At 37.8% G+C, this 288,358-nt stretch overlaps 1 protein-coding gene and 3 pseudogenes across 6 annotated transcripts; 3 read left to right on the top strand and 1 right to left on the bottom strand.

Moving 5' to 3' along the window:
* The first annotated feature begins 59,549 nt into the window (after window positions 1-59,549).
* ABCB7 (ATP binding cassette subfamily B member 7) lies at window positions 59,550-199,281 on the top strand. 6 transcript variants are annotated; one of them, XM_019932160.3, is made up of 16 exons: window positions 59,550-59,745; window positions 107,494-107,571; window positions 109,588-109,674; window positions 118,614-118,733; window positions 149,832-149,964; window positions 150,830-151,098; window positions 151,649-151,737; window positions 151,830-151,917; window positions 152,793-152,967; window positions 153,873-154,030; window positions 154,592-154,755; window positions 154,915-155,044; window positions 173,007-173,178; window positions 175,892-175,995; window positions 192,036-192,143; window positions 198,862-199,281. In XM_019932160.3, the coding sequence occupies exons 1-16, from the start codon at window positions 59,578-59,580 to the stop codon at window positions 199,075-199,077; spliced, it is 2,259 nt and encodes a 752-aa protein (XP_019787719.1). In that variant the 5' UTR covers window positions 59,550-59,577; the 3' UTR covers window positions 199,078-199,281. The 6 variants fall into 6 exon arrangements, with proteins under 6 accessions (XP_019787719.1, XP_019787721.1, XP_019787720.1 ...); XM_019932162.3 differs by lacking the exon at window positions 118,614-118,733; XM_019932161.3 differs by lacking the exon at window positions 107,494-107,571.
* A 146-nt stretch (window positions 199,282-199,427) lies between these two features.
* On the top strand, window positions 199,428-204,361 carry LOC101316832 (tropomyosin alpha-4 chain-like; annotated as a pseudogene).
* LOC101316535 (regulator of microtubule dynamics protein 1 pseudogene) lies at window positions 201,542-202,820 on the top strand (annotated as a pseudogene).
* A 50,841-nt stretch (window positions 204,362-255,202) lies between the features above and the next one.
* LOC101317589 (ferritin light chain pseudogene) lies at window positions 255,203-255,873 on the bottom strand (annotated as a pseudogene).
* Window positions 255,874-288,358: the final 32,485 nt, after the last annotated feature.

Here is a 288,358-nt window from a genome sequence, read left to right on the forward strand (position 1 = left end):
GATAGACCTAGAGTCTGTCATACAGAGTGAAGTAAGTCAGAAAGAGAGAGACAAATACCGTATGCTAACACATATATATGGAATTAAAAAAAAATGTCATGAAAAACCTAAGGGTGAAACAGGAATAAAGACACAGACTTACTAGAGAATGGACTTGAGACTATGGGGAGGGGGAAGGGTAAACGGTGACAAAGCGATAAAGAGGCATGGACATATATACACTACCAAACGTAAGGTAGATAGCTAGTGGGAAGCAGCCGCATAGCACAGGGAGATCAGCTCGGTGCTTTGTGACTGCCTGGAGGGGTGGGATAGGGAGGGTGGGAGGGAGGGAGACGCAAGTGGGAAGAGATATGGGAATATATGTATATATATAACTGATTCATTTTGTTGTGAAGCTGAAACTAACATACCATTGTAAAGCAATTATACTCCAATAAAGATGTTTAAAAAAAAAAGAATACATGTGTACAATAAATTGTTATTCAGCCATAAAAAAGAATGAAATCTTGCCATTTATGGCAACATGGATGGATCTTGAAAGCATTATGCTAAGTGTAATAAGTCAGACAGGGAAAGACAAATACTGTTATGATCTTACTTAAATGTGGAATCTTAAAAAAATCAAACAAGTTCATAGATACAGAGAACACGTTTGTGGTTGCCAGAAGCAGGGGGTGGGGGATGGGCAAAATGGGTGAAAGGAGTCAAAAGGTATAAACTTCCAGTTGTAAAATAAATAACTCATGGGATGTAATGTACATCATGGTAACTGTGGTTAATAATAGTGTTGCATATTTGAAAGTTGCTAAGAGAGTAAATCTTAAAAGTTCTCATGTCAAGCAAAGAATTCTGTAACTATGTATGGTGAAAGATGTTAACTAGACTTACTGGGGTGATTATTTTACAATACATACAAATATCAAATCATTATGTTGTACATATGAAGCCAATATAATGTTGTATGTCAACCATATTTCAATTAAAAATTAAATGGTCTTTGATAATGGATCTATCTTGTATTGCTTTATTAAGACCAAATACTTCTTGTCATCCCATTCTTTATCCTCTCCTTTTGTGGAATTGCTATCTTTAATTAAAACTGTTTTAAACACAGAAAAAAAGATTGCAGATCAGATTACAGATTAAAAAGAAAAAAGGTTTTTTTTACAAATTTATTTATTTATGCTGCGTTGGCTCTTTGTTACTGTATACTGGCTTTCTATAGTTGTGGCGAGGGTGGGCTACTCTTCGTTGCGGTGCACAGGCTTCTCATCGTGGTGGCTTCCTTGTTGCAGAGCACAGGCTCTAGGCATGTGGGCTTCAGTAGTTGTGGCACATGGGCTCAGTAGTTGTGGCTCGTGGGCTCTACAGCACAGTCTCAGTAGTTGTGGCACACAGGCTAGTTGCTCTACAGCATGTGGGATCTTTCCAGACAAGGGCTCAAACCCATGTCCCCTGCATTGGCAGGTGGATTCTTAACCACTGTGCCACCAGGGAAGCCCCAGAAAAAGATTTCTTTCTTTTTTTTTTTTTTTTGGATTGGAAGAAGTAATATTGTTATTCTTTGTTTGTTTGTTTTGCTTTTTTTAAATATTTTAATTTTTTTAACATCTCTATTGGAGTATAATTGCTTTACATTGTTGTGTTATTTGCTGCTGTATGAGAAAGTGAATCAGCTATATGTATACATATATCCCCATATCCCCTACCTCTTGCATCTCCCTCCAACCCTCACTATCCCATCCCTCTAGGTGGTCACAAAGCACCAAGCTGATCTCCCTGTGCTATGCAGCTGCTTCCCACTAGCTATCTATTTGACATTTGGTAGTGTATATATATCAACGACACTCTCTCACTTCATCTCAGCTTACCCTACCCCATCCCCGTGTCCTCAAGTCCATTCTCTACATCTACGTCTTTATTCCTGTCCTGCCCCTACGTTCTTCAGATCATTTTTTTTTACATTCCATATATACGTGTTAGCATGAAATATTTGTTTTTCTCTTTCTGACTTACTTCACTCTGTATGATAGATTCTAGGTCCATCCACCTCACTACAAATAACTCAGTTTTGTTTCTTTTTGTGGCTGACTAATATTCAACTGTATATATGTGCCACATCTTCTTTCTCCATTCATCTGTTGATGGACACTTAAGTTGCTTCCATGTCCTGGCTATTGTAAATAGTGCTGCAATGAATATTGTGGTACATGACTCTTTTTGAATTATGTTTTTCTCACGGTATATGCCCAGTGGTGGGATTGCTAGATCATATGGTAGTTGTATTTTTAGGTTTTAAGGAACGTCCATACTGTTCTCCATAGTGGCTGCATCAATTTACATTCCCAGCAACAGTGCAAAAGTGTTCCCTTTTCTCCACACCCTCTCCAGCATTTATTGTTTGTAGATTTTTTGATGATGGCCATTCTGACCAGTGTGCGAGGATACCTTTCTGTAGTTTTGATTTGCATTTCTCTAATGATTAGTGATGTTGAGCATTCTTTAATGTGTTTGTTGACAATCTGTATATCTTCATCAGTGAAATGTCTATTTAGGTCTTCTGCCCATTTGTGGATTGAGTTTGTTTGTTTTTTTGATATTGAGCTGCATGGGTTGCTTTTATGTTTTGGAGATTAATCCTTTGTCAGTTGCTTCATTTGCAAATATTTTCTCCCATTCTGAGTGTTGTCTTTTCATCTTATTTATGGTTTTCTTTGCTGTGCAAAAGCATTTAAGTTTCATTAGGTCCCATTTGTTTATTTTTCTTTTTATTTCCTTTTCTCTGGGAGGTAGGACAAAAAGGATCTTGCTGTGATTTATGTCATAGAGTCTTCTCTCTATGTTCTCCCCTAAGATTTTTTGGCCTTACAGTTAGATCATTAATCCATTCTGAGTTTATTTTTGTGTATGGTTTTAGGGAGTGTTCTAATTTCATTCCTTTACATGTAGCTGTGCAGTTTTCCCAGCAACACTTATTGAAGAGGCTGACTTTTCTCCATTGTATATTCTTGCTTGCTTTATCAAAAATAAGGGGACCACATGTGCGTGGGTTTGGCTCTGGGGTTTCTATTCTGTTCCATTGATCTATCTTTCTGTTTTTGTGCCAGTACCATACTGCCTTGATTACTGTAGCTTTGTAGTATAGTCTGAAGTCAGGGAGCCTGATTCCTCCAGCTCTGTTTTTCTTTCTCAAGATTGCTTTGGCTATTTGTGGTCTTTTGTGTTTCCATACAAATTGTGAAATTTTTGTTGTAGTTCTGTGAAAAATGCCAGTGGTAGTTTGATAGGGATTGCATTGAATCTGTAGATTGCTTTGGGTAGTATAGTCCTTTTCACAATGTTGATTTTTCCAATCAAGAACATGGTATAGCTGTCCATCTGTTTGTATCATTTTAATTTCTTTCATCAGTGTCTTATATTTTCTGCATATAGGTCTTTTGTTCCTTAGGTAGGTTTATTCCTAGGTATTTTATTCTTTTTGTTGCAATGAAAAATGGTAGTGTTTCCTTAATTTCTCTTTCAGATTTTTCATCATTAGTGTATAGGAATGTCAGAGAGTTCTGTGCATTAATTTTGTGTCCTGCTACTTTACCAAATTCATTGATTAGCTCCAGTAGTTTTCTGGTACCATCTTTAGGATTCTCTATGTACAGTATCATGTCATCTGCAAACAGTGACAGCTTTACTTCTTTCCTGATTTGGATTCCTTTTTCATCTCTGATTGCTGTGGCTAAAACTTCCAAAACTATGTTGAATTATAGTGGTGAGAGTGGGCAACCTTGTCTTGTTCCTGATCTTAGTGGAAATGGTTTCTCTTTTGCACCATTGAGAACGATGTTGGCTGTCGGTTTGTCACATATGGCCTTTATTATGTTGAGCTAAGTTCCTTCTATGTTTACATTCTGGAGAGTTTTTATAATAAATGGGATTTGAATTTTTTGAAAGCATTTTCTGCATCTATTGCGATGATCATATGGTTTTTATCCTTCAGTGTGTTAATATGATGTATCACATTGATTGGTTTTTGTATATTGAGGAATCCTTGCATTCGTGGGATAAACCCCACTTGATCACGGTGTATGATCCTTTTAATGTGCTGCTAGATTCTGTTTGCTAGTATTTATTTGAGGATTTTTATCTATGTTCATCCGTGATTTTGGCCTGTAGTTTCCTTTTTTTGTGACCTCTCTGTCTGGTTTTGGTATCAGGGTGATGGTGGCCTCATAGAATAAGTTTGGGAGTGTTCCTCCCTCTGCCATATTTTGGAAGAGTTTGAGAAAGATAGGTGTTAGCTCTTCTCTAAATGTTTAATAGAATTTGCTGTGAAGCCATCTGGTTCTGGGCTTTTGTTTGTTGGAAGATTTTTAATCACAGTCTCAATATCAGTGTTTGTGATTGGTCTGTTTATATTTTCTATTTCTTCCTGGTTCAGTCTCGGAAGGTTGTGCATTTCTAAGAATTTGTCCATTTCTTCCAGGTTGTCCATTTTATTTGCATACAGTTGCTTGTAGTAATCTCTCATTATCCTTTGTATTTCTGCAGTGTCCGTTGTTGCCTCTCCTTTTTCATGTCTAATTCTCTTGATTTGAGTCTTCTCCCTTTTTTTCTTGATGATTCTGGCTAATGGTTTATCAATTTTATTTAACTTCTCAAAAAACCAGCTTTTAGTTTTATTGATCTTTGCTGTCATTTCCTTCATTTCTTTTTCATTTATTTCTGTTATGACCTTTATGATTTCTTTCATTCTGCTACCTTTGGGTTTCTTTTAATTCTTCTTTCCCTAATTGCTTTAGGTGTAAGGTTAGATTGTTTATTTGAGATGTTTCTTGTCTCTTGAGGTAGGATTGTGTTGCTATAAACTTTCCTCTTAGAACTGCTTTTGCTGCATCCCATAGGTTTTGGGTCATCGTGTTTTCATTGTCATGTTTTCCTAGGTATTTTTTTGATTTCTTGCTTGATTTCTTCAGTGAACTCTTGGCTATTTCATGATGTATTGTTTAGCCTCCATGTGTTTTATGTTTTTTACTTTTTTTTCCCTGTAATTTATTTTGAATCTCATAGTGTTGCGTTCAGAAAAGATGCTTGGTATGATTTCAATTTTCTTAAATTTACCAAGGCTTGATTTGAGACCCATGATGTGATCTATACTGGAGAATGTTCCATGTGCACTTGAGAAGAATGTAACCTACTGTTTTCGGATGGAATGTCCTATAAATATCAATGAACTCTCTCTGGTCTATTGTGTCATTCAAAGGTTGTGTTTCTTTATCAATTTTCTATCTGAATGATCTGTCCATTCGTGTTACTGTCACCCATTATTTTTGTGTTACTGTCGACTTCCTCTTTTATAGCTATTAGCATTTTCCTTATGTATTGATGTGCTCCTATGTTGGGTGCATATATATTTATAATTGTTATATCTTCTTCTTGGATTGATCCCGTGATCATTATGTAGTGTCCTCCTTGTCTCTTGTAACATTCTTTGTTTTAAAGTCTATTTTATCTGGTAGGAGTATTGCTACTCCAGCTTTCTTTTGATTTCCAGTTGCATGGTATAATTTGTTCCATCCCCTCACTTTCAGTCTGTATGTGTCCCTAGGTCTGAAGTGGGTCTCTTGTAGACAGCATGTATATGAGTCTTGTTTCTGTGTCCATTCAGCGATCCTGTGTCTTTTTGTTGGAGCATTTAATCCATTCACATTTAAGGTAATTATCGATATGTATGCTCCTATTACCATTTTCTTAATTTTTATGGGTTTGTTTTTGTAGGTCCTTTTCTTCTCTTGTGTTTCCCACTTAGAGACGTTCCTTTGGCATTTGTTGTAAAGCTGGTCTGGTGGTGCTGAATTGTGTTATCTTTTGCTTGTCTGTAAAGCTTTTGATTTCTCCATCGAATCTGAATGAGATCCTTGCACGGTAGAGTAATCTTGGTTGTAGGTTCTTCCTTTTCATCACTTTAAATATATTGTGCCACTCCCTTCTGGCTTGTAGAGTTTCTGCTGAGAAATCAGCTCTTTACCTTATGGGAGTTCCCCTGTATGTTATTGGTCATTTTTCCCTTGTTGCTTTTAGTAATTTTTCTTTGTCTTTAATTTTTGTCAGTTTGATTACTATGTGTCTTGCCATGTTTCTCCTTGGGTTTATCCTGTTGGGATTCTCTGCACTTCCTGGACTTGGGTGACTATTTTCTTTCCCATGTTAGGGAAGTTTTCAACTATAATCTCTTCAAATATTTTCTCAGGTCCTTTTTCTCTCTCTTCTCCTTCTGTGACCCCTATAATACGAATGTTAGTGCATTTAATGTTGTCCCAGAGGTGTCTTAGGCTGTCTTCATTTATTTTCATTCTTTTTCTTTACTCTGTCCCATAGCAGTGAATTCCACCATTCTGTCTTCCAGGTCACTTATCCATTCTTCTGCCTCAGTTATTGTGCTATTGATTCCTTCTCGTGTATTTTTCATTTCAGTTATTGTATTGTTCATCTCTGTTTGTTTGTTCTTGAGTTCTTCTAGGTGTTTGTTCTTTAATTCTTCTAGGTCTTTGTTAAACATTTCTTGCATCTTCTCAATCTTTCCTCCATTCTTTTTCTGGGGTCCTGGATCATCCCACTATCATTATTCTCAATTTTTTTTGGAAGGTTGCCTATCTCCACCTCATTTAATTGTTTTTTGGGGGTTTTATCTTGTTCATTTATCTGGGACAGAGTTCTCTGCCTTTTTATTTTGTCTGTCTTTCTGTGAATGTGGTTTTCTTTCCACAGGCTGCAGGATTGTACTTCTTGCTTCTGCTGTCTGCCTTCTGGTGGATGAAGTTATCTAAGAGGCTTGTGCAAGCTTCCTGATCAGAGGGACTGGTGGTGGGTAGAGCTGGGTGTCACTTTGGTGGGCAGAGCTCAGTAAAACTCTAATCTGCTTGTCTGATGATGGGTGGGGCTGAGTTCCCTCCCTGTTGGTTGTTCTGCCTGATGAGACCCAGTACTGGAGGCTACAGGCTCTTTGGCAGGGCTAATTGTGGACTCTGGGAGGACTCATGCCAAAGAGTACTTCCCAGAACTTCTGCTACCAGTGCCCTTGTCTCCACAGCAAGCCTCAGCCCCCCCTGCCGCTGCAGGAGACCCTCCAAGACTAGCAGGTAAGTCTGGTTCAGTCTCCTATGGGGTCACATCTCCTTTCCCCTGGGTCCTGATGTGCACACTACTTTGTGTGTGCCCTCCAACTGTGGAGTCTCTGTTTCCCCAAGTCTTGTCAAAGTCCATCTCACTGCAGTTTCTCGTTTGTCTTTTGATGTGGGATATCTTTCTTTGGTGAGTTCCAGTGTTTTCCTGTCAATGGTTGTTCAGCAGTTAGCTGTGATTCTGATGCTCTCTCAAGAGGGAGTGAACACACGTCCTACTCCACCAACTTGAACCAATCTCTCCTCTTTCTTCTTATAAGATATCAAATTTATATTATAAATATTATTTGACAGATTGTAAGACTACATTTAAGTTTACCTAGGTATACTTGGACACATAACTCATAAATCCATATGATTTTCTGAGCTATGGTACCGGACTGAATCTTCCAAGGTGGCTTCAAACTGAGGAGAACCCTCTTCCTCAATTCTTCCAGTTCCAGACAGGCAGCCACAGAGCAATACTAGAACATTTTAATACTGTATTCATGGACTGGGGTTCCAGATGACCTGTTGGGCACGATTGCATTGACAAATATAAATATTTGTTGCAAACTATTTATATTGTGACACTGCCTTTTGCAATCCCTTGACCCATGAGCTGATAATCAGGTTTTTAGGGAACAGTGTAGAAGAAAGCCCTTATTTTAAGTTACTACAAAGCCAAAATTTTAAGAAGAACAAACAAAGCAGCAGTAGTTCCTATTTTCATGCTACTGTTGTTTTTAAAGATATTGATATTACTTATATATGTAATATACTCCAAGGTATTTTTTACACCTGATGTTTTGAAACTTAACAAGTAAATAAATGCCATTGAAATTCATAATTTTCTAGTATCCAAAACAGAGGGATAAAGTGCTATTTCTTCAGTGGCTCATTGTGATAATGGGGAACCACATTATTGTATGGAAATAATCCAGAAATCATTGAGAACGCATTGAATGGGAGTATTGCTACACCTTCTTTAGTCACTGTTGAGTATTATAACATTTCTGACAGTCAAATATAAAAGCAAATTGTTGAGCTTCATGATTGACTTACATATTTTTTAATTTTACATTGAATGACATTTTGTAAAAACCACAGCCCCAAGCAACTATAAACTTCAGCAAGGTTTTTTTTTTTGTCTGAACCTGAAAAGATAGCCATATCTTCTGCTCAATAAAGCAACATAGACTAAGGAAATAAATTTGCAACCCATCTTTTTTTTTTTTTTTTTACAGTACGCGGGCCTCTCACTGTGGCCTCTCCTGTTGTGGAGCACAGGCTCCAGACGCGCAGGCTCAGCAGCCATGGCTCATGGGCCTAGCCACTCCGCGGCATGTGGGATCTTCCCAGACTGGGGCACGAACTCGTGTCCCCTGCAACGGCAGGCAGACTCTCAACCACTGCGCCACCAGGGAAGCCCCTGCAACCCATCTTATATGGAGAAAAATAAAATGCTGTATGTCTCTTGACTGTCTGCCAGAGTCATAAACATTGGAAGCATTTGAAGCCTTCAGAAGTGGCAACCAGCATCAAATTGTTTTTTACTGCATGCTTCCTCACTCTAAGGCAGAATGAAACAATCAGCTACCATTTGCCATTAAGTATAAGACTGCAATCATGCACATTTTTCTATATAATGTCTCTGTAATAATCATTGCCCTGTAATTCTGAGTGCATTAAGACAGACACAAAGTTGGGAAGATGTGACAGGCAAAATTCACTCTGCAGGTGTGAGAGTTGTTGTGGGTTTCTGCATGTAAGGCTGCAAGCAGAAATTGGACCTCTGAGGTATTTACCTTCATTGATGCCTAGTTATGGACATAATGAAAAGCATATGATCTCACAATCAGAATTTATGAACCGACCACAAAAATCAATCAGTTAAGTAATTATTAAACACCTTATATGTGTTTAGTCTTGTGCTAGGCTCTGTCTTTGGGAGATGCAGAAAAACAGTATAATTCCTGCCATAAAATATTTACATTATTGGACATAATGGTCACAGGAATGAAATAAGAGCAACTAGCATAAGATAAAGGATTAAAACTGTGTAATATGGATTATATTGAGCAATACTAGTCCAAAGAACAGAGAGATCAATGGAGTCTTGAACTGGACTGGATAATCTCTTAAGACCAGGATGAGAGTGGAGGAGAGAACATTCCAGGCAAGGAAAATAGAATGGATGGACATAAGAAGAAAAGAATAAATTAATGGGACTGACAAAATGCAAAAAGACTGAAAACTAAGTAGAGAGATCATGTAAGGCAGTGGTTCTCAAACAGTGGTCCCCAAACCAGCAGCATCAGCATGGCCTGGGAACTTGTTAGAAATGCATATATTGAGCCCTACTCAGACTTACTTAATCAGAAACTCTAGGGGTGGGGCCCCCCAAAATCTGCATATTAACAAGCCATCCCATTGATTTTGACGCATGCTCAAGTTTGAGAACCATTGATGTAGAGGAATACAGAATCACTGATGTTGAAAAATGGAGAGAAATAAAATTGTAAGGTAGAATAGGTGCCTTGAAAGCCAGGCAGATGGTGGTTTCACTTGATGTAGTAGGAAATGAGTTACTGGGTGTTCTGAAAAAAGGAAGTGAGAATGATTATTGTGGCAGTGATGGACAAAAGAGGTGAAAGTCAGAAGGAGGCTGTTGCAGTAATCCAAACATAAGATGATGAGGGTCTAGCCTTAGTTAGAGGCGTCAGAAATAGAGAGAAGTAACAGTAATAATGATAATAATAACCATTTACTAAGAACTTATAGGCCAGTGCTTATATGCTGAGCACTTTACACGTGTTAATTTATTTAAGCACCTTAAAAATCTTATAAGATTAGTACCATTCTTATTCCTACTTCAGAGATAAGGAGGCTAGAAAACCGAGAGATTCTGGGTCTGAGGGTAAAAATGTAGTGATTAGGCTTTAAGATAAGTCTTGGTGTTTGAGCCTGGGAACTTTTCTGATCTATCTTTTTGTCCTAAACTCTTTACCACATCTTCCTCCTGTTTTCGTGTACCTAAGTCTTTTCACCACCACCACCCCAGTTTCTGAGCTCTGGGGAAATATAAATAGCTAATAAACATAAGATTGTCAGCCTCTTTAGTAACCAGGGAAATGGGAATTTAAAACAAAATATTTTGTAAAGCTTTTAAAAAGGGAGAAATATGGCTGAACACTTCCTAATTCAGTTCACTTTTGTTTGATTCAAAATATTAATATAGCATATAATTATCTCTCTGGGTACATCTCAATATGTAAATGATTCAAAACTCATAGTTTTGTTGTTGTTGTTTTGTTGTTTTTTTGCGGTATGCGGGCCTCTCACTGCTGTGGCCTCTCCCGTTGCGGAGCACAGGCTCCGGACGCGCAGGCTCAGTGGCCATGGCTCACGGGCCCAGCCGCTCCGTGGCATGTGGGATCCTTCCGGACCAGGGCACAAACCTGTGTCCCCCGCATCAACAGGCGGACCCCCAACCACTGCACCACCAGGGAAGCCCCAAAACTCATATATTTTTAACATGCTAACAAAAACACCAGGGTTTCAGAATATAAAAATAGCATAATGGGTAGGGGGTCTGGAAAACCACCCTCAGGTTTAAGTTATTAGCTAGAAGGACTCAAGACTCAAAATATAATCGTATTCATGGCTGAGATTTATCACAGCAAAATCATAAAAAACAAAATCAGCAAAGGGGGGAAGTGCATGGGGCAAAATCCAGAGGAAACCAGGCACAAACTTCCAAGAGTTCTAAGTGGAGTCACACAGGAGGTGCTTGATTCCCCTAGCATTGAATGTGACAATACATGTGAGGTATCTACCATGGAAACTCATTAAAGATTCAGTGCCACAGTTTTCTACTGGGGCTGGTCATGTAGTCACCCACTGTCTAGCATGTACGAAGATTTCCCACCTCCAGAAGGAAAGCAGGATTCAGCCCATTGTACAGTTTAGGCACAATAAGCCACCCTTATCAGTTAGGGAGTAGTGGTCCCAGATTCAAGTTCCCAGACACAAGCCAAGGTCCAATCTTGCAACTAGGCTTTTCTAAAGATAGCAGTCTCAGGCCTGCTATGTCAACTCTTTCCTCCACAGACGATATACTGGAATCTCAAAAATAGCTTTTGGACAAAGTTATTTGTTTGCTTTTTCATTCGATAAAAGATTCCATGATTCAATTCTCTTTCCAAGGACCATTCTATATTTTTACAATACTATAGCTAACACTAATAAACAGGATTATTTCATTAGATTATTTCAGTATCTGAAGCATAGAATGAAATGATTAAAAATCAATTTCAAGACTACTCAACAGGAAAATGCTTTCTCCATTTTCATGATCTGATTGACCACAGTTTTGAGTACCCAGCTGATAATACACCTAATATTTGTGATACTTTTGCTTTCATTGTAAAGCATAATGTTAACCTTCCAGATTGGTGCATTTTCATGATCTTGTTATTTTATATGTAAATCTCTGGATTTCAATTCACATATATTTCAAGTACTTCTCTGCCATTGCACAAATCTCCTATGAACACAGCGCTGATGAATTTTTACATATATGATTATTCTACTTATGCTGCTAAGCCATTTCATGTAACTGTTAGCAAAACTGTCTAAAACATGAGCAGCTCAATAAGGGCCTTGTTGGTAACCTCAGGAAATACAGAGAATGTAGAGATTTAAGAAAAGAACAGGAGAGATTTTCTTTATACTCCAGAAATGCAGTTTTAATTTCTCTTTATTCTAGGATTGAAATACTTAAACGTCAACCTTAGATAGTGACAAAAAGGTGTGTTTCTTTGGCCTTTCTTAGATGGAGTTGTAGAAAATGCACAAAAAGAAATAATAAAAAACATTCTGTGAAAAATTTTAATCCTCTTACATTCAAAGCAAAAAAGAAACTTTACCAGAAAAATTGTAAGCTGTGTTAACAAATTGGAACTTGGGTTCTAAAAATTGTTTTCATTAAATATTGAATAGTTACATAAGTTTTAAAATAAAATATATGTAAGAAAGAAAGAATCACATACCCCTCAAATACCCTCATTTTCTCTACCCACTTTAAAACTCAGGAGTCTCTGACAGATTTCATTCCCTTCTTCCCTCCTCAGAGGTAACCAATAGCCTGAATTTTGTGCTTATCATTTCCTTGCTTTCCTTTATGTTTTCCCCCACATGTATAATATATTTAAAGCATACAATTTTTGTTTTCGCATGTTTACAAACTTTATGTAAATGGAATCATGGTATAGATATTTGGGGAGAGCTGCTTTTCTTGCTCAATATCATGCCCCAAAGATTTATTTATATTGTTTCTTGTAACTGTAGTTCATTCATTTTCACTGCTGAAAAATATTCCAATCTATGAATACATTTTTATATTCAGTCCTTCAGTGAGCAGTTGAGTTTTTTAAAAGTTTTAGCTTTTACAAATAGTGATGTTCCATTTCTCTTAGTACATATGTCCAAGAGTTTCTCTGGGGAATCGTTTCAAACTTTTCTGACTATGTGGTGGACAAACTCTAGGATAGCCCACCCATGGTCTCCACCTGCTGATTTTCAGACATTTGTGTAGTCCCCTTCACTTGAGTGTGGACGGGATCTGTGATTTTAAACCATAGAGTACAGCAAAGGTCATGGGATTAATGTCATTACCTATGTAAAATTGTAGCACTTATCTTGCTGGAGTCTCTACTGCTTTGAGGAAGCAAGTGGCCATGTTGGTGACTCCCACACAGCAAGGAACTGAGGGTGGCCTTTATGGGGTAAGAGTGATCTCTGGACTACAGTTAACAAGAAACAGAAGGCATCAGTCCTTCAGCTGTAAGAAAGTAATTCTGACAACAACGTGAGTGAACTTGAGAATGGATACTACCCCAGTTCAGCCTCAGCTGAAACTGCAGCCCTAGCCAATGCTTTGAGTGCAGCCTTTTGAGACCCTAAGAATAGGACCTAACTGAGCTATACCTGGACTTCTGATCCACAGATACTATAAAATAATAAATGTGTGTTTTGTTTTAAGCCACTAAGTTTGTGGTACTTTTTAGATAGCAATAGAAAACTAATACAGACTGCAACCCACAACAGGAAATACATTTTACATTTTAACCAAGTACAAACACACACACACACACACACACACACACACACACACACATGCACGTGCCCAAGTATCCAATGTATCCAATCGTCTTAGGTTATCTTATCTCTACCCCAAGCTTTTTAAAAATTCTAATTGTCACACTTGTATACATTTTTCTGGTTCCTTTTCGTTCGAGATCTGATTTCTGTAGGGTGACCTTTGTCCCTTGGTGTCAAGGGTTTGAAAAACTACAGCCCAAATGGCAGTGCCTTTCCCTCTCAAACATCAGACCTACCCTGAGAGTCTTTTTCTCCAAAGTCCTTTTCTAAACACGACCTGAGCTACTGGCATGAAAGAAGCATTCCAAATTGGCTTCAGGACAAATGATGAATGAGGGGTCCTTTTAGTTTCTTCTCACCTCCTCTTTCTACCCACCCTCCCCCACAGTGCTAAATAACCAGGTGATTTTCTAGGTCCAAATGCAGGAGGGGAGGGTCTTGCTGAATGCCCTTCTCTGGAGAAGAGACCCCATCAACCCCCACCCCCGATCCAGGGACTCTGGACAGACGTACTGGATGCTAAGTAACCAAGTATAGGGTTGCTTTGTCTCCTTTTTCTCCTTGCAAACTCTAAGTTCATTCCCAGGAATCTCCAAAATCTCTGGGGTCTCCAGTCACTGTCTAGTCTGTCTGTTTTTTGGAAATCCTTTACACCAGCCTCCTCCACCTCTTAAGCCCAGGGTTCCAGCAAACATCCCAGAGATGGCTGGCTCATCCGCCATGTCTGGAGTTGCCATAAACTTGGTTGACAACCTTGCCCAGGAGACACCCATCTGTGAGAAAAATGCTTGGGAATTTCACAAGGCAGCCTGTGATTGCTGAGAAGTGCTGGGGCTGAGTTTCCTAATGGATCTATGCCCAGCAGTGGACTTCCCAAGAGGTGAAAGTCTCTCTCTCTTTTTTTTTTTTTTCAGTACGCGGGCCTCTCACCGTTGTGGCCTCTCCCGTTGTGGAGCACAGGGTCTGGAAGCGCAGGCCCAGCGGCCATGGCTCACGGTCCCAGCCACTCCGCGGCATGTGCCCGGACTGGGGCATGAACCCGTGTCCCCTGCATCGGCAGGCGGACTCTCAACCATTGGGTGACCAGGGAAGCCCTAATGTCTCTCTTGATATATCCGTTCTTTGTAAATGGTGTCAAAACATGCCTCCCTTCTCCCTCACCAACCCTCCTGCAGTCTCTGTTTGTCTCCCCAGCTCTTCTTCCTCCCTTATCTCCCTTCACCACCTCTTTCCTCTCTTGGCGGTGTCAGGAGGGAGACCAGTCCTGTATCTCCAGGTTAAGACAAATGCCTGGGCCCTGGAGAGGGCTTGTGGTTCAGCACCATGGACAGTAACCACGGGCCCTCTCCCTCCCTGAGTCCTGTTGGCTGAGCTTCGGCTACTGGATGGGCAGTTGTTGGAGCCTGTCGCTCGCGCATCCTTGTGCATCTGGAAACCTCATACATCTGTGTCTGGAGGTTTGGTCCTGCTTGATCATAGTTTGCATTCTCTTCACTCCCTGAGTTTGGGGGTCAATCCATTCTCTCTGGCCATTTGGGGATTTAATCCTTCCAGGAACTGCTTAAGTTGATTTTTCTTATTTTTTAAAGATCCAGTGCAGGGGCTTCCTTGGTGGCGCAGTGGTTAAGAATCTGCCTGCCAATGCAGGAGACAAGTGTTCGAGCCCTGATCTGGGAAGATCCCACATGCCACAGAGCAACTAACCCCGTGCACCACAACTAATGAGCCTCCGCTCTAGAGCCCATAAGCCACAAGTACTGAGCCCGCATGCCACAACTACTGAAGCCTGTGTGCCTAGAGCCCGTGCTCCGCACCAAGAGAAACCACCGCAATGAGAAGCCCATGCACTGCAACGAAGTGTAGCCCCTGCTCGCCACAGTTAGAGAAAGCCCATGCACAGCAAAGAAGACACAATGTAGCCAAAAAATAAAACAAATAAATTTATAAAATAAACAAAGATCCAGTTCACTTTTTATTTCAGTTTTGATGTAGTGGTTTTCCAGGTCAATAGGTCCCCATTTAAATGAAGACCCTGGGGCTTCCCTGGTGGCGCAGTGGTTGAGAGTCCGCCTGCCAATGCAGGGGACACAGGTTGGGCCCCGGACCGGGAATATCCCACATGCCACGGAGCGGCTGGGCCCGTGAGCCATGGCCGCTGAGCCTGCGCATCCAGAGCCTGTGCTCCGCGACGGGAGAGGCCACAACAGTGAGAGAGGTCCGTGTACCGCAAAAAAAAAAAGTAAAAGAAGACCCTGACTTCTTTTCATGGCGACTGTATTTCTTTGTCTTTCTCAAGGTGGGAAGGCCCCCTTGGTACCATCTTAGGCAGTAGGAAGTGACCTGCTCTATTGAGTCAGTACATTGATACTCAGCATGCAAAACTCTCAGTTTTGAATTACTCATGTTTCACCCAGGTATATCCAACAGGAAAGAAAACAACATGAAAACACACAAACACACATACACACACATTACATAACTGAATCAAGTTTCACAAAACCATACTAATAGTTTCTACCTATAATGCACTCATTTTTCTATACTACTCACATTCATTTTTCTTAACATCTTTATTGGAGTAAAATTGCTTTCCAATGGTTTGTTAGTTTCTGCTTTATAACAAAGTAAATCAGTTATACATATGTTCCCATATCTCTTCCCTCTTCCATCTCCCTCCCTCCCACCCTCCCTATCCCACCCCTCTAGGTGGTCTCAAAGCACCAAGATCTCTCTGTGCTATGCGGATGCTTCCTCCTAGCTATCTATTTTACGTGTGGTAGTGTAGGTATGTCTATGCCACTCTCTCACTTTGTCCCAGCTTACCATTCCTCCTCCCTATTATCCTCAAGTCCATTCTCTAGTAGGTCTGTGTCTTTCTTCCTGTCTTGCCCCTAGGTTCTTCATGACCTTATTCTTTTTTTTCTTAGATTCCATACATATGTGTTAGCATACGGTATTTGTTTTTCTCTTTCTGACTTATTTCACTCTGTATGACAGGTTCTAGGTCCATCCACCTCACTACAAATAACTCAATTTTGTTTCTTTTTATGGCTGAGGAATATTCCATTGTTTATATGTGCCACATCTTCTTTACCATTTATCTGTTGATGGACACTTAGGTTGCTTCCATGTCCTGGCTATTGTAAATAGAGCTGCATTGAACATTTTGGTACATGACTCTTTTTGAATTATGGTTTTCTCAGGGAATATACTCAGTACTGGGATTGCTGGTTCATAGGGTAGTTCTATTTTTAATTTTTTTTTTTTAAGGAGTTTGCATTTTTTTTTAACATCTTTATTGGGGTATTTTTAATTTTTTAAGGAACCTCCATACTGTTCTCCATAGTGGCTGTATCAACATACATTCCCACAAACAGTGCAATAGGGTTCCCTTTTCTCCACACCCTCTCCAGCATTTATTGTTTGTAGATTTTTTGATGATGCGCATTCTGACCGGTGTGAGATGATATCTCATCGTAGTTTTGATTTGCATTTCTCTAATGATTAATGATGTTGAGCATCCTTTCATGAGTTTGTTGGCAATCTTATGTCTTTTTTGGAAAAATGTCTATTTAGGTCTTCTGCCCATTTTTGGATTGGGTTGTTTGTTTTCTTGATATTGAGCTGCATGAACTGCTTGTAAACTTTGGAGATTAATCCTTTGTCAGTTGCCTCATTTGCAAATATTTTCTCCCATTCTGAGGGTTGTCTTTTCATCTTGTTTATGGCTTCCTTTGTGGTGACAAAGCTTTTAAGTTTCATTAGGTCCCATTTGTTTATTTCTGTTTTTATTTCCATTTCTCTAGGAGGTGAGTCAAGAAGGACCTTCCTGTGATTTATGTAATAGAGTGTTCTGCTTATGTTTTCCTCTAACAGTTTGATAGTGTCTGGCCTTACATTTAGGGCTTAAATCAATTTTCAGTTTATTTTTGTGTATGGTGCTAGGGACTGTTCAAATCTCATACTTTTACATGTACCTGTCCAGTTTTCCCAGCACCAATTATTGAAGAGTCTGTCTTTTCTCCACTGTATATTCTTGCCTCCTTCATCAATGTTAAGGTGAACATATATGTGTGGGTTTATTTCTGGGCTTTTTATCCTTTTCCATTGATCCATATTTCTGGTTTTTTGCCAGGACCATACTGTCTTGATTACTGTAGCTTTGTAGTATAGTCTGAAGTCAGGAATCCTGATTCTTCCAGCTCCCTTTTTCTTTTTCAAGATTGCTTTGGCTATTCGGGGTCTTTTGTGTTTCCATACAAATTGTGAAATTTTTTGTTCTAGTTCTGTGAAAAATGCCAGTGGTAGTTTGATAGAGATTGCATTCAATCTGTAGATTGTTTTGGGTAGTAGAGACATTTTCACAATGTTCATTCTTCCAATCCAAGAACATGGTATATCTCTCCATTTGTACCATCTTTAATTTCTTTCATCAGTGTCTTATAATTTTCTGCATACAGGTCTTTTGTCTCCTTAGGTAGGTTTATTCCTAGATATTTTATTCTTTTTGTTGCAGTGGTAAATGGGAGTGTTTCCTTAATTTCACTTTCAGATTTTTTATCATTAGTATATAGGGATGCTAGAGATTTCTGTGCATTAATTTTGTATCCCGCTACTTTACCAAATTCATTGATTAGCTCTGGTAGTTTTCTGGTAGCATCTTTAGGATTCTCTATGTATAGTATCATGTCATCTGCAAACAGTGACAGCTTTATTTCTTCTTTTCCGATTTGGATTCCTTTTATTTCTTTTTCTTCTCTGCTGTGGCTAAAACTTCCAAAACTATGTTGAACAATAGTGGTGAGAGTGGGCAACCTTGTCTTGTTCCTGATCTTAGTGGAAATGGTTTCCGTTTTTCACCGTTAAGGACAATGTTGGCTGTGGGTTTGTCATATCTGGCCTTTATTATGTTGAGGAAAGTTCCCTCTATGCCTACTTTCTGGAGGGTTTTTATCATCAATGGGTGTTGAATTTTGTTGAAAGCTTTTTCTACATCTACTGAGATGATCATCTAGTTTTTATTCTTCAACTTGTTAATATGGTGTATCACATTGATTGATTTGCATATATTGAAGAATCCTTGCATTCCTGGGATAAACCCCACTTGATCATGGTGTATGATCCTTTTAATATGCTGTTGGATTCTGCTTGCTAGTATTTTGTTGAGGTTTTTTGCATCTATGTTCATTAGTGATATTGGCCTGTACTTTTCTTTCTTTGTGACATCTTTGTCTGGTTTTGGTATCAGGGTGATGGTGGCAGTGTAGAATGAGTTTGGGAGTGTTCCTCCCTCTGTTATATTTTGGAAGAGTTTGAGAAGGATAGATGTTAGCTCTTCTCTAAATGTGTGATAGAATTCGCCTGTGAAGCCATCTGGTCCCGGGCTTTTGTTTGTTCAAAGATTTTTAATCACAGCTTCAATTTCAGTGCTTGTGATTGGACTGTTCATATTTTCTATTTCTTCCTGGTTCAGTCTCAGAAGTTTATGCATTTCTAAGAATTTGTCCTTTTCTTCCAGGTTGTCCATTTTATTGGCATAGAGTTGCCTGTAGTAATCTCTCATGATCCTTTATATTTCTGCAGTGTCAGTTGTTACTTCTCCTTTTTCATTTCTAGTTCTATTGATTTGAGTCTTCTCCCTTTTTTCTTGATGTGTCTGGCTAATGGCTTATCAATTTAGTGTATCTTCTCAAAGAACCAGCTTTTAGTTTTATTGATCTTTGCTATCGTTTTCTTCATTTATTTTTCATTTATTTCTTATCTGATGTTTATGATTTCTTTCCTTCTGCTAACTCTGGGGTATTTTTGTTCTTTTTTCTCTAATTACTTTAGGTGTAAGGTTAGGTTGTTTATTTGAGATTTTTCTTGTTTCTTAAGGTAGGATTGTATTGCTATAAACTTCCCTCTTAGAACTGCTCTTGCTGCATCCCAAAGGTTTTGGGTCATAGTGTTTTCATTGTTATTTGTTTCTCGGTAGTTTTTGATTTCATCTTTGATTGCTTCAGTGATCTCTTGGATATTAAGTAATGTATTGTTTAACCTCCATGTGTTTGTATTTTTTACAAAGTTTTTCCTTTTATTGATATCTGGTCTCATAGCATTGTGGTCAGAAAAGATATTTGTACAATTTCAATTTTCTTAAATATACCAAGCCTTGATTTGTTACCCAAGATATGATCTATCCTGGAGACTGTTCCATGAGCACTTGTGAAGAAAGTGTATTCTGTTGTTTTTGGATGGAATGTCCTTTAAATATCAATTAAGTACATCTTGTTTAATGTATCATTTAAAGCTTATGTTTCCTTATTTATTTTTATTTTGGATAATCTGTCCATTGGTGAAAGTGAGGTGTTAAAGACCCCTACTATGATTGTGCTACTGTCTATTTCCCCTTTTATGGCCCTTAATATTTGCCTTATGTATTGAGGTCCTCCTATGTTGTGTGTATGAATATTTACAATTGTTATATCTTCTTCCTGTATTGATCCCTTGATCATTATGTAGTGTCCTTCTATGTCTCTTGTAATAGTCTTTATTTTGAAGTATATTTTGCTGATATGAGAATTGCTACTCCAGCTTTCTGCTGATTTTCATTTGCATTTAATATCTTTTTCCATCCCTTCCCTTTCAGTCTGTATGTGTCACTAGTTCTGAAGTGGGTCTCTTGTAGATAGCATATACACGGGACTTGTTTTTGTATCCATTCAGCCAGTGTATGTCTTTTGGTTGGAGCACTTAATCCATTTACATTTAAGGTAATTATTGATATGTATGTTCCTATTATCATTTTCTTCATTGTTCTGGGTTTGTTATTGTAGGCCTTTTCCTTGTCTTGTGTTTCCTGCCTAGAGAAGTTCCTTTAGCATTCTTGTAAAGCTGGTTTGGTGGTGCTGAATTCTCTTAGCTTTTGCTTGCTTGTAAACGTTTTAATTTCTCCATCAAATCTGAATGTAATTCTTGCTGGGTAGAGTAATCTTGGTTGTAGGTTTTTCTCCTTCATCACTTTGAATATGGCCTGCCATTCCCTTCTGGCTTGCAGAGTTTCTGCTGAACTTTCCGCTGTTAACCATATGGGGATTCCCTTGTGTGTTATTTGTTGTTTTTCCCTTGCTGTTTTTAATATGTTTTCTTTTTATTTAATTTTGACAGTTTGATTAATATTTGTCTTGGCATGTTTCTTCTTGGATTTATCTTGTATGGGACTCTCTGTTTTTCCTGGACTTGATTAACAATTTCTTTTCCCATATTAGGGAAGTTTCAACTCTAATCTCTTCAAATATTTTCTCAGTCCCTTTCTTTTTCTCTTCTTCTCTGGAACCCCTGTAATTCAAATGTTGGTGTGTTTAATGTTGTCCCAGAGGTCTCTGAGACTGTCCTCAATTCTTTTCATTCTTTTTTCTTTATTCTGCTTTGCAGTATTTATTTCCACTATTTTATCTTCTAGGTCACTTATCCGTTCTTCTGCCTCAGTTTTTCTGCTATTGATCCCTTCTAGAGAAGTTTTAATTTCGTTTATTGTGTTGTTCACCACCATTTGTTTGCTCTTTAGTTCTTCTAGGTCTTTGTTATACCTTTCTTGTATTTTCTCTATTCTATTTCCAAGATTTTGGATCATCTTTACTATCATTATTCTGAATTCTTTTTCAGGTAGCCTGCCTATTTCCTCTTCATTTGTTAGGTTTGGTGGGTTTTTGCCTTGCTCCTTCATCTGCCATGTGTTTTACTGTCCTCTCATTTTGCTTAACTTACTGTGTTTGGGGTCTCCTTTTTGCAGGCTGCAGGTTCATAGTTCCTGCTGTTTTTGGTGTCTGTCTCCAGTGGCTAAGGTTGGTTCAGTGTGTTGTGTAGGCTTCCTGGTGGAGGGGACTAGTGCCTGTGTTCTGGTGGATGAGGCTGGATCTTGTCTTTCTGGTGGGCAGATCCACGTCTGGTGGTGTGTTTTGGGGTGTCTGTGCCCTTATTATGATTTTAGGCAGCCTCTCTGCTAATGGATGGAATTGTGTTCCTGTCCTGCTAGTTGTTTGGCATAGGATGTCCAGCACTGTCACTTGCTGGTCGTTGAGTGAAGCTGGGTCTTGGCATTGAGATGGAGATCTCTGGGAGATTTTTGCCATTTTATATTATGTAGAGCTGGGAGGTCTCTGGTGGACCAGTGTTCTGAACTTGGCTATCCCACCTCAGAGGCACATCCGTGATGCCTGGATGGAGCACCAAGAGCCTTTCATCCACAGAGCTCAGAGTTAAAGGGAGAAAAAATAGAAAGAAAGAAAGCAAGAAGATAAAATAGAATAAAGTAAAATAAAATGAAATAACGTTATTAAAATTAAAAAATAATTGTTAAGAAAACATTTTAAAAAATAACAAGCAACCAAAAATAAATGGACAGACAGAACCCTAGGACAAATGGTAAAAGTAAAGCTAAAGACATATCACACACAGAAGCATACACATACACACTCACAAAAAGAGAAAAAGGGGGAAAAATATGTGTATCTTTGCTCCCAACGTCCACATCCTCAATTTGGGATGATTCATTGTCTATTCAGGTATTCCACTGATGCAGGGTACATCAAGTTGATTTTGGAGGTTTAATCCTCTGCTCCTGAGGCTGCTGGGAGAAATTTCCCTTTCTCTTCTTTGTTCACACAGCTCCCGGGGTTCTCCTTTGGATTTGGACCCGCAGCTGCATGTAGGTCGCCTGAGGGCGTCTGTTCTTCACTCAGACAGGGCGAGGTTAAAGGTGCAGCTGATTCGGGGGCTCTGGCTCACTCAGGCCGGGGGGAAGGAGGGGTACGGATGCGGGGCAAGCCTGCGGTGGTAGAAACCAGCATGACGTTGCAACAGCCTGAAGCATGCAGTGTGTTCTCTCGGGGAAGTTGTCCCTGGATCACGGGACCCTGGCAGTGGCGGACTGCACAGGCTCCTGGAAGGAAGGGGAGGTGTGGATAGTGACCTGTGCTTGCACACTGGCTTCTTGATGGCTGCAGCAGCAGCCTTAGCATCCCATGCCCATCTGTGGGGTTCACGCTGATAGCCGCGGCTCACGCCCATCTCTGGAGCTCCTTTAAGCAGTGCTCTTGATCCCCTCTCCTCGTGCACCAGGAAACAAAAAGGCAAGAAAACATCTCGTGTGTCTTCGGCAGCTCCAGACTTTTTCCCAGACTCCCTCCCGGCTAGCTGTAGCACACTAGCCCCCTTCAGGCTGTGTTCACGCCGCCAACTCAAGTCCTCTCCCTGGGATCCAACCAAAGCCCGAGCCTCATCTCTCAGCCTCTGCCCACCCCGGCGGGTGAGCAGACAAGCCTCTTGGGCTGGTGAGTGCTGGTCGGCACAGATCCTCTGTGCGGGAATCTCTTCGTTTCGTCCTCCGCACCCCTGTTGCTGTGCTCTCCTCCGTGGCTCCAAAGCTCCCCTCCTCCACCACCCCAGTCTCCGCCTGCGAAGGGACTTCCTAGTGTGTGGAAACCTTTCCTCCTTCACAGCTGCCTCCCACTGGTGCAGGTTCCATCCCTATTATTTTGTCTCTGTTTTTTCTTTTGCCTTACCCAGGTACGTGGGGAGTTTCTTGCCTTTTGGGAGGTCTGAGGTCTTCTGCCAGCGTTCAGGTGTTCTGTAGGTGCTGTTCCACATGTAGATGTATTTCTGATGTATTTGTGGAGAGGAGGATGATCTCTGTGTCTTACTCTTCCGCCATCTTGAAGCTCCTCTCCACATTCATTCTTAAATGCTGCTTGTGACCCATAAAATTAATTTTGTGAGGCACTAATGGTTTGTGATCCATGAGTTGAAAACATTCCTGTAGAATTTTACCAAAAGATAAAATTTCTAGGTCATAGTGTTTGTACATTTTCAACTGTATTGGGTAATGCCCAATTGTTTTCTGAAATGACTGTGCCAATTTACAACTCCTTCAACAGTGTAAAAGTGTTCCTCTTAGTATACATCTTTATTCCCAACACTTGATATAAGATTTCCTCATCTTTGCCAATCTAGCAACTGTAACGTGGTATCTTATTGTATTTTAACTTGAATTTATGTGATTATTAATGAAGTTGAGCATCTTTTCATATGCTTGTTAGTAATTCTTATTTCCTCTACTGTAAGAGACTATTCAGATTTTTTAAACCAATTTCTCTCATTGAGTTTTTAAAGTTCATTTATTTTGGACACCTTCCTTGTCAGTTATATGTGTTGCATATATGTTTCCACAGTTCATGGCTTCTGTTTTATTTTTCTCGTTATGTTTTTCCCCTTTTAAATGAAGATCACATCTTCATTTTAATGTTACCACATTTTTCATTCTTTTCAATTATGTCTTGTACTTTTGATATTTGTTTGATGGATCCTTTTCTACCACAAGGTCACAAAAATTTTCTCCTATATCATATTTTAAAACATTTATAATTCTGCCTTTCCCTAGTAGATTTCTAAATCATTTAAATTTAGTTTTGGTTTTGGTTTGTGGTATGAGACCGGTGGTCTAATTTTATTTTATTCCATCTTGGATAACCAGTTTTCCCAGAATTATATATTGAAAAGTCTATCTTTCACTGATCTACAATGGCAGTTCTCTCATAAATTAAGTTTTCATATGTGTATAGGTGTGTTTATTTATCCACTGTTTTGTTCCATGGGTAAGTTTATGCCTATCCTGGGCCAATGCTACAACATATGGATTAGTATAGCTTTATAATTCTTAATATCTGGTAAAGAAAGACTCTCCACCTTGTTCTTTAAACGTGTCTTAGCTACTCTTGGTCTTTTGCATCCATGTTCATCAGAGATATTGGCCTATAATTATTTTATTCTCATGGTGTCCTTTTTTGGCTTTGCTTTCAGAGTAATGTTGGCCTCATAAAATGCGTTTGGAAGCATTTCCTCCTGTTCAGTTTTATGGAAGAGTTTGAGAAGTATTGTCATTGATCCTTCTTTAAATGTTTGGTAATATTCACCAGTGGAGCCATCTGGCCCTTGACTTTTGGTTGTTAGAAGGTTTTCTATTACTGATTTAATCTCATCCTAGTAACCATTCTGTTCAGATTCTCTATTTCTTCATTATTCAGTCTTTGTAGGGTGGGTTTACAAGAATTTATCCATTCCTTCTAGATTTTCCAATTTGTTGGTGTCCAATTGTTGATAGTGGTTTCTTATGATCCTTTGTAATCTGTAGTAACAGTTGTTATGTCTCCCCTGAGAGGGTGGCTCTGGTGTCTGAGACACAGACACATGCAGAACAGCAGTGAAGCTGCTGTCTGGTGCATGGTCACACATGGAGAATCCTTGGCTCTGGATTTAGGTGGGACAGTACGTCTACAGTGGGCTGGAATTATGTATTTCCCTTGCCCCATGTGGAAGCATTTGGGTTAGGCTCTGATAAATCCCAACAGGTTGGGATCTCGTTAAACAGTACAGACCTTAATAAGAAGAACAGAATGCTCTTGTATGTTTCAAAATGTTTCCTTTTCCTCTTCCCCTGCTGGAAGCAAAAAGGGATTTTTTCCTATATTCACTATGAGAACTTAATAGAATTCCAGGAAGTAAAACTGACAGATATGTGAAGGGCCCCCAGTGACTGAGTCCCTCTGGAGTTTTTATCTCTCAAACTTGCCACACCATTCCTCCAGCAATTCTTCAAGTTAAGTTCAATTTTCCCTACTCTGGCACAGATTCTCACAGAGATTTCTGCCCACGCAGTTTTGCTCTGGTAAGTTGTGATTTGCTATATTTATCTGTTAGTCTCTCCAATTTTGGAGGCTGTAGTATGCCCTCTGACCTCACTTCTCTCATGGATCTAAGAATAGTTGTTGATTTACAAATGGTATATCCAGTAATAGGTTCATATCCAAAACATACAAAGAACTCATACAACTCAACATCAAAACAACAAATAACCTGATTAAAAAATGGGCAGAGTACCTGAATAGGCATTTTTCTCAAGAAGGCATAAAGATGACCAACAGGCACATAAAAGATGCTCAACATCACTAATCATCAGGGAAATGCAAATCAAAACCACAATGAGATATCACCTCACACCTATCAGATTTGCTATTACCAAAAAGGCAACAAATAACAGGTATTGGCAAGGATATGGAAAAAAGGAAACCTCGTGCACTATTGGTGGGAAGGTAAACTGGTGCACCAGCTAAGAAAACATTATGGGGATTCCTCAAAAAATTAAAAATAGAACTGTCATATGACCCAGAAATTCCACTCCTGGGTATTTATCCAAAGAAAATGAAAACACTAAGTAAAACATACATAGGCATCCCTATGTTTATTGCAGCATTATTTACAATAGCCAAGTTATGGAAGTAACCTAAGTGCCCATCAATAGATGAATGGATAAAGAAGATGCATGTACACACACACACACACACACACACACACACACACACACAAAATGTTATATTATTCAGCCATAAAAAAAGAATGAAATCTTCCCATTTGTGACAACATGGATGGACCTAGAGGGTATTATGCTAAGTGAAATAAGTCAGACACAGAAGTCAGACACAGAGGGAGAAATGCTGTATGATTTCACTTAGATGTGGATCTAAAGAACAAAACAAATGAACAAACATAACAGGACAGAAACAGAGTTATAGATACAGAAAATAGACTGACGATTGCCTGTGGAGAGGGGAGTGAAGGAAGAGAGAAATACATGAAGGGGATTAAGAGGTACAAACTTTCAGTTTCAAAATAAATGTCTCTGGTATGAAATGTACAGTATGGGGAAAATAGTCAAAAACTATGTAATATCTTTGTATAGTGACATAACTAGAATTATTGTGGTGATCATTTTGAAATGTATAGAGATGCCAAATCACTATGTTGTGCAACAGGAACTAACACAGTGTTGTAGGTCAATTGTACTTCAAAAACAATCTAACTCATAGAAAAAGAGATCAACTTTGTGGTTACCAAAGGAGGGGGGTGGAGGGAGGGGGAATTGGCAGTCAAAAGGTACAAACTTCCAGTTATAAGATAAATAAGTACTACAGATGTGATATACAACATGATAAATACAATTAACATTGCTGTGTGTTATATATGAAAGTTGTTAAGAAAGTAAATCCTGAGTACTCATCATAAGGAAAAAGTTTTTAATTTCTTTAACTTTTCATCTATATCAGATGATGGATATTTACTAAGTTATTGTGATAATCATTTCATGATATATATAAGTCAAATCATTATTCTGTACACCTTATACACTGCTTTATGTCAATTATAGCTCAATAAAACTGGAAGGAAAAAATGTCCTTCACTTGTATATCTCCCTCAGCAACAGCAATTTGGCATCCATCTATGGACAAAAGTACCTTTGTGGGAGCTGTGGGATCCAGCACCTGGTGCCTAAGGGCCCAGGAGGAATATTGCCCACCCATATGTCAGATAATAGCCATACAGTCCTTTGTCTCAGCTGTGGACCCTGAAGTGCACCATGAACTAACTCCAGCCCCTCTAGGCCATTGTTTGGGAGCCCCTGGAGCACAAGCAATCAAAGAAAAAATAGATGAATTGAACTTTATCAAAATTAAAAAGTTTTGTGCTTTAAATGACACTATAAAGCATGTGAAAAGACAGCACACAGAATGGGACAAAAATCTGTGCAAATCATATATTTGAGAAGGGTCTACTATACAGAATATAAAAAGAACTACAACTCAACAACAAAAAGGCAAACAACCAATAAAAATGGCCAAAGAATTTCAACAAATGTTTCTTCAAAGAAGACATACAAATGGACAATTAAGCACATGAATAGATGATCAACGTTAGTATGAGGAAAATACAAATCAAAACCACAGTGAGATGTCAATTCACACACACTAGGATGGCTATAAAGAAAAATAATAGACAATAACATATATTGTTTAGGATGTGGAGAAACTGGGACCCTCCTCCATTATGGATGAGAATATAAAGTTGTTCAGCCACTGTGGAAAACAGTGTCTCAAAACGTTAGCCATATTCTCACAGAACTAGAACAAATAATTTTAAAATTTGTATGGAAACACAAAATACCCCAAATAGCCAAAACAATCTTACAAAGAACAGAGTTGGAGGAATCATGCTCCCTGACTTCAGACTATACTACAAAGCTACAGTAATCAAAACAGTATGGTACTGGAACAAAAATAGAAATACAGACCAATGGAACAGGATAGAAAACCCAGAAATAAACCCACGCACTTACAGTCAATTAATCTATGACAAAGGAGGCAAGAATATACAATGGAGAAAAGACGGTCTCTTCAATAAGTGGTACTGTGGAAACCGGAGAGCTACATTTGAAAGAATGAAATTAGAAATTCTCTAATACAATATACAAAAATAAACTCAAAATGAATTAAAGACCTAAACATAAGACTGGATACTATAAAACTCCTAGAGGAAAACATAGGCAGGACACTCTTTGACATAAATTGAAGCAATATATTTTTGTATCCATCTCCTAAAGTAAAGGAAATAAAAGCAAAAATAAAAAAATGGGGCTGGAGATTCAAGATGGTGGAGGAGTAGGTGGACATGAAGTTCATCTCTCTCCATGGATGCATCAGGAATACATCTATAAATGCAACAATTCTCACAGAACACTGGCTGAAAGCTAGCGGAAGACCTTGGACACTGGAAAGGACTATAAAGATCCCTGCATAACTGGGTAGGACGTAAAAAAATAAAAAGGGAGAAGGAGGAGGAGAGAAAGCGGGACGGGACCTGCACCCTGGAGTGGGGGAGCTGAAGTAGAGGAATGATTCCTGAATTCAGGGGAACCCCCTCTCTGATAGGGAAACTCTCTCTCCGATGGGGAAATAGATTGGGACAGAAGGGAAACATTTGAGGCTGTTGGAAGAGGGTGAAGTGGCCGATCTGTGGCACATGGGACAGACTAAGAAATACACAGATGGTCCATACCACAGCCCTACATGCCCTAGACTGAGATGTGTGTTCATAGGTGTGCAAGGGGGCTGGGAGCTGGGGCGTGGGGATTGGAGAACAGGCTCAGAGTGAGAACTGCTGTTGGCTGTGGGGAGACAGACTGAGGGGATGAGAGGGAGGAATCTCCAGCAGGGAATACCTATAGAGGAAGACTGGACTGCCATGGAAGCAGAGCACTATTACTAGGTAACACGCAGGAGGAAGAGCTGCTATTGTAACCTCTGTCTCCCCACATGCCAGCGCTTGCCGACAACAATAAAAGAAGCCCCTCAGGGCTGGCTCTTCCACGCCGGCTGCAGGGCAATAAAAAAAGAGCCCTCTCAGGGCTGGCCCACACACACCGGCTGCTGAGTGCCAGAAAAACCCCGGCCAGGGCTGGCCATCACATGCCTTACACCAGGCTCCAGAAAAGTCCCTCACTAGGGCCGTATCTCTTGCACCTGTGGCCACCAGCTTCCCTGTGCATTTGGCTCTGCCAGGGCTCCTGCAATCCAAGCAGTCATACCACCTCTGTGCCCGGTTCTCACAGGGGCAGACCCAAGAGCTCCAAGGCAGCCTCAGGACCAGACTTCTGTGGGTGGACCACATGCAGAGGTGGGGATAAAACCAAAGCTGAACCCCAGGGACGAGGTGACTAAGGAAGAAGATCGAAAATCTTTCCATCATCTATACAAGCTGCAGATTAAATCCCTGTGATCAGCTAGGTAGACCCTGCATCTATGGAATATCTGAGTAGACAATGAGTGTTCCCACAAATGAAAACAGTCTAGCTCTGGCAGCTGCAGACTTTGGGGGCAAGCACATGCAGGAATTAGGCCAGATCAGAGTCTGAGTGGTCCCTGTCCAAAGACCAGCCCAGAGGCAGAGGAGAGCCTCTTGGGGAGGCAAAGGTGGGCTGTGGCTCATGGCATGTGCAAGCACACTTACAGCAGAGACCCCAGGGAAACATAATTATTACTATTAATTTTATTAAGGTTTGATTCATACTGTTGTTGGTTCTAGCTTTTTTTTTTTTGGTTTCTTTTTCTTTCTTTTGTTTGTTTGCTTGTTGTTTTAGTTTTTTTTTAATTTAGTCTTTTGGGATCTCCATGTTTTATAACATATTTTTAGCTTTTTTTTATACATTTCTATTTTTACTTTGTTTTTCTGTTGTTCTGTGTCCTTTTCCCTTATTTTTTCCTTCTCCTTTATCTTTAATATTTTTCTATTTTTAAATATATTTCCATTTCTACTTTGCTTTTCTATTATCCTGTGTTTTTTCCCTTTTTATTTTATTATTATTATTATTGCAATCATTTTTATAGCTTGTTCTGTTTCCTTGCTTTATTCTTCAGTTGGCACACTGTTTTGATTGTGTTTTTAGGTTATGTGTTTTTGTTAGTTTTAATGTTAATTGTTTGATTTCGTTTTTGAGTTTTTCTATTGTCTAGTTGTTCTCTTGCTTTTTTTATTTGGCTCTGTTTTTGTTTCTTTTATGTGTGTGTGTGTGTTTCCTTGTTTCTGTTTTTGTTTGATTTTGTTCTTACCATTTCTCTGGGGCTTTGTCTTTTTTCCCCCTTTTTCTTTAAAATATTTTCTATTTTTTAACATATTTCTGTTTCTTCATTGCCTTTCTGTTGCTCTGTCTTCTTTCCCCTCTTATTTTTTGGTTTCCTTTCTTTCCTTGCTTCATTCTTCAGTTGGCACTCTGCTTTGGTTTTGTTTTTTGGTTTTGGGTTTTTGCCAGCTTTTTTGTTTAATTTCGTTCTGGGGTTCTTTTGTTTGTCTGGTTGTTCTCTTGCTTTTTTTTTTTTTTTTTCTGTATGCAGGCTTCTCACTGTTGTAGCCTCTCCCGTTGCAGAGCACAGGCTCCGGACATGCAGGCTCTGGACGCACAGGCTCAGCAGCCATGGCTCACGGGACCAGCCGCTCCGCGGCATGTGGGATCATCCCGGACCAAGGCACGAACCCATGCCCCCTGCATCGGCAGGCAGACTCCCAAACACTGCACCACCAGGGAAGCACTGTTCTCTTGCTTTTTGATTTATTTGCTTCTGTTTTTGTTTCTTTTGTGTATGTGCATGTTTCCTTATTTCTGTTTCTGTTTGTTTGATTTTACATTTTACCATTTGTCTTGGGTTTTGTTAATCTTTTTTTCTTTCTTTGTTTTAAATCCCCAGTATTGCTGGGACAAGCGACATGCGGGATCTTGGTCCCTCAACCAGAAGTCAGGCCTGAGGCTCTGGGGTGGGATCACTGAGTCCAGTACGCTGGACCACTAGAGAATTCCTGACCCCAGGGAAGATTAATCACTGAGAGCTCACACAAAGACCTCCATCTGAATCCAAGACCCAGCTCCACCCAACTGTCAACAGCTCCCAGAGCTGGATGCCTCACACCAAACAACAAACAAGACAGGAACACAAACCCACCCATCATCACACAGACTACCTAAAGTCATACTAACCTCACAGACACCCCAAAATACACCATCTGACATGGCCCTGCTCATCAGAGGGAAAAGACTCAGCTACACCCACCAGAACTCAGGCACCAGTCCCTCCCATCAGGAAACCTACACAAGACACTGGAACAACACCACCACTGGGAGCAGAGAACAGAAGCAAGAAACTATGACCCTGTAGCCTAGGGAAAGGAGACCTCAAATACTGTAAATTGGACAAAATGAGAAGACAGAGAAATATCTTACAGGCAAAGGAGCAGGATAAAATCCCACAAGACAAAATATATAAAGAGGAAATAGGCAAACTACCTGAAAAACAATTCAGATAAATGATAGTAAAAATGATCCAAAATCTTGGAAAAAACATAGAGAAAAGACAAGAAATGTTTAACATGGACCTAGAAGAACTAAAGAGCAAACAAACAGTAATGAACAACACAATAACTGAAATTAAAAATACTCTAGAAGGAATCAATAACAGAATAACTGAGGCAGAATAATGGATAAGTGAGCTGTTAGAATGTTAGAAATAACTGCCATAGAGCAGAATAAAGAAGAGAATGAAAAGAATGGAGGACAGTCTCAGAGACCTTTGCAACATTAAGAACACCAACATTTGAAATATAGACATCCCAGAAAAAGAATATAAAAAGAAAGGGTCTGAGAAAATATTTGAAGAGATTATAGTAGAAAACTTCCCCAACATGGGAAAGGAAATAGTCAACCAAGTCCAGGAAGCACAGAGAGCCCATACAGAATAAACCCAAGGAGAAACACTCCAAGACACATATTAATCAAATTAACAAAAATTACACAAAGAAAAAATATTAAAAGGAGCAAGGGAAAAGGAACAAATAACATATAAGGGAATGCCCATAAGGTTAACAGCTGATCTTTCAGCAGAAACTCTACAGGCCAGAAGGGAGTGGCAAGATATATTTAAAGTGATGAAAGGGAAAAATGTACAACGAAGATTACTCTACCCATCAAGGATCTCATTCAGATTTGATGGAGAAATTAGAACATTTACAGACAAGCAAAAGCTAAGAGAATTCAGCACCACCAAACCAGTTTTACAACAAATGCTAAAGGAACTTCTCTAGGTGGGAAAAACAAGAGAAGGAAAAGACCTACAAAAACAACCCCAAAACAATTAAGAAAAGTGTAAAAGGAACATACATATCAATAATTACCTTAACTGTAAATGGATTATATGCTCCAACCAAAAGACACAGATGGCTGAATGGATAAAAAAACAAGACCTGTATACATGCTGTCTACAAGTGACCCACTTCAGACCTAGGGGCACACACAGACTGAAAGTGAGGGGATGGCAAAAGATATTCCAGGCAAATGGAAATCAAAAGAAAGCAGGAGTAGCAATATTCATATAGACAAAATAGACTTTAAATTAAGACTATTACAAGAGACAAGGAAGGACACTACATAATGCTCAAGGCATAAATCCAAAAAAAAAATATAACAATTGTAAATATCCATGCACCCAGTATAGGAGCACCTCAATACATAAAGGAAATAATAAGAGCCATAAAAAGGAAAATCAATAGTAACAAAATAATAGTAGGCGACTTCAACACCCCACTTACACCAATGGACAGATCATCCGAACAGAAAATAAATAAGGAAACACAAGTTTTAAATGACACTTTAGACCAGATGACTTTAATTGATATTTATAGGACATTCCATCCACAAACAACAGAATACACTTTCTTCTCAAGTTCACATGGAACATTCTCCAGGATAGATCACATCTTGGGTCACAAATCAAACCTTGGTAAATTTAAGAAAATTGAAATCATATCAAGAATCATTTCCAACCACAATGCTATGAGACTAGATATAAGTTACAGGAAAAAAAAACTGTAAAAAATGGAGATATATGGAGGCTAAACAATATGCTACTAAACAGCTAAGAGATCACTGAAGAAATTAAAGAGGAAATAAAAAAATATCTAGAAACAAATGACAATGAAAAAATGACCCAAAACCTATGGGATGCAGCAAAAGCAGTTCTAAGAGGGAACTTTATAGCAATACAATCCTACCTCAAGAAACAAGAAAAGTCTCAAATAAACAACCTGATCTCACACCTAAAGCAACTAAAGAAAGAAGAAAAACAACCAAAAAAAACCACCCAAAATTAGCAGAAGGAAAGAAATCATAAAGATCAGATCAGAAATAAATGAAAAAGAAATGAAGGAAATGATAGCACAGATCAACCAAACTAAAAGCTGGTTCTTTGAGAAGATAAACAAAATTGATAAACCATTAGCCAGACTCATCAACAAAAAAAGGGAGAAGACTCAAATCACTTGAATTAGAAATGAAAAAGGAGAAGTAACAACTGACACTGCAGAAGTAACAACTGACACTGCAGAAATACAAATAATGAGAGACTACTACAAGCAACTATATGCCAATAAAATGGACAACCTTGAAGAAATGGACAAATTCTTAGAAAAGTACAACATTCCAAGAGGGAACCAGGAAGAATTGGGAAACATGAACAGACCAATCACAAGGAGTGAAATTGAAACTGTGATTAAAAATATTCCAGCAAACAAAAGTCCAGGATCAGATGGCGTCACAGGCGAATTCTATCAAACATTTAGAGAAGAGCTAACACCCATCCTTCTCAAACTCTTCCAGAAAATTGCAGAGGAAGGAACACTCCCAAACTCATTCTACAAGGCCACCATCACCCTGATACCAAACCAGAAAAAGATACTACAAGATAGAAGATACTACAAAGAAAGATACTACAAGAAAGAAAGATACCAAACCAGAAAAAGATACTACAAGATAGAAAATTACAGACAAATATCACTGATGAATATATGCAAAAATCGTCAACAAAATACTAGCAAACAGAATACAATATATTAAAAGGATCTTACACCATGATCAAGTGGGATTCATCCCAGGGATGCAAGCGTTCTTCAATAAACGCAAATCAATCAATGTGATACACCATATTAAAAAACTGAAGTATAAAAACCATATGATCATCTCAATAGATGCAGAAAAAGCTTTTGACAAAATTCAACACCGATTTATGATAAAAACTCTCCAGAAAGTGGGCATAGACGTAACATACCTAGATATAATAAAGGCCATATATGACACACCCACAGCAAACATCATTCTCAATGGTGAAAAACTGAAAGCATTTCCTCTAAGATCAGGAACAAGACAAGGATGTCCACTCTCGCCACCATCATTTAACATAGTTCTGGAAATCCTAGCCATGGCAATTAGAGAAGAAAAAGAAATAAAAGGAATACAAATTGGAAAAGAAGAAGTAAAACTGTTACTGTTTGCGGATGACATGATACTATACATAGAGAATCCTAAAGATGCTACCAGAAAACTACTAGAGCTAATCAATGAATTTGGTAAAGGAGCAGGATACAAAATTAATGCACAGAAGTCTCTAGCATTCCTATACACTAACAGTGAAAGATCAGAAAAAGAAATTAAGGAAACAATGCCATTTACCATTGCAACAAAAAGAATAACATATCTAGGAATAAACCTACCTAAGGAGGCAAAAGCCCTGTACTCAGAAAACTATAAGATGCTGATGAGAGAAATCAAAGACGATACAAACAAATGCAAAAAAAATACTATGTTCTTGGATTGGAAGAGTCAATATTTGGAAAATGTCTATACTACCCAAAGCATTCTACAGATACAATGCAATCCCTTTCAAATTACCAATGGCATTTTTCACAGAACTAGAACAAAAAATTTTACAATTTGTATGGAAACACAAAAGACTCTGAATAGCCAAAGCAATCTTGAGAAAGAAAAATGGAGCTGGAGGAATCAGGCTCCCTGACTTCAGACTATACTACAAAGCTACAGTAATCAAGACAGTATGGTACTGGCACAAAAACAGAAAGATGGATCAATAGTACAGGATAGAAAGCCCAGAGGTAAATCCATGCACTTACAGCCAATTAATCTACAACAAAGGAGGCAAGAATTTTCAATAGAGAAAAGACAGTCTCTTCAATAAGTGGAGCTGTGAAAACTGGATAGCTACATGTAAAAGAATGAAATGAGAACACTTCCTAACACCATACACAAAAATAAACTCAAAATGGATTAAAGACCTAATTGTAAGCCAGACAGTATAAAACTCTTAGAGGAAAACATAGGCAGAACAGTCTATGACATAAATCACAGCAAGATCCTTTTTGACCCACCTGTTAGAGTAATGGAAATGAAATAAAAAATAAACAAATGGGCCCTAATGAAACTTAAAAGCCTTTGCACAGCAAAGGAAACCATAAACAAGATGAAAAGACAACCCTTAGAATGGGAGAAAATATTTGCAAATGAAAGAACTGACAAGGGATTAATCCACAAAATATACAAGCAGCTCATGTAGCTTAATATCAATAAAACAAAGAACCCAATCCAAAAGTGGGTGGAAGACCTAATCAGACATTTCCCCAAAGAAGATATATAGATTGCCAACAAACACATGAAAGGATGCTCAACAACACTAATCATTATAGAAATGCAAACCAAAACCACAGTGAGGTATTATCTCATAGTAGTCATAATGGTCATCATCAAAAAATCTATAAACAATAAATGCTGGAGGGGGTGTGGAGAAAAGGGAACCCTCTTGCACTGTTGATGGGAATGTAAATTGATACAGCCACTATGGAGAACAGTATGGATGTTCCTTAAAAAACTAAAAATAGTACTACCATATGATCCAGCAATTCCATTCCTGGGCATATATCCAGAGAGAACCATACTTTAAAAAGATATATGTTTCCCAATGTTCATAGCACTTTTTACAATAGCCTAAACATGGAGACAACCTAAATGTCCATTGACAGATGAATGGGTAAAGAAGTACATATATACAACGGAATATTATTCAGCCATAAAAAAGAATGAAATAATGCCATTTGCAGCAACGTGTATGGATTGGAGAGTGTTATGTTAAGTGAAACGAGTCAGACAGCGAAAGGTAAATACTGTATAAAGTTGCTTGTATGTGGAATCTGAAAAATACAACAAACTAGTGAATGTAACAAACATCAACACAGATATAGAAAACGACCTAGTGGTTACCAGTGGGGAGTGAGGAGGGAAAATATAGCGGTGGTGGATTGAGAGATACAAACTGTTGGGTGTAAGATAGGCTCAAGGATGTATTGTACAATATGGGGAATTTGGTCAATATTTTGTAAGAACTGTAAAGTAACCTTTAAAATTTCATAAAAATAAAATAAATTTTAAATAAAATAAAAATAAATAAATAAATGTGAGAAGGAAAAAAGTTAACAATAGAATTACCATATTATCCAGCAATTCCACTCCTTGGTATAAATCCAAGATAAATGAAAACATATGGCCATACAAATACCCATACAGAAATTTTATATCACCATTATTCATAATATCCAAAAAGTGAAAACAACCCAAATGTCTATCAGCTGATGAAGGTATAAAGAAAATGTGGTCTCTAAACAATGGAATATATTTCAGCAATAAAATGGAATTAAGTACATGTTGCAACATATATGAACCTTGAAAACATTATGCTAATGGAAATAAGCCAGACACATAAGGCTAAATATTGTATGATTCCATTCATATGAAATGTCTTGTTCAGGCAAGTTCACAGAGAGAGAAAGTAGACTAGCGGTTGCTAGAGGATGGGGAGAGGGAGGGTGCTTGACTAACTGCTAATAGGTATGGGGTTTCTTTGAAGGGGGTGATGGAAAAGTTCTGGAATTAGGTAGACATGATGGTTACAGTGAATATACTAAAAACCACTGAAGTGTATCCTTTAAAATGATGAATTGTGTCCTATGTGAAGTAGATCTCAATAAGAATAAACTGCTATAAGAAAAGAAAAACCTAGTATGTGTGAAACTCAGATTTCTTGCCTAGTATGAGGATTAATTTGTGGTGTGTAAAGACTCATTATTAGTTTACCTAGAAAATCTGTTTTACTATATCATGCCTACATTATTTCATTTCTTTCTTTTTAAATTAATTTTTTATTGGAATATAGTTGATTTAAAATGTTGTGTTAGTTTCTGCTGTACAGCAAAGTGAGTCAGTTATACATATATGTATATCCACCCTTTTTTATATTCTATTCCCATGTAAGTCATTACAGAGTATTGAATAAAGTATTTTATTTATATATAAAATAATATATAGCAGTGTGTATATGTCAATCCCAATCTCCCAATTTACCCCTGCCCCCCTTCCCCCTTGGTAACCATAAATTTGTTTTCTACATCTGTGTCTCTATTTCTGTTTTGTAAATAGGTTCATTTGTACCATTTTTTTAAGATTCCACATATAAGCGATATCATGTGATATTTGTCTTTGACATACTTCACTCAGCATGACAATCTCTAGGTCCATTCATATTCCTGAAAATGGCCTTATTTTCTTCTTTTTTATGGCCCAGTAATATTCCATTGCATATATGTACCACATCTTTTTTTTTATTGGAGTATAGTTGCTTTACAACATTGTGTTCGTTTACACTGTACAACAAAGTGAGTCAGCTATACGTATACATGTATCCCCTCCTTTTTGGATTTCCTTCTCATTTTGGTCACCACGGAGCACTGAGTAGAGTTCCCTGTGCTATACAGTAGGTTCTAATTACTTATCTATTTTATGCATAGTATCAACAGTGTATATACATCAACTCCAATCTCCAAATGCCTCCCACCTCCCCTTCCCCCTTGGTATCCATACGTTTGTTCTCTACATCTGTGTCTCTATTTCTGCTTTGTAAATAAGATCGTCTATACCAATTTTTTTCAGATTCCACATATATGCATTAATATACGATATTTGTTTTTCTCTTTCTGACTTACTTCACTCTGTATGGCAGTCTCTAGGTCCATACATATCTCTACAAATGACCCAATTTCGTTCCTTTTTATGGCTGAGTAATATTCCATTGTATGTATGTACCACATCTTCTTTATCCATCTCTTGATGGACACTTAGGTTGCTTCCATGTCCTGGCTATTGTAAATAGTGCTGCAATTAACATTGTAACATAACATTTTGTAAATAGGTTCATTTGTACCATTTTTTTAAGATTCCACATATAAGCGATATCATGTGATATTTGTCTTTGACATATATTTGATATTTGTCTTTGACATGTCTTTACATGACTCTTTTTGAATTATGGTTTTCTCAGAGTGTATGCCCAGTAGTGGGATTGCTGGGTCATATGGTAGTTCTATTTGTAGTTTTTTAAGGAACCTCCATACTGTTCTCCATAGTGACTGTATTAATATACATTCCCACCAACAGTGTAAGATGGTTCCCTTTACTCCATACCCTCTCCAGCACTTACTGTTTGTAGATTATTTTTAATAAATTTATTTATTTTTGGCTGTGTTGGGTCTTCGTTGCTGCATGTGGGCTTCCTCTAGTTGTGGTGAGTGGGGGCTACACTTTGTTGTGGTGCATGGGCTTCTCATTGCAGTGGCTTGTCTTTGTTGCAGAGCATGGGCTCTAGGTGCGCGGGCTCAGTAGTTGTGGTATGCAGGCTCTAGAGCACAGTCTCATTAGTTGTGACACACAGGCTTAGTTGTTTTGCGGCATGTGGGATCTTCCTGGACCAGGGCTCAAACCCGTGTCCCCTGCATTGGCAGGCAGATTCTTTACCACTGCACCACCAGGGAAGTCCATATTTGTAGGTTTTTTGATGATGGTCATTCCAACCAGTGTGAGGTGATACCTTATTGTAGTTTTGATTTGCATTTTTCTAATAATTAGTGATGTTGAACACCTTTTCATGTGCCTCTTGGCCAGTTGTATATCTTTTTTTGGAGAAATGTCTATTTAGATCTTCTGCCCATTTTTTTTATTGGGTTGTTTGTTTTTTTGATATTGAGCTGTATGAGCTGTTTGTGTCATTTCTTTCTTGATCATTAGAATTCTCCACAGACTTAATCCACATGTCATGTCTTATCTCAGTAATGGTCACTTCATTTTCTCAAATATGTTGTATGTTATTTGATTTAGGTGGTCTGCCTTTATGTTGTATTGAATAAAATCAGACATCTTCAATAGCTATGTATAGGTTCCCTAGACAAGGCATTGTAGTAAGGATTGTGGGGGAACATTTCTCAAGTGATATTTTGCTTTCATAATTACCAAATATTTTAAGAAGAAAAGCTTTTAAAGAATCCATGGAAATATTAAAATCCAAGCTCAACATTATCAATACCATTGCCAACATTTGAGGGGCTGTATCAGGCACTAAGAATTTTACTGTAGACTATATAACACTGAATTCAACTGCTTGGACACAACTTGCAACTAATGAACGTTGGGCCCTTTATATAGTGGCAGTTATGACATAGTAGCTCTTCATGATTTAAAATGCCAAGTAAAATGAATGACTTGTTACCCTGACTTAAATGGAAAAGGTTATGATTGAAACTTTGCAATCTCATTTGTTTATGATTAAAGAGCTTTGAAATAGCCACTTTACTTCGGATGACAATTTCTACCTGTAATCTCTTCTAAGATCTCAAATTCAACATATCCTAGACCACACTCACTACCTTCTTCAATCCCACTCTTCATAATGCACCCCGAGATCTATAACTCTGTGTTCCCCCTCTTGTTTAAATGGACCATCATCTTCCCAATCATCGTGATTAGAAATCCTCTTGCTTTTTTAACAGTTCCTCTCTGAGCAGTCACCAAGGCTGTCCAATCTACTTACACAATATTAAATCTGTCCCTTCTCACTTCCTCTACCACTACCTATTTCAGTCCCTCATCATCTTTCAACTAAACTATTGCCATAGCCTACTAACTTGTTTCCTTGTCTAGTCTCTCTCCCTTCCAATCCATCCTTCTCACTGTTGCCAGTTGGCTTCCTAACACAAGTGAATTATATTTAGTCCCCTCCTCAAATGGCCTCCAACTGCTCACAAAATAAATTCCAAAATCTTTAAGTTGTAGAGCCTAGTGGTTAAGAGCACAGGCCTGTGAATAAAGTAGATTTGGTTTTGAATCTTTGTGGACCATTTCCTTGTTGTTAAACCTGAAGATGTTTACTTAATGTCTCTGAACTTAAATTTCCTCACCAATGAAATGGGACTACGAGTTAGTAGCTATCCCATTAGAGTTGATGTGATGGCTGATGAAATCATACTATATGCTTAGTATAACATAAGAGCTCAGTAAATGTTAGCTTTTATTAATATTGTTGCTAGACCTCTATAATCTTACCTGTCCTACTTCTATAACTTCATCTGCTACTACATTCCTCTAACTATATTGTAATACATAGTGTATACTCTCACTTGTGTTGGTTCATTAACCCGAAATACTCTCACCTCCACCTTTGCTTCTACTGAAATTCTATCCTTCAAAACTCAGTTCAAATGCTTTTTATTGTGAGACATTTTCTCCGGTCCATGCCCCTTCTCAGTCAAAAATATTTTTTCCCTTTTTCACCAACATAATTTTCCTTGTGCTTCTATTTGGTGATTCTACTTTGCATTTGTTACTTGTTTACATTTCAATGTCCTTTGCTAGATTATGAGCTCCTTCAATTAAAGGACAAAGACCCATTTTTGTGGCATTTAACTTTTCACCTATTCCAATGCTTTTATGATGCCACCGTGCTTTGTTATAGAAATGTTGAGTGAATTAAAGAACACATAATGTGCATTAAGGAAAAAAATGAGTATTTAGATTTCCCTGTTCTTTTCCTGTTGGAGCTGTATGCTGTCTCATAATATCAGATGTTTAGAAAACCACTATATGACACCGTCAGCCAATCTCCAAGAAGAGTGTATTGCATAATTGCTAGGTATCAAGGTCACACACACAAAAAAAAGAGTCTGGTATGGAAGGTCAAGGGGAAAAAATAAAGAATAACAAGGCTAACTTTGTTGCTGTATTAGTAAACAGAAGGAGGTAGGGAGGAAATGTGTGAAATATAGAGAAGGGAGTTGAAAGAGTTTTAAAAAGTCATATTAATTTTAATTATAGCACATCATGAGTACAAAAGAGAAAAAAAAAGATAAGAGCCTCATTCTGGGCAAAATGATTTTAAGGCTAAACTAGAGTGACTAACTATCCCACTTTGCCCAGGGCTGGCCTGGCTTTAGTATTGAAAGTTCCACAGCTTAGGCAACTGTTAGTTTTGTTCAAACCAGGAGGTTGATCACCTTAGCACATCTATCGTTTCAATATCATAGTTAATATCAACTTGAGCCCTTTATTGATTTGTTAGACTTATGTAGTTCTTGATGGAAATGACATTTTATTTCAGCTGTGGTTTACGTATTGTTTCTTCTTGTCCTTTCAGTTAAGGACCTAATCTTTACAGACCCAAAGCCATTGTGCACCTGAAGATTTAGACAATTCCTCTTTCAATGATAGTGGAAACAATCTGTTGCATAGTAATATTTGAAAACTATCTTTGAAATTATAATATTAAATGTATATGCAAAGTTGAGCATAGGGCTTCCCTGGTGGCGCAGTGGTTGAGAGTCCACCTGCCGATGCAGGGGACACGGGTTCGTACCCCGGTCCGGGAAGATCCCACATGCCGCAGAGCGGCTAGGCCTATAAGCCATGGCCGCTAAGCCAGCACGTCTGGAGCCTGTGCTCCGCAACGAGAGAGGCCACGACAGTGAGAGGCCCACATAACACACACACACACACACAAAAAAAGTTGAGCATAGCATTTAAAAACTATGCAGAAGTCAATTTACCATATTTTTTAAACTATTTAACTAAAATATTACTTGAACCCCTATGATAGGTGAAATAGAGAGACATATATGGTCTAGGCCATGAATCTATTAAAGAGCAATTATAAAGTTGAATGCTAAAAGCTCTTCATATAATTTTAGGAGATTCAGTGTGGGAGAAGTTTTTGTAAAACCTATAACCAATAAAGAACTTACAGCAGAATACCTAAACATGCTTACAAATAAAAAAATACATTAAAATGAGCAGGGGTCTTGAACAAACATTTCACAAAGGAGGGCATCCCAATTGCTGATAAAAATGAAAAAACACTCAACTTCATTGTCACAGGGAAAATGAAAATTACATAAAGAAAATATAAATCAAATTTATAATGATATCACTACACATCAACAGAATGTCTAAAATGAAGATGTACAATATTAAGTATTAGTGAAGATACATGACTCAGCAATTCTGCTTCTCAGTATATTCACAGCAGAAATACAAGCAAATATACACCAAAGGACATACATAAGAATGTTTATAGCAGCATTACTCATAATGACCCCAAACTGGAAACAATCCAAATACCCATCAACAAGAGAGTAGATGAACACATTGTGGCATATTCATAGAAGGGAATACTATGCACTAATAAAAATAAATTATACAGCTACATGCAACATAAATGTATCTTGCAAACAAAATGTTAAGTAAAAATAGCAATTGCAGAAAATTACTATGTGATTCCATTAAATAAAATTGAAAACTACCTAAAGTAGGGATTTATTAGTTTTCTTTTGAGGGGAAGGGAAGGTTTGTGATTGGGGGCTTCTAGGAATTTGGCAGTGTTCTATTTCTTCACCTGAGTGGTAGCTACTTCCACTTTTAAAGGTATTGACCTTTAAAAGAATTCACAGAACTAGTCATTTACCTTTCGTACATTTTTATTTAAATTATTATTTTTTATAAAAAAGAAAAAAATAGGACTGGAAAGAGGGCTATTTGGTGAGTAGAGAATCTGAGCAGAGGAATTTGAATGACCTTAAGGAATACAAACATCAGGATATCATAATCTCCCCAAATAAGGCTTCCGTGTTGGTGTAGTGGTTAAGAATCCGCCTGCCAATGCAAGAGACATGGGTATGGGCCCTGGTCCTGGAAGCTCCCACATCCGTGGAGCAACTAAGCCTGTGTGCCACAACTACTGAGCCTGTGCTCTGGAGCCCACGAGCCACAACTGCTGAGGCTAAGTGCCACAACTACTGAAGCCCGCGTGCCTAGAGCCCATGCTCCACAACAAGAGAAGCCACCACAATGAGAAGCCCGTGCACCACAGTGAAGAGTAGTCCCCACTCACCGCAACTAGAGAAAGCCCACATGCAGCAATGAAGATCCAACACAGCCAAAAATAAAATAAATAAATAATTTTAAAACATTAAAAAAAGATATCATAATCTCCCCAAGTAAACAACCTAACTCTATACCTTAAGGAATTAGAAAAAGAAGAACAAATGGAGCCCAAAGTTAGCAGAAGGAAGGAAATAATAAAGAAGAGAGCAGAAATAATGAAATAGAGAACAGAAAAGCAGTAGAAAAGCTTAACTTAAACTAAGAGTTTTTCTTCGAAGAGATGAAAAAATTTATAAACCCTTAGCTATACTAACCAAGGAAAAAAGAGAGAGGACCCAAATCAACGAAATTATAAATGAAAAAGAAGACATTAGAACTGATACCACAGAAATCCAAGGGCTCATAAAAGGCTACTATGAACAATTATATGCCAACAAACTGTACAATTTAGAAGAAATGGAAAAATTCTTTACAACATACAATCTACCAAGACTGAAAAAGGAAGAAATAGAAAGTCAGAATAAACCAATTACTAGTAAGTAGATTGAACCAGTAATCAAAACTCTCTCAATGAAGTAAAGCCCATGACCAGATGGCTTCACTGGTGAATTTTACCAAATATTTAAACAATTAATACCAATACTTCTCAAACTATTCCAGAAAAGTCAAAGAGCAAGGAACAATCCGGAACTCACTTTACAAGGCCAGCATTATCCTGATCCCAAAGCCAGAGAAGGACACTACTAGAAAAGAAAACTACAGACCAATATCCCTGATGAATATAGATGAAAAAGTTCTCAACAAAATTCAGCAGCACATTAAAAGGATCATTCATTATTATCAAGTGGGATTTATCTCTGGGATGCAAGGACACAAAGATGCAAGGATGGTTCAACATACACAAATCAATCAATGTGATATATCACATTAATAATATGAAAGTAAAGAATCATATGATCACCTCAATAGGTTCATCAAAACTATGTGACAAAATTCAACATCTGTTCATGATAAAAACACTTAACAAATTACACATAAAAGGAATGGATCGCAACATAATAAAGACCATATATGACAAGCCCACAGCTAACATCATACTCACTGGCAAAAGGTTGAAAGCTTTCCTGCTAAGATCAGGAACAATTCAAGGATGCCCACTCTCACCACTCCTATTCAACATAACACTGGAAGTCCTAGCTAGAGCAATCAGACAAGAAAAAGAAATAAAAAGCATAAGAATTGGAATGGAAGAAGAAAAATTGTTTCTATTTGCAGATGACATGATTTTATATATGGAAAATCCTAAAGACCCAAACAAAAAACTGTTAGAATTAATCAACAAATTCAATAAAGTTGCAGGATACAAAACTAACATACAAAAATCATCAGTGTTGAGCAGAAGCAAGAAGAACAACAATCCTGCAGCCTGTGGAACAACAATGACATTCAGAGAAAGATAGACAAGATGAAAATGTAGAGGGCTATGTACCAGATGAAGGAACAACATAAAACCCCAGAAAAAAAAACTACATGAAGTGGAGACAGGCAACCTTCCAGAAAAAAAATTCAGAATAATGATAGTGAAGATGATCCAGGACCTCGGAAAAAGAATGGAGACAAAGATTGAGAAGATGCAAAAAGTGTTTAACAAAGACCTAGAAGAATTAAAGAACAAACAAACAGAGATGAACAATACAATAACTAAAATAAAAAATAAACCAGAAGGAATCAATAGCAGAATAACTGAGGCAGAAGAACGGATAAGTGACCTGGAAGACAGAATGGCGGAATTCACTGCTGCAGAACAGAATAAAGAAAAAAGAATTAAAAGAAATGAAGACAACCTAAGAGACCTCTGGGACGACATTAAATGCAACAACATTCTCATCAGAGGGGTCCAGGAAGGAGAAGAGAGAGAGAAAGGACCCGAGAAAATATTTGAAGAGATTATAGTTGAAAACTTCCCTAACATGGGAAAGGAAATAGCCACCCAAGTCCAGGAAGTGCAGAGAGTCCCATACAGTATAAACCCAAGGAGAAACACGCTGAGACACATAGTAATCAATTGACAAAAATTAAAGATAAAGAAAAATTATTGAAAGCAGCAAGGGAAAAACAACAAATAACATACAAGGGAACTCCCATAAGGTTAACAGCTGATTTCTCAGCAGAAACTCTACAAGGCAGAAGGGAGTGGCATGATATATTTAAAGTGATGAAAGGGAAGAACCTACAATGAAGATTACTCTACCTAGCAAGGATTTCATTCAGATTTGATGGAGAAATCAAAAGCTTTACAGACAAGCAAAAGATAACACAATTCAGCACCACCAAACCAGCTCTACAACAAATGCTAAAGCGACTTCTCTAAGTGGGAAACACAAGAGAAGGGAAGGACCTACAAAAACAAACCCAAAACAATGAAGAAAATGGTAATAGGAACATATATATCAATAATTACCTTAAACGTGAATGGATTAAATGCTCCAACAAAAAGACACAGGCTTGCTGAATGGATACAAAAACAAGACCCATGTATATGCTGTCTACAAGAGACCCACTTCAGACCTAGGGACACATACAGACTGAAAGTGAGGGGATGGAAAAAGATATTCCATGCAAATGGAAATCAAAAGAAACCTGGAGTAGCTATACTCATATCAGGTAAAATCGACTTTAAAATAAAGAATGTTACAAGAGCCAAGGAAGGATACTACATAATGATCAAGGGATCAATCCAAGAAGAAAATATAACAATTATAAATATATATGCACCCAACATAGGAGCACCTCAATACATAAGGCAACTGCTAACAGCTATAAAAGAGGAAATCAACAGTAATACAGTATTAGTGGGGAACTTTAACACCTCATTACACCAATGGACAGATTATCCAAACAGAAAATTAATAAGGAAACACAAGCTTTAAAGGACACAATAGACCAGATAGATTTAATTGATATTTGTAGAACATTCCATCCAAAAACGGCAGATTACACTTTCTTCTCAAGTGTGTATGGAACATTCTCCAGGATAGATCACATCTTGGGTCACAAATCAAGCCTCAGTAAATTTAAGAAAATTGAAATCAGATCAAGCATCGTTCCCGACCACAATGCTATGAGATTAGAAATCAATTACAGGGAAAAAATGTAAAAAACACAAACACATGGAGGCTAAACAATACGTTACTAAATAACCAAGAGATCAGTGAAGAAATCAAAGAGGAAATCAAAAAATATCTAGAGACAAATGGCAAAGAAAACACAACAATCCAATACCTATGGGATGCAGCAAAAGCAGTTCTAAGAGGGAAGTTTATAGCAATACAAGCCTACCTCAAGAAACAAGAAAAATCTCAAATAAATCATCTAACCTTACACCTAAAGGAACTGGAGAAAGAAGAACAAACAAAACCCAAAGTTAGCAGAAGGACAGAAATCATAAAAATCAGAGCAGAAATAAATGAAATAGAAACAAAGAAAACAATATCAAAGATCAATAAAACTAAAAGCTGGTTCTATGAGAAGATAAACAAAATTGATAAACCATTAGCCAGACTCATCAAGAAAAAGAGGGAGAGGACTCAAATCAATAAAATTGGAAATGAAAAAGGAGAAGTTACAACAGACACCACAGAAATACAAAGCACCCTAAGAGACTACTACAAGCAACTCTCTGCCAATAAAATGGACAACCTGGAAAAATTGGACAAATTCTTAGAAAGGTATAACCTTCCAAGACTGAACCAGGAAGAATTAGAAGACATGAACAGACCAATCACAAGCACTGAAATTGAAACTGTGATTAAAAATCTTCCAGCAGGGCTTCCCTGGTGGTGCAGTGGTTGAGAGTCCGCCTGCTGATGCAGGAGACACGGGTTCGTGCCCCAGTCCGGGAAGATCCCACATGCCGTGGAGCAGCTAGGCCCGTGAGCCATGGCCGCTGAGCCTGCGCGTCCGGGGCCTGTGCTCCGCAACGGGAGAGGCCACAACAGTGAGAGGCCAGCGTACCGCAAAGAAAAAAAAGAATTGGGCTGGGCTTCCCTGGTGGCGCAGCGGTTGAGGGTTTGCCTGCTGATGGAGGGGTCGTGGGTTTGTATCCCGGTCCAGGAGGATCCCGCGTGCCATGGAGTGGCTGGGCCCATGAGCCATGGCTGCTGGGCCTGCGCATCTGGAGCCTGTGCTCCACAGCGGGAGAGGCCACAGCGGTGAGAGGCCTGCGTACCACAAAAAAAAAAAAAACTTCCAGCAAACAAAAGTCCAGGACCAGATGGCTTCACAGGTGAATTCTATCAAACCTTTAGAGAAGAGCTAACACCCATCATTCTCAAACTCTTCCAAAAATTTGCAGAGGAAGGAACACTCCCAAACTCATTCTATGAGGCCAGCATCACCCTGATACCAAAACCAGACAAAGATACTACAAAAAAAGAATTACAGACTAATAAAGAAAAAAAATCATTAGTGTTTCTATACACTAGCAATGAATTTTCTGAAAAAGAAATGAAAGAGATTCAATTTACAATAGCATGAAAAACAATAAAATACTTAGGAATAAATTTAACCAAAGAGGTGAAAGATGTCTACTCTCAAAACTACAAGACATTAATGAAAGAAATCCAAGAAGACATAAATAAATGGAAAAGTATACCAAGTTCAAGGATTAGAAGAATTAATATTGTTAAAATGTCAATACTACCAGAAGCCATCTGTAGATTCAATGCAATCCCTATCAAGTGTCCAGTGGCATTTTTTACAGAAATAGAAAAACTTTCCAAGAATTTATATGGAACCATAAAGGACCCCAGGTAGCCAAAGAAATGCTGAGGAAGAAGACCAAAGCAGGAAGCATCACACTTCTGATTTCAGGCTATCCTATGAAGCTATAGTAAATAAAACAGTATGGTAATGGCATAAAACCTAGACATATAGACCAATGGAACAGAACCGAGGACCCAAAACCTGAAGCCATGAAACTCCTAGAAGAAATCATAGGAAAAATTTCTCCTTGACATGAGTCCATCCATGTTGCTACAAATGGCATTATTTCATTCATTTTTATGTTTGAGTAATATTCCATTGTACATATGTACCATATCTTCTTTATCCATTCCTCTGTCGATGGACATTTAGGTTGCTTCCATGTCTTGGCTATTGTAAATAGTGCTGCAATGAACGCTGGGGTGCATGTATCTTTTCAAATTATGATTTTCTCCAGATATATGCCTGGAGTGGGATTGCTGGATCATATGGCAGTTCAATTATTTAGGTTTTTAAGGAACCTCCATAGTATTCTGCATAGTGGTTGTACCAATTTACATTCCTACCAACAGTGTAAGAGGGAAGGAAACAACTTTAAAACTTTAGTTTTCCCCTTTAAATATGCAGGCTTCTTAGAATTTGCTTCTATAAATCACTACATTTTGTGATGGCTTCACATGCACAAGATTTGACTGTGTATTGACTTAGAATTTGTCAGTTGACAGCATTGACTTAGAATTTGAAAAAGGAAGAGCTATCTTTCATTTCTTAGCCAGTTGAGTCTATTTCTCTATGTATTGCTCAGAAACATTACATGATATATACTTGACAATGGAAGTATTGATAATTAGAACAATTTTTTCTTTCTAAGTCATTATAGCAAATGGAATCTGTGTTGAAAGTTCAACTGATTGGAACTGAGACCTTGGAAGGGGAGTAGGGAAACAGAAATAAGATTAAAGTAGGGCCAGTTAAAGAAATACTATGAGTGTCATTTTGAATAATTTGAATTTAGTAGTGAGCAATACTGTGAGCTACTGATCAGGAAAATAAGGTTTAAAAAGTAAGATTAATCCATCAGTAATGTACAGGAACCATTAAATGGAGGGAAGTAATCATGGAAGGAATTTTTGAGACTAAGAAACTGTTTCTGAACCAAACTTGGATTTGCTTATCAGACATCAGCAAAGCCAATGTACTAACACCAGGCTGTGGTGAAGGAAAGTACAGCATTTATTGCAAGGTGCCCAATGTTGGGCCAAGCAAGGAAAATGGGCAGCTCATGCTCAGAAGACCCAAACTCCCCAATGGATTTCAGGGAAGGGTTTTTAAAGACAGTGTGAGGGAGAGGGTTATGGGGTGCATGATCAGCTCATGTACATCCTTCTGATTGTTTGGTGGTGAGTTAACAGGGTGGTGTTTTGGGAGTTAACATCATCAACCTTCCAATTCTATCCAGTCTGGGGTCTATGTACTTGTGGTCAGCATGCAGTTAACTTCTTCCACCTGGTGGGTTTTTTTTTTTTTTTTTGGTGGGGGTTTTAGTGTCTGCAAAACAATTCAAGATTATGGCTCAGGATATTATCTACAGCCCTTGAGGAGGAACTAAAGGTCCTTGACTGTGTTTCATGGCTAAACTATTATTATTTTGTCTTGCTTGACTCTTCTCCTTTGTTTCTGCATTTTCTCACTTCTCTGATTAAATTTGCTCCTTGGAACTTGAGGAAAGCCTAGGAGGCTAAAGCTTTTCTTCAAACAAGAGGCAGGGGACACAGGGTGGGGGCTGGTGTTGGGAGCAGGCTCTGTCCCTGGGAATGCCCTGCAGAGTCCTGCTCAGTTTCAAAACCACTGATATTACCCTAACCTGAAATTAGAGGCATCATGCAGGAAGAACTGGCATAATTTCATGATTTACTACACTGAGATGAGTAAGGTTGGGAATTGGGGAATGGGGGATAGTTTTTTCTCTTATTAAAATTTCCCCAGCCTCTAAATAGGACACCATGTTATCTTAAAACTTCTCATTAATATATACTTAATTATCTAGAGTTGCCATGCATATTAATAGGCATAAAAATTATTGGTATTAGTTCTAATGGAAAGCAAGAATGAAGCTACTGGGTATAATTAATGTACCAGACTACAAATGACCTGAGACTAGTGAAATGCATTCAGTACCTTAGTTTGAATTCCACAAACTGCTGAAATTCTGATTCCTCTTCCCAGTTCCCTTTGGTTTCATTGACCTTTACTATTATTTCCTTAATGAATTTCCTGAATTTGACTCACCATTTACTCAAAATAGATTTGTAAATTAGAGCACTTGGGTGCAAGTTCTGCAGCAGCTGTGTTTGGGTAAGTCAGCTCATCTATGAGCTCAAATTCTTCTTAGTTGTTGTGAAGGTAAAATAAACTCAGGTGGACATATTCTGTAAATATGTCCATTTAGTATTTTTCATTTTTAATCATAGCAGCAGAAGCTCATAATTTTATTATTTTTGAATAATCATAGATATATAAGTTGTTTAATTTTGTTATGGTAGCAGAAGATAATAATATTATTATTTTTAAATAATCATGGACAAGGCAAAAATTCAGATTCCTCAGGTAAGTTAAGACTTGGTAAGTTCTCTGTAATGATTTATGATACTTTCTTAAACCTTGTATTTGGTGTCACAAGTGATGGGACATTAGGATAATGATTTGAAAGTTCTCTTTTGATATGATCTTTCAAAATTTCTAAGAAAATCTCATTATGCTTGCCCTCCCTGCACCATTTTTATGAATTTGCCTCATGTCCACTGGGAATGCAGTTGAAGTTTAGATGACTTTACAGTGTGCTTTGTATCCTGTTTAAATGCTAAATTTAACATGTCTTTTATTGGTTATGGGCTCAGTTGATAATTTTTCACTTTGATCTTACTAATAATCTGTCTCCAGAATCACACTATAGAATGACTTATATTTTAGGAGCTCTCCATGATATGAGGATACTTCCTTATTTTACATTATATTTATTATTTGAAAGCAGAAAACAATATTAGAAAACTTAAAAAAATTTGACTAATCAAAAAATTGACCAACTAGCCGTTTCCACTTTTCAACTCTTCTCTACATGAATATACTACATCTACTATTTTTTAAAATTTAGCCTTTCCCTTTAGCATTATACTGCAAGCATTTTAACATGTCATTGACATGCCTGTCAACTTTTCCCTCTGTGATTTCATCTGCTACTTCAAGCCAGAGAATTGTAATCTCTGGATTCATCTTAGTTTCAACCAAATAAAGTGTTGCCTCCAGTCCCTGTTCTCTTATCCTTTCCATGACGTTTGCTTTAAACATCATTTGTTGTAGATAGACCTCAAGGCAGATCTTACCTTTAAGCCTGCAGCCCTTATTTATCTCCTACATATAAAAGGATCAGAAGAGGGGCAATGTTATTTTAATTTGTGAGGATTCATGAGTAAATGTTAAAGAAATTGTGCCTATTTAGCTTTGAAACTGAATTAGCTTACTGGTACGGGTGAGAAGATTGAGGAATTTTAAATAAAAGACTTCAAGCAGATGAAAGGAGAGATAGTATTGAGCAACTGTTCTCCATTACTGTTAAGAGTAAAAGGAAATGTACATACGACGGCAAGAAGGATTTAGCTCTGGAAATATAGAATTGAGACCCAGCTATAAGAATTATTATATTGAGTGCTATTATGAAGACAGACAGAAAAAAGAATTAACTTGATTTGCCTTGATTGCAGAGTTACAGACTACATAATAATGATTTTTAAAAATTGTATAGCATTTTGCAAATTACAAAACAATTCCCCATAATTACATCATTTGATCCTCACAGCAACCTTGTAAAGTAAGTGTTACATCCACTGAAGGATGAGAAAACTGGGTTTAAATTCCTGAATTTCAAAGAAGTTATCAAGTAGTACAACTTGATCTTTTATTAACAGATTTATTGAGATATAATTCAAATACCATCTAATTCACCTTTATCAGTAATATAATTCAATAGCTTTTAGTTTATTCATAGAGTTGTGCAACCATCACCACAATCAATTTTAGAACATTTTATCATCCCAGAACAAAAAACCCATACCCATTAGAAGCCACTCCAGCACTTACCCCTAAACCCCAAAGACTTAGGCAACCACTAGTCTACATTCTGTCTCTGTAGATGTGCTTATTCTGGGAATGTCATATAAATAGAGCCATACAATATGTGGTGTTTTGAATATTTTCAATTGGCATAATATTTTCAAGGTCTATCCATGTTCTAACATATCAATACTTCATTCCTTTGTATTGTCAAATAATATTCCATTGTGTGGATATATCACACTTTGTTTATCCAGCCACTAGTTGATGAGCAGTTGAGTTGTTTTCAGTTTTTGGCTATTATGATTAATGTTGCTATGAATATTCATCTATATGTTTTTGTGCGGACATATGTATTCATTTACAACTTGATATTGAACCTCAGTTTTTCATCATAGGCAAAGTTTAAAGATGGCCCCCAAGATTCTTGCCCCTAGTGTACATGTCCTGTATAACCCCTTCCCATTGAGTATGGGAAGAATTGGTGAATATGATGGGCTGCCACTCTCTTGATTTGGTTATGTTATATGGCAAAGGTGAAGGAATTTGCAGATGTAGTTAAGGTCCCTAATCAGTTGACTTTAAGTTAATTAAAAGGGAGATTATTCAGACTGGGCCTCACATAATCAGGCAAGTCCTTTAAAAGGGGATTCAGGTCTTTCCTGAAAGAAAGAGTCAAAGTAAAATGGTGGCCAAATGGTACAAATTTCCAGTTATAAGATAAATTAGTCCTGGGGATGTAATATACAGCATGGTGACTATAGTTAACTATACAGTGTTGGATATTTATTTGAAAGTTACTAAGAGAGTAGATCTTTTTTTTTTTTTTACATCCTTATTGGAGTATAATTGCTTTACAATGGTGTGTTAGTTTCTGCTTTATAACAAAGTGAATCAGTTATACATATACATATATCCCCATATCTCTTCCCTCTTGCATCTCCCTCCCTCCCACTCTCACTATCCCACCCCTCTAGGTGGTCACAGAACACCGAGCTGATCTCCCTGTGCTATGCGGCTGCTTCTCACTAGCTATCTATTTCACGTTTGGTAGTGTATATATGTCCATGCCACTCTCTCGCTTTGTCCCAGCTTACCCTTCCACCTCCCCATTTCCTCAAGTCCATTCTCTAGTAGGTCTGTGTCTTTATTCCGGTCCTGCCCCTAGGTTCTTCATGACCATTTTTTTTCTTAGATTCCATACATATGGGTTAGCATATGGTATTTGTTTTCCTCTTTCTGACTTAATTCAGTCTGTATGACAGACTCTAGGTCCATCCACCTCACTACAGATAACTCAATTTCATTTCTTTTTATAGCTGAGTAATATTCCATTGTATGTATGTGCCACATCTTCTGTATCCATTCACCTGTTGATGGACACTTATGTTGCTTCCATGTCCTGACTATTGTATATAGAGCTGCAATGAACATTGTGGTACATGACTCTTTTTGAATTATGGTTTTCTCAGGGTATATGCCCAGTAGTGGGATTGCTGGGTAGTATGGTAGTTCTATTTTTAGTTTTAAAGGAACCTCCATACTGTTTGCCATAGTGGCTGTATCAATTTACATTCCCACCAACAGTGCAGGAGGATTCCATTTTCTCCACACCCTCTCCAGCATTTATTATTTGTAGTTTTTTTCATAATGACCATTCTGACCAGTGTGAGATGATATCTCATTGTAGTTTTGATTTGCAATTCTCTAATGATTAATGATGTTGAGCATTCTTTCATGTGTTTGTTGGCAATCACTGATAAACATAGATGCAAAAATCCTCAACAAAATACTGGCAAACAGAATCCAACAGCACATTAAAAGGATCATACTCAGCAATCCCACTACTGGGCATATACCCTGAGAAAACCAGAATTCAAAAAGAGTCATGTACCAAAATGTTCATTGCAGCTCTATTTACAATAGTCCAGAGATGGAAACAACCTAAGTGTCCATCATTGGATGAATGGATAAAGAAGATGTGGCACATATATACAATGGAATATTACTCAGCCATAAAAAGAAACGAAATTGAGCTATTTGTAATGAGGTGGTTGGACCTAGAGTCTGTCATACAGAGTGAAGTAAGTCAGAAAAAGAGAGACAAATACCGTATGCTAACACATATATATGGAATTTAAGAAAAAAAATGTCATGAAAAACCTAGGGGTGAAACAGGAATAAAGACACAGACTTACTAGAGAATGGACTTGAGGCTATGGGGAGGGGGAAGGGTAAACGGTGACAAAGCGAGAGAGAGGCATGGACATATATACACTACCAAACGTAAGGTAGATAGCTAGTGGGAAGCAGCCGCATAGCACAGGGAGATCAGCTTGGTGCTTTGTGACCACCTAAAGGTGTGGGATAGGGAGGGTGGGAGGGAGGGAGATGCAAGCGGGAAGAGATATGGGAACATATGCATATATATAACTGATTCATTTTGTTGTGAAGCTGAAACTAACATACCATTGTAAAGCAATTATACTCCAATAAAGATGTTAAAAAAAAAAAGGATCATACACCATGATCAAGTGGGGTTTATTCCAGGAATGCAAGGATTCTTCAGTATATGCAAATCAATCAACGTGATACACCATATTAACAAACTGAAGGAGAAAAACCATGTGATCATCTCAATAGATGCAGAGAAAGCTTTCGACAAAATTCAACACCCATTGATGATAAAAACCCTCCAGAAAGTAGGCATAGAGGGAACTTATATCAACATAATAAAGGCCATATACGACAAACCCACAGCCAACATCGTTCTCAATGGTGAAAAACTAAAACCATTTCCACTAAGATCAGGAACAAGACAAGCTTCCCCACTTTCACCAGTATTATTCAACATAGTTTTGGAAGTTTTAGTCACAGCAATAAGAGAAGAAAAAGAAATAAAAGGAATCCAAATCAGAAAAGAAGTAAAGCTGTCACTGTTTGCAGATGACATGAGACTATACATAGAGAATCCTAAAGATGCTACCAGAAAACTACTAGAGCTAATCAATGAATTTGGTAAAGTAGCAGGATACAAAATTAATGCACAGAAATCTCTGGCATTCCTATACACTAATGATGAAAAATCTGAAAGTGAAATTAAGAGAACACTCCCATTTACCACTGCAACAAAAAGAATAAAATACCTAGGAATAAACCTACCTACGGAGACAAAAGACCTGTATGCAGAAAATTATAAGACACTGATGAAAGAAATTAAAGATGATACAAATAGATGGAGAGATATACCATGTTCTTGGATTGGCAGAATCAACATTGTGAAAATGACTCTACTATCCAAAGCGATCTACAGATTCAATGCAATCCCTAACAAACTACCACTGGCATTTTTCACAGAACTAGAACAAAAAATCACAATTTGTATGGAAACACGAAAGACCCCCAATAGCCAAAGCAATGTTGAGAAAGGAAACGGAGCTGGAGGAATCAGGCTCCCTGACTTCAGACTATACTACAAAGCTACAGTAATCAAGACAGTATGGTACTGGCACAAAAACATAAATATAGATCAATGGAACAGGATAGAAAGCCCAGAGATAAACCCTCACACATATGGTCACCTTATCTTTGATAAAGGAGGCAAGAATATACAGTGGAGAAAAGGGAGTAGATCTTAAAAGTTCTCATCACAAGAAAAGAATTAGTAACTATGTTGGGTGATGGATGCTAAGTAAACTTAGTGTGGTAATCATTTTCAGTATTTATGTATATAAGATAATTTTGTAGTACACCTAAAACTAATACAATGTTATACACCAATTTTATCTCAATTAAACATAAGCTAAAGAGATTCTCTTGCTGGCCCTGAAGAAGAAACCAAGTTCATTGCCTATCAAGGGGTCACCTGGAAAGAACCTGAGGATGCTTCTAGAAGCTGAGAGCAGTTCCCAGCCAACATCCAGCAATAAAACAATGAATTCTGTCTGACAACTGCAAGGAAGTGAGTTTTGCCAACAACCAGGGAGCTGGGAAGAGGTATCCCACACCTCAGGTGAGTTTGCCGACCTGACTGACTCCTTGATTTTATCTTGGTAATGCTCTGAGCAGAAGATGCAGCTGATTTGTAGCAAGATTCCTGACCCACAGAAATTGTGAAATAATAAATGTATGTTGTTTTAAGCTGCCAAGTTTGTGCTAATTTGTTATGTAACAACAGGAAGTGAATACAATGTCATATAGACCCTTTTTTTATCATACCATCCAGTACTGCCTCCATGTACCTGTGTTCCCTTCCTTCTCCATGATTATTAATACTCTGTAATAATTATTGCAGTTGCCTAGATAATAATAGATCTTTCTAAAAATCCGATTTTGCTAGAAAGCCTCACTCAAAATAAGGAAAGTAATGATTTTCTGCTTAGTAAGAAATCACATAGTCATGGGTTTTTATAGCCAGAGGAATCTTAAAGATGTTACGTCAGTAGTCTGAAAAGAATCTTCATCAGGCTCAACCTAAAGATTGATGTCATACTCAAGCCTATTAACCCCTTTGTAACCTGCCTCATTAAAATAATTTCCCAGATAACCCTCTCTGATCTTTCTGTTCTCATTTTCTCACTCCACTCTGCTGGCCTTTGGATCATCTTGTTGAAATCACCACTCTCTTTTAAGGGACAGTTTAAGGTGAAAACTGAAGTGAGCTCTGAAAGATTAAAAACATCATGCTGCATACAGCTTCATCATGGACCTACATGGCACACAGATGAGAAGACATATTTTCACAGTTCACTGGCTCCTTCACATCAGAGTAAAACCATGGATCTATGAAACAGCAAGCTAATTAGATTTTCAAGGAGCTTGAAATCATGGTATATCTAGCAACATTTCTAAGGGATCCACTTGATTACTTTCTGAGCAATGGTATGCATAGTTCTCAGAAAGAGAATGATTCTTATTGTGCCATCTGCATGGAGTCCCACAGTCACAGGAAAATTTCCACAAGATCATTCTTTGCCAAGAAAAGCTTGGTTGCTGCTTTACAACACACAGGATTGCCCACAGTATTAGGGAATGAAAACAGCTTTGCTATGCTCCTTAAACTCTATGGGCCTTGTTGAGAAATACATGAGGAGGCATTACAGTTTAGGTTGACAGCACAGACTTTAGGGTCAGGGCTTAGGTTTGAGTTCTGGCTCTGCTGCTTAATAGGTAAGTACCCTTGGGCAAGTATAGATACAATTATTGCATAAACAAAGTATTGTCATGTGATCTGTGTCTGCAACAGCTATTTATAGCGGCTTTTATGTGTGCTCCTCTGTCTCTCTAACTTATTTCCAACACTTATGTGTCAAGTTGCTGCAGCCCAATTTGGCCTGTTGCTTCAGTTCTCCCCCAGTACACAACTCTCATTATGCTTCATGTTGTATTTCTGGGTGCACTGGAAATTTTCTTTGGCTTATTTGGCTCATGTTCGACTCATTTTAGCTCATCATAGAGTAACTACTTTGTTATTCCAACGTTATTCACATTTCTTAATCAGAGGAGTTGACTTACAACGAGACTACTTTGGTAAAAATGCTTTGAATCCCGTCAAAGACCTCACAACTGTTGTTCCATGCCAATAATGCCTGTAGGTGATTCTAATGAAACTTTTCAAAACTCCTGAGAAATCATCTGTAGGGTCAGATGTTTCAGAATTCTGAGATCTTGCCTGATTTAAAATCTTATAATTCTATATGGCCGGTACAGACTTTCAATTAAATCTTGTATTTGAGTGCAGGTAACATCTTTAGTGTAAAGAACAGTGGAATAGCAGCCAGAATACCATGGTCCTAGTTCTGACTCTGTCACCACATGGCCCTGATCTTCTTTATCTACTAGGAACAAGGAATACACCCAAAACGCTGTGATTAAGATCCAGCAAGATAATGTGTGTGAGTGTTTCCGAAAGTATAAAAATTTAAGATATTATTTTGTCGCATTATATCTGACAGTCTCTCACAAAATATATATTGTATAGGTTCCTACATTAAAAAAAAATTTTTTTGTCTGCCCTGCGCAGCATTTGGGATCTTAATTCCCCAACCAGGGATTGAACCTGTGCCCCCTGAAGTGGAAGCACGGAGCCCTAACCACTAGACTGCCAGGGAACTCCCAGGTGCCTACATTAAAAACAAATTAGAGCATTACTGGACAATACTTTACCTGGGTAGAAAGATTCAGTGGCAATACTCAGCCCTAATAGAAATCATTGGTAGAGTCTAGGGTTTCTCTAGTGTAAAGTGTTGATAACACAGAATAGATGCTGAGTAAATATTTACTGATGATGATATAGGTAGGCATTAATGAAAGAGGCCATTATTGATTTGTCAACTAGACAATAATAAGCCAGAAACATCCAATCAATCACTAAGTTCTGTCAGTCCTATCTCCATAATATCTCTGGAATTGATCTACTGCCATTGCTACTGCCAGGTTCAGGCCTTTATTTTATGACTATGGCATTAAATTCATGACTCCAATCTGAACTCCCTCCAGTCCAACCTTACTACTTAAGCCAGAGTGGTTTAATGAACATACAGATCTGATCATGTTACTTTCCTGATTAAAACCATTCACTTGGTACAGAATCAAGCATTAACTTCTTAAAATGAAATACAAGCCCCTTCACCATCAGGCCTCTGCTCACCCAGGCTCATCTCTTCTCTGCCATACACTCCCTAGACTCCTGAACCTGGAAATGTTTTCTTTCGACTTCTTGCTGTTAAAAATGCCATTTCCTTCACATGGAATTCCCTTCAACTGGAAACTTTATTCTTCTGTAAATAATTCCTTTCAAGCATCCTCTTACCCTGGAAACCTGGGGTGTAATATGAATCCTGAAACAAAGTAAAGCTACCTGCATGGGCCATGCATATCCTTTGTCTTTATCAGATTTATCATTAGTCCATGGTGCCTCTACATAAGGAGTTAATAATTATTTGCCTGTCTTGTGTGAAAGTTTGAGAACGCAGCAATGAATAGAAAAGTGCAAACGCATTACTGTCGCCAGGGCTTCAGGTTACATTTACACTTGGAAATGTAGTTTCCTAGATAACTGTAAACATATTTCAACATTATTTTGTTGGATGATAGTGGTGACAAAAGAATATAAACCTGTCTTTAAACATGGACTCCTCTGCATACATTTTCATTTTACCGTCCTTCAGCGAATCCAGCTGTTTTGCAATAATTAGATGTTGCAGAAACCAAAGGGAAGAGGTAGAGAGGCAAATTAGCAGAGTAAAGGTGTGTGTGTGTGTGTGTTTAAAACTCTACCAAGAGCAGAAGACCAAGGAAAACTGCTCCAAAGTTTGTGCGAAAAAGAACAATCAGCCAAATGAAAGCACTTACAACACAGCAAGTGACTCTCACAGGCAGTGAATCTCACAGATGAAGCCTTCTTCCCGGGGAAATCAATATCTGTAGTTTAATCTGCCCTAAGCGTTAGTACACAGGAGAGTGATAAGAATATTCAAAGGGAAAATGGAGAGAGTGGATTTTGGCACTGAGTTGGAGGCGGCAGAAGAGAGAAATGATTGACAAGATAGGGTTGCCAGATTTAGCAAATGCAATATTTGGGACATAATTATACTAAGAAATGATTCATTGTTTATCTGAAATTCAAATTTAACTGTGCATCCTGTGTTTTACCTGACAAATCTAGGAAAAGAGAGAAAGAATGTTACTTCGTTACTCCCTGCTGTGTAAAAAAAACACTCAAAGACCGGCCCTAGAAGAAAAAAAGCGGTTGCGCTGAAGGACCCGAATCTTCAGAGAGAAGCTGTTTCCGCTCTCCTCCAGGGAGGGGGGCGGGGTGAGTAGTTTGGACCGCCAGCGTCCCACAATCCTCTGCTCTCGGGTCCTCTTTCCTCGCTCAAGATGGCGCTGCTCGCGATACCTTCTTGGGGCTGGGCAGCTGCGGCGGCTGCTTTCGAAAAGCGTCGCCACGCCGTGATACAGATCCGGCCCCTAGTCTCTGTCTGGGGCCCAGGTCCGCAATGGAGGTCACGTCAGCTCGGCGGCTCGGGAACTGCTGGACTCTCCCAGGTGAGATGCCGTTCACTTGGAAGTGTAGGGTGAAGGACAAGGGGACCTATAGGGAAAAGGTTGCCCTTATGTCCTCAGGTCAGAGCCAGTACAAAGAAGAAAGGTGGTCAGGGCTAAGTTGGAGCAGCAGTAAGTGAAGGAAGTTAGGGTTGGAAATTTGAGGAAGGGGTGAAGAAAATCTTTGGGGTACAGTAAATGGGAACAGGACGGAAGGTTCCAGGCAGAGGGCACCTGCAGCGCTGGTGACTCTCGCAGGATTTACAGTTTTTTCTCGTAGTTTATAAGAGGCAGGGTAGACACCATTCCCATACTGCTTACTTTTCTAAATGCAAGGAGAACTGGGCTACTTTCCAAAGTTAGTAATGGAATTTGGAACCAATTTGCCAATGGTTAAGATTTTACTCAGTCGGAAGTAGCAGTTTGGAGGGCATTGGAAGATAACAAGCTGCCTGTTAACAAGCGGCAAATTGAGTTAGCACCAGTTAGCTTTCTTGCTGGCAGGGCTCCTTGATAGGCCCAAACCGTAATTATCTGTGTCTCCAAAACATAGACCGCCCTAAATTCATATGTAAACACGATTATCCTTTGATCTGAAAAACAGTGTTCTTTTGTGTACACAGGTCACTTTGGAAGCCATAAGGCTACTTGTCTTTAATGAATGTAGCTATGGCTACAGTGCATCTTAATACTTGTGTTCATTATTATCTCTCACTTAAGAATAGTGTTTTATTGTTATTTGTATTCGTACTTCACTATATCTTTTTATTGCCTATAATTGACAAAAAGCTTAATTGGCACCCCTTGTTCATCTGTATCGCTAAAGTGTTGTCAGCTTCATATGAGAAACAACCTCTCAAATTTTGATTCTTTGTCAACAAATATTTAATGTCTGCTATGTACATAGTGCTATGCTAGGTAATGGAGTAGCTAGAGAAACACAGTAATATCTTCAAGCTGGACAATTTAGTTAATGAGATTGGACCTATGCATTACAAGAATAACTAAAAAACAACATAGTAGATTAAATATCAGATGAATAGTATGAATAATAAGGGCTGTAGGCATCCAGAGGAAATAGTGATAATTAAGAACTAGATTATAGAGAGGATCTCATGCTGGCAGTAGAACTGGGGAGAACATTCCAAGCAGGGAGTATGACACTAGACATGTGGAATGCTGAAGGAATTATATCCATATGTTCATTCAGTAATTATTGAACATCTTTACATCAGTGAACAGTACAAAATATACACCCTGTCCTTAAAGGGTTTAAAATCCAGTAGGGGAAATAGATAAGTAAACAGGCAATTAATACAGTAGTGCAATGATGGGGAAGGTACAAAGTACTGGAAGAATATACATGAGAGGCATCAAGACTAATCTTGAGGTGGAGAAAATTGACTTGAGTAACTGATATCTAAACCAAGACCTGAAAAATTAGAAGTTAGCTAAAGAGGGAATAGCATATACAAAGGCCCACAGGTAAGAGAGAGCATGAAACTTCTGTAGAACTGCTTATAGTTTAGAGTAGTGAGGATTTCATGATAGGAGATGGCAGATTAGGGTAGAGAAGCAAATCCAGATCCTTTTATTAAGGTTTTTTAAAAGCACTTTGTAGTTGAAATTGTAACATGTGATCTCTTGGGAACCAGTCTTATTCTCTAGTCCTCTAATAAGCCAGATGAAGTTAAAATAAAATTTGAAGGAAATCCAAAAAAGAGGGGATATATGTATAGCTGATTCACTTTGCTGTACAGTAGAAACTAAAACAACATTGTAAAGCAACTATACTCCAGTAAAAATTAATTTAAAAAAAGATAAAATTTGTAGGACTTTCAGGCTCGAAGAATGAGGGGGAAGGAGACGTCATTAGGAGATTCAGAGGAGGTGATGACAATAAAAAGTTAGCTTTCTCTCTTTACATGAACACTGTCCCCACAATTTCCTTCACTCTCTCCTATATATCCTGCCATTTCTTTGGTTACCATTTATGAAGTATGAAAAACAAGGAGAAGATGTTACCTTTGTTTTCTACTTCTTAAAGACATGCAACTCTTGCCTCTTTTTAAAAAATGTTGATTAACAGGGAGATTAAGGAATGATTATAAGGCTTTTAAAGTAAAACCTGGTACAACCTGAGGCAGATTTTCAGATTAATTAGTCACTTGTGGTTAAGATTACAAAATAAATATTGAATGCATACTTTCAGGACAATCATTAGTATTTATAACATATTTTAGAGCTGAAAGGAACTTTAGTGCAGTGTTATGAAATCACGTTAGTGGGTTGGATCAGCACTTTGTTTTAGATGAAATTTAGTAGAATAGGAAAGAAAATATCAATGCTTTATATGTATTAAGGGAAGTATTGTTTTACAAATACATATATATACATTACCATGCGTATGTGGTTACTGGAATGCATTGTGAAATGTGTTTTTCACACAGGATTTTGCCCTAGAGCTATGCTGTGCAATGTGGTAGTCACTAGCTTCCTGTGACTGTTTAAATTTACATTAAATTAAAAATTTAATTCCTCAGTTGCATTAGTCACATTTTAAGAGCTGAATAGCCATATAGATGTGGAACATTTCCATCATTGCAGAAATTTCTATTGAACACTACTACTTTAGAAAAGATCAGGGACTTTCCTGGTGGCACAGTGGTTGAGAATCTACCTGCCAATGCTGGGGACATGGATTCCATCCCTGGTCCAGGAAGACCCCACATGCCACGGAGCAACTAAGCCCGTGTGCCACAACTACTGAGCCTGCACTCTAGAGCCCGCGAGCCACAACTACTGAAGCCTGCATGCCACAACTACTGAAGCCCGCCCGCCTAGAGCCCATGCTCCGCAACAAGAGAAGCCACCGCAGTGAGAAGCTCGCACACTGCAACGAAGAGTAGGCCCCACTCGCCGCAACTAGAGAAAGCCCATGTGCAGAAAGAAAGATCCAAAGCAGCCAAAAATAAAAAATAATAATAATAAATTAAAAAAAAGTAAAGTACTCCACAAAGTATTTTTTTTTAAAAAAAGAAAAGATCATATCCAGCCCTTCTAATTTTGCAGATGAGGAGACTAGGTTCTAGTATAGATAAATGACAGCCATTAAGGCCATTCATTTGTATTTGTTTATTGCCTTCTGTGTGTTAGATATTTATATAAGGGTAATTAAGACTGTGACAGACCCTAATCACACAGTGAATGTTTGTTGAATTCTAAAGATACTTATCTAATAATTACTAGACCACTATTCATAGAGGGAAACACCTAAAACAGTTTTTTCTTAAAATGGGAAGATTTCATATGATAAGACATAAATTGTAATGATTATTATATAGTTGCCTCTCTACTGCACTAATTAATATTGAAAGGACTTATGAATTTTGAATGATAGAATTTTGGATTTATTTCATTAATATTGATACAGTAGAAACTGAGGCATCATATACTTAATCCATAGTGCCTTTTTTATCTATGTTTAACAAGTCCTTGCCTCTTGATCCTGACACTGATCATATATTTTCATTTACTTAAATTAATTTTTATTGGAGTATAGTTGATTTACAATGTTATGTTAGTTTCTGCTATGTTAGTTTCTGCTGTACAGCGAAGTGAGTCAGTTATACATATACATATATCCACTCTTTTTTAGATTCTGTTCCCATATAGGTCATTACAGAGTATAGAGTAGAGTTCCCTGTGCTATACAGTAGGTTCTTATTAGTTATCTATTTTATATATAGTAGTGTGTATTGCTAATTCCAACCTCCTAATTGATCCCTTCCCCCCCTTTCCCCTTTGGTAACCATAAGTTTGTTTTCTATGTCTGTGGGTCTATTTCTATTTTGTAAATAGGTTCATTTGTACCATTTTTTTAGATTCCACATATAAGCAATATCATATGACATTTGTCTTTCAATGTCTGACTTACTTCACTCAGTATGACAATCTCTAGGTCCATCCATGTTGCTGCAAATGGCATTATTTTGTTCTTTTCTTTGGCTGAGTAATATTCCATTGTATATATGTACCACATCCTCTTTATCCATTTCTCCGTTGATGGACATTTAGGTTGCTTCCATGTCCTGGCGATTGTAAATAGTGCCACAATGAACATTGGGGTGCATGGATCCTTTCGAATTATGGTTTTCTCCAGATATATTCCCAGGAGTGGGATTGCTGGATCATATGGTAATTCTATTTTTAGTTTTTTAAGAAACCTCCATACTGTTCTCCATAGTGGCTATACCAATTTACATTCCCACCAACAGTGTGGGAGGGTTTCCAATTCTCTACACCCTCTCCAGCATTTATTGTTTGCAGATTTTTTGATGATGGCCATTCTGACTGGTGTGAGGTGATGCTGTGTAGTTTTGATTTGCGTTTCTCTAATAATTAGTGATGTTGAGCATCTTTTCATGTGCCTCTTGGATATCTGTATGTCTTCTTTGGAGAAATGTCTATTTGGATTTTCCACCCATTTTTTGATTGGTTTGTTAGGTTTTTTGATATTGAGCTGTATGAGCTGTTTGTATATTTTGGAGATTAATCCCTTATCATTCACATTGTTGGCAAATGTTTTCTCCCATTTTCTGGGTTGTCTTTTTGTCTTGTTTATGGTTTCCTTTGCTGTGCAAAAGCTTTTGTGTTTAATTAGGTCCCATTTGTTTTTGTTTTTATTTTCATTACTCTTGGAGGTGGATCACAAAAGATCTTGCTGCGATTTATGTCAGAAAGTGTTCTGCCTATGTTTTCCTCTAAGAGTTTTATAGTATCTGGTCTTACATTTAGGTCTTTAATCCATTTTGAGTTTATTATTATTAATTTGAGTTTATTAAGAAAAATAGTTTTTCCTTTAAATGGGAGGATTTCATATGATAAGACCTAAATTGTAATGATTATTATACAATTGCCTCTCTACTACACTAATTAATATTAAAAGGACTTAATGAATTTTGAATTATAGAATTTTGGATTTATTTCATCAATATTTATATGATAGAAACTGAGGCATCATATACTTGTTCCATAGTGCCTTTTTATATATGTTTAGCGAGTCCTCGACTCTTGATCATGACGCTGATCATATACTTTTTCATTTGTTTTTTTTTAAACATCTTTTTTGAGATTAATTCACATATCATACAGTCACCCACTTAAAGTGTGGATTTAGTATATTCAATGGATTTTAGTATATTCAGTGGTATATACCACCATCACCATAGTCAGTTTTACATTTTCATTACCTCAAAAAGAAACCTGCTACCCTTTTGGCTGTCACCCTCCTTCCCCCTCCTGCACCAGGCCTTTGCAACCACTAATCTATGTTCAATCTCTGTAGATTTGTCCATTCTGGACATTTCACATAAATGGAATCATAAAATATTTGGTCTTGAGACTGGCTTCTTTCACTTAGCATTATGTTTTCAAGGTTCATGCATGTTATGGCATGCATTAAATACCTCATTCCTTTTTATGGCTGAATAATATTCAATGATATGGATGTAAAAGATTATCTTTATATGTTCATCAGTTGATAGACATTCAGGTTATTTCCATCTTTTGGCTATTATGAATAATGCTGCTATAAACATTCATGTACAAGTTTTATATGAACATAAGTTTTCATTTCTCTTGGGTGTATACCTAAGAGTAGAATTGTTGTGTCATATGGTAATTCTGTTTAGTTCTTTAAGGAACTGCCAGACTGGTTTTCAAAGTGACTACAACATTTTACATTAGTATTAGAAGTGTACAGGGTTCCAGTTTCTCCATATCCTAGCTAATTGGTGTTATCTGACTTTTTTTAGTCTAGCCATCTTGGTGGGTGTGAAGTCATGTATCCTTGTGGTTTTGATTTGTATTTCCTTGATGACTAAAGATGTTGAGCATCTATCCATGTGCTTATTGCCCATTTGTATATATTCTTTGGAGAAATGTCAGTTCAGGTCCTTTGCCCAATTTTTAATTAGATTATTGGTCTTTTTATTTTTGAGATATGAGTCTTTATTCTAGATTCAAGTGCCTTATCAGATATATGATTTGCAAATATTTTCTCCCATTCTGTGGGTTGTCTTTTTCTTTCTTGATAGTGTCCTTTGAAGCACAAAAATTTTTCATTTTGTTGAAGTCAAATTTACTTATTTTTTTTCTTTTGTCGGTCATACTTTTGGTGTTATAGCTAAAAATCCATTGCCATATCTGAGGTCATGAAGATTTACCCTTATGTTTTCTTCTAAGCATTTTATAATTTAATTCTAGTGAGATATAGAAACATTACTTTTGCATAGTTCTAGGTCCTTACCCTGCTTTGTTGTTTTACTTTTATAGACATTACATCTATAAATGTTAAAATCCTAACAATACATTGTCATAATTATGACTTTATATAATTTTATGACTTTTAAAGAAGCTGAGAGAAGAAAGGAGGGTAAGTAAATATTTATGGCTTTTTTTTATAACAACCTTCATATTTATCATTTCTGGTTCTCTTCATTTGTGCTCTTGTGTTTGAGTTACCATCTGGAGTCATTTCCTTATCCCAATATAGCTGTGCTCCCATCCATCTCCTTTGTGCTGTTATTGGCAAGTATACTGCATCTCTATAGGTTATAGGCTTAATCATACATTATATAAATATTATTTTATACAATTGCTTTTTTTTTTTTTTTTGCGGTACGCGGGCCTCTCACCGTTGTGGCCTCTCCCGTTGCGGAGCACAGGCTCCGGACATGCAGGCTCAGCGGCCATGGCTCACGGGCCCAGCTGCTCCGCGGCATGTGGGATCCTCCCAGACCGGGGCACGAACCCGTGTCCCCTGCATCGACAGGCGGACTCTCAACCACTGCGCCACCAGGGAAGCCCTATATAATTGCTTTTGAAATTAGTACAAAGAAGAAAGTAGAACAGTATGCATTTATACAGTCTTTTATAATAACACAATTACCTTTTCCTGTGCTCTTGTTTTTTTGTGTGTGTGGATTTGAATTACAGTCTGAGATCACTTGCTGTCAGGCTAAAGAACTTACATTAGTATTTCTTGTAAGGTAGTTCGGCTAGTAACAGATTCTCTCAATTTTTGTTTGTCTGGGAATGTCTTTATTTTGCCTTTATTTTTGAACAACAGCTTTCCTGGATATAGGATTCTTCCTTGGCAGTTTTTTCTTTGAGCCCTTTGAATATGGTATCCTGCTGCCTTACAGCCTATACTTGTTTCTGCTAAGGAATTAGCTGTTAGTTTTATTGAGGATCTCTTATTAGTGAGGAGTCTTTTTTCTCTTGTTACTTTCAAGATTTTCCCCTTGATTTTGGCTTTCAGTATTTTTACTATAATGTGTCTGTGGATCTCTTTGCATGTTTCCTGTTTGGAATTTATTGAGCTTCCTGGATGGGTAAATTTTTGTTCTTTTTAATAAGCTTTGGAGGCTTTCAGCCATTATTTCATTGAGTAGGTTTTCTTCCCCTTTATCTCTCTCCTTTCTTTCTGGTACAGTCATTATACATATATTGGTGCACTTAATAATGTCCTGCATTTCTCTGAGAATCTGTTTATTTTTTTCCACTGTTTTTAAATCTCTGTTCTTATTGCATGATTTCTATTGCTCATCATTTTTTTTTTTTTTTTTTTTTTTGTGGTACGCAGGCCTCTCACTGTTGTGGCCTCTACCGTTGCAGAGAACAGGCTCCGGACGGGCAGGCTCAGTGGCCATGGCTCACGGGCCCAGCTGCTCCGCGGCATGTGGGATCCTCCCAGACCGGGGCACAAACCCGTGTCCTCTGCATCAGCAGGCGGACTCTCAACCACTGCACCACCAGGGAAGCCCTCTATTGCTCATCTATGAGTTCATTAATTCTTTGTTCTGTCAGTTCACATCTACTGTTGAGCACCTCTACTTAATTTTTCATTTCAGTTATTGTAATTTTCAACTCTAGGATTTCCATTTGGTTCTTTTTTTTATAATTCCTATACATATCAATACATTCCTATTGATACTATACCTGTGATGTGACATTGTCATCACACCTTCCTTTATTTCTTTTTTTTTTGTTGAATTTTTTTTTTCTTTTTTCTTTTGGTATGTGGGCCTCTCACTGTTGTGGCCTCTCCCATTGCAGAGCACAGGCTCTGGACGCGCAGGCTCAGCGGCCATGTCTCACGGGACCAGCCGCTCCGCGGCATGTGGGATCCTCCTGGACCGGGGCACGAACCCGTGTCCCCTGCATCGGCTTGCAGACTCTCAACCACTGCGCCACCAGGGAAGCCCTTGTTGAATTTTTGAGTTTTATTTTTTTATACAGCAGGTTCTTATTAGTCATCCATTTTATACACATCAGCGTATACATGTCAATCCCAATTTCCCAGTTCATCACACCACGACCCCCACCCACCACTGCTTTCCCCTCTTGGTGTCCATATGTTTGTTCTCTATATCTGTGTCTCAATTTCTGCCCTGCAGACTGGTTCATCTGTACCATTTCTCTAGGTTCCACATATATGCGTTAATATGCAATATTTGTTTTTCTTTTTCTGACTTACTTCACTCTGGATGAGAGTCTCTAGATTCATCCATGTCTCTACAAATGACCCAATTTCGTTCCTTTTTATGGCTGAGTAATATTCCATTGTATATATGTACCACATCTTCTTTATCCATTCTTCTGTCAATGGGCATTTAGGTTGCTTCCATGGCCTGGCTATTGTAAATAATGCTGCAGTGAACATTGGGGTGCATGTGCATTTTTGAATTATGGTTTTCTCTGGGTATATGCCCAGTAGTGGGATTGCTGGGTCATATGGTAATTCTATTTTTAGATTTTTAAGAAACCTCCATACTGTTCATCATAGTGGCTGTATCAATTTACATTGTCAACAGTAGTGCAAGAGGGTTCCCTTTTCTCCACACCCTCTCCAGCATTTGTTGTTTGTAGATTTTCTGATGATGTCCATTCTAACTGGTGTGAGGTGATAACCTCATTGTAGTTTAGATTTGCATTTCTCCAATAATTAGGGATGTTGAGCAGCTTTTCATGTGCTTCTTGGCCATCTGTATGTTCTCTTTGGAGAAATGTATATTTAGGTCTTCTGCCCATTTATTGATTGGGTTGTTTGTTTTTATAATTTTGAGCTGCATGAACTGTTTATACATTTTGGAGATTAATCCTTTGTCCGCTGATTTGTTTGCAAATATTTTTTCCCATTCTGAGGGTTGTCTTTTCGTCTTGTTTGTAGTTTCCTTTGCTTTACAAAAGCTTTTAAGTTTCATTAGGTCTCATGTGTTTATTTTTGTTTTTATTTCCATTACTCTAGGATGTGGATCAAAAAAGATCTTGCTGTGATTAATGTCAAAGAGTGTTCTTCCTATGTTTTCCTCTAAGAGTTTTATAGTGTCCAGTCTTACATTTAGGTCTCTAATCCATTTTTTTTTTGAATATGTTGGGGGTAGGAGTTTATTAATTTATTTATTTTTGCTGTTTTGGGTCTTCATTTCTGTGCGAGGGCTTTCTCTAGTTGTGGCAAGCGGGGGCCAGTCTTCATCGCAGTGCGCGGGCCTCTCACTATCGCGGCCTCTCTTGTTGCGGAGCACAGGCTCCAGACGCGCAGGCTCAGTAGTTGTGGCTCACGGGCCTAGTTGCTCCGCGGCATGTGGGATCCTCCCAGACCAGGGCTCGAACCCGTGTCCGCTGCATTGGCAGGCGGATTCCCAACCACTGCGCCACCAGGGAAGCCCCTCTAATCCATTTTGAGTGTATTTTTCTGTGTGGTGTTAGGGAGGGTTCTAATTTCATTCTTTTGCATGTAGCTGTCCAGTTTTCCCAGCACCACTTATTGAAGAGAATGTCTTTTCTCCATTGTATATCCTTGCCTCCTTTGTCATAGTTTAGTTGACCATAGGTGCGTGGGTTTATCTCTGGGCTTTCTATCATGTTCCATTGATCTGTATTTCTGGTTTTGTGCCAGTACCATATTGTCTTGATTACTGTAGCTTTGTAGTATAGTCTGAAGTCAGGGAGTCTGATTCCTCCAGCTCCATTTTTTTCCCTCAAAACTTCTTTGGCTGTTTGGCGTCTTCTGTGTCTCCAATACAAATTTTAAGATTTTTTGTTCTAGTTCTGTAAAAATGCCATTGGAAATTTGATAGGGATTGCATTGAATCTGTAGATTGCTTTGGGTATTATAGTCATTTTCACAGTATTGATTCTTCCAATCCAAGAACATGGTATATCTTTCTATCTGTTGTTATCATCTTTAATTTCTTTCATCAGTGTCTTATAGTTTTTTGCATATAGGTCTTTTGTCTCCCTAGGTAGGTTTATTCCTAGGTACTTTATTCTTTTGTTGCCATGGTAAATGGGAATGTTTCCTTAATTTCTCTTTCAGATTTTTCATCATTAGTGTATAGGAATGCAAGAGATTTCTGTGCATTAATTTTGTATCCTGCAACTTTACCAAATTCATTGATTAGCTCTAGTAGTTTTCTGGTGGCGTCTTTAGGATTCTCTATGTATAGTATCATGTCATCTGCAAACAGTGACAGCTTTACTTCTTCTTTTCCAATTTGTATTCCTTTTATTTCTTTTTCTTCTCTGATTGGCATGGCTAGGACTTTCAAAACTATTTTGAATAATAGTGGAGAGAGTGGACATCCTTGTCTCATTCCTGATCTTAGTGGAAATGGTTTCAGTTTTTCACCATTGAGAATGGTGTTTGCTGTGGGTTTGTCGTATATGGCCTTTATTATGTTGAGGTAGGTTCCCTTAATGCCCACTTTCTGGAGAGTTTTTATCATAAATGGGTGTTGAATTTTGTCAAAAGCTTTTTCTGCATCTATTGAGATGATCATATGATTTTTATTCTTCAGTTTTTTTAATAGGATGTATCACATTGATTGATTTGCGTATACTGAATAATCCTTGCATCCCTGGGATAAATCCCACTTGATCATGGTGTATGATCCTTTTAATATGTTATTGGATTCTGTTTGCTACTATTTTGTTGAGGATTTTTGCATCTGTAATCATCTGTGATATTGGTCTGTAATTTTCGGTTTTTTTTTTGGTATCTTTGGTTTTGGTATCAGGGTGATGGTAGCATCATAGAATGAGTTTGGGAATGTTCTTTCCTCTGCAATTTTTTGGAAGAGTTTGAGAAGGATGGATGTTAGCTCTTGTCTAAATGTTTGATAGAATTCACCTGTGAAGCCATCTGGTCCTGGAGTTTTGTTTGTTGGAAGATTTTTAATAACAGTTTCAATTTCATTACTTGTGATTGGTCTGTTCATATTTTCTGTTTCTTCCTGGTTCAGTCTGGAAGGTTATACCTTTCTAAGAATTTGTCCATTTCTTCCAGGCTGTCCATTTTATTGCCATAGAGTTGCTTGTAGTTGTCTCTTAGGATGCTTTGTATTTCTGTGGTGTCTGTCTCTTGTGACTTCTCCTTTTTCATTTCTAATTTTATTGATTTGAGTCCTCTCCCTCTTTTTCTTGATGAGTCTGGCTAATGGTTTATCAATTTTGTTTATCTTCTCAAAGAACCAGCTTTTAGTTTTATTGATCTTTGCTTTTGTTTTCTTTGTTTCTATATCATTTATTCCTGCTCTGATATTTATGATTTCTTTCCTTCTGCTAACTTTGGGTTTTGTTTGTTCTTCTTTCTATAGTTCCTTTAGGTGTAAGGTTAGATTGTTTATTTGAGATTTTTCTTGTTTCTTGAGGTAGGCTTGTATAGCTATAAACTTCCCTGATAAAATTGCTTTTGCTGCATCCGATAGGTTTTGGTTCGTCGTGTTTTCATCATCATTTACCTCTAGTTATTTTTTGATTTCCTCTCTGATGTCTTCAGTGATCTCTTGGTTATTTAGTAACGTTTGGCCTCCATGTGTTTGTGTTTTTTACTTTTTTTTCCCCTGTAATTGATTTCTAATCTCGTAACGTTGTGGTCAGAAAACATGCTTGATGTGATTTCAATTTTCTTAAATTTACTGAGGCTTGATTTGTGACCCAAGATGTGATCTATCCTGGAGAATGTTCCGTGCACACTTGAAAAGAAAGTGTAGTCTTCTGTTTTCGGATGGAATGTCCTATAAGTATCAATTAAATTTATCTGGTCTATTGTGTCATTTAAAGCTTGTATTTCCTTATTAATTTTCTGTTTGGATGATCTGTCCATTGGTGTATGTGAGGTGTTAAAGTCACCCACTATTATTGTGTTACTGTCAATTTCCTCTTTTATAGCTGTTAGCAGTTGCCTTATGTATTGAGGTGCTGCTATGTTGTGTGCATATATATTTATAATTGTTATATCTTCTTCTTGGATTGATCCCTTGATCATTATGTAGTGTCCTTCCTTGTCTCTTGTAACATTTTTTATTTTAAAGTCTCTTTTATCTGATATGAGTATTGCTACTCCAGCTTTCTTTTGATTTCCATTTGCCTGGAATATCTTTTTCCATCCCCTCACTTTCAGTCTGTATGTTTCCCTAGGTCTGAAGCATGTCTGTTGTAGACAGCATATATATGGGTCTTGTTTTTGTATCCATTCAGCAAGCCTGTGTCTTTTGGTTGGAGCATTTAATCCATTCACATTTAAGGTAATTATTGATGTATATGTTCCTTTTACAATTTTCTTAACTGTTTTGGGTTTGTTTTTGTAGGTCCTTTTCTTCTCTTGTGTTTCCCACTTAGAGAAGTCACTTTAGCATTTGTTGCAGAGCTGGTTTGGTGGTGCCGAATTGTGTTATCTTTTGCTTGTCTGTAAAGCTTTTGATTTCTCCATGGAATCTGAATGAGATCCTTTCCCGGTAGAGTAATCTTGGTTGTGGGTTCTTCCCTTTCATCACTTTAAGTATATCATGCCACTCCCTTCTGGCTTGTAGAGTTTCTGCTGAGAAATCAGCTGTTAACCTTATGGGAGTTCCCTTGTCTGTTATTTGTCATTTTTCCCTTGCTGTTTTCAATAATTTTTCTTTGTCTTTAATTTTTGCCAGTTAATTACTATATGTCTCGGTGTGTTTCTCTTTGGGTTTATCCTGTTGGGACTCTCTGCACTTTCTGGTCTTGGGTGGCTATTTCCTTTCCCATGTTAGAGAAGTTTTTGACTATAATCTCTTCAAATATTTTCTCAGGTCCGTTCTCTCTCTTCTCCTTCTGGGACCTGTATAATGCGAATGTTGTTGCATTTAATGTTGTCCCAGTGGTCTCTTAGGCTGTCTTCATTTCTTTTCATTCTCTTTTCTTTATTCTGTTCCACAGCAGTGAATTCCACCATTGTGTCTTCCAGGTCACTTATCTGTTCTTCTGCCTCAATTATTCTGCTATTGATTCCTTCTAGTGCATTTTTCATTTCTGTTATTGTATTGTTCATCTCTGTTTGTTTGTTCTTTAATTCTTCTAGATCTTTGTTAAACATTTCTTGCACCTTCTCGATCTTTGCTTCCATTCTTTTTCCGAGGTGCTGGATCATCCTCACTATCATTATTCTGAATTCTTTTTCTGGAAGGTTGCTTATCTCTACTTCATTTCATTGCTTTTCTGGGGTTTTATCTTGTTCCTTTATCTGGTACATAGCCATCTGCCTTTTCATCTTGTCTATCTTTCTGTGAATGTGGTTTTTGTTCCACAGGCTGCAGGATTGTAGTTCTTCTTGCTTCTACTCTCTGCCCTCTGTTGGATGCGGTTATCTAAGAGGCTTGTGCAAGTTTCCTGATGGAAGGGACTGGTGGTGGGTAGAGCTGGCTGTTGCACTGGTGGGCAGAGCTCAGTAAAACTTTAGTCTGCTTGACTGCTGATGGGTGGGGCTGGGTTCCCTCCCTGTTGGTTTTTTGGCCTGAGGCGACCCAGCACTGGAGCCTGCCCGGGCTCTTTGGTGGGGCCAGTGGCGGACTCTGGGAGGGCTCACGCCAAGGAGTACTTCCCAGAACTTCTGCTGCCAGTGTCCTTGTCGTCACAGTGAGCCACAGCCACCCCCCACCTCTGCAGGAGACCCTCCAACACCAGCAGGTCAGTCTGGTTCAGTCTCCTGTGGGGTCACTGCTCCTTACCCTGGGTCCCAATGCGCACACTACTTTGTGTGTGCCCTCCAAGAGTGGAGTTTGTTTCCCCCAGTCCTGTTAAAGTCCTGCAATCATATCCTGCTAGCCTTCAAAGTCTTATTCTCTAGGAATTCCTCCTCCCGTTGCTGGACTCCCAGTTTGGGAAGCCTCACGTGGGGCTCAGAACGTTTACACCAGTGGGGTGACTTCTGTAGTTTAATGTTTTCCAGTTTGTGAGTCACCCACCCAGCAGTTATGCGATTTTATTTTATTGTGATTGCACCCCTTCTACTGCCTCATTGTGTCTTCTCCTTTGTCTTTGGATGTGGGGTATCTGTTTTGGTGAGTTTCAGTGTCTTCCTGTTGATGATTGTTCAGCAGTTAGTTGTGATTCTGGTGTTTCTGCAAGAGGGAGTGAGAGCATGTCCTTCTCTGCCATCTTGAACCAATCTTCTTTTATTTCTTTAACAGGGTTTCCTTTAGTCTTTGAACATATTTATAATGACAACTTTGAAGGTTTTTTCTCTTCAGTCTGACATCTGGTCAAAACTGTAGGCAGTTTCTTTTGCCTGCTTTTTTCCTCAGTGTATATAGGTGTAGTTTCATGTTTCTTTGTGTGTCTTGCAAGTTTTTGGAAACTGGACATTTTAGATAATGTAGTAACTCTTGGTACTGGTTCCCTCCCTCCCAGGGCTTATTAGTGTTATTTACTTGTTTGTATGTTTATTTAGGAACTGGCTGGATTTTAGTGCTGTCTCTCTCCACCCTCCCCTTGCTCCCCACTTCACACTGTTAGTGCCTCTGATGTTGCCTCTTAAGCAACACAGCCTTACCAGCATAGCCTGGCATATGCCCAGAGTCACCCTGAGAGGGCAGTTGTTTTGCTGAGGCTCTCTCTGTCTCTTTTCCAGTTATGCTCCAGTTGTTGCTGGGAGATCAGCACTGTTTTTTCCAACAGTGCCCCGGGGCAGAAATTGTTTCACCGACTAAAGCCATCAGATTGGGGTTCCTTTGAAGGGAAGGTTGTTGAGGTCAGTGTTTGAGGTTTTTTCCGACCCTAGGCAGTCTCCTCCTGTACATTTCCCTCCTTGGTTTTCTGGTTCTCTGGGGCAAACCAGCTGAACTACAGTTCAGCCTCTATGTCCAGTGATTCCACTAGTCTCCTCCTACTTGCCTTTCACCTCAACCTCTACTATATTTGAGAGTAGCTTTGGGCTTAACTAATCCACGTCTAGTTGTATGAAGTCACTTCCTCTGGGAAGAGATTAGGAGCTATCCGCTTCAGGGCCTTCTCTCTCCAGGCAAAATCTCCCAGCCACAGCTCTGGAGCTGGGCGTAGGGGACAATGGTGGCTTCTCTCTGAGTGATATCCCCACTTTAGGAGTTGAGCACTAGATGGAGTTTGGGGAGCAGTAGCCTCAGGTCTTTTTGCCTTGCCTCTCTTGGTATGCAACTACCCTCTTATGAGTCAGGGCTAGGGTGACTGGGACTTCAATATTCTTAGTGGCATCACACCCAAGGTAGAGCCTCTGCCCCTCTAGTGGGGGTGTGTGGAAGAAGGGAGACCCTACCCCTTGGCCATGTTAGCCCAGAACTTAGCTTCAGCAACAGGTTGTTGGGGGGAAGGATGAGAAATGCTGATGTCCTGCCTTTCCCAGGAAGATAGTCTTTTGACTAGGAGCTCAGCGGGCAGAGGGAGCACTGTGCTCCTGGCTGCACCAATCTCAAGTGGAGTTTCCATATGGCTGAACTGGGAGTCGGGAGGCAGGGAGTGTGTCCTGGTTCAAACACCATAGACTCTTGCCATTCTTACTGAGCTCTAATAGATTTTCTTGAGTAAATGATATTTCATTTGCTATATGCCTCCAGGACCATTTCTAGGGACTTTAAATGGTAATACTTTATAAATTTCACCAGTTTTGTTGGAGAGTGAGTCTAAGGAGCTCCTTATGTTGTCATGTTAGAAGTGGAACTCTTTTCATTTGTTTTTGACAGGTTCATGTTCTTTGGCTTATCGCATGCAGCAAAGCAGTCTGTCCTTTCTCTTTGGTTTATAGGAGATATTACCAGTGAGGTACTTACCTTGTATGTTCCATTTAGTAGTTCTTTTGGATAGGTACTGTTTTGTTTTCATTTGTTGGCTCTGACATCATGGACAAAGGATGGGAACTTTAATTTCTTCCAGTAGTGTGTAAGTTCCTTCTTCCTGCCCTCCCACTGGTGACTAGCTGCTGATAATTAACAAAGTATATAAAAGTTAAGAGACTTCTGGCCTTCATAATAACTGAAGTGGGAATATAATAACACTAGGGAAATAATCCTCCTACTCTGCTTTTTAGAGATGCTAAAGTTTTAAAATTTAAGTTTCATAACATAAGATGCATGTCAAGAAATTACAGTGAATACTGAGAAGACACAAAATGTAATAAGAAAATGAAAAACAACAGGAAAAAATTAAGGATGTTTTCAAGTGGATTATTTTGCATGGAACTGAAGAAGGTGAGGTGATTCAGTTACGTTTAAAGTATCTGAAGGATAATTATTTTTTAAAAAATTAAAAGTTGTCCTTCTAATAGCTCAGTGATACCTGACCGTACCTGGAATATTAGTTTATAATACAGAAATATAGACTTCAGTTGAAGGAAGAGGGATTTCATGTGCATGTTAGAAAAAATTTCTTAAATTAATAATCCTATTATTGGGATAACAAAACAACTTTTTAAATGATGTTCTAAGAGGCAGAATAAATAACCATTAATCGTAACTTAAATAGATATCTTCTTAAAGATAGAACTGACTTAAATTTATATCCTTCAGGATCACAACTCACTTTATTTTTTTTAACATTTTATTTATTTATTTATGTATTTATTTATTTTGGCTGTGCCAGGCCTTAGTTGCAGTGTGTAGGATCTTCATTGCGGCATGTGGACTCTTAGTTGCAGCATGCAAACTCTTTAGTTGTGGCATGCATGTGGGATCTAGTTCCCCGACCAGGGATCGAACCCGGGCCCCCTTCATTGGGAGCGTGGAGTCTTACCACTGGACCACCAGGCAAGTCCCCACAGCTCACTTTAAAGAGGATAATCTAGCAGAAAGAAACCAACAATCAGAAGAGTTGGATTCTAGTTTTGGCTTTTGTGTTAGAAGACACTAGAACAAATCATTAGGCAATAATTTGCTATCATTAGAAGAATATAAGCTATCAGGAAGCAGTCAGCTTGGTTTTGAGAAGAATAAGACATACCAAACCAATTCAGTTCTTCATATAAGAGAGTGACAGTGTACTCAGAAGTACAGTTGATCTTGATTTCATTGAGGCTCAATTCCTGTCCCCTGTGTCATTCTCTCTCAACAAGCCAGGAAGGAATGGTATTGCATATATTAAGGAGTCTCGAGGTAGTAGTAAGTATAGCTTACTGGAGAAAATACAGACAATTTGAAGTATTTTGATTTCTAAATATTGAAGAGAATAAACAACTGGTGTACAAAGGACAACATATGGTGCAGTGGAATGAACGTTGGACCAGGACACCTGACCACTTGAGCTCTGTTTCTACTCTAATTATCTTGGACAGATCATTTGTTCCTTTGGACCTCAGTTTCTGTAAAATAAGATTCAGCTACTTGATCTTTAAGGTTTCTTCCACTTGTGTAGTTTCCTGACTTTGATCTGTTGGGACTAGCCCTTTGAATATATACTATTGGGTTGGCCAAAAAGTTTGTTTGGGATTTTCCAGATGTTTCAAAAATGCTGAGCGAACATTTTGGCCAACCCAATACCTCTAGTTTGAGAGCCTAGTTTAATACTGGTAGTAGTTTTCCAGGAGCAACATAGGGTACATTTCAGTTCACATGAATTTTTTAAAAAGTATTTATTTATTTATTTGGCTACACCAGGTCCCAGTTGCAACATGCGGGATCTTCAGTTGTAGCATGCAGGATCTTTAGTTGTAGCATGCAGGCTCCTAGCTGCAGCATGCAGGATCCAGTTCGCTGACCAGGGATCGAACCCGGGCCCCCTGCATTGGGAGCGCAGAGTCTCAACCGCTGGACCACCAGGGAAGTCCCCACATGAATTTTTAATGGAGCATATTTGTATTGTTGTCTCTTATACTACTTATTGATCTTAGTGTAGGAGTAGAAGAACTGAGATTGATGGTGAGTTTAGTATTTGCTAGTGTTGGGGAGATGGAATTAGAGTGGAGGGAATGTAAGCTAGGTTCTAAAATCATCTAGGAAGGTAGAAAAGGTTCTAAGGAGGTGGTGGAGAGTAGCGGCATTACTATAAAAATTTTTATAAATTAAGATGAAGCTTACATAAAGGTCTTCTGCCACTTGCAGAAGTGGCACTGGGGATTGAGAAGAGGAATTCAGAGGACCCCTCATTCTGAAATGGTTGAATAAATAACATTCTTTAAACCATTGACATATTGATTTGAGTTGGTTATTAAGATTAATAGGAGGGGGAGAAAAGTTCATAATAGTGGTTCTAAACTTTCATTTCATTTAGAACAATAGGCCCTTTGAGAATCTGTTAAAAGCTATGAACTTTCCCCCTAGAAAAATGCACATACACATATGCTTCATTTTGCATGCAATATCAGGGGTATCAGAGAATCCCCGATAAATATTGCAGGCTGGTGGGATTCTAATGTAGTTTCTAAGTAGCCAGTGGCAGAGTAAAGGGCCCTTGTCACTGGGCAGTGGGGGTAATGGAATGGAAACCTGTTTTGCTCATATCAAACTTTTTATTAAATGCAAAATTCAGTAATACATCAATATTCAATGTTGTGATCTTAAAGTTGTTGTTTTTTCAAAGGAGTGTGTACTTTCCATGTTGTAAAATATACAGTAGAGGTGAAATTGCCCGTTCTGTATGTGATTCTTATAGTTTTCCTTTTTTATTTTATTTATACATTTCTCTTTAATTGTATAAAATCACATCTAATAAACATGAGAAAAATACCCACAATCTCACCTCTTAAATAATTTTCCATTTTTCCCCTGAATTTCAGTTCCTATATGTACATAATTTTTATGTTGCTGAGATAATTTTAAATCCTGTTTCTTTTTACTTATAAGCATTCTTTTACTTAGTACTCAGTCTTTACCAAAATTAGATCTTTTAATTATTTAATATTTTAGTAAATTTAATAGATATATATTTAGCTGCCTGCAAAAGGACATTTTTGTTTTTTTGATTTTTCCTTTCCGTTTTTAAAATCTCTCTCCCTAAAGTCCTCATTTGTGCTCTTGACACTCTTGTAAAATTTGTCACTAGTGAGTAAATAAACTTTTCAGATCTTTTATTATGTCGTTTGATCTTTGCAGTAGCCCTGTGAGGTAGGTGAACATTTCATTGTAGTAGCAATGGCCTATTCTGTCCTTTTCAGTCCCTCAACTTCTGCCCTAGTTTTAGGCCCTTGTAACTTTACGCATGACTTTTCTCACTGCCTCAGGCATTCACCCTTCCAACCCATCCCACACAAAACATCCAGATTATTCTTCCTAAAGCATAACTCTGATAAGTATGACTTTCCTGCTTGTGGACTTCAGTGGTCTCTACACCTTAGCCTGCTGTTCAAGACCCTAAAGGATTTTCACTTAACTAGCTTGCTAGCCATATTATTAACTATTTCTCTATAAATACCCTGCCCCTTCAGCCACCCTGGATTGCTCCCTGTTCCTTGGACATTGTGCTTTTTTGTTTTTGTTTCTTCATTTATACCATACACTCTGTCTGAAATGTCCTCTCTCTAACTCCTTTCTGTTTTTCAAATCTTAGCTCAAGGGCCAATTTATGTCACAGAACTATTCCTTATAAGCTTATAAGACACTGATTTCTTCCTCCTCTGAATTCCTATAATACCTTTTTCTACAAGTACAGTTATCATGTATCTTGTGGAGGAGGTAAGATTTTATGCACCTAAAAGGCAGATACATTCCAGTCATCTTTTTTATCTTCCACATAGCTGGGCATGATATCTCACATGTAGCAGACACTCAGAAAATATTTATAAAATGAGTGATTAAACCCTATAATCAAATCAAAACAAAGTCTAACATAAGAGTAAATAATGTTTGCTTTGGTACTACACATTTGCAATAGAAGGCTCACTTTCTACGTAAAGTGTATATTTCAGCAAAATCATAATCAGATTGTGGAATTATTAAACTTGAGGGTAACCTCTTAAGTTTGTCCATTGCATTTCTGTCACTCGGTGGTACTGTGGTGGGGTAGTGTCACTGAATGTCAGTTTTTGCTCAATAACCAAAGCATATATGCTTTTAAAATTTTTGAGTTACTTTATTAGTAGGCATCCTTTGCTTAAAATATGACTTATAAGATGGAGTGCTTTGAGGAATAAGATATATAAAATTTTAGTCCTTGTAGCAATTTTAACTGCAGGCTGTGTTTTGGCTTATTTATTAGTTCTCTGATTAAGTTTTATTTACCATATCCAGAGGTGAAAGAGATGTTAAAATGGAGAAACTATATCCTAAGAGTGTAGTTTCTCAGATACTGATGTTTTAGGAGAGTAGGCTTTTAAACTGTTAACTTATCATGCTTTTCAAAGCATACTAGAAAAGAGAAGTTGAGGCTTCTATTTTGGTTTACTTATCAGATTATTTTTACTGATCTTGAGTAACTTTTATTGACTTGTCATTGTAATATATTCATATTTTTAAGTGTGTGAATATTTGCCAAGTGTGAACTCTTTCTTCAACCGTTCTTAACTATGGTTACTTAACAGCTGTTTGTATGTGTGTGTGTGTATTAGTTTGCTAGGGCTGCCATAACAAAGTACCATAGACTGGGTGGCTTAAACAACAGAAATTTATTTTCTTACAGTTCTGGAGGCTAGAAGTCTGAGATAAGGTGTTGGCAGGGTTGATTTCTTCTGAGACCTCTCTCCTTGGCTTGCAGGTAGCTGTCTTCTCTGTCCTCACAAGGTCTTTTCTCTGTGCAAGTTTGTGTCTTAATCTCTTCTTATAAGTATAGTATACCAGTCATATTAGATAAGTCCCACCCTAATAACCTCACTTAACCTTAATAAACATCTTTAAAGGCCCTATCTCCATATACAGTCACATTTGAGACACTGGGGGTTAGGACTTCAACATGAATTTGGAGGAGACACAATTCAGTCCATGACAGTGTGTGTGTATGTAAACACATAGAAAACTGGAAGCATATACTGCAAACACGCCTCTGGAGAGGGGATGGGTTGGGAGGCCAGAGGACAGTAAAAATGAACTTTCACTTGTCATTCTAGTTTGGCATTGTTTGATGTACTTGTTTTTATAATGACAGAATTTCATATTTAAGCTTTTCAGTTGATGGTCTGATCTTTTTGAATAGGTTGTATTAATATGTTCATTTATTGAACTCTGGTTTATTTTGTCTACTAGTAATGCATTTTAGCATTCTTGTATATGACTTAATGATTATTTTTTGTAACGTAAAACAGTCTTTAACATGTTTAAGAAGCTTTCCTGGAAGTATTCTGCAGCTTTTAGGTTTAGCCAGTTTTGGTTATCATTTTACTGGGGAATTGGGGGATTTTTTGAAGGTTGAGTCCCAGTATTTCCTCTTTATTTCAGTGGTTTCTTCAGTTTCTATGTAACATAGGTACTCTGCATATTTGATGCTGCCTAATAAAGATCTATACTCATGTTTCTTTTTTCAAAATCAAGTTCTTGTATTTACAAAAAATTTACCAAAACAGTACATACCAGCTACTGAAAGATTAGAAAACACTGAAAAGGAGAAAAGAACAAAAAGCAGTTATGCTCTAAAACTTTTTGTCTAATAAGTAAGTATAACCTATTTATTTATTCATTGGTTTTCACCAGGATCATAAAAAATGAGTAAATAAAGGCTTCCTATTGCTTAGAGCTATACTTTCAAGTACAGTAGACATTAGTCACATGTGGCTATTTAAATTAAAATTAAATAAAATTTGAAACTTAGTAGCTTAGTCACACTAGACATATTTTAAGTGCTCAATAGCCACATGTGTCTAAGTGGCTATTGTATTTGACCACACAGATACAGAACATTTTCATAATCACAGAAAGTTCTACTGGACATGGCTGGCCTAGAATATAATTTTTAAGTAGGGATAATATTATCAAATTTGTTTTAGCAATATGATTCTGCCTGCAGTTTGAAGGATAGATTGGAAATAGGCAGGGATTGGAGATAGGGAAATCAGTTAGGAGGATACTGAAGTAATATAGAAGAGAAGTGTGATAAGGGCCTGCACTTCCTGTCATGAGGAAGTGTTATCAGGATTTGTCACCAAGCAGTCTAATATCATGAAAAGATTTTGAAAGGTTTTGAAGCAGGAGAGTATTACTTTGTTTTAGCTACTTTATCTTAATATCAGTGTTTTTAGGCGATAAAATGGACATTTGAATAAGACCTATCTTCCACTATTCTGGGGAGGATCAAGACAATGACAGATATGAAAGCAGTTTGTGAATTGTAAAGTGCTTTAACTTTTGCCATTGCAATTTTGGTGTATGGTTCTGTAGTAAAACACCATTTTGGGTAATGGATTTTGTGGGGTTTGCCGTGGAGCTCATGTGGTTAGGCTACTATCGTTGTTTCTGTTTTGAATACTTCTCAAGCAGTCCAGTTACATCCTAGCTAATCAGTGACAGAGCTGACACTACACCCCAGGTCCTTTCACTCATCTCTTTGCCCTTCATCTTGCTAGCTCTACTTTTCACAACTCTGATGAATTTTACTTCTTATTTAAGATCTTCTGTGTAACTACAATCTATTGCTTTGATGAATAGCTAGAGGAAGTCTATTTAAATAAACCTATTGTAAAATTATCTTTTAAATGGATTCTTTTATATTACTAGCTTAGAATGTTATCATAGATACAAAAGTAGCAAAATCATACTATACTTGTCTTTCTAGAGTTTACCACTGCCTGTCACAACTTTACATTTACAAAAAGAACATGCCCCCATCTTCAGCCAGTCTTTTAACAAACATTTATCAGTTACCTGCCATTTGGCAGACATTGTACTAGGTACTGGGGCCACAACCATGAACGAGGCATAGCCTTTGCCTTCCAGGAAATCATGATTTAGAGGAGAAAACAGGTAACCAACTACTCAAAATAAGGTGTGGTAAGTGCTTTAGTAGATATGTGTGCAGGGTTTTTGAGGGGAACCACCCTCAGTCTAGAGAGGTCATGGAAAACTTTCCAAACAAAGAATTTATAGATGAGTATTGAAGGATGTGTAGGTAGACACTGGTCTGGTGGATGAATGAGAAAAGGGCATTTTAGGGCAGAAGATATTAAATAACATGTGTTCTTTGGAAAAGCTGTAGTTTGGAGGGTGGATTGAAAGTGGACAAGATTGGAGGTAGGGAGACATTTAGTTTGGATGGAACATCAGAGAGTTTAATGGTAATATTGGTAAGAAGGGATGACAATCTCAACTAAGGCTATGACACTGATTATAGAGATATTTAGGAGGTAAAGTTGATAGGAGTTACTGAGTGGTTTGATAGAGGGTAAAGAAAAAATAAAGAGTGTAGTTCCTGGGTGTCTGGCTTAGGCAGCTGGGTGGATAGTGATGCTATTAACTAAGATGGGGAGGAACAAATTTGAGGAGTTGGAGAAGTTGGAGAAAATGGTGAGTTCAGCTTGGGATATGTGGAGTTTAAGCTATCTATGAGACATCATGATGAAAATGTCTAATGAACAGTTGTATGTATGGGTAAGGTACTCGAGAAAGAGATCTGGACTTGAGGTAAAGTTTGAGAATCATCGTGGAAGTAATTTTTTTTATAGTGACCATGGATACCTTCTGGAGACTATTTAGAATGAGAAAAAAATAGAGGGCTAAGGAAGACACTCCTGAGACTGCCAAAATTTAAATGAAAGAATAGTCCAAGAAGGAGAATATGTAGTGGCCAGAGAGGTTCAAGGAATAGGGATAGATAGATGTCCTAGAAGCCAAGAGAGGAGAGGGTTTTAGAAAGGAAGGAATGGTTAATAATATTATGCGACAGAGAGGGTATGTAAGATGAATACGCAAGGTGTTATTGAATTTAGCAATTAGTTGCTCATTTAGTATTCCTGATAAAAAAACAGAGTGGTGATATGGTGGTAGAAGCCATATTACAGTGTCTTAAGCAGTAAAACATTAAGCTGTGTCCTTTTCAGTGCATCATATCAGGGGGTACATAATGTTGATATGTCTTATTACTGGTGGTGTTAATCTCCATTGAATGGTTAAGGTGGTATCTACTGGGTTTCTCCAGTGAAAAATACTATTTTCTCCTTTGTAATTAAAAAACACCTTGAGGGAGATTCTTTGAGAATATGCAAATACCATATTTCTCCTTAAACTTTCACCAGCTAATATTAGCATATCTACAACAGTTATTACTGTGGTGTTTGCCTAAATATGTTTTTTTGTTTCCCTCATTTTGCATTTGTTAATGGGACTTCTGTAAAGAAGAGCTGTTGCCTTCTCCCTCATTTATATTTTTACTTACTTATTTATATCAGGCTGAACTCATAGATGTTAATAAACTATATTCTATGGACTATAATCTAATACTCTCAATTTTTATTTTCTTGTTCTAGTTGTCCTAGCTCTGGGCTACTGGAAGCTCCTTTAGATTGGCTCTTGTGTCCTTTGGACATGCCCCCATCCTTTTTCAGTACTTCCTTTCTTTCTGGCACCACACAGTGTTCCAGGTTCCTCTTATATTTTCCCTGACCTCGCCTTGAAATCATCCCTTTCTACAAGGAACCCTGTGCCTTTTATTGGAAAATGATATGTAGACATGAAGATCTAGATGCTAGATGACTGTACATTTTTAAAACATAATCAGTTCTAAGTTCTGGGGATTGCCAGTATCCATAAATAAATGTATTTACTGGCTTTGCTAAGAAAATTTAATAAGCTTTCATCTAGGAATGCTAATTTCACATAAGACCAGCGAGGCCATTTAATTGTGATTATTATTTTATTTGATAAACTGTATTTTCAGAAATGTGTGTCCAACTTTTCATTTGTTACTTCTGATTAAATGCCCTTGATATAATTCTGTAATAGATTACTTATTAAAAATTACTAGGTGAAATTTGTATAATATGAAAATAATAGTTTTAAAGTCAACAATTCATTGGCATTTAATATATTCACAATGTAGTGCAACCATCATTCCAAAGCATTTCCATTGCTCCAAAGTGAAACTCCTTATCTGTTAAGCAGTTTCTCCCCATTCCTACCTTCCCCCAGCCCCCATCAGTTTGCATCCTGTCTCTGTGGATTTATCTGTTCTAGATATTTCATATAAATGGGATCATACAACACGTGACCTTTTGTGTCTGGCTTCTTTCACTTAGCATAATCTTTCCGAGGTTCATCTACATTGTAGAATATATCAGTACTTCATCCCTTTAATGGTTGGATATTATTTCTTTGTATTTGCATGTATATACCACAATATTTAATCCATTCATCTGTTGAAGACCTTTGGGTTGTTTCTGCCTATTGGCTATTGTGAATCTTGCTGTTAGAAACAAGCACGTACATGTAATATACTTGTTTGAGTACCTGTTTTCAATTTTTTTTCTTTTTTTCCAGTTTTATTGAGATATGATTGACATATAATGTATTAATTTAAGGTGTACAACATAATTATTTGATATATGTGTATATTGTGAAATGATTACCACAATTAGTTAACATCCATCACCTCACATAGTTACAGTGTTTTGTGATGAGAACTTTCAAAATTACTCTCTAAGCAACTTTCAAATGTACATTTGACCCTTGAACAATGTGGGGGCTGGGGGTGCCAACTCTCTGCACAGTTCAAAATCTGCATATAACTTATAGTTGGCCTTCTCTATAGGCAGTTCCTCCATACCCACAGTTTGGCATCTGTGGATTCAACCAACTGCAGATTGTGTAGTACTGTAGTATTTACTGTTGAAAAAAATTCTCATATAAGTGGACCCTAACAATTCAAACCCTTGTTGTTCAAGTTAATACTGTAAAATACAGTATTATTATCTATAGTCACCATAGTGTAATTTTTGTTTCTTCCTGATCAGTCTTGGTAGATCTTACGTTTCTAGGAATTTATCCATTATTCTAGGTTGTCCAATTTGTTAGTCTCCTATGGTCTTTTGTATTTCTTTGATACAAGTTGTAATGTCTCTTCTTTCATTTCTGATTTTATTTATTTGGGGCCTCTCTTTTTCTTGGCTAGTCTAGCTAAAGGTTTATCACTTTTGTTTTGTCTTTTCAAAGAACCAACTTTTGGTTTTGTTAATCTTTCCTGTTCTCTTGCTCTCTATTTTTCCTCTAATCTGTATTATTTCCTTCCTTCTGCTAACTTTGGGCTTTGTTTTTATTTTTTTAGTTCCTTGAGGTGTAAAGTCAGGTTGTTTATTTCAAGTGTTTCTTTTTCCTCAATGTGTATTACTATAAACTTCCCTCTTAGAACTACTTTTGCTGCAACCCATAAGTTCTAGTATGTTGTGTTTTCACTTTTGTCTCAAGGTATTTTTTAATTTCCCTTTTAATTTTTTTCTTTTGATCCATTGGTTGTTCAGGAATATTTTGTTTAATTTCCATGTATTTGTGAATTTTCCAGTTGTCCTCTTGTTATTATTTCTGGTTTCATACCATTGTGGTGTGAGAAGATACTTGGTGTGATTTCAGTCTTCTTAAATCTGCTAAGACTAATTTTGTGGCCTAACATATGATCTATCCTAGAAAATGTTCTCTGTGCACTTGAGAAGAATGTCTGTTCTGCTGCTGTTAGGTGGAGTGTTCTATTTATGTCTTTTAGGTCCATTGGGCCTATAGTGTTGTTCACATCTGCTATTTCCTTATTGATTCTCTGTCTGGATGATCTACCTGTTATCAGGAGTAGGTATTACAGTCCCCAACTATTGTTGTATTACTGTTTTATTTCTCCTTTTAGTTCTGTTAGTATTTGCTCTATATATTGAGGTGGTCCTGTTTTCAATTCTTTTGATTATATATCTAGGAGTGGAATTACAGGATCATATGGTAATTCTGTGTTTAACTTTTTTAGGATGTGCAAGACTGTTTTCCACAGCAGTGTTTTGTATTCCTACTAGCAGTGTATGAAGGTTCCAGTTTCTTCATATCCCTTCTAACGTGTCTTATTTTCTGGTCTTTTTTTGGGGGGAGGGCATTTTTAATATAGCCATCCTAGTGAATGTGAAGTGGTCCCATACTGTGGTTTTTATTTGCTTTTCCTTAATGACTAATGAGATTGAGAAACTTTTCATTTGTTTGTTGGCCACTAGTATATCTATTGCCAAATCTGAGGTAATGAGGATTTCCCTCTATGTTTTCTTCTAAGATTTTTATGGTTTTAGCTCTTCTTTTTATATATGATTTGAAGTAGGGGTCCAGGATCATTCTTTTGAATATGGATATCCAGTTGTTACTGTATCATTTGTTGAAGAGACTTTTTTCCCCCATGGAATGGACTTGGCACCCTTGTCAAAAATCAGCTGCCGGGCTTCCCTGGTGGTGCAGTGGTTGAGAGTCCGCCTGCCGATGCAGGGGACATGGGTTCGTGCCCCGGTCCGGGAAGATCCCACATGCCGCAGAGCAGCTGGGCCCATGAGCCATGTCCGCTGAGCCTGCGCGTCCGGAGCCTGTGCTCTGCAACGGGAGAGGCCACAACAGTGAGAGGCCCGCGTACCACAAAAAAAAAAAAAAAAAAAAAAAAATCAGTTGCCGTCACTGTATGGGTTTATTTCTGGACTATGAATTCTATTCCACTAGTCTCTATGTCTGTCCTTATGTCAGTACTGCACTTTCAATTATTGTAGCTTTGCAGGTGACATTGAAATCAGTAAGTATGTGTCCTCTAACTTCCCTCCTCCCCAACCACCTTCTTTTTCTTTCCTAATTGCTCTGTTTAGAACTTCCAGTACAGTATTGATTAGCAGTAGTTAAAAGCTGTTGTCCATGTCTTAAGGGGAAGACGTTCAGTTTTTTACCACTGAATATTATGTTAGCTGTGGTTTTTACGTGGTTTATCATGTTGAAGAAGTTTCCTTCTATTCCCAGTTCTCTGAGGGTTTTTATCACAAAAAGGTGTTGGGTTTGTCAAGTGCTTTTTCTGTATCAATTGAGATGATCAAGTGGGTTTTTTTCCCCTTTATTCTATTACTGTTGCGTATTATATTAATTGATTTTCTTATGTTGAACCGCTGTGGCTTTCCTGGGGTAAATCCCACCTGATCATGGTATATAATCCTTTTAACATACTTCTTGATTCAGTTTGCTAGTATTTTGTCGAGAGTATTTACATCTATGTTCATAAGGGATTTTGGTATTTAGTTTTCTTCTAATGTCTTTATCCTTGGTATCTGAGTAATGCTAGCCTTATAGAATGAGATAGGAAGTGTTCTTTTCCTTTCAATTTTTGGGGAAGAGTTTGAGAAGGATTTAAATTATTTCTTTTCAAAATGCTTGGTAGAAATCACCAGTGAAGCCATATGGTCTAGGACTTTGTTGTGAAGTTTTGTATTACTGATTCAATGTCTTTATTTGTTGTGGGTCTGTTCAGATTTTCTATGTCTTCTTGAAATAACCTACGTTTGGTAATTTTTATTATAATAAGAATTTGTCCTTATTATCTAGGTCATCTAATTTATTTCCATACAATTGTTTATCCTTGTTATTTCTGTAAGGCCTGTAGCAATATTTCTCCTTTCATTTCTGATTTTAGTTATTTGTGTCTCTCTTTCTTTGTCATTCTAACTAAAAGTCTGTCAATTTTGTTGGTGTTTTCAAAGAACCAACTTTTGCTTTTGTTGATTGCCGCTATCGTTCTTTTCTTCTCTATTTCATTTATCTCCACTCGAATTGTTATTATTTCCTTCTTTCTGGTATCTTTAGGTTTAGTGTACTGTTCTTATTATAGTTACTTAAGATGTAAAGTTAGGTTATTTATTTGAGATCTTTGTTCATTTTTAATATGGGTATTTAGTGCTGTAACTTTCTGAGCACTGTTTTCACTGCATCCTATACATTCTGTTTTTTTAGATTTGGTTCTTTTTATTGTAGTTAAACATATGTAACGTAAAATTTACCACTGTGACCATATTGAAGTGTACAGTTCTGTTGCATTAAGTATATTCACATTGTCGTGCTGTGATTACCACCAGCCATCTCCAGAACTTTTTCATCTTCCCCAACTGATACTCTGTACCCACTAACTACAAACTAATTTCCCTATTAGTTTGTAGTTTGTAGAATAGGGAATATCCCTATTCCCCCGCTTTTCCTACCTCTGGCAACTACCATTGTACAGGCATACCTTGAAGATATTGCAGGTTTGGTTCCAGACCACCACAATAAAGCAAGTATCACAAAGCTAGTCACATGAATGTTTTGGCTTCTCAGTGCATATAAAAGTTATATTTACACTATACAGTAGTCTGTTAAGTGTGCAATAGCATTATGTGTAAAAAACGTATATGCCTTAATTTAAAAAATACTTTATGGCTCAAAAATCCTAACCATCATCTGAGCCTTCAGTGAGTCATAATCTTTTTGCTGGTGGAGAGTTTGAAATATTGTGAGAATTACCAAAATGTGACACAGAGAAACGAAGTGAGCAAATGCTGTTGGAAAAACGGTGCTGATAGAGTTGCTCAATGCAGGATTGCCACAAACCTTCAGTTTGTTAAAAAACAAAGCAAAACAAAAACTCTTCTGTGAAGCTCAATAAAATGGCGTGTCTGTGCTTTCTGTCTCTGAATTTGACTACTCTAGGTACCTCATATAAGTAGAATCATACAATATTTATATTGTCTTCTCGTGACTGGTATTTTTCACTTAGTATAATGTCTTTATGGTTTATCCATGTTGTAGCATGTGTCAGAATTTCCTTCCTTTTTAAGGCTGAATAACACTCCATTTTATGCATATACTACATTTTGTTTAACCATTCATCTGTTAGTGGACACTTGGGTTGCTTCCACCATTTGGCTTTTGTGAATAATGCTGCTGTAAACATGGATGTACAAATGCCTGAGTCCCTGCTTTGAATTGTTTTAGTTATACACCCAAAAGTGGAACAGCTGGGTTACATAGTAACCCTGTTCTTAGTTTTTTGAGGAACTGCCATAGCATTTTCTACAGTGACTGCACCATTTGACACTCTCACCAACAATGCACAAGAATTCCAATTTCTCATTATCCTTCCAACTCTGGTTATTTTCTGTTTTGTTTGTTTTTTGATGATAGCCACCCTAAGAGGTGTGAGGTGTTATCTCATTTTGATTTTCATTTACATTCCTCTCATATTTCATGATGTTGAGCATCTATTCATATGCTTATTGCCCATTATATATCTTCTTTGAAGAAATGTCTGTTGAAATCTTTTACTTAGTTTTTGATTGAGTTGTTTGGTTTTGTTGTTGTTGCTAAGTTGTAGGAGTTCTTCATTCAGGATATTAATCCTTATCACACATATGATTTACAAGTATTTTCTCAGTTTGCTGATTTTTTTTCCTATTGTTTTTATTTTTATTTATTTATCTGGCCACACTGTGTGGCTTGTGGTATCTTAGTTCCCCAACCAGGGATTGAACCCAGGTCCCTGGCAGTGAGAGCACCAAGTCCTAACCACTGGACCACCAGGGAATTCCCTCTATTGTTTTTATATGCTCTATTTGATTTATTTCTGCTCTAGTCTTTATTATTTCTTTCCTTCTGCTATTTTTGGGTTTAGTTTGTTCTTTGTCTACCCTTGAGGTGAAAAGTAAGGTTGTGTATTTGAGATTGTATAAGTTCAGGCTGCTCCAATAAAATACCATAGATTGGTGGCTTATAAACAACAGAAACTTATTTTTCACACTTCTGAAGGCTGGGAAGTCTAAGATCAAGGTGCCAGGAAATTCAGTGTCTGTTGAGGACCCACTTCCTGATTCATGGACAGCTGTCTTCTCACTGTATCCTTATATGGTGGATAGGCTGAGGGATTCCTCTGGGGTCTTTTTCATAAGGATACTAATTCTATTAATGAGCACCTGTATCTGAGCAATCACCATATCAGTGTTTATTTACCGCTTCATATTAACTTTCATACTTCAATATTTTAAGTTGGCACATACGATAGAAAAACTGAAGAGCAAGTGATTTTTTTTTAGAGCTGGTGTGGTTTTTAAGTGAGTATTCAGAGCACATACTATCTTAATATACTTAATTTCATTACGTGGTCTAAAAACATGTATTATTATGTATTGTAGTTGTCTTTTAATAAGTTTACTTTCAATTTTGATTTATTACTGTTTGAAATTGTGTAAGAACTTCGTGTGAGATTTTTCACTTTATAAAATTTCTGTGAATCAAAGATTTCACTCATAGTCATATGGGAAGGCCAGATATTGTATTCTATCCAAATTTCATTTAAGTAAACTTTATTTACTTTTGGATGACATTTCAAATGGCTGTTAGCTAATGTTTTAATTGCCAGCAAAGGCAGTTGCTTTTTTAAGTACATGAAGTGATTACACATGAATCATAGATTCATCGGATGTTAGCATTCAAATAGCCTTTAGGGGTAATCTTCTCCATTTTGCGAATCTTACAAATGAGAAACTGAAGAATCATATGCCTGGTAGCATAAAGAGATAATGAATGAATCAGACTTAAAATCAAAATCTCTTAATTTCTGGAATAATGTTTGTCTCACTACATCTTATGTGTTTAACACTTGCTCACCTCTTTCAGGGATTCTGACGTAAGGACTCCTGAGAGAGGAAAATCAAGAGAGAGAAACACAGGGATAGATAAAGCTGTCATTTTCTCTTTTTTCCTGGGCTTCTCTGTCATCAGGACATTCAAAACCAGCTGAAGTATTTTTTTAATTGAAGTATAATTGGCATACAATATTACGCCACTTTTTTAAAAAATTGAAGTATAGTTGGCATACAGTATTATATTAGTTTCAGGTCTACATCATAGTGATTTGATTTATATACATTTTGAAATGGTCACCATGATAAATCTAGTTATCGCTCACCATACAGTTGTTACACTATCATGGACTATATTCCCTATGCTGTGTATTACATCCCCGTAACTTATTTATTTTATAACTGGAAGTTTATACCTCTTAATAATCCTGTTCAAATATTTTGCCCACCACCCAACCCCACTTTCCCCTGGCAAACACTAGTTTGTTTTCATGAATCTATGAGTATGTTTTTATTTTGTTCATTCACTTGTTTGTTTTTTAGATTTCACATATAAGTGAAATCATATGGTGGTTGTCTATCTCTGACTTATTTCACTTAGCATAATTCTGTCTAAGTCCAATCCATGTTGTCACAAATGGCAAGATTTCATTTTTCTTTTGTGGCTGAATAATATTCCATTGTATATATATATAAAACACATTTTCTTTATTCGTTCTTCTATTGATGGATACTTAGGTTGTTTCCGTATCTTGGCTATTGAAAATAATACTGCAGTTAACATAGGGGTACGAATATCTTTTCTAAGTAGTGTTTTCTTTGGATAAATACCCAGGAGTGGAATTGCTGGATCATATGATAGTTCTCTGGTCTTTCTATCCTGTTTCATTGATCTATATTTCTGTCTCTGTGCCAGTACCATACTGTCTTGATTACTGTAGCTTTGTAGTATAGTCTGAAGTCACGGCGCCTGATTCCTCTAGCTCCGTTTTTCTTTCTCAGGATTGCTTTGGCTATTTGGGATCTTTTGTGTTTCCATACAAATTGTGAAATTTTTTGCTCTAGTTTTGTGAAAAATGCCAGTGGCAGTTTCATAGGGATTGCATTGAATCTGTACATTGCCTTGGGTAGTAGAGTCATTTTCACAATGTTGATTCTTCCAATCCAAGAACATGGTATGGTATATCTCTTCATCTATTTGTATCATCTTAAATTTCTTTCATCAGTGTCTTATAATTTTCCGCATACAGATCTTTTGTCTCCTCAGGTAGGTTTATCCCCAGATATTTTATTCTTTTTGTTGCAATGGTAAATGGGAGTGTTTTCTTAATTTCACTTTCAGATTTTTCATCAATAGTGTATAGGAATGCAAGAGAGTTCTGTGCATTAATTTTGTATCCTGCTACTTTACCAAATTCATTGATTAGCTCTAGTAGTTTTCTGGTAGCATCTTTAGGATTCTCTTTGTATAGTATCATGTCATCTGCAAACAGTGACAGATTTACTTCTTTTCCAATTTGGATTCCTTTTATTTCTTTTTCATCTCTGATTGCTGTGGCTAAAACTTCCAAAACTATGTTGAATAAGAGTGGTGACAGTGGGCAACCTTGTCTTGTTCCTGATCTTAGTGGAAATGGTTTCTGTTTTTCACCATTGAGGACAGTGTTGGCTGTGGGTTTGTCATATATGGCCTTTAATATGTTGAGGCAATTTCCCTCTGTGCCTACATTCTGGAGGGTTTTATCATAAATGGGTGTTGACTTTTGTCGAAAGCTTTCTCTGCATCTATTGAGATGATCACATGGTTTTTCTCCTTCAGTTTGTTAATATGGTGTATCTCGTTGATTGATTTGCGTATATTGAAGAATCCTTGCATTCCTGGGATAAACCCCACTTGATCACAGTGTATGATCCTTTTAATGTGCTGTTGGATTCTGTTTGCTAGTATTTCGCTGAGGATATTTGCATCTGTGTTCATCAATGATATTGGCCTGTAGTTTTCTTTCTTTGTGACATCTTTGTCTGGTTTTGGTATCAGGGTAATGGTGGCCTCGTGGAATAAGTTTGGGAGTGATCCTCCCTCTGCTATAATTTGGAACAGAAGGATAGGTGTTAGCTCTTCTCTAAATGTTTGATAGAATTCGCCTGTGAAGCCATCTGGTCCTGGGCTTTTGTTTGTTGGAAGATTTTTAATCACAGTTTCAGTTTCAGTGCTTGCGATTGGTCTATTCATATTTTCTATTTCTTCCTGGTTCAGTTTCGGAAGGTTGTGCATTTCTAAGAATTTGTCCATTTCTCCCAAGTTGTCCAATTTATTGACATATAGTTGCTTGTAGTAATCTCTCATGATCCTTTGTGTTTGTGCAGTGTCAGTTGTTACTTCTCCTTTTACATTTCTAATTCTATTGGTTTGAGTCTTCTTCCTTTTTTTCTTGATGTGTCTGGCTAATGGTTTATCAATTTTGTTTATATTCTCAAAGAACCAGATTTTAGTTTTATTGATCTTTGGTACCGTTTCCTTCATTTCTTTTGCGTTTCTTTCTGATCTGATCTTTATGACATCTTTCCTTCTTCTAACTTTGGGATATTATTGTTCTTCTTTCTCTAATTGCTTTTGGTGTAAAGTTACATTGTTTATTTGAGTTGTTTCTTGTTTTGTAAGGTAGGATTGTATTGCTATAAACTTCCCTCTTAGAACTTCTTTTGCTGCATCCCATAGGTTTTGGGTCATCGTGGTTTCATTGTCATTTGTTTCTAGGTAATTTTTGATTTCCTCTTTGATTTCTTCAGTGATCTTTTGGTTATTAAGTAGTGTGTTGTTTAGCCTCCATGTGCTTGTATTTCTTACAGATTTTTTCTTGTAATTGATATCTAGTCTCCTAGTGTGGTGGTCGGAAAAGGTACTTGATATGATTTCAATTTTCTTAAATTTACCAAGGCTTGATTTGTGATCCAGGATATGATCTATACTGTAGACTGTTCCATGAGCACTTGAGAAGAAAGTGTGTTCCGTTGTTTTTGGATGGAATGTCCTATAAATATCAATTAAGTCCATCTTGTTTAATGTATCATTTAAAGCTTGTGTTTCCTTTTTGATTTTCATTTTGGATGATCTGTCCATTGGTGAAAGTGGGGTATTAAAGTCCCATACTATGATTGTGTTACTGTTGATTTCCCCTTTTATGGCTGTTCGTATTTGCCTTTTGTATTGAGGCGCTCCTATGTTGGGTGCTAAATATTTACAATTGTTATATCTTCTTCTTGAATTGATCCCTTGATCATTGTATAGTGTCCTTCTTTGTTTCTTGTATTAGTCTTTGTTTTAAAGTCTATTTTGTCTGATATGAGAATTGCTACTTCAGCTTTCTTTTGATTTCCATTTGCATGGGATATCTTTTTTCATCCCCTCACTTGCAGTCTGTATGTGTCACTAGGTCTGAAGTGGTCTCTTGTAGATAGCATATATACGGGTCTTGTTTTTGTATCCATTCAGCCAGTGTATGTGTTTTGGTTGGAGCATTTAATCCATTTACATTTGAGATAATTATCGCTATGTATGTTCCTCTTCCCGTTTTCTTAATTGTTTGGGGTTCTTTATTGTAGGTCTTTTCCTTGTCTTGTGTTTCCTGCTTAGAGAAGTTCCTTTAGCATTTGTTGTAAAGATGGTTTGGTGGTGCTGAATTCTCTTAGCAGTTGCTTGTCTGTAAAGGTTTAAATTTCTCTGTGAAATCTGAATGAGATCCTTGCTGGGTAGAGTCATCTTGGTTGTAGATTTTTCTCCTTCATCACTTTAAATATGTCCTGCCAGTCCCTTCTGACTTGCAGAGTTTCTGCTGAAAGATCAACTGTTTACCTTATGGGGATTCCCTTGTGTGTTATTTGTTGTTTTTCCCTTGCTGCTTTTAATGTTTGTTCTTTGTATTTAATTTTCGATTATTTGATTAATATGTGTCTTGGTGTGTTTCTCCTTGGATTTATTCTGTATGGGACTCTTTGTGCTTCCTGGATTTGATTAACAATTTCTTTTCCCATATTAGGGAAGTTTCAACTATAATCTCTTCAAATATTTTCTCAGTCCCTTTCTTTTTCTCTTCTTCTCCTGGGACCCCTGTAATTCAAATGTTGGTGCGTTTAATGTTGTCCCAGAGGTCTCTGAGACTGTCCTCAGTTCTTTTCATTCTTTTTTCTTTATTCTGCTCTGCAGTAGTTATTTCCACTATTTTTTCTTTCAGGTCACTTATCCGTTCTTCTGCCTCAGTTATTCTGCTATTGATCCCTTCTAGAGAATTTTTAATTTCATTTATTGTGTTGTTCATCATTGTTTGTTTGCTGTTTAGTTCTAGGTCCTTGTTAAACGTTTCTAGTTTTTTCTCCATACTGTTTCCAAGATTTTGGATCATATTTCCTATCATTATTCTGAATTGTTTTTCAGGTAGCCTGCCTATTTCCTCTTCATTTGTTAGGTCTGGTGGGTTTTTGCCTTTCTCCATCATCTGCTCTGTGTTTTTTTGTCTTTCCATTTTGCTTAATTTACTGTGTCTGGGGTCTCCTTTTCGCAGGCTGCAGGTTTGTAGTTCTCATTGTTTTTGGTGTCTGTCCTCAGTAGCTACGGCTGGTTCACTGTGTTGTGTAGGCTTCCTGGTGGAGGGGTCTACTGCCTGTGTTCTGGTGGATGAGGCTGGATCTTATCTTTCTGGTGGGCAGGTCCACGACATGTGGTGTGTTTTGGGGTTTCTGTTGCCTTATTATGATTTTAGGCAGCCTCTGTGCTAATGGATGGTGTTGTGTTCCTGTCTTGCTAGTTGTTTGGCATAGGGTGTCCAGCATTGTAGCTTGCTGGTCGTTGAGTGGAGCTGGGTCTCGGCATTGAGATGGAGATCTCTGGGAGATTTTTACTGTTTGACATTATGTGGAGGTGGGCGGTGACTTGTAGACCAGTGTCCTCATGTTGGCTCTCCAACCTCAGAGTCACAGCCCTAACGCCTGGCTGGAGCACCAAGAATTGGTCCTCCACACGACGCAGAATAAAAGGGAAGAAAGAAAGAAAGAAAGAAGAAAATAAAATGAAATAAAATAAACTAAACTAAAATAAAATAAAGTTATTAAAATAAAAAAGTAATTATTAAGAAAAAAATTTTTTAGGTAAAAAAAAAGGACAGACAGAACCCTAGAACAAACGGTAAAAGCAAAACTATACAGACAAAATGACACACAGAAGCATACACATACACACTCACAAAAAGAGAAAAAGGGAGAAATATATATATATATCGTTGCTCCCAAAGTCCACCTCCTTAATTTGGGATGATTTGTTGTCTGTTCCAGTATTCAGCAGATGCAGTGTACAGCAAGTTGATTGTGGAGTTTTAATCCGCTGCTCCTGATGCTGCTGGGAGAGATTTCCTTTTGTCTTCTATGTTCACACAGCTCCTGGGGTTCAGTTTTGGATTTGGACCCGCCTCTGTGTGTAGGTCGCCTGAGGGCGTCTGTTCTTCCGTCAGACAGGATGGGGTTAAAGGAGCAGGTGATTCGTGGGCTCTGGCTCCCTCACGCCAGGGGGAGGGAGGGGTACGGATGCGGGGCGAGCCTGCCGCGGCAGAGGCTGGCAGGACGTTGCACCAGCCTGAGGCGCGCCATGCGTTCTTCTGGGGAATTTGTCTTTGGATCCCAGGACCCTGGCAGTGGCGGGCTGCACAGGCTCCCAGGAGGGGAGGTGTGGATAGTGACCTGTGCTTGCACACAGGCTTGTTGGTTTCTGCAGCAGCAGCTGTAGCGTCTCATGCCTGTCTCTGGGGTCTGCACTGATAGCCGCGGCTCCCACCTGTCTCTGGTGCTCCTTTAAGCAGTGCTCTTAATCCCCTCTCCTCACGCACCAGGAAACAAAGAGGCAAGAAAAAGTCTCTTGTCTCTTACGCAACTCCAGATTTTTTCCTGGACTCCCTCTCGGCTAGCTGTGGTGCACTAGCCTCCTTCAGGCTGTGTTCACACAGCCAACCCCAGTCCTCTCCCTGCGATCCGACCGAAGCCCGAGCCTCAGCTCCCAGCCCCCACCGCCCCGGTGGGTAAGCAGACAAGCAGTTCGGGCTGGTGAGTGCTGGTCGGCACTGATCCTCTGCGGGAATCTCTCTGCTTTGCCCTCCGTACCCCTGTTGCTCCGCTCTCCTCCGTGGCTCCAAAGCCTTCCCCCCTCCGCCACCTGCAGTCTCCGCCCACAAAGGGGCTTCCTAGTGTGTGGAAACCTTTCCTCCTTCACAGCTCCCTCCCACTGGTGCAGATCCCATCCCTATTCTTTTGTCTCTGTGTTTTCTTTTTTCTTTAGCCCTACCCAGGTACTTGGGGTGTTTCTTGCCATTTGGGAGGTCTGAGGTCTTCTGCCAGCATTCAATAGGTGTTCTGTAGCAGTTGTTCCACATGTAGATGTATTTCTGATGTATTTGTGGGGAGGAAGGTGATCTCTGTGTCTTACTCTTCCGCCAACTTGAAGCTCCTCCCTGATTCTTTTTGCTTTATGTTATTTGGGTTTTTTTGGATTCATTTAGAATATGTCCTTTTAGTTTGATATTCCTAAGTTTGACAGTGAATATGCCTAGATGGTAGTTTTTTATTTTTCCTTTTGGCACTCTGTGTACTCTTGTAATATGAGATCTTTCATCTTTAATCTTGGTGTATTTAACCTCTTATTTCTGTAAATATTTTTTTCTCAACATTTTATTTTTTTCTTAGCATTATATTAAATAGATGTTAATATACTTTTGTGTTTATGTTTTGTTACTTTAAAAATATAATGTTGCTACTCTTTTTAAAATCCTTATTCTACCATGTACCTCCTGCCCCAGACTCTTTCTTCCTAGACTTTTATTCTTTTTTTAAATATCTTTATAGAAGTATAATTGCTTTACAATGGTGTGTTAGTTTCTGCTGTATAACAAAGTAAATCAGCTATACATACACATTTAACCCCATTTCTCCTCCCTCTTGCATCTTCCTCCCACCCTCCCTATCCCACCCCTCTAGGTGGACACAAAGCACTGAGCTGATCTCCCTGTGCCACACGGCTGTTTCCCACTAGCCATCTGTTTTACATTTGGTAGTGTATATATGTCCATGCCACTGTCTCACTTTGTCCCAGCTTACCCTTCTCCCTCTCTGTGTCTGCAAGTCCATTCTCTACATCTGCGTCTTTATTCCTGTCCTGCCCCTAGGTTCTTCAGAACCTTTTTAATTTTGGATTCCATATATGTGTGTTAGCATACAGTATTTGTTTTTCTCTTTCTGACTTGCTTCACTCTGTATGACAGTCTCTAGTTCCATCCACCTCACTGCTGATAACTCAATTTCATGTCTTCTTATGGCTGAGTAATATTCCATTGTATATATGTGCCACATCTTCTTTATCCATTTATCAGTCGATGGACACTTAGGTTGCTTCCATATCCTGGCTATTACAAATAGTGCTGCAATGAACATTGTGGTACATGACTCTTTTTGAGGTATGGTTTTCTCCAGGTATATGCCCAGTAGTGGGATTGCTGGGTCATATGGTAGTTCTATTTTTAGTTTCTTAAGGAAGCTTCATACTGTTAGACTTTTATTCTGTCTCCTGCTTGCCCCATTAGCTGTTGCTCCAGGCATGTGCAGGTAGTGTATGTACTTTATATACTTTATGTAGTTTATATACTTCCAACAAACAACACTGAACACAGCTCCAGCCTGAAGAGAGTTCTGAAACATGCAAAACAAGGTAAACCCCTGAGCCAGTTGTTCAGGAAGCTGCCAGACCAGTCAGAAGACATAATCAAAATTCTTTGAGAACAAGGCTTACATTTACCCCTCTGGTAGCAGCCAGCCATACCAGGAATGAGAGATACCATCCATCCCCATAGCTACCTCTGATCTGGGGAATGGGATATGAGAGGTGAGTATGCACAAATGTCGTAATGCTCTCTGCTGAAATTTAGCAATTTCTTTCCTCTTTATGTACTCCCTGGTTGTTATATGGTTTTTTAAATTAGATTCCAGAGTTCTAAAAATTGTTTTTGTCAGTTTTTGACAACTTAATCATTGTTTTAGCGGAGGTACACTTTTTTACTCTGCTGCTTTTGGTGATGTCACTCTTTGTATTTAACATCACAATTGCATTGATACTTTTACCAAAAAATCCCAAACAACACCACATCTTCCTTGTTAATAACAGAAAAATTAACCTAGACATTTCAAGGTTATCAATCAGGAAGAGTAAAATCACTAGGTTCAGTGACATTGTTGGTATTATTAGTATTGATAATGTTAGAAATGTCCATCTCCATTCCACTATTTACTAGCTGTATGAACTTGAGCAAGGCAGCCTCTCTGAGCCTCAGTATCTAGTTTGTAAAATGGGAATAATAATAACAGTAGATATGTTGTAGGATTGTAGTGAGAATGAAATAAGATAATGTAGTGTTGGGCAGAAGGCCAGCCAAATAATGATCACTTAGTGAACGGTAACTGCTGTGGTTCTTACTAAAAATGATTATAGTATAGCTGCTTCTAATCCATGTTGCATTATAATGCAAAAATACCTTAGCAAACTAAGATCCAAATTAAAATGTGAAAAGTGGATAAAATATTGATTCTAAATTACCCTGGCCTTCAGTGAATCAGCTGTTCTGTTCTGGGCTAAGCATCTCCAGGGATGAGCTAAAATTGAATGGTATTTTTGGGTGGATGATGGTAGGAAGGCCGTCAAGATATATCTTACCTTTGCATTTGCCTTGCTGTGATATTTATGCCTGCATCTGTTAGCTTTAGACTATAAACTCCTAAAACTTGAGGAACACATTTAAATTTTTTGTTGTGTGCACTATGTAAGTTAAAAACCTTTTTATATTGCAACAGTGTATCCAATTTAGGAAGGTTGATATGGCAGTTTAGAGCAAGGTTTGTTTACTCTTGGAACATTCTTAGAGTGACTTTAAGGCTCTAGGTGCTTCTCTTGAAGGCATTTAGAAAAATATACTGCTCATAAAGTGCTTCTAAGAGAGCTGTCAAGTTTCTTCCCAGCATTATTTGAAAACAACTGTTCTAGTCATTGTATGAATTATGGTCACCTTATGAATTTCAAAGTGCAATTGAAAAGAAGAATGGATATTTTTAGAAAAAACTCTTGACAGGTTTTCAGGGCTCATATAGATAAATGAGAGGCAGCAAAATTAAGACATTTTTGTGTATATATTTTTGAAGGGGTGTAATATCTTTTGAAAAGGTTCCTTTTGTTTTCATTTGAGAAACTAAGTCAATTGTTTTGGACAATAATTGTGTTACCAGAAATACACATTTGTGTTCTATATCTTGTCTCTGTTCAATAAGACCATGAGGAGATAATGAAGTAGAGGTTAGCAGCCTTCTCAGGTTTGAGTGCCATTAGCAGTACTAAACTAACAAAAAAAAAGGCAGAAGAGAAAGAGAAATCTACGAACACATAAGAAGAGAGCAAAGGTAGCAAAGAGATAAAGAGTAGTTACCCATGTTGAGGGGAGTGGCACATTGCTATCAGCCTGAAATGTGCGTATTTACCTACCTCTGCAGCAGAAATTAACTTTTAGCATGCTAGAAAGAGACTATGGATAAGCCAAAAGGAATTTAAAATGCACAAAACCAAGTACCTTCTTCAAAATACCTTTTCCATCTAGTGCTCAGCAGGAACTCATTAGGTATCATTTGTAAGCCCTGGAGTTGAGTTTATGTTTATATCAGTACTTTCAGTATGTACCTGTGTTAATAAGCAAAAATTATGTCACATATTTCCTACCAAAGGACTGCCTGTTATTAGATTTTCTTGGAGTGCATATAAAGAAAGCTAAAGTATTTTGGATATGACTTGCATAGGTGAGCCTTGCAGAATGACCCAAGTAAATGAAAATCCTATCTTGTATGAGTTTAGGGTAATTTTCCAGGTAATTTGGTCATCAGTGGCAATCTGATACATCTGTAAAAGGCAACAAACATAAATGAGAACTTTTACAGAAAAGTATAACTAAACAAAGTGGCAGGTCTGCTACTGATTCAAATGGTCCAGCTATGGAACTGAAAGTTAAGAAATGTGCTTGAGAGTTTTCTTCCACCTCCATATTAGTAAACATAAAGACTGAAAGTTGAAACTGTAAAGTAGCAAAAAAAATAGGTCCAATTCTACTTTCTCAACTTCTTTCGCATTATCTCAGCATTCCAGCTGCAGTGTGAAATGTATGGTAATGTCTCCATTCTGTGCACAAACACAATAGGGCTAGCAATCTTAGAAGCACTGAGAGATTCATACCAATTTCCTAAAGTTCTAATAAACGAGCCCAGTGAAATAATTCACTATTAAATATGTCTAAAATATGCCCTTGGTGAATTACTCTTAGTATGATAAGGTTCTCTTTATGTGTTTCCCCCCCTAATTTCATGATTTAAAATGAATTGGTTCCGAAGGTTTTTTTTTTTTTTTTTTTTTTTTTTTTTCCATGTGCGGGCCTCTCACTGTTGTGGCCTCTCCCGTTGCAGAGCACAGGCTCCGGACGCACAGGCTCAGCGGCCATTGGCTCACGGGCCCAGCCGCTCTGCGGCATGTGGGATCTTCCCGGACCAGGGCACGAACCCATGTCCCCTGCATTGGCAGGCGGACTCTCAACCACTGCGCCACCAGGAAAACCCTCTGAAGGTTTTTGTTGTTGTTTTTCTTTCTTTTTTTTTACGTCTTTATTGGAGTATAATTGCTTTACGATGATGTGTTAGTTTCCGCTTTATAACACAGTGAATCAGTTATACATATACATATGTTCCCATATCTCTTCCCTCTTGCGTCTCCCTCCCTCCCATCCTCCCTATCCCACCCCTCTAGGTAGTCACAAAGCACCGAGCTGATCTCCCTGTGCTATGCGGCTGCTTCCCACTAGCTATCTATTTTACGTTTGGTAGTGTACATATGTCCATGCCACTCTCACTCTGTCACAGCCTCCCCCTCCCCCTCCCCATATCCCCAGGTCCACTCTCCAGTAGGTCTGTGTCTTTATTCCCGTCCCACCCCTAGGTTCTTCATGACATTTTTTTCTTAAATTCCATATATAGTGTTAGCATACGGTATTTGTCTTTCTCTTTCTGACTTACTTCACTCTGTATGACAGACTCTAGGTCCATCCACCTCCTTTCTTTTTTAATACTTTTTAACATTGTCATTAGTTTTTATTGCCCTGAATTTGGCAAATGCCTTGTAACTCTTTGTTACTTTATTAGTAAACAGCATGGAATTTCACACTGCTTAGATGAAACATATGAAGCAGAGCACAGGTTTCATGATGACAAAAATGTGATGATAAATGAGTTTCTTATATGAATGGGGAACAAGGTCTAAACTTTCTTCACAGAAGTTGCCTAAACAAACAAAAACTATGAAGAGTTTTTGCGCAAACTGCTAAATAGGCCTTGCTGCTGGTGTTATGCCCTCAGAGATGTAAAAATTTGGTAGATAAAAGGAAAACTGGTTTAGGAGGAGGGGGCTTCTGTGGATAATTTTTGTTCATGAGTTGATTTTCTGTGATAGTGGTGGTGGTGATTTTTTTGTGGAGGTGTTTTCTTTTGTTTTGCTATGGCGTTCTCAGAATCCTTAGAGGCTGCAGGGATTTTAGAAATCATCCAGAGCAGGAGGTGGCTGTAGGGAATTTTAGAAATCATCTAGAGCAGGAATCAGCAGTCTATGGCCATTGAGCCAAATTCAGTATGCCACCTATGTTTGCAAGGCCTCTGTGCTAAGAATTTTTTTTACATTTGTTAATGGTTGGGAAAACAATCAAAAGAAGAATAATTTTTTTGTGACAGATGACAATATGAAATTCAAATTTCGGTGTCTGTAAAATAAGTTTTTTGTTTTTGTTTTTGTTTTTGTTTTGTTTTGTTTTGTTTTGCGGTATGTGGACCTCTCACTGTTGTGGCCTCTCCCGTTGCGGAGCACAGGCTCCAGACGCGCAGGCTCAGCGGCCTTGGCTCACAGGCCTAGCCACTCCAGGGCATGTGGGATCTTCCCAGACCGGGGCACGAACCCGTGTCCCCTGCATCGGCAGGCGGACTCTCAACCACTGTGCCACCAGGGAAGCTCTGTAAATAAAGTTTTATTTAAGCGCAGCCACACTCATTCATTTGTGTGGCACAAAAACAGCTGTGGCTGTTTTTGTGCCACAGTGACAGAGTTGAGTAGTTGTGACACAGATTATATGCCTGCAAACTCTAAAATATTTGCTTTCTGGCCCTTTAGAGAAAAAAAATAGCCAATCCCTGTTCTGGAGGCATCAAATTTTTTAGCAATATAGTTCAACCTGATGGTTTTGTGGTTTAATGAATGAATACTTAGGTGATGCGAGCTGCCCAAGATCCTTAAGCTATTTGTTCATTTATTCATTCATTCAACACACATTTATTGAATATCTAACACAATGAAGGAAATCCTTTTATCCTTCAACTTACAGTTGAGAAATATAATTACAAAATCTAAGAAGTCAGTCTAACATTTTCTCTCCTCTCCCTCTCCCCCTCTTACCCCTGAGGTCCCCCACACACCTCGCCCATTACTTCCTCTTCTTTTCTCCATACCCCTCCCCCTACAGCTAGTTTATAAGAAGTTGGGAAGAAAACCAAGTTTAAATAACATTTATTTCAGACTTTTAAACTTTTAAAGTAAGTTAAATGTAATTTTAAATTATAAGTTTCTCTTTAAAAATGTATCAAGAGCTTAATTTTAAATGTTTTAGGTTTATAATGATCAGATGATAACAATATTCATGCATGACTGTTTGATACTGTTAAGCATTACATGCAACATGGATGGATAATTGTAAACTTAGTTCTGTTTCCAAAGCCTCAGGAATGCAGAATATATAATTGACTCCAAAATCCCTGATGGGTTGACAATTTATAAATTGCTCTTTAATCTCTGTTTATTATTAGGTAATTCTTCAAGTGTTATAAACACTGAACATAACTTGTATTATGAAAGCTAACTATTCTAAAAAAGGATGCAATCATATTTAATAACCACTAAAGAGTTATTTAATAGGATTATTTTTAGTAAAATTGAATTTTTACCTTAAAGGAAAAATGCAATTGTAATGGAATAGGTTTTGATTTTATTAGCCTTCGATGCTTGAATCTTAGTCTCATTTACGTGGAGGTAGTTCTGTCTGCTAGATTGATGGTTTTAGTGCTGATAAAATTTTTGTAAATAATAATTGAATGTTTACACAGAGCAAGATATTGTGCCTATGCAATTGTCTATCGAGGATTAATATTTTTATTAATTAGTGGACAGATAGTTCTGTTCTAGATAATAGTATACATTATTATGCTTGGATGCCACAGATGACTTTTAGGTTCTTCCAGAATTTCTTCTTTTTTTAGGTAAAATAAAATGACTCTCTTACGTTTGTTAGTGTAAGGTAGATAGCTAGTGGGAAGCAGCCGCATGGCACAGGGATATCGGCTAGGTGTTCTGTGACCGCCTGGAGGGGTGGGATAGGGAGGGTGGGAGGGAGGGAGACGCAAGAGGGAAGAGATATGGGAACATATGTATATGTATAACTGATTCACTTTGTTATAAAGCAGAAATAAACACACCATTGTAAAGCAATTATACCCCAATAAAGATGTTAAAAAATAAAATAAAATAAAATAAAATAAAAAAATAAATAAAATGACTCTCCAGTGTTTTAACTTACATGCCTTTTCAAATGGACTGGCAGATTGTCATTTTCAGAATACTGCATTTGTATGGTATCTGAACAGTAGTCATGTCTGTTATTTTCAGTAATATATGTTTTATTTCTGTGTGTGTCTTTGGAGGGATGGTGTTATAAATAAATTCAGTGGCTAGATTTATTGAAGAAATAAACACAAGCTTCTCAATTAAGATTTTTAAAATCCAATTAATAACTGCAGCATTTTCATTTCATTCCATAAAAATCACAGAATTTTAGAGTTGAAAGGGACCTTAGCATCTAGGCCAGCCCTCTAATTTTCAAATCAAGTTTCAAAGAATTAATCATCTTGTTTTCCATTGTTGCCCTCCTCCATTTAAGTTTTTGTTGTTGTTGTTTTTGCTATAAACCCCTTCAGAGTTTTAAAAAGTAGAGTTAATCCCTAACTTACAAATATATTGTGTTTCAGAAGTGTTTGTAAGTCTGTTGTTTAGAAGTCAGAACATTTTTTTCCATAGAAACAATATTTAATTAGTGGTGGGACTAGCCCTCAAAAGGAATTAACACATTATGTGCCTGTTGTTTTTGTTTTTGCTTTTGCAATGAAAGATGTTTTAAATAATCAATGCTGATTTTCTCTGGGGAACAGGAAGGAGATGGCATTGTAGAGGAGCATGTCAGGGGCTTTCTTTTTATCTGTTATTTCTTAGGTGGGGTAGCGAATACATATTGTGTTCATTATATTGTTTCCTGAACTTTTTATATGCTTGATATAGTTCATAATTTTACAATGCTATCTTAGTAATAGAAGTTCAGTTTGAATGTGAACATTTAAAAACTATTTACCTTGAATCCTGATGCATAAGGGAAACATGGTTTGATTAGAGAAGGATAAAGAGATAGCTAGAAATTTTGAAGGGGTTTTATGGGTACTTTCAAGGGCTTAGATTTTTTGATAAATTACCTTTTTTTGACCAATATCATTTTAGAAAGTATGTTTTTGCTGTTAAGTGTGTCACCAACATTTATCTTTTACCTATTGGCCATATATAGGCAACGTTTCGAGAGAGAATAAAGCAGGTGGATAGTCATTGTGAGATAACTGGGTAAATTTTGAAAGGCAAAGAAGATTAAATTGCATACGCATGTGCAGACATATGCGAGATCTTGCTTGAAATATAGTTACTTGAACTGGGGGCTTATGAAAAATAGGAAAATGAGGGCGTAAAGCTTGTATGAGGTCTGAGTAGGGTGAAAGGCAGTGAGGGAAACAATTGAGTTAAGCACCAGAAAGGTATCATTGACAGTAGAAGGCTTATAGAGGTTTGAGGGTACATGGCATGTTGTAGGAGGTTGGATTTGGCAAGACAGTGTGCAAATAGCTATTAGTATTTTTGAAATTTTTATAATTGAGGGAATGCCTTATGTATTTACAAGTATACGTAAACAGAAACCGCTAGCATTCATTACATTCTAGAAAACAACTGAGTTAATTTTCTCAGTAATTTGGTTAGCTTTTTTGTGTGTATGCAGGTTGTTTTTTGGTTGATTTAATTTTTGCTCTTTTGCAGTATACAACATTGACTTTTATATAATGACATTAATCCATTTGTACAACTCATGTATAGCTTAGCAAAAACCTAAGTACTACCTGCCTTTTGAGAGATTCTTGACCTAAGAAGCAAATTTTTCTTCACTAAATTGATGGTGCATTTTAGAAGGATGTGTGTCCATTCTACAGATGTCTATTTTTTATCCTGCTTTCTTTCAACTCCACTTCTGGAATATTATCAAGACAAAAAATTCGCCCAAGAATCCATCACCTGGTTACAAACCTTGGCAAAAGTGATCTTGTGACCAGTGTCTAAATTTAGCATTCACATTAAGACTAAAGAGGGAGCACACACAAGGTAGAACATAATAAAATACAGTAAAGAGAGGAGTGTTTGAAAAGAGCATAGAAGCCATTTAAGAAAGCAGTGGGGTTAAAAACTTCATAGGAGGCCTTCAGAAACAAAGAGAAACCTAGAGAGAAAGAGGGCAGAAAGAAAGTACAATTTGACACTTTTAATGGGTAATATAATTTACTTTATATCTGGACCACACATTTAATTTTTACCTTTTTAGGTATGTATTAGAAACATAACCATCTTTCTAATATTGGCTATGGTTTTACTTTTATGTATGTTTATGGACAATAAATCTATGAACATTAACTGTCCACTCTGAAACTTCTTCCCTCTTTTTTCTTCTCTTCTGCAGATCTCAGAGTCATTAAGACATACCACATGGCAGAGACTAGGAAAAGGCAATTCAAGACAGTTATTAGACGCTACAAGGGTAAGATGAAGCAGACACTTCTACATATAACTAGGAGAAAGGTGTAAGCCCTTGGAGCATTTTCCAGTTTATACTACATATTTTATATTTTCCAAATAATTTCCCTTTTTGTTTTTTTTCTAAGTACTGGCAAGATGAATAAGAAGATATGTTTTTGCTACTGGAAATGGAGAAAGAAATCTTGATATTTTTCTACTCCTGAAGAAATCTGTCTGAATCTCTTGAGATCAATGCCAACTAGAGTAATGTTTTTAGAAAGCTTTTATAAATGTAATGGCAGCTTGTTTACGCTTAAATTTATCCTGGTAATTTGTATGTGATATATGGAATGCTGTACATTTTTCAAGTGATTAAAGTTTCTTTACCTTAGAAGATGTTCAAATATCAGAATATCAAGGGACTGTAAGCTTATTAGAGCCTGTGGGGTAAAGTCATGTGAGTTTACATGTTGATGAGGGTTATTTTTCATTGCTAATGTAAGTGAAAGACGCCTTTAAAAATTCTCAGTGCTTTAAAATGAGACAAATAAATCTCCAAGATAGAAAGGCTAGAAAATTAGAAGACAGTCTAAGTCGAGTACTTCCTTTATTTTTTCTTTTTGATTAACAATTATTTGCCATTAAGGTACAAAGCATTGTTCTAATTTATGCAGAAGCTGTAGAAATGAATTAGATTTTCCATTATTTAATTAAAGTTTTAAGTTAAGGTGCTCCATCTTCTCATTGTTTATAACACCACTGTATATTTATATTTTAATCTTTTGCTGTTTTGAAGACCTCATTATCTTGTGTGTTATTTACTAGACCCCTTGATGTAACATTGCTCAGTCTTTTAGAGGGAAAAAATGTCACAAAGTGACATTGTCACACTAAATATTACCTTTCGATGTTTTCCCTTTCAACATGCTTTAAGATTGTTGATCCAAAAATCAGTAACCCATTTATGGCAATTATGTTTTTCGGTCTCAACTGGTGAGAACAAGAAGGCACTTATGCTTTCTGTAATTCCATTTTCATAGCTTGGTCCAGAGCTGATAACTCTTAGGATTCGGTATTGATACACGTTTGTGTTTGTAAAAAACTATGCACTTGTTCATTAATTATGGATTATTATGGCTACTGAAGAAGCATTATTATATCCATGTAGTTAAGTAATTTTTTGAGGAAACACTTTAAAATTAGTAAGCCTAAATTTTAAGCCTAATCTTTGCTATCTTTTCAACTATTATATTTTCTCAAATGATTTACTTTTTATATTTTTCTAACCTGAGCAGTAATCTAGGGCCTTTAAAAAATTATAATAGGCAAGATATTTGCATATTTTCAAGACTCGTTGGGAAATTTATAGATAGCTTTGTTTTATAAGCTAATTCAACAAGCCCATGTACAATACACTGTGGTATGGGCCATGGGAGATACAAGGATAAAAGAGACTGTCCCTAATCTTAAGAATTTACCATATAGTAGTAAAGACAAAACATGTATGCAGATTACTCTAGCATAAGATAGACTGTGAAGAAGTAAATTGTACTTTGTTTCTAAATATATATATTTGTAAGCCAGAATAATAAGAAAAAGAATCAGTTATGTAAGATCAACTATATTAAATTGTAAAGCAAAAATGTTATACACATGGAAAGCAAGTGGGATAGAATTAATTAACTGTATTATATACTTGCCAATGATAGAGTTACGGGCTACACAGTACCTTAGTAGCAAATGACGGTAAGAAAGCTGTTATAAGTCAAATAGAAGTATATTACAAGTTAAATCTTTTAAACATTAATTTCAAAAACTATTTAGAGAAAGTAACTTCTGTATGAGTAATTTGTTATATCTCAATATTCTTTGTATAAATGTATCTGTAAGTTTATTATGAAGGTGTTTTACTTAGCTATTCTAGGCTCAAAGGTACGCCTCTGAATTTGTTGGGGGGGGGGACATTCATTAGATCAGATTTTTAAAGATCTGAAATTCTTGAATAGCTAATGGATGGCTTGGTATCATCTTCAACTAGGTTCTTCAGGTATGGCCACTGATAGAAAAGAGGACATGTTGGCATGGTCACGCAGGAGGAGGACTCCACACAGACCCGAAAGAAGGGGTAAGAGACAATAACAAGTACCTGGAAATTCTTATAGCTGATTGGAAGATAGATATATTAAAGATTGTTATATTACAGAATATTTTGATTGACTCATGTAACTGCAGGTTTTCTAATACAAAACCATATGAATTGACCATGGTTATATAGATGAGATTTTCTCAAGCTTAAGACAAAAAATATCGTGATTGACTAAAAAAGAAGAAAAGTTAGTTACCAACCTAAATATTTTAGTTCTTTATTTTAAATAGCATTGGTTGTGGTTATTTGTTATATAATCTAGCATTATATATAGATAAATTACATTTAGCTCTTACAAGTAATGTGTATGTGTTAAGGTTAATGTTTTCCCTTCTATACTCTTGGTTTAAAAAGATTCTAGAATGTCCCCTAGCTTCATGGTAAATCCTCCATTTACCTGATCCATTTATTTAATTATCCATATTCTTTATCATTATCATTATACAGACAAGCTAAACAGTAGGGCCACTGAAATCAAAAGATTTAATTGCACTACACTTTTTCTAAGTGAGTGAAACTGTCATTGGAATACTGTTATACAATTCTCCATCTGGTCCTCTTTCTCTAAGCTTGCCTTTATTATCTTCCTCTAACTTCACGCAACTAGTATATGCATGGTATCTCTAAGTAGAAATGATATTTTCAGGTTTATTGGCAAGTGAACAAATTTTATGTAAAAGTGCTCTCTAAATTGTAGAGAGATAAATAAATTTTATTTTATTGGTGCGAGGTGATTGGTAAGAAAACCTTTCCAGTGCTTTTCTCCCTGTTTCTTTAATCCCCCATGTAGCTTCTTTCACAGAACTCAAAACACATGACATTCATGTTTCTATCCCATTTTTACATATTAACATTTGTCCTGGTTGTCTTTAGAAACAACAAAGTATTATAAAATAGAATTTTAAAAAATTAATACAAATACTGAAATTTGTTCATCCATATATTATGGATATATGGATATGGCATGATATATCGTTAGCATGATATTTGTCAGCTTTCAGGATTGTCACGAAGGCCTCTTAAGGATAGTTTATAAGTAATGCTCTAAACAGACCAAAAATATGTTGACTAATACAGGAAAAGCAGTCTTAGACTCAAGCAATATAAACTTCAAGTTAGATTCTTTATTCTCCAGTAAAATAAAAACAAAGCAAAAATCATTGTAAATCTTTATATTTGATCTCTTCTTTATCGTTTGTTCCCTGCCATCTTTGTGTTACTTTAGCCTCATTAGCTAAAAAGAATCATAGGATAATAGAGCATGAAGGCTACACCAGAAAAGAGGCAATATGGAGTTGAAGTTAAAAGCCTGAGCTCTGGGGCCAGACTGCCTAGATTTGAATCTTGGCTCCATCATTTCCTACTGGAATGACCATGAGCAAGATACTTAATCTCTGTATGTATCAGTTTCTTCATCTTTAAAATGGGGCTGATAATCATAGCAAAGGGGATTTGAATGAGTTAACTCCTCACACCATGCAAAGCTCTTGAATAGTGCCTGTCACACAGTAGGCAGTAAATATTAGCTGCTGTTACTGTAATGTGAGATTGTTAAGTCCTATACTCTGCTGTTGTCCATTCATTTTAAAAGTATGTATTATTGAATACCTGCGTTGTGCATAACTCTATGTTAAGTAAATGGAGATACAGTAATGAGCAAGACACAGTCCCTGCTGTTGAGAAACTTAACAGTTTAGATGGCAGAATATCTAAACTACCATGTAGAAGTTTTATCACTCTGACAAGTTATAGATTTTACCTTATAACCAACTGAAACTTTTACCACTTCACTTTCTATGCATTTCTACTTGTATGTTCTTAAGCATTAATAATGCTACTCAGAAGGTATTTAAATCATTTGTTTATCCAATGTGGCTATAGTAAAGGGGTTGTGAAAAAAGAGTGGCAGTTTCAATATTTGGAAGCTCCTGTTGTTAAAAGAGATGAATTAAAGTCTTACTTGTTTTATAATAGAATCTTCAGATTTTTAAAGGATTTTGGAACTTTGCTCCTGCATTTAAACTTTATTATGTGCCTCTTTGGGAGAAGCATCTGTTAGTAAATTTAGGTAATCCTGTGCTCATAATAAAAACACGAATAATGCAGAGCTTAATATAAGGACTGCTTCCTGGACTTTGCTTGACATGTTCTTTTTTTAATGTTAGAAACATATCCTTATTGATTAGATATTGCCAGAAGCTAGTAGTATTGAAAGAGAGATTAGCATTTACTAGAGCAATCAGAGGCTTTGATATAAATATTCATATAATCAAAGAAGTGAAACAGCAACTTAGAGTATTAAAAAATGGAGGATTGGAGAGAAAATGGAATAATAAGCCTCCAGGTTTGTTAAAATGAGTGGACACACAGACCAGTGGACAAGAATACCTGTATGACATGGAGAGGCCATTTTTCAGCTCTGATTACATCCATCATCAAGCAGCCTTATGATCTTTATTCGATTTCTCAAATTGACTTCCCTTTGAGATAGAGAATTCACTGAGTAGCCAATGCAAATATCAGTCAACTTGGTAGTTTTTTAAATTATAAATTATTAAATTGACTGTTGGGTTCAAATCCATCTCATATATAGAATAAGCCATTTTTTTCCTAGGGCCTTTTCACTGCCAGATAAGCTCTTCATTGCAGTTTCAGACCAACAGAGCTTAGAAAACAAACTTCGAGGTATAGAGAAAGCAACAATAATTGCAAAGCTTTTCCTGACAATTAATATATCTTTCCTCTCCCACCCATAAACTCATATGCTTATATCCCCAATAATGTGGGAAAAGATTTTCACTTACTTTCTAGATTTTTCCATTAGATATCTACTCAGATTTCTTATCTTTTGACCTAGCTTTTATCAAGCCACTGTTATCCCTAACAGTATTGAAGTAGTGGTTAAAATTATTCCTTTAATTGCAGTTAGTTATCTTTAGCTTGGATTGAAGAGACAGTTCTTTGGATGGCTTGCGTATCCTTGAAATTGTGGGCATTTCCAAAGTCTCTGCTAAATTAGTTCTTTAGAGAGAAAACATTCAGCCTATAGCCCACATTTATACAAAACAAATAGCATCCAAAATTTTTTGGTGTATTTATTTTCTTCCTCTCCATAAGTTTTGCCCCCAAGTAGTTTCCTTCTAAACCAATCCCTTGATTCTGTGAGTTAGAACATTTCTTGCTAGTGAAATTTAGAATGTCTCTAAAACCAGAATTCTTATATAAATTCACCTTGCAAGAAAAGGTGATTCTGCTGCCTTTATCAAAAATCTTTTTTTTTCTTACTCTTTCATTTTCCTATCGAAGCCCAGTGGGCTCCACTCCCTTGAAATGAGTGGACTTTTGGTAGAAAAAATTGTTCTTGCTTCAGTGCTAAACAGCCTTTTCTGGTGAGAAATATGAAATCACTGACTTGAGAAGCAAAATGCATTCAGTTTATCAATATACAGTTATCTGTAATATCTGAGAATTCTACCAGGTGAGCTGCTCCAGGTGTGTTTTAATTTTTTACTTGTCCTTTTTGTGCCCTGTCCACATGGTTATTAGCTATAGGTATTCACTTAGAGTACTTATGACTATGAGCAACTGCATCTTTCCCTCAGGTCATGCTGTTAAATTGAGCAGTGCTGCATATAAGCAGTACAGTTTGTGGCTTTCCAGTTATACACTGTTGGGTCAGGTACTTCCAGTGTTACTTTCATGTTTGTTTTTGGCCTACTGTGCTGTTTCAGCTCCCTGTGTACAAGTAGATATTCCTTTCATTATTTTTTCTTACCTGCCCAGCCTCATAAAGCTTATTAAGCTATATATTAATACCAAATAAATAAATATTTAAAAATCCGTGAAAAGTTGTGATGGCTTAATAAATCGAGCATTTAGGTGTTCCTCCTGGAACTTGTCCTCATGTGCTTAAGAATAGTTAATTCATTAATTGAATAAATATTTATTGAGGATTGTTTCTAGTATCAAGCAAGTTTCTTCTCTGGTACCTGCTGTTTTCTTTTTGTCCAGCTTGTTTTCACTTACTTTCATCTCTTCTTTGATAGCTCTCTGATGTCTCCAAACCTTTTCTTCCAAACTCATTTCTAGGGGGAAAAAATTCAGTACAATTTTGTTATCATTCAAAGATCTTAGTGAGCCAATTTGAATTCCTTCTTTTGTTACTCTTGTGTTTTTATTCTGAATCTAATTGCTTTCCTTTATTATGGCTAGCTAATTCCAGTATATAGTTGAGACCTTTCTAAAAACTTTTATTCCTCATACTAACGTAGTAGTAGTTTTACAGTGTAATGGGGCTTAAAATATCAGTTTCATGTTTTGAACTTGAGGCTATCTAGCTACAGCAGGAAGGCCACATTGTATATGATAGCAGAGGAGGAAAGTAGATTGACTCCTACTTTTACAGGCTTTTTAATATTTCTATAGTGTTCATTTTAGCGAACTTTTGTTATCATGATGTAGTAATCACAGTTATGTTTTAAAAACAACTTCTAAATTCTGTGTACTGTGAAAATTATAAAGGTTAAAGAATTTCATAAAATTTCATATTTTCTGTTTATGTGTAAGCAAGGCTTAAAGAAAAACTACTATGATATCAACCGTTGATTACTTCAGGGATTTTGACCCTTGAGAAAGAACTTTCTTTTCTTAAATCATTGGGTTTTTTCCCCCTATACTATAATATAATTACTCCTTAGATAGTGTGTTTTCAAATAATTCAATTTCTTGTCATCCTCCTTGATCATTTCCTACATTTCTCACCTTTTCTTTAAGAATGTGATCTTAAAATGGTGTATATGCTATTTGTATTGCTCAGCCTGAAATGGAAAGATGAGTTGATGTGAAGATGGTATCTGATTCAGCCTTAAGCTGCGACTGGTCTCTTTTCAGCTTTAGATAAGTCTTTTGTCTTTCAGGATTACCATTGGGTGTCCAGTATGAATTAACTGTGATGATTTTGAAAGGGGGTATATTATCTTTCAGGATCTGTATTGAGGCCTTCAATTTTATTTTACTCTTGTGCAGCAGGAATAAATAAGTTGGTTTAAAATACTTTAAAAATGTGCCTCAGCCTCTGAAATGCCTCTTGATTTGGCCTGCTCTTTAAAAAAGACGTTATTTTTCAAACTTTGTCGTTTATCCAAACTATAACTGAAAGACATGTACTTTACAGCCTAATGGACTCATAATGCATGATTACACAACTTTAGAACCCATTTTGTTAAATGAGGTGGTGACATTTTATGTGCTATTAAGCCAACTAGAATAATTTTTTTGCTCTTAGCCATAACTTCTCTGTGTCCTTATTGAAGAAATTTTGGGGTGTGTTGTAGAACGTTTTTGACAAGAGAGAGCGCTTCTAAAGATATGTGGAAACAGGGCCTTTTTGCTATTATTCCCTCAAGAAAAATAAGACAGACGAAACTTGTGAAATGGGGAAGTAGTTGAAATGTCGCAGTTTGTGTTATAACACATCAAATTATATTTGTTTAGTATTAGTTCAATTGGAAAAGTGAATATTAAAATTACAGCTTTATTCCCTTTTTAAAAATACCCTACCAGTTATGAGAGCTCATATGTGTGTATAAAATAAAGCATTAAGAGCTATACTTTCAGCATTTCATGTTTTTGCAATCCAGTGTATTTAAAGCAGCTCAAGAAGGTAGTCCTGTTTTCAGTACAATATGAACAGTTTTATTTCTGTTACTGTTTACTCAATAAACTGAATAAAAGAGACTAGAAAATAGTTTGCTGAGTCTTGGATGAAATAACTATAATATAAAGCTACCCTGTATAATATAATGTGTTGTCCTGGATTTCTTATATGTTGACAGTTTCCCCCCATTCTTTGCTGTGCAAATCTACTTGAAATTGTCTAACTTTCCCCCCAAAATGAATTAAATTTTCTTCTTATTATATGTGAACTACAGAAAACAAGAAAGCAAAAAGAATATAAAAAATCATCAATGATTCCATCTATTCACAGCTACTGATGTTAACACTTTGGGGGTATTGCTTTCCAGATCCATTTGTACGCATGTGTAAACTCACACACACATAACATTTTTTTCCACAAAAAATGTTTTGTACTCTGCTTTTTTCACTTAATGTGTTTCTGTGTTACTGCATATATTTCTGAATGGCTATATTTTGCTGTATGCATTCACTGTAACTTGTTTACATGATTCTCCACTGTTGATCATTTAGCCTAAACCCAATTTTTCCCCTATTAAAACAGCATGGGAATGAACATCCTTATGGCTAAATTTTTCATCCCTTTATTCAATAAATATTCATTATTCGTTGAGTACCTTTACTGCGTGTCAGCCATTGTGTTTAGTATTGGGTTACAACAGTGAGCACAAAACACAAAGTTACTACTCATGTGCAATTTAAATTCTAGCAGGAGAGCAGTTGTTAATCAGATAATCACATTGTTGAATATGTAGTTTATAACTGAAATGGATTCTCTGAAAGAAAAGGAATACTGTTCTGTGAGAGAATATAGCCAAGGATCCTGACTGGGGTTAGGGAAGACCTCATTGAGGAGGTGCTGCCTGAGCTGGCAGTTAACTAATTGGAAGAAGTTGAGGGCAGGTTGGTGTTTCAGAGAGAGAGATTATTCCAGACAAAGTGAAAGGTATTGTGCAAAGGCCTTGTGGCAGGAGGGATTATAGTCTATTTGAGGAGCTGAAAGAAAGGTAGTGTGGCATGAACACTGAAAGCAGTAGTATAAGACATGACTAGAGAGGAAGCTAGAGGCCAGGGCAAGCAGAGCCTCATAAGCCATGGTATGGACTTTGATCTTTATCCTAGGAGTGATAGGATGCCATTGAAGGGTTTTTCTGTTTGTTTGTTTACTTCAATTTATATTTTTTATTAATTAAAATTTTATTAATTTTTTAAAAAGGTAACACATTCACATGGTTCAAAATTCAAAAGGAACAAAAGGATACAGAATTAAAAAAAAAATCTTCCCCCTACCCTGTTCCCCGTCCCAGAGGCAAACATTATTACCAATTTCTTTGGTATCTTTCCAGAGATGATCTTTGAATATAAAAACAAATATTTAGGAGTGCCCATCTCTTAACAATTTCACCAAAACAAAGTATTATCTTTGCTAATCTGATCGGATAAAAAATATATCAGAGTTGTTTTAATTTGCACTTTTTATTTGTATGAGTAAAGTTGAGCATCTTTTTATATTTAGGGCCGTGTGTGTGAGTGTGTGTGTGTGTGTGTGTGTGTGTATATATATATATATATATATATATATATATATATTTAGCAATGCTTTATTTTTACTTTTTTTTGAATTTTTGAATTTTATTTAATTTATTTTTTATACAACAGGTTCTTATTAGTTATCTATTTTATGCATATTATATGCATTGAAGGATTTTAAACTGAGTAATATCTGATTGCAGGCTGAACTAATCGGACCAGGAGCAGAGCGGATGCAAGGAGATCAGTTAGGAGATTGTTGCAGTGATTTATGTGAGAAAGATGATAGCTTGGATTATGTTTGTGGTGGAAACAGAAAGAAGTAGACAAATTCAAGAGATTTTTAGGAAGTAAAATTGATTCAACTTGGAGAATATTAATATATTTTTTTAAAGCATTAAGTTCCCAGAAGTGGAATTCTCAATGCAAAGGGCAGAATTATTTTAAAAGCTTATGGCAGATATCAAATTGCTTTCCAGAAAGATTATTTCAGTGCACTCTCCCATTAGCAGTGTATTAGAGTACCTATTTCCATATACCTTCACCAACAATGAGCATTAACTTTCTTCTTATTTTTTAATACCTTTTACAGAAATTGATTAGATACTTCAATTTTTTAAATACATTTATTTATTAATTTATTTTTGGCTGCACTGGGTCTTCGTTGCTGCACGCGGGCCTTTCTCTAGTTGCAGTGAGCGGGGGCTACTCTTCGTTGTGATGCGTGGGCTTATTGCTGTGGCTTCTCTTGTTGCAGAGCATGGGCTCTAGGCACATGGCTTCAGCAGTTGTGGCTTGCGGGCTCTAGAGTGCAGGCTCAGTAGTTGTGGCACACGGGCTTAGTTGCTCTGTGGCATCTGGGATCTTCCCGGACCAGGGCTCGAACCCGTGTCTCCTGCATAGGCAGGCGGACTCTCAACCACTGCACCACCAGGGAAGCCCAGATACTTCAATTTTTAAAATGGGGATTATTTCACCAACTAAAATAATATAGTAGTTTGGGAATGTGTGTACATATTTTGGTTTTGGAAAGTGTAGGTTTCATTCTTAATATCTGTTTCTAAAAGCTGAAACTAAAACAAAAAGATTTAATGGGAATGTTGCCTCGGGAACTTGGGAAAAAGAAAAATGTACGGTAGATTTAAGTCAGATTAAGTATGACTGGAAAGTTATGTTTTTGTTGAAATTTTTAATAACCCAGCTTCTGTTCTATATAGTCAATGCCAAGACTCATACTTTCCTAAACACTGTATTGTAACTGTGCTCTGTCATGAGGATGGACGTAGGGTTCCAAAATATCTTACATAAACATACTGATAAAGAGGCCAACGTATGTAAAGATTTTGACCACAAAGATGGAAATATGGAAATATTTCTTAAATTTTATGTAATATTTTGATAGCTTAATAGATAAGAAATAAATGTATAGATAACTTCAAATAAATGTATGGATAACTTTTTGACAATATGAGGATGGCTATAGCTGAAAGTAAGAAATTTAGAGAAATAAGTAGCTTTTAAAAAACTATTGAAATAGTTTGAGTTTAAAAGATATTGACCTTAGATTCAGAATAAAAGTTATGTTTGTAATGTTTTCGTATTTTCCTCAAATATTTACATAATTCTACACTATTGAACTATATTTATTTTTGAAATGACATGTTACTCACTGCTTTTGTTCTCTCTTTCAACAGTTAAAAGATGTTGATACTCAGAAAATCATAAAAGCAATGCTCTCTTATGTGTGGCCCAGAGACAGGCCAGATCTACGAGCTAGGGTTGCCATTTCCTTGGGATTTTTGGGTGGAGCAAAGGTAAGAATAAGAGAAATTATGTATTGTTTGTTGCTATAACTAGGAAATACTATGACATTTTCTAGTAAAGAAACTTAGGCTGATATAAGTCACTTTGGGGAGTATTGTCAACATTTAGGGCCCTCGTTTATGTAACTCTTCTATTCAGTCAGCAGAAATTATATGATAATGCCTGATTTATCTATGTATCAGACTTATAACAGCCTCAACCTAATGGAATTCTTCCTGAAACCAGTGTAAGATACAGGATCGTGGGTTGTAACAAAGCATAAGGAACTTGTAAAAGAAGCTCCTCAGAGTCCTGCTGGCTTTTATTTAATACATATTTCTGGTAAGCTTAGTTTTCAGTTCCTAGTAAATTGAAAAGAGGATGAAGACATTTTAGGTACATTAATAGTCATAAGTGGTAAACAGCAGTGTGACATGAAGGGAAAAATAAAACAGAAAAACTTAAAAAACCCCAAAAGCCAAAAAGCTGGGCATTTTGGTACATTCAGTATAGGGACCCTCTACATCTTAGCAGCCTCCTCAGTTTATCACTATACTGTAACACATTTTAATAAGGCAAAGTTATGATAATGATTCTGGGCTTTCAAGAAGAACTCCTTTCAATTTATTCAGATTTTAAAGTCAGTGAATTCTATTATCTTTAGGTACAATATATAGTCATAGTACATATTATAGTCTCAAGTTAGGCTTCGTGGGCTCTGCCTCTTACTAACCTTGTAAACTTGGGTAAATTGCTTACTGTCCATTCCTTGGTTTCCCAGTTTGTAAAAAAAGGTAAAATAGGTTGTCATAAGAATTAAATAAATTAACATATAAAAGACTTAGAACAGTACCTGGCACATAATAAAACATTACATACGTGTTAAAATAAAAATAGATTTGGATTTCCATCAGAAATATGGTACAAAAAAATGTCTGCTCAAAAGTATAAATGAGATTTGGCTATAATTTGGTTATCATTCTATGTATAAGGGTTAATACATTGTTTTAGAACCCAGTTCTTATCACTTATTTCTTCTCTGTGTCCTGTGTGTTCCCTTTTATTTACTCATTCTTTACCCTATCCTAAAAATATTTACTGAGAACTTGTCATACAAGTATGGTTCTTGGCCCTGCAGGGTATTCAAATATGAGTAAAGCACATTTTTTTCTCAAATTATAAGGATAAGACAAGTTTTACTTATTGTCATAATACAACATAGGTCATAAATGATTGAAAATAAGTACCATTCAAGTATTGCAGGGCTTCAAAGGAAAGAACCACCAATATGGGGAGTCAGGGAAGGTTTCACAGAGGAGGTGATGTCTGAGATAGGCCTGGATTGATGAGTAGGATTGTTACAGGTATAGGAATAACATGGACAAGATGAGAGAGATCATATAGTGTGAGTGGAGAAGTGAGTAGTCCAGTTTTGCTCTAATGAAGAGATAATGTTTCAGAGGAATTAGAAGTAATCTTGGAAAGATAAATAGAATTCCTACTGTGAAATACCTTAACTGTAAAACTGTAAAATTTATTTAATCATGTTGGAAGTAGGAACCTCTATTTTGAGTAGAAGAGTAATAAGGTTAGAGCTGTACTTTAGGGAATTAATTTGACTGTTGTATAAGATGAATTAGGGTGGTGAGAGACCTAAAGTAGGGATACCATTCATTCATTTTCATTTCATGCATTCATTCAGCAAACACTTACCAGCCAGTTAGGAGGCTAATGTAATAGCCTAGATGAGAAGTAATAGTAGTTTGTACTGGAGCGGGTGATAGAGATGGTAATATGGAGAGAAGAGATGCCAGGGATATTGTGAATTAAGGGAGGTAGAATCAACAAGACTTAGCAATGGATGAGATATTAAAAGTAAAAAACAGAATAGGATTCAAAGATGATGCCAAGGATGAGAGAATGATAATGCCTTTAACAGAAGTAGGTAGTAAGTCAGGAAGTCTTGTTTGGGAAGATGAAAATTTTGGTTTCGGGCATGTTAAGTTTGAGGTGCCAGTGGAACATCAAGTGGCTCATAATACAAAATGCAAGACAAGCTCAGGAAGGAGCCCAGGGCTAGAGATATTGAGGTGATAGTTGAAACAATGCAAATTAATGAGTTCATCAAATAAAAGAACAGAAATAGACAACAACTGCAGACGTCACTTGTGATAAATGTGTTCCTGTAGGGAAGTAAATAATAGTGGAAAAAGGGAAGGCATGATTAGAGAGTAAAACCAAAATAATTCAGTCAGACTCCATCTATTTTCTTGTCTCCTTTCTCATCTATGGGCTCTGGTGAGTACTCTCCCAGTGAACTTCCCTGGGAGAGAATTTAAATGAAGATTCTGAGCAACGAACCAAGAATCCATACTTTATTCTCTTTGTCAAGCCGAAAAGAGAGAACTGTATTACAAATCTAATTTTGTTAGCTAATGTTGAAAAATTTTAACTCATTCATTTTTAGAGCAGTATTGGTTGCTGAATTGTCTTTTACCTACAAATTACTGAAGGATAAGGATTCTTCTGAGCTCCTGTGCAAGGCAGTATTAGCAAATTGCTCTTTATTCCTTCATGTGATTGTAAGTACCTTGCTGACAAGTTAAAGGCAGATTGTTTTCTGGACTTTCTTTTGAATTGAAGAGAGCAGTTTAGAAGATGACCAAGCTAGTCAAAGGGAGGAGTCCTAAGTACTGACATTTGTGTTAGACTTTGTTTTTAGAGTGAATTTCAGTCCTTCAAAATGTAAATTTTTGTTGCTTGGTGACAGGTCGATATCAGGTATAAAATGCAGACCAAGTTAACATCCATAAGGACTGAAGTATTTTCAGAAGGCTAATATTTGATTCTTCCGTCAACAAACACTGAGCACCCATAGAATGGAAAGTGCTGTACTAATCTCATATAAACTGATTACAAGTAAACCGAAATTAATATAGAGAAATAAGTTTTCCAAATGTATTTTTGATTTCTTTTGGATCAGGAAAAGGAGGAAATTACCAGGTGTTATGATGCATGCTGGTACTTTCAGAGCATATATATTAAAAGTTTTCTTTCACTAGGTAGGAACTACACCACAGAGCAACTTTAGGAATGTAGAGCATAGTAGTAGCATTTAACCATTCCTAACATCATTTGTTCAGCTTCTATACTGTCCTCAGTTTAAAAATAATCACTCTGCCAAATCTTTAAAACCTAGTCATTATTTATTTATTTATTTAACACCTTTATTGGAGTATAATTGCTTTACAGTGTTGTGTTAGTTACTGCTGTATGACAAAGTGCATCAGCTATATGTATACATATATCCCCATATCCCCTCCCTCTTGTGTCTCCTTCCCACCCTCCCTATCCCACCCCTCTAGATGGATACAAAGCACCTAGCTGATCTTGCTATGCTATGTGGCTGCTTCCTACTAACTAGCTGTTTTACATTTGGTAGTGTATATATGTCCATGCCACTCTTGCACTTCGACCCAGTTTACCCTTCCCCCTCCCCATGTCCTCAAGTCCATTCTCTACGTCTGCGTCTTCATTCCTGTCCTACCCCTAGGTTCTTCACAACGTTTTTTTTTTCTTTAGATTCCAAATATATGTGTTAGCGTATGGTATTTGTTTTTCTCTTTCTGACTTACTTCACTCTGTATGACAGTCTCTAGGTCCATTCACCTCACTACAAATAACTCAATTTCGTTTCTTTTTATGGCTGAGTAATATTCCATTGTATATATGTGCCACTTCTTCTTTATCCATTCATCTGTCGATGGACACTTAGGTTGCTTCCATGTCCTGGCTATTGTAAATAGAGGTGCAATGAACATTGTCGTGCAGGACTCTTTTTGAATTATGGTTTTCTCAGGGTATATGCCCAGTAGTGGGATTGCTGGGTCGTATGGTAGTTCTATTGTCAGTTTCTTAAGGAACCTCCATACTGTTCTCCATAGGGGCTGTATCAATTTACATTCCCACCAACAGTGCAGAAGGGTTCCCTTTTCTCCACACCCTCTCCAGCATTAATTGTTTGTAGATTTTTTGATGATGGCCGTTCTGACTGGTATGAGGTGATACCTCATTGTAGTTTTGATTTGCATTTCTCTAATGATTAACAATGTTGAACATCCTTTCATGTGTTTGTTGGCCATTTGTATATCTTCTTTGGAGAAATGTCAGTTTAGGTCTTCTGCCCATTTTTGGATTGGGTTGTTTGTGTTTTTGATATTGAGCTGCATGAGCTGCTTGTATATTTTGGAGATTAATCCTTTGTCAGTTGCTTTGTTTGCAAATTTATTCTGCCTTTCTGGGGGTTCTCTTTTCCTCTTGCTTATGGTTTCCATTGCTGTGCAAAAGCTTTTAGATTTGATTAGGTTTAGTTTTGTTTTATTTCCCTTTCTCTAGGAGGTGGGTCAGAAAGGATCTTGCTGTGATTTATGTCATAGAGTGTTCTGCCTGTGTTTTTCTCTAAGAGTTTGATAGTGTCTGGCCTTACATTTAGGTCGTTAATCCATTTTGAGTTTATTTTTGTGTATGGTGTTAGGGAGTGTTCTATTTTCATTCCTTTACATGTAGCTGTGCAATTTTCCCAGCACCACTTATCAAAGAGGCTGTCTTTTCTCCATTGTATATTCTTGTCTCCTTTCTCAAAGATAAGGGGACCATATGTGCATGGGTTTATCTTTGGCCTTTCTATCCTGTTCCATTGATCTGTATTTCTGTTTTTGTTCCAGTACCATACTGCCTTGATTACTGTAGCTTTATAGTATAGTCTGAAGACAGGGAGCCTGATTCCTCCAGCTCCGTTTATCTTTCTCAAGATTGCTTTGGCTATTCAGGGTCTTTTGTGTTTCTATACAAATTGTGAAATTTTTTGTTCTAGGTCTGTAAAACCTGCCATTGGTAGTTTGATAGGTATTGCTTTGAATCTGTAGATTGCTTTGTGTAGTATATTCATTTCCACAGTGTTGCTTCTTCCAATCAAGAACATGGTGTATCTCTCCATCTATTTGTATCATCTTTAATTTCTTTCTCAGTGTCTTATAGTTTTCTGCATACAGGTCTTTTGTCTCTTTGGGTAGGTTTATTCCTAGGTATTTTATTCTTTTTGTTGCACTGGTAAATGGGAGTGTTTCCTTAATTTCTCTTTCAGATTTTTCATCATTAGTGTATAGGAATACAAGAGATTTCTGTGCATTAACTTTGTATCCTGCTACTTTACCAAATTCATTGATTAGCTCTAGTAGTTTTCTGGTAGCATCTTTAGCATTCTCTATGTACAGTATCATGTCATCTACAAACAGTGACAGTTTTACTACTTCTTTTCCGATTTGGCTTCCTTTTATTTCTTTTTCTTGTCTGATTGCTGTGGCTAAGGCTTCCAAAACTATGTTGAATAATAGTGGTGAGAATGGGCAACCTTGTTTCGTTCCTGATCTTAGTGGAAATGGTTTCAGTTTTTCACCATTGAGGAGGATGTTGGCTGTGGGTTTGTCATATATGGCCCTTATTATGTTGAGATAAGTTCCCTCTATGCCTACTTTCTGGCATGTTTTTATCATAAACAGATGTTGAATTTTATCAAAAGCTTTTTCTGCATCTATTGAGATTATCATATGGTTTTTATCCTTCAGTTTGTTAATATGGTTTATCACATTGACTAATTTGCATATATTGAAGAATCCTTGCATTCCTGGGATCAACCTCACTTGATCATGGTGTATGATCCTTTTAATGTGCTGTTGGATTCTGTTTCCTAGTATTTTGTTGAGGATTTTTGCATCTATGTTCGTCAGTGGTATTGACCTGTAGTTTTCTTTTTCTTGTGACATCTTTGCTGCTTTGGGTATCGGGGTGATGGTGGCCTCATAGAATGAGTTTGGGAGTGTTCCTCCCTCTGCTATATTTTGGAAGGATTTGGGAAGAATAGATGTTAGCTCTTCTCTAAATGTTTGATAGAATTCACCTGTGAAGCCATCTGGTCCTGGGCTTTCTTTGTTGGAAGATTTTTAATCACAGTTTCAATTTCAGTGCTTGTTATTGGTCTGTTCATATTTTCTCTTTCTTCCTGGTTCAGTCTCGGAAGGTTGTGCTTTTCTAAGAATTTGTCCATTTCTTCCAGGCTGTCCATTTTATTGCCATAGAGTTGCTTGTAGTAATCTCTCATGATCCTTTGTATTTCTGCAGTGTCAGTTGTTACTTCTCCTTTTTCATTTCTAATTCAAGTGATTTGAGTCTTCTCCCTTTTTTTCTTGATGAGTCTGGCTAATGGTTTATCAGTTTTGCTTATCTTCTCAAAGAACCAGCTTTTAGTTTTATTGATCTTTGCTATCGTTTTCTTCATTTCTTTTTCATTTATTTCTGATCTAATCTTTATGATTTCTTTCCTTCTGCTGACTTTGGGGTTATTTTGTTCTTCTTTCTCTGATTGCTTTAGGTGTAAGGTTAGGTTGTTTATTTGAGATGTTTCTTATTTCTTGAGGTAGGATTGTGTTGCTATAAACTTCCCTCTTAGAGCTGCTTTTGCTGCATCCCATAGGTTTTGCGTCATCGTGTTTTCATTATCATTTGTTTCTAGGTATTTTTTGATTTCCTGTTTGATTTCTTCAGTGATCTCTTGGTTATTTAGTTGTGTATTGTTTAGCCTCCATGTGTTTGTATTTTTTACAGACTTTTTCCTGTAATTGATATCTAGTTCCATATTGTTGTGGTCAGAAAGATGCTCAATACAATTTCAGTTTTCTTAAATTTACCAAGACTTGATATGTGACCCAAGATATGATCTATCCTGGACAATGTTCCATGAACACTTAAGAAGAAAGTGTATTCCGCTGTTTTTGGATGGAATGTCCTGTAAATATCAGTTAAGTCCATCTTGTTTAATGTATCATTTAAAGCTTGTGTTTCCTTATTGATTTTCATTTTGGATGGTCTGTCCATTGGTGAAAGTGGGGTGTTAAAGTCCCCTACTATGATTGTGTTACTGTCGATTTCCCCTTTTATGGCTGTTAACATTTGCCTTATGTATTGAGGTGCTCTTATGTTGGGTGCATAGACATTTACAATTGTTATATCTTCTTCCTGGCTCAATCTCTTGATCGTTATGTAGTGTCCTTCTTTGTCTCTTGTAATAATCTTTATTTTAAAGTCCTATATTGTCTGATATGAGAATTGCCACTCCAGCTTTCTTTTGATTTTCATTTGCATGGAATATCTTTTTTCATCCCCTCCCTTTCAGTCTGTATGTGTCCCTAGGTCTGAAGTGGGTCTCTTGTACACAGCATGTATACAGGAATTGTTTTTGTATCCATTCAACCAGTGTATATCTTTTGGTTGGAGCATTTAATCCATTTACTTCTAAGGTTGTTATCAATATGTATGTTTCTATTACCATTTTCTTAATTGTTCTGAGTTTGTTATTGTAGGTCTTTTCCTTCTGTTGTGTTTCCTGCCTAGAGAAGTTCTCTTAGCATTTGTTGTAAAGCTGGTTTGGTGGTGCTAAATTCTCTTAGCTTTTGCTTGTCTGTAAAGGTTTTAATTTCTCCGTCGAATCTGAATGAGATCCTTGCTGGGTAGAGTAATCTTGGTTGTAGGTTTTTCCCTTTCATCACTTAAAATGTGTCCTGCCTCTCCCTTCTTGCTTACAGAGTTTCTGCTGAAAAGTCAGCTGTTAACCTTATTGGAGGTTCCCTTGTGTTTGTTGCTTTTCCCTTGGTGCTTTTAATATTTTTTTCTTGTATTTAATTTTTGATAGTTGGATTAATATATGTGTCTTAGCATGTTTCTCCTTGATTTTTTCCTGTATGAGACTCTCTGTACTTCCTGGACTTCATTGACTATTTCCTTTCCCGTATTAGGGATGTTTTCAACTATAATCTCTTCAAATATTTTCTCAGTCCCTTTTTTTTCTCTTCTTCTTCTGGTACCCCTATAATTCGAATGTTGGTGCGTTTGATCTTGTTCCAGAGGTCTCTGAGAGTGTCTTCAATTCTTTTCATTCTTTTTTCTTTATTCTGCTCTGCAGTAGTTATTTCCACTATTTTATCTTCCAGGTCACTTATCCATTCTTCTGCCTCAGTTTTTCTGCTATTGATTCCTTCTAGAGAATTTTTTATTTCATTTATTGTGATGTTCATCATTGTTTGTTTGCTCTTTAGTTCTTCTAGGACCTTGTTAAACGTTTCTTGTAGTTTCTGCCTTGTATTTTCAGGATTTTGGATCATCTTTACTATTATTGCTCTGAAATCTTTTTCATGTAGACTGTCTATTTCCTCTTCTTTTGTTTGGTCTGGTGGATTTTTACCTTGCTCCTTCATCTGCTGTGTGTTTGTTAGTCTTCTCATTTTGCTTATCTTACTGTGTTTGGGGTCTCCTTTTCGCAGGCTGTAGATTTTTAGTTCCCGTTGTTTTTGGTGTCTGCCCCCAGTGGGTAAGTTTGGTTCAGTGGGTTGTGTAGGCTTCCTGCTGGAGGGGACTGGTGCCTGTGTTCTGGTGGATGCAGCTGGATATTGTCTTCCTTGTGGGCAGGACTGCATCTGGTCGTGTGGTTTGGGGTGTCTGTGAATTTACTATGATTTTACACAGCCTCTCTCCTGATGGGTGGGTTTGTGTTCCTGTCTTGGTAGTTGTTTTGCATAATGTGTCCAGCACTGGTCCTTGCTGGTCTTTGAGTGGAGCTGGGTGTTAGCATTGAGATGGAGATCTCTGGGAGATCTTTCACCATTTGATAATTCGTGCAGCCGGGAAGTCTCTCATGGATCAGTGTCCTGAAGTCGGCTCTCCCACCTCAGAGGGTCAGGCGTGACACCCGGCTGGAGCACCAAGACCCTGTCAGCCACACGGCTGAGAAAAAAAGGGAAAGGAAGGAAGGGAGGGAGGGAGGCAGGGAGCGAGGGAGGAAGGAAGGAGGGAAATAATAGAGTTATTAAAATTTTAAAAAATTATTAAAAATAAAAAAGTGCTATAAAAACAGAAAGAAAGAAGAGAGAAACCAAACCAAAAAACAAATCCACCAATGTTAACAAGTGCTAAAAACTATAGAAAAAAAAATGGACAGACAGAACCCTAGGACAGATTGTAAAAGCAAAGCTATTCAGACAAAATCACATAAAGAAGCATACACATACACTCTCACAAAAAGAGAAAAAGGAAAAATACATATATACGTTTAACAAAAAAGGGAAGAGAGCAAGCAAATCAATAAACAAATCTACCAATAATAATAAGCTCTAAATACTAAACTAAAATAAACATAAAACCAGAAACAGATGCAGAAAGCAAACCCCAAGTCTGCAGTTACTCTGAAGTCCACCGCCTTAATTTTGGGAAGATTCGTTGTCTATTCAGGTGTTCCACAGATGCAGGGTACATCAAGTTGATTGTGGAGATTTAATCTGCTGCTTCTGAGGCTTCTCGGAGAAATTTCCATTTCTCTTCTTTGTTAGCACAGCTCCTGGGGCTACACTTTGGAATTGGCCCTACTTCTGCATGTAGGTCACCTGAGGGCATCTGTTTCCCGCCCAGACAGGACGGGGTTAAAGTAGCAGCATATTTGGGGGCTGTGGCTCACTCGTGATGGCGGGAGGGAGTGGTATGCAATGAGGGGTGAGTCTGCGGCAGCAGAGGCCAGTGTGATGTTGCACTAGCCTGAGGCGCGCTGTGCATTCTCCCGGGGAAGTTGTTCCTGGATCACGGGACCCTGGCAGTGGTGGGCTGCAGAAGCTCCCGGGAGGGGCGGTGTGGATAGTGACCTGTGCTGGCACACAGGCTTCTTGGTGGCTGCAGCAGCAGCCTTAGCGTTTCATGCCTGCCTCTGGTGTCCGCGCTGATATCCGCGGCTCGCACCCATCTCTGGAGCTCGTTTAGGCATTGCTCTGAATACCCCCTCCTCACGCACCCTGAAACAATTGTCTCTTGCCTCTTAGGCAGGTCCAGACTTTTTCCCGGACTCCCTACTGGCTAGCTGTGGCATACTACCCCCGTTCAGGCTGTGTTCACGCAGCCAACCCAAGTCCTCTCCCTGGGATCTGACCTTGAACGCTGAAGCCTTAGCTCCCAGCCCCTGCCCGCCCCGGCAGCTGAGCAGACAGGCCTCTCAGGCTGGTGAGTGCTGGTCAGCACCCATCCTCTGTGCGGGAGTCTCTCTGCTTTGCCCCCTGCACCCCTGTTGCTGCACTCTCCTTTGTGGCTCTGAAGCTTCCACCCCACCACCCCCGTCTCTGCTAGTGAAGGGGCTTCCTAGTGTGTGGAAACCTTTCCTCCTGCACAGCTCCCTCCCAGACGTGCAGGTCCTGTCCCTATTCTTTTGTCTCTGTTTTTTCTCTTTTCTTTTGCCCTACCCAGGTACCTGGGGGAGTTTCTTGCCTTTTGGGAAGTTTGAGGTCTTCTGCCAGCATTCAGTAGGTGTTTTGTAGGAGTTGTTCCACATGTAGGTGTATTTTTGATGTATCTGTTGGGAGGAAGGTGATCATGTCTTACTCCTTAGCCATCATGAATTGCGAGTCCCTTATTTATTTTTGAGTAGTACTGCAGGTGTGATTTATCATTTGTGTGCATTAGGTGCATTGTTAGTCCTTTCATTCCTTGGCTTCCCATTTTTTTCCTCAGCCTGATTACATGCTTTGGCATATAAGCACTTTGGACCAATCTATGCCCCTTTATACTCAGATCTTCCCTACCTCCTCCACATACTTCTTGGAATTTTAGGGCAGGGTTCAGGAACCTTTTCAGCTCTAATTGAATACCACCCAGCCATCTGAGCAGTGTGTGGTGGTTTCATAACAAGGCCTAAGGCATCCATGAAGGATAAGGAAGACAGAAAGAGAGAAATGTTTAGTGAGTAGAAGGAAAAGGGAGGCTTTCATGGTTAACATATGGGACCACAGCATACCATCTGCTTGCTTATTTGCTTTTTAATGCTCTTTTGATTCTGAGATTCTTAATGCTGTCATTGCCTCCAACAAAGATTTTTAAGATAAACTGTATTATATAGAGATGTTTTGCAGCCCAGAGGAGGCCAAGAGGATGGATTGGTATTTCTTCTATCCAAGTTACAGCAATTCTCTTTTAGTACTGTAGAATTCTGTGTGAGGTATAGTTTAGTGGTTCTATTGCCACAAGAGACACAGAGATAGAGACAGAGAGAATACTCTTTGCCTTCATTCCTTAAATCCCTACGAATTTTATGCAGTACCTTTTCTTATCATCCACATACATCATAGGAGTATCACATCATCATTAATCTCTTCTAAGGATTTTAAAAATTTCAGTCTTTTTATTAGTATGTTACACTTAATATGTAATATAAGGATTTAAGGAAAATATAAAACACATTTATTGAAATCATCTGATTTTATAAATGTTTTAATATTGTAAAAAAGTTTACTCATATTCTCTAACCACTACCATCTTGGAAACCACTTAGTTGACAGAGAAATTGGGGTCACAAAAAATTAAATATCAAGTACAAAAAGATATTCTCACTAATCTGTTAGAAATGAAAATAAGCTATTTTAAAATTATAAAATAATTTCAGGGGAGAGTGTGATTTATAAAAATATTATCAATACCTCATTTCTTCAAGAATGCATCTATTATATAGAGTAATGGATAATATATGTGTCAGTCCATCTGGGCTGCTATAACAAAATGCCATAAACTGGGTGGTTCATAGATCGCTGTCTTTTTTTGTAACCTCATATGATGTAAAGGGCAAGAAGGGTCTCTGGGCACTCTTCTAAGGGCACTAATCTCATTCATGAGGGTTCTGCCCTCATGACCTACTCACCTCCTAAAGGCCCTGCCTCCAAATACCATCATTCTGGGGGTTAGAATTCAACATATGAATTTGGTAGGGGGAAACAAACATTCAGACCATAGTAATATGTACTAAATAAACACTTGTTGACTGACTATTAGGTATAAGGTACTGTGCTTAGGCAGCTGGGAATACAAAAATGAATAAAATGTGGGCCTTGCCCTCCTGGAGTTGCTGTGTACTGAAGGAGAAGAATATACAAATAATGATAAAATATATACAACATAAACACCCAAAGGGAGTCACAAATGAAGCTATAGGGGAGTTCCAAGAATTAGGCATTTAGGGAAGGCTTCATGGAGGAGCTAGAGTTTTCCAGTAACTACAGTCTTCAAAAGATTAATGCACTTTTTGCTTAACTTTGATACTTTAAAATTTTCTGAAAAACATTTTTAAAAGTAAAACAATGCTAACAATGCTACCTGAAGCCTTTACTTAAGTTGAGAAGTGTGATTTATACCCTGGAGTATTTCTTTAATTAAAAGACTTTATATTTTAGAGAATTTTTAGGCTTACAGAAAAATTGAGCTGTAAGTATAGAGAGTTCCCTCCTCCCAAAAGCCCCCTCACTAAATTTCTTCTATTACTAACATCTTGCATTAGTGTAGTACATTTGTTACAATTGATGAACCAATTATAAAAAAAATACATTATTCTTATTAACTAAGTTCATAGTGTACATTAGGATTCCATTCTTTGTTTTAGTTATATGGTTTTGGGGAAATGCATAATGTGAGATACCACCACTAAAGTATCATACAGAATAGTTTTACTGCCCTGGAAATCTGAGGCATTCCACCTATTTATCTCTCTCTCGATCCTCTTGCATCCCTGATAACCACTGATCATTTTGCTGTCTCTGTAGTTTTACCTTCTCCAGAATGTCATACAGTTGGAATCATATAGTATGTAGCCCTTTCAGACTGGTTTCTTTTACTTAGGAATATGCATTTCTGGGTCATTTGTGTCTTTCTTTTTATTTAATAGTTCATTTCTTTTTATTGCTGAAAAATATTTCACTATATGGAGGTACCATAGTGTGTTTATCCACTCTCTCTTTGAAAGATATCTTGGTTGCTTCTAAATTTTGGCAGTTATAAACAAAGCTGCAATAAACATTTGTGTACAGGATTTTGTGTGACATAAGTTTTCAGTTCATTTGGATAGTTACCAAGGATTGCAATTGCTAGATTGTATAGTAAGATTATGTTTAATTTTGTGAGAAACTGCCATACTGTCTTCCAAAGTGGCTGTACCATTCTGCATTCCCACTAGCAATGAAGTTTCTGTTCTTCCATATCCTTGTCAACCATTTTAATAGGTGCATAATGGTATCTCATTTTTCTTCTGATTTGAAATTGCCTGGTGACACATGGCATTTTGCGTCTTTTCATATGCTTATTGGCATCTGTATATCCTTCTTGGTGAAATGTCTGTCAGGTCTTTTGCTGATTTTTTATTTGGATTGTTGAATTTTAAGAGTTCTCTGCATATTTTGAATACCAGTTCTTTATCAGATAGATGTTTTACAGATATTTTTACTCGATCTGTGGCTTGTATTTTCCTTCTCTTTACAGTGTCTTTCACAGAACAGAAGTTATAAATTTTAATGAAGTCCAACTTATCAGTGTTCATGGATTGTGCCTTTAATGTTGTTATCTCATGTCACTGGCAAACCAAAGGTCACCTAGATTTTCCTTTATGTTATCTTCTAGAAGTTTTATAGTTTTTTGCTTTACATTTAGGTCTGTAATCAATTTGGAGTTAATTTTTGCAGAAGGTGTAAGTAAGGTCACTGTCTATATTCTTTCTTCTTTTCTTTTCTTCCCTTCCTTCCTCCCTCCCTCCCTCTCCTCTCTCTCTCTTTCTCTCTCTCTCTCTCTCTCTCTCTCTCTCTCTCTCTCTCTCTCTCTCTCTCACATTCAGTTATTTCAGCACCATTTTTTGAAAAGACTATCCTTTCCCCACTGGGCTGCCTTTACTCCTTTGTCAAAGATCAGTTAACTATATTTGTGTGTATTTGTCTATTTCTGGACTCTCTGTTCTATTCCATGGATCTATTTGTCCATTCTTTTCCCAATACCACAGTGTTTTGATTAACTTTATGGTAAGTCTTGATGTCAAATAGTATCAGCCCGTCAACATTGTTTTTGTCTTCAATATTGTGCTGGATATTCTGGATCTTTTGTTTTTCTATATAAAATTTAGAATCACTTTGCCCCTATCTACCAAATTACTAGCTGGGATTTTGATTGGGACTGAATTGAATATATAGATCAAGTTTGACATCTTGACAATATTAAGTCATCCTATCCATGAACATGGACTATCTCTCTGTTCATTTAGTTCTTTGATTTCTTTTATCAAAGTTCTATAGTTTTCCTCATGTAGACCTTGTACATGTTTTGTTATATGTATATATAATTTTTGGTACTAATTTCAATGGTGTTATATGTTTAATTTCAAATTGCATATTGTTCATTGGAGGTATATGGGAAAGTGATTGACTTTTGTATATTAGCTATGTACCTTGCAACCATGTAACATGCAGCCTTGCTAGAGTTGCTTATTAGTTTCAGGAGGTTTTTTATTATTGATTCTTTTGGATTTTCTACATGGATAATCATATCTGCAAAGATGGTTTTATTTCTTCCTTCCCAACATGTATACCTTTTATTTCCTTTTCTTGTCTTATTGCATTAGCTAAGGACTTCCAGTACCATGTTGAACAGGAGCAGTAAGATAGGGCGTCCTTGCCTTGTTCCCAGTCTTAGGGGTAAAAGCATCTAATTTCTCATCATTAAGTATGTTGTTAGCTATAGGTTTTCTTGTAGATGTTTTAATCAAGTTGAGGGAGTTCCCCTCTATTCCTAGTTTGCTTACAGTTTTTTTTTTATAATGAATAGATGTTGGATTTTTCAGGTGCTTTTTTTGCATCTATTGATAAAATATCCTATTTTTTCTTTAGCCTGTTGATGTGATCAATTACATTAATTGGTTTTTCAATGTTGGACCAGCCATGCATACCTGGAATAAATTCCACTTTGTCATATTGTATAATTATTTTTATACATTATTAGATTTGATTTGCTAATATTTTGGTGAGAATTTTTGGTCTGTTCATGAGAGATAGTGGTCTATAGTTTTCCTTTCTTGTGGTGTCTTTATCTGGCTTTGGTACTAAGGTAATGCTGGGCTCATAGAATGAGTTAGGAAATGTTCCCTCTATCTCTGTTTTCTGTAAGAGATGGTCTTTACCAATTGTATAAGTACTTTATCCAGTTTTCTATTCTCCTTGTTTTGCCTTGCTAATCAGATCTCCCTTTAGTGCTCTTGTTCTTTCTTTCTCTCCTTCTGATCTTTTAGGGACCAGAGAGGTAATTAAACAAAGAAACAAAATTCCCTTTTACCTCTTCACATATATTAGACCCTTCTGAGCAGCACTAGTTACAGAGCCCTTAATTATCAGAGGCTGCTGTAAAAGAGATTAATTATTGAGAAATTTAGGTATTAAAAGTTCTGAAAGAATTGGGTTCCTCAGATGAGATAGATAATACTTTTATGACCAGGAAGGGAAAAGTCATTTTAAAATCCGGAATTTGAGACCCTCAGCACACTGACCATGTTTTGGCATCATATAGATACAGCATACTTTTGACTGTTCTTTATGGTGATTTTACTTTTTCCTTAACTCTGTTCTTCAATCAGTGTCCCAAATTGTACATTTGCCTGTTAAAATTAAATGAATTCAATTTCCTAATGATATACCAGTTTCTGTGAAAATTAAAGAGTTTAGCAGATTATTTATATATGTGATTTAAACTTTTTCATCTGTGAAAGAAAAAGGTTTTGTGAGAATAAGTCCCTTTATTTCTTTTGTACTTAAATTAATGGGTACAATGCAGTTATAGATGAAACATACCATTTGTCACATGGTTATAATCTAGTAAAAATAACCAGTTTCTCAATTCAGAAAGGAAAGGGGGTATGAAACTTCATATTGAGTCACTTTTTATTGAAATACACTATCATCAAACTTTATTTTTAGACATTTCCAGCCACTAGGGGAGGTAGATGGGATGAGACCTGTGATACGGGCTTTATTTTTAATATACATGCAATAAAATGTACTTTTTTGATATACAGTTCTATAATTTTTAACACATGTGTATATTTGTAAAATTACTGTCACAGGATGACACAGAAAAGTGCTATTGCCCCAGAAATCTCCTTTGCGTAACCCATTTGTAGATATACCTTCTCCAAGCCCCTAACTGCTAGGTATCATTCATTTGTCCTCTATCACTATAGCTTTGTCATTTTGAGAATACCATATAAATGGAGTCATATCATATATAAACTTTTGAGCTGGCTTCTCTAATTCAACATAATGCCTTTGTCATTCATCCAAGTCATTGACTCTATCAGTTATTCTTTTTTATTAATGAGCAGTATTCCATAGTATGGATGTACTAGAGTTTGTTTATCCATTTACCCACGTATGGACATGTGGTTTCTTTCCACCCTTTGACAGTTATAACTAGAGTTGCTATAAACACACGAGTACAGGTTTTTGTGTGAATCTGAGTTTTCATTTCTCTAGGATAAATACCTAGGAGTGGAATTGCTGGGTCACGGTAAGTGTATTTTTAACTCTATAAGAAACTGCCAAATTATTTTCCAAAGTGGCTGTTTTTGTCTGCCACCACCAATATATGAGAGTTTCAGTTACTTCATTTCTTTTACTACACTTAGTATCATCAGGCATATAGTGGTATCTTGTGGTTTTAATATACTTTGCATGTGCTTTGTTGCCATCCATACATCCACTTTGGTGAAGTTTCTGTTCCAGTGTTTTGTCCATTTTTTATTTGGGCTGTTGTTTCTACTGTCGAGTTTAGTGAGTTATTTATATATTCTGTACGAGACCTTTCTCAGATATATAATTTGCAAATATTTTCTCCCAGTCTGTAGCTTGTTTTTCTTTATCTCATTTTTTTTGGGGGTGGAGGCGCTGCATCAGGTCTTAGTTGCAGCACACAGGCTCTTTGTTGCAGCACGTGGGCTTCTTTCTAGTTGTGGTACATGGGCTCCAGAACACGTGGGCTCTGTAGTTTGTGGCACGCAGGCTCAATAGTTGTGGCGTGTGGGCTTAGTTGCTCCGCGACATGTGGGATAGTAGTTCCCTGACCAGGGATCAAACCCACTTCCCCTGAATTGGAAGGCAAATTCTTAACCACTGGACCACCAGGGAAGTCCTTGTAGCTTGTTTTTTAATCCCCTCAATAGTGTCTTATATAGAATAAAAGTTTTAAATTTTGCTATGTTTCAGTTCATTTTTTTTCTTTATGGATTATGCTTTATTATGTCTAAGAACTATTTGCCTAACTCAAGGTCATCAAGATTTTCTCCTATGTTTTCTTCTAAAAGTTATTTTTTTTACCTTTTACATTTAGATCCATGCTCCATTTTGTATTAATTCTTGTATCCAGTTTAAATGAAGGATCATTGTTTTGTCCAGTTGTTCCTACATGAAGGCTCTCCTCTCCTCATTGAATTTTCTTTGTTTCCTATTGCTGCTGTAACAACTTATAAATTTAATAGCTTAGACAACACAAATTTATTATCTTATATTTCTGAAGGTCAGACGTCCAAAATTAGGTTTCACTGGATCAAAATAAAGGCATTTAGCAGGACTGTGCTGCCTCCAGAGGCTCTTGGGAGAGGATCAATTTCCTTGCCTTTTCCAGCTTTTTCTAGAAGTCACCTGCATTTTTGGCTCAAGGCCCCTTCCTCCATCTTAAAGCCAGCAGCATCTTCAATCTTCTTGATTTTGACTTTTGGCTTCTGTAGTCGTATCTTTTTTCTTTACTTTGACCCTCCTACTTCTCTCTTATAAGGACTCTTTTGATTATATTCAGCCCACCCAGATAATCCAGGATACTCTCCCCAGCTCACATTCTTCAGTTTAATCACATCTGCAAAGTCCATTTTGCCATGTAAAGTATCATCTTCACAGGTTCTGGATATTACTACATGGAGATGTTTAGGGAGCCATGATTCTCAGATAGATAGATTAGTGGAATGTCATCCTTTTCTGGACTCTGCTCTGTTTCATTGATCTATGTGTCTCTCCATTCATCACCACCACACTGTCTTCATTATTGTGGCTTTATAGTAAGTCTTAAAGACAGGTAGTGTGATTCTTCCAATTTCTTTTTCCAAAATTGTTTGGCTATTCTAGTTTCTTTGCTTTTCCATAGAGTTTTAGAATAATCTTGTCTGTAGCTACAAAGAAGCCAGATGGGATTTTTAGATGGATTTTTATTAAATCTCTAGACCAGTTTGGGGAGAATTGGTGTCCCTATTATGTTGATTCTTGTAGTTGATGAACACAGTATATCTCTCCATTTATTTAGATCTTCTGTGATTTATTTCATATGCATTTGTAGCTTTCAGACACTGTACATCTTTGATTAGATCAGTGGTTCCCAATCAGAGGGGATTTTGCCCTTTAAGGGGACATTTGGCAGTAACTAGAGGCATTTTTATTGGTCACAATTGTGTGGGGCTGGGGAGTGCTACTAGCTTGTGGTCGGTAGAGGTTAGGGACACTACTAAACATCCTAAAGTACACAGAACAGCCCCTCCCATAAGAAAGAATTATCTAAACCAAAATGTCAGTAGTGCTGAAGGTTGAGAAACCCTGGGTTAGATTTAACTTAAGGATTTATTTTTGTGGGGAGGGGTGTTGTAAATTTTTTTAAATTTTGGTTTCCAGTTGTTTATTGCTTGTATATTGTTACATTAATAATTGTTCATTTGTATTGCTTATTATAATATATTGATAATTGTATTGATAATTATTGATATATTTGGAGTTTGGTATACCATTTTATTATCTGCTAGTTGCCTCTTTATTTTGTTGCATTGTTTCACTTTTCCTGCTATCTTTTGCATTATTTGAACAGGTTTTACTATCCCATTTGAACAGGTTTTACTATCAGGTTTTACTATCCCATTTTAATTTATCGTGCCTTTTGGTCGATCTCTTTGTATAATTTTTTAGTAGTTGCTCTAGGAATTACAATATTCATACTTAACTTTTCACAGTCTACGTAGAATCAATAGTTTATCACTTCAAGTAGAATGTAAAAACCTTCCTGCCCTCTAAGTCCCTTTACCTTCCCTCTTTATGTTCACAAGTCATCTTACGTATTACATATACATACATTGAAAACCCCATCAGTCAGTGTTCTACATTTTGCTTTTAACCATCAAACATATTTTAAAGAACTTAAGAGAAGAATATGCTACTATATTTGCATAGATATTTACTATTTCTGTTGCTTTTCCTTCATTGCTAATATTCCAGGATTCATTCTGCTTCTATTTCCCAAGTGTATGAAGAATTTCCTTTAGCAGTTCTTTTAGAGCAGGTCTGCTGGTGATTAATTCTTATTAGTTTTCTTTAATCTGAGAATGTCTTGATATTCCTTTCATTTCTGAAGGCTAATTTTGCTGGTTATAGGATTCTAGGTTAACAGTTCTTTTCTTTTACCACTTGAAAAATGTTGTGCCACTTCCTGCTAGCTTCCCTGGAAATCTACTGTCTTCAAATTGTTTTTCCCTTATACTTAATATATTATTTGTATCTAGCTCTTTTAAGATTTTTTTCTTTGTCTTTAGCTTTCAGAAATTTAATCATGATGTGTCTTGGTGTGCATTTCTTTGAGTTTATATCTATTTGGAGTTGCTTAGCTCCTTGAATTCTTGGGTTTGTCTTTGCCAAAATAGAGGATTTTTTTATTTCTTTGAATACTTTTTCCAGTTTCACACTTCCATTCTTCTGGCACTCTGAAGAGGAATACTGGATCTTTTGTTATGGTCCCATAGGTTCCTGAGCCTTGTTTACTGTTTTTTTTTTTAAGTCTGTTTTCTCTCTGTTGTTCATATTGAGTACTTTCTATTGTTCTATCTTCAAGTTTACTGATTCTTTCCTTTGTCCTCCCCATTCTGCCATGGATCCCATCCATTCAAGTTTTTTTTTTAACTTCAGCTATATTTTTCAGTTTCAGATTTTTCATTTGTTTCTTCTTTTATGTCCTCTATTTATTTGCTGAGACATTCTATTTTTGTTGATTTAAGCATGTTCATAAATGCTCCTTGAAGCACTTTTATGATAGCTACTCTGAAATTCTTGTCAGATAGTTCTAATGTTTGTGTCTATTTATTGTATTTTCTTATTCAAGTTGATATCTTAGTCATTCTTGGGATGATGAGTCATTTTTGATTGAAACCTGGACATTTGGCGTATTATGTTATGAGACTCTGGATCTTATTTAAATCTTCTATTTAGCAGGCCTCTTGTGGCACTGCTCCAGTGGGGATGCCTCATTACTGCAAGTGCAGGTGAAAGTCCAGGTTCTTACCTTGGCCTCCATTTGTTCCTAGGGAAAGGGACTCCTTACAACTGCTAGGTGGGGTAGGAGTTCAGGCACCTCAGAAGATAAAAGACAAGCGATGGACTAGGAGAAAATATTTGCAAATCATATAACCAACAAAGGCCTATATCTAGAATATCTATAAAGAATTCCTAAAACTCAACAGCAAAAAACCAATCCAAATGTAAAATGTACAAAAGGCACAAACAGATATTTCATCAGAGAGCACATGAAAAGATGTTCAACATCATTTCTGTTATGGAAACACAAATTAAAACCACAATGAAATATCATTATACACCTATTATTAAAATAGTTTCAAAATTTTAAAAAATAGTGATGATACCAAATGTTGGTGAGGATGCAGAGGAACTGGATCACTCATACTTTACTGGTGGGACTATAAAGTGGTATGGCCACTCTGAAAGAGTATAGCAGTTTATTAAAAAGTTCAGTGTAGACTTACCATATGACTTAGCAATTACACTCTTGGGCATTTATCCCAGAGAAATGAAAACTTATGACCACCTTTTATGGTCACCTTTTATGAAAATGTTCATAAAATCTTCATTTATAATAGCCCCAAACTAGAAACAACCAAAATATCCTTCAGGGATGAGTGGTTGAATAAATTCTGTTACATCTATGGAATACTACTCAGCAATAAAGAGAGATGAGCTATTGATATATGCATCATCCTTGATGAAGGAATATAAAGAGGTAGCACAAGGAAGTTCTTTTGTGGTGAGGGGATAGTTCTGTATCTTGATTGTGGTGATGGTTACATGGATCTGAACATGGGATAAAATTGCATGGAACCACAGAGATGACACATAAAACCACACACACACACTAATACACATTTAAAAATGATGAAAACTGAATGAGTTCTGTAGCCTAGTTAACAGTAATGTGCCAATGTACATTTTTGTTTTTGATATGGAACTACAGCTATATAAGATGTCATCATTAGGAGATGCTGGGTGAAGTTATGAGTCTCTGTACTACTTCTGCAACTTCCTGTCAGCTTATAATTATTTCAAAATAAAAAGTTTTTAAAAATTCACAGTTGTCTGAGGTGATTTAAGTTTAGTTCTGCTGAAAGCAGAATATTAGGGAAAACCAATATTTGCCACCCCCCCATCCCCAAAATATCACAACGTCAATGGAACCCACATGTATATACTAATAAAAACATCTGTATATCCTTTCCATTTCTTTGGTGTTTTTCCTTTTCTTTAAAAAATTACTTTTATGGGAAAACTGACAGTAATCAACAGTTATCATTACAGGTAGTGCTGTGTTCCTAGTGCTATGCTAACTGCCCTTTTCCTGCCAGTGAAAACACAGGCAGATGACATTCACATTCTTTACATACTTACAAGGATGCTCCCAAATTTGACCAAATGCAAACACATTTTCAAAAAAAAATTGCACAATTTTCCTGGTGATACATGAGTTTCAGTCAGACTCACTCTGTGGCAAAGATATAATGGGCTGTGTGTTGTGAGAATTGCGTGCTAGCTATAACTATCACTTTCTCTCCCACTCAAGAAAGTGTATTGGAATGCAAGTGAGGGGATTTGGCCTTATATGGAGAACCTGGAATCTCTTCAAAGTTATTTAAATTACTTATGCCATACTTTTCAACTGTAACTGGTTTAAGCATTGCATTTGAGAGTATCCATTTTAGGCTGCAAAAGTAATAAAATAATGTTGTCCCTGCCTTATTAAACTGCTGATGTGGCTATGGTATACAGGAAAAAATTCTGAATTTCAGGAGAGACCTGGATTTTAATCCTAGCTCTGCTGCTTACTGAACAAGTCATTAAACCTCACAGAACCTGAGTTTTCTCAATTATAGGGATAATACCCATTTCATAGACTTATTTCATTCAGCTCTTACCTTTGTGAAAGGTACCTAGCACCATATCTGACTCATATAGCTGTTCACAAAATGTTTGTTTGCTGCAAAAGGTTTCACTCATGAAGGTGTCTTCATGCACCTGAAGACAAAGTGAATGATAAATAAATAATAAAAATTATAAATACTGTGGTTTAAACTATAAAAATGAGGGGTTGGAAAATGGAAAGTGCCAAAAGTGCTGCAGGTTTTAGAGAAGGCATCATGATGGGAATGAGATTCAAAGTGGGTTTTGAAGAACAGAGAAGTGGAGGGGTAAATTGGTAGGGAGACCATTTCAAGTAGAAGCGGAAGACTGAGGACATATGATCATATGGGAATCAAAACTGAGAAATTTATACTACTTGAAACCTGCTATTCTATTAGATTATATTTGGGAACTTATAAATCTTAAAGTTTTAAGCAATTTTTTCCATAGTGTTACATTTTAAAAGTATTCCAACATTTGCTGTCTATTTTAATGATATTGATATTTGAGTACCTGCTTGGTTGCTAAGACAATTGTATACCTTACTTTGCAATCTTGATTGGTAAGGTTTACATAGCTCCTGTCAGTTGTAGCTAAACTTAGGCTTGTTGATGATAAATTCTTTCTGTTTAATAAAGATAAATGATATAATAGTGGAATATTAATGAGAGCTGGGATTTCAGTATTTTTTTAAGTCTTATAAAATTGTTATCACATGATATTAATGTATATGAATTTAATTTCTTCAAAGAAAGCTTTGCCAGTCTTACCAACTTGCTATTCCTAAATGATGCTTGGTGTTTGTAATAGTATAACTTTGTAGAAAATGTGAAATGTGAGTGATTGACTAACTTGTCTTGAATATATGAAAGCATTATACTCTTTCTTTCTTTCTTTCTTTCTTTCTTTCTTTCTTTCTTTCTTTCTTTCTTTCTTTCTCTCTCTCTCTCTCTCTCTCTCTCTCTCTCTCTTTCTTTCTTTCTTTCTTTCTTTCTTTCTGTGTATTCTCATGGAGAAATAGGTTGGTATTTGAAAGGATAGTTTGATATTCATATTCATTGAGGTTTTTTTTCTTAATAATGCTTTATTGGAGTATAATTGCTTTACAATGGTGTGTTAGTTTCTTCTTTATAACACAGTGAATCAGTTATACATATACATATATTCCCATATCTCTTCCCTCTGGCGTCTCGTTCCCTCCCACCCTCCCTATCCCACCCCGCAGGTGGTCACAAACCACGGACCTGATTCCCCTGTGTTATGCGGCTGCTTCCCACTAGCTATCTATTTTACGTTTGGTAGTGTATATATGTCCATGCCACTCTCTCACTTTGTCACAGCTTACCCTTCCCCCTCCCCATATCCTCAAGTCCATTTCTAGTAGGTCTGTGTCTTTATTCCTGTCTTACCCCTCAGTAATTCATGACTTCTTTTTCCCTTAGATTCCATATATATGTTTTAGCATATGGTATTTGTTTTTCTATTTCTGACTTACTTCACTCTGTATGACAGACTCCAGGTCCATCCACCTCACTGCAAATATCTCAATTTCGTTTCTTTTTATGGCTGAGTAATATTCCATTTGTATATATGTGCCACATCTTCCTTATCCATCATCTGATGATGGACACTTAGGTTGCTTCCATGTCCTGGCTATTGTAAATAGAGCTGCAATGAACATTTTGGTACATGCCACTTTTAGAATTATGGCTTTCTCAGGGTATATGCCCAGTAGTGGGATTGCTGGGTCGTGTGGTAGTTATATTTTTAGTTTTTTAAGGAACCTCCATACTGTTCTCCATAGTGGCTGTATCAATTTACATTCCTACCAACAGTGCAAGAGTGTTCCCTTTTCTCCAAACCCTCTCCAGCATTTATTGTTTGTAGATTTTTTGATGATGGCCATTCTGACCAGTGTGAGATGATATCTCATTGCAGTTTTGATTTGCATTTCTCTAATGATTAATGATGTTGAGCATTCTTTCAGGTGTTTTTTGGCAATCTATATATCTTCTTTGGAGAAATATCTGTTTAGGTCTTCTGCCCATTTTTGGATTGGGTTGTCTGTGTTTTTGATATTGAGCTACATGAGCTGCTTGTAAATTTTGGAGATTAATCCTTTGTCAGTTGTTTCATTTCCAACTATTTTCTCCCGTTCTGAGGGTTGTGTTTTGCTCTTGTTTATCGTTTCCTTTGCTGTGCAAAAGCTTTGAAGTTTCATTAGGTCCCATTTGTTTATTTTTGTTTTTATTTCCATTTCTCTAGGAGGTGGGTCAAAAAGGATCTTGCTGTGATTTATATCATAGAGTGTTCTGCCTATGTTTTCCTCTAAGAGTTTGATAGTATCTGGCCTTATATTTAGGTCTTTAATCCATATTGAGTTTATTTTTGTGTATGATATTAGGGAGTGTTCTAATTTCATACTTTTACATGTACCTGTCCAACTTTCCAAGCACCACTTATTGAAGAGGCTGTCTTTTCTCCACTGTATATTCTTGCCTCCTTTATCAAAGATAAGGTGCCCATATGTGTGTGGGTTTATCTCTGGGCTTTCTATCCTGTTCCATTGATCTATATTTCTGTTTTTGTGCCAGTACCATAGCGTCTTGATTACTGTAGCTTTGTAGTATAGTCTGAAGTCAGGGAGCCTGATTCCTCCAGCTCCATTTTTCGTTCTCAAGATTGCTTTAGCTATTCGGGGTCTTTTGTGTTTCCATACAAATTGTGAAATTTTTTGTTCTAGTTCTGTGAAAAATGCCAGTGGTTTGATAGGGATTGCATTGAATATGTAGATTGCTTTGGGTAGTAGAGTCATTTTCAGAATATTGATTCTTCGAATCCAAGAACATGGTATATCTCTCCATCTATTTGTATCATCTTTAATTTCTTTCATCAGTGTCTTATAATTTTCTGCATACAGGTCTTTTGTCTCCTTAGGTAGGTTTACTCCTAGATATTTTATTCTTTTTGTTGCAATGGGAGTGTTTTCTTAATTTCACTTTCAGATTTTTCATCATCAGTGTATATGAATGCCAGAGATTTCTGTGCATGAATTTTGTATCCTTCTACTTTACTAAATTCATTGATTAGCTCTAGTATTTTTCTGGTAGCATCTTTAGGATTCTCTATGTATAGTATCACGTACTGCAAACAGTGGCAGCTTTACTTCTTCTTTTCCGATTTGGATTCCTTTTATTTCTTTTTTTTTTTTTTTTTTTTGCGGTACGCGGCCTATCACCGTCGTGGCCTCTCCCGTTGCGGAGCACAGGCTCCAGACGCGCAGGCCCAGCGGCCATGGCCCACGGGCCTAGCCGCTCCGCGGCATGCGGGATCCTCCCAGACCGGGGCACGAACCCGTGTCCCCTGCATCGGCAGGCGGACTCCCAACCACTGCGCCACCAGGGAAGCCCCTTTTATTTCTTATTCTTGTCTGATTGCTGTGGCTAAAACTTTCAAAACTATGTTAAATAATAGTGGTGAGAGTGGGCAACCTAGTCTTGTTCCTGATCTTAGTGGAAATGCTTTCAGTTTTTCACCATTGAGGAGGATGTTGGCTGTGGGTTTGTCATATCTGGCCTATATTAATGTTGGGGAAAGTTCCCTCTATGCCTACTTTCTGGAGGGTTTTTATCATAAACAGATGTTGAATTTTATCAAAAGCTTTTTCTGCATCTATTGAGATTATCATATGGTTTTTATCCTTCAGTTTGTTAATATGGTTTATCACATTGACTAATTTGCATATATTGAAGAATCCTTGCATTCCTGGGATCAACCTCACTTGATCATGGTGTATGATCCTTTTAATGTGCTGTTGGATTCTGTTTCCTAGTATTTTGTTGAGGATTTTTGCATCTATGTTCGTCAGTGATATTGACCTGTAGTTTTCTTTTTCTTGTGACATCTTTGCTGCTTTGGGTATCGGGGTGATGGTGGCCTCATAGAATGAGTTTGGGAGTGTTCCTCCCTCTGCTATATTTTGGAAGGATTTGGGAAGAATAGATGTTAGCTCTTCTCTAAATGTTTGATAGAATTCACCTGTGAAGCCATCTGGTCCTGGGCTTTCTTTGTTGGAAGATTTTTAATCACAGTTTCAATTTCAGTGCTTGTTATTGGTCTGTTCATATTTTCTCTTTCTTCCTGGTTCAGTCTCGGCAGGTTGTGCATTTCTAAGAATTTGTGCATTTCTTCCAGGTTGTCCATTTTATTGCCATAGAGTTGCTTGTAGTAATCTCTCATGATCTTTTTTATTTCTGCAGTGTCAGTTGTTACTTCTCCTTTTTCATTTCTAATTCTGTTGATTTGAGTCTTCTCCCTTTTTTTCTTCATGAGTCTGGCTAATGGTTTATCAACTTTGTGTATCTTCTCAAAGAACCATCTTTTAGTTTTATTAATCTTTGCTATCGTTTCCTTCATTTCTTTTTCATTTATTTCTGATCTGATCTTTATGATTTCTTTGCTTCTGCTAACTTTGGGGTTGTTTTGTTCTTTTTTCTCTAATTGCTTTAGGTGCAAGGTTAGGTTGTTTATTTGAGATGTTTCGTTTTTCTTAAGATAGGATGGTATTGCTCTAAACTTCCCTCTTAGAACTGCTTTTGCTGCACCCCATAAATTTTGGGTCGTCGTGGTTTCATTGTCATTTGTTTCTAGGTATTTTTTGATGTCCACTTTGATTACTTCAGTGATCTCTTGGTTATTAAGTAATGTATTGTTTAGCCTCCATGTGTTTGTATTTTTTACAGATCTTTTCCTGTAATTCATATCTAGTCTCATAATGTTGTGGTCGGAAAAGGTACTTGATACAATTTCAATTTTCTTAAATTTACCAAGGCTTGGTTTGTGACCCAAGATATGATCTATCCTGGAGAATGTTTCATGAGCACTTCAGAAAAATGTGTATTCTATTGTTTTTGGATGAAATGTCTTATAAATATCAATTAAGTCCATATTGTTTAATGTATCATTTAATGCTTGTGTTTCCTTATTTATTTTCATTTTGGATGATCTGTCCATTGGTGAAAGTGGGGTGTTAAAGTCCACTACTATGATTGCGTTATTGTCGATTTCCCCTTTTATGGCTGTTAGTATTTGCCTTACGTACTTAGGTGCTCCCATGTTGGGTGCATAAATATTTACAATTGTTATATCTTCTTCTTGGATCGATCCCTTGATCATTATGTAGTGTCCTTCTTTGTCTCTTGTAATAGTCTTTATTTTAAAGTCTGTTTTGTCTGATACGAGAATTGCTACTCCAGCTTTCTTTAGATTTCCATTTGCATGGAATATCTTTCTCCATCCCCTCACTTTCAGTCTGTATGTGTCCCTAGGTCTGAAGTGGGTCTTTTTTAGACATCATATGTATGTGTCTTGTTTCTGTATCCATTCAGCCAGTTTGTGTCTTTTGTGGGAGCATTTAATCCATTTACATTTAAGCTAATTATTGATATGTATGTTCCTATTCCCATTTTCTTAACTGTTTTAGGTTTGTTATTGTAGGTCTTTTCCTTCTCTTGTGTTTCTTGCCTAGAGAAATTCCTTGAGCATTTGTTTTAAAGCTGGTTCGGTGGTGGTGAACTCTCTCAGCTTTTGCTTGTCTGTAAAGGTTTTAATTTCTCCATCAAATCTGAATGAGATCCTTGCTGGGTAGAGTAATCCTGGTTGTAGGTTTTTCTCCTTCATCACTTTAAATATGTCCTGCCAGTCCCTTCTGGCTTGCAGAGTTTCTGCTGAAAGATCAGCTGTTAAGCTTATGGGGATTCCCTTATGTGTTATTTGTTGTTTTTCCCTTGCTGCTTTTAATATGATTTCTTTGTATTTAATTTTTGTTAGTTTGATAAATATGTGTCTTGGCATGTTTCTCCTTGGATTTATCCTATATGGGGCTCTCTGTGCTTCCTGGACTTGATTAGCTATTTCCTTTCCCATATAGGGAAGTTTTCAACTATAATCTCTTCAAATATTTTCTCAGTCCCTTTCTTTTGCTCTTCTTCTGCTGGGACCACTGTAATTTGAATGTTGGTGCATTTAATGTTGTCCCAGAGGTCTCTGAGACTGTCCTCAGTTCTTTTCATTGTTTTTTCTTTATTCTGCCCTGCAGTAGTTATTTCCACTATTTTATCTTCCAGGTCACTTATCTGTTCTTCTGCTTCAGTTATTCTGCTGTTGATCCCTTCTAGAGTATTTTTAATTTCATTTATTGTGTTGTTCATCGTTGCTTGCTTCCTCTTTAGTTCTTCTACGTCCTTGTTAAATGTTTCTTGCATTTTCTGTATTCTATTTCCAAGATTTTGGATCATCTCTACTATCATTATTCAGAATTCTTTTTCAGGTAGACTGCCTATTTCCTCTTCATTTGTTATGTCTGGTGGGTTTTTACCTTGCTTCTGCATCTGCTGTGTGTTTTTCTGTCTTCTCATTTTGCTTATCTTACTGTGTTTGGGGTCTCCTTTTTGCAGGCTGCATGTTCATAGTTCCCATTGTTTTTGGTGTCTGTCGCCAGTGGCTAAGGTTGGTTCAGTGGGTTGTGTAGGTTTCCTGGTGGAGAGGACTAGTGTCTGTGTTCTGGTGGATGAGGCTGGATCTTGTCTTTCTGGTCGGCACGTCCACGTCTGTTGGTGTGTTTTGGGGTGTCTGTGCCGTTATTATGATTTTAGGCAGCCTCTCTGCTAATGGGTGGGGTTGTGTTCCTGTTTTGCTAGTTGTTTGGCATAGGGTGTCCAGCACTGTAGCTTGCTGGTCGTTGAGTGAAGCTGGGTCTTGGTATTGAGATGGAGATCTCTGGGAGATTTTCGCCATTTGATATTACGTGGAGCTGGGAGGTCTCTTGTGGAGCAGTGTCCTGAAGTTGGCTTTCCCACCTTAGAGGCACAGCACTGACTCCTCACTGGAGCACCAAGAGCCTTTCATCCACACGGCTCAGAATAAAAGGGAGAAAAAATAGAAAGAGGATAAAATAAAATAAAGTAAGATAAAAGAAAATTAAAATAAAAAATAATTATTAGGGAAAATAAGATTTTTTAAGTAAAAAATAAAATATAATGGACGGACAAACCCTAAGACAAATGGTGAAAGCAAAGCTATGCAGACAGAATCTCACACAGAAGCATACACATACACCCTCACAAAAAGCGGAAAAGGGAAAGAAAGAATCTATCTTGCTCCCAAAGTCCACCTCCTCATTTTGGGATGATTCCTTGTCTATTCAGGTATTCCGCAGATTCAGGGTACATCAAGTTGATTGTGGAGGAATAATCCGCTGTTCCTGAGGTTGTTGGGAGGATTTCCCTTTCTCTTCTTTGTTTGCACAGCTCCTGGGTTTCACCTTTGGATTTGGCCCCACCTCTGCGTGTAGGTCGCCTGAGGGCGTCTGTTCTTTGCTCGGACAGGACGGGGTTAAAGGAGCAGCTGATTCGGGGGCTCTGGCTCACTCAGGCCTAGGGGAGGGTGGGGTTTGGATGTGGGGCAAGCCTGTGGTGGCAGAGGCCAGCGTGACGTTGCACCAGCCTGAGGCACACCATGTGTTCTGCCAGGGAAGTTGTCCCTGGATCACGGGACCCTGGCAGTGGCGGGCTGCACAGGCTCCCGGGAGGGGAGGTGTGGAGAGTGACCTGTGCCTGCACACAGGCTTCTTGGTGGTGGCAGCAACAACCTTAGCGTCTCATGCCCGTCTCTAGAGTCTGCGCTGAAAGCCGCGGCTTGCGCCAGTCTCTGGAGCTCCTTTAAGCAGTGCTCTTAATCCCCTCTCCTCCCGCACCAGGAAACAAAGAGGGCAGAAAAAGTCTCTTGCCTCTTGGGCAGGTCCAGACTTTTCCCCCCGGACTCCCTCCCGGCTAGCCGTGGTGCACTAACCCCTTCAGGCTGTGTTCACGCCACCAGTCCTCTCCCTGCGCTCTGAACGAAGCCCGAGCCTCAGCTCTCAGCCCCCGCCTGCCCCGGTGGGTGAGCAGACAAGCTTCTCGGGCTGGTGAGTGCTGGTCGGCATCGATCCTCTGTATGGGAATCTCTCCGCTTTGCCCTCTGCACCCCTGTTGCTGCGCTCTCCACCGTGGCTCCAAAGCTTTCCCCCTCCGCCACCTGCACTCTCCACCAGTGAAGGGACTTCCTAGTGTGTGGAAACATTTCCTCCTTCTCACCTCCCTCCTGCTGGTGCAGGTCCCATCCCTATTCTTTTGTCTCTGTTTATTCTTTTTCCTTTTGCCCTACCCAGGTACATGGGGAATTTCTTGCCTTTTGGGAGGTCTGAGGTCTTCTGCCAGTGTTCAGTGGGTGTTTTATAGGAGCAGTTCCATGTGTAGATGTATTTCTTATGTATCTGTGGGGAGGAAGGTGATCTCCACGTCTTAGTCTTCCGCCATCTTCCTCAACCTCCTGGGTTTTCTTTTGTATGGTGTTGGAGCAAAGGGATTTTTTTCTGGGGCAAATAGATCTATCAGTGTTGGGTTTTTTTTCCCCCTGAATGGTGAATCAGCTACAGATACTTGTAATTTATCTGCTTTTGAGATCCTTTTTTGCTGTATAATTTCAGTTTTACCATTATTTTGGTGAATAAATAATTTTACATATATTTATTGAATACCTGCTATATACAAAGCATTGTACTTATATACACAAATAACTACAGTATAAGGCAGTTTGCTGTAAGTGTTATGAGCTCTGTAGGATTTTAGATAATGGAGAAAGCATTTTTGAGTGGATGATCAGGGGCGATTTCATGGAGGCAGGAGCATTTGACTAATGCACATAGCTTATAAATGAATATTAACATGGCAGTCAGTGTGAGTTAGGAATCCTGAAATGACAGCTCTCCCACTGCCAAAGATTTTATCTTTATAAACTGGGAAAATCATTCCAATACTAGTAAGTGGTTAATATCTAAACATTCCCATAAATACTAATTTAAGGTAAATATTTGTACTTTTATGAATACATAATTTGCATATGATTGATAATTGCTGCTTTTGTTTTTAGGCTATGAATATTGTGGTTCCCTTCATGTTTAAATATGCTGTAGACAGCCTCAACCAGATGTCGGGAAACATGCTGAACCTGAGTGATGCACCAAATACAGTTGCAACCATGGCAACGGCAGTTCTCATTGGCTGTATGTTGGTTCTTTAATCTGTCTACAGGTGTTGACTTTCTTCAAGAGGGTTTCATCATATTTGAGCATATGACCTTTTCACCACAAACACAACTTAGCATTTTGGATGTTTGTTTTATGTGAGATTTTTTGTTTGATGTGTGGTTTTTAAAAAATTCTTTGTATGATATACTTTCCAAAAATTCTGTAATAAAAGTCTCATTTTCTAAGTTCTAGAAAACAATAACATGAAGTAAGACATTAAATTCATAACAACCGCTTCTAATAGTTAGGCTCCTTATAAGGTATTTTTTTAGTAAGGCTAGTTATTTTCTTGCTGTTGTTGTTAGCCGTTGAATAGGAAATTGCTACATAATGATATACCTGTATTAATGTGTTATTAAATTATATTCAATAGCCATGACACAAATCTACAATTTGTAAAGAACAGAATATAGTGCTTTGTGTCCCCATGCAGTAGAAAGGATACTTTATGAAACTCAGACCTGAGTTGGGGCATGCTTAGTCAAAGCACTTGGATTTTTCAGGATCTCGATTTTATCATTTGTTATTTGGGGGAATTGAATTAGATCACAAAACCTCAACAGATACTGTACATTTATCCACAATAAGGCCTTATGGGCTGCTGTTACTTGGAAAAATCTTTCAACATTTGGAATCTTATGGGGAAAAATAACAATGAAAAGTTTTCATGGTGGTGGAAAGATTGATACTCAGTAGGCTAGATATTTTCTAGGTTTCTTTTAGTGTAAGTATTCTGTGATATAGTCATTCATTGTACAAACATTTTCTGAGCCCTTGACGTTTTTATACTCCAACGATTCTAATATTTTTACACCCCACTTTTTCTTGATTGTATTGCTAGATGGTGTATCAAGAGCTGGAGCTGCCTTTTTTAATGAAGTTCGAAATGCAGTATTTGGCAAGGTAGCACAAAATTCAATCCGAAGAATAGCCAAAAATGTCTTTCTCCATCTTCACAACCTGGATCTCGCTTTCCACCTGAACAGACAGACAGGAGCTTTGTCAAAGGCTATTGACAGAGGGACAAGGGGTATCAGTTTTGTCCTGAGTGCTTTAGTGTTTAATCTTCTTCCCATCATGTTTGAGGTGACCCTTGTCAGTGGTGTTTTGGTAAGTAAAACATTTTTCATGACAAGCTTTTATCTTACATTCTTGTTAGTAGCTATTTAGTACTTGAAGCTTTTGTACTATTGCATGCTTATGATTTGAAAGCAAAATCCCATGGTGCCAGAAGGGTTATACAGTTTGTTTAATTATTTTTCCACAAGCTTCAAGGGACTGTGTCCAAAGTCTTGATCATGTTATTATTGTAAAGAGCTGTTCAGTTCTACACATAGGTCAGTCATTTAGCTAGTGGTTGCAGTTTTTTTGTTAACAGACATTATGGTATATGGCTTTGGACTGGTATGCTCAGATTATCTAGGTTTCTTTCTATTCACCATTTGTAGCATTTTAGGCAATTTCATATTTTGTAATTAAAAGTATGCATATAACTTAAAGTTGATTTTCTAAGGTATTTGTTTCCTCACTCAGTTTTTCATATATACAACTTTATACCAACATATTTTTTAATTAAAATCTTTGTGATTTGCTAATGTATATTATAAACTATTTGGCAAGAGCAATGACTGTTTCTCATTTCTTCTTTTGCCTTCTCCAGTATTATAGATGTGGTGCCCAGTTTGCACTGGTGACCCTTGGGACACTTGGTGCATACACAGCATTCACAGTTGCTGTCACACGGTGGAGGTAAGGTATCCCCCAGAGGTCAGTCAAGGTTCAGAAATTAGTTATGCTTCTGTAGCAAACATTCCATGCCTATGCAAATCTTTGTCTTACAGAACTAGATTTAGAATAGAGATGAACAAAGCAGATAATGATGCAGGTAACGCTGCCATAGACTCGCTGCTGAATTATGAAACTGTGAAGGTAATATGTTTAATTTTACTTTCCTCTTCCTTTCACACCACACTAAGGTTTGTTCTGCCATTTAATTGAATAGGTGCTGTAAGTTAGAGCTACAGATTAGTATAGGATCTCTAGGTATGATGAAATAATTGTACTTTATTGTTTTTCTTTTGTTTAGAAATTGCCCTTTCTACCACATTTTTTGTGTGGCACCATCGGAATTTTACCTTCTGAATTAATTTATAAGTAGTGACAGTATGGTTAGCATCTTGATTCAGAATGCACACTAAGTTCTTGACTCTATCCCTCATACTGCCTAGCATAGTGTTTTTCACTAATTCATTTCATAATTCATTCATAATTCATTTCACTACTTCATTTATCTGTTCATTTTTCCATTTAACAAATATTACTGAATGCCTCTTGTGTGCAAAGCGCTATGCTAAGTCCTGTAATGGGGGAGGGTGGTAAAAACAATGATTACTGTTTGATCCTTGCCTCCCCAGAATTTGCTAAGCACTGGGAGAGTTAAAGTAAAGTATGCAAGTGGCTACATGAGAAAGGTGTAATGTGGTGGGGGCAATGAGAATTGTCAATTCAGAGTCCCAGAGGATCAAGGCAAGGCTTTGTGAAGGAAGTGCCATTGACAGCTTTTTTAGATCTGGGTTTAAATTAACTAGGCATTCAGTAAATGTTTGGGGGATGAATTTTATGGACTTTTCAAATACTGTCCATTGTGGAAAACTGCAGGAGTACCATAGTCCAATATATGGAAAGTCAGTTTTTAAAATGGTGTATGCAGTACAAAATTGTATCCATGAAAAGGTTTCTAATCACTTAAGAGATTAAATTCCAATTATAGTTGTATGTAGTTACTATTTTTATGTATTTTGTAGTATTTTAATAATGAAAATTATGAAGCACAAAGATATGATGGATTTTTGAAGACATATGAGACTGCTTCATTGAAAAGTACCTCTACTCTGGCTATGCTGAACTTTGGTCAAAGTGCTATTTTCAGTGTTGGTTTAACAGCCATAATGGTGCTCGCCAGTCAGGGAATTGTGGCAGGTAATGGATATGTGGTTTTCACATTAGTCTATGTTTTACTTAACCTTTATAAAGATTAGTGAAATAAATGTGTATATTAGTCTCATAAAGCATATTCAATAAGGTGCTATAACATCCTTGGAGTACTTTCATTTTTGTATCAGAATATGTTTTCTTGATTACATGATGATGTTTTTTTTACTTTCCTTTGTTTAACACTACAAGTTTAGCACTGGTTCTCTCATTGATTGGGATTACTGTTTGTGGGGCTACAACCTGATTCTTTTCAGAGTAACTTTCTTTTTAGCATCTGATATTTCTAATTTCTCTTGTAGACCTGGAAAGAAATGTAATTAATTTAGTATTTAGTCCAAAGGACTAAAATGCAGGCAGTCATATAAAAATTACTAGTAACCTTTTAATTTTTCTATTAGTTGTTCATTGCAAAACATTGCAAAAGTAAATAATATCTGTGCCTCTTTTCTGTAACCTGCTTGCTTAGTTAGGATTTATTCGTTCACTGAGACCTTAATACATGGTTTATCAATTCCCAATCATGATATCCATTTGCTCCAATTTTTTAATTTATACTTTAAAAAACTTCTATTTTACATTACAAGGAACTTTCTTAGGAAGAAAGGAGAGATTTTCAGCCTTCCGTTTCTTTCCTCACTTAAGCCATTCTCTTTTACTTATATATTATGTGTCGTGTATGGGTGGGCTTTTGCCATTCCAGTTAGCATATATCTAGTTCCCTATTTTCCTATATCATGGATTAAAATGCTTTGGAATTTGAGTAGGCCTAAGAGTTGCTGATTATGTACATTTTGAACTGTATTCCACAGTAGTAAACTGTAAACTTTTCTATCTTAAACTGGAAAGTTCATAACATCTAAATTTTTTTTTTCTACCAACTGCATATTAAGGTACCCTTACTGTTGGAGATTTAGTAATGGTGAATGGACTGCTTTTTCAGCTTTCATTGCCCCTTAACTTTCTGGGAACTGTATACAGAGAAACTAGACAAGCACTTATAGATATGAACACCTTGTTTACTCTACTCAAGGTAGACACCCGAATTAAAGTAAGTAACCTATTTAGTACCTTTTTAAAAGCATATAAGCATCATCTCATTAATGGTATTATTCCGGGGGAATATTTTTACATTACCATATTAGCAAACTAATTTCTCTTTTGCAGGAATTGGGACTATCATGTGTATTAAAAGGCTGTTACAGCTTTTACTTCTGTGTTTAGAAACCTTACAGTATTAGCAAAAAATATTATACCTAGAAGCTAAATTTTGTTAACTTCTATATTTGTACTTGCACCTGATTTACTTTTGCTAATAATGATATAAAATGTGATTGCCTCTCCTCACATTGTCAACCTCCTTTCTCCCCTGCCCACCATCCCTCTTTACCCCCAAAACAAATTTATCAGAAATCAAAGCATTCGGGATTTTTACCCTTAACAGTGAAGAGTGAAAAAACATTTTTAAAAGCATGCTTAGAAGTGGTCTAACTCCACTTATAAACCTCCTCCTTTCCCTTTATTTTCCTTTTTCTCTCTGTGAATTAGAAAATTGCATAGCTGTACTCTAGGAGGTGTGTAAAGTGGCTTTTTCTTTTCTCTTCCCTGCTAGGACAAAGCGATGGCATCTCCCCTTCAGATCACACCACAGACAGCTACGGTGGCCTTTGATAATGTGCATTTTGAATACATTGAGGGACAGAAAGTCCTTAGTGGAATATCTTTTGAAGTTCCTGCAGGAAAGAAAGTGGCCATTGTAGGAGGTAGTGGGTCAGGGTAGGTAATTTAGTTCTTTATAAAATTCTGCATTGTTGATTGCTGACTCCCATTGTAATATTTTTTTATGTGTCATAATAAAATGATGACTGTGGTTTAAAATAGGGGCTCCCTAATGCCAGTTGGAGCTACATAACCTTTCATTGTCTCCTATTTCAGGAAAAGCACAATAGTGAGGCTGTTGTTTCGCTTCTATGAGCCTCAAAAGGGTAACATTTACCTTGCTGGTCAAAATATACAAGATGTGAGCCTGGAAAGCCTTCGGAGGGCAGTGGGAGTGGTACCTCAGGTATTTAAAAAAAGAAAAAACTTATTTGGGGGAAGGTATATTGGGTTGGTGGATCTTTTACAAGAATCATTTGAATCCAGAGAGTCAGTATATGCTAATTAAGTTGGAAGTGTTAGGCCCTACAGGCCATATTCTGTTACCAAAAAGACAAAAAAACATGAATTCAAAAATCTTCATGATGGGAAGATTTTTTTAAGCCTTAGGAAGATAGCATAACATAGAGGAAAGAGCCCAGACCGGAGTCAAATAGAACAGAATTGTAAGCCCAGCTCTAACCCATATACATTGTATGGCCTTGGGCCTGAGTTTCCTCATCTGTAAAATAAGGATACCGTTTTCTTGTAGGACAGAATTATTATGGAGTAGAGATAATATGTGTAAAGTACCAAGTACAATGTCCATCACATAATTGTTCAGTAAATGAAAACTATTATTTTAATTTTGAGCAGTTTTTGGCAGAGTAAATTTATAAAAATTACAAAGCAGTCTGGCTGCCAACTTCAAGTTGCTATGCCTTGTTCCCACAGTACCAAGCACAGTGCCCGACCCATAGTGAGCATTTAACAAGTATTTGCTGAGTGACTTCAGGGGGAAACATAAGTTCAGAGTAAGATCTGAGAAGGTAAGAAGGAGGTAGCCTTACAGGATGTGAGTTTTTCTTATACTGAAAGCCAATAGAGAGACCTGGGAGTTAGTTGCAGCCTAGAATCAGAACCAAATCCCTGGGAGAACTGTAAGAAAAGGATCAGACAGTTCCTTTTATGTAGCTTGTAAAAGGTCATCAAGTGATCTAACACATGCCACTCTGCCCTGTCCTCTCTTTCACTGAGAATCCCAAATTTAGTGTTCATGAGTCACTTAGGGAGATTATTGAAATTCCAACTCTCTTTCACACACCTTGGTTCTGGTTTAGGAGGGCAGTGGGGGCCCCAGAAACCTGCATTTTTGAATATGCCTTCTAGGTGATTTAGGTGATTCATAGACTATATGTTGAAAAACACTGACCTAAACCATATATGAAGTGAACTGAATTCTGGGCTGTTCCTGCTTAGGGCTCAGTGTCCTCATCCATTCTCTTGGGCTGTATAATAATTACCCCCATCGTTTTGAAAAAGAAAATGTTTTATTCACTAAGGAAAAATATACATGGTCAATAAATGAAAGAAAAGATACTCATCCTCATTAGAAGTCTTAGTAATTAAATCAACAATGGGATACCATTTATCACCTATTAAACTGCTGAGGATTTTAAAACTCATAGTATTTAGTTTGGGCAAGGCTGTGTGAAATGGCTAGTCTGTTTTGCTGGAGGAAGCATACAACTTTCCTGATGAACAAATTGGCAGTATGTAGCAAGAGTCTGAAAAATATTTATACCCTTTATTACAGTAATTCTGCCTCTAGGAAGTTTTAGTAAGGAAATAAACAGGGAAGTGAACAGATTTTTCTATGCTAAACAGTTCATTATAGTGTTATTTATACCAGCACAAGTTGGAAACACTATAAAATCCAGTGTTAAGTAGATGGTTAAATTATCAGCATAGGATCAAATGTCATACAGTCATTTTTAAATATCATGTTTGTAAAGAGTATTGAGTGTCATAGATAAATGCTCAGATACAAAGTTTGTTGAAAAAGAAGTTACCAAACAAAATGTAATATCTCAGTTTTATAATACTAAATGAATACATTATAACAGAAAAAATATTGGAGAAAATACAGCAACATGTTAATAGTAGTTATTGCTGGATGGTGGGATTATGGATTATTTACTTAATTTTTGTTTTACCTTATATTTTCTATTTCCCTTTTTTTAATATCTTTATTGGAGTATAATTGCTTTACAAGGGTGTGTTACTTTCTGCTGTATCAAAAAGTGAATCAGCTACACATATACATATATCACCATATTTCCTTCCTCTGCGTCTCTCTCGCACCCTCCCTATCCCACCACTCTAGGTGGACACAAACCACTGAGCATATCTCCCTGTGCTATGTGGCTGCTTCCCACTAGCTAGCTATTTTACGGTTGGTAGTGTATATATGTCCATGCCACTGTCTCACTTCGTCCCAGCTTACGCTTCCCCCTCCCTGTGTCCTCAAGTCCATTCTCAATGTCTGCATCTTTATTCCTGTCCTGTACCTAGGTTCTTCACAACCTTTTTTTTCTTTTAGATTCCATATATATGTGTTAGCATATGGTATTTGTTTTTCTCTTTCTGACATATTTCACTCTGTATGAACACACTCTAGGTCCATTCACCTCACTACAAATAACTCAATTTCGTTTCCTTTTATGGCTGAGTAATATTCCATTGTATATATGTGCCACATTTCTATGTCCATTCAACATAAGACACTTATGTTGCTTCCATCTCCTGGCTATTATAAATAGAGCTGCAATGAATATTGTGTTCCATGACTCTTTTTGAATTATGGTTTTCTCAGGGTATATGCCCAATAGGGGGATTGCTGGCTCGTATGGTAGTTCTATTTTTAGTTTCTTAAGGAACCTCCTTACTGTTTTCCATAGTGGCTGTATCAATTTACATTCCCACCAACAGTGCAAGAAGGTTCCCTTTTCTCCACACCCTCTCCAGCATTAATTGTTTGTAGATTTTTTGATGATGGCCATTCTGACTGGTGTGAGGTGATACCTAATTGTAGTTCTGATTTGCATTTCTCTATTGATTAGTGATGTTGAGCATCCTTTCATATGTTTGTTGGCAATCTGTATATCTTCTTTGGAGAGATGTCTGTTTAGGTATTCTGCCCATTTTTGGGTTGGGTTGTTTATTTATTTTATTTTTTTGATATTGATGTGCATGAGCAGCTTGTATATTCTGGAGATTAATCCTTTGTCCCTTGGTTCATTTGCTAATATTTCTCCCATTCTGAGGGTTTTCTTTTTCATCTTGTTTATGGTTTGCTTTACTGTGCAAAAGCTTTTAAGTTTCATTAGGTCCCATTTGTTTATTTTTGTTTTTAATTCCCTTTCTCTAGGAAGGGGGTCAAAAAGGGTCGTGCTGTGATTTATGTCAAGAGTGTTCTGCCTATGTTTTCCTCTAAGAGTTTTATACTATCTGGCCTTACATTTAGGTCTTTATCCATTTTGAGTTTATCTTTGTGTGCGGTGTTAGGGAGTGTTCTAATTTCATTCTTTTACATGTAGCTGTCCAATTTTCATAGCTCCACTTATTGACAAGACTGTCTTTTCTACATTGTATATTCTTGCCTCCTTTATCAAAGATAAGGTGACCATATGTGTGAGGGTTTATCTCTGAGCTTTCTATCCTGTTCCATTGATCTATATTTCTGGTTTTGTGCCAGTACCATTCTGTCTTGATTACTGTAGCTTCGTAGTATAGTCTGAAGTCAGGGAACCTGATTCATCCACCTACATTTTTCTTCCTCAAGATGGCTTTGGCTATACGGGGTCTTTTGTGTTTCCATGCAAATTGTGAAATTTTTTGATCTAGTTCTGTGAAAAATGCCATTGGTATACAGATTGCATTGAATCTCTAGATTGCTTTTGGTAGTATAGTCATTTTCACAATAATGATTCTTCCAATCCAAGAACATGGTATATCTCTCCATCTATTTGTATCATCTTTAATTTCTTTCATCAGTGTCTTACAGTTTCCTGCATACAGGTCTTTTGTCTCATTACATAGGTTTATTCCTAGGAATTTTATTTGTTTTGTTGCAATGGTAAATGAGAGTGCTTCCTTAATTTCTCTTTCCGATTTTTCATAATTAGTGTATAGGAATGCTAGAGATTTCTGTGCATTAATTTTGTATCCTGCTACTTTACCAAATTTGTTGATTAGCTCTGGTAGTTTTCTGCTAGCATCTTTAGGATTCTCTGTGTATAGTCTGCAAGTAGTGACAGTTTTACTTTTTTTCCGATTTGGATTCCTTTTCTTTCTTTTTCTTGTCTGATTGCTGTGCCTAAGACTTCCAAACATATGTTGAATAATAGTGGTGAGAATGGGGAACCCTGTCTTGTTTCTGTTCTTAGTGGAAATGGTTTCTGTTTTTCACCATTGCGAACAATGTTATCTGTGGGTTTGTCATATATGGGCTTTCTTATGTTTAGGTACATTCCTTCTCTGCCTGCTTTCTGGAGGATTTTTATCATAAATGGTTATTGAACTTTGTAGAAAGCTTTTTCTGCATCTATTGAGATGATTATATGGTTTTTCTCCTTCAGTTTGTTAATATGGTATATCACGTTGATGGATTTGCGTATATTGAAGAATCCTTGCATTCCTGAGATAAATCCCACTTGATTGTGGTGTATGATCCTTTTAATGTGCTGTTGGACTCTATTTGCTAGTATTTTGTTGAGGATTTTTGCATCTATGTTCATCAGTGATATTGTCCTGTAGTTTTCCTTTTTTGTGACATCTTTATCTGGTTTTGGTATCAGGGTATTCGCGACCTCGTAGAATGAGTTTGGGAGTGTTCGTCCCTCTGCTGTATTTTGGAAAACTCTGAGAAGTATAGGTGTTAGCTCTTCTCTAAATGTTTGGTAGAATTCACCTGTGAAGCCATCTGGTCCTGGGCTTTTGTTTGTTAGAAGGTTTTTAATCACAGTTTCAACTTAGTGCTTGTGATTGGTCTGTGTATATTTTCTGTTCCTTCCTGGCTCAGTTTCGGAAAGTTGTGCTTTTCTAGGAATTTGTCCATTTCTTCCAGGTTGTCCATTTTATTGGCATATACTTGATTGTATTAGTCTCTCATGATCCTTTGTGTTTCTGCAGTGTCAGTAGTTACTTCTCCTTTTTCATTTCTAATTCTATTGATTTGAGTCTTCTCCTTTTTTTCTTGATGAATCTGGCTAATGGCTTATCAATTTTGTTTATCTTCTGAAAGAACCAGTTTTTAGTTTTATTGATCTTTGCTATTGTTTCCTTCATTTCTGATCTGATCTTTATGATTTCTTTCCTTCTGCTAACTTTGAGGGGTTTTTGTTCTTCTTTCTTTAATTGCTTTAGGTGTAAGGTTAGGTTGTTGATTTGAGATGTTTCTTGTTTCTTGAGGTAGGATTGTGTTGCTATAAACTTCCCTCTTAGAACTGCTTTTGCTGAATCCCATAGGTTTTGGGTTGTAAAGTTTTCATTGCCATTTGTTTCTAGGTATCTTTTGATTTCCTCTTTGTCTTCTTTAGTGATCTCTTGGTTATTTAGTAGTGTATTGTTTAGGCTCCATGTGTTTGTACTTTTTACCTATTTTTCCTGTAATTGATATCTAGTTCCATAGTGTTATGGTCAGAAAAGATACTTGATACCTTTTCAGTTGTCCTTCATTTACCAAGGCTTGATTTGTGACCCCAGATATGATCTATCCTGGAGAATGTTCCATAAACACTTGAGAAGAAAGTGTATTGTGTTGTTCTTGGATGGAATATCCTACAAATATCAATTAAGTCCATTTGTTTAATGTGTCATTTAAACTTGTGTTTCCTTATTTATTTTCATTTTGGTTGATCTGTCCCTTAGTGGAAGTGTGGTGTTGAAGTCCACTACTATTATTGTGTTACTACTGATCTCCCCTTTTATGGCTGTTAGCATTTGCCTTATGTATTGAGGTGCTCCTATGTTGGGTGCATAGGTATTTGCAATTGTTATATTGACTTCTTGGATTGATGCCTTGATCATTAGGTAGTGTCCTTCTTTGTCTCTTGTAATAGTCTTTATTTTAAAGTCTATTTTGAGAAGACCTTCAGGATGGTGGAAGAGTAAGACGTGGAGATTACCTTACTCCCCACAGGTACATAAGAAATAAATCTACATGTGGAACAACTACTACAGAACACCTTCTGAATGCTGTCAGAAGACTTCACACCTCCCAAAAGGTAAGAAACTCCCCGAGCACCTGGGTAGGGCAAAAGGCAAAAGAAAAAACAGAGACAAAAGAATAGGGACGGGACCTGCACCAGTGGGAGAGAGTTGTGAAGGAGTAAAAGCTTCCACACACTATAAAGCCCCTTCACTGGCGGAAATGGGGGTAGGCCGGGGGGAAGCTTCGGAGCCACGGAGGAGAGCATAGCCACAGGCGTGGAGAGGGCAAAGCAGAGAGATTCCTGCACAGAGGCTCAGTGCTGACCAGCACTCACCAGCCCAAGAGGTTTGTCTGCTCATCCACCAGGTCTGGTGGGGGCTGGAATCTGAGGCTTGGGCTTCGGAGGTCAAATCTCAGGGAGAGGACAGGGGTCGGCTGTGTGAACACAGTCTGAAGGAGACTAGTTCACCACAGCTAGCTTGGAGGGAGTCGGGCAATAGTCTGGAACTGCCAAAGAGGCAGAAAACTTTTCCTTGCCTTTTTGTTTTGCGGTACGCGAGGAGAAGGGATTAAGAGCACTGCCTAAATGAGCTCCAGAGATGGGTGCAAGCTGAGGCTCTCAGCATGGACCCCAGAGACAGGCATGGGATGCTAAGGCTGCTGCTGCAGTCACCGAGTAGCCTGTGTGCATGCACAGGTTACTGTCCACACCTCCCTTCCCGGGAGCCTGTGCAGCCCGCCACTGCCAGAGTCCTGTGATCCAGGGACAACTTTCCCGGGAGAACACACGGCACGCCTCAGCCTGTTGCAATGTCATGCTGGCCTCTGCCGCTGCAGGCTCGCCCCACGTTCGGTACCGCTCTCTCCCCCCAGCCTGAGTGAGCCAGAGCCCCATAAACAGCTGCTACTTTGACCCCGTACTGTCTGAGTGAAGAACAGACGCCCTCAGGCGACCTACACGTAAAGGCAGGGGCAAATCCAAAGCTGAACCCCAGTAGCTGTGCGAACAAAGAAGAGAAAGGGAGGCTCCCAGCAGCCTCAGGAGCAGTGGATTAACTCTCCACAGTCAACTTGACGTACCCTGCATCTGTGGAATACCTGAATAGACAACAAATCATTCCAAATTGTGGTAGTGGACGTTGGGAGCAACGATATATATATTTTTTCATTTTTCTCTTTTTGTGAGTGTTTTTGTGTATGCTTCTCTGTGTAATTTTGTCTCTATAACTGCTTTTACCATTTGTCCTAGCGTTCTGTCTGCCCGTTTTCTTTTTTCTTTTTTAAGTATAGTTTTTAATTTTTCTTATTATTGGTGGATTTGCTTTTTGTTTTGGTTGCTGTCCTGTGCCTTTCTTTGTTTCCTTTTTGAATTACTTTTTAATTTTTTGACTTATTTATTTATTTTTTTTGTGGTACGCAGGCCTCTCACTGTTGTGGCCTCTCCCGTTGAGGAGCACAGGCTCCAGACACGCAGGCTCAGCGGCCATGGCTCATGGGCCTAGCCGCTCCACAGCATGTGGCATCTTCCCGGACCGGGGCATGAACCTGTGTCCCCTGCATCGGCAGGCCGACTCTCAACCACTGCGCCACAAGGAAGGCCCCTAATTTTTTTATTTTTAATAACTATTTTGTATTTTAATAACTTTATTTTATTATTTCTTTTTCTTTCTTTCATTTTTTCTCCTTTTTATTCTGAGCTGTGTGGATGCCAGGATCTTGGTGCTCCAGTAAGGTGTCCGGCCTGTGCCTCTGAGGTGGGAGAGCCGAGTTCAGGACATTGGTCCACCAGGGACCTCCCAGCTCCACATAATATCAAACAACGAAAGCTCTCCCAGAGATCTCCATCTCAGCGCCAGTACCCAGCTACACTCAATGACCAGCAAGCTACATGCTGGATGCACTATGCCAAACAACTAGCAAGACAGGAACACAAGCCCACCCATTAACAGAGGTGCTGCATTAAATCATAATAAGGTCACAGACACCCCAAAACACACCACCAGATGCAGACCTCCCCACCAGAAAGACAAAATACAGCCTCATCCACCAGAACACAGGCACTAGTCCCCTCCACCAGGAAGCCTACACAATCCACTGAACCAACCTTAGCCACTAGGGGCAGATAGCAGAAAAACTGGGCACTACAGACTTGTAGCCTGCAAAAAGGAGACCCCAAACATAGTAAGTTAAGCAAAATGAGAAGACAAGCAAACGCACAGCAGATGTGAAGGAGTGAGGTAAAAACCCACCAGACCTAACAAATGAAGAGGAAATAGGCAGTCTACCTGAAAAAGAATTCAGAGTAATGATAGTAAAGATGATCCAAAATCTTGGAAATAGAATGGAGAAAGTACCAGAACATTTAAAAAGGACCTAGAAGAACTAAAGAGCAAACAATGATGAACAGCATAATAAATAAAATAAAAAATTCTCTAGAAGGAATCAATAGCAGGATAACTAAGGCAGAAGAACGGATAAGTGACCTGGAAGATAAAATAATGGAACTAACTACTGCAGAAGAAAATAAAGATAAAGAATGAAAGGAATTGAGGACAGTCTCAGAGACCTCTTGGACAACATTAAATGCACTAACATTCGAATTATAGGGGTCCTAGAAGAAGAAGAGAAAAAGAAAGGGAGTGAGAAAATATTTGAAGAGATTATAGTTGAAAACTTCCCTAATATGGGAAAGGAAATAGTTAATCAAGTCCAGGAAGTGCAGAGAGTACCATACAGGATAAATCCAAGGAGAAACACCAAGACACATATTAATCAAACTATCAAAAATTAAATACAAAGAAAAAATATTAAAAGCAGCAAGGGATTAGCAATATATAACATACAAGGGAATCTTATATAGGTTAACAACTGATGTTTCAGCAAAAAGTCTGCAAGCCAGAAGGGAGTGGCGGGACATATTTAAAGTCATGAAAGCGAAAAACCTACACCCAAGATTACTCTATCCAGGAAGAATCTCATTCAGATTCGACAGAGAAATTAAAACCTTTACAAGCAAGCAAAAGCTAAGAGAATTCAGGGCTTCCCTTGTGGCGCAGTGGTTGAGAGTCTCGTGCCGATGCAGGGGACACGGGTTCATGTCCCAGTCTGGGAAGATCCCACATGCCGCAGAGCGGCTAGTCCCGTAAGCCATGGCCGCTGAGCCTGCGCGTCCAGAGCCTGTGCTCTGCAACGGGAGAGGCCACAACAGTGAGAGGTCCGTGTACCGCAAAAAAAAAAAAAAAAAAAAGCTAAGAGAATTCACCACCACCAAACCAGCTTTACGACAAATGCTAAAGGAACTTCTCTAGGCAGGAAACACGAGAAGGAAAAGATCTACAATAACAAACCCGAAACAGTTAAGAAAATGGTAATAGGAACATACATATCGATAATTACCTTAAATGTAAGTGGATTAAATGCTCGAACCAACACACATAGACTGGCTGAATGGATACCAAAACAAGACCCATACATATGCTGTATACAAAAGGCCCACTTCAGACATAGGGACACCTAACAGACTGAAAGTGAGGACATGGAAAAAGATGTTCCATGCAAATGGAAATCAAAAAAAAGCTGGAGTAGCAATTCTCATATCAGACAAAAGAGGCTTTAAGATAAACACTATTACAAGAGACAAAGAAGGACCCTACATAATGATCAAGGGATCAATCCAAGAAGAAGATATAACAATTGTAAATATTTATGCACCCAACATAGGAGCACCTCAATACAGAAGGCAAATGCTAACAGCCATAAAAGGGGAAATCAACAGTAACACACTCATAGTAGGGGACTTTAACACCACAGTATCACCAATGGAGAGATCATCCAAAATGAAAATATATAAGGAAACACAAGCTTTAAATGACACATTAAACAACATGGACTTAATTGATATTTATAGGACATTCCATCCATAAAAAACACAATACACTTTCTTCTCAAGTGCTCATGGAAGAGTCTCCAGGATAGATCATATATTGGGTGACAAATCAAGCCTTGGTAATTTCAGATATTTGAAATCATATCAAGTGTCTTTTCCAACCACAGTTCTATGAGACTATATATCAATTACAGGAAAAAATCTATAAAACATACAAACACATGGAGGCTAAGCAACATACCACTTAATAACCAAGAAATCACTGAAGAAATCAAACAGGAAATCAAAAAATACCTAGAATCAAATGACAATGAAAACACAGTGACCCAAAATCTGTGGGATACAGCAAAAGCACTTCTAAGAGAGAAGTTTATAGCAATGCAGTACTACCTAAGAAACAAGAAACATCTGAAATAAACAACCTAACCTTACACATAAAGCAATTAGAGAAAGAAAAACAAAATAACCCGAAGGTAACAGAAGGAAGGAAATCATAAAGATCATATCAGAAATAAATGAAAAAGAAATGAAGAAAACAGTATCAAAGATCAATAAAACAGAAAGCTCTTTCTTTGAGAAGATAAACAAATTGATAAACCATTAACCAGACTGATCAAGAAAAAAGGGGGAAGACTCAAATCAATAGAATTAGACATGAAAAAGAAGTAACCTCTGACACTGCAGAAACACAAAGGATCATGGGAAATGACTACAAGCAACTATATGCCAATAAATTGGACAACCTGGAAGAAATGGACAAATGCTTAGAAAAGCACAACCTTCCTATACTGAACCAGGAGGGAATAGAAAATATACACAGACCAATCACAAGCACTGAAATTGAAGCTGTGATTTAAAAATCTTACAACAAACGAAAGTCCAGGACCAGATGGCTTCACAGGCGAATTGTATCAAACATTTAGAGAAGAGCTAACAGCTCTCCTTCTCTAACTGTTCCAAAATATAGCAGAGGGAGGAACACTCCGAAACTCATTCTGTGAGGCCACCCCTGATACCAGAACCAGACAAGGATGTCACAAAGAAAGAAAACTATAGGCCAATATCACTGATGAACATAGATGGAAAAATCCTCAGCAAAATACTAGGAACATAATCCAACAGCACATTAAAAGGATCATACACCATGATCAAGTGGGATATATCCCAGGAATGCAAGGATTATTCAATATACGCAAATCAATCAGTGTGATACATCATATTAATAAAGTGAAGAATAAAAACCATATGATCATGTCAATAGATGCAGAAAAAGCTTTTGACAAAATTCAGCACCCATTTATGATAAAAACCCTCCAGAAAGTAGGCATAGGGGGAACTTTTCTCAACTTAATAAAGGCCATATATGACAAACCCACAGGCAACATCGTCCACAATGGTGAAAAACTGAAACCATTTCCACTAAGATCAGGAACAAGACAAGGTTGCCCGACCTCACCACTATTATTGAACATTTTTTGGGAAGTTTTAGCTACAGAAATCAGAGAAGAAAATGAAATACAAGGAATCCAAATCAGAAAAGAAGTAAAGCTGTCACTGTTTGCAGATCACAAGATACTATGCATAGAGAAGCCTAAAGATGCTACCAGAAAACTACTAGTCCTAATCAATGAGTTTGGTAAAGTATCAGGATACAAAATTAATGCATTCCTATACACTAATGATGAAAAATCTGAAAGAGAAATTAAGGAAGCACTGCCATTTATCATTGCAACAAAAAGGATGAAATACCTAGGAATAAACCTACCTAATGAGACAAAAGATCTGTACGCAGAAAATTATAAGACCCTGATGAAAGAAATTAAAGATGATACAAACAGTTGGAGAGATATACCATGTTCTTGGATTGGAAGAATCAACATTGTGAACATGACTGTACTCCCCAAAACAATCTATGTGTTCGAATGCAATCCCAGTCAAAATGCCACTGGCGTTTTTCACAGAACTAGAACAAAAAATTTCACAATTTTTATGGAAACACTAAAGACCCCGAATAGCCAAAACATTCTTGAAAAAGAACAAAAGAGCTGGAGGAATCAGGCTCCCAGACATCAGACTATACTACAAAGCTACAGTAATCAAGACAGTATGGTACTCGCATAGAAACAGAAATATAAATCAGTGGAACAGGATAGAAAGCCCAGAGATAAACCCACGCACATATGGTCACCTTATCTTTGATAAAGGAGGCAAGAATATGCAGTGGAGAAAAAGCCTCTTCAGTAAGTGGTGCTGGGAAAACTGGAGAGCTACATGTAAAAGAATGAAATTATAACACTCCCTAACACCGTACACAAAAATGAACTCAAAATGAATTAAAGACCTAGATGTGAGGCCAGACACTATAAAACTCTTAGAGGAAAGCATAGGCAGAACACTCTATGACATAAATCACAGCAAGATCCTTTTTCACCCACCTCCTAGAGAAATGGACATAAAAACAAAAATAAATGGGACCTAATGAAACTTCAAAGCTTTTGCACAGCAAAGGAAACCATAAATAAGACCAAAAGACAACCCTCAGAATGGGAGAAAATATTTGCAAATGAAGCAACTCACAAAGGATTAATCTCCAAAATTTACAAGTAGCTCATGCAGCTCAATATCAAAAAAACAAACAACCCAATCCAAAAATGGGCAGAAGACCTAAGTAGACATTGCACCATAGAAGATGCACAGATTGCCTACAAATATATGAAAGGATGCTCAACATCACTAATCATTAGCAAAATGTAAATGAAAACTACAATGAGGTATCACCTCACACCAGTCAGAATGGCCATCATGAAAAAATCTACAAACAATTAATGCTGGAGAGGATGTGGAGAAAAGGGAACCCTCTTGTGCTGTTGGTGGGAATGTAAATTGATACAGCCAGTATGGAGAACAGTATGGAGTTTCATTAAAAAACTAAAAATAGAATTACCATATGACCCAGCAATCCCATTACTGGGCACATACCATGAGAAAACCATAATTGCAAAAGAGTCATGTACCACAATGTTTATTCTTGCTCTATTTACAATAGGCAGGACCTGGAAGCAACCCAAGTGTCCATCGACAGATGAATGAATAAAGAAGATGTGGCACATATATACAATGGCATATTACTCAGCCATGAGAAGAAATGAAATTGAGTTATTTTTAGTGAGGTGAATGGTCCTAGAGTCTGCAACACAGTGAAGTAAGTTAGAAAGAGAAAAACAAATATCATATGCTAACACCCGTATATGGAATCGTAAAAAGAAAAAAATGGGTGTGAAGAACATAGGGACAGGATGGGAATAAATATGCAGACCTACTAGAGAATGGACTTGAGGGCACGGGGACAGGGAAGGCTAAGCTCGGAGAAAGTGAGAGAGTGGCATGGATATATATACACTACCAAATTTAAAATTAATAGGTAGTGGAAAGCAGCCACACAGCACAGGGAGAGGGGCTCGGTGCTCTGTGACCACCTAGAGGGGTGGGATAGGGTGGGTGGGAGGGAGGGAGATGCAAAAGGGAAGAGATATGGGGAGATATATATATATATATATATATATATATATATATATATATGCATAGCTGTTTTACTTCATTATAAAGAAGAAACTAACACCATTGTAAAGCAATTATACTCCAATAAAGATATTTTTAAAAAATTAAAATATAAAATCCATTTTGTCTGATATGACAGTTGCTACTCCAGCTTTCTTTTGATTTCCATTTACGTGGAATATCTTTTTCCATCCCCTCACTTTCAGTCTATGTGTCTGTATGTCTGAAGTGGTTCCCTTGTAGACAGCATATATACTGGTCTTGTTTTTGTATTTATTTAGTCAGTCTGTGTCTTTTGGTTGGTGCATCTAATCCATTTACATTTAAGGTAGTTATCGATATATATGTTCCTATTACCATTTTCTTAATTGTTTCGGGTTTGTTTTTGTAGGTCTTTTCCTTCTCTTGTGTTTCCTGCCTGGAGAAGTTCCTTTAGCATTTGTTTTAAAGCTGGTTTGGTGGTTCTGCATTCTCTTAGCTTTTGCTTCTGTGAATGTTGTAATTTCTCCTTCGAATCTGAATGTGATCCTTGCTGGGTAGAGTAATCTTGGTTGTAGGTTTTTCCCTTTCATGACTTTAAATATGTCCCGCCACTCCTTTCTGACTTGCAGAGTTTCTGCTGAAAGATCAGCTACTAACCTTATGGAGATTCCCTTGTGTGTTATTTGTTGTTTTTCCATTGTTGCTTTTAATAGTTTTTCTTTGTATTTAATTTTTGATAGTGTGATTAATATGTGTCTTGGCGTGTTTCTCCTTGGATTTATGCTGTGTGGGACTCTGTGCAATTCCTGGACTTGATTGACTACTTCCTTTCCCATATTTCGGAAGTTTTCAACTGTAATCTCTTCAAATATTTTCTCAGTCCCTATTTTTTTCTCTTCTTCTGGGATCCATATATTTCTAATGTTCGTGCATTCAATGTTGTCCCAGAGGTCTCTGAGACTGTCCTTAATTCTTTTCGTTCTTTTTTCTTTATTCTGCTCTGTGGTAGTTATTTCCACTATTTTATCTTCCAGGTTATTTATCTGTTCTTCTGCCTCAGTTATTCTGCTATTGATTCCTTCTGGAGAATCTTTTATTTCATTTATTGTGTTGTTCACCATTGTTTTTTGCTCTTTAGTTCTTCTAGGTACTTGTTAAACGTTTCTTGTATTTTCTCCATTCTATTTCCAAGTTTTTTGATTATCTTTACCATCATTACTCTGAATTATTTTTCAGATAGAGAGCCTATTTCCTATTCATTTGTTTGGCCTCTTGGGTTTTTACCTTGCTCCTTCATCTGCTGTGTATTTCTCTGTCTTCTCATTTCCTTAACTTACTGTGTTTGGCGTCTCCTTTTTGCAGGCTGCAGGTTTGTAGTTCCCGTTGTTTTTGTTGTCTGCCCCCATTGGTTGGTTCAGTAGGTTGTGTAGGCATCCTGGTGGAAGGAACTGTTGCCTGTGTTCTGGTGGATGAGGCTGTATCTTTCTGGTGGGAAGGACTGCATCCAGTGGTGTGTTTTGGGGGTCTTTAAACTTATTTTGATTTTAGGAAGCCTCTGTGCTAATGGATGGGGTTGTATTCCTGTCTTGCTAGTTGATTGGCCTAGGGTGTCCAGCACTGTAGCTTGCTGCTCGTTGAATGGAGCTGGGTCTTAGAGTTGAGATGGAGATCTCTGTAAGAGCTTTTGCAGTTTGATAGTACGTGGAGCTGGGAGGTCTCTGGTGGACCAATGTCCTGAACTTGGCTCTCCCACCTCAGAGGGTCAGGCCTGACACCCAGCTGGAGCATGAAGACCCTGTCAGCTACACAGCTCAGAAGAAAAGGGAGGGGAAAAAAAGAAACAAAAATAAAATAAACTTATTAAAATAAAAAATTTCATAAAGTATTAAAAATAAAGAAATAAAAAAGTAATAAAAAGAAAGAAGAGAGCAACTAAACCAAAAAACAAATCCACCAGTGATAACAAGTGCTAAAAACTATACTAAAAACAAAACAAAACAAGAAAAACGGACAGGCAGAACCCTAGAACAAATTGTAAAAGGCAAGCTGTCCAGACCAAATCACACAAAGAAGCATACACATACACAGCCATAAAAAGAGAAGAAGGAAATATATATATATATATATATATATATATATATATATATATATATTTAAAAAAGGAAGACAGCAACCGAATCAATAAACTCTACCAATGATAGTAAGCTCTATAAACTAAACTAAGATAAAGATAAAACCAGATAGAAATTAGATGCAGAAAGCAAACCCCAGTCTACAGTTGCGCTCAACGTTCACCACCTCAGTTTTGGGATGATTCATTATTTAGGTGTTCCACAGATGCAGTGTACATCAAGTTGATTGTGGAGATTTAATCTGCTACTCCTGAGGCTGCTGGTAGAAATTTCCCTGTCTCTTCTTTGTTCGCACAGCTCCTGGCACTCATCTTTGGATTTGACCCTTCCTGTGCATGTAGGTCGCCTGAGGGCATCTGTTCCCCGCCCAGACAGGATGGAGTTAAAGTAGTAGCATGATAGGGGGTTCTGGCTCACTCAGGCTGGGGCGAGGGAGGGGTACGCCATGAGTGGTGATTCTGCAGCGGCAGAGGCCAGCGTGTCATTGCAACAGCCTGAGGCGTGCCGTGTGTTCTCCTGGGTAAATTGTCCCTGGATCTCGGGACCCTGGCGGTGGTGGGCTGCATGAGCTCCTGGGAAGTGTGGATAGTGACCTGTGCTTGCACACAGGCTTCTTGGTGGCTGCAGCAGCAACCTTAGCATCTCATGCCCATCTCTGGGGTCTGTGCTGATAGCCAAGGCTCGTGCCCATCTCTGGAGCTTGTTTAGGCGGTGCTCTGAATCCCCTCTCCTCACGCACCCTGAAACAATGGTCTCTTGCCTCTTAGGCAGTTCCAGACTTTTTCCCGGACTCCCTCCCAGCTACCTGTGGCGCACTAGCTCCCTCCCAGCTACCTGTGGCGCACTAGCCCCCTTCAGGCTGTGTTCACACAGCCAACCCCAGTCCTCTCCCTGGGATCTGACCTCCGAAGCCCGAGCCTCAGCTCCCAGCCCCCACCGCTCCGGTGGGTGAGCAGACAAGCCTCTCAGGCTGGTGAGTGCTGGTTGACACCGATCCTCTATGCCGGAATCTCTCCGCTTTGCCCTCTGCATTCCAGTTGATGCGCTCTCCTCCGTGGCTCCAAAGCTTCCCTCCCCCTCCCACCCCCTGTCTCTGCCAGTGAAGGGGTTTCCTAGTGTGTGGAAACATTTCCTCCTTCACCTTTCCCTCCCAGAGGTGCAGGTCCCATCCCTATTCTTTTGTCTCTGTTTTTTCTTTTTCCCTACCCAGGTACGTGGGGAGTTTCTTGCCTTTTGGGAAGTCTGAGATCTTCTGCCTGCGTTTAGTACGTGTTGTGTAGGAGTTGTTCCACATGTAGATGTATTTTTGATGTATTTGTGGGGCGAAGGTGATCTCCACATCTCATTCCTCTGCTGTCTTCTCAATGCCCCATATTTTGTATTTTCAACATTTCCAGTTAGCATTTGTTTGTTAACTTCTTTTCTAAATGTAAAATATTTTAAAATAAGTATTTTCTGAAGTTCTACTTAAAGTTTAAGTAGAACTTTAAACTCATTAGTTTTAACTACCATCTCAGTACAAGAAAATTTTATATTAGTAATAGTTATAAAAATTATTAAAGTGATTTGAAATAGTATCTGTAACTCTGGGTCTGATTATGATGTTAAAGAAGATCTTAATTAATTGAGGGTACTGGTTAATGTTAATGAATGGAATCATTTTATTTCATCTTACTGTTACCTTCCAACTGTTGGATACTGAAAGAAAAGTAGGAGGTGGATGCTCATTTTAAATAATTTAGCTTTAGTGTGCCATGTCAGAATAAGTTGAAATATCAAATGAATGCTTGCAGTGAACTTTCTCAAAAATCTATAGTGATAAATTCTTTGTTTTCTGTGTTTTAAGTCCAATTTAAAAGCTTCTGAGAAACATATAAAAACATATTCGGTTTCATTAGTAATTAGGGAAATACTAATTTAAACAAAAAGCACATTGTACCCTTAAAAGTAGCAACAACTAAAACTTATTAATATCCAGCATTGTTGAGGATATGGAGACCTGGCACCCTGGTACACTGTTGGTTGGTGTATATGCTGTTGGAGCGTTTTTGGAAGATAGTTGGGCAATTTCTATCAAAGGATAAACATATGCTTACCTTTTAACTCATCAGTGTGCTTCTAGGAATCCTTCTTACAGAAATGCATGGGTTTACATAAGTCACATATACAATGATATTTTATTTCAACATTGTTTATAGTAGCAAAAGTTTTAATTAATATCCATCAGTAGAGGAATGGATAAGATAAATATGATATATTCTTAGTATCACACAACTGTTGAAAATAATGAGGTAGGTTTCTGTTACTGTCATGAACAATCTCCAGGTTGTGTTAAGTGAAAAAAGCAACTTACAAACGAATATGTATAGTATGGCCCCACTTCTGTTGGAAAAAAAAGTGTTTGTTTAGGCACATAAATGCGTCAGAAAAAGTCTAGGATAATAACACAACAAATTGTTCATGGTTATTAGCTCTGGGAAAGGAAATGGAGCAGGCATGAGGGGGTGATAAAAGGAGTTACAATGTTTTACTTTTAATGCCTTTATGTCTTTACTGTTCTTTGAATTGTTAAATATGAACATGCATGTCTATGTGTGTATGTATAAATCTGCTCCAGGATGCTGTCCTCTTCCATAATACCATTTACTACAACCTCTTATATGGAAACATCAATGCTTCACCAGAGGAAGTGTATGCAGTGGCAAAATTAGCTGGACTACATGATGCAATTCTTCGAATGCCACATGGATATGACACCCAAGTAGGGGAACGAGGACTCAAGCTTTCAGGTAATCAAAGATTTTAGACCTGGCCCCCACTTATATACTCCCTTCACACTTTAATTTGTCAGGGCCATTTACTAGAAAATGTAATGACAGAGTACAAACATAGTGCTCATCCAGTCTCTTTTGACAAATTCCCGTTTCCTGCCTGTCACTGTAAACAATTCAGCTTGCTAGAAGTAACTGTTCTCAAATCATGCAAGTCTCTTTCTTTCACTTGAAGCTGCAAACACTGTAAGTGCTTAATAGTAAGTTACTGATACATGTTGAGATCAGTGTTAACTTATTATCCGTAATCTTAATATTAAAAGCCAAGGTCATTATTCGCATGGGAAAGAAGTAAGAGTAGGGACAAGAAATTTGATAGTAAATAGTGTATCTCCTCATAATTTCCTAGATCATTATGGGATGTTTTCAATACTTTAGACCTCCTTATACTTATACTTCCTTACAGCCAACTTCATTTTCATGTCTTTGTTGGTTCAGTGGCCAAGTAAATTTTAGGGCTTGCACATTTTAACTTAAGTGGTTAATTATGAGATGATTACTATGTTTAATAATGGATCATCCTAAAATGACTGAATTTTTTTGAGGATCCATAAAAATGTTTCTTTGCCCTAAATTATTTGAATTCTAAAAGTATAATGATATCTAATGCCTGAAAGTATTAATGTAACTCATAAACATACTGCATCCTTTACATTTACTCTTCATTCTAGTTTAGTTTGGGTAGGAAATGTATAGATTAGGGATGAGGGTAAGGAAAAAGAGAATGAAGAATACTCCACATGAATTTTAATGAATCCCTGTTCCTCTTCATTGTAAGCTGGCTTCAGTTATTCACAACATTGATTAGGTACAAGCTGTGTGCAAGCAGCTGTGCTAAATGATTTGGGAGTTAAAAAGATGAAGCATCAAGGGACCTACTCTCAAGGAATTTAGAGTCTATTAGAAAGTTTTGATCTAGGTTTAGAAAATACTAAGCAAAGATTATTTTCAAGTTTAGGTGGTTTGTAGTAGCTATTTAGTCATTACCTGATAGTATAAGATGCCTGCTTCATTCCAGTCCACCTTTATGCTTTACCATTGCTCTTCATAGGACTTTGCAATTAACTAGCCCACACCCCAGATTATTTATCCGTTGGGCTAATTCTAGAGATACCCAATTTGTCACGTAATACAGACTAGCCCTCTCAAACATGACTTTGCTTCAGTTAGCTATGCTGCATCCCATTTTTCAATCACTTTGTTCCTCTCTGCATGCCTTTGGGGATAGGAATGTTTAACAAAATTTTATTCTTATCTAATACCCATTGCCTTACAACCAGGCCTCTCAAAATGAGCAATATATTATTTAGCACCTATGCAAATAATTTCGGTAGAGAACAAACAAATGTTTCTTTTCCAAATTCTATTGAATAGAATTGAAACTGGGTTGGTTTCCACTTGAAATTTGGGAAACATGTGTAAACTAGTTCTTCCTCTGAGTATCTAGTTCTTTTAGGAGCTTTCTGCTGCTGAGTTGCTAGGTGGGTAAGCAGATTGTTCTGGCATACTGCCTGTCTTGACAGGAGAATTTTGAACTTACAAAATGAGGAAGAGTGTGGATCGTATGAATATAAACGTATTCACTAATATTAGACATAAGGAGCCCCTCTTACAGGTTGAAGATAACAATTGAAGAACAGATAAAAGTGAAATAATACTTGTGTACCAGATAATCAACAGGTAGAGCTTGTTTTCTGAAGAGGTTACTGATGCTAAAAAGTACAGGTTTTTTCAGACATTGATAAATTAATGGATAATGAACAAGAAAAGGAGCCAAAAGGGACATATTGAGCAAAGCACCATCTTTTGTACTTCCAACCATAGTTTTATGTAAGATTGATGGCCTTAGACCTGCAGGAGTCCCAGTGGAGAAAGAAAGATTCTTTTCTTTTCTCTAGAATAAATTTAAGAGTAATTATGGGTTTGTACATTATGAAAGGAAGAGCATTGGACTGGGAATAGTCAGGGGTAATTAGTCGGTTCTAGCAGATTTTGCTAGAACTTGCCTGTGACTTTGAGCAAATTACTTAACCTTTCTGGGCTTCTGTTTCCTTTCTGTTTTAAAATTCTGCTATGCTAGAGTCCTATAGCAAATAACTAAGGTGAAATAAGAGGTCCTAGTTTGTAGCCTTAACTTTGAAGAGTGCTGTGAAAATAATAGCTTTCTGTCAAAAAAAAAGTCTTTAAGAATACTGGCTGAATGGTACTTTTTTATGTTAAGAAATAAATTTAGATATTCATAGTTTCATGTCTTCAAGTTTTCAGGCTTCAGATATTGAATTTGGTTTTGGCTTTGTTGATTCTCTAATATTGAAATTTTTCTCTCTGAGGTTGCTCTTCATTGGGAATTAATATAAAGTACATATAAAGTAACATGTCATGAGCATATTTCTGGTGAGGGAGGTAATTCTGGAATCAAAGTTGTCACCTCCCCTCCTTGTTCTTTTCGCCTGCCATGAAGTCAGAATTCAGAATCACATTTATGTTCCAGGGAATATAGTTTGTCAAAGGATATTATATATGAACATAAACTCTTATAGCTGAGTAAAATGATCAGTAATCAGTAAAGATAAATGTTGAAGGTATTATTTGGTAGTTGTAATTAATGGAAATACTAGAAATATAAAATATGTATGTTATGCTCTCTTAAACTAAAAATTTTCTTTACTAGGAGGAGAAAAGCAAAGAGTAGCAATTGCAAGAGCCATTTTGAAGGACCCCCCAGTCATTCTCTATGATGAAGCTACTTCATCATTAGATTCAATTACTGAAGAGGTAAATGATCGTGAAAGCATAAAACTCTTTAATTCAAATTGCTTAACTTTTTTCCTTGGAAGTTTCAGTAAAATAGCTACATTCTTTCATATTTTGAATGAACTTCAATAGAAGGTTCTGTAGAGCCAAATACCTAGCCCTTTTCCCCAATGTAGGAAGTGTTGATAGTAAGAATGCCAGGTTGCATTATATTATCACACTGTTAAGTCCATTTGCAAATATATCTCTTTTTGAAACTGTGTGTGACACGTTATGCTCTTGTTGTATTACCTTTTCATCTTGCAAAGCTGTGGGAATCAACTAACCTGCTGACAAAGGAAGGTTTTAGTCTTTCTGCTTTTTGCCACTTAACATTCATTAAAATAGGTCTTATAAATGATTGTGACACGGTACACACCAGAAAGCCTTTCACTTATCATGGAGCAACTCACTAAGATGCAAATTAGGCACACACAGCCTGCGGTTCTGGTATCAGTGTATATTCATTTCATAACAAGTATTGTGAAGCACCAAGATGTTGTGACACTGACATCATGGTACTACCCAGCAACTACATTAAACATCATAACATCTTTGTATTAAATACCAAACTCTTAACAGCAATCATAATTTCATGAATGAATCCCCTTAATCTAAAACTGAAGATAGACTGATGTAATTTGTCAGTTGCCTCCATTCACCTACGTTTTACTTGAATATATAGTAAAACCCTATTGTTGAAGGATAGGCCTAATTTCAGCTTTAGAGCATATATGACATATATTTGCATATGGAGTTAAGTTTCAGGGCACATTACTTGATCTGCCATATGTTTAAAACAGCTTAATTTCTAAGTCAGTTGTTTAGCATGAGGATTTGTTATATTTATTTAGAAAATTTTAATTTTATTTATTTTTCATGAAAAGGCATTTTATTTTAAATATAGCACTGTGTACATGTCAATCCCAAACTCCCAATCTATCCCTCCCCCCACCCTGCCCCCATGATAACCATAAGTTCATTCTCTAAGTCTGTGAGTCCATTTCTGTCTTGTAAACAAGTTCATTTGTATCATTTTTTTTTATATTCCACATGTAAGCAATATCATATGATATTTTTCTTTTTCTGTCTGACTTAACTTCACTTAGTATGAAGTATAATCTCCAAGTCCATCCATGCTGCTGCAAATGGCATTATTTCAGTCTTTTTAATGGCTGAGTAATATTGCATTGGATATATATACCACATCTTTATCCATTCATCTGTTGATGGACACTTAGGTTGCTTTCATGTTTTGGCTATTGTAAACAGTACAGCAGTGAACAGTGGGGTGCATGTATCATTTCAAATTATGGTTTTCTCCAGATATATGCCCAAGAGTGGGATTGCTGAATCATAGGGTAGCTCTATTTTTAGTATTTTAAGGAACCTCCATACTGTTCTCCATAGTGGCCATACTATTTTACATTCCCACCAACAGTGTAAGAGGGTTCCCTTTTCTCCACACCCTATCTAGCATTTATTGTTTGCAGATTTTTTGATGATGGCCATTCTGACTGGTATGAGGTGATATCTCATTGTAGTTTTGATTTGCACTTCTCTAATAATTAGCGATGTTGAGCATCTTTTCATGGGCCTCCTGGCCATCTGTATGTCTTTGGAGAAATGTCTCTTTAGGTCCTCTGCCCATTTTTTGATTAGGTTGTTTGTTTTTTCAATATTGAGCTGCATGAGCTGTTTGTAAAGTTTGGAGACTAATACTTTGTTTGCAAATATTTTCTCCCAGTCTGTGGGTTGTCTTTTCAGTTTGTTTATGGTTTCCTTTGCTGTGCAAAAGCTTTTGAGTTTTATTAGGTCCCACTTGTTTATTTTTGTTTTTATTTCCGTTACCCTGTGAGACAGATTGAAAAAGATATTGCTGTGATTTTTGTCAAAGAGTGTTCTGCCTATGTTTTCCTCTAAGCGTTTTATAGTATCCGGTCTTACATTTAGGTCTTTAATCCATTTTGAGTTTATTTTTGTGCATGGTATTAAAGAATATTCTAATTTCAGTTTTTTACATGTAGCTGTCCAGTTTTCCTAGCACTATTTATTGAAGAGACTGTCTTTCCTCCATTTTATAGTCTTGCCTCCTTTGTGGTAGATTAATTGGCCATAGGTGCATGGGTTTATTTCTGGGCTTTCTATCCTTTTGATCTATATTTCTGTTTTTGTGCCAGTACCATACTGTTTTGATGAGTGTAGCTTTGTAGTATAGTCTGAAGTCAGGGAGCCTTGATTCCTCTAGCTCCATTTTTCTTTCTTAAGTTTGCTGTAGATATTTAGGGTCTTTTGTGGCACTGTACAAATTTTAAGATTTTTTTTGTTGTAGTTCTGTGAAAATGCCATTGATAATTAGATAGGCATTGCATCAAAGCTGTAGATTACCTTGGGTAGTATAGTCATTTTGACAATATTGATTCTTCCAATCCAAGAACATGGTAGATCGTTTTTTTAAAACATATTTATTTATTTATTTGTTTAGGCTGCACCAGGACTTAGTTGCAGCAAGTGGGACCTTCATTACAGCATGTGGGATCTTTAGTTGTGGCATGCGGACTTCTTAGGTGCAGCATGCAGACTCTTAGTTATGGCATGCAGGATCTAGTTCCCGACCACGGATCGAGCCTAGGCCCCCTGCATTGGGAGCATGGAGTGTTACCCACTGGACCACCAGAGAAGTCCCAACATGGTAGATCTTTCCATCTGTGTCATCTTTGATTTCTTTCACTAGCATCTTATAGTTTTCAGAGTACAGGTCTTTTGCCTCCTTAGGTAGGTATATCCCTAGGTATCTTATTCTTGTTGATGTGATGGTAAATGGAATTGTTTCTTTAATTTCTCTTTCTGATCTTTCATTGTTGGTGTATAGAAATTCAACAGATTTCTGTGTATTAATTTTGTATCCTGCAACTTTACCAAATTCATTGATGAGCTCTAGTTGTTTTCTGGTAGCATCTTTAGGATTTTCTACATATAGTATCATGGCATCTGCAAACACTGACAGTTTTACTTCTTCTTTTCCAGTTTGGATTCCTTTTTCTTCTCTGATTGTTGTGGCTAGGACTTCCGAAACTATGTTGAATAAAAGAGGCGAGAGTGGACATCCTTATCTTGTTCCAGATCTTAAAGGAAATGCTTTCAGCTTTTTGCCATTGAGTATGATGTTAGCTGTAGTTTTGTCATATATGGCCTTTATTATGTTGAGGTAGGTTCCCTCTGCGCCCACTTTCTGGAGAGTTTTTACCATAAATGGGTGCTAAGTTTTGTCAAAAACTTTTTTCTGTGTCTATTGAGATGATCATTTGGTTTTTATTCTTCAATTTGTTGATGTGGTGTATCACACTGATTGATTTGCAGATATTGAAAAATCCTTGCATCCCTGGGATAAATCCCACTTGATCATGGTGTATGATACTTTTAATGTATTGTTGGATTCGGTTTGATAGTATTTTGTTGAGGGTTTTTGCGTCTCTGTTCATTAGTGATATTGGCCTGTAATTTTCTTTTTTCGTGGTATGTCTGTCTGGTTTTTGTATAACGGTGATGGTGGCCTCATAGAATGCATTTGGGAGTGTTCCTTCCTCTGCTGTTTTTTGGAATAGTTTCAGAAGAATTGTTCTTAACTCTTCTAAATGTTTGATAGCATTTGCCTGTGAAGACATCAGGTCCTGGACTTCTGTTTGTTGGGAGTTTTTTAATCACATTTTCAATTTCAGTACTTGTGATTCGTCTGTTTATAGTTTCTATTTCTTCCTTGTTCAGTCTTGGGAGATTGTACCTTTCTAAGAATTGTCCATTTCTTCCAAGTTGTACATTTTATTGGCATATAGTTGATTGTAGTAGTCTCTTATGGTCCTTTGGATTTCTGTGGTGTCCATTGTAACTTCTCCTTTTTCATTTCTAATTTTATTGATTTCAGCCCTCTCCCTTTTTTTCATGATGAGCCTGGCTAAAGGTTTGTCAATTTTGTTTATCTTTTCAAAGAACCAGCTTTTAGTTTCATTGATCTTTTGTGTTGTTTCCTTCATTTCTATTTCATTTATTTTTGCTCTTATCTTTATGATTTCTTTTGCTAACTTTGGGTTTTGTTTGTTCTCCTTTCTCTAGTTGCTTTAGATGTACATTTAGTTGTTTATTTGTGATTTTTCTTGTTTCCTGAGGTAAGATTGTATTGTTATAAACTTCCTTCTTTGAACTGCTTTTACTGTGTCCCATAGGTTTGGGATCTTTGGGCTTTTGTTTTCATTTGTTTCTAGGTATTTTTTGATTTCCTCTTTGATTTCTTCAGTGATCCATTGGTTGTTTAGTAGCATATTTTTTAGCCTCCACATGTTTATATTTTTTACTTTTTTTTCTTGTAGTTGATTTCTAATCTCATAGCGAGTAGTCAGAAAAGACACTTGATATGATTTCAGTTTTCTTAAATTTACCGAGGCTCACTTTGTGGCCCAGCTTGTGATCAATCCTGGAAAATGTTCCATGTGCACATGAGAAAAACGTGTATTCTGCTGCTTTTGGATGGAATTCTCTATAAGTATCAATTAAGTCCATCTGGTCTAATGTGTCATTTAAGGCCTGTGTCTCCTTGTTGATTTTCTGTCTGGATGATCTGTCCACTGATGAAAATGGTGTGTTAAAGTCCCCCATTATTGTGTTACTATCGATTTCTCCCTTCATGGCTGTTAGTATTTGCCTTATATATTGAGGTTCTCCTATGTTGGATGCATATATATTTACAATTGTTATATCTTCTTCTTGGATTAATCCCTTGATCATTATGTAGTGTCCTTCCCTGTCTCTTGTAACAGTCTTCATTTTAAAGTCTACTTTGTCTGATGAGTATTGCTACTACAGCTTTCTTTTGATTTCCATTTGTATGGAATACCTTTTTCCATCCCATCACTTTCAGTCTGTATGTGTCCCTAGATCTGAAATGGGTCTCTTATACACAGCATATATAGGGGTCTTGTTTTTGTATCCATTCAGCCAGTCTGTCTTTTGGTTGGAGCACTTAATCCATTTATGTTTAAGGTAATTATCGTTATGTATGTTCTTATTACCCTTTTGTTAATTGTTTTGGATTTGTTTCTTTAGGTCTTTTTTCTCCCCTTCCTCTTTTGTTCTCTTGTTAATTGATGACTAACCTTAGTGTTGTATTTGGATTCCTTTTTCTTTTTTGTGTGTGTATCTATTGTAGATTTGTGGCTTGCAGTTACCATAAGATTTTGATATGGTAGTCTGTATATAAGCAAGGTTGTTTTAAGTTGCTGGTCTTTTAATTTCAAATGCATTTTCAATACCCTACATTTGTTCTCTCCTCACTAATTGCTGATTTTGATATCATATTTGTGTACAGATGATTTCCTTGCTTTACTCTATGTTTGCCTTTACCAGTGAGCTTTTCCATTCATAATTTTCCTGTTTCTAGTTGTGGCCTTTTCTTTTCCACTTAGAGAACAATCTTTAGCATTTGTTTTAAGGCTGGTCTGGTAGTGCTGAATTCTCTTAGCCTTTACTTGTCTGTAAAGCTTTAGATTCTCCGTCGAATCTGAATGTGAGCCTTGCTGGGTAGACTATTCTTGTTTGTAGATTTTTCCCTTTCATTGCTTTAAATATATTGTACCACTCACTTCTGGCCTACAGAGTTTCTGTTGAGAAATCAGCTGATCACCTTATGGGATATGGGAGTTCCTGTGTATGTTTTTGTTGCTTTTCCCTTGTTGCTTTAATAATTCTTCTTTATCTTTAATTTTGTCAAGTTGAGTACTATTTTGTCTTGGTGTGTTCCTTCTTGGGTTTATCCTACCTGGGGGGTCTCTGCACGTCCTGGGCTTGAGTGACTGTTTCCTTTCCCATGTTAGGGAAGTTTTCAGCTATTACCTCTTCAAATACTTTCTCAGGTCCTTTCTCTCTTCTCCTTCTGGGACCCCGATAATATGAATGTTGGTGCTTTTAATGTTGTCCCAGAGGTCTCTAAGACTGTCTTCATTTCTTTTCATTCTTTATTATTTTCCATGGCAGTGATTTCCAACAGTCTGTCTTCCAGGTCAGTTATCCATTCTTCTGCCTCAGTTATTATGCTGTTGATTCCTTTGTGTATTTTTCATTTTCAGTTATTATATTGTTCATCTCTGTTTGTCTGTTCTTTAGTTCTTCTAGGTCTTTGTTAAACATTTCTTGCATTCTCAATCCTTGCCTCCATTCTTGTTCCAAGGTCTTGAATCATCTTCACAATCATTATTCTGAATTCTTTTTTTTTTGCCCTTTTTTTTTTAACATCTTTATTGGGGTATAATTGCTTTACAATGGTGTGTTAGTTTCTGCTTTATAACAAAGTGAATCAGTTATACATACACATATGTTCCCATATGTCTTCCCTCTTGCGTCTCCCTCCCTCCCACCCTCCCTATCCCACCCCTCCAAGCTGTCACAAAGCACCGAGCCAATATCCCTGTGCCATGCGGCTGCTTCCCACTAGCTATCTACCTTACTACGTTTGGTAGTGTGTATATGTCCATGACTCTCTCTCGCCCTGTCACAGCTCACCCTTCCCCCTCCCCATAACCTCAAGTCCGTTCTCTAGTAGGTCTGCATCTTTATTCCTGCCTTACACCTAGGTTCTTCATGACATTTTTTTTCTTAAATTCCATAAATATGTGTTAGCATACGGTATTTGTCTTTTTCTTTCTGACTTATTTCACTCTGTATGACAAACTCTAGGTCTATCCACCTCATTACAAATAGCTCAATTTCGTTTCTTTTTATGGCTGAGTAATATTCCATTGTATATATGTGCCACATCTTCTTTATCCATTGATCCGATGATGGGCACTTAGATTGTCTCCATCTCCGGGCTATTGTAAATAGAGCTGCAATGAACATTTTGGTACATGACTCTTTTTGAATTTTGGTTTTCTCAGGGTATATGCCCAGTAGTGGGATTGCTGGGTCATATCGTAGTTCTATTTGTAGTTTTTTAAGGAACCTCCACACTGTTCTCCATAGTGGCTGAACCAATTCACATTCCCACCAGCAGTGCAAGAGTGTTCCCTTTTCTCCACACCCTCTCCAGCATTTATTGTTTCTAAATTCTTTGATGATGGCCATTCTGACTGGTGTGAGATGATATCTCATTGTAGTTTTGATTTGCATTTCTCTAATGATTAATGATGTTGAGCATTCTTTCATGTGTTTGTTGGCAATCTGTATATCTTCTTTGGAGAAATGTCTATTTAGGTCTTCTGCCCATTTTTGGATTGGGTTGTTTGTTTTTTTCTTATTGAGCTGCATGAGCTGCTTGTAAATTTTGGAGATTAATCCTTTGTCGGTTGCTTCATTTGCAAATATTTTCTCCCAGTCTGAGGGTTGTCTTTTGGTCGTGTTTATGGTTTCCTCTGCTGTGCAAAAGCTTTGAAGTTTCATTAGGTCCCATTTGTTTATTTTTGTTTTTATTTCCATTACTCTAGGAGGTGGGTCAGAAAGGATCTTGCTGTGATTTATGTCATAGAGTGTTCTGCCTATGTTTTCCTCTAAGAGTTTGATAGTTTCTGGCCTTACATTAGGTCTTTAATCCATTTTGAGCTTATTTTTGTGTATGGTGTTAGGGAGTGATCTAATCTCATACTTTTACATGTACCTGTCCAGTTTTCCCAGCACCACTTATTGAAGAGGCTGTCTTTTCTCCACTATATGTTCTTGACTCCTTCATCAAAGATAAGGTAACCATATGTGCATGGGTTTATCTCTGGGATTTCTATCCTGTTCCATTTATCTACATTTCGGTTTTTCTGCCAGTGCCATATTGTCTTGATTACGGTATCTTTGTAGTATAGTCTGAAGTCAGGGAGCCTGATTCCTCCAGCTCCTTTTTTCGTTCTCAAGATTGCTTTGGCAATTCGGGGTCTTTTATGTTTCCATACAGATTGCGAAATTTTTTGTTTTAGTTCTGTGAAAAATGCCAGTGGTAGTTTGATAGGGATTGCACTGAATCTGTAGATTGCTTTGGGTAGTAGAGTCATTTTCACAACATTGATTCTTCCAATCCAAGAACATGGTATATCTCTCCATCTATTTGTATCATCTTTAATTTCTTTCATCAGTGTCTTATAATTTTCTGCATACAGGTCTTTTGTCTCCTTAGGTAGGTTTATTCCTAGATATTTTGTTGTTGTTGTTGCAATGGTAAATGGGAGTGTTTTCTTGATTTCACTTTCAGATTTTTCATCATTAGTATATAGGAATGCCAGAGATTTCTGTGCATTAATTTTGTATCCTGCCACTTTACCAAATTCATTGATTAGCTCTAGTAGTTTTCTGGTAGCATCTTTAGGATTCTCTATGTATAGGATCATGTCATCTGCAAACAGTGACAGCTTTACTACTTCTTTTCCGATTTGGATTCCTTTTATTTCCTTTTCTTCTCTGATTGCTGTCGCTAAAACTTCCAAAACTATGTTGAGTAAGAGTGGTGAGAGTGGGCAACCTTGTCTTGTTCCTGATCTTAGTGGAAATGCTTTCAGTTTTTCACCATTGAGGATGATGTTTGCTGTGGGCTTGTCATATATGGCCTTTATTATGTTGAGGAAAGTTCCCTCTATGCCTACTTTCTGCAGGGTTTTTATCATAAATGGGTGTTGAATTTTGTCAAAAGCTTTCTCTGCATCTTTTCAGATGATCATATGGTTTTTCTCCTTCAATTTGTTAATATGGTTTATCTCATTGATAGATTTGCGTATATTGAAGAATTCTTGCATTCCTGGAATAAACCCCACTTGATCATGGTGTATTATCCTTTTAATGTGCTGTTGGATTCTGTTTGCTAGTATTTTGTTGAGAATTTTTGCATCTATGTTCATCAGTGATATTGGCCTGTAGTTTTCTTTCTTTGTGACATCCTTGTCTGGTTTTGGTATCAGGGTGATGGTGGTCTCGTAGAAGGAATTTGGGGGTGTTCCTCCCTCTGCTATATTTTGGAAGAGTTTGAGAAGGATAGGTGTTAGCTCTTCTCTAAATGTTTGATAGAATTCGCCTGTGAAGCCATCTGGTCCTGGGCTTTTGTTTGTTGGAAGATTTTTAATCACAGTTTCAATTTCAGTGCTTGTGATTGGTCTGTTCATATTTTCTGTTTCTTCCTGATTCAGTCTTCGCAGGTTGTGAATTTCTAAGAATTTGTCCATTTCATCCAGATTGTCCATTTTATTGGCATAGAGTTGCTTGTAGTAATCTCTCATGATCTTTTTTATTTCTGCAGTGTCAGTTGTTACTTCTCCTTTTTCATTTCTAATTCTATTGATTTGAGTCTTCTCCCTTTTTTTCTTGATGAGTCTGGCTAGTGGTTTATCTATTTTGTTTATCTTCTCAAAGAACCAGCTTTTAGTTTTATTGATCTTTGCTATTGTTTCCTTCATTTCTTTTTCATTTATTTCTGATCTGATTTTTTTGATTTCTTTCCTTCTGCTATCTTTGGGGCTTTTTTGTTCTTCTTTCTCTAATTGCTTGAGGTGCAAGGTTAGGTTGTTTATTCGAGATGTTTCCTGCTTCTTAAGGTGGGCTTGTATTGCTATAAACTTGCCCCTTAGAACTGCTTTTGCTGCATCCCATAGGTTTTGGGTCGTTGTGTCTCCATTGTCATTTGTTTCTAGGTATTTTTTTATTTCGTCTTTGATTTCTTCAGTGATCACTTCATTATTAAGTAGTGTATTGTTTAGCCTCCATGTGTTTGTATTTTTTACAGATCTTTTCCTGTAATTGATATCTAGTCTCATGGCGTTGTGGTCAGAAAAGATACTTGATACAATTTCAATTTTCTTAAATTTACCAAGGCTTGATTTGTGACCCAAGATATGATCTATCCTGGAGAATGTTCCATGAGCACTTGAGAGAAATGTGTATTCTGTTGTTTTTGGATGGAGTGTCCTATAAATATCAATTAAGTCCATCCTGTTTAATGTATCATTTAAAGCTTCTGTTTCCGTATTTATTTTCATTTTGCATGATCTGTCCATTGGTGAAAGTGGGGTGTTTAAGTCCCCTACTATGAATGTGTTACTGTCGATTTCCCCTTTTATGGCTGTTAGTATTTGCCTTATGTATTGAGGTGCTCCTATGTTGGGTGCGTAAATATTTACAATCGTTATGTCTTCTTCTTGGATCGATCCCTTGATCAATATGTAGTGTCCTTCTTTGTCTCTTTTAATAGTCCTTATTTTAAAGTCTATTTTGTCTGATATGAGAATTGCTACTCCAGCTTTCTTTTGGTTTCCATTTGCATGGAATATCTTTTTCCATCCCCTTACTTTCAGTCTGTATGTGTCTCTAGGTCTGAAGTGGGTCTCTTGTAGACAGCATATATAAGGGTCTTGTTTGTGTATCCATTCAGCAATCTGTGTCTTTTGGTGGGAGCACTTATTCCATTTACATTTAAGGTAATTATCGATATGTATGTTCCTATTCCCATTTTCTAAATTGTTTTGGGTTCGTTATTTTAGGTCTTTTCCTTCTCTTGTGTTTCTTGCCTAGAGAAGATCCTTTAGCATTTGTTGTAAAGCTGGTTTGGTGGTGCTGAACTCTCTCAGCTTTTGCTTGTCTGTAAAGGTTTTAATTTCTCCATCAAATCTGAATGAGATCCTTGCTGGGTAGAGTAGTCTTGGCTGCAGGTTTTTCTCCTTCATCACTTTCAGTATGTCCTGCCACTCCCTTCTGGCTTGTAGTGTTTCTGCTGAGAGATCAGCTGTTAACCTTATGGGGATTCCCTTATGTGTTATTTGTTGTTTTTCCCTTGCTGCTTTTAATATGCTTTCTTTGTATTTAATTTTTGACAGTTTGATTAATATGTGTCTTGGCGTATTTCTCCTTGTATTTATTCTGTATGGGACTCTCTGTGCTTCCTGGACTTGATTAACTATTTCCCATATTAGGGAAGTTTTCAACTATAATCTCTTCAAATATTTTCTCAGTCCCTTTCTTTTCCTCTTCTTCTTCTGGAACCCCTATAATTCGAATGTTGGTGCGTTTAATGTTCCCAGAGGTCTCTGAGACTGTCCTCAGTTCTTTTCATTCTTTTTTCTTTATTCTGCTCTGCAGTAGTTATTTCCACTATTTTATCTTCCAGGTCACTTATCCGTTCTTCTGCCTCAGTTATTCTGCTATTGATCCCATCTAGAGTACTTTTAATTTCATTTATTGTGTTGTTCATCGTTGCTTGTTTCATCTTTAGTTCTTCTAGGTCCTTGTTAACTGTTTCTTGCATTTTGTCCATTCTATTTCCAAGATTTCGGATCATCCTTACTATCATTATTCTGAATTCTTTTCCAGGTAGACTGCCTATTTCCTCTTCATTTGTTAGGTCTGGTGCATTTTTATCTTGCTCCTTTATCTGCTGTGTGTTTTTCTGTCTTCTCATTTTGCTTATCTTACTGTGTTTGGGGTCTCCTTTTTGCAGACTGCAGGTTCGTAGTTCCCGCTGTTTTTGATGTCTGTCTCCAGTGTCTAAGGTTGGTTCAGTGGGTTGTGTAGGCTTCCTGGTGGAGGGGACTAGTGCCTGTGTTGTGGTGGATGAGGCTGGATCTTGTCTCTCTAGTGGGCAGGTTCACGTCTGGTGGTGTGTTTTGGGGTGTCTGTGCCCTTATTATGATTTTAGGCAACCTCTCTGCTAATTGGTGGGGTTGTGTTCCTGTTTTGCTAGTTGTTTGGCATAGGTTGTCCAGCACTGTGGCTTGCTGGTCGTTGAGTGAAGCTGGGTGCTGGTGTTAAGATGGAGGTCTCTGGGAGATTTTCGCCGTTTGATATTATGTGGAGCTGGGAGGTCTCTTGTTGACCAGTGTCCTGAAGTTGGCTCTCCCACCTCAGAGGCAGAGCCCTGACTCCTGGCTGGAGCACCAAGAGCCTTTTATCTACACGGCTCAGAATAAAAGGGAGAAAAAGTAGAGAGAATTAGTAGAAGTATGAGGAAAGAAAGAAGGAAAGGAGGGAAGGAAGGAAGGAAGGAAGGAGGAAAGAAAGAAAGAAGCAAAGAAAGAAAGAAGGCAAGAAGGAAAGAAAGGGAGGGAGGGAGCGAGGAAGGAAGGAAGGAGGGAAAGAAGGAAAAAAGACAGAAAGAAAGAAGATACAGTAAAAATAAAATAAAGTATAATAAAGTTACTGAATTAAAAAATTCTAATTTAGAAAAAAAAAGGGACGGATAGAACCTTAGGACAAGTGTTGGAAGCAAAGCTATACAGACAAAATCTTACACAGAATTATACACATACACCCTCACTAAAAGAGGTAAAGGGGGAAAAATCATAAATCTTGCTCTCAGAGACCACCTCCTCAATTTGGGATGATTCGTTGTCTAAAGGAGGGAAGGAAGGAAGGAAAGAAAGAAAGAAAGAATGAAGGTAAAGTATAATAACGTTATTAAAATTAATTATTAAGAAAAAAATTTTTAAAAAAACCATGGACGGATAGAACCCTAGGACAAATGGTGGAAGCAAGACTATGCAGACAAGATCTCACACAGGAGCATACACATACACATTCACAAAAAGAGGAAAAGGGGAAAAAATCATAGATCTTGCTCCTAAAGTCCACTCCCTTAATTTGGGATGATTGGTTGTCTATTCAGGTATTCCACAGATGCAGGGTATATCAAGTTGATTGTGGAGCTTTAATCCACTGCTTCTGAGGCTGCTGGGAGAGATTTCCCTTTCTCTTCTTTGTTCTCACAGCTCACCGGGGCTCAGCTTTGGATTTGGCCCTGCCTCTTCGTGTAGGTCGCTGGAGGGTGTCTGTTTTTTGCTCAGACAGGACGGGGTTAAAGGAGCCACTGATTCGGGGGCTCTGGCTCACTCAGGCCGGCGGGGAGGGAGGGGCACGGAGTGCGGGGCGGGCCTGTGGCGGCAAAGGCCAGCGTGACTTTGCACCAGCCTGAGGCCCGCCGTGCGTTCTCCCGGGGAAGTTGTCCCTGGATCCCGGGAACCTGGCAGTGGCGGGCTGCACAGCCTCTGCGGAAGAGGGGTGTGGAGAGTGACCTGTGCTCGCACACAGGCCCCTTGGTGGCGGCAGCAGCAGCCTTAGCGTCTCCCGCCCGTCTTCGGGGTTCGCGCTTTTAGCCGCGGCTCGCGCCCGTCTCTGGAGTTCCTTTAAGCAGCGTTCTTAAACCCCTCTCCTCACGCACCAGGAAACAAAGAGGGAAGAAAAAGTCTCTTGCCTCTTCGGCAGGTGCAGACTTTTCCCCCGCACTCCCTCCCGGCTAGCCGTGGTGCATTAACCCCTTCAGGCTATGTTCAAGCTGCCAACCCCAGTCCTCTCCCTGTGCTCCGTCGGAAACCGAAACCCGAGCCTCAGAGCCTCAGCTCGCAGCCCCGCCCGCCCTGGCGGGTGAGCAGACAAGCCTCTCGGGCTGGTGAGTGCCGGTCGGCACCAATCCTCTGTGCGGGAATCTCCCCGCTTTGCCCTCCGCACCTGTTGCTGTGCTCTCCTCCACGGCTTCGAAGCTCCCCCCTCTGCCTCCCGCAGTCTCCACCCGCGAAGGGGCTTCCTAGTGTGTGGAAACTTTTCCTCCTTCACAGCTCCCTCCCACTGGTGCAGGTGCCGTCCCTATTCTTTTGTCTCTGTTTTTTCTTTTTTTTCTTTTGCCATACCCAGGTACGTGGGGAGTTTCTTGCCTTTTGGGAGGTCTGAGGTCTTCTGCCAGCCTTCAGTAGGTGTTCTGTAGGAGTTGTTCCATGTGTAGATGTATTTCTGGTGTATCTGTGGGGAGGAAGGTGATCTCCGTGTCTTACTCTTCCGCCATCTTTCCCATAGTACCTATTCTGAATTCTTTTTCTGGTAGATTGCCTATCTCCACTTAATTTAGTTGTTCTTCTGGGGTTTTATCTTTTTCCTTCATCTGGGACACATTCCTCTGCCATCTCATTTTGTCTGATTTTCTGTGATTTCAGTTTACATTCCGTAGGCTGCTGGATTCTAGTTCTTGCTTCTGCTGTCTGTCCTCTAGTGGATGAGGCTGTCTAAAGGGCTTGTGCATGCTTCCTGATGGGAGGGGCTGGTCCCTACCTACTGGGTGGAGCTGGGTCTTGTTCCTCTGGTAGGCAGGGCTGTGCTCAGCAAGATTTTTAGCAGCTTGTCTGCTGATGGGTGAAGCTGTGTTCCCACCCTGTTGGTTGCATGGCCTGAGGTGTTCCAGCACTGGTGCCTACAGGCTGTAGGGTGCGGCTAATGGCAGCCTCCGGGAGGGCTCACACCAATGAGTACTCCACAGATCTGCTGCTGCCAGTGTCCTTATCCCCACAGTGAGCCACTGCCACCCCACACCTCTGCAGGAGACCCTCCATTACTAACACATAGTTTGGGCCCCGTCTCTTATGAGGTCACTGCTTTTTCCCCCTGGTTTCTGGTGCACACACGATCTTGTGTCAGCCCTCGAAGAGTGGAGTTTCTGCTTTTCCCAGCCCTGTGGAATTCCTGTGATCAAACCCTGCTGGCCTTCAAAGCCAGATTTTCTGGGGCTCCTCCTCCTGTTGCTGGACCTCCAGGCTGGGAAGCCTGACGTGGGGCTCAGGACTTTCACTCCTGTAGGAGAACTTCTGTGGTGTAACTGTTTTCCAGCTTGTGGGTCAAGCACCCAGCAGGTATGGAATTTGATTTTATTGTGATTGTGCCCCTCCTACTGTCTTGTTGTTATTTCTTCTTTGCCTTTGGATGTAGGGTATCTTTTTTGGTAGGTTTCAGTGTTTTTTTTGTCAGTGGTTGTTTACCCGTTGATTGTGATTTTGATGTTTACATAAGAAGGGGTGAGCTCACGTCCTTCTACTCCACCATCATGAGCTAATCTGAGGATTTGTTACTGATATATTTAAAGGAAACCTTAAGCTGCACCAGACTCCATTCATATGCATAGTAGGAATCTGCTTACAAGAACTTTGTACCTAAAAATGTGTTATCCACATTTATCACAATTTCAGAGTCCTAACAACATCATTATTTGAGTCACGTATCTTTATTAGCTCACAGAGCATAACCCATTAATTGCTAGCAGAGAACACTCCCCCTTGAGGGAATGAGTTACCGGAAGATTTGGTAAATTTTAATCAACCTTTTAAAAAGGTCCAGAACATCAGTAGGATGTGAGAGTTTAAGTTCTGGAGGGTAGGAAAGAGGAGTCCTCCCCAGACATCACAATTTTTCTTAGAATTGACCCTGTGCTTGATTTTCAGTCTGCCATAGTAAAATATAAGGTCTTCTTTTCCTGGGTAGCCATCTATTCATGATAATTTTATTTCTTTAATAAATACAGTGATTAGAGGTACCTTTAGGAAGCCATTGGGAATATCACCATCCCCCACACTGCTATTTCCATCTAGCTTCCTGTACTTAGACCCAGGTTTCCAAGTATAGGTGAATATGTATACAGCTGCCTTACATTTTACACGCAGTAGACAAAAATGTATTTTCCAGAATGCCTTAAGAAGTCAGACTGCTTTTGAAAAAGAAGTTTTCTCAAGTTAAACATGCATCATTGTCCTTGTCACCCTTTCCATCCTCTGTGTTTGAACTGAGGAAAAGCAACTGCTCCTGTACCCTTTGAGTTTCCTATCTTTCTTGATTTTTTTTGTACTTCTCCACATCCTATCACTTGAGTCCCTCCTCATTTTGTTTTTGCTCTCATTGTCCAGATAAACATATCTGGCTATTATGCTCCTGATATCAGTGGATTCATCATTGTTATTGTTTGTTTTTATGTATAGAAAATATCTACCTTCTCCCAAACTTTATAATTTAAAGAAATATTGCCTATCTTAAAGCTAATTTTTTCCATAATAATATGTTCATATTCACCTTCCCTCTTTGATTTTATTCTCTTCTTAGTAATTATTAGATTAGGTAAAATATTTGGTAGTGGTATAAAGTTTATATAATACCAAATTAACGAGCATTTTATATATTCTTTTCAGAGATACATGAGTATTTTAATATACATTTGCCTAATAGATAGATCTTTTTTTCCCCTCCTACTGTTCTTGTTGTCAAACTTGCAGACTATTCTTGGTGCCATGAGGGATGCGGTCAAACACAGAACTTCTGTTTTCATTGCACACAGATTGTCAACAGTTGTTGATGCAGATGAGATCATTGTCTTGGACCAGGTAAGAGGTTGAACTTTAAAGTTTAGTGTTTGAAGAACATTAGAAATTGTTACAAACACAAGCAACTTAAATATTGTTTCTAAAGAAAGTTATAGAATTTTGTGTTATTTGAGTAAGACTGAATCCTGATAGGATTCCATTTTTACCTCCTTTTGATAAGAAATAATGCATACCACTTCCAAAAATGAATAAACTGTATTAACTCACTCTATTAAAGTTTTAAAAGCAAAGTTAGATGAGGAAGGCATTAAATCCTAATATGGTAGAGGCAGTTTTAAAGGGCATGTATTTAAAATAATTTTTCTTTATTCATTTTTGCTCTGTACAGAATCTTTGCTCATTGTCTTCACTGTATTTTATATTTTCATTTTTCTAATACCTGCACATACCCTTGATGTCTAAAAGAAAATTACCATAAAATAAAGTCATTTTCATGCATGGCCATTTTTATTTTATCTTTTTCCTCATGAGGAAAGTAAGAAAAAGGACAGCCTGCTTTATTTCTCTGAGGGAATTACTATAAGAGTATACTGTCTAAATGTTCTGAACAAATCAGAGTGCCACTATTGCTATTGGTAGATTTGAAAATTGTAATAGTTTTTCTTTTCTCCTCTCTGTAGGGATATCTTATTCCCACCCCCCTTTGTACTTGATTATTTCTAACAGTGTTTTCTATGCTTATTTCTCCATTCTAATACATAAGCCTTCAATTTTTTATCATTTTGAAAGCCTGAGTACTGGGAGTTAAGAGAGAAGAAGCATTCTCTTGTACTGTCTATACTGAGAGAGAATTTTTCATGCCACTAAAATTTCTTATGGGATATTCAGTTCTGTGATATATATATTATTTCTTTTATGTGTTACCTGTGCACTTTCTATCCTAGGTCTTTTTGTTCATTTGTTCAAAAATGCTAACATTCACTAAAATATAAACTGATTTTCTTCAGTATGCTTGTTCCAGCATGTCTTAAATGGGAAATTTTGTAAATATACTTTATTATCTCATTGATGTTCAGGTATCTGAAATAAAATCTGCTCTTTTGTGCTTTTTACTAAACTTTCCAATTGTATGCAGTCATGTACATAGAGCCTTTTCTTGTAAATATAAAATGTTAAAAGTACTTTAACAAGCATGTGCTTACCTACCTCATGCCAGGAGGTTCACAGTATCTATACAGTTATATCATAACATTGCCACTTGGGGTTTGGATTATAATTGGAACTAACTATTGATCATACCATTTGTATCTAAAATCTCTTTATGTTGAATTTGATGGTTCTATAATTGCTTGATTATGAAGATCAGAGATTTTCATTTTCTAGTGAAACTAATGTGACCTCATGTGTTCCGTCAACAGTCTCTGGTAGTATTAATATTAAGTCTGCATAACAGAGTTCCCAAGGCCCTTCCTCTTGCAGCCTGGTGATTACCCGTTCCCAGCCTTGGCAAAAGACTGGAGGTTTACTTGTCAGGAAATTGAGTCAGAGAGGCTCTGGACACAAGAAAATTACCAAGAACATTAACAAAGATGGGCGAGATTAACTGGAAATCAAAACATACCAAAGAATAAGACCACAGACCCTCCTGTGCCACTGGCTCCAAGAACCTTGCCAACCAATTATTTATTTCTACTGTCACCACTTCTTCCCTCACCAGCAGATAATTAGAGGATTCTTCTCTAGAGAAACAAAAGTAGCCCCATAAAAAACATGTTCATATTTGGGGACCCCCACAAAATGACCAGATACCCATATGATCATCCTACAGTGAAACCCAACAGCTGAGAAGTCCACTCCCAGGCACATAGAGCTTCCAGTAAGCTTTTTTTAATACTGTATTTTTAAGTGTCAGTGGATAATAAAGGAAGGCCTCCAAAGCAAGCAGAAAAAAATTCAGTAGAAAATATAGACAATGCAGAGAGCATAAGAAAACTTAAAAATATAATTAATATCATCAGAGGTCATGGAAAATATAGCATTTTAAAATAAGGACAAATGCTGTTAAGAAAAAAAGTAAAGAGGACTTAATATTGCATGAGTTCCAGGATACAGTGTTAAGTGACAGTAAGAAAGCTGCAAAAGAGTATATAGTATGCTACCTTTTGCAAGGAGGATGTGGGGGAAACATATGTATATTTACTTGTTTCTGCAAAAAGAAACCCTGGGAGGATAAACTAGAAACTAAAGACATTGTTTACCTGCAGGATGGAGACAAAAAGGGGTAGAGACAAAGGGGAGGGAGTAAGACTTTGCTGATTATACTTTTTTGTATTATTTTTAACTTTTGAACCATGCTAATGTTTTTATATATTTAAAAATCAACAAGGATGGGGCAGAAACAGGAATTGAATACAAACAGAAAGAAGTAAAACTAGGTACATAATGAATTAATAACATAACTGTGTAGAAAAAAATAGCATGCAGAATTAACCCAAATAACTTTTGAACACATTACTCTGATTATTTAGCCTTAGTGGAATATATTATAAGGATAAAAATAACTCAGACTTGAAAAAAAATAACTCAGACTTGAACTTAGTAAGTTTGTTTTTGGTAGTAGCATGAGAGTAGCTGTTTTGAAACTATTTTGTGTATACTGTAAGACTGAGCATGTGAGTAAATATATTGATGTTGAGAAATAGAGGTCTTACTTGGGAGAAGAAATATACAGATATGGAATGGGAAAAGAAGAAGAGCCTTGTGATGTTATATTGGAACAGAATTGTCAATATCAGTTCATGATGAAAAAAAATGTTCCTAACTCTGTTCAGTGAAAAGGCCTAGAAGCAATGAAATTCCAGTAGTAATGAGTGTAACTAGCACCTAGATCTTGGACACTAAGTACTGTTCCTCACTAAAAGGAACCAAGACTCCTTGGAGAAATGACTGATTCCATATTTGGAGCAGGGAAATTAATGAAGGCATATCACAAGGGCACAGGAGCCATTTTGAATGGGTTCCCACTGGCCAAGTGTGGGATGATTTGAATGTCAAAAATAAATAAATAATGATACTAATGAATTACAACACATTGAATAAAAAACTAATCTATAATTCCATAATTGTACTTAGAGAAAGCTCTTTTTTAAAAATGAAATCTTGCCATTTAGAGCAATGTTAATGGACCTGGAGGGTATTATGCTAAGTGAAATAAGTCAGAGAAAAACAAATACTGTACGATTTTACTTATATGTGAAATCTACAAAACAGCAAATGAACAAACAAAACAGAAACAGACTCATAAATACAGAGAACATACTGGTGGTTGCCAGAGGCAGCAGGGCAGACAGATGAAATAGGTGAAGGGTACTAAGAAGTACAAACTAAGTCATGGGGATGTAATGTACACATAGGGAATATAGTGAATAATATTTTCATAACTTTGTATGGTGACAGATGGTAACTGGACTTAACTGAGGTAATCATTTCATAATATATAAGAATACTGAATCACTGTTGTACACCTGAAACTAATGTAATGTTGTACACCTGAAACTATCGTAATGTTGTATGTTAATTATAACTCGGAGAAAAAAATGCTAACACATACAAGGAATGATAAGTTTATAGAATCATATTTTGCAACCACCATTGTAATAATGATTCACATAAGGATATCATTGTTTGCTAAAACCATATGGTGAAAAACTATTGGGGAATAGAATATTCACACAGTTTGAAAGCATAACCCATTGATTAATTATTGATTACAAAGAGAAAAAGTACCTTTAAAATAGAGAAATCTGATAGACACTACCTTAACCAGTTATCAAACTGAAATCATTAATTGTGGAGCAAAATGACATCATGTACCTCCTAATATGATACACTGAGGACATATCACCTATATTGTATTGCAACAAAAATGTTTAGCCTGGATCTAAGAATCAGGAACAACTAGACAAATACAACGTGAAGGGCATTCTTTAAAAAACAAGCCTGGGGCTTCCCTGGTGGCACAGTGGTTGAGAGTCTGCCTGCCGATGCAGGGGACACGGGTTCATGACCCGGTCCGGGAAGATCCCACATGCTGCGGAGCGGCTAGGCCCGTGAGCCATGGCCGCTGAGCCTGCGCATCTGGAGCCTGTGCTCCGCAACGGGAGAGGCCACAACAGGGAGAGGCCCGCGTACTGCCAAAAAAAAAAAAAAAAAGCCTGGACATTTTAGAAATGTCATTGTCACACTCACACAGAGTAGGAAACTTATAAATTCAATGTGTTGATCCTGATTGGATCCTGGATGGAAAATATATATATAAAGGATATTATTGGGATAATCGGTAAAATATGAACTATATATTAGATAAATTTCTTGGGTGTGATATTGTTGTATTTTAGTCATGTAGGAGAATGTCCTTGTTTTCAGGAGATACATGCTAATGAAATATTTAGGGGAGAAATGTAATGATGTCCAATACTCATTCTTAAATGATTTAGCAAAAAGTAGTGTAAATTTAGAGCTAAGATGAAGTGAGAGGAAGCAAATGTGGAAAAATGAACAGTTGCTAACCTAGGAGAAGCATATATAGGTATTCATTTTTACCATTCTTGCAACATTTCAAATTTAAAATGGGGATAGTAAATAAATAAATGAACAACTAGAGAATGAGAGATTTTGAAAATGAAAATAGTCATTTCTGAAATAAAGTCAAGAAAATCTCTAAAGAGTAGAGCAAAAAAAGAGAAAATAGAGGAAAGATAAGAAAACAAGAGAATTAGTCTAAGAGGTCCAACATTTGACTAATGGTTGTTCTAGAAAGAGGGAATAGGAAAAAGGGAAGGAAATAAGTAAAGAATAATACCCCCAAAATGTTCAGAACTGCAGAGCATGAGTTTCCAGATTGAAAGGGCCTACCAAGAACCCACCACAATAAATGGAGGAAAGAAAAATAAAAGTCAAATTACCATAAAATTTCAGAATTGAGCATAAAGAAAAGAACTTAAAAGCTGTGAGAGAAATATCTCTGGGCAGGGTGGGGACTGAATAATAGATTACCTAATATAGTTGATTATGAGAAAAATACTGTTCAGACAGGCTTAAAGTTTAGAGAGAATTACCAATAGTGACATAGAAAACTAAGCAAATGAATAAACAAGGCAGTTACTATGTCCAGGAAGAATAAAATATTATGAGAAAATATATATAAAATCCTAGTACTTCACTTGGCTCAACAGATAATACATAGTCATAATACAGTACATACTGTGTATTAAATAACATTTATGATATAACCAATGTTATTAGGAGAGTGAAGAGTGAGGCATTGAGAGTGAAGAGTGAGGCATAGTTAAAAGTGCTGAATCTCATTAATATGTATATGTGTGTAAATGCCAGAAGAAATAGGTACAGATTTGGAGATGAGATATTCAAGGGTGGAGAAGGAGGAGACAAAAGACTGTACTTTCTGTTATAAACTTGTAATTATTAGCTGACTTTTTAAGCTGTGTACATTTATGCTTTAATACAAATAAAAATAATTTAAAACATAATATACATTTTTATAGCAGGATAAATTTTTTGTGATTTATTTCATTGGTTTTCTGCAAAAATAATTCCATTATTTCTAATACTTTTTGATGCAGTTTTCATTGAGGATTTTTTTTAATTGAAGTGTAGTTAATGTACAATATTGTGTCAGTGACTCAGCTTTTTTTTTCAGATTATATTCAATTATAGGTTATTACAGAAGGTTGAATACAGTTCCCTGTGCTATACAGTAAATCCTTTTTGTTTATCCATTTTATATATAGTAGTTTGTATCTATTAATCCCATACTCCTAATTTGTTCTTCCCTCCTCCCCATTCCCTTTGGTAACCATAAATGTGTTTTTTATGTCTGTGCAGTGAGATTTTTATTTTTTTTACAGTGGTAAATAAAAAAATATAAAATACATAACCATGGGGACTTCTGTGCCAGTGAAGTGGTCCACAGATACCAAAGTTGAGGACTACATTCAGGATCCAGAGTTCATATAGCTGAGCGAAATAGTTCCTAGACTGTCCAGCCAGCAATCAAGGAGAAGCCTTAAATTTAACCACTCAGAAGTGGGCACACACAAATTTCAGTTATTTTGCTTAAGGGTATATTTGTAAAGGTCCTCTCACCAGGAGTACCAGTAAAAGTGAAAAAATTACTTTTGTCTCCCAACATGTTTAGCAGTAGCTGTCCGGAGACAAATTAATTGTAGATAAGAGTTAGAAATCAATATCAATTCTATGCAATGTTAAGTTTAATAGCCAGTGTTAAGAAAAATAGTTACTGGAAGAAATAAACTTTTCATGGAGAAATATTTTTTATTTTAAAGTACACATAGGATTTTGGGATATTTTTTTAAAATCCTTTAAATCTCTATAAATAACAGTGCTTTTGTGTAAATTTGATTTACTGATTACAGAAAATACCACCTTTAGAAAATCTTCACCTTCCTTTTCTGCTCTTCAAAATGAGAAATGAAACATTCAAATTTTATTTCCTTTAAGTGAAATGGTATTATGGTGTATGGAATTTCATAGCTTTTTGTTCACTGGACTGATAGCTCAACAGTAAAGAAGGCATTCCTACCTCAGTTTTTCCTATTTGTACTATAATGAAGAATTGGGAAAGGTATTTTAATGAATGCAAATCTTTCAAAATTCTTGCTTAGAAAGTATTATGTATTTTCAATTATTATGCTAGTTATATGACTTTCTCTACGTTTCTCTTGTTTTTGCTTATTAGGGTAAGGTGGCTGAACGTGGTACCCACCATGGTTTGCTTGCTAACCCAGGCAGTATCTATTCAGAAATGTGGCATACACAGAGCAGCCATGTGCAGAACCATGGTAATCCCAAATGGGATGCAAAGAAAGAAAATGTGTCCAAAGAGGAAGAAAGGATGAAACTACAAGAAGAAATTGTCAACAGTGTGAAAGGCTGTGGAAACTGTTCCTGCTAAGTCACATGAAACCTTTTCTTTTCTTTTCTTTTCTTTTTTCTTTTTTCTTCTCTTTTCTTTTCTTTTTTCTCCCTCCCTCCCTCCCTCCCTCCCTTCCTTTCTCTCCTCTTTCTTCCTTCCTCCCTTCTTCCTTTCTTTTTTTTTCTTGACTACACATTTGCACTAAAGCAGAATTGTTTTATTAAAAAAAGTCATACATTCCCATTTTCTATAATCCTTCTTTTAGATAAGATTTATTTGGAAAGGGAATTGAGTTTTACATCTTTCACAATCTATTTAATGTGATATTTATATTTATCCCCAAATTATTTTCTTGTTACTGCCTTAGTTGTGGTCAAAGCATAAGTTTTGTTACTATTTGACTTTACCCCATTTCCATTGTTGAGGCCTGATACCCATTTGCTATCCATAACCAGATGAATCAGATTGGTTTCCAAATGTTTTGTAGTTTTTCAGACCTCCTTTATGCTGACAATTTAGATGGAAAGTGTCTGTTTCTTAAAATTTTTTTAAAAATAAAGAAGAGAGTGTAGGTTCATTGTTTCTCCTCCGCTGCCCCCATTGAAATACTTCAATGATAGTTAACTATACTTACATTTTAAAAATTATTTGCCACTATATACCTTTAAGAGGAAAAACCTGACTCTCATGTTGGTATGTAGAATGTTCTTCATCATTAACCAGCATTGTAACTGTCATCTAGTGGTGGGAATTTTATTTTTCCACCAAGTAAGGTGTTGCTTTTGTTTTGGGCCAAAATTTATACATTTCTTTTTAAAGACTCATAAACCCTGATGTAATTTGAGAGTTACCATACTGGGAGTGATCTAAAAAGCTTAGGAAGTTAATTGCCTTTTCTATTTCCATCTTAAATGCACTGCTTTTGCTATCTGAAGTTATACAAAGAAACAACCAAATGGGATGTATGCACGCATGCATGTGTGTACATGTGTATAAAGCAACATCTACTTAAAAATTATTAATGACTTTTAGGCAAATAGGAGAGGATTTCACATATATTTAGATGATCAGGACTCTAATCTGTGTTGACACTTCAGAATTACTTTATTACTAGGTCTTCCCTTCCTTTTTCAGTAGTTTAATGAGTTCCTTTAAGCTTGAAATAACAAGGAGGAGCCCAAACAAGATAATCAAGAAATAATTAATAAAATGTTGGTATATATTCACTTAGAAAGCTCCTCTCCCTTTCCAACTTGAATTTGCTTTAATTTGTTGACAGTAATCGTTCAGCTTGAAAAACTTGTGTATCATGAACAGCCACATAACTATATAATGAGGCTTTATTTCTCAGAAAAGTTCTTAAAGTATTTATTTGTCTATGGTTTTATTGTCTTTTAAGTGATAATTTAGTATGGGTGAGATTAATTTTTTTTCTGATTTGTATTGTCACTAGTAGGTAGATATCTAAACTTATCTAAACTTATTGGGTCTGCTGTTATATAAAGGTGATTTGATAAGTATCTTGAAGCCAGTATTTTATGGTTAGTCTTTGAAAGCACAGTAAGTGGTGCAGGATCTTGCTTTTGGAATTGGAGTTAACGCTGAGATGCGTAATCAGCTTCAAAATGGGGGGTTTTGGACATTCTTACTCTGGAGCCATAGACGTGATTGCTTTTCTGAGGAACAGCAACAACAAAAAGTCCTTTGAATAACCCAGCTGCATTACTAGAAATGTGGTTGGATAGAAATTTTGCTTCTGTTAATTTCTTCTATACATTTCCAATGTTGCTGATGGAAAATATTTAGCTTAGTTGCATAATCAAACAGGTAAGATTGAAGTAATCATTAGTAATATTCATTTTGAATGAATAGTGGTATTCAAAGTAAGTGATTTTGTGATATGGGAAACGTATAGTCAAAGGATAGGACCTGGTGTAGGCAAAGGGTTGAGGGCTGGGGCGCAGCTTCTGCAGCTCTCGCTGGAGCCGAGACGAGCGCCCACCACTGCCCACTGCCCGCTGCATGCGCCTCCACGCCATGGCTGGCCTCAACTCCCTGGAGGCAGTGAAACACAAGAACCAGGCCCTGCAGCAGCAGGTGGACGAGGCGGAGCACCGCGCACAGGGCCTACAGTGTGGGAGCTGGATGGCGAGCGTGAGTGGTGAGAGAAAGCTGAAGGTGATGTGGCAGCTCTCAGTTGACACATCCAGCTCATTGAAGAGGAGTTGGGCAGGGCTCAGGAACGACTGGCCACAGCCCTGCGCAAACTGGAGGAGGCAGAAAAGGCTGCAGATGAGAGCAAAAGAGGAATGAAGGTGATAGAAAACTGGGCAACGAAGATGAGGAGAAGATGGAGGTTCAGGAGATGCAGCTCAAAGAGACCAAGGACATTGCTGAGGGGGCTGACCACAAATACGAGGAGGTAACTCGTAAGTTGGTCATCCTGGAGGGTGAGCTGGAGAGGGTGGAGGAGCGTGCCAAGGTGTCTGAACTAAAATGTGGTGATCTGAAGCTGTGGAGAGGAAGAAGAGCAGGGCCGGAAGCCGGCAGACACTGCTCTCCGTGGAAAGACTGGGGCGCCTTTCACTCCGCCCCGCTTCTTAGCAGCCAAAGGGGTGAGGGGTCAGGCCTGCGAGCTGCAGATCATGGCACTAGCCTTGCGACTCTGGCACCTCCTTCCTTTGGGACATAGCACTGCCCTGGGACCTCAGCTTCCGACGGGTGCTGCTGGAAGCTGCGAGCAGTGCATTCTTTGGTGACTCCATGGCGCTGAGGTGATGGGAAACCCAGGAGCTTTCAAAAGAAGTCTTTTATTCTCTGCCTTGTCTTATTTGGGTTTTGAAGCTTATCAAGTCATTTCCCAGGCTGCTGTGGTTCATGCTACAGCCAAAGTCTTCAGAGTTGAAGAAATCCTTGAACAAGCAGACTATATGAAAGTGGAGAAACAGAAAAACTTTACCAGTTGCTATCCCAGTACAAGGAAAGTGAAGATGCAGAGTTACTCTGGCGTTTGGCATGGGCATCATGTGTTATAGCTCAACTCAGTGGAACCTCAGAAAAGGAGAAAAAGCTCTTGGTCTATGAAGCCCTAGAGTATGCAAAAAGGGCACTAGAAAAAAATGAATCAAGTTTTGCAGCTCATAAGTGGTATGCAATCTGTATTAGCAATGTTGGAGATTATGAAGGAATCAAGGCTAAAATTGCAAATGCCTACATGATCAAGGAGCATTTTGAGAAAGCAGTTGAACTCAACCCTAAAGATGCTACCTCAATTCACCTTATGGGTATTTGGTGTTACACATTTGCTGAAATGCTTTGGTATCAAAGAAGAATTGCTAAAATGCTGTTTGAAACTCCTCCTAGTTCCACCTATGAGGAGGCCTTAGGCTACTTTCACAGGGCAGAGCAAGTGGATCCAAACTTCTACAGCAAAAACTTGCTGCTTCTAGAAAAGACATATTTGAAGCTACACAACAAACAGCTTGCTGCTTTCTGGCTAACAAACGCCAAGGACTATCCAGCGCACACAGAGGAGGATAAACAGATACAGACAGAAGCTGCTCAGTTGCTTACAGGTTTCAGTGACAAGAACTGAGAATTTTTCAATGAAATATCTAAGAAGCAGTGCCTTTTCATCAAATTATAAAGATAATAAATACATTAACCATTTAAATAAATAAAATGTGGTAACCTGGAAGAAGAACTCAATGTCACTAACAACTTGAAGTTGCCAGAGGCTGCATCTGAAAAGGAGTATGAACATGAAGAAGAAATTAAACTTCTATCTGACAAACTGAAAGAGGCTGAGACCCGTGCCGAATTTGCAGAGAGAACAGTTGCAAAACTGGAAAAGACAATTGATGAGCTGGAAGAAAAACTTGCCCAGGCCAAAGAAGAGAACGTGGGCTTACATCAGACACTGGATCAGACACTAAATGAACTAAACTGTATAGAACCAAAACAGAAGAGTTTTGTTCCAACAAAAACTCCAGAGCTCCGTGTCTTTCTCTTCTCTTGTAAGAAGTTTCTTTTGTTATTGTCTCTTTGCTTTGCTGGAAATGTCAAGCAAATTATGAATACATGACCAAATATTTTGTATCAGAGAAGCTTTGAGCACCAGTTAAATCTGTTCCTTCCTTTTTTCAAATAGCATCAGGTTTTTCAGCTCTATTTTTATCCTTAAATTGCATTTATTCCTGAGGTAGGCAGGATATTTCATATTTAGCATACTCTCAAGACTGAGGGCATTTGGCTCCTGGGAGAATAGACAACCCCACACTTTTAAAACACAGATTCTGATGTCTAGTCATGGGTCAGTTTAAAAGGTTGAAGAATATCCACCGTTGGTCACATTATAGGAGGCCAGGAACCATCACATTAAAATAGGTGGGGATTTTCCATCCAGAGCAAAAAAGGGGGGTGGGGTTACTATGGGAAGTCATAAACCACACAGAGGTTAACCTAGTCATCCTGGCTGTTTTCCACACTCCACCATGCAGAACAAACATCCTCTGAGCAGTCAGCATGAGAATGCTTGGAAAAGAGTCATAATAATTACCCAAATGTTTTCTAGATAGATCCTTGATATGCTCTTCTCTATGCTTCTTTCACTCTAAAGTTGTTCTCTGAGGAGCTGATGTCTTATTCCAAGATGTCTTATTCCAATAATGACCCATGCTTATCTGCTCTGATATGAGGCCATCCACTCAGCAGGAATGAATGTTGTAGAATTCAGTCCTATTCAGAGAAGCCATATCAAAAAGACTGCTAGCCATCAATAGTTGAGTAAGACTTTCTGTAAACAAATATTGGACAGAATAGCCCTCTCTGACAGCAAAGTAAGGATGAAAAAGTAATTGGCCTAACTTCATCTCCTCTATCCTCCAGGGACTGGCAAATTGGAGATTTACTTATCTGGAATTTTAATTCCTTCTTCAGGACCAAGTTAATAAAAGACCAGGAAACTCCTGATTAAACTGGATATGGAGTATTTTGTAGACAGGGCTGCACAGTTTGACTTTGTTAGATTTCTGCTTTCTCAGTTAACATCTCAGAGCTGGAATATTCCACATTCCCCAGCAGTGTGGGGGCCAACTCAAGTTTACAATTCTGACTAAAAATCACCCTGCTTCTAGTTTATCCAAATCCTCTGCCCCTCACTCCTATTTATTAAGCATCACACTACCCAGGAGATACACTAGCAAATTGTGTAATTGAATAAAACCCACACTTTTCATTTAGATTCTTGCAACTGTATCATATGTAATAGTATCACTTTTCTACATTTTGGTCAAATAAATTTTTACATAAACTAAAAAAAAAAGGAATGTTTTTAGGGTGGAGAAATTTCCCCACTAAGAAATTTGAAGCTGTTTTCATATGATTGGAGGTGGTCTCTGGTGGTCTCTACACCATTGGGTCATTGTGGTCATTAACCAGTATTTTCAACTAATAAAAAATTACCTGAAAAACTCAGTTATTGTAGGGGCCACAACTAAGTCATATATTTTTCTCTTAACTCCATCTTTGAAAGGTGGTTCTATACAGTGACATAATAGACAAAAGCTTCCTGAAATGATTCATTCAGAGGAAATGCCAAGAAAAGGGACATTTATTATACTGTACTAATTTTACATTACAGTATTACATACACAAAAGTACAAATTTCTAAATCAGTGTTGCAACATAATGTTTTCTTAATGTCTTCGGATAGATAAGCTACAATTTTGGAATATGGCCTCTGAAAATGGAGCAAGGGATAGGGTTTTGTTTCTTAATATCCCTTTATTTTTAAGATTGAAAATTTTACTTTCTTCCTAAGGGAATCCCAGTTTACAGAAATTAAATTGAAACCAAGGTAATTTGGGATCGTGAAAACTGGGCCACATGCCTTCCTGCAGGTTTTTAACATAGAAATATCTTGGTGAGCAGATGGGCTCATTTGGAAATTTTTGAACAGCTCAAGTCTGAGGGTCACTTGTGAGAATCAGAAAGAGGCCTTAACATTTGGATAAACTCAAAATACACATTTACTTCTCCTGTGCAAGGATTTGCACCTTTTCTATACCTTTAGTTAAATATTTTGCCTTTTCCCTTAGACGCTGACAAAGCTCAGTTTGTGAAGATGGCTAGTTTAAAAATATGTTTTGCTTTTAAAGGCAAGATATTTAAAGATTATATGTTTCCTTATTTCTAGATCACTTTGTGCACACTGCCATCTTGCTCCTATCCTTCCTTATTGCTGGATGTCTCAGGGAGTAGCAACTTTTGCCAATGTATATTCATAATTCTCTTACCTTGTAGGTTTATCATAGGATATTCTGTTGTGGATTAGTAGTTGAAAGCATTTAAATATGTTTGCAATGGCAGCTTTCTTAAATTATAGAAAGGTCCCTTCTCTCCCTGCATTCAGTATATAGATTTTGAATGTAAATTGTATAATAAATGACAATACAAAGTCAAATAAGCTGGTTAAAACTGATTAGTTAAGACAAAATGACTCTGAGGGAGGTTCTTTACCAGATTTATTGTTACAACAATCTGTGCAGATAATCAGTACTAAATAAATAATATGACTTTGTGACTAGAAATGGGTTTCCCATTGAAGCAACTCTTCTGCAATGCATAGGGAGAATTAGTATTTTGCCATTCACACACTCCAAATAAGTACAGATAATTTAATAGACACTCTGGGAGTATGGCCTTACAGCCTTATGCAAAAGGTGAAAGTTTGAAATTGTCTCAGAGGAAGTAATTGTTTGCACTGCTCATAATATGGGTAAAATGGTAGCAAATTGTAGTGCTTTCACTTAGCATTAAGATGTCATAGTTTTAATGACCAATCAGTGAAAGGCAACTTTTTGTTGCCCCCAGTTTCTCAGTTCTGATGATTAGGATGGAAACCTTTAAGGTGGAAAAATGTCTTGACTGCAAACCACACATTAAACTAGTATCTTGATTAGCTAGGTAGAGTTGGAAATGAAGTACATGCTCTAATTAGAAATAGGTTGGAACATTTTGGGTTAAAAAAAAAGGCAGTGGATTGTTTACATACTTCCTGTTCTCACACAGCTACAGTAGAATATTTTTCACTGGTGACTTCCTGTTCCATTTCTGTTTCATAAAGTCATTGGATTTTAGAGTTGGAAGGAATGTAGAGGTCCTCTAATACAATTTCTTCAATTCTACAAATGAGGAAACTGTACTTCAGGAGAAGTCACTGAGCTTACTGTTAGCCAAGTTGGGATGAAAATTTTGGGTCCTGACACCCAATCCATTTCTCTTTTTGCTGAACGACATTTCCACTCAGAAGTTATGTTCAAAAATATATTGACACATCAAAAAAATCTACAAACAATAAATACTGGAGAGAGTGTGGAGAAAAGGGAACCCTCTTGCACTGTTGGTGGGAATGTAAATTGATACAGCCACTATGGAGAACAGTATGGAGGTTCCTTCAAAAACTGACAATAGAACTACCATATGACCCAGCAATCCCACTACTGGGCATATACCTGGAGAAAACCATACCTCAAAAAGAGTCATGTACCACAATGTTCATTGCAGCTCTATTTACAATAGCCAGGACATGGAAGCAACGTAAGTGTCCGTCGACAGATGAATGGATAAAGAAGATGTGGCACATATACACAATGGAATATTACTCGGCCATGGAAAGAACCGAAATTGAGTTATTTGTAGTGAGGTGGATGGACCTAGAGTCTGTCATACAGAGCGAAGTAAGTCAGAAAGAGAAAAACATACTGTATGCTAACACATATATACGGAATCTTAAAAAAAAATGGTTGTGAAGAACCTAGGGGCAGGACACGGATGTAGAAAATGGACTTGAGGACACAGGGAGGGGGAAGGGCAAGCTGGGACGAAGTGAGAGAGTGGCATGGACTTATATATACTACCAAATGTAAAATAGATAGCTAGTGGGAAGCAGCTGCATAGCACAGAGATCAACTCAGTGCTTTGTGACCACCTAGAGGGGTGGGATAGGGAGGGTAGGAGGGAGATGCAAGAGTGAGGAGATATGGGGATATACGTATATATATAGCTGATTCACTTTGTTATACAGCAGAAGCTAACACACCACTATAAAGCAATTATATTCCAATAAAGATGTTAAACATATATAGAGAGAGAGAGACAGGTGAGACATCCAGAATGGTAAAGTAAGGGGTTCAGTAGACCCTCTAACAAAACAACAACTTAACTGGTAAAAGTTATTTTAAAAAAAAACAATCATTTCAAGTATCTAGAAATTGTTCAAATGGCATAAAGCAAATGGAGAAACATTCATTTGAGAGATTAAGTCTCTGTAAGGACAGCAGGAGTCTGTGGCATTTGAGGAATTACCCACATACTCTCCACCTCACCATGTCTTTGTTACAGAAGCTCTACCCTTAGTGCTCTATTCTCTTCAGGTGTGGTGAAGATGTTAGGGAAAGGTAGGGCTCCCTCTCTCCCCAACTCCTCTGGGGCTACAGTTTCACCCTGGCAAGGTAGCTGCCTACATTTCCCATCTCCCCAACACTGTGTTGTAAAAACCATTCCAAGTAGGCACAACCAAGAGTACTGGATATCCCTTCCACCAGCCAGCCCCACTCTTAGGGTGGAAGCACTACTCCATGCACAAGCTGAGTATACTGGGGCCCTGATTTTTTCCACCTCAGCTAACTCAGAGGTTAGAGGTTTCACTCAGAGAAAAACCAAGAGTACCAGGGACTGCTACCATGCCCTGGTGCCCACTCAGAATGGTGGTTTCACTCTGGGCCCCCCTGCCTCTAGCTCTGGTTCAGTGATGCAGAGGTTTTTTCCAAAGGGAGAGGCACTCAGGACATAAAGTTCCACAGGTCTGCCTCAGAACACTGACTTCATTGAAACAGAGCATGGAGAACTCCATCCCTAAAGGAATTGTTAAAAACAATGGAGATCTTGGTGGAGAGCAATTTGGAGATGTTGCAAGCAAAGCAGCAGAGGAGCCAGAAGTTTAATAGAAACCAGAGGGAGCCCAGAGGAGTCCTCCTGCGAGTACAGTCAACTCGGGATTGAGAAGACTGTGCATGTGCTGGGCTGCACCCACTCAGGACAATCAGAGAAGAACGTGGGACAGACTCAAAAGCATTTCCCAATACATGCAGACCCATCAACACATGGCAAAAGCTTGATTGGCACAAGGAACTTGACCAAATACTGACTGAACAAAATGTTGCTCTGACCCTAGGAACACAGGCTTAAAAATAAAATCACATTCATTCCTGGCAATCTGGAAGACTGTATGTCCAAGGCTGTGCCCTCTCAGAACAGAGAAGTTACCTCCAAGCTATACTAGTCCCTGGCTGAACATGGGTCAAAAGTAAACTTTCTGAACTATGATAGCATCCTCCAAGCACGCGCATATCCAGTGGTAAAGGGTAAAAATCTTACTGACCAGTAATTGCTTTATGCCAAGCCAGGGGCAACCCTTAGGTAGCTAAACTAAAAGATAGAGAAAGGTGATATCAGACTGCATACTGCAGGGGAAATAAACAACCAAGCAAGTAAGAATCCCCCAGAGGAAGAGGATCATTATCCAGAGATGATATAAGATACTACATAAAATGTCCAGTTTATAACATTTATAAAACATGCAAAGAAACAAAGTTACCCAGATGCACAGGGATTGGGGGGAGCAGGCAATAAACATTGCCTTAGAAAGGCCCCAGATGATGGATGTAGCAGAAAAAGATTTGTCAATAAAGAAATAGAATTAAAAAAATAAAAAGAACCAAATGGAAATTCTGAAGTTGAGAAATACAATAAATGAGAAATTTACTAGAGGAGCTCAGTAGTATAGTTGAGCTGACTGAAGAATCAGTGAACTTGAAGATAAATCAATAGAGATTATGCAATCTGAAGACCAAAGAGAAAAAGTAATGAAGAAAAATAACTTCAAAGAAATGTGGAACACCATGAAGCATACCAATGGGAATATGCATAATGGGAGTACCAGAGGAGAAGAAAGGAGCAGAAAAGCAATATTAAAGATATGGATGGAAATGTCTAAATTTGATGGAAAACATTAATCTACACATCAAAGAAGCCCAACAAACACCAAGTAGGATTAATGCAGAGATCCCACACTCAGACACATGATAGTCTAATGTTGAAAGCTAAAGATGAGAAAACTCATAAGAGCAGCAAGAAAAAAATGACATCACATACAAGGAAACCCCAACATGATTAACAGGTTAAGTTTCATTAGAAACAGTGAAAGCCAGAAGACAGAAGGATTACATGTTCAAATTGCTGAAAGTAAAAATTATCAACCAAGAATATTATATTCAAAACTATCATTCAAAAATAAAGGTGGAATAAAGATGCTACCAGATAAATAAAAAGAAAGTCCATTGCTAGTAGACCTATATTACAAGAAACAAAGGGAAGTATTCAGGCAAAAAGCAAGTGACACCAGGCAGTAATTCAAATCCACATGAAAAAACAAAGCACCAATAAAGACACTCATATAGGTACTTACAAAAGAGAGTATAGGTGCATGTTTTTCCTTTCTTAAGAGACTTAAAAACTTCTTTTGACTTAGACAGCAACCACATGAAATAATATGTGTATCGTTCTTCTGTTGGGGGTGGAAACAAAGCTGTCTTGGAGTAAGGAAATGATAGCAGATGATACCGAGAATCTACAAGAACAAATGAAGAGAGCCAGAAATGATATATAATATGGTCAATATGACAAACTATGAATATATACCTGCACTCCTCTTAGCTGTCTTAAAAGATATAAGATCATATAAAGTAATAATTATAGCTATATATTTAGTTTGTAACATATATAGATGTAATATATATAATAATAGTACAAAAAGGTTGGTATGGAAAGGAGCTATATAGAAGTAAAGTTTCTATATTTCACTGGAATTAATCAGTGTAAATGAAGTAAATTCTGGTAAGTTAGAATGTATATTGTAAGCCCTAGAACTACCACCAGGAAAATAACTCTTAAAAATACACTTAAAATATTAAAGGGATCAAAATATTACACTGAAACATATCCACTTAATACAAAAGAAGATAACTGAGGAACAGAAAAAAAGACATGAGGCATATAGAAGAAAGTTAAAATGGAAGACGTGTACCCAGCCATATCAATAACAACATTAAATATGAATTAATTAAATCAAAAGGCAGAGATTGCAGATTGAATTTAAAAAATCAAGATCCAACTTGATTCAACAGATATGCTGTCTATGGGAAAAGCACTCCATAGTCAAAGATACAAATAAGTTGAAAGTAAAAGGATAGAACAAAATATATATATATATATATATATATATATATATATATATATATATATATATATATATATATATATATATATACCATGCAAGCACCAACCATAAAATTGTTGGAGTAACTATACTAATATCAGATGAAATTCACCTTAAAACAAATAAATGTTACTAAAGATAAAAAGGGACATTTCACAATGATTAAAGATTCAATCTGTCAGGAAGATATAACAATTTAAAACATACATGCACCTAAGAACCTATCAAAATAGATGAAACAAAAACTTGACAGAATTAAAGGGATAGATAATTCAACAATGATAGTGTGAGATTTCAAGGCCCCACTTAATAATGGATAGAACAATTAGGCAGAAGATCAACAAGGGAATAGAACAGAAATACACAATTTGCTCAAGTGTACTGTAACATTCTTCATAGACCATATGCTGGGCCATAAAACAAGCTTCAATAAGTTTTAAAAGATTGAAATCATACAAAGAATGTTGTCTGACCACAATATATTAGAAATCAGTAATAAAGGAGAAAAACTTGGGGACTTCAGAAGGAAATTATACACTTTAAATATGGGTCAAAACTTACAAGGGAAATTAGAAAATACTTTGAGATGAATGAAAATGGAAGCACAACAAAAACATACGGGATGAAGGTAAAATTGTCATTAGAGAGCAGTTTATAGCTGTAAATATCTATATTTAAAAAGAAGGAACATCTCAAAACAATAACATAAACTTCTGCCTTAATCTAGAAAAAGAAGACAAAACTGAACCCAAAGCAGGCAGAAGAAAAGAAATAACAAAGATTAGGGCATAAATTAGTGAAATAGAGAATATAAAGTTAATAGGGAAAATTAACAAAATCACAAGTTGGTTCTCTGGAAAGATCAACATTTTTAACTCTTAACTAGCCTCACCAGTAACAAAATAGTGAAGACTCAAATTAGTAAAAGAATGAAAGAGGATATCATTACTGATCTTACAGAAATAAAAAAGACTGTAAAAGACTATGAACAATTGTGTGCCAACAAAGCAGATAACCTAGAGGAAATGGGCGAATTCTTAGAACGATACAACCTACCAAAACTGACTTAAGAAGAAATAGCCAAGCCGAATAGGTCTATAAGAAGTAAAGAAATTAAATTACTAATCCAAAACTACCCAAAAAGAAAAGCCCAGGCCTAGATTGCTTCATCAGTGAATTCTACCAGAGATTTAAAGAAGGATTAATACCAATACCTCACAGACATTTCCAAAAAAAATAGAAGAGGAGGGAATTCTTCCGAAGTCATTCTGTGAGACCTGTATCATCCTGATACCAAAGTAAAAGACATCACATGAAAACTGCAGAACAATATCCCTTATGTGTATAGATAACAGAAGTCTTCAACAAAATACTAGTAAACAATCCAGCAACTTTTTAAAAGGATTGTAGAGCATAGCCAAGTGGGAGTTATCCCAGGAATACAAGATTAATAAAACATCCAAAAATCAATGTAATACACTATTGTAATAGAATAAAGGACAAAACCCATATGATCATTTCATTAGATGTAGAAAAAGCATTTGACAAAATCCAACACCCTTTCATGATAAAAATGCTTAATAAACTAGGCATACAAGGAAACTTCCTCAACCTGATAAAGGCCATCTATGAAAAACTCACAGTTAACATCATACTTAATAGTGAAAGACTGAATGCTGTCCTCCTAACATCAGGAATGAGACAAGAATGTTTGGTCTTACCACTTCTATTCATTATTGTACTGGAGGTTCTAGCCAGGGCAAATAGGCAATAAAAACAAAGTTGGAGGACTCTCAACTTCAAACTGTAAAACTTACCCCAAAGCTACAGTAATCAAGATGTGTACAGTACTGATATAAGAATAGAAATATAAATCAGTGGAGTAGAATTGAGAGTCCAGAAATAAACCATTACATTTATGGCCAATTGATTTCTGACAAAGGGTGCCAAGATGATTCAATGGGGAATGAACATTCTCTTCAACAAATGGTGTTTTGACAACTGGATATCCACATGCAAAACAATGAAGGTAAACTCCTTTACACCATATATAAAAATTAAGTCAAAGTAGATCATAAACCTAAATGTAAGAGCTAAAACTATAAAACTCTTAGAAGAAAACATAGTAAATCTTCATGATCTTTGGTTAGGCAATGGTTTCTTAGATGAGACATCAACAGCACAAGCAGCATAAGAGAAAATAGATAAATTGAACATCATCAAATCAACAGTGCAACAACTTTTGTACTTCAAATGATGCCATCGAAAAAGATAAAAGACACTTAGAATGGGACAAACTATTTACAAATCATATATCTGATAAGAGACTATCCAGAATATAGAAAGAATATATAAATATAATTACAACTCGATAATTAAAAAATCTAATAACCCAATTAAAAAATGGGCTGAAGATCTGAATAGAAATTTTCCAAAGAAAATATACAAATGTCCAATAAGCACATGAAAAGGTAGCCATTAGGGAAATTCATTTCAAAACCACAGAGATACAACTTCACAGTGACTATAATCAAAAAGACAGAAAATAATAATGTTGGAAAGGATGTGGAGACGTTGGAACCCTCATACATTGCTGGTAGGAATGTAAAATGGTGCAGCTACTATGGAAAACAGTCTGACAGTTCCTCAAAAGCTTAAACATAGAGATACTATATGACCCAGAAGTTCCACTGCTAGATATAATGCCCGAGAAGTGAAAACATATGTCCACACAAAAACTCATACATGAGCATTCATAGTAATGTCATTTCTAATAACCAAAAAATATAAACAACTCAAATGTACATCAACTGATGAATGGTAAATAAAATCTTTTCTATCCATACCATGGAATATTTGACAATAAAAAAGAACAAAGAACAAATCCATGTTACATATGGATGCTTCCATTCTAGAACATGCAAATCTATAGAGATAGAGGTAGATTAGTAGTTGCCTAGAGATAGGATTGTGTTGTGGGGGCATGGGAAGTTACTGCTAATGGATACAGGATAAGTGTATTGACTATAGCCTGTATTTTGTGATTCATGATACAAGATGTGTTTTGTACATATGCTGACACCGTAGTATGTTGTTGCTAGTATTTTACTTCTGTATTCTAAGTGATGCCATTGAAGTAAGAAATCAGTATCCTCAAACAGTTTTTCTTCTGGTATAGAAATCTTAAACTGCTATTTCCAAAGGTTCATTCACCTTACTTGAAACATTTTTTTTGAAACATTTTTAATGATTATATAAAAAGAAAAAACAACAACAAAAATCCTCTATAGATGCTGCCTTTAACTGTAGTCATGAAACATGAAGAACAAACCCTTCTTCCACTAGTAATATTAGATGCCAGATTTTCTATAAAGAAAAGCCACTGCATAAATTAGATGCTGTAAGTTTATAAATAGGATGCAATTATAAGTTAATAATTTCATTATTAATAATTTCATAGTTGTATAGATTATCAGAATTGGAAGAAATCTCAGATGGTTTAGTCCAGGATTCAGCAAACTTCCTGTAAAGGGAGTATCTAAATACTCTACAGTCCTGAAAATTTCTGATTTTTCCCATGTTTGGCTCCTTTAATTTAGTTTGTAGGTTTTCTGGCTATTCATGTTCCCTCCTTCTGCTTATTTTTCTTTTAATGCAACACCTATCCCTCATTTATACCACAATAAATAACTGGCACTGAAACAAGGAACTATTAGCTAACTTCATGGTGGTCAGGAATTCTCAGAAATACATGAAATTCATAAAAAATTGTTAAGTCCCATTTCAATTTCCTATCCACCAACCAGATTCTTTAACATATGAAAATCGGTTACTTACCCTTTCTTTTATCTCACTTTAGCCCACTGATAATGGGGGAATGGCAAGATGACCAAAGTTCTAAAATACAAATGAAGAGGAAAGTTTAGGCGTTGATAATCTGAGAATCAAATTTTCAGCTATGGAATAATTAGGAATTAATTAAGTGAACCCTTGGTTGAGCCAGTTGTTCTCCCAGCTGACTTCCCCTCCTGATTAAAACTCTGATGTTAAGGCTTTCTTAAGCAGAGCACACAAAATAGAATGAAGAAAAGAAAACAGCTTTCTAGACTTGTTGCTGTGTGTCCTTTTCAAAAATAATATTTCAGTTCAGGATTTTGCTTTCCCTGAGGTCCTGCCATTTCTATCTGTGTTTAGGAAAAATGAAGAGTAATATAATCAAGTGAAGCCTTCATAGTAATTTCAAATGGTTGTGCCCTCTGTAAGGTCTCAGAGGTATTAACACTCCTCTTCATATTTTAAGATCACGTGAAATCTATTAATGTATCATTTAACCTCTAGCTCAATACAGCTTGTTTGTGTGGTCTCTGCATCCATTTGTGTAGCCATTCTAATTTAATATTTGAAATTGTAGTTAATGTTCTAAGATGGATGATTAACACGACCAGCTCTAACACAAGTATGGTAGAGAATTTCAATGAACTCTTCCTGATTAACAATAAAATGTTTTCAGGCCCTGGTAAATAGGGTTCGTGTGAAAGATTTCATAGTAATATCACTCACTGAATAAATACCATGACAGAAAAATGTGAAAATGCAAGGACAGACACAAGGAGAACACAGCCAAGTGATGACAGAGTCAAAGATTGGGGTAATGGCATCCTCAAGCCAAGGAATGCCTGGGCCTACCAGAAACTGGAAGAGGCAAGAAGGTTTTGGAAGGACCCTGACCCTGATAACACCTTGGTTTTGGATGTCAAGCCTCCAGAACTATGATGAATTGGAGGTCTCAAGTCATTGAGCAACAAGCCTAGTGTCAGCCAACTGACAACAAGCAGAGCTGGGGTCTGCTCCACATCTCAGCTAACCAATGGATCTTCAGTTATGTTGGAGTCAGGAGTGGTTCTCTACTCCTTCAACCCTGTATACAGATTGAAGAACCTAGGCCTAATGGGTGATAATTTCCAAGGATGGAGTCAAGGTATGAGCAGAAACCACTGGGGGGTTCTATTTTCAGTCCATTCAGAGAGCATCATACTACAAAGCTAATTAGGTGCATAATGACTACAGTAAGAGACCATCAATTAAAATGGGCAATTTAATGTCTTGTGTTTTATTACATTTAATTCTTTAATCCAGTCACTAGTCTATACAGTTTTGCTGTCCTAAGAGAGTAAAGCTAAAAACAAAACAAAACAAATACCCAGGCTTTCCAGATGTTAGTTTAAATCTAAGATTCACTCTTAGTTAGTTAAATCTAAGAATTACAAGGATTCATCATACTACATATTTGTGGAAGATTCGAAATTTATAATAAGATTTATATTTGTCAATTAGCCTAGTTAATCCTAATTGGCCACTTCTATGTTCAGGTTTGAATATGGGTTTGCTAACCAAGCCCATGGGTTTTGTTTCTAAGAGTCAGGGTGAGACTTCTGAGCACTCATTTGCTAATCAGGAGCTAAAGAAGCAAAATTAAATTATGAAAGAATTTAATAGAAAAGTACACTATATTTGCTTTCATTAACTTCCTGAGTCAGGAATAACTGATATACATATATAATCAATTATTTCATTCAATAAATATTTTTGAACACTACACAAATTACATCCTGAAGTACTAAAACTGATATGGAATAGATCCTCAAAGATTACATCCCCATTCTTTTCCTTTCTATCTATGCCTTATTTGTAGATTGGCAGCAATGTATTTACTTTCAAGAGAATTTTGTCCTTTGGAAAAACTGGATGCACAGCTCACCACTGATTAGAAACAATTAACTTATTTCTATTTAAAAGCCATTAGGGACTTCCCTGGTGGCACAACTGTTAAGAATCTGCCTGCCAGTGTAGGGGACATGGGTTCGATCCCTGGTCCAGGAAGATCCCACATGCCACGGAGCAACTAAGCCCGTGCACCACAAATACTGAGCCTGCAATCTAGAGCACACGAGCCACAACTACTGAGCCCATGCACCACAACTACTGAAGCTTGCGCACGTAGAGCCTGTGCTCCGCAACAAGAAAAGCCACCACAATGAGAAGCCCACACACTGCAACGAAGAGTAGCCCCCACTCGCCACAACTAGAGAAAGCCCACGTGCAGCAACGAAGACCCAATGCAGCCATAAAAAATAAATAAAAAGCCATTAGATAGAAGCAACCTAAATGTCCATCAACAGACGAATGGATAAAGAAGATGTGGTACATATATACAATGGAATATTACTCAGCCATAAAAAGGAATGAAATTGGGTCATTTGTAGAGATGTGGATGGACCTGGAGACTGTCATACAGAGTGAAGTAAGTCAGAAAGAGAAAAACAAATATCATATATTAACACATATTTGTGGAAGCTAGAAAAATGGTACAGATGAACTGGTTTGCAAGGCAGAAATAGAGACACAGATGTAGAGAACAAATGTATGGACACCAAGTGGGGAAAGGGTGGGTGGGATGAATTTGGAGATTGGGATTGACATATATACACTAATATGTATAAAATAGACAACTAATAAGAACCTGCTGTATAGCACAGGGAACTCCACGTCACTGAACAGTAGAAAATAACACAACACTGTAAAACAACTATACCCCAATTTAAAAAAGAGAGAGAAAAGCCATTAGACTAACACAAGAAACCTGAAGAAGAGCAATGCAGATCCCAATATATCAACAAAGTATAGTAAGACCTATTAATCAAAGGAAGTGACAATAATGCTTACCCATAAAGCAGTAATGTACTTGTAAAAAAAAAAAAAGAAAAGGAAAAAAGCTTACTGACCATATAGTTCCTTATTCAAAGAAAAGGAACCAGGCTCATAAAGGTCAACGTGTGGCAGTGTGATTGTGTCCAAATATCAATGAATGGTAAATGTGAAAGCATAAGGATGAGTTCCATTAAAAGTAAGAAGAGAGCAGGAAATAAAATCAGTACTCAAAATTACAGTTTCTTGCAACAGTGTCATTCAATTAATCACACTTTGAGACTTTGTTATTTTTTGTATGTAATGGGAGTTTTCACTCATATAAACTAGTAATAAGATTAAACTCTAGAATGATGTTTCAAAGGAGGTAGTAGAATCTCTGTACCTAGAGATTTTAAAGAATTGGACTGACATCTGTCTTATCTAATTAAGTACTTTAGGAAATTTAACTCTACAGCAGAGAATTTTATGAGTTGACTTCTTGAATTTACTTTCAATATTAAAAATGTAATTTTGAAAATATATGATAAAGTCCATTAAAGCTTAACAAATAAGTTTTGTTGTTGTTGTTTTTGTTTTTGAGTGAAGGAAGATCTATTCCTGGGAGAGGAAATATCATTGCTTCTTCTGAAGGCAAACCTCTCCTTAGGATATTAGAAGTATACTATCATTCATCAGAAAGAACTTTGTTCATTTTTTATAAATGGCACAAAAAAACAGCTTGTAACAAAAGACATCCTGCTAACTCACTTATATGAATGTCTGTGTGTAGGAATGCTTGAACTCCAGGTTTTCTTTTTTATTCCTGCCAGAAGAAAGGTTCTTTGACTTTAAAGAAAGACTGCTTTTGCTAGTGTTTACACACTAGATATTGTCTTTGTTAGTTATAATGCACTGCTGTTAGTAATAGAAAATTTTATAATGATGTTAATAAAAATTTTATGCATTTAAGGTGTACAACATGTTGTTTTGATATATGTATATACATCGTGAAACGATGACTATAGTCAAGCTAATTAACATATCCATCTCCTCACATAGTCACTTTTGTGTGTGTATGTGTGGTGAGAGCACCTGAAATCTACTCCCAAGGCAAATTTCCAGTATACTGGAATTTCCAATATGGTACTATTAACTATAGTCACCATCCTGTAATTAGATATCTACAGTATATTTATCCTACATAACTGCAACTTTGTACCCTGTAGCCAACATCTACACATTTCCCCTACCTCCCCACCCCTGGTAACTACTGTTCTACTTTCTTCTTTTATGTTCTACGTATAAGTGAGATCATACAGTATTTTTCTTTCTGTGTCTGGCTTATTTCAATTATAATGTCTTCCAGATCCATCTATCATGTTGCAAATGGCAGGATCTTTTTTTTTAAGACTGCATAATACTCTGTGTTTGTGTTTGTGTGTGTGTATACACACACACACACACACACACACACACACATATATATATATATACTTCACAATTTCTTTATCCATTCATCAATTGACATACATTTACGTTTCCATAACTTGGCTATTAGGAATAATGCTGCAGTGAACACTGGGAGTACAGATATCTCTTTGAGGTACTGATTTCCTTTCCTTTGGATGTATGTTCAGAAGAGGAATTGCTGGATCCTATGGTAGTTCTATTTTTGATTTTATGAGGAAACTCCACACTGTTTTCCATAGTGTCTGCACCAATTTACATTCCCACCAACAGTGTACAAGGGTTCCCTTTTTAGCCATCCTAAAAAGCATGAGGTGATATCTCATTGTGGTTTTGATTCACATTTTCCTGATCATTAGTGATGTTGAGCACCTTTTCATATATCTGTTGGCCATTTGTATGTCTTTGGAAAAGTGACTTTTTAGGTCCTTTTCCCTTTTTAAAATCAGGTTCTTTGGGTTTGTTTGTTTTGTGTGTGTATGTGTGTTTTAACTATTGAGTTATATGAGTTCCTTGTATATTTTGGATATTAACCTCTTATCAAATATATGGGCTTGCAAACACTTTCTCCTAATATGTAGGTTGCTTTTTCATTTTGTTGATTGTTTCCTTTGCTGTGCAGAAGCTTATTAGTTTGATGTAATCCCACTTGCTTATTTTTGCTTTTGTTGCCTAAGCTTTTGGTGTCATATCCAAAAAATGATTGCCAATACCAATGTGAAAGAGATTTTTCCTTATGTTATCCTTTAAGAGTTTTATGATTTCAGGTCTTACATTTAAGTATTTAATCCATTTTGCATTTATTATAGTGTAAGATATGGGTTCAATTTCATTCTTTTGCATGTGGCTATCCAGTTTTCCCAGCACTATTTATTAAAGGGACTGTTTTTCCCCATGGTGTACTCTTAGCATCCTTGTTGAAAATTGGATCATATATGCTTGTGTTTATTTCTGGGCTCTCTATTCTGTTCCATTGGTTTATGTGTCTGTTTCTATGCCAGTAACATACTATTTTGATTATTATAGATTTGTAATATAATTTGAAATCAGGAAAAGCCTCCAGCTTTATTCTTCTTTCTCAATTGCTTTGGCTATTTGAGGTCTTCTGTGGACCCATACAAATTTTAGGATTGTTCTATTTCTGTGAAAAATGCTATTAGAATATTGTTAGGGATTACATTGAATCTGTAGATTTCTTTGGGTGGTGTGGACATTTTAACAATATTAATTCTTCCAGTGCCTGAAAACGGGATACCTTTACATTTATTTGTGCCTTCTTCAGTTTTGTCACAAGTGTTTTTGTTTCCAGTGTACAGATCTTTCACCTCCTTGGTTAAATTTATTCCTAAGTATTTTATTCTTTTTGATGTTATTGTAGATGGGATTTTCTTCATTTCCTTTTAAGAAAGATCACTGTTGGGGTAAAGAAACCCAAATGATTTTTATATTTTGACTTTGTATCCTGCAACTTTACTGAATTGGTTTCTTAGTTTTAAGAGTTTTTAATGGAGTCTTTAGGGTTTTTCTACATATAGGATTATGTCATCTGCAAACAGGTAATTTTCCTTCTTCTTTTCCAATTTTGATGCCTTTTATTTCTTTTTCTTGTCTGCTTGCTCTTGCTAGTACTTCCAGTACTATGTTGAATAGAAATGGAGAGAGTGGGCATCTTCGTGTTCTGTTTTCCCCATTGATTATGATGTTACCTGTGGGGTTTTCATAAATGGCCTTTATTGTATTGAGGTTAGTTCCTTCTGTACATATTTTGTTGTGAGCTTTTATCATGAATGAATGTTGAACTTTGTCAAATGCTTTTTCTGTATCTATTGAGATGATCATGTAGCTTTTAGCTTTGATTCTGTTAATGTGGTGTATCACATCGATTGATTTGCATATGTTAAACCAACCTTACATCTCAGGGTTAAATCCCACTTGGTCATGATGTATAATCTTTTTCTTAAATAATATGTATGTATGTATGTATGTATTGGCTGAGCCAGTTCTTAGTTGACCAGGGATCGAACCTGGGCCCTCTGCATTGGGAGCACGAATCTGAGCCACTGGACCACCAGGGAAGTCCCCATGATGTACAATCTTTTTGGTGCATTGTTGAATTTAGTTTGTTGGTATTTTATTGAGAATTTTGCATCTATGATCATCAGAAATATTGGCTTGTAGTTTTCTCGTGGTGTCTTTTTCTGGCTCTGGTATCAGGGTGATGCTGGCCTTATATAATGAGTTTGGAAGTATTCCCTTTACTATTTTTTGGAATAGTTTAAGAAGAATTAGTATTAATTCTTCTCTGAATGTTTGTTAGAATTCAGCTGTGAAGCCATCTGGTCCTGGATTTCTCTTTGTTCAGAGGTTTTTGATTACTGCTTCAATCTCCTTATTTATTATTGCTCAGTTTATGCTTTCTATTTCTTCTTGATTCAGTCTTGGTAATTTGTATATTTCTAGAAGTTTGTCCATTTCTTCTAGGTTATCCAATTTGTTGTTCATAATAGTACCTTATGATCCTTTTTATTCCTGAGATATCTATGGTAATGCCTCCTCTTTCATGTCTGATTTTGTTTATTTGAGCCTTCTCTGTTTTTTCTTAGTCTAGCTAAGGGTTTGTTGATTTTGTTTATTCTTTCAAAAAAATCAACTCTTGGGACTTTCCTGGTGGTCCAGTGGTAGAGAATCCGCCTTACAATGCAGGGGATGTGGGTTCGATCCCTGGTCAGGGAACTAAGATCCCACATGCTGCAGGGCAACTAAGCCCACGTGCCACAACTACTAAGCTCGTGTGCCTCAACTACAGAGCCTGTGTGCCACAAACTACAGAGCCCATGTGCTCTGGAGCCTGCGTGCCACAACTAGGGAAGAGAAAACCCGCACACCACAACTAGAGAGAAGACTGCGCGCCACAATGAAGAGCCTGTGCGCCACAACAAAAAGATCCCACATTGCCTCAATGAAGACCCTGCATGCCACAACTAAGACCAAATACAGCCAAAAATAATAAATAAAATAAATAAATCTTTTAAAAAATCAACTCAACTTATTGATATTTTTCTATTGTTTTCCATTCTCTATTTGACTTATTCTGCTCTGATCTTTATTTCCTTCCATCTCAACTTTGATTTATTTCTGCTTTTTCTGGTTCCTTGAGGTGTAAAGTTAGGTTGCTTATTTGATATCTTTCTTCTTTTTTAATGTAGGCATTTATCACCACAAAGTTCCCTCTTTGTAGTGCTTTTGCTGCATCCCATACATTTTGGTATGCTGTATTTTCGTTTTTGTTTGTCTCAAGATCTTTTTTAACCTTTTATTTCCTACTTGACCCAGTGGTTGTTCAAGAGTATGTTATTTAGTTTCCAAATATTCATGAATTTTTCCATTTCTTGCTGTTATTAATTTCTAGTTTCATTCCATTGTGGTTGGAAAAGATACTAGGTATGACCACAATATTCTTAAATTTATTAAGACTTGTTTTGTGACATAACATGTGATCTATCCTGGAGATGTTCCATGTGCACTTGAAAAGAATGTGTATTCTTCTGCTGTTGGGTGGAAAGTTCTGTATATGTCTGTTAGGTTCATTTGGTCTCTAGTGTTGTTTAGGTCAACTATTTATTTTCTGTCTGGCTATTTTATTCATTATTGAAAGTGGGTTATTGAAATCTCCAATTATAATTGCATTGCTGTCAATTTCTCCTTTCAGTTCTGTCAATGTTTGCCTTATATACTTAGGTGCTCTGATGTTGGGTGCATTTATATGTAACTTTGTAATTTTTTCCTTTTGAATTGACCCTTTTATCATTATGTATTGATCCTTGTTTCTAGAGAGAGTTTTTGACTTAAAATCTACTTTGTCTGATGCAATTATAGATGCTCCTGCTCTTTTTTGGTTACCATTTGCTAAGAATATTGTTTTCCTTCTCTTTACTTTCAGCCTATGTGTGTTCTTAAATCTAAAGTGAGTTCCTTGTAGATAACATCTTGGTTTTCTATCCATTCAGCCACTTTGTATCTTTTTATTGGGGACTTTAGTCAATTTATATTTAAAGTCATTATTGATAGGAAAGGATTTATTATTATCATTTTGTTAAAAGTTTTCTGTTTGTCTTGTAGGTCTTTTATCCCTCTTTTTCTCTTTGCTGCCTTCCTTTGGGTTTTGTTGTTTTTGTTGTTTTTGTATTGATAGGTTTTGATTCTTTTCTCTTTTTCTTTGTGTAACTTCTATAGTTATTTTATTTTTGATTACCAAGGGGCAGTAGTAGAAATTTTAATTGTTCATGACACTTAAGGACATTTTTCTATAATTATTTTCCTGTTCCAGAAACTGATTTGTCAGGGGAAAAGGAGGGAAGTATTGGAAACTCTGTTGCTTGGGGAGAAGATGTACAGGCTAGCTTTTCTCTGACTGCTCTGTTCTCAATACTTTACTTTTAACTGGGGAAGTCATATCACCAAATTTCAAGTGAATCATAAGCATGATCTAATGGGAAATAAGTGTAAACCTGGGGAGGCTGAAGAATAATAATTCTGCTAATCATTCATCTTCCTATCTGAGAATTGTAAGCAATTTCAGAAGGTTGCCCAGTCTAATTTTCTTTCATCTTGCCAGTAAGAAAACATATAGAAATTGATTAATTGAGTGGCTCCATGTCATATTGGGAAGTGGAAAATCTAGATCAGAGATCCTCAGAATGTGGTCTGGGGGTTCCTAAGATTCTTCAGAGTCTCATTATTTGCCTTTTTCATTTTCATTCTCTTGTAAGTATAGTGTTTTCCAGAGGCTACATGATATACAATGACATCATTGTTCTGACAGTTAATGTGTATGTTCTTGTGTTTTCTAGAATTTTCCAAGGTAGTAGTTTTAGGGTACAAACATGGCTATGTTCATTTACATACAAATAACTCAGTTTGTTCTCAATACTTATACTGTTTTTTTACTGGCTATCTATGGCTATACCTTCAGTAATCTCTGTAATCTCCTTATTATCCACCAAATAGTGATTTTTAAATTCTAGAATTTCCCTAATGCCTATGTGGAAACACAAGAAGTAAGTACACTTTATTTTTCTTGTTTTGCAGTTAAAATTTTTTTTAATTTTCAAAAACTTCTAAATTTTTACATTTTACCTAAACCTTATTATACAATTTAATAATATTTATACTACTATAAAGTCATATTTATATTTTTCTTATTCTTAGAGTTAGATCATTGGCTTATAAAAGGCAGACTAGGAAAATAACTTTCTCAACACATAACTGCTCCAACCATTTCTAGAGATGCTGAAAATCATTTTTAGCTTGAAGCTGACATCACAATAGAGTTACAGAATTTTTTGACTCAAGGAAGGGAAGACTATACTCCAAAGAAACTAGGCAAAACTGTAAATTAAATATGGTGAAAACTATTTCTCTCGGCTTTATAGATGTTAGTAATTTACCCTATTGTGTCTCGTGTGACAGAACATTTTCAGGTAGTATTATGGTACCAGTTAAATTGCAACAACATTTTGAGTTCAATTACTCAATGATTATGGAAAACAGAATTCAATATTTTAAACATAGATGGATAAGCTCTTTAAATCCAAAAATTGCTTGTTACAGCTTTAAAACAAAATAAAGCCACCAAAGCAATTTATGGGTAAATTATCATGAATTGGCTAGAAAAGCACACACAGTAACTAAGAGACTAAGCCTTGTACAGTTGACATTGCTTAATGAATGCCTACTAAATGAAAAGTTAGTAAAAGAAATAGTGGTACAGACACTTTACAATGATACAGTAACTCATCTAATTAAATATTTAGCTGCAAATATGAAAAGTGACTTATTATTTCATCCTCAGAATTATACTTCTGCCTTACAAATGGCTGAATCTAAATGTGGCTGAGGGCTTCCCTGGTGGCGCAGTGGTTGAGAGTCTGCCTGCCGATACAGGGGATATGGGTTCATGCCCTGGTCTGGGAAGATCCCACATGCCACGGAGCGGCTGGGCCCGTGCACCATGGCTGCTGAGCCTGCACGTCCGGAGCCTGTGCTCCGCAACGGGAGAGGCCACAACAGTGAGAGGCCCGCATACTGCAAAATTAAATAAATAAATAAATGCGCTGAAATTGATGAAAATGCATGGAACCACATACAAGTATTGATAATATGCAAAGTGCTGAATAACTTTTTTGAATCTCATGGTTTATCCTGAAACAACCATGTTGACATTTGCACTGATGGTGCAACAGCATTAGTAGGTAAAACTGCCAGTCCCTTAGCATGAATCAAGACAGTGGCACCAAACTATACCTACTCATTGTATTCTTCACCATCATGTACTTAAATAAATGTGCTAGTTTCATTTAAGAATATCCTTAATAAAGTCATAAAAGTTAGTTTATTAACTCAACCCTTGAGCACAATTTTTAAAAATATTCTATAGGATGAAATGGCAAGTATACACAAAGCACATCCACTGTATATTGAAGCATGATGGTTGTCTCAAAGAAAAGCACTTGTACATTTGTTTGAGTTGAGAGCCAAATTAGCCACTTTTTTTCATGGAACACCACTTTCACTTGAAAGAGGGACTTATAGAACTATGGCTCTTCAGATTTGAGTATTTGACAGATGTTTTCTCAAAAATTAATGAAGTGAGCAAGGAAAGAAATGAACCATATTTATTACCAATGGTAAAATTTGAGTTTTTAGGAAAAAAATTAGAATTTAAAAAACTTGTATCCACCACTGTAAGCCTGACAGCTTCCCAGTACTTAGTGACTTTTCTGAAGAGATATGTGGTGATATTAACATATGTGATATTCTGGATGTTTTTGAATGGAAGGCATCAACATTTGGAATACCTGCATAATTCAGTGCACTGGTATTTTCCATATGAGTGATGTTACAAAATCATGCATAGGTAAAAGATACATTCAAAGGGTAAGATAGACCAATGGATATCAGTGTAACTGAGTCTAAAAAATTCATCGATATGGTTTCAGATTCTACACTGTGCCAACTTTAAGAAACCACCACTTGTCAAGTTTTGTTGTAGAATCAAAAAAGAATATCCACAGTTATCTGAAAAAGCTGTTAAAATACTCCCCGCTTTCCAACTATATATCTGAGTAAGGCCAAATTTTCTTTAAAACAACATATCACAGTAGATTGAATACAGAGCAGATATGAGAATATAGTTATCTTCTGTTAAGCCAGACATTAAAGAAATTTGCAAAACTGTAAAACAGTGCCACCTTTCTCACTAATTTGTTGTAAAATATATTATTCACTAAAATGTTATATTATTTCTGTCATATAATAGGTTTATCATTTTAAAATAATAAACAGATATATTACATGTTTTATCAGATTTAATTTCCAATGCAGTAAATATTGATAGATATAGCCCATATGAACAAAAGCTATTTGGGGTCCTCAATACTTTTTAAGAGTTCCAAAGCAGTACCGAGACCAAAGCATTTGAGAAGTAGTCTACATATAGGATTTGGATTCATGACTTGAAGCTCCAAGCATTATTAGAAATGTGGCCTCTTGGGACCTCCCTAGTGGTCCAGTGGTTAAGAATCCGCCTTCCAATCTAGGGGATGCAGGTTCAATCCCTGATCGGGGAACTAAGATCCCACATGCTGTGAGGCAACTAAGCCCATGGGCCACAACTACTGAGTCCGTGAGCCTCAACCACAGAGCCCACGTGCTCTGGAGCCCATGTTCTGCAACTACAGAGCCCTGCACTCTGGATCCCATGCACCACAACTAGAGAGAAGCCCGCGTGCCACAACAAAGAGCCCATGGGCAGCAATGCAATCCTGCATGCTGCAACGAAGATCCCACAACTAAGACCCGACACGGCCAAAAATAAAATTAAGTTTAAAAAAAATAAAAGAAATGTGGCCTCTTGTCAAACAAGGAAATTGGTTTCTAGACAGAGAGGGAGTCATGGTCTCAAATTTGACTTGGAGTGAGCTATATGAATTCCATGGAAATTAAGTAAGTTAACCCTTGAGAATAAGTGTGGGAAAAAAGCAAATTGTGGTATGTGCTATCTTTGGACAAAGCATATACTCTTAACATTTTTTACAGTGTTTTGCCATTAGCAAAGCATTTTCACACTCATCTCTTTTCTTCAAGATTAAAAGTGTTTTTAAAGATCAAGTCCCAGACTTTCATTTTTATAGATGGAAAAATTCAGGCCCAAGAAGAGAGGTGATTTACCTCAAGTCACACAATATTGTTCACCATTGTATCCCCAATAACTAGCACAATGTAGACACTCAATATGTATTTGCTGTATGCATATCTAAATGAGTGAATAAATGAATGAATGACAGAGCTTGTAGAGACCAGGACTCCTCATTATGAGTCCTGTCTTTTCTTACTTTTGCATGGGCTTCTCATATTATTTTGCAAAACAAGAGTAAATGTGTTTCTGTTACAGAAGGAGAGACTTAGATTATTCACAGTAAAGAACTTTTTGGCAATTTAAGACTCTTCCTGGCACATAAATACAATGGATTACTAGTCAGCCATAAAAAGCAACGAAATTGAGTTACTTGTAGTGAGGTGGATGGACCTAGAGTCTGTCATACAGAGTGAAGTAAGTCAGAAAGAGAAAAACAATTACCGTATGCTAACACATATATATGGAATCTAAAAAAAAAAAAATGTTCTGATGAATCTAGGGGCAGGACAGGGATAAAGACACAGATGTAGAGAATGGATTTGAGGACCCAGGGAGGGGGAAGGGTATGCTGGGACGAAGTAAGAGAGTAGTATTGGCATATATACACTACCAAATGTACAATAGATAGCTAGTGGGAAGCAGCTGCATAGCACAGGGAGATCAGCTCAGTGCTTTGTGACCACCTAGAGGGGTGGATGGGGGGGTGGGAGGGAGACGCAAGAGGGAGGGGATATGGGGGTATATGTATATGTATAGCTGATTCACTTTGTTATAAAGCAGAAACTAACACACCATTGTAAAGCAATTATACTCCAATAAAGATGTTAAAAAAAAAAGACTCTTCCTAGTCTTTTATCTCAATCAAGATATGGAGTATACCCCCACGACTTTTAAGAACAGGAGAATTTGTACTTTATCCTCTTCAAAACCCTATTGGCCTTTCTTATTTGGAATTATAGATTTTCAAGTAGAGCTAACATTGTTGACTTCAGTTTTATTCCCACCTCTGTTACAGATCCCTTTTCATCAGAAATAACATTTCAAGTATACTTATATATGTATGTATGTACCTATATATATATGTATTTGTGTATATACATATACATGTATAGCATGTGTATACATTTATGTATACATGCAAACACAAACACAAATTGTAACCATCCACACACCACATTCAAGAACTTACAACCTAAAGAAAGAAGGAATATTTGGTAATCCAGATCTAGGTTTCCAATTTCTCTTTGCTTTCAGGCATCCTGGCTCAGCTATTACAAGAAGGTGAAATTCTAATTTATGTCATGCCTAGCACATAATAGGAGCTCAATGTGTTGTTTGACTGACAAATCTTATAGAAACATGACTTAAAAAGGCATCTGGGTAGTGGTAATTCCCCATATCAAAATAGGCTCCAGTTTTTAAGGGAGAGTAGCTGCTAAGCTCAGTTTTTGCTCTGCCTTTTGGTGAATTCACAGGGAATATCACACACCTCAGAGTTTTAAAAGTCCCTGTTAATGGTGGGATTTATTAGGAATTCAGTCTACAGACCCTGCCAAGTCTGCCTAGATTTAAGAATACATCTCCAATAAATTCCAGTGAAATGTCTTTAAAATATTTCCAGGGACTAAGATTTAGAATGAGCGAAAATGTCATAAACAAATTATAGTTGACATTACCTAATGGAGAGGATTTTACTTCACTATTTTTTAAAGTATCATCTTGGGAAGGAGTGGAGTTTAAATGAGGGGAGATTAGAGTGAGAATTAGGAAACCTACATTCCAGTAGTTGCTCTGCTATTTATTGTTGAGGAATCTTGGAGAGATGACTCCACTGCATACTCTGGATAATGTCTGTCTCCCTGTACCTCACAGGAATGGTAGAGGAGAGTGAGAATGTATGTGAAAACACATGGAACTCCTTAATATAAAAAGTTGAATGCCACAGCTAGACTTAAGAATAAAGTTGTCTTTTATTTTCCAATCCAAAATGCCCATTTCCACTCCACATATTTTGAGAGCTGTTAAAGTGTAATGTTTAAGGCATGTTACAAGCCATGGACCCTGACAAAAAAAAATCAGGTGGGCCAATATAAAAACAAATATGGTTTTTTTTCTCACCTCTACTAAGCACTAGCCACCCTTCCAGTTAGTTACTCAGGCATGTGCACACTGTGATTTTTTTTCTTATCTATGCCACACTAGACTGTACCTCCTGGAGAGCAGAGACCATTTTGTCTACCTTTGTAACTCCCACAGCATCTAGTAAGGCCCTCACTTATTGCTCAGTAAGTGTGTGTTAAACGTAATAGATTCTGTTTAACTGGTTATAGAGCTTCTCACCTTTTAATTCTTGTTAAGAGCCTTTTAAGTGGCCTCCTTACCTCTACTGAACAAATTAAGGCCCTGAATTATTTTCCCATTCCTATATTTCTTTCCAACCTATTCTCCCCATTACTCTGTGAAGTTAAGAGGTCATCAGACGTTTATTATCAAAAATTTAACTAATAAATTATTCTAAAATTATATTTAAACTTTTAGGAAAAAATCTCTGTGCAAATGAAAGATAAAAAGTTCAAGGGAGGGGCTTTCCTGGTGGCACAGTGGTTGAGAGTCCGCCTGCCGATGCAGGGGATATGGGTTCATGCCCCGGTCCGGGAAGCTCCCACATGCTGCAGAGCGGCTGGGCCCGTGAGCCATGGCCGCTGAGCCTGCGTGTCCGGAGCCTGTGCTCCACAACAGGAGAGGCCACAACAGTGAGAGGCCCGCGTACCGCAAAAAAAAAAAAAAAAAAGTTCAAGGGAAACCTAAGAAATGCCTAACTTACACTAGTGTGAAGCTTGAGTTATTTTAAGCTCTAGGATCTACTGTTCCTCCATCGATTGCCCGAAGACCTGCTTGGAACATATCCGGAACTCCCCAAGCAACGTTTCATATCAGATGCATGAATGATTCACAAAGCAATTTCTTCCTTTATTCTTTATTTTGTCTAAAGTCAGACATCGCATCCTAGTCTCCTAGTGATGTCTTCAGAATCCCTCCAGAAACAGTATTTTGCCAAATAACATTGATTTACCATTGCTTATTTATTCAAACAACAGAATTTGCTTGTAGAGTAGCTCCAGTTTGTCTTTCTTTGTTCTCATTGCACTTCCCTAGATTAGGCTTATTATCTCAAACATCCAACCCATTTATTACTTTCAAATGGAGGTTGTAGCACCCTAAGTGGTCTGTATCTCTACTTTCATCTCCCCTCCAGTTCATTCCTTCCCATCCCCAAGCTATCAAAATTATATTTCTAAAACACATGTCTATACTTGGGCTCACTTCTTAATAAAATCCTAATTCCTCAGACTGCCATTCAAGACCCTCCACATGTTTTACTTTTACCTTTTGGCCCTTGTTTATTACTTCTTCACTAAGCACTCTTGTAACTTGCCTCTCAAAGGTTTATTCATTCCTCAAAGAAAGTCCAGCTAAAATTATGCATCCTTCAAAAAACTTAGTTTCTATCCATAATTGAAATTTATCTTTCCTGATTCCATACTTCCTTCACACTTTGGACTTGTGGACATAAGTATTTGTGTCCTTCTTTACTGTAAGCTTCTTTTGAAATTTCCTCATTTACAATTGCTCCACAGCACCACCCAGCACAATACTTTGCACCTAATATAGATAGTATCATTCAGCTTCTGGATTCTTACACTTAGTGTAATGTTTTTGAAGGTCATCTGTGGGCTAGTATGTACCAATTGTTTGCTCCTTTATATTACTGAATAGTATTCTATTACATGGATATGCCCATATTTTCTTCATCCATGTACAAGTTGATAAAATATTTTGATTATTTGCAGTTTTTTTGGCTATTATGACTGCTATTTCTCTGAAGATTTCCTGGGATAAATCCTACTTGATCTTTTTATTTTCTTGGAAGTTAAAACGTTTTATTTTTATTTATTTTAGATTTTTTTTTATTGAGGTAACATTGGTTTATAACATTATATGAGTTTCATGTGTACAGTTGATATATAACCCTCTGAATATGCTGCTGGATTCAGTTTTCAGTATTTTTTTGGGGATTTTTGCATTCACAAGGGAATTGGTGCACATAGTTTTCTCTTCTTGTGATGTCTTTATCTGGCTTTGGTACCAGAGTAATTCTGGCCTCATAGAATGAGTTAGGAAGTATTCTGTCATGTTCTATTTTTTGGAAGAGATTGAGAATACGTGATGTTAATCCTTCTTTAAATGTTTGGTAGATTTCACCAGTGAAACTATCTCTCCCTGGGTTTTCCTTTGTTAGGAAATTTTTGATTATCAATCCAGTCTGTTCACTTGTATATAAGTCTGTTCTGATATTCTATTTCTTCTTGAGTCTATTTTGGTCTAGTTTACGTATTACTAGGAATCTGTCCATTTCATCTAGGTTATTGTAATTTGTTGTCATACAATTGTGCATAGTATTCTCATAATCTTTTCTTTTAATTTCAGTAAGATACACAGCAATGTTCCTCTTTCATTCCTGATTATAGTAATTTGAGTCTTCTCTCTTTTTACCTTAGTCTATCTAAAGTTTTGTCAGTATTTTGGATCTTTTTTAAATGACCAATTTTTGGTTTTGTTTATTTTCTCTATTGTTTTTCTATTCTCTGTTTCATTTATCTCTAATCTTTATTATTGCCTTCCTTTTGCTAGCTTTGGGTTTAATTTCCTCTTCTTTTTCTAGTTCTTTAAGGTGTAAATTTAACTTATTACTTTGGGATCTTCTCTCTTTTTTTTTTTAATACATGGGCTGTTTTGTTTTGTTTTGTTTTGGTTGTGCCTCGCAGCTTGTGCGATCTCAGTTCCCTGACCAAGGATTCAACCCTGGCCCTCAGCAGTGAAAGCCCAGAATCCCAACAACTAGGCCACCAGTACTCCCTAGGATCTTCTTTTTTAAAGTAGGGATTTGCAGCAATAGATTTCCCTCTGAGCACTGCTTTTTCAGCATCCTATAAGTTTGGCTATGTTGTGCATTTCTTTTCTTTTTTTTTTTTTTTTACAGATTGCAAACAATATAATACTCTTTATGTGCTTTTGTTTTCATTCACTGAAATATATTTTCCACTTTCCCTTGTAATTTACTCTTTAACCCATTGACTAAGAATGTGTTGTTTAATATCCACATATCTGTGAATTTTCCAGTTTTATTTCTGTTACTGATTTCTAGTTTAATTCCATTGTTGTTGGAGCACATACTTTGTATGATTTCAGTCTTTTGAAATTTATTCAGACTTATTTTGTAAGTCTGGTCTATCCAGGGGAATATTCATGTGCACTTGGGAATAATGTGTATTCTGCTGTTGCATGGAATATTCTGTATGTTTCTGTGTCTGTTAGGTCTAGTTGGTTTATAGTGTTGCTTAAGTCCTCTATTTACTTATTATCTTATGTCTAGTTGTTCTATCCATTATTGAAAGTGGATTATTGAAGTCTTCAAATACTGTATAAATGTCTATTTCTCCCTTCAATTTTGTCAATTTTTGCTTCATATATTTGAGGTCTCTCTTGTTAGATACATGTATGTTTATAATTGTGGTACCTTCTTTATTGACTTATCCTTTAATCAACATATAATGTCCTTCCTTGTCTCTTGTAGCAATCTTTCATTTAAAGTCTATTTTTTCTGACATTTGTATGGCCACCCCAACCCCCTCTTTTGGTTACTGTTTACATAAGATATCTTTTTCCATTTTTCACTTTCAACCTATTTGTGTCTTTGGATTTAAGTGAGTTTCTTTTTTATTTTTTACATCTTTATTGGAGTATAATTGCTTTACAATGGTGTGTTAGTTTCTGCTTTATAACAAAGTGAATCGGTTATACATATACATATGTTCCCATATCTCTTCCCTCTTGGATCTCCCTCCCTCCCACCCTCCCTGTCCCACCCCTCTAGGTGGTCACAAAGCACCAAGCTGATCTCCCTGTGCTATGCGGCTGCTTCCCACTAGCTATCTATTTTACGTTTGGTAGTGTATATATGTCCATGCAACTCTCTCGCTTTGTCACAGCTTACCCATCCCCCTCCCCATATCCTCAAGTCCATTCTCTAGTAGGTCTGTGTCTTTATTCCTGTCTTACCCCTAGTTTCTTGTAGGTAGCATATAGTTAGTTGGCTCACGTTTCTTCCTTTTAACTGCACAGTTTAATTTATTTACATTTAAAGTAGCTACTGAAAAGGAAGGACTTACTTCAGCCATTTTGCTCTTTGTTTTCTGTGTCTTACACCTTTTATTATTCTTCAATTTCAACATTGTCTTCTTTTGTATTTAATTGATTTTTTGTATTGTAACATTTAGATTCCCTTCTCTTTTCCTTTTATGTATTTTTAAAGTTATTTTCTTAATTATTACCCTGAAAATTACAATTTATATCTTAAATTTATAGCAATCTAGTTTTAATTAATACCAACTTTGCTTCAGTCCTATACAAAATTCTCCTATACAGCTTCTTTCCTCACCATTTATGTTGTTATTGTCACAAATTACATTTTTATACGTTGTGTGTGCCCATTAACATAGATTTATAATTATTGCTTTATACATTTTCCCTTTTAATAATATAAAGGGAAAAATTCAGTTTAATTTTAATGTTCATAACACACAAATCTTGGGTAGCATGTCTGTATTCTAAATAGCACCTTGCACATTCAAGTCGCTGCTAAGTATCACAGTGTCCTTGTCTAGAATAGAGAGCTGTCAGATCTAAGTTCTTAGCACATTTCATATTGGTCTGAATAACTTGTTTAGATCTTCCAAAGCACTGCAGTTGTTTCTGACCTCTTTCGTGTTAAGCACACATAGAAAAATTCTAATATTTGCACGGCTTCCTGAGATATGTGACCAAGGCAGCTCATAGCTTGAGTCCACTAAGCTTAGGGGCTCATTCACCTCAGGTTCAGACTCATCTTCCCAAAGACTGAAGGAATCAATATATGGTTTTACATATTACCTGTTCACGGCATATCAATTGAGAAGTCATGCTATACGTCATTCAGCCTTCATTCTGGATGGAGAATTAGCCATTCAAGGGAAATTAAAAAGAAAAAGCAGTGTGTCCTGTTGTAGGAGGGATTATAAAACATCCCTCAAGATTTCCCTCTCCCTGGTGTGCATGTCCTGCATAATCCCCAGGACTGTGAAAATGATACATTTTATGCCTATGATTAGGTTATGTATGTCCTATGACACACTTGATCTTAAATAGGGAGATTATGTAGTGGACCTGTCCTAATCACATGAGCACTTTTAAAAGTAGAGAGTTTTCTCCAAGGAAGAAGTCAAAGAGTGAACTCCAGCTGGCCTGGAATAAAGCAAACATCCATGTTGTGAACTGCCAATGGAGAGGGGCAGCTTCTAGTAGCTAAGAGCATTCCCCAGTCAACAGGTAGCAGGAAAATAGGGAATTCTGTCCTGCAGCTGCAAGGAAATGAATTCTTCAACAACCTGAATGAGCTCGGAAGCAAATTCTTTGCTAGTCTCCAGCCAAGAGGATAATTTCAGCCTTGTGAGACTGAGCAGAGAGCACTGCTACACCATGTGTGGACTTCTATAGAACTGTGAGGTAACACATGAATTTTTTTAAGCAGCTAAGTTTGTGGTAATTTGTTACACAGCCATAGAAAACTCATATAGTCCTTTTCCCTGATGAGTTCAGGTTTATAGAGAAGACCCTCTTAGAGACAAATGTGTGAGAACATACCCTATAACTCTGAGTGATGCTATGGTTACTTTCTGGGATTCTGTAGCAAGAGATCTTAAGGCTTTATGCTACTACTACAAGCATACCTCGGAGATATTGTAGGTTCCATTCCAGACCATAGCAATAAAGTGATTATCGCAATAAAGTGAGTCACACGAATTTTTTTGTTTCCCAGGGCATATAAAAGTTATGTTTACACTATACTGTAGCCTATTAAGCGTGCAAAGCATTGTGTCTAAAAAACAATGTACATACCTTAATTTTAAAAATACTTAATTGCTAAAAGAATGCTAACCATCATCTGCCAACGAAGGGTTGGAAAACCTTCAATTTGTAAAAACCACAATATCTGCAAAGCAGAAAAGCAAAGTGCAATAACATGAGGTATGCTTGTATATTACTGTTTCAGGGTCTCACCTGAAGAATGAGAATATTAGTTGTATTAGTCACCAATCAGTTGTGGATAAAATGTTAGATGGGAAACTATGAGTGGATGGTGATAAAGGCTTAGGGATATGGGTACTTGGTGGAAGAAAGGAAAATAAGGAATAGGTAACAGGAAATACATTGACTCCTGCCATATGGAGATTTGGAGAGTGAGTAAACAGTCAAGGTACCTGGGAAGTTGTAATAGCCACTGCCTAGGGGCTGAAGCACAAGTAGCTAAGGAGACAGAATAAAGCATGGGATATGGCTTAAGAGCCTTGTAAGCAAGTTAACTATTATGGAATTAGAAACAAGTTGTTTTGAAGCTTGATTTTGTGTGTGTGTGTGTCTTGTACTTCTTTTTTTTCTTGTGTTCTTCCTTCATTTTTTTTTTTGTCTTTTAAAAATTTCAGCCTTTTACAGCTGTGCTAAGAGAAGCCAAGCAAAGAGGAAATTGTTCACACTTGTGCCAGAGATTTAATGAGAAAATAGTGCTCCTCTGGAGGCCAGGCATGGCAGTTTGATCTGGAAGAGAGGTTTCAGGAGAGTATTTCCTGACAGAGGCTGCTTCAGAGAGGTTAAAATTTAGTTAAAACTGAACACTCCTGCTGTGACTGACTATAAAAGAGTAGCACAAGGGAACTTTTTCTGGTGATGGAACAGTTTTGTATCCTGATGGTAGTGGTAGTTTACATGTGATAAGATTTCATTTAAAAATACCCAAAGAAATGAATGCATGTAAACTTGATGAAATCTGAATAAGGTATGTATGTAATTTATAGTATTGTGCCAATGTCACTTTTCCTGGTTTTCATAATTTACTATGGTTATATAAGATGTTATCACTGGGGAAAGCTGGGTGAAGAGTACACGGGAACTCTCTACTATTTTTGCAATTTCTTATGAGTCAACTTATTTCAAAATTTAAAATGTTTAATTGAAAAAAAAAAGAACACTCTTAGATTTCTGGCACCAGCCAGAAACTGCTTCCTGAAATTGCTAGCCTGATCCAGACAATGAATCAAGTGAAAAGTGTTTTTACAAAGTTGTAACAACCATGAGACACTCACTAAACCCCAGCCCTGTGACAGAATCACAAAGCACCTGGACATAAGAGGCTCTGCCTCAGGCCGCTCTGTCAATATCAGGGCTGGGAATGCATTCTAAAGAAATACTAACCATGTCTTTCAATCCTCTAACTCTCTCTTCACCTTCCATCCCTAAACCAGCCAAGTCTCCTATGGGAATTAATACCCAGAAGTGAGGAGCAGAGTGTGTTAAGCAAAGGCCAACAACACTGTTACCGAGCTGATTGCAAGCAAAGCCCTCAGGCCTCTGACTTACTGTCCTGCTGGTACATGTTATACACCACATGGCTTTGCTTATTGTCATCTCTCTTGTATCTCTATGTGACTTGATAATATGATGCACTATCTCAAAAGCTAGTGTTTGGCATAGAAACATTGAGAGAACCATGTAGCAGAAGGCTTTGTATGCACTAAGCAGCTGTTCATTAGGGCTACCCCCTCCACTGAGAGAATGCAGGCACCTGACACGTTAGCTTCCTGTTTTACCATCCAAGCACACCAGTTTTTGCAGACGTCTATATTTTCTTCCTCCCTATCTCCCTTTGTGTCTTTAAAAAATATATATCCTTTCTCTTCTTTAAAATCCAGGCTTGAAGAGCCCCCCAAACTACGCCATGCACCCCTGGTTTAAAGCAAAGGGAAAAGAAAATGCATTTTAAAGGAAGACAAGGGTGATATAATATATAAGAACACTTTGCCTAGGCTAGTATTGGTTTAAGGTAGTTTTTTAAAAAAACAACAACAACAAAAAAAAACAGCTTGAGTTCTAAACTTAACCAGATGGAAATGTGTGCCTGCTGAGAGTTGGACCTAATTCAAAAAAGATTGTTAGCCAATAGACAATCCAATTTAGACCAGCATGTGCCAAAAATGGTCAATCAAGTTGTCGAAGTGTGACTCCCCCATAGCAGATGTCACTGTCTCTCTGAAGGCTTTTGAGTGTCATCCTTTAACATAGAGGTGGGTTTTATACGTGCACACATAGACATAAATAAAACCTTGGTCTGTAGCCACGCTTTATTTTATTGCACTGTGGCCCCATCACCCTATCAGCAAATAGCATAAGCCCTCTCCCTCTCTTAGGGCTTTTAAATGAATATAGATTTTGCAAATCAAACAAAAGCTATGAACATACACAATTAATTCCAAGCAACTATCTTTACTTTTCTCATTTTTATGTTCTTCTATTGTATAAGCAACAGAAATCTGAGACCACAATTGTCCACATTCTCATCACCTAATAAAAGTCAATATTTTTATTTGTCCATGTTACTTTCTATTCCTTGTCCTTCTGCTTATTCAATTTTGACATTTTCAATTTTCTTTAATATGGATCAGGAATGAAAATTTGCCCTCCTAAAAACAGGTACACAGTAGAAGGGCTCTGCTTTCCCAAACCTGGACAATAAACGGATATCCAAAATACAATTATGACCTTTACAGTACTTAATGGTTCAAAAGCCCCATTCATATCCATTGCTTCATTACAACCTTATGACAAGCTTGAAAGGCAGACAGGACTCTAGGAAACTGAAAAAAGTAGAGGTTCTCTTGTCATCCCTTCTCCCTGGTTAAACCAGAATACAAGCCCTTCCTAGGCAGAAGGCCAGTGTGAAGAGCTTCAGAAGCATAGAGGAGGCTGAGGTCATTTCTAAGTGACCTGAATGACATTTGAATGGGGTATTGAAGGATGGGTAACATTTAGACGTGTAGAGATGTCAAAGGAGGGACTAGAAGTTAACAGCCATAGCAACAAGTTAGGAAAGCATGTGACATATTCAGCAAACTGTTTGCAGGAGTGCAAGATACATGAAGATGAATCATAGGAAACAAGGCTGGATAGATAGGCTGCAGCCAAATCATAGAAGGTCTTGAATTCCATATTTAAAAGTTTAAATTGTTTTCAGTAGGTAGTATGGTTTTTTGAAGGGAAAATATGCCAAAGATTTCTTGCATTATTAGGGTTCTGTTATTTTCTAATCAGGTGATCTTGGGCATATTAACCTCTTTGTGCTTCAATTTCCCCATCTGTAAAATGGATATAATAACAATTCCTACTTCAGAGGATTATTGTAAAGATTGAGATAATGCATGTAAAGCACTTAGGACAGTGCCTGGCACATAGTAAGCAGTCTGTAAATGCTAGTTATTATTATTATCATGTAACAGTTCCATCATCAGGCTCTGTTTCCTCAACTGTAAAATGAGGAAGTTGGACTATTTAATTTCTAAAGCCCCTTCACATCTTCAACACTACTTATAATCTTCATCTTCTTGCTCCCTCTTGTACTATGCTATCCAAAAGCCCCACCTCTGAGATGGTGGGAATTTTGGCTTTTTATAAAGAGAAAGATTAGAAAAAGTGATCACCAAGCCCTAAAATATTTCATCCAGATGAGTAAACTGCAAGTGTTTAACTGAGAAGCTGCAAGCTTTCTTTAGGATAATCACACCCAACTGTGATAAAAAAAAAATCAGTTTGGATGAGCAGTCCCAATAATTGTTAGATGCTCTGGGCTGGAGAAGACCAGCTTTCTCTCAAAATCAAAACGACTCCCCAACCCACATGCACACAATTGTGTGGATTATGAAGCACTTTCTCATTTCAGCCTCACACCAACTCTGTGAGATTATTATTACTAACATTTTTACAGATGAGGAAATTAAGGCACAGAGAGGGAAATGACTCTTCCAAGTCATACAGCTGGTTAGTGGTAGAACCAGTACTCAAACTCAGGTTTCTAATATTGTTACCACCACAGATCACCACGTCTGCTACATCAATGAGCAATCTAGAAACCTGTTAACTTGCTCAATTTAATTCAAAGAGGCAGACTGAGCCTACCAGAGAAATGGCACCCCATTTGGCTCCCTGTAGAAATACCAATAACAATATTAACAACATAACTTTGTGACAAAGCAGTTGGAACCATTACAAAAAAGTGAGATCTCTTGCTTATGTGAGAACTTTCTCCTCTTCCCCACTTGCTTGGGAAACTGAAGGTGGAACTAAGCTCTGTTTTTGTTGAGAACAAGTAGATGGAAGCAGATTCTGGATCTTCAGTTAAGAAACATGGATTAATGTTTTAAATGAGTAAAGAATACTGCTATGGAGAACAGTATGGAGGTTCCTTCAAAAACTAAAAATAGAGATACCATACAAGCCAGCAATCCCACTACTGGGCATATACCCTGAGAAAACTATAATTCAAGAAGAGTCATGTACCAAAATGTTCATTGCAGCTCTATTTACAATAGCCAGGACATGGAAGCAACCTAAGTGTCCAGCAACAGATGAATTGATAAAGAAGATGTGGCACATATATACAATGGAATATTACTCAGCCATAAAAAGAAATGAAACTGAGTTATTTGTAGCGAGGTGGATGGACCTAGAGTCTGTCATACAGAGTGAAGTAAGTCAGAAAGAGAAAAACAAATACCGTATGCTAACACATATATATGGAATCTAAAAAACAACAAAAAAATGGTCATAAATAACCTAGGGGCAAGACAGGAATAAAGACGCAGAGCTACTAGAGAATGGACTTGAGGATACGGGGAGGGGGAAGGGTAAGATGGGACAAAGTGAGAGAGTGGCATGGACATATATACACTACCAAATGTAAAATAGATAGCTAGTGGGAAGCAGCCGCATAGCACAGGGAGATCGACTCGGTGCTTTGTGACCACCTAGAGGGGTGGGATAGGGAGGGTGGGAGGGAGGGAGATTCAAGAGGGAAGAGATATGGGGATATATGTATATGTATAACTGATTCACTTTGTTATAAAGCAGAAACTAACACACCATAGTAAAGCGGTTATACTCCAATAAAGATGTTAAAAAAAAATACTGCTATGTCAAGAGATAATGTTTCAAGGTATTAGTAGAAATTGACCACACTTTGTGCTAATCTATTTGCACTCAGCACATTGGGCCTTGCTTTAAAATTATGTTTTCTAATTACAGGCCAATATTTTTAATGAATATAGATGCAAAAATTCTCAACAACATATTAGCAAACCAAATCAAACAACACATAAAAAAGATCATACTCCATGACCAAGTGGGATTCATCCCAAGTTCACAAGGATGGTTCAACATACACAAATCAATCAATGTGACACACCACATCAACAAAAGAAAACACAAAAAACACATGATTATCTCAGTAGATGCAGAAAAAGCATTTGACAAAATTCAACATCCATTCATGATAAAAACTCTTACTAAAGTGGGTATAAAGGGAACATATCTCAACATAATAAAAGCTATTTATGACAAACCCACAGCCAAAATAATACACAACGGTGAAAAGCTGAAAGACTTCCCACTAAAATCTGGAACAAGACAAGGATGCCCATTCTCACCATTTCTCTTTAACTTAGTCTTGGAATTCCTAGCCACAGCAATCAGACAGGAAAAAGAAATAAAAGGTATACAATTTGGAAGGGAAGAGGTAAAATTGTCATTATATGCATATGACATGATACTATATATAGAAAACCCTAAAGATTCCACACAAAAGCTATTAGAACTGATAACTGAATTCAGCAAGGTAGAAGGATACAAGATTAACATACAGAAATCGGTTGCGTTTCTTTACACTAATAATGAAATATCAGAAAGGGAATGTAAAAAAAGCAATACCTTTTAAAATTGCACCATAACCTAAAATAGTTAGGAATAAACCTGACCAAGGAGGTGAAAGACTTATATGCTGAGAACTATAAAACATTAATAAAGGAAATTAAAGATGATTCAAAGAAATAGAAAGATATCCCATGCTCTTGGATTGGAAGAATTAATATTATTAAAATAGCCATATTACCCAAAGCAATATACAGATTTAAATTGATCCCTATCAAATTACCCATAACATTTTTCAGAGAACTAGAAAAAATAATCCTAAAATTCATATGGAACTATAAAAGACTGAAAATTGCAACAGCAATCCTGAGGGGCAAAAAACAAAGCAGAAGGCATAACCCTCTGAGACTTCAGACAATACTACAAAGTTACAGTAGTCAAAACAGTGTAGTATTGGCACAGAAACAGACATACGGATCAATGGAACAGAATAGAGAGCCCAGAAATAAACCCACGCACCTACGGTCAATTAATCTTCGACAAAGGAAGCAAGAATATAAAATGGGAAAAAGTCTCTTCAGCAAGTGATGCTGGGAAAGTTGAACAGCTACATGTAAATCAATGAAGTTAGAACACACCCTTACACGATGCACAAAAATAAACTCAAAATGGCTTAAAGACTTAAATATAAGACAAGTCACCATAAAACTCCTAGAAGAGAACATAGCCAAACATTCTCTGACATAAATCGTACCAATGTTTTCTTAGGTCAGTCTCCAAAGGGAATAGAAATAAAAACAAAAATAAACAAATGGGGCCTAATCAAACTTACAAGCTTTTGCAAAGCAAAAGAAACCATAAACATAATGAAAGGGCAACCTATGGAACGAGAAAAAACATTTGCAAATAATGTGACCAACGAGGGCTTATTTTCCAAAATATACAAACAGCTCATACAACTCAACAATGAAAAAAAAACTAATCGAAAAATGGCCAGAAGACCTAAATAAACATTTTTACAAAGAAGACATACAGATGGCCAATAGGCACATGAAAAGATGTTCAACATCACTAATTATTAGAGAAATGTAAATCAAAAGTACAATGAGGTATCACCTCACACCAGTCAGAATGGCCATCATTAAAAAGTCTACAAATAATCAATTCTGGAGAAGGTGTGGAGAAAAGGGAACCCTCCTACACTGTTGGTGGGCATTAAGTTGGTACAGCCACTATGGAGAACAATATGGAGGTTCCTCAGAAAACTAAAAGTAGAATTACCATATGATCCAGCAATCCCACTCCTGGGCATATACCTGAACAAACCTATAATTCAAAAGATACATACGCCCCTATGTTCATTGCAGTACTATTCACAGTAGCCAAGACATGGAAACCTAAATGTCCATCGCCAGATGAATGGATAAAGAACATATAGTACATATATAAACAATGGAATACTACTCAGCCATAAGAAAGAACGAAATAATGCCATTTGCAGCAACATGGATGCAGCCAGAGATTATCATATTAAGTGAAGTAAGTCAGAAAGAGAAAAACAAATACCATATGATATCACTTATATGTGGAATCTAAAACATGACACAAATGAACCTATCTATGAAGCAGAAACAGACTCACAGACATAGAGAACAGACTTGTGGTTGCCAAGGGTGGAGGGGAGGGATGGATTGGGAGTTTGGAGTTAGTAGATGCAAACTATTACATATAGAATGGATGGACAACAAGGTCCTACTGTATAGCACAGGGAACTATATTCAACATCCTGGGATAAACCATAATGGAAAAGAATATAAAAAAGAATATATATATATATATATATATATATATATATATATATATATATATATATATATATATAAAACTGAGTCACCTTGCTGTACAGGAGAAATTAACACAACATTGTAAATCAACTGTACTTCAATTTAAAACAAAGTTATTGTTTTCTTACTGTACCCACTGAACTGTAAGCTCCTCAAGAGCAAAGAGGGCATCTTCCTCAGCATCTTCCTCATCTGGGTCCTCTATAGTAGGAATTTGTCTTGAACTTTGCACATTAGAGACACTAGATAATAACTACTTGTTCAGCGAATCTATCAGCTCTTTTATTGGCTACAACTTAAGCCAATGATTCTCATCTTGTTTCCTATTTTGTGAAGTGAAATGAAAGGCCATGTTGTTCCCTCCCATAGCGAGAAATCATTAAGTGAAATTAAGTTTGTAAATCAAAGTGAAGAGCTAAAATCTCTAGCAACCCTCACTGGCTCACATTTGTGATCTTTAAAAGTTCCTGCCCTTTTTGTTTCTCTCTTTATGTAAGAACAATAAAACAAAGTTTTATGGAATGGCAAGAAATAAAACAAAACAATGAAGATGTTTTTAATTAAGAAAGCCCTACATAGTGGGGCAGCTCTAGCAGCTCTAGATGCCAATGATCATTTGTGGGCTGCACCCTAATAATAACAACCATTATTGATCAGTTATTATTGGAAGAAAGTTATCTCACCTAATACTTATTAGAACCCATTTTATATCTGGTGAAACTTTACTTCAGTTAGTTTAAGGAGATAACATAAGATCACAAGGGATCTGAATCCCCAAGACTGATACTAGAGCCAGTGATCTTGACTATGTTATATTCCTCTCAAAGCCTTGCTCTAGGTTTTCTACATCTGGAGGAAAGCCATCATGTGGGAAAATTGACCCTAAAAGAAATCATGAGATAAACAATGATCTTTAAAGATAAATGTATCCTGATTGTATCAAAAAAGATTGTAACTTTAAATTATAAGCAGTTCAAAAAGTTAAATAAAAATAGACCAGTAGTTTGTTATTTTAAAAGGATATTTACTAGAGGTAGTTAGTTTCTGATCTTATGTTCATTTTTCTAATGTAAAGCACTATTTATACTTTTTGATTTGTACTCAGAATTGTTACTAACACTTTATCAGAAAATGACCTCCCCCCGCAACTTAACTGTCATTTTAAAAGACTTATTGCATTCTTGAGTGTGTGCTTTTAAAATTATCATTTGGTCCCAATTTTTCCTATTATAGAAGCCCATCTCTGGTTTTGTAATGAAAGACATTGAATATGTGATTTGATTAACAAATGTGCTTTGTAATAAGGCAGATTTTATTTAAAGTAAATATATTTAAATCACAGGTTAGTAAGACTTGATTTCATAGAACCATAAAATACTGGCATTGGAAGGGAAATTAGAGGTCACTCAAACCAGCCCTCTGTCTGACTCATGAATCAGATTATTAACTACAACATCCCTGACATTTTTCTTGGAAAAGTGCTTTCTTGTTGTTTGCTATAGCCTTAATGCAGGTTCTTCAACTCAGCAGTAGATGTAGGCTTCACTTTAAAAGGTACACACTAATACACTTTAAAGCAACGACTCATTTTTTTTACTCTTTTCAGATTGATTTTGCATCTACATAAGGAAACTAAATAATGAATTTTTTAATTTGCCAAGGCCAATTGAAGTAGATACTTGTAAGGTAACTAGGAGACAAGTCATTTACTATTCAACAGGTTAATCACGAATATTGGTGAGTTATTTTTTGCCAGGCTGTATTAAAAAAGAAAATTAAGGTGTTTTATTTTAACAACAACAACCAACTTATTTTGGGTTTTTTCCTTTGCTAAAACACATATAATTATTTTAACAAGACGTGAATATAAACTCTCAAATTGTTTACTTAGTGATGTGTGTGCGCACGTGTAATTAACCATAATTTTAAACAAAAATCAAGGCCTTTTCCATCCAAAAAACTGAAAGTATTTTGTATAAAGAACACAGTTTTCATCTTCAACATCCTATTTTTTTGTACACATGAAATACTAGTATTCTTTTAAAATATTTTTCAAAATTCTTCTTAAAAATGAATTTGTCTAATGGGAGAAAATAATCCCTTTTTATCTGTATAATAAGCTTTCTGGTATTAAAAACCTAGATCTATCACTGTGAGCATCTGAATCCAGGTATTTATAAGGTTTCTATCCATTTGCCAGTGTAACTTTGCTGAAAGTCTCAATAATAAGACTATATTGTTGAAGGATTGATCGTTGACAAATATTTTCTGAGTCCCTGCTTTGTACCAAGTGCTGTGCTAGAGGCTGGGGATGTAAACTTGATTCCAACCTAGACCCAGTTCCTACCATTGAATTTAGTGGGGGAGTCAGAGATGTTAAAAAAGCAGTTATAGGGCTTCCCTGGTGGCGCAGTGGTTGAGAGTCCGCCTGCCGATGCAGGGGACACGGGTTCGTGCCCCGGTCCGGGAAGATCCCACATGCCGCGAAGCGGCTGGGCCCATGAGCCATGGCTGCTGAGACTGCGCGTCCGGAGCCTGTGCTCCGCAACGGGAGAGGCCACAACAGTGAGAGGCCTGCGTACCGCAAAAAAAAAAAAAAAAAAAAAAAAAGCAATTATAATGCAATGTGCTTATAACAGAGGATTGTACACAGCATAGAGAGCAAACTAGCTACCTCTGCCTTGGGAAGTCAGGAAAGTCTTCACAAAAGAACTGACTTATGAATTGGACTGATAGATAAATAGGAGTTCACCATGCAGAGAGTATGGGAAGGAGATGGAATAAGATATGCAAAAGCATGGGGTATGAATAAGCATGACATGTTAGGAAAACTTTAAGAAGGTTTGTATGACTGGAGGGTACACATGTGGGAATTAAGTGGTAGGAGATAAGGCTGAAAGGATAGATAAGATATAGGTTGTGAAAAGCCTTGTATGCTAAAGATGTAAGGATGCTTTTCCTGTCAGCATTGAAATGCCATTAATGGTTTTTAAACAAGGGAATGATAGGATGAGTTTTATATTTTTTAAAAAGATCATGCCAGTTGTGATATGGAAAATTAAGTAAGGTCAACAGAGCAAAGTAGCAAAACTGATGAGGTTTCTATAATAGCCCAGAATGAAGAGTTGACCTAGAGCAGTGGCAGTAGGAGCAAAAGGAAGGGGGGCATATTCAACAGAGATTTCTGAGGTAGAATAGATTTGGATGAGGGAGAAGAGGAAGACAAAGATGACTCTGAGATTTCTAGGGGACACGGTGGAATAGTAGGGAAGGTAATAAGTTCATTTTGAAGTACCTGTAAGATAGCTGGGTAGAGAGGGCATGTTGGCATATTTATGTAGTTCAGAAATATATCCCAGATAGTGTTATCGCAGGATGCTTGCTAGACATTTGTGTCAGATTCTGTCTTTCAGTTCTGGCCAGGACCAACTATTGAAAATTCTCTCAGAGAGAGACAGAGCCACATGCTCTAGTATGAAGGTATTTGTAAACTTTTGAGACCTATTGATCAGCTGAGAAAACTTTTCTAAAATGTTTTACTCTATGTAATTAGAAAATATAATTTCTATTCCACATGAGTCTCAGAATACAAATACATTGGTTACCCAGTGCCTATTGGTTAAGTGCCTACTTTCCAGGCCAGGCCCTGAGCTAGATGCTGGGGATAACAGGATGAGTAAGATGTAAGCCCAGCCCTCCAAATGCTCAGGGCCTATTAAGAAATATGTAGAGGCTTTTCTGGGATTTCCTCAAACTTTGAAGTCATCTCCCTGTTCTCCTAAGTTTAACTGAGATTTAGGGAGAAAGTGGGTAAGCTTTGAAAAGAAGAGACGATTGTCCTTCTAACTTAAGGTCATGCCAAGATAAAATTCTCACAGAGAGAGACGTCAGCTTCATCAGCTATTGCTTTACAATTTTACCACAAGAAGTGGGCTGTTGGTTTGGACTTAGAAATGTTTGTGTCATATAGATTTTGCCTCCATTTTGGGAGAACAGAGTTCTGCTTACAATGGCTAAAACACAAAGGTCATTAAGGCAGTTAATTTTTACCACACTGATTATATTTTTCCTCACATGTGTACTTTATTTTTTCTTTCTGTGTGAGTAACGGAAGCCCTCAAACCAAAGGCCTTTAAGAATGTGCCTTCTGAAACAGGGACTTAGGTTGTTGTGCTTGCTCTTATACCAGCTAGTGTCTATTCTTTTCCTTTCTTTTTTAAAAAAATAATGTTTATTATCTCATATTTCTTTTTTCTTTTCTTGCATTTTAAAATTTCATCTCATTAGATGCAGAAAAAGCATTTGACAAAATCTAATACCCTTTCATTAAAAAAAAAACTCAATAAACTAAAAATAGGAGGGAACTTCTTCAACATGATAAAAGCCATATATGAAAAACCCACAGCTAACATCATACTCAATGATGAAAGACTGAAAGCTTTTCCCCTAAGATCAGGAACAAGAAAAGGTTGTCCCCTCTCACCATTTCTATTCAACATTGTAATGGAAGTTCTAGCCAGAGCAATTAGACAAGCAAAAGAAATAAAAAGCATCCAAATTGCAAAAGAAGAAGTAACACTATTCCTATTCATAAATGACATGATCTTATACCTCAGAAAACTTCAAAAGGTCACAGAGAACTATTAGAGCTAATAAATTAAGCAAAGTTATAGGATATAGCAGGGGTCTCCAACCCCCAGGCCATGGACCAGTCGTCGGCCTATTAGGAACCGGGCGGCACAGCAGGAGGTGAGCAGTGGGTGAGCAAGTGAAGCTTCATCTGCCACTCCCCATTGCTCCCCATCACTTGCATTGCCACCTGAACAATCCCCTTCCCCCACCCCCATCTGTGGAAAAACTGTCTTCCACGAAACTGGTCCCTGGTGCCAAAAAGGTTGGGGACCACTGGGATATAGAATCAATGCACAGAAATCATTAGTATTTCCATACAGTAGCAATGAACAATCCAAAAATGAAATTAGGAAAACAATTCCATTCATAAAAGCATCAAAAATAATAAAATACTTAGGAATAAACTTAACAAAAAAGTACAAAACTTATATTCTAAAACTACAAAATATTGTTTTAATAAATTAAACATACATAATTGAAAAGACATCCCGTGTTCATGGACTGAGAAATTTAATATTGCTAAGATGGAAATACTCCCCAAATTGCTCTACAGGTCCCTATAGAATAGGTAAATCTATAGAGACAGAAAATAGATGAGTGATTGCCTAGGCTCAGGGGGAGATTGGGGGAAATGGAAAATTACTGCTAATGGGTACAGAATTTCTTGTTTCTTTGGGGGGCAACAGTCATGTTCTAAAACTAATTGTACAACTCTATGAATATACTAAAACCACTGAATTGTACATTTTAAAATAGTGAATTGTTTGGTATGTGAATTATATCTCTATAAAGCTGTTATTTTTAATAAAAAACATAACAAGTTGAAAGCATGGGGAGAGAGAGATGTGAATGTTGCTGAAAATTGCTGGCATGACTGGGGCAGCCGAGGCTAGGTGGTCCCTGCAGATTATCAAAGGAGAGAGAATATCCCAGAGTTGGCAAAATAAATTCTACAAAGTAAATTACTGGACAGGGGTTAGAATATTGTAACCTAACTACGTTTAAGTGTTGCCAGGAAATGTGCTCACAATCACAGTCCTCTCAGCTGAAACTTGTCTTCCACCATTTTCTTCTTCCCTGTGGCACTTAACTGCAGGTCTCTTGTATTCCAGAGCTTCTGCAGCCACTGCTGCCATCACTGCCACCACTGTCAATGTCTGCCAAAGATGGTGCTACCACCGGGAGCTGATGTTAAGGACCTTATTTTCTGTGCCATGGGTCTTCTTTTAGCCAGGATATGCCTCCATTTTTAAGCTTCATTTAATAAGAAAGCTCCCAAAGCAGGGCTACCTCGTGTTTTTTAAATCTGCCCTATTTTTGGCAAAAGTGCTGTCACTGTTCTTCCTCCTGTCACACACTTTTTAAAACTCAGGCTGGAGTGTCCCAAGACCCGGGCCAAAGAACAAACTAAGTGGTAGACACTGCAACTGGTGCTGTATTCAGTTTTACCTTTCTTTCTCATGCTATCCATCCAACCCTGTCAGCCTCCATTCTTTTTTCCATAGGATGAATTCTTTCCCAGAAGTCTCAATCCCTCATCTAAATAGATCACTAAAGAGACTACCCCACCACTCCTCTAGATATGTCTGAATCCTATGCTAAACAGTATGTGCTTAAGCTGAGACCCCCTGCTCTATCCCATAACTGACACAATTTTCATTCATTCATACCTTATTTACTAAGCACCTCTTATGTGTCAGGCCCTATTCTAGACACTGAGGATACAGAGGTGAACACAGTGCAGTCCTTGCCCTCATGGAGATTCTGTCTTGAGGGGGACAGACAACAAATAAGATATTATATAATTTGTTATTTAATTGTGCAATTGTGCTCTGTAGGAAAAGTATAGGCTGTGGTAACAAGATTTGATAGGAGGTCCAACCAACATTAAGGCAGCAGGAAATCTTTCTTGAGGAAGTGATACTTCTGCTGCATTCTAGAGGCTGTGGAAGAGTTAATCAGGTGAAGGGGGTTGAGGCAGAGAGATGAGATTTTCAGACAGAGGGAGCAATACTCATCATTCGTTCATTCATTCATCCCTTCCTTTGTTCAACAAATAGTTATCACAGACTCACAGACATAGAGAACAGACTTGTGGTTGCCAACGGGGACAGGGTGGGAGAGGGATAGATTGGGAGTTTGGGGTTAGAAGATGCAAACTATTATATAGAGAGTGGATAAACAACAAGGTCCTACTCTATAGTACAGGGAACTATATTCAATATTATGTGATAAACCATAATGGAAGAGAATATAAAACAGAATGTATACATATGTATAACTGAATCACTTTGTTGTACAGCAGAAACTAACACAACATTGTAAATCAACTATATGTCAATAAAAAATAAATAAGTAAAGGTAACCATCACGCACACAAAATAGTTATTGAACACCTACTATGTATCAGGCAAGATGTTCCAGGTGCTGGGATACAATAGTGAAAAAACAAAGAAAACCCATGTTATGTTGCTTACATTCTAAAGAGAGAGGGGCCAAAAATAAACAACATAAAAATGTAAAACAATTGGTATGTTAGATGGTAAGTGCTATGGAGTTCAAAAAACAACAAAGCATGATAGGGAGTACTCATGATAGGTATTGGGAAGGGGGGTAGAGTGCAGCTTGCAAAGATCTAAGGTAGGGATGCCCCTACTACTTTCCAGAAGCTGAAAGTAGGTAAGAATGGCTGTGAGGCCAAGAGTGGATGCTTGTACTGCTCTCACTACTAGTACTATCTTCTATTTATATAGCACTTTGTTTTCATGTACATCATTTCACACACTGCCCAGTCTTGCCCAGTCCTTGCCAACACAGCATAGTTGACCCTTCTTCACCAAAAGCTTTGATTCAGTGTTTTGTGGGGACCGTTTCTATGGGAACACGCCTTCAACTTTATAATGGAAGTCAAGAGAGAATTAGAATTTTCTTTACAGAAATGTGTTTTTAGCCAACTTTGCTGAGTTACAAGCGTGTTTGTGGAAAATAATATTTTAGAGCTTTAAATTCTTGCTGATTAGGTCAGACAAAAGTGAAAGCATGTTGGCAGGATGACCAAATGTGCAAAGGAAGAGAATTCTGATTTCCGGAGGAAGGCAATATTCAATGACTTCTGCAAAGCAGGGAAGCGGTGGATCTAGCTTTCATAGAAGGTGATATGTAGCTGAATGTTTAGAAGTCATGTCTTCTCTAACAAGTAGTCAAGTCAAAGCCTATCAGCATGTCTGTAGAGAATGAGTCTATATCACATTTCCAGAATGAGTTCCTGGCACACCTGACACACTGCATGGCATTCAAAGCAAAGCACTGAGAAATAGTGTAGGTATTAGGGTTTAAAGTAGAGGAGAAGACGGAGACATTAAAGCTACTGAGCAAACACCTTTTAGTCTGGGCTTTGTCATTTACTACCTATATGAGTCTGAACAAGCCTGAGCCTCAGTTTTCTTACCTGTAAAATGAGGATGGAATACACCTTTCACAGGATATTGTGAGAAATAAATGAGATGGTGAGTGTGGAAAGTATTTTAGGATAACAATAGGTACTATTTTTGAGATTTTAATATCTACCAGAAACAATTTTAAGCATTTGACATAAATTAACTCATTTAATCCTAACAACAACCCTAGGAAATTGGTACTATTATTATTCCTCCCACTTTACAAATGGGGAAACTAGGGCTCTGAGTTGTTAGGTAATTTACTCAAGGTCACACAATAAACCAGGATTAAAACTCCAGAGACCATGCTCCTAACTCTTATACTACACTGCCTAGGTAGCAATTCAAAGGGTGACGGAGTTAATGTCTCAGAAGGAGGATATGAAATCTAGCTGGTAAATGGCAGAAATAGAATCCAAACCTTGGTCTGTCTCCAAAGTCTGCGTTTTTTCACTATGCAGCTTCCTGAAAGCACATAATAATAGTAGCTGTCATTTGCTGACTGTCTATTTACCAAGCACTTTTTGTATAGTCCCACTAATCTTCGTAAGGTAGATAACCCTACAAGGTAGATGTTATCCTTATCTGAAAGATGAGGAAAATGAGCCTCAGAGAGTTGTTCTTTGCCCAAAGTCACACAGTTCAGGGTTTGAATACATATCTGCTTCACACCAGAGCCTATGTCAACTGTACCTTGCTACTATCCTTGCAAAGTGTAAAGGGCACAGGTGTTCATTGTTAAAGTCAGAGTGCATGACTAGAACTCAACTGATATTATTTTACATGAGGATGGTATCAATTAGGCTAATGCCTACAACATCCAACATCTGCTTATTTCTGGTATCCCCCTCCCTCCTAGTTCTTTCTCTCCTCTCCAGCATCTTTCCCTCCTTGTCTCCCTTCTCTTTCCTTCCCTACTGTCCTTTTTTTCTCTTCCTGTTTCCATTCTAACCTCCTCTCCCTCTCTATGGCCACCTAAGTTCAGGCAGGGAGACATGAGGGCATTTTCTGTGGGATGGGTTATCTTCAGGGTTACACCAATCCTGGAACTGAACCTCTTGTAGAGACAGTGGTCCCAGTCAGGGTGACCTCATATTAAATGAGGAGCCTGGCGATTAGCCCAACCTCATCTGGTTTTTGATAAACATGTTGACTGACTGAGCTAGGCTCAAGAGGGAACCAACTTCTTTGGAGATATGGGGCCATGGCTGTTATAAAAGTATACATAAAATCTTCAGCTCATTCACTTATTTAGACATTTTATTCTTCAAATGTAAGTGCCTAGCACTGTCTGAAGAATGGAGAGACAAAGAGAAGGAAGCAAGGTTCCTGCCTTCAAGGAGATAGGAATTCTCAGTTCAATGTGAGAGTGGACACATGCCCAAATATTTGTAATACACTTTAATAGAGATTTATACTATATTAGGTACTGTAAGAGCTCAGAGGAGATAGCCACTCATTCTTTTAGGGAAGGTACGAAGAGTCAGGGAGGCCTTTGGTAAGGAGGTGGCATTCAACTAGGCCTTGACAGGTGAGCAGCAGATCACCAAAGGAGGGAAGGCCATACCAGGCAGAACAAAGTGCTCTTGCAAAGGCATAGAGGCATGAAAGAACACACAGCTTCTGGTAATAGCAAGTAGTTCAGTATTTCTGGTAAATGTTCAACTGCATCACTTACCAACTATGTGACTGGGCCAAGTCACTTGCCCCTCTTGGCTCGGTTGCTCTTCTGTTAAATGGTAAGTATAATGCTAATGATCATTTTCTTCACTAAGATTGTATGAGAAGCAAATGAAATGGTTAATATGGAATTCTGGCATCATGAGGAGGTGTGAATTTAGCCATTCTTTTCAACCTTTAAAGGCTATGTGATACTAGATGTGAAATAAATTTATAAATTGTAAAGCACCATACAAGTGTGCATTGGTATTATTATAAATCTCATGGGCCAAAACTGCAGCACCACAGGAAAGCTCAAGAGTTTAGTTTTCTCCTTCTGACTTACTTCACTCTGTATGACAGACTCTAGGTCCATCCACCTCACTACAAATAATTTTGTTTCTTTTTATGGCTGAGTAATATTCCATGTATATATGTGCCACATCTTCTTTATCCATTCATCTGTCGATGGACACTTAGGTTGGTTCCATGTCCTGGCTATTGTAAATAGTGCTGCAATGGGATAGGGAGGGTGGGAAGGAGATGCAAGAGGGAGGAGATATGGGGATATATGTATACGTATAGATGATTCACTTTGTTATACAGCAGAAACTAACACAACATTGAAAAGCAATTATACTCCAATAAAGATGTTTAAAAAAATGGTTCTGATGAACCTAGGGACAGGAAAGGAATAAAGATGCAGATGTAGAGAATGGACTTGAGGACACAGGGAGGGGGAAGGGTAGATGAGATGAAGTGAGAGAGTGGCATTGACACATATCCACTACCAAATGTAAAATAGATAGCTAGTGGGAAGCAGCTGCATAGCACAGGGAGATCAGCTCGGTGCTTTGTGACCACCTAGAGGGGTGGGATTGGGAGGGTGGGAGGGAGAAGCAAGAGGGAGGAGATATGGGGATATATGTATATGTATAGCTGATTCACTTTGTTATACAGTAGAAACTAACACACCATTGTAAAGCAACTATACTCCAATAAAGATGTTTAAAAAAAGAGTTTAGTTTTCAATTACAGTGTTCAGCCACCTGACTCCAAGCCCTCCTCCAGTTAGTTTGTTGCTGGGACTCCCCACTCCATCCCCTCACCCCCATGGCTACTTTTTATTAGTTTATGTGGGGGGATATGTGAGCAGTACTATTTCCCTGTACCCAACCTCCATCCTATCCTTACCTTCTTAGCTTTTTGCCCCTGGGCCCCAAAGGGAAACATATATCCTTCCACTTTCCCCTCCTTACTCCACTCTCTGCTACTTCATTCCAGGAGTTTCAGGCAGCCTTTAACTCTACTGCTTTATTCAAGCATCTTAATTGCAGCATCTGGGACCCAGGATTGTAAGTTCCAAAGTCCTATTCACAGTGTCTCCCAGAGTGGGGGTGGTGGTGTATGTCCAGGGGACACCATGCAAACAAACTTCCTGGTGGTCTGCCTTAACCTCCTGGGATTTGTTGTAGAATAAAGAATTGGGTTACTCTTGTTTTTTAAAGGGTTGGTAGTTAGATAGAATTTGGTAATTAGGCATGTTTTATTCTGATCCATGAAATGGGCAGTATATATGTGCCCTGGGTAATTAATATGGTTTCACGGAAAGCCCAGAGAGGATGAAAGTTTCTGGAAAAAATGGTAGGCTTTCTTGGATGAGTCCATGCTTCTAAGTTCTACTGAGGTAATGGACTCTTTAACTTATCTTTGGCAGTAGTCCTTCAGTCACACCTACCTGCAGATGGTTATATCTGACCCCATAATTGTCATATGTATATGTTTCCTTTCTGGATAGGCACAAAGCTCATAACGGGCAATATCTATATCTTGTGGGTTTATGTATCTCCATACCAGGCCTAGTCTAGCATTTGGCACATAGGGGGTCAATTAATTGAATGAATGAATGATAGATAGATGGGTAGATAGATAGATACTTGAATAATAATTTACTTGAATAGTAAATACTTGAATAAATCAGTAAATGCTAAGGGAGAAAGTATAGGTTGAATTGGTAATTCTCAAGAAATCCTTGCTGTTTGGATTATAATACTACAAGGAGTAACAACTGCCTCCTTGTGAAAGGGGAGCTAATACTTTCCCAGAGGCAGGCACTTATTCTAAATCATAACTCTGATAGTTAGGTAGCACGTTGTTGCCCCGAGCCTGCCTTCCACAGCTTCTTCCCTCTATGCCAGAAGTAGAAAGTAAATCAACCATTTTAAAATGTCAACAATAACCAACTGAATACTTACTATATGTCAGTCACTGGGATAAGTAATGAATTACACAAAGATGAATAAAACATAGTCCCTAGCATTGAAGAATTTTCCCTCTGGTAAGAGAGACAGAACTGTATTCATAAATCTCTAATATAGATGGGAGAATATTCTGTGTAATGTCAAAAGAAGGGGATATTAATTTGGTCTTAGAGGATGTAATGGCTTGAATGGTGACACCCCCTCAAAATGATACACCCAAGTCCTAACCCCCTGATACCTGCAGATGTGAATTTATGTTTATGTGGATAAAGGGTGTTTGTAGATTTAATTAAGTGACATATCTCAAGATGGGACCATCCTGGATTGACCAGATAGGACCTAAATCCAGTGACAGGTGTCCATATAAGAAGATGAGCAATACAGAGATACAGGCAAGAAGGTCATATGAAGATGGAGGCAGAGATTGTGGTTATGCTGCCACAAGTGAAGGAACACCAGGAGCACCAGAAATTGGAAGAAGCAAGGGAAGATCCCCCTCTAGAGCTTTGGAGGGAGCATGGCCCTGCCGACACCTTGATTTTGGATTTCTGGCCTCCACTGTGAAATAATGAGTTGCTATTAAACCACCAAGTTTGTGGTAAAGTGTTTCAGGAGTCCTAGAAAAGTAATACAGGGGGATTAAAGAAAGGCATTAGAAAGGACATGACACTTCAAGGACCTTAAAGGAAGAGAAGGATTTTTTTCTTCTTTAGCTGCTGCAAAAAGCTTTATTGTTTCCATTTGGTCCAAGGCTTGGGAGAGGGCTCCAGGGTGGTTAAAAACTGCCTGGTGGCTGCAGAGACGGGCTTCAGGCAGAAGCCCTGACACCAAAGGGGCTCCTCAAAGGCCACTGGGCTCCAGAGGTTCCTAGTCATACTTGACGGTGAGCCTTTCGAAGAGATACTCACCCAGCCCAGCCTGGGGACCAGCCAGCCTGCAGAAGTTGGTCAGGTGGTCACCTATCATCTTAATGAGTTTCACCGCCTCATCTAGGAAGTGGCTCTCCAGGAAGTTGCAGAAATGTGGGTTTGCGCGGGCAGAACCCAGGGCATGCAGATCCAAAAGGGCCTGGTTCAGGCTCTTCTTCATGTTAATGGCGGCTTCCATAGCATCCTGGGTTTTACCCCACTCATCCTGAGATGGCTTCTGCACGTTCTGGAAGACGGCACGGCCGCTGTGCTGGTTTTGCCTTTTCAAGAGACACTCGGTGCCCTCACGCTTCTCTTTGGTCAATTCGCGGGAAAAGTGGCCCACGCCCTCCAGAGCCACATCGTCGAGGTCAAAATAGAAGCCCAGAGAGAGGTAGGTGTAGGAGGCCTGCAGACGCATGTTGACCAGGTGGTTGTCGGTGGCCTACACCTCGGTGGAATAATTCTGATGAATCTGGGAGCTCATGGTTGATCGGTAATAAGGAGTTAAGCTCAAAAAATGGTGTTGGCTGGTCCCGGTGACCAAGGATAGCTGAGTGGCTGACTCCGAAGGTCGAGACTGGAAAAAGGGTTGGAGGGTGGTCAGAGGCTGGAGCAAAGGGCATCCCTGGGTCTGTTCCATCCAAACACTGTTGAAGCAAGAGACAGATCAAGGGGACCACCGAGCGCACTGCTGAAGAGAAGAATTTTGATGTGCAGAAGAGCACAAAGGGAATTCCAAGCTGAGGGAACAGCATAAGGAAAGACATGGACATATTAAATGGAGTTTGTCCTGTGGTTGGAGTGCCAGCTATGTAGAGCTGGAAAGATACTGGAACTATTTCATGATTATTAGCCTAGAGATTTTGACATTTTGTTATTCAGACTTTAGGAAGCCATTGAAGATTCTGAAGGTTTGAAGTAACGAGAGAGAATACCCTGTTATTTAACAAAGCTGAGGACACTCGTTGACTGCTCTGTGTGTGTGTGTTGACTCCACATTTCCTAGATGCCAATGGATTGGTTTGTATGTAGCCAAAGAGGGTGCTCAGGGAGCATTTGTGTTACATGGATGGGAACATCTCTTTTCTTGCCTTGTTCTGCACTTGCTCTTTTGAAACACATCCTCCATTCTGGGCAGGATCTAATTAGGACCACATATTTTGCTGCATAATCCCCAGTGCAATGTCCTTGGGGATTTGACATGATTGCCTATATGGATGGAGCTGGAGAGGTTAGTTCAGGGAAGGCCAGGCCTCAAAATCAACCAGAGCTTCTGTTTTCTTCCTAAAGTAATCTTTTCTCACTCTCCTTTTACCTGTATTATTTGTTCCATGATCTGAGACAGTCATTATTCACCACATTACACTATCACCATCACCATCATCACCACCATTATCAACATCAGCAGTAGGAGCAGCAGTTATGAACAGAGTAAAAGGAAGATACAACAGGAAATACTAGTGTGGATAGAAGGAAACTCATGACTTCATCAATGACTTAGGAAAGCTTTCCTGCAGAAAGGGAGATTTCAGGAACTTCTGGAATACATGCACAAGCAGACATATTTATTTTATGCTTGTATATGCCAAGCCTTTTGTCAGGTGTTTTCATACACCTTAACTCATGAACTTCTCTCTGTGAGGTAGAGATTATAATTGTTAGCCCCTTTTTACAAATGAAGAGATTGTGGCTTTGAGAAGACTCTGTAAGCCATCTAGGATTACACTAGTAAGGGGCAGAACCCGAGGTCATTTGATTCAAGTCCAGTGCTTTTCTACTACAACACAGCTCAGCTTGCTTCCCTTTGCCTGGGTTGGTGGCAGTCAGGGAATGAGGTACACTCTGGAGTACCGGATTTTATATTAAGAGGAACCCTTTAAGGTCCTTTCCTTAAAGGAGAACAGGGAACCATGTCCAAGAAGCCTTGAACCAGATGTTTCTAAGGCTAGTTGAGCTCAGTCTGACTGGGTCTCTACTCTAAGGCTACTGTTCAAACCACAAGACTACATTGCAGTTTCCAACAGTGTACATTTGGCACTACTAATACCTCCCACACTAAATAAGGCCTGTGAGTCCGTGCCTGAGAGGGAGATCACACTGTGCAGGGCAGTCTGATGGTGCCCAACCCAAGGAAGCTCAAAACCCACATCACACGTTCCATACATTATCCGCAGAACACAGAATGCCCAGCCGCATGATGGAGAGCTGCATTTCACTGTGGGATCTGGTTAAAGATGCCTGCTGATCTCTGTCCATGGTCCTGCTCTAAGTCTGGACACACTCACCACCCACCAACACCCCTACTACCACCTTGCTTAGGCCTTCCTCAGTGCTGCTAGGCCACAAACATTTGACCTGTGCCTTCATCTGGGGCTTCTTCAATGGCCCTTGGCAACTGAGCATGAAAATGGTTTTCTCCAGACCTCAGTTCCCTAACTTTGAGTCATGCAGCCTGTCCCAGCATGTTTCAAAGGCTCATCCTGAGAAAGCGCTCAGTGGGAGAAGCTGTCCTTGCCTAGGCTGGCTTTGAACACAGCAGCTGAGCATGCTGAGAAAATGGGGGCAGGACACCCCAGACACACTTAATTGGAACCAGCACTTAACTCATTTGGCTTTGATTTGTGGGCCCAGATGTTACAACTCAGCTCTACCTTCAAAGAACAATGAACTCAAGCAAAGGGTTTTGTTTGTTTATTTGTTTTAAGGCTTCAAGGAAGGGAATGTCCACAGTGGGGCATTGTTTTTTAATAGATTGTCATGAACAAATGACATGATGCATGTGAACGTCCATCATAAATCACAAATGTTCATCATTGCTATCATCTAAACACTAAGGTTCAGTGCCTCGTCTAGCTACCTAATATGTGACCATGACCTTTATTTTCCACGTTTATAAAGTAGAGAGTGAGAATTCAAGGATAAAATGCCCTAGAGTTCCAAAGCCTTCCCAATCCGGCCCCATTCAGCCCATCCAAATTTGGCTTCCTCCTTGGAGCAAGCCCTGGCTCCAGCCATGATGTTCATGTCACTGATTCCCAAATACATTGCTCACCATTCCTCTTCAGCACTTCCTCAGCTCATGCTCTTCTCACTGCCTAGCAAGTCCTACTTCACCCCCAGGGACACCCCTACCTGGCACATGCCCTGGGGAACCCCAAACTCCTTTGGCCTCCTGACCAAAAAGGCCCTGACTTATTCTCACCTCTCACTCAGCCCTCATTCTGCACTGCCTGAGAGTATTGCTCTCCTGTGTTTCCATCCCTAGGCTAATAGACTTTAGGCTTCTTTGAGGTAAAGACTATGTCTTTAGTTGTCTCTGTTTTCTCCTCCTGAGACCTAATACAGGGTCCCAACCAAACACTAACTGAATAATTCATAAATGAAGATTCCCTTGCTCCTCCTAGGGTTGCTGAAAGAAAAAAAGTGACATGTCTGTCTATTGTCAGGAGGGAGAGAGCTATAGTTTTCTAATGCTATTTACGACAAAGGAGGGAAGTATTGAGGCAATTTGTCAGTTCCATTATATTTAATGGGAGCCCTCAATGTGCTTGGTGCTGCCCCTCAAATATTTAATGGGAGCCCTCAGTGTTCTGGGTACTGCCCCTCAAACACGAGGAACAGCTAATACTGGTTTCAATTCACTGCCCTCTCAAATCTGCCCCCCCCCTCCGAGTTCCTTTGGTCCATTCTTTGGAAGTTGCAAGGGAAAGGTGCCATAAAGTCCCAGCCAGAGGCCATTATTATGATGGTTATATAGTCTCTGGGCACAATGGTGGTACATTATATGAAAAATAATATGGTAGTTTCCTCCCTTGTATATGCATGTGATACTGCGATAATGTTATTCTGTCATTCACCTTATTTTATCCCTGTGGGCTAAGGTAGAAAACAAATTTGAGCTGAAAAACATCCTATGTCTGTCCTCAGCATAATGGAGAGAAACTTTCTGGGTCCAACTCCAGGATAGAAGCACCTCTTACGTCCCCAAAGTTTCCAGACACTATAGTTCCCTTCACTGGGAACAGGCTGAATTGTGGGACTGTTAGGGAGTATGGCAGGCTAAAAAATCACAATACCCATGGCACTTGCTTGGCATCTGAAAGGCTGTGACCATTTTGGAACACCAGTTCCAGAGGCTAAGAATCATCCAGGCATGCAACATGGAAATAATGGAGGAGTTAAATATTTTCCCCAAAGAGAAATTCCAGTAAACTCTTTTTAATCTTGCTATCAAGCTCTATTAGCCAGTGAATAAAGAGATTATTCTCTCCATTTCTGCCATAGAGAAACTGAAAGTCAGAGAGGTTCAGTGCTTTGTTGAACATCATACAGTTTGTCAACAGCAATATTAAAGTCAAAACCAAAGATTCTGGGTCCTAGTCTCATACTCCTTCATTATTCCACTTTGCCCCAATGGACATGCTACAATTGACTGCTAAATAGCAGAGGCTAGTTGTTCCCAAATGGCACCTTCTTGTATTGAAGTCTTATGGTGACTCTCTCCTTTAGATCTACCTTATAGGGAAAACACTATGTAAGAGATCCTTTGTTACATTTTTAGTCGATAAAACCCCAGGGAAAGGGGCAATGTGAGCTAAGACAAGGCAGCTAAGACAGCTGCCTTGACCTGAGTTCCACTTCAGACAAGGCAAAGAATGTAGTGAAAATCTGATCAATGCCTTATATTCAGTGCCTCTGTTGTGCTAGGCACTGTGCTCAGACATGGGTACCAAAGTTATAAGTACCTGCTTTCAAGTGAAATCAGTATCTTGAAGATATCCATGTTCATTTCAGCATTATTAACAACAGCCAAGATACGGAAACAACCTAAATGTCTGTCGATGGATGATTGGATAAAGAAAGTATTACACACACACACACTCACACACACACCTACACATTCACAATGGAATATTATTCAACCTTACAAAAGAAGGAAATCCTGCCACTTGTGACAACATGGATAAACCTGGAGGACATTATCCTAAGTGAAATTAGCCAGAAACTGAAAGACAAATACTGCATAATCTCACTTACATGTGGAATCTAAAAAAGTTGAACTCAAAAATGGAATAGAGCGGTGTTTGGTAGGGGCTGGGTGTGGGGGAAATGGGGAGCTATTAGTCAAAGGGTATATAGATTCAGTTATACAGGATGAGTAAGTTCTTAAAATCTAAGGTACAGCATGGTAACTATAGTTAATAATACTGTATTTTATAGTTGAACTTTGCCAAGAGATTTGATCTTAAGTGTTCTCACCACACCAAAAAGAAAACAAAATCATAACTATGTGAGGTGATGGATGTGTTAATTATCTTGATTGTAGTAATCATTTCAAAATGTATACATATATCAAAATATCACATTGTCCACCTAAATATATACAATTTTTATTTGTAAAGTTTAAAAGTACCTGCTCTCCCCTCTATAGGTGAACAGTCTAGAAAGGGAAGAAGACACATAAGCAGACAGCGTCAGTATCATATGCTGAGTATAGTGATTAAGGTAAACATGGGTGCTGTGGGAGCATAGGGGAGGACATTCAGGCTAGCCTACAGGTAGGAATGGAGCCTCAGAAGTTTTCTTGGAGTAACTACAACTAACAATAGTGCCTGGCACATTGAAAGCACTCAATAAAATTTATTTATTATTACTATGACAATAGACATTATTCCTGCCCTCAGGGAGCTCATAGTCTAGTAAGAGAGAATATATCAATACATAACTATAATTTCATGCTAACTGGCCTGCTTGAGAAGAGAGAAACGGATAATAGCCCATATTCAATGAACGCCACCTATGTGCCAAGCCCTGTTCTAAGGACATTATGTATATTCCTCCATTTAGTTCCCACAACTACCCTATGTTTAATTCCATTTCCCTTAAGTATAGGTGAGGCAACTGAGGCACAGAGAAGTAAAGTAACTTGCCTAAAGCCAAGTTAGTTACAACTAATGAATGGCATTAAGTAGTCACATACGAGAAAGGAAAAAAAAGCAGCCCCTTACATCTGAAACCTGGCCTGGCACTCACAGGTAGGACACAAACCTGTTGTTCTCCTGCTGGACATAAACAATCTCACAAAATACCCACAGCAGACAATGTTACTCTGAGAACATCAAAAAGTGAGACAAAGCAAAGCTGCTTCATAATTTAGTCTAAGCACAGACAAAAAACAAGGTCACTGTGCCACCCACAAAAGCTTAATTCTCACTTTAGTCTTCCTTCCTTATAGATAGGATTTATTAAGGTGCTCAGTCATAGAATTGCCCTTCCTTTCTGATAGCATTCAATATAGAATGAACCCCTACTTTCTTAGACTCTCCCCCAAATTACCCAGCCAAAGCTCAAATCCTTTAATAAGTCCTTTCTACCACCCTTTTACTAAGACACCTCATAGTTTCCTATTGTATAGTCTCCTAGTTCTGTCATAACAAAATACCACAGACTGAGTGGCTTCAAAATATTTCTCACAATTCTATGGAGGTTAGAAGTCCAAGATCAAGGTGTTGGCACATTTGGTTTCTCCTGAGACTTCTCTCTTTGTCTTGCAGATGCCTGCCTTCTTGCTGTGTCCTCACATGGTCTTTTCTCTGTACTCATGTGCCCCTAGTGTCTCTTTGTGTGTCAAAATTTTCTCCCTTTATAAGGGCACCACTCATATTGGATTTGGGCTCACCCTAGACACCTCATTTTAACTTAGCCACCTCCTTAAAGACCCAACTCCAAATACATTCTGAGGTATTGGGTGGTTAGGGCTTCAATATATGAATTTGGGAGGGGTCACAGTTCAGCAGTTACCCTTATTTTTCTTCACATTTATCCCAGTGACTGAAAGATGCAAATGTATTTGCACAGGGCCTGACACATGCAAGATAAAGAAGATATTGCTTTTATTCTCAAGATATGTATATCTAACTTGTTTATGGCTCAATTTTCTCACCTGTAAAACAGGAATAATAAAATTGTGTTTGTTGTGAGGCTTAAATAAAATAATTCATGTAAATTGCTTAGCATAGTATCTGGCACATAGTAGGGACTCAAAAAATATCAATTACTTGAAGACGAGCTATTATTTATAGATGAGTTTCACAGTTATAAATGAGAAAGAGAAATACAAACATATGCAGGCTGAACAATACACTGCTTAATAACCAAGAGATCACTGAAGAAATCAAAGAGAAAATTTAAAAATACCTAGAAACAAATGACAGTGAAAACATGATGACCCAAAACCTATGGGATGCAGCAAAAGCAGTTGTAAGAGAGAAGGTTATAGCAATAAAATCCTGCCTTAAGAAACAAGAAAAGTCTCAAATAAACAACCTAACCTTACACCTAAAGCAATTAGAGAAAGAAGAACAAGAAAACCCCAAAGTTAGCAGAAGGAAAGAAATCATAAAGATCAGATCAGAAATAAATGAAAAAGAAATGAAGGAAACAGTACCAAAGATCAATAAAACTAAAAGCTGGTTCTTTGAGAAGATAATATTGATAAACCATTAGCCAGACTCATCAAGAAAAAAAAGGGAGAAAACTCAAATTAATAGAATGAGAAATGAAAGAGGAGAGGTAACAACGGACACTGCAGAAATACAAAGGATCATGAGAGATTACTACAAGCAACTATATGCCAATAAAATGGACAATGTGCAAGAAATGGACAAATTCTTAGAAAAGCACAACCTTCCGAGACTGAATCAGGAAGAAATAGAAAATATAAACAGACCAATCACAAGCACTGAAATTGAGACTGTGATTAAAAATCTTCCAACAAACAAAAGCACAGGACCAGATGGCTTCATAGGCGAATTCTATCAAACATTTAGAGAAGAGCTAACACCTATCCTTCTCAAACTCTTCCAAAATATAGCAGAGGGAGGAACGCTTTCAAACTCATTCTATGAGGCCCTGTCACCCTGATACCAAAACCAGACAAAGATATAACAAAAAAAAGGAAACTACAAGCCAATAACTCTGATGAACATAGATGCAAAAATTCTCAACAAAAAACTAGCAAACAGAATCCAAAAGCACATTAAAAGGGTCATACACCATTGGGTTTCCATGGTGGCGCAGTGGTTGAGAGTCTGCCTGCCAATGCAGGGGAAACGGGTTCGTGTCCCAGTCCAGGAAGATCCCACATGCCGCGGAGTGGCTGGGCCCGTGAGCCATGGCCGCTGAGCCTGTGCATCCGGAGCCTGTGCTCCACAACGGGAGAGACCACAACAGTGAGAGGCCCGCGTACCGCGGGGAAAAAACAAAGGGTCATACACCATGATCAAGTGGGGTTTATCCCAGGAATGCAAGGATTCTTCAATATATGCAAATCAATCAACGTGATACACCATATTAACAAATTGAAGGAGAAAAACCATATGATCATCTCGATAGATGCAGAGAAAGCTTTCGACACAATTAACACCCATTTATGATAAAAACTCTGCAGAAAGTAGGCATAGAGGGAACTTTCCTCAACATAATAAAGGCCATATATGACAAACCCACAGCCAACATCGTCCTCAATGGTGAAAAACTGAAAGAATTTCCACTAAGATCAGGAACAAGACAAGGTTGCCCACTCTCACCACTCTTATTCAACACAGTTTTGGAAGTTTTAGCGACAGCAATCAGAGAAGAAAAGGAAATAAAAGGAATCCAAATCGGAAAAGAAGTAAAACTGTCACTGTTTGCAGATGACATAACATTATACGTAGAGAATCCTAAAGATGCTACCAGAAAACTACCAGAGCTAATCAATGAGTTTGGTAAAGTAGCAGGATACAAAATTAATGCACAGAAATCTCTTGCATTCCTATGCACCAATGATGAAAAGTCTGAACGAGAAAATATGAAACACTCCCATTTACCATTGCAACAAAAAGAATAAAATACCTAGGAATAAACTTACCTAAGGAGACAAAAGACCTATATGCAGAAAACCATAAGACACTGATGAAAGAAATTAAAGATGATACAAACAGATGCACAGATATACCATGTTATTGGACTGGAAGAATCAACATTGTGAAAATGACTCTACTACCCAAAGCAATCTACAGATTCAATGCAATCCCTATCAAACTACCACTGGCATTTTTCACAGAACTAGAACAAAAAATTTCACATTTTGTAAGGAAACACAAAAGATCCTGAATAGCCAAAGTAATCTTGAGGAAGAAAAATGGACCTGGAGGAATCAGGCTCCTGGCCTTCAGGCTATACTACAAAGCTACAGTAATCAAGACAGTACGGTACTGGCACAAAAACGGAACTATAGATCAATGGGACAGGATAGAAAGTCCAGAGATAAAGCCATGCACGTATGGTCACCTTATTTTTGATAAAGGAGGCAAGAATATACAATGGAGAAAAGACAGCCTCTTCAATAAGTGGTTCTGTGAAAACTGGACAGCTACATGTAAAAGAATGAAATTAGAACACTCCCTAACATCATACACAAAAATAAACTCAAAATGGATTAAAGACCTAAATGTAAGGCCAGACATTATAAAACTCTTAGAGGAAAACATACGCAGAACACCCTATGACATACATCACAACAAGATCCTTTTTGACCCACCTCCTAGAGAAATGGACATAAAAACAAAAATAAACAAGTGGGACCTGATTAAAATTAAAAGCTTTTGCACAGCAAAGGAAACCATAAACAAGATGAAAAGACAACCCTCAGAATAGGAGAAAATATTTGCAAAGGAAGCAACTGACAAAGAATTAATCTCCAAAATTTACAAGCAGCTCATGCAGCTCAATATCAGAAAAACAAAGAGCCCAATCCCAAAATGGGCAGAAGACCTAAATAGATATTTCTCCAAAGAAGATATACAGATTGCCAATAAACACATGAAGAATGCTCAACATCATTAATCATTAGAGAAATGCAAATCAAAACTACAATGAGGTAACACCTCACACCAGTCAGAATGGCCATCATTAAAATATCTACAAACAATAAATGCTGGAGAGGGTGTGGAGAAAAGGGAACCCTCTTGCACTGTTGGTGGGAATGTAAGTTGATACAGCCATTATGGAGAACAGTATGGAGGTTCCTTAAAAAATTAAAAATAGAACTACCATACGACCCAGAAATCCCACTACTGGGCATATACCCTGAGAAAACTGTAATTCAAAAAGAGTCATGTACCACCACAATGTTCATTGCAGCTCTATTTACAATAGCCAGGACATGGAAGCAACCTAAGTGTCCATCGACAGATGAATGGATAAAGAAGATGTGGCACATATATACAATGGAATTTTTCTCAGCCATAAAAAGAAATGAAATTGAGTTATTTGTAGTGAGGTGGATGGACCTAGAGTCTGTCATACAGAGTAAAGTGAGTCAGAAAGAGTAAAAGAAATACCATATGCGAACACATACATATCGAATCTTAAAAAAAAAAAGGTTATGAAGAACCTAGGGGCAGGACAGGAATAAAGACACAGACCTGCTAGAGAATGGACTTTAGGACATGGGGAGGGGGAAGGGTAAGCTAGGACGAAGTGAGAAACTGGCATGGACTTATATACACTAGCAAATGTAAAATAGATAGCTAGTGGGTAGCAGCCGCATAGCACAGGGAGATCAGCTCGGTGCTTTGTGACCACCTAGCAGGGTGGGATAGCGAGGGTGGGAGGGGGACGCAAGAGGGAGGAGATATGGGGATATATGTATATGTATAACTGATTCACTTTTTTATAAACAGAAACTAACACACCATTGTAAAGCAATTATACTCCAAAAAAGATGTAAAAAAAAAAAATGAGGAGAAAGGACTAGAGCGTTTCAAGCAGGTGGAGTGGCAAAACAGAAGGCATGGAGATGAGGAATTGTAAAAGGGCCCCGTTTACTGCTCAGTGATGAAAGACCCAAGGAGAGTGCCTCAAACTTGAAAAGGCAACCCAGACCTTGTTGGCACTGAGATATCTAGAAGTATGATATTTCATACTTTGCCAGGGAAAGGGAAACAGACCCCTCCCAACCTGTGCTATTTCTGGGGAAGGGTTATGTGACAGGCCATAGAGGTTCTGTTGAGGGTGACTGTGAGAGTTGCACATAACAGGTCTCAAAGCCTGAGCTTTGGCAGCAAAATGAGGCTGCAGCTGTGGCAGCAGATAAATTTGAAATTGGGCCCTGCCAGACTGGAGAAGCTGTGCTGTGGTAATGGCTTGCTGGAACAAGTGCACACAAAGTAGCTTAGTTTTACCCCTTCTGTTCTAGCACTAGCCTTTCCATCTTTTGCCCTGGCTCCTAGTGGTGGTGACTCAGGGGATTAGGCCCCAACATTACATCCAGAGCTCCAGGAGTGCTGAATGGTCCCTTCTAAGTTGCTCTCAAATCCCTTGCTGTTTCCTGTTGGGTTCCCAGGAATTCTGAAGGAAAATGACCACCTAAGGGATTTCTCTATGACAGCAGTCAGGCACATCCCATATCCTTCCAGGCACATTCACGTTTCCTTCTTCTCTCCTTCTTTATTCCAAAAATCCCCTCACCCTTCTCCAGTTCTCTGGGGAATGTCCCTTCATCCAACCCTTCCAACACAACCCACCCTACTGGGGGCCTAGACTCTGAAGTTAAGGGTAGGTAGAGGTTGAATGGTTAGACGCTTGGTGGAAGAAGCCATTGCAATATTCTTCCCCAAACTTCAGAGCGCCCTCTCGGTACACATAACTACCCTAAAAGGCGTGGGAGAGTGATGTCCAGCTGCGTGTCTGCTGGGGGTGGAACGCATCACTGGCGCGGTGGACTGGGCTGGCTGCAAGAATGCGGGGTGGGGGGTGGGGGTGGGGAAGGGGGTGCGCGCCCTTTATGACAGGTGGCCGCGCAGTGCGCGCTCCCGGGCGCCTGAGGGGAGGGAGGGACAGACGGACAAAGTGGGAGGGGGCACATGGGAAGGGACCGTAGAGAGGGTAAAGAGAGCACGGGAGGAAAAAAAGAGGGCTGTGGTGGGGAAGGGAGGTAGAGGGGGGATCGCGTCCAGCAAGAACAGCCCTGTTGGAGGAAACAATGGCAGGGGCAATAGCGATGGTGGCAGCCGAGGCAGTCCCACTCTGGGCACCTTTCTGAATGGGCAGAGGCAGATCGGGGAGAAGAGGAGACCAGGCAGCGCCCGCAGAGGCTCTGAGAAAAGCGGCGCGGGAGGAGAAGGGGGAGGAGGAGGAGGTGGAGAAAGGCCGGGGGGGGGGAGGAGTGGGCAAGAGACAGGGGGAGAACCCGGGAAGGAAAACCAGTAGCATCAGCAGCAGCAGCAGCAGCAGCAGCAGCAGCAGCCGCAGCAGCCGCAGCAGCCACCGCCACAGCAGTAGCAACATTTAGCAATAGCTTTAACAGCGATAGCGACAGTAGCAGCCGCCCTCCTTCTCTCTCCTTCCCGCGGACGGCCACAGCGACCGCACTGAGCAAGGCTCCAGCGCCGCGCGCGCAGCCCGCTAGTGAGATAGCTCCGGCCCGAGCAAGCGGAGGTGCATGCTGAGAGCCGACTCCAGGAGCAGCCGGCGGCCGCTGAGGCGCTGAGTTTCAGGGCCAGAACCTGATAGCTCTGAAGCCATCTAGCATCGCCGCAGCGGCGGCGCCTGAGGGAGACAGTCGCGTCCACCTGGCGGGCCCGGCGCATGGAGCTGAGGCAGAGGCGGCGGCGGCGGCGGCAGCAGTAGCAGCAGCGGCGGCGGCGGGGGCAGCTCGAGCAGCTGCGGCGACGGCGGCAGCCCAGCCTTGACTGCGGCTGCTCTAGCCCCAGCGCCCGCTGCTTGAGCCCGCCGGCAGCGTGCACCTCGGGAGTCGGCCCGGGAGGTGAGTATGAGCGCTGCCATCCAGCCCCCTGGCCTTCTCGCCGGCTTCCCGGTTGATGCAGGGTGGCGGCGGCAGGGGGTGGAACGAATTGGGGGAAGCCGAGCGAGAAGAGGAAGGGAAAACAGAAGGGAGGACGTCTGTGTGAGAATGGCGTGCGTGTGTCTGTATACGAGGGAGTGAGGCCGCGAGGGCGAGAGATCCCGGCTAGCCCTGACAGGCACTGCAATCTAGGAAAGGCCTCTGTGCTTGCGCCGGCGTGTGTGGGGTGGGGGTGGGGGGGAGGGGAAACGAGCGGGCTGGAGCCGCCGGGCTCAGAGCCGGGCGGCTGGGGCCAGCTTAGTGCCGCTTCCCTTCGGGCCGGCTTTCAGGAGATCCTGTCTGGGGAACGGGCACTAACACTGCACGCTCCGGCGGGAGCGGGCAAACGCACGCGGCGGCGGCGACCGGGCGTCAGGGCCAAAGCGGCAAAGGTGCGAAGCGCGGTCGCCGGCGGCTCCCGTGCGCGCTGGGCTGCCCTGGCGACCACAGAGCGCCCCTGAGCACGCGCCACCCGACCAAGGCCGCGGGCGGGTCTAAGTTGGGGGCCTACCGAGCCTCACCCGGCTTGTCACCTTTGCATAATTGGCCCGCGGCCCCTTCCCGCTCTCGGTGGCAGTCGAATCGACGCTTTCCTGCGTGGCTTCTGGCGCTTCGCTCTGCCGCGCCCCGCAGCACACGTCCGCTCCGCTCTCGCACACCCGGTGGGGCGGGGAGGCCGCGAGCCCGCTCGGGGAGCGGGGCCAGGCTCCGGGAAAGTGTGGAAAACGCGCCGCTGAGTTGGCGCCGTTCTGCTGAGGAATCCAGTGGTTTCAGCATGACTGCTTCTGTCTGTCTGATCCGTGAGGGACTGAATAACCCGCTCAAGGTTTTCTGTCTTTTTTAGAAGTTAAAAAAAAAAATTGGCATACCCATTTCGACACCAGCACATTTGATTTTCTTTGAGCTTCTGCATTTTGGAATAAGTGGGTTTCGTATTTTGCTTCTGGGTTTTGGCTCCCAGCATATTGTTGAATTCTGTGCACAGCAATATACTTAGCTCTGTGGCCTTTTCCTAACATTCCATTTTCTACACTGTTATCTGAAAAGACATGATTTGTGTGTAGGGCTGCCAGGGCTGTTTTTAAAAAGCATCTAAAGCACTTTAACCTGGGATTTGAGTATCTCCTTGGTTGTTTTTGGTGGAGGAGCAGGGTGTGCTGATAGTTGCCGAGATATTTTGCTTGGTGAGCAAAGGTGCTCCATGGTTTTTTGTGAATTATAGAGATCATTTGGGTTTCGGGGAATGAATCTCCCTTACATCTTTTACACATAGGGTAACATGACCAAACGTTTTATTTACAGCCATGACGTTCTCATGGCTGAGGAGAATTTACACTTATTTAAAACATATTTTTAGAAGGGAACAAAAAAGGCCTAAGTAACTGTCATTTTACATATTAACTGGGAAACCGGCTAATCAAATAAAACTGGCTGAGTGTCTGAAACTCTATCCCAGTGAAATATGTGGCTGTGAATATAATTAACCATCTGTCTAGTGAGCAATTTAAATTTGGGCTGGTACATTTTTATTACAGTGTCTAATTTCTGGAAGACTTGGACATTTTACCCAACAGTAACAACAAAAACGTAGTCACTTACTAGGTCAAAGATTCACTTGTGTGATGGTGGGATTTCCCTTCCTCTTTCCCACACCTCATCTCTACTAGTCCCCATACTCCCTGACCTGGGAGGTCAAAACAAACCTCTTGCTTTTGCAAATGGCATATTTACAATAGAGGAACTCAAACTAGGCATGGCAGCTAGTAATTAGACATTTTTGTTTCTTGGAAATACCTTCCAATATTTTACCTCCCACAGAACCTAGATAAATTGCATGCATTTGAGTTGAAAAAATATAATTCTTTGTGCACATGTGTTCAGATGGAGTAGGGTGATTCAACAAAATTTGTCTTGAAATTTGATTCTGTTCACTTTCTCTTATTCTAATTATCCACAGCTCTCCCCTAGCTGTCCCAACTGCCCTTCCACACCCCACAGACACACACTCACATACAAAAAAAACATATCCTTTTGTCCTTATAGCCAGTTTTTTAGGTTAACAATATTCAGATCTGTGATTTTAACAGTATGATGAGAAACTGCTTTTTTTGGGGGGGAGTCAACAGTGTAAGATAGCATAACATGAAAGGACATCGTACATATTGTTAAAATGTTCCCTATGGTGTGATTTTAACCAAAAATTTATTATGAGGGAAAAAAGAAATAGATTTTGGGTAAAAAGAAATAGATTTTGGGTGGAGATGAAATGGCCCTGGGAAGATTGGATTTCAGAGACCTCCACCAAATAGCTGTTGTTAACACAACACAATGTAACATAACATAACATAATTAAAATGAACCACGGATTGATTGTGCAGTGAGCTAGAGAAAGTCATTTAAAGGAAAATGCTTTTAAAACAAATATTTGGCTAAATAAAAGCTCTGATAAATGGGTAACAATTATGTAAGCACATGGTAGAATTTGACATATGTCAAGTCTGTTAAATAAATCAACCTGTTCAGTGAATAAATATTCGATGCATCAATGCATTTTAAAACACGCACACACACACAAGCAAACCTATTACACCCTGTTGCCAAAGTCAAACAAGTGCAGAACACTGCCGCTTTCTCTCTGTTTTACCCAATCTGTCTCTCTTCCCTTTTCCTTTTTTTCCACAATTGTCTGATTACCTGTAAACTACCTAGTGAGCAGAGAGAGCTAAAAATGTGGTGGTGTTGCCTGTGTTTAGGAGGTGGGAAAAGAGAGATGAGAAAAGTGATAAGGGCTGGATTTTAAACACATATGCTCATGGCTTTCTGACACAATCAACGGTGGAGATCCCAGTCTCACAGAAGTATTTGCTTAGGAGACGGACTAGCCTAACCAAAGAATCATTGATTGTAGTTTCTGTGCTCCTAAGTCCAGTTCTAGTGAATACTTTCTTTTTCTCCAAACCCTTTGCTAGGGAACGTGTTCCTTTTGGTCTCATTTTATATAGATAAGCACTATGTCTTGATGTCTTTCCCTCTCTTGTTCTCTGGTGGAAAAAGGACTGATGTCTTCAGGACCAACTACTATGTACATAATCTTAATTTTTCTAAAAGGAACTTCAATAAGTCATCTTCTCCATCCTCAGTAAGATGATTTTGACATAAGCAATTATCTACTATTTTCTCAAACACCCCAAAGTCCCATTTAAAAGTTATACCTCTCTCCCTCAGTAGCCCATTTTAAGTATTACACAGCCAGCCTGAGCAAGAAGTTGCTCCTAATGTTTAACCTGAGGAGGTATAGAGGTTAGAGACCAAGATTATACTGTGGGCCTGACTACTAGAGTAGTGCCAAGCTATCTTCCATTGACAAAAGGCATAGAGATTCATTTTGTTTGGGGGAAGTTAAAGCATTTCCTCTAAGTTAAAGCATCCTAGTAAGTAGGATGGTCATATGTTGTGGTTTATACCTGTTGTCCCAGCATACTTATTTCACTCTCAACTGTCCCATTTTGGACAAAAAAATTCTATGGTCACCCTAACTATAAGTCACCTTTAAATCAAACTGTGCTTCTTGATTTGGGGAGATGGTTATATTTGTAAAACTTGCATGAGCTTTGAAGGTGTCATAGTCCCTAATCAGCTCAGTCTGTCTTTTTCCTAGCTAAGAAGCCTTTCTGGAGGTAAAATCCCAGAAATGATTCAGGCTTTGGGCTTGACGGAATTGGATTATTGGGCCTAAAGACATCCCTCCAAAATGCATTTGTGCACACACACACACACACACACACACACACACAGAGGTGTTGTCTGCATGCTGGAGAGTGGCTGATCTTACTTTCATGAAAGACTGGTAATAGGTTATAAGCTTAAAACATATCAGGAGGCATTTAGGTTTAGAAAGATCATCCTGACCATAGTAGTTCTAAGACAAAAGAGGGTGGTACCAATTGAGGTGTGAATTCTTCTCTTTTTATTTTATTTATTTATTTATTTGCCATTCCATGCGGCATGCAGCATCCTAGTTCCCCGACTAGGGATCGAACCCAGGCCCCCTACAGCAGAAGCACAGAGTCCTAACCACTGGACCTCCAGGGAATTCCCTGAATTCTTCCTTTCTTAAATTTTTTTTATTGGAGTATAGTTGATTTACAATATTGTGTTAGTTTCTTTTTAGAACACGTTTTGAGAAGTACACAGGTAAATCTCTGTCCAGAATAGTTTGCATGTGGTCTTGTCAAATATACAAATAAAATTTTAATATACATATTTATATTACATATACAGTAAGTCCCCTACATACGAAACTTCAAGTTGCGAACTTTCAAAGATGTGAACATGCGTTCGCATGTCCAATCACGTAAGTTAGTTCACGTGTCTGGTGTACATTGTCACGTGCATGCATCCTCTACAAGTGGTTGTCCTTTTGTGTACTTTACTGTACAGTACTATATAGAGTACAGTAGTACAGTGTCTTTATTTCAAGCCCAGGATGTCCAGAAGCAAGCGTAAAAGCAGCGGTGATGTAGCTGGTACTGCTAAGAAGTGGCAGGCGATAACGATGGAAACAAAAGTGAAAATAATTGAGAGAGACAAAAGGAAGAAGTAACTGAAGAACCGAAGAGATTCACGAAGCAGGAAATGGCAAGGGAATTTTCTTTATTTGAGGAGGCACTGTTAGTTTTGAGGCACAGGACCCAGACCTAGAATGGTACACGAAGGTTGCAGCAACCTTTCAGAATGCAATCCAGTGCTACCGTGTCACCTACGACGAGAAAAAAAGAGCTACTACCCAGACATCACTAGATCGTTTTTTCACGAGGGTAGATAGAATTGAATCCAACAAGGAACCAGAACCTGTGCCATCAACGTCAGGCATGAGTGAAATTGCAGCTTGCCCTCCATCTGCTATTGCTGACGATCCTTCAGCTCTACCATCTCCCACCTCCTCTCCCTCCTCCAGTCAGTAACTCTTCTTGCCTGTTCACTCGATGCCAGCCCCTGTATGCCAGCTGTTGTACTGTACTACTGTACTTTGCAAGGTACTGTACTCTAAGATTAAAAATGTTTTCTTTTTTTGTTTGTTTTTTATGTATTATTTTTGTGAAAAGTATTATAAACCTATTACAGTACAGTACTATATAGCCGATTGTGTACCTAGGCTAACTTTGTTGTACTTACGAACATATTGGACTTACGAACGTGCTCTCGGAATGGAACTCGTTTGTATGTACGGGACTTACTGTATTATGTATATTTCCATTTGCCTTTTGTGGAATGGACAACACTACTTTTTAAACTGCCTTCCAGTCTTAAGTGTCTGTGATTGGCTTTCATTGATCTAGGGTTAGAGTCAAAAGAGACTATGGCCCACAGGCCAAATCTGGCTTGCTATGGAAAAGGAAATAATGTAGACATGAAGAAAATGTGAAGCCATTTAGAGTTGCTTTTACAAATGTTTTCAAGCTTCCTCTTCATAACTGAGCTTTACTTAGGCCAGTGTTAAAATGAGTCCACATTTCCTGAACACATGTCTGTCAGCTGATATCTAGGGTTTGGGAGATTGTCCAGAACCTGGTGGGGTGGCAGGGGGATGACCCCAAAAGTGAAATCCACATGTGGATTTTGTTTGTTTGAGTCAAAATGTCAATAGTGATCTTTTCTTTCCTGCCTATTACAGTAACTTAAATTTTGTGGTGCTAATAAATTCTTCCTGTCTTCCTTTCCAATATTTGCCATGTCATTCCAGGCATCCATGTGATTTATTAACCCAGAGACCAGGTCTCAGCAACTTGCTTGAACAGAGACCTGCTGTCTCTTTAGTTACTAAATAACTGGAACACATTCTGAAGAAGAGCTTTACTGAGTAGGGGAGTAGAAAAAGTAGGCCATCACTGTCTAGCTCAGTGGTTCCTAACCTTTTTTTTTGGCATGAACCCCTTTGAAAATATGATGAATGCCAAGGATTCTCTCTTCAGAAACGTGCTCATTTAAATATATGACACTTTCATACACTTTCAGAAAGTCCAACCATGCATTGTGAGTTAAAAACCTCTGCACTAGCCTTTGCCCAGTTGTTACAGTAATTCCTGTCACATGGCTGTCATGGTCAAGGTAACTTGAAACGGAAGACATGAAAATGACTCTTCCAAAAAAGGCTGTTATTAGTATACTTGTGGTTCACAGCTACTGTTATAAGCATTTTTCTGATTAGCCTTCACAGGCATTTTTTATTATGAAAAAGAGTCACTTACACTCATTTTGACATTACTATTCTCACCAAAAACAAGTCAAGTCTAGTTTCTCCAAATCCTTGACTTGTCAACTTTCAGATTCTTAAAAATGTCTGTTCAGCACTCACCCTTTACAGGTTCATTATTAATATATAAAATACATTACATAAAAGCTCACTCATGCTTACCTACCCCCATCTCTCTCTCTTCTTCATCTCTCGCTCTATCTCTATATATTCCTCTTAGCCAGTGGCCTTGACAAAAATAGGAAGCTCTTGTTAGCACTGATTGTTAAGTACAGTGATGGAGCCAGAGAGGGAGGTGGTGTCCAGATATCTTCATAAGGACGACCCTTGGGACTCATGGGCCTTTTGCAGTATTAGCCATCCTGGAGATCTAACATCATATATTAAAGGCAAAGCTCCTTAACCTCTGCAAACATGAATATATGTCACATCTGTGCCATGCAGTTGTGATGGTAGGAATATGTGGTATTCCTGTCCATGAATAAATGTTTCTTGCCTGTCTCTTTGCTTCTTTTCTTAGCAGTTTGGGGTATGGCAGAGTATGAGGGCTAATGGAATTCTAAATCTGGATTGATCTATTAATGATCATTTCTAATTCAATTCAGCAAACATTTATTGAGCATCTACTATGTGCTAAGCACTGGGATACTGGGGAAGAGAAAAGAATAAAACAGATTCTCCTGTCTTATAGAAAATTAGTTTTGTTTCTGGCTGGGTCTTTTTACCATCTTTATTAATTTACCTTACCCTTTTTCTAATTTAATGCATTTTTCTATTATTTCTACACTCTCCCTGTTAGAAAATAAGTATAAATGTCCTCTTTTCTAATACAGCAGGAAATTCCCTACCAAACAGTTACCTCTAGCTAAGTTGAGACAAGATTTCCAGCCTCCATGGCACAAATGTTTCTGTTCTTATTGCTGCATTGGCTTAGCAGGCCCCATTTAATAGGGAGTAACATGTTTCTTTTCCCTGCAATTCTGAGGCAAGATTTCTATCATTGATATCATTGGTGATGTGGAATTGCAGATAGCATTAGCCATGATGTGTTGACCATTGACTCAAGATTTTAGTCCTTAGTTATTGACTTCTGACTAATGAATTGAATGTACTCTGCAAAAAGCCAGTTGTCCATCTTTGAGTGGGTTAGTTTTTAACTCCTAGTTGGTGATTATATTAGTTTTCTATAGCTGCTGTAACAAATTACCAAAAACTTAGTGGTTTAAAACAACATAAATTTATTATCTTACAATTCTAGAGGTCAGGAATCTGAAACAGGCCTCCCTGGGCTAAAATCAAGGTGTGAGCAGGGCTGAATTCCTTTCTGGAGGCTGTAAGGGAAACTCCATTTTCTTGTCTTCCAGCTTCTAGATTCTGCCCACATTTCTTGGTTCACGGATCCCCCTACATTCTCAAAGTTAGCAATGGTGGATTGATTCCTTACGTTGCATCACTTCAATCTTGCTTCCATCGTCACATCTCCTTCTCTGACTCTCACTCTTCTGCCTCCCTCTTCCACTTTTAAAGACCTCGGTAATTACATTGGGTCTACTTGGATGGATAGTACAGGATTATCTCCCTATCTCAAGGTTAGTTGATTTGCAAACTTAACTCCATCTGCAACCTTAATTCCCCTTCTGCCATATAACCTAACATATTCACAGATTATAGTAATGACCCTACTTTGGAGGGTCATTACTCTGGCTACCACAGTGACTTGATTTTTTTTCTTTCCATTTTGAAATAGTTATAGATTCACAGGAACTTGCAAAGACAGAGAGGTCCTGTGTAATTTTTACCCAATTCCCCCAATAGTTATATCTTATACGACTATAGTATAAGACCAAAACCATGAACTTGATATTAGAACAATGGGTTTGTTTAGTTCTGTGTCATTTTATCACATGTGTAGATTTGTGTACCACTACCACAATCAAGATAAAGTACTATTCCATCACCAGAAAAGATCTGTCTTGTGCTATCTCTTTATTGTTTTTTATAGTCACACTCACCCCCCTCACCTCCACTATTCCTAACCCCTGGCAATCACTAATCTTTTTAAAATATAAATCTATAGTTTTGTCACTTCAAAAAATGTTAATATAAATGGAGTCATAGAGTATGTGACCTTTTCAGGTTCGCTTTTTTCACTCAGCATAATGCCCTTGAGATCTATCCAAGTTGTCTTCTGTATAAACAGTACATGCCTTTATAATGTTGAACAGTATTCCATGGTATGCATGTATCACAGTTTGTTTAACCATACATGTTAGGGACATTTTGGTTGTCTCCAGTTTTTTGCTATTACAAAGAAAGCTGTGCGGGTTAGTGTACAGTTTTTTGTGTGAACATGTTTTCATTTCTCTAGGGAAAATGCCCAGGGGTGTGATAACTGGGTCATATGGTAAGTATATGTTTAGTTTTGGTTTTATTTTTTTGCGGTACGCGGGCCTCTCGCTGTTGTGGCCTCTCCCGTTGCGGAGCACAGGCTCTGGAAGCACAGGCTCAGCGGCCATGGCTCATGGGCCCAGCCACTCTGCAGCATGTGGGATCTTCCCGGACCAGGGCATGAACCCGTGTCCCCTGAATCGGCAGGCGGACTCTCAACCACTGTGCCACCAGGGAAGCCCGTATATGTTTATTTTTTTAAGAAACTGCAAAACTGTTTTCCAGAGTTCCTGTACACAACTTATCACAGTCTACTAGTATCAACATTTTACCTGTTTAAATAAACCTTACCTCTCTTTAAGTCCTTTTCTCCTCCCTCATTTAAAATATTATAGTCCTAGATATTTCCTCACTATATATTTAGAACTATATCAGACAGTGTTATAATTTTTGTTTCAACTGTCAAACATAATTGAGAGAACTCAACAGGAGAAGCAAAGTCAATTGTATTTACTCTTACTTTTACTCTCTGTTGTTCTTCCTTCCTTCTTGAGGTTTCAAGATTCCTTCCTCTATATTTTTCTTTCTGTTTAGAGAACTTCCTTTAGTCATTCTTTTAGTGCAGGTTTGTTAGCAGTGAATTCTCTTGGTTTTTCTTCATCTGAGAATTTCTTGATTTTTCCCTGCATTCCTGAAGGATATTTTCACTGCATATAGGATTCTGAGTTGACAGTTCTTTTCTTGCAACTCTTGAAAAAGGTTGTGCCACTCCCTTCTGGTCTCCATGGCTTCTGAAATCTGCTGTCATTTGAATTGTTTTTTCCCCTGTTAGTAAGACATCATTTCTCACTGCTTTCAAGTTTTTTAAAAAAAAATGTCTGTAGTTTTCAAAAGTTTGACTCTGATGTGCCTTGGCATAGATTTCTTTGGTTCATCCAGTTTGGAATACTCTTAGCTTCCTGAATATGTAGATTTATGTCTTTTGCTAAGCTTGGGAAGTTTCCAGCCATTATTTCTTTGAATACTTTTTCTGTCCTGCCTTCTTTATCCTATTGTTCCAGGCCTCTTATAATGACAGGAAAGTTAGATATTTATTTATAGTCCCACAGAGACCCTGAGACCCTGTTCATTTTTTTTTCAAAATCTAATTTTCTTTGTTGTTCAGATTGGATAATTTCTATCATTTTATCTTCAAGTTAGCTGATTCTTCCCTCAGTCCTCTTCATTCTGTTGTAGAGCACACATATTGAGATTTCTAAAAGAATTTTAGTTATTGTATTTTTCATTTCTAAAATTTCCACTTGGTCCTTCCATATATCTTGTATTTCTTTGCTGAGACTTTCTATTTTTCATTTGTTTTAAGAGTGTTTGTAATTGATTATTGAAGCATTTTTATCATGGCTGCTTTAAAATCTTTGCCAGATAATTCTAACATCTCTGTCATCTTGGCTTTGACAGCTATTTGCTTGCGTTTTTCATTTAGCTTCAAATATTTCTGGTTCTTGGTATGATGAGTGATTTTTAACAGAAACCTGGACATTTTTGTAGTACATTATGAGACTCTGGATCTTATTTAAACCTTCTGTTTTAGCTAACTTTTTCTGATACTGCTTCAGCAGGGGAAGGGAGTGTGCTTGCTGCCTTTGTTATTGCCAGGTGGAAGTGGAAGTTCAGGTTCCCCACTCAGCCTCTGTTGACACTTGGAGGGCAGGGCTTCTCATTACTTCCAGGTGGGGGTTGGAATTCAGTCACATTTCAAGTGCTTAATACCCATATGTGGTTAGTGGCTACCATATTGGACAACACATACATAGAACACTGTCATAGGAAGACAAGGGGTGGGGAAGGGAGCTTGGTCCGATAAGAATTGAGGTTTGGGGTTAGATACTGTGGCACAGGTAGAATACGACAAAGACCTAGTTATTGGATTTGAGGTCTGTGGCTGGGGTTTGTTTCCAAAGCCTGAGGTGCTATGAATACTACAGAGATATGGGTACAGGGAACTTAACTGGACATTATCGACCCAGTAGAGTTGATAGAAACTATAGCATAGTATTAACCAAGTTTCTTCCTCTCAATCTTTGTAAGAGAGGTGGGGTGACATGTTGCAGATTCCTATACCATTCCATTTGGTTAAAGGGAAATTCTCCCCTATTGGGAAGAAGTTTGTTTATTCATAGCAACAAACTCCACCTCCATGACTGAAGTAACCATTGACTGAAGAAATATTAACAGAAAAGAGTAGGTTATGAAAAGGGTATTCATTTGATTTGTAGAATCTAGGGTTTATTTGGCATGTTGGTGGCCCCTGTGTTCTGATACTTGAGGCTTCCAGCATGCTCAGCCAGTTGGGAGCATTTGTGAAAGAGCTCTGTCCTTCACAGAGCTCCGTGTTGACTTGGCACTTTTTTTGTCCAAGGCCTAGAGAGTCAGTAGACCCTGTTACACAGCTTCTTTGTGCACTGGCATAACTGTTGCCTTCTCAAATCTCTCTTTGCTTAGACTTGTAGAAGTGTCCTTAATGTAGAGTCAGTGTTCACAGTTTCCCCTAGGGGTAGTTCAGTAACATTTTCCCTTATTGGATCTCTATATTTGGAAATACATCTTTTGAGTGTTTGCTTTTATGGACTGCCTATGTACTTTATCTCTCAGCAAGGGAAGAGGTGTACCCATTGTCTATTGAATATATGTTATATGTATGGTATATAAGTCACATTGCCTTTTCCCATAGCAAATCCTATATTTGTAAAGCTGTGGCCTTGACATGTTAAGATGTTTCATAAATGACACAGTAAAACCATTTGGCTAAATAAGTGAAAGAAAGGGAATTGTGCAGTGCTACAATGAGTTTTTCAGATTTATGTGGTTTGACTTAAAGCTACACAAAAATGCATACTCATCTGAGGGAGAAGCAGTTTGGAAGTTAGGCTGTAAAGAGAGAGATAGGCATACTTTATAACCCAAGGTCAAGGTATAGGTTGTAAATCCAGGACCGTGGCTCACCTAGATCCTTCCATATGTGTATTTGTGGGGAAGAGGTTTGTTACTCTTTGTTCCTGGTTTGTTACTCAGAGATATGGAGATAATATAGTGGGAGCAACCAAAATCCCGATTTGTTACTTTGTCTCTCAAGAAGGCTGCAAATACACCACTTAATTTTGAAGACAATGATCACTAGTTAAGCAGAGGGGCCAAAGGACCAGGATACTGTTATACAGATCTGGGAAGAGAACCTGGAATCAGCCTTCCTTGCCATTGATCTCACCCTTTTCCTATAAGCCACTGTTTTTGCCCTATTTTAACAATGCTTTGGTAGCTACACGTACATATATTTAGCACCTGAATAAATGGAAAGACCCATTTGTTTAGATAAGGTGGTAATGTCATGATATTTCTGACCCCAATGACTCATGATTCATCAAGGACAAGTCACTTCTAGCCAACCACTGAGAGATGATGGAAAGCAGGTAGGTGGACTAATCTCTCCTTTTTGATTCTCACCTCTACCATTTTACCCTCAGGTATGACTTTGATATCTTACAGCACTGAGCACCATTGGTTAATGGAGGCCTAAAATGGATGCAGCTAATGCCCTGAATGGAGTTCCTTTATTTTCTGAAAATTCACTTTATTAGCAGAGGACTTTTGTTTGTTGGAAGATGTTTAATCACAGTTTTGATTTCATTACTTGTGATCAGTCTGTCCATATTTTCTATTTCTTCCTGGTTCAGTCTTAGAAGGTTGTACCTTTCTAAGAATTTGTCCATTTCTTTCAGGTTGTCCATTTTATTGGCATATCATTGCTTGTAGTAGTCTCTTGGGATGATTTGTATTTCTGTGGTGTCAGTTTTACTTCTTCTTTTTCATTTCTAATTTTATTGATTTGAGTCCTCTTTCTTTTTTTCTTGATGAGTCTAGCTAAAGGTTTATCAATTTTATCTTCTCAAAGAATCAGCTTTCAGTTTTATAGATCTTTACTGTTTCTTTTTTTCATTTCTGTTTCATTGATTTCTGCTCGGATCTTTATGATTTCTTTCCTTCTACTAATTTTGGGTTTCGTTTGTTCTTCTTTCTCTAGTTGCTTCAGGTGTAAGTTTACATTGTTTATTTGAGATTTTTCTTGTTTCTTGGGGTAGGATTGTATTGCTATAAACTTCCCTCTTAGAACTGCTTTTGCTGCATCCCATAGGTTTTAGGTCATCATGTTTTCATTGTCATTTGTTTGTAAGTATTTATTAAATTTCCTCTTTGATTTCTTCAATGATCTCTTGGTTATTTAGTAGCATATTGTTTAGCCTCCATGTGTTTGTGTTTTTTACAGTTTTTTTCCTGTAATTGATTTCGAATCTCATACCACTATGGTCAGAAAAGATGCTTAATATGATTTCAATTTTCTTAAATTTACTGTGGCTTGATTTGTGACCCAAGATGTGATCTATCCTGGAGAATGTTCCATGTACACTTGAGAAGATAGTATATTCTGCTGTTTTGGGATGGAATGTCCTATAAATATCAATTAAGTCTATCTGGTCTAATATGTCATTTAAGACTTGTGTCTACAAATTCAATGCAATCCCTATCAAATTACCAATGGCATTTTTCACAGAACTAGAACAAAAAATTTTACAATTTGCATGGAAACAAAAAAGACCTTGAATAGAAAAAGCAATCTTGAGAAAAAGAAAACAGAGCTGGAGGAAACAGGCTCACTGAGTTCAGACTATACTACAGGGCTATAGTAATCAAGACAGTATGGTACTGGCACAAAAACAGAAATATAGGTCAATGGAACAGGATAGAAAGCCCAGAGATAAACCCATGCACATATGGTCACCTAATCTATGACAGAGGAGACCAGAATATACAATGGAGCAAAGACAGCCTCTTCAACAAGAGATGCTGGGCAAACTGGACAGCTACATGTAAAAAAATGAAATTAGAACACTCCCTAACACCATACACAAAAATAAACTCAAAATGGATTATTTAAATCCATTATCTAAAATCCAAAATCTAAATGTAAGGCCAGACACTATAAAACTCTTAGAGGAAAACATAGGGAGAACACTCTTTGACATAAATCGCAGCAAGATCTTTTTTAACCCACCTCCTAGAGTAATGAGAATAAAAACAAAAATAAACAAATGGGACCTAATGAAACTTAAAAGCTTTTGCACAGCAAAGGAAACCATAAACAAGACGAAAATACAACCCTTAGAATGGGAGAAAATATTTGCAAACAAAGCAACTGACAAAGGACTAATCTCCAAAATATACAATCAGCTCATGCAGCTCAATGTCAAAAAAAGCAATCCAAAAATGGGCAGAAGACCTAAATAGACATTTCTCCAAGCCAACAAACACATGAAAAAATGCTCAACATCACTAATTATTAGAGAAGTGAAAATCACCACTACAATGAGATATCACCTGACACTGGTCAGAATGGCCATCAACACAAAATCTGTAAACAATAAATGCTGGAAAGGGTGTGGAGAAAAGGGAACCCTCTTGCACTGTTGGTGGGAATGTAAAATGGTATGGTCACTGTGGAGAACAGTATGGAGGTTCCTTAAAAAAACTGAAAATAGAACTACCATGTGACCCAGCAATCCCAGTACTGGGCATATACACTGAGAAAACCATAATTCAAAAAGACACATGCACCACAGAGTTCGTAACAGCACTATTTACAATAGCCAGGACATGGAAACCACATAAATGTCCATCAACAGAGGAATGGATAAAGAAGATGTGGTACATATATACAATGGATTACTACTCAGCCATAAAAAGGAACAAAATTGGGTCATTTGTGGAGACATGGATGGACCTAGAGACTGTCATACAGAGTGAAGTAAGTCAGAAAGAGAAAAACAAATATCGTATATTAATGCATATATATGTGGAATCTGAAAAAATTGGTATAGATGATCTTATTTACAAAGCAGAAATAGAGACACAGACTTAGAGAAGAAATGTATGGATACCAAGGGGCAAAGTGGAGGGTGGGATGAATTGGGAGATTGGGATTGACATCTATGTATAAAATAGATAACTAGTGAGAACGTACTGTTTAGCACAGGGAATTCTAGTCAGTACTCTGTGGTGACCTAAATGGGAAGGAAATCCAAAAAAGAGGGGATATATGTATATATATAGCGATTCACTTTGCTGCACAGTAGAAACTAACACAACATTGTAAAGCAACTATACTCCAATAATAATCTAAAAAAAGAAAGAAACCAGAGGCCTGCCTCAGACAGCTGAGCCACATACTAGACAAGAACACCCTCAAATTACTCTTTTAAATGAAAAGCCATCTGGGCATAATATGCACTGAAAGGAAACGTGTGATCCTAGGTATGCTCTTTATTTTGCCCTCTGTCCTTTTGGTCTTCCTCAGCCTTTCTCTGGTCTGCATTGCTCTGACTCCACTCCCAAGATTCCTCTAGAAGGCCCTTAGTAATGAGCTTCTCCCTTCTCCATGTGTTTTACTTATGGCACTGAAATCCTGGGTGTCACACAATGTAAGGCAGCATTGGCTACAGTGAGCTCAGAGGAGGATGCTAGGGCTACCAGCTGTTTCTAGACCCTCAGATAGAAGGAGTGCTTAGGCAGCTGGGATAGCCTGAGGTGGGAGAGGCAGCAGTGGATGATAGGGCAGAGAGCTGCTATCTGGGCTTGTTGCGGAGATGGCCAGCTGAGAGAGACAGCTGTGTGTTCAGTGGTCCTGAGGAAGTAAAAACTAAGATTGGTATGTCTTCTTTAGGAGACAGTTATGTTAAGGGACCATAGGCACTAAAGCTGCCAAAAATAATACACCCTCTCTTCTAGAGGATTCAAAGGGCTCCTATGTTTTATTTCATTTGACCTCACAAACAACCTCATGGACTTAGGAAAGGTAAATATTGAAGACCACATAGGACAAATTGCTTCTCCTCCCTGGGCCTCAGAGTTTTCAAACTGTGAAATGAGGGCTTGGTCTAGAGCTAATCTCCTAGGTCTTTTTCCACAGCGACAGTTTCCACAATGGTAACTTTTTCCAGATGGGGAAGTTGAGTCTCAGATACTTTAAAGTGAATTTCCCAAAGCCACACTGTAAATCAGGGACAGAGTGATAACTACAGGCCAAGCCCCGATTCCTTCCCTTAGATTGCCCTATCAGTGGTCTCTTTGAATAGTGAGGTAAGGGGGTCTTTCACTTCCGAACACATGAAGCCTGTGCTCATCCATTCCATTTAACATTCTCCCTCGCCTTCACAGCCCACCCCCCCTCACTTATCAGCAGAGCCTTTAACCTTCCACTTGATGTTGCCCGGGATCCATATCTCCTTTGACTATAGCTGCTTTCCTGGCATATTGTGTGGCTGGATGCAAGGTCATTGCTACCCTTAGAGAGCTAAGTGTGGAGCCAGCACTTTAGTTACCTCAGCCAAGGGAGGCTATGGCTCCTGGGTGTGGCAGAGGGTCAGGGTAGGAAGAGCCATTCAAAAATATATTGTGAGGTGCCCACAAAAAGCAAGGACGGCTGCCGGAAAAGGGCTGACAGAAGGGGCCATGGGGGAAATCAAGAGACAGTGAGTTGATAAAAGCAAATGGATTCAATTATCAATCAGAACGCAGCAAAGAGCCGAGATGACTGAGCTTTCTTCAGAGTTGGAGGATAAAGTGGCATTTCTGACTGTGATGAGGATTTAGCTTGGGGAAGGGCAGTAGGGGAAAAATGAAAAGCTTTTATCTTCAGCAGGTTCAGCTTTTGTAGTAAGACATTTAGATTAAGAAATGTTGTGTGCTGAGTACTGTGAGGGAATAAATTCAGAGAGCCATATTCCCCATATGATTCCTGGAAACCAGTAGGAGTTTGGCTCAAGAAGGGATGGCAGAAGGTGATTTGTGGTGTTGTAACAGCCGCCTTGGAAGCCAAGATGGAAAATTTGTCCCTGAAAGGCTAGGTAGTTGGAGGAGACTCACTGAAAGTTTCTGTCCGGAGAAAATCAATGAAACAGAGTAGGGTTTTAAATACATATGGTGGGGGATGGGGGATTGAACACCCAAAAGCACCCATCTTGCAATGGGTTCATTCATTAAATCTTTGGCTTATAGAGTTTGTTAGCTTCGGGCCAAAAGTTCCTGAGGCTCCAAGAGCCTCTCTGTATCTCATCCTGGTGACCCCCTCTTTCATTTTTCTTTGTCTTGTTACTTTTTTCTCTTTTCCATTTCCCTAGTTTTGAGATTAAATTCACTTACCATTTATCAAAATAATCCATGAACATTTCAGATTGTGAAAAATATGGAAAAGAAATAATCAAATTTTGCTTTTAAAAATGACTTACATTTTATTTTGAGTGATTAGAAAAATACTGAAGAACATTTAGAATCAGTAATACAACAAACACACCTAGATCTTTACTCAGAATTGACAAACTTAACATTTTTTTATTGTGGTAAGAACATTTAACATATCTACCACTTAACAAATTTTAAGTTTACAGTACAGTATTGTTAACTATAGGCACTATGTTGTACAGCAGATCTCTAGAATTCATTCATGTTGCATAACAACTGTTACCATTTTTTTTACATCTGTATTGGAGTACAATTGCTTTACAATGGTGTGTTAATTTCTGCTTTATAACAAAGTGAATCAGTTATGCATATACATATGTTCCCATATCTCTTCCCTCTTGCGTCTCCCTCCCTCCCACCCTCCCTATCCCACCCCTCTAGGTGGTCACAAAGCACCGAGCTGATCTCCCTGTGCTATGTGGCTGGTTCCAACTAGCTATCTATTTCACGTTTGGTAGTGTGTATATGTCCATGCCACTCTCTCTCTTTGTCACAGCTTACTCTTCCCCCTCCCCATATCCTCAAGTCCATTCTCTAGTACGTCTGTGTCTTTATTCCTGTCTTACCCCTAGGTTCTTCATGACATTTTTTTCTTAATTTCCATATATATGTGTTAGCATATGGTATTTGTCTTTCTCTTTCTGACTTACTTCACTCTGTATGACAGACTCTAGGTCCATCCACCTCATTACAAAGAGCTCAATTTCGTTTTTTCTATGGCTGAGTAATAATCCATTGTATATATGTGCCACATCTTCCTTATCCATTCATCCGATGATGGATACTTAGGTTGCTTCCATCTCCTGGCTATTGTAAATAGAGCTGCGATGAACATTTTGGTACATGACTCTTTCTGAATTATGGTATTCTCAGGGTATATGCCCAGTAGTGGGATTGCTGGGTCATATGGTAGTTCTATTTGTAGTTTTTTAAGGAACCTCCATTTTGTTCTCCATAGTGGCTATACCAATTCACATTCCCACCAGCAGTGCAAGGGTGTTCCCTTTTCTCCACACCCTCTCCAGCATTTATGATTTGTAGAATTTTTGATGATGGCCATTCTGACTGGTGTGAGATGATATCTCATTGTAGTTTTGATTTGCATTTCTCTAATAATTAATGATGTTGAGAATTCTTTCATGTGTTTGTTGGCAGTCTGTATATCTTCTTTGGAGAAATGTCTATTTAGGTCTTTTGCCCATTTTTGGATTGCGTTGTTTGTTTTTTTTTGTTATTGAGCTGCATGAGCTGCTTATAAATTTTGGAGATTAATCCTTTGTCAGTTGCTTCATTAATCCTTTGACATTGCTTCATTGCAATAGTCAGTTGCAACTATTTTCTCCCATTTGAGGGTTGTCTTTTGGTCTTGTTTATGGTTTCCTTTGCTGTGCAAAATCCTTCAACTTTCATTAGGCCCCATTTGTTTATTTTCGTTTTTATTTCTGTTTCTCTAGGAGGTGGGTCGAAAAGGATCTTGCTGTGATTTATGTCATAGAGTGTTCTGCCTATGTTTTCCTCTAAGAGTTTGATAGTTTCTGGCTTTACATTTAGGTCTTTAATCCATTTTGAGCTTATTTTTGTGTATGGTGTTAGGGAGTGTTCTAATCTCATACTTCTACATGTACCCGTCCAGTTTTCCCAGCACCATTTATTAAAGACACTGTCCTTTCTCCACTGTACATTCCTGCCTCCTTTATCAAAGATAAGTTGACCATATGTGTGTGGGTTTATCTCTGGGCTTTCTATCCTGTTCCATTGATCTATCTTTCTGTTTTTGTGCCAGTACCATACTGTCTTGATTATTGTAGCTTTGTAGTATAGTCTGAAGTCAGGGAGCCTAATTCCTCCAGCTCCGTTTTTCGTTCTCAAGATTGCTTTGGCTATTCGGGGTGTTTTGTGTTTCCTACAAGTTGTGAAATTTTTTGTTCTAGTTCTGTGAAAAATGCCAGTGGTAGTTTGATAGGGATTGCATTGAATCTGTAGATTGCTTTGGGTAGTAGAGTCATTTTCACAATGTTGATTCTGCCAATCCAAGAACATGGTATATCTCTCCATCTATTTGTATCATCTTTAATTTCTTTCATCAGTGTCTTATAATTTTCTGCATACAGGTCTTTTGTCTCCTTAGGTAGGTTTATTCCTAGATATTTTATTCTTTTTGTTGCAATGGTAAATGGTAGAGTTTTCTTGATTTCACGTTCAGATTTTTCATCATTAATGTATAGGAATGCAAAGATTTCTGTGCATTAATTTTGTGTCCTGCTACTTTACGAAATTCATTGATTAGCTCTGGTAGTTTTCTGGTAGCATCTTTAGGATTCTCTACGTATAGTATCATGTCATCTGCAAACAGTGACAGTTTTACTTCTTCTTTTCTGATTTGGATTCCTTTTATTTCCTTTTCTTCTCTGATTGCTGTGGCTAAAACTTCCAAAACTATGTTGAATAAGAGTGGTGAGAGTGGGCAACCTTGTCTTATTCCTGATCTTAATGGAAATGCTTTCAGTTTTTCACCATTGAGGATGATGTTGGCTGTGGGTTTGTCATATATGGCCTTTATTATGTTGAGGAAATTTCCCTCTATGCCTACTTTCTGCAGGGTTTTTATCATAAATGGGTGTTGAATTGTGTCGAAAGCTTTCTCTGCATCTATTGAGATGATCATATGGTTTTTCTCTTTCAATTTGTTAATATGGTGTATCACGTTGATTGATTTGCATATATTGAAGAATCCTTGCATTCCTGGGATAAACCCCACTTGATCATGGTGTATGATCCTTTTAATGTGCTGTTGGATTCTGTTTGCTAGTATTTTGTTGAGGATTTTTGCATCTGTGTTCATCAGTGATATTGGCCTGTAGTTTTCTTTCTTTGTGACATCCTTGTCTGGTTTTGGTATCAGGGTGATGGTGGTCTCGTAGAAGGAATTTGGGAGTGTTCCTCCCTCTGCTATATTTTGAAGAGTTTGAGAAGGATAGGTGTTAGCTCTTCTCTAAATGTTTGATAGAGTTCGCCTGTGAAGCCATCTGGTCCTGGGCTTTTGTTTGTCTGAAGATTTTTAATCACAGTTTCAATTTCAGTGCTTGTGATTGGTCTGTTCATATTTTCTCTTTCTTCCTGATTCAGTCTTGGCAGGTTGTGTATTTCTAAGAATTTGTCCATT

This window comes from Tursiops truncatus, chromosome X (assembly GCF_011762595.2).
Source record: "Tursiops truncatus isolate mTurTru1 chromosome X, mTurTru1.mat.Y, whole genome shotgun sequence".
In the NCBI taxonomy this organism is placed as follows: Eukaryota; Metazoa; Chordata; class Mammalia; order Artiodactyla; family Delphinidae; genus Tursiops; species Tursiops truncatus.

What these genes read in the sequence shown, in the direction of transcription:
- ABCB7 (XM_019932160.3), top strand. Translation starts at nt 59,578, where the DNA reads ATGGCGCTGCTCGCGATACCTTCTTGGGGCTGGGCAGCTGCGGCGGCT. An exon ending in GATTTTTGGGTGGAGCAAAG is followed by an intron (nt 118,734 to 149,831) that starts GTAAGAATAAGA and finishes TTTTGTTTTTAG; the next exon opens with GCTATGAATATTGTGGTTCC. An exon ending in AACGGCAGTTCTCATTGGCT is followed by an intron (nt 149,965 to 150,829) that starts GTATGTTGGTTC and finishes TTGTATTGCTAG; the next exon opens with ATGGTGTATCAAGAGCTGGA.